This window comes from Chlorocebus sabaeus, chromosome 11 (assembly GCF_047675955.1).
Source record: "Chlorocebus sabaeus isolate Y175 chromosome 11, mChlSab1.0.hap1, whole genome shotgun sequence".
Classification (NCBI taxonomy): domain Eukaryota; kingdom Metazoa; phylum Chordata; class Mammalia; order Primates; family Cercopithecidae; genus Chlorocebus; species Chlorocebus sabaeus.
Window position 1 is genome coordinate 117,876,673 of NC_132914.1, and position 288,358 is coordinate 118,165,030.

Below are 288,358 nucleotides of genomic sequence, written 5' to 3' on the forward strand. Positions count from 1 at the left end.
TGACCCGCCTGCCTCAGCCTCCCAAAGTGTTGAGATTACACAGGCCTGAGCCACCATGCCCGGCCAGCTTTATTTATTTCTGAGTATGTGTACTTTAGTCCCTTTTATTCACCATCTCACTCTGTCTTTCCAGGTGAGGAAACTTAGGTTCAGAGAAGGAATGTGACTTGCCAAGCTTACATTGACATTGGGTAGTAAAGACCCTCCTGGCGTTCCTGACTCAACAACTGTGTCCTTAACACAATGAGAAAAGCCTGGGAGACGATGATACAGGCAGCTAACAAGCCGAGTGCAGTGGTACACGTCTGTAATCCTAGCTACTTGGGATCAATTAAGGCCAGGAGTTTGAGTGCAGCCTGGGCAACAGAGTGAGACTCTGTAAGTCTGTAAGGCATTCTCTTGAAGTTTGTGGGGATTTTTTTCTTTTTCTTTTTTTCTCCTGAAATAGAGTCTCACTCTGTTGCCCAGGCTGGAGTGCAGTGGCATGATCTCAGCTCACTGCAACCTCCGCCTCCTGGGCTCAAGCGATTCTCCTGCCTCAGCCTCCTGAGTAGCTGGGACCACAGGCGCCTGCCACCACGCCCGGCTACTTTTCGTACTTTTGGTAGAGACAAAGTTTCACCATGTTGGCCAGGCTAGTCTTGAACTCCTGACCTCAAGTGATCTGCCCACCTTGGCCTCCCAAAGTGCTGGGATTACAGGCATGAGTCACCGTGCCCAGCCTTCTTTTTTATTTATTTATTTATTTATTTTTGAGACAGAGTCTCACTCTGTTGCCCAGGCTGGAGTGCAGTGACATGATCTTGGCTCACTGCCGCCTCTGCCTCCTGGGCTCAAGTGATCCTCCCACCTTAGCCTTCCAAGTAGTTGGGACTACAGGCATGCGCCACAATGCCCAGCTACTCTTTTTATTTCTTGTAGAGATGGTGGGGGGGTGGGGTCTCACGATGTTGCCCAGGCTAGTATTGAACTCCTGGGCTCAAGCGATCCACATGCTTAAGCCTGCTAAAGTGTTGGAATCACAGGTGTGAGCCACAGTGCCCAGCTGAAGTTGCTTTCTATCGTACTCGTTGCAACTCTAGGAGGCTGAAAGTTATCACCATCTCATTCACAGATGAGGAAACCAAGGTGCAGAAGGGAAATGACTTGTCCAAGGCCACCCAGATGGGCAGGCACTTGCTTTTTCTGTTCTCTGCCTAGACCATGACCACCCTGGGGCTGGCTGGCTTTTTCACTGTGACTCATATCCTCTTGGGGGAAGCGAAGACACGCCAAGTCCATTCTCTCTCCTGCAAAGTTGGGGACTCGGCCAGGTTTCTCAGTTCGAGTTGCACCCTGGGGGCCAGGACCAGCAGACACGGCGGGCTGGTTCCCCGCCTCTCTGGATGGCTCTGGTCCCTCTGTGGTCTAACTCCCAGACACCCAAGATGAGCAAACTTGGTCTTGGGACCAGACCACCCACCTCAGTTTCAGGGCTGGCAGGACTGGCTCCCACCCCTGCCCTGTGTTTGCCTTTTGAACTTTAATTGTGAGCTTATTTTTAAGGGGGAAAAATATCCCATAAACTTAAAAATAGGCAGGACTTAATTAATAGTACTCTTTGTTCTTCTGATCCTTATCTGGACAGGAAGACACAACCCTTTTCAGTTTTATGGTCAAGGTGAAATTGCCTCTCAGGGCTCAAACACAGCTGCTTCATCTTCCCCTTTTGAACTCTGGCTCCCTTTGGCTTTTTCTCCCTTGGGGAGAAGGGTATTTCCCACTCCTTCACCTCAGCACTTCATCAAGGTCTTTTCTATTTATCAGCTCGTCAGTGGTACATGTTATAATTATTTCTTCATACATAATTAATAGCTTCTGTGCACTGAGGACTTCAATGGGCCAGGCACTCTGAATGGCTCCTAACAGCCCCACATGGCAGGTTTTCTAATTATATCCATTGTACAAGTGAGACAACTGAGGCCCAGAGAGGAGAAATGACTTTCCAAGGGCCATACAGCTCTAAGAAGTGGAGCTAGGCTTTAAATCCAGGTCTCTATGCCCCAAACACCCACGACTATGGTTTACCGATCATTTAGCTACGCGCTCAATGGTCCCACAATGCTAATTTTACAAACCACTTCCTGAACGGGCGTGGTGACACCTGCCTGTAATCGCAGTACTGTGGGATGCTGATGGGGGGAGCAGATCACTTGAGGTCAGGGGTTCGAGACTAGCCTGGCCAACATGGCGAAACCTTGTCTCTACTGAAAATACAAAAATTAGCCAGGCATGGTGGTGCATGCTTGTAGTCACAGCTACTTGGGAGGCTGAGGCAGGAGAATCACTTGAACCCTGGAGGCCGAGGTTGCAGTGAGATGAGATCACGCCACTGCACTCCAGCCTGGGTGACAGAGCAAGACACCATCTCCAAAAAAAAAAATCCTTCAATTTTTTGTTCATTTAAAATGTCTCATTTTCAACAATCCTACAAGGTGGGCCCAATTATTCTCTCCATCCCACAGATGAAGAAACTAAGGATCAGAGAGGTGAATTCATTTACCCAAAGTTACACAGTGATTAATGGCAGAGCTGTGATTTGCACCAAACTATGTTTGCTACATAGCCAGGCTCAAAGGAAAAGAAGTATATTAGATGCCAAAACATTGGATTCTGGCTGTTCATTGTGTGACTTTGGACACATTACTCAACCCTCTGAGCTTTAGCTTCTCATCTGCAGAAATGGGGACATGACCTATTTTTCCAACGTTTTGAGGTCATTAAGAGCATCAGATAAGTAGGAACCAATGATTATCGAGAAGCTGCTCTGTCAGGGCCTGGGTTTCTATGCCTTATTTCAGTTTTGGATGAAATTTTAGTGAATTTTGGACCAGGCACCATGGCTCATGCCTGTCACCCCAGCACTTTGAGAAGCCGAGGTGGGCGGCTCACCTGAGGTTCGGAGTTTGTGACCAGCCTGGCCAACATGGTGAAACCCCATCTCTACTAGAAGTACAAAAATCAGCCGGGCATGGTGGCACATACCTGTAATCCCAGCTACTCAGGAGGCTGGGGCAGGAGAATCGCTTGAACCCGGTAGGCGGAGGTGGCAGTGAGCAGAAATTGCACCACTACACTCCAGCCTGGGCAACAGAGTGAGACTCTGTATGGGGGGGAAAAAAATCCCTTCCATGTCGTCTGCATTTTCTACAAAAAGTGTATCTTTCTTTCACAGAGGAAAATAACTGCTGCCCATTTAAGAACTATCTATTTAGTCCTTACATCAATGTGACGTGCATTTCAGGAGAAAGGAGACTCAGCAAGAAAGGAAGCAATGTGACCGGGAAGCCGTTGAGGAAGGAACTGAACCCAGCTCTGTCTGTCCTCCAAATCTTGGTTCCTGTTACTCTACTGAGGGCAAGTCCTCCATCCTGAGAGAGTGCTGGAGGATTTGCAGAAATGTTTGCATCAAACCAGCCCCAGCTTAAGGAGGGGAGAATGCAGCCACCCCAAGTGTTTCTGGGCTCTCAGATGGGGATGACCTTCCACAGCAGGGAGGGTAAATGGGAGGCTGGAGCCCAAACTCCTCATTGCCTACAGATAAATGGCCTGGGCCCAGGGCCGCCTAGGGACTGACACTCTTCTCAGCTTTCGCAGGGCTCAGACTCCCTGCCTTCTGCATGATCCGTCCTGAGAACAAACCTGGGGCTATCTGGGGACCCCTCTGGGTCAGTGCTTTTGGATATAATCCTGCCCTGGGTTCGGGCCCTCTAGCCTGACTTTGACCTTTTTGTCTTCTGCCCCCATCCCTATCGAGGCTCGTGCCTATAATCCCAGCACTTTGGAAGGCCAAGGCACAAGGAGAGCCCAGGAGTTTGAGACCAGCCTGGGCTATATAGCAAAAGACCTCATCTCTACAAAAAAAAAGAAAAAGAGAAGTTTAGTGGGGCATGGTAGCACATGCGTCTAATTCCAATCACTAGGGAGACTAAGGTGGGAGGTTCCCTTGAGCCTGGGAGGTAGAGGCTGCAGTGACCCATGATTATGCCATGTACTCCAGCCTGGGCAACAGAGTGAAACCCTGTCTCAAAAAAAAAAAAAAAGGTCCGGGCGCAGTGGCTCACGCCTGTAATCCCTGCACTATGGGAGGCCAAGGCGGGCAGATCACCTGAGGGCAAGAGTTCGAGACCAGCCTGGCCAACGTGGTGAAACCCTGTCTCTACTAAAAATTCAAAAATTAGCTGGATGTGGTGACATGCCTGTAGTCCCAGCTACTCGGGAGGCTGAGGCTGGAGAATTGCTTGAACCCGGGAGGCAGAGGTTGCAGTGAGCCGAGATCGCACCACTGCACTCCAGCCTGGGCAACAGAGAGAGACTCCGTCAAAAAAAAAAAAAAAAAAAGGCATAGATCTAACAGCCTTTTACAGTACAATATGGGGGTCCTACTCCTGATACCACCTTAGGTGTGCAATTTTTTTTTTTTTTTTTTTGAGACCGATGCTTGCTCTGTTGCCCAGGCTGGAGTACACTGGCGCGATCTCAGCTCACTGCAACCCCTGCCTCCCAGGTTCAAGTGATTCTCCTGCCTCAGCCTCCTTAGTAGCTGAGACTACAGGTGCAAACCACCACGTTGGCTACTTTTTGTATTTTAGTAGAGACAGGGTGTCTCCTTGTTGGCCAGGCTGGTCTCAGACTCTTGACCTCAGGTGATCCGCCCACCTTGGCCTCCCAAAGTGCCGGGATTACAGGCGTGAGCCATCACACCCAGCCAAGAATTGAGGTGCTGCAGACTCGTACGGATTTGCAGCTACAAATAATTTTATCAAGAGTTCCTAAAAGCATATATCTGGGACCAGGTGCTGTGGCTCATGCCTGTAATACCAGCACTCTGGGAGGCCGAGGTGTGAGGATTGCTTGAGCCCAGGAGTTTGAAAGAGCTTGGGCAACATAGCAAAAGACCCCATCCCTACAAAAACATTTAAAAAAAAATTAGTGGGGCATGGTGGCACATGCCACTAGTTCCAGTTACTTGGGTGGCTGAGGTAGGAGGATCCCTTGAGCCTGGGAGGAAGAGGCTGTAGTGACCCATGATTGTGCCATTGTACTCCAGCCTGGGCAACAGAACAAGATCCTGTCTCGAAAAAAAAAAAAAAAAGCATAGATCTAGCAGCCTCTTACAGTACAAGGTGGGGGTATAAGTTCAGAAGGCAAGAAATCAAGAGACTTTCTTTTATTTATTTATTTTGAGACGAAGTTTTGCTTTTGTCGCCCAGGCTGGAGTGCAATGGGGCGATACTAGCTCACCGCAACCTCCGCCTCCCAGGTTCAAGTGATTCTCCTGCCTCAGCTTCTTGAGTAGCTGGGATTACAAGCATGCGCCACCATGCCTGGCTGATTTTGTATTTTTAGTAGAGATGGGGTTTCTCCATGTTGGTCAGGCTGGTCTCGAACTCCCAACCTCAGATGATCCACCCGCCTTGGCTTTCCAAAGTGCTAGGATTACAGGCGTGAGCCACCATGCCCAGCCAAGACTTTCATTTCAGAATAACAATCGGTTGAGTGCCTTGGCTTGTGCCAGGCACGAATCTGTCAAAAATAAAATCAGATCAAGTTAAAATTTCAGGAGTTAATTGTGCATACAAAGGAAGAGTCTGTGAATCGGGATATTACAAGATTGGCAAGAAGTCGGAATTGACAGCAGCTGTAGCACAAGAGGAAGTATTTTGACCCTTTTCATGATTGGCTGACATATTTTTTCAAAGACAAATAGAGCTGTTTAAGCTGATTTGTCTATGGCTGATTGGTTTAACTCCGTGGAATCATGCTAATAAGGGAAGAAAACTTATTCTTGTGCTTTATGTTTAGAGGTAGCATTTTGGAAAATCAGATGCTGAAGTTTTGGTTATGTGGCTATGGTGGTTGTTCTCAGAGGATCTAAACAATTGTTTCAGCTCTTATTTATCAATTCTAATGACTTTATTACATGCATTACCATCTTCTCCTCCTCTTCTTCATGTGGTTGTATTACCTTCTTTAATCCTCACGTCTGCCCTCTGAAATAGAAACTCTTCCAGACCAGGTGTGGTCACTCACACCTGTAATCCCAGCACTTTGGGAGGCCAAGGCAGGTGGATCACTTGAGGACAGAAGTTCAAGACCAGGCTGGCCAATATGGAAAAACCCTGTCTCTACTAAAAATACAAAATTTAGCTGTGCATGGTGGTACATGCCTGTAATCCCAGCTATTTGGGAGGCTGAGGCACAAGAATTACTTGAACCCAGGAGGCAGAGGTTGCAGTGAGCCGGGATCATGCCACTGCACTCTAGCCTGGGCAACACAGTGAGACTCTGTCTCAAAAAATAAGTAAAATAAACAATTCCAGTCATGTGCCATATAACATTTCAGTTAATGATGAGCCACATACATGATGGTGGTCCCATGAGATTATAATATTGGCTATATATAGGTATATATATGTGTATATATATACTTTTTTTTTTTTTTTGAGACAGGGTCTCACTCTGTCACCTAGGCTTAAGTGCAGTGGTGCGATTTCAGCTCACTGTAACCTCTGCCTTCCGGGTTCAAGCGATTCTTCTGCCTCAGCCTTCTGAGTAGCTGGGACTACAGGTGTGCCCCCACCATACCTGGCTAATTTTTGTATTTTTAGTAGAGACAGGGTTTTTCCACGTTGGTCAGGCTGGTCTTGAACTCCTGGCCTCAAGTGATCCACCCCCCTCAGCCTCCCAAAGTGCTGGGATTACAGGCATGGGCCACCGGGCTGGCCAATACTGTGTTTCTACTGTATCTTTGTTTAGATACACAAATACTTACCATTGTGTTCAACTGTCTACAGTATCCAGTAAGGTAACATGCTGCATAGGTTTGTAGTGTAGGAGCTATGGGCTAGATCATATAGCCTAGGTGTACAGGAGGCTATCCCCACCTAGGTTTGTGTAAGTACACTCTGTGATATTTGTACAATGACAAAATTGCCTAATGATGCATTTTTCAGAACGCATCCCTGTCATTCAGTGATGTATGACTGTTATCTCTATTTCACAATCGAGGAAACTGAAACTCAGAGAAGTACATCACTTGCCCAAAGCCACACAGTGGGTAAATGGGACTGGGCATGGGATGCAGGCAGCCTGTCTCAGATCCCATGCTCAGATCCCATGTGCTGCCTCCAGGGTCTCAGAATTTATCTTTTACAGAAAGGACAGCCTCATTCACGAGCAGCTGGATCTCAGAAAGACAACCAGGCTCCTTGGTACAAAGATGGGCCCAACCATGAATGGCATCTGAAGGGTCCAATAACAGGAGCTAGCCGGGTATCTTCTTCACCCTCTGGGGTGACCAAAAACACGACGGACCGAGAGAAGGCCTTTAGAGGCCTCCCCCAAAATTTAATCCATTTTTGTGATTGTTTCTCCTGGACTAGACTGTCTTGAGGATGAAATAAACATGAGCTCCTGGTGGCAATGCAATCCGTGAGTGGTACATGGGCTCTGCAGGCTCACTACCTGGGAGGGGGGAAGTCCCATCACCAGTACTTGTGTTTCTGTTCCCCATTTGCACCACACCCCTCCTTTGAGGGTAACTGAAGCCTCTGAGTTGTCAAGATCCTAAAAAGATGACAGTTTGGGCCGGGCGCGGTGGCTCAAGCCTGTAATCCCAGCACTTTGGGAGGCCGAGACGGGCGGATCACGAGGTCAGGAGATCGAGACCATCCTGGCTAAATCAGTGAAACCCCGTCTCTACTAAAAAATACAAAAAAATAGGGGGGCGAGGTGGCGGGTGCCTGTAGTTCCAGCTATAGGGAGGCTGAGGCAGGAGAATGGCGCAAACCCGGGAGGCGGAGCTTGCAGTGAGCTGAGATCCGGCCACTGCACTCCAGCCTGGGCAACAGCGCGAGACTCCCTCTCAAAAAAAAAAAAAAAAAAAAAAAAGATGACAGTTTGAGGGAGAGAAGAGTAAAATTAGAAACCCCAAGAGGCCAGGTGTGGTGGCTCACCCCTGTAATCCCAGCACTTTGGGAGGCTGAGGCCGGCGGATCACGAGGTCAGGAGATGGCGATCATCCTGGCCAACATGGTGAAATCCGGTCTCTAATAAAAATTTAAAAACTAGTTAGGCGTGGTGGCACGCGACTGTAGTCCCAGCTACTCAGGAGGCTGAGGCAGCAGAATCGCATGAACCCGGGAGGCGGAGGTTGCAGTGAGCGGAGATTACACCACTGCACTCCAACCTGTCGATAGAGCGAAACTGTCTCCAAAAAAGAAGGGAAAAAAAAAAAAAAAAAAGAAACACCTTTGACAGGAAACATGTCTATGGGAGGAAGTAAGGCCAGATGCTTGCAAAATACGGGGGGAAAGTGAGACCGGGAGGGAACACTTCCAAAAGTTACCCCCGTGGGGTCTGAATTTGGGGCCGGGGGAAGGAATTTGGGTGCATTTAGATCCACCACTGATAGTCCGTATTTTGGCACCCTGTTTTGTTCCTGTATAGCACTTACCACTGTTCTAACTAAACAATTTCATTACGGGTTGTGCAAAGTCTGATTCTCATGCGGGACCCCAGGTGTGTTTTTTGTTCATGTAGCACAAAGCTCGTTGCCTAAGTAGCAGGTAGGATTGTCAGATAAAATATAAGAAGTCCAGTTAAGTTTGAATTTTAATAAACAGTGCATTTATTTTAGTATAAGTGGGTCCCATTTGCTTATCTGAAATTCAAATATAACTGGGCTTCTCATACTTTATCTGCCAAATCTGACACCCTAATAGTAGGGACTTGATACATTTTTTTCCTTTTAGGGAGAATTTCTAAATCGACCAGTATTTATTTATTTATTTATTTATTTATTTATTTATTTATTTATTTTTGTCTTGACTCTGCCCTACACTTGCGGTGCGACCCTTTGGCAACATTCAGTCTCTTTCTGGGCCTCAGTTTCCCCATCGGAAAAATGGGAATTTGAACAGCGACCGAAGCGCAGGGATCGCCAGTGTGGGAGAGCTCCAGGTGAACTGTGAAGGTGCAGGGAGGTAGCGCGAGCCATGTCTGTGCGGGACGGTCCCGGCCTTCAGTCTGCGAACCGCCGGCAGCCACTCCAGCCAGCGCCTAGGGCGCCCCGGTCCCGCCCCTACGCCACGGAGGCCGGCCAGAGGCTGTCGCCATGGCGACGCGGGCAGCCTGGCGCCCCCACGCTCACAAAGCCACGCGTTTCCGCTGCGTTGGAGCCTTCTCATTGGACGGCCGTCTGGACGCTACCACCCGCCCAGAGCCCGCTAAGGGGAGGGGGCGGGGCCTTATCCTCGTGGGACTCGTTCCCTGGAGAACTGTGTCCGCGGCCTCCCTGGGAAAGCATGGGTCGTCTCCCTCACGCGGGGAAAAGGACTGAGTCTCTTAGGTCTGGAGAGTGTCCATTGCTTCTCCTACTAGAATTTATGCTCACGCTTCTCCCTGAGAAAAGAGGGGGCGGGAAAGTCGGCCACGCCCCCTCCAGAGCCCATTTGGTCTCAAGAGCGGGAGCACCGGAAGTGCTGGCGACGTGTCAGTGCGCCCTACCCTAAACCTTCCTCCCCAGGCCACCTTTCCCATTCAGCTGTGGGATTCCGGGGCCGCCTGGGCGCTGCACCCGCCACTTCCGCATCGAACCGCCGCTTCAACCGAACTCACTCCCTCTGCGCGCGCTCCATCTCGTGCCCGACTGCTGGGCCGGCGCCTGGGAGAAGCCACGCCCTTTCCCGCGCCTGACATCCAATGAACGGGCGCTTCCCGGCGGGGTGGTGGGTAATTAATGAGGGCCTGGCGCTGATTGGCTGCAGGGTCGTGGCCGGGGGCGGGCGGCGGGGTAGGTTGTCCCTGAGGTGGGAGGCGGTACCCGTGGCTGAGAAGAAGGAGGCCTGAGAGCGACATGTCCCCGGCGACTCAGGCGGAGCGGTTCGTGGCGCTGTTTTTCTGAGTCCGGGGTGGCCTGGCAGCCGGCCGAGGACGAGGGTCGGCGGGGGCTGCCCCCGTGGTGGTGGCCGCCATGCTGGGAGCCTGGACGGTTGAGGGAACCGCTGTGGCGCTCTTGCGACTGCTGCTGTTGCTGCTGCCGGCGATCCAGGGACCGGGGCTCGGCGTGGCCGGCTTGGCCGGCGTGGCTGGCGCGGCGGGGGCCGGGCTGCCCGAGAGCGTCATTTGGGCGGTCAACGCGGGCGGAGAGGCGCATGTGGACGTGCACGGGATCCACTTCCGCAAGGACCCTTTGGAAGGCCGGGTGGGCCGAGGTGAGAATCCCCCTGCCGAGCCGCGGGATCCGGGGCCTGCTGTGCTGGGCGCAGCCGGCCGGGGGCTACGGGCCCCGAGCCCCTTTCGACCCTGGGGCCGCGTCTCTGGAGCGAAGTTTCTCTCTGCAGCTTCCTCGGGGCCCCGCTCTGAGCTCAGGCCTGGCACTGGCTCCAGGGTACCTAGAGTCATACAGGCAGAGAGTTGGCGAGAAGTTAGTTATATTTGGATTTCTCATCCTGCATTTTCTCAACCCCTCACTCCCATCCAAGCTGGGAGAGAAATGACGAAGGCGGCCTTTTGCCACCTCCAGGCCTCGCGGGTTGTAGGTCATGGGTGCCCCTGCTTCTCCTGGCGAGACAGTTCTTGGGAGATTCTTGTCGACCCAGGAATCGGCCGCTTTCCTTGCCCCTTCTGCAGGAGCGGGGCTTGATTCTTAGCCAGAATAGGAAGGAATCTTCGAAGAGGATGGGCCAGGAAAGTTTGATTGTAGCCTGCTCCCCCGCCCTCTTTTCGAGCGAAGAATATGTGTGCTTAAAAGTAGAATCTGCAGGCCGCCCCCAGAGGGTGGTTCTATCGAAGCCATCTGGCACGTGAGGCTGGTGGCTGTGGGTGAACTGGGTCAACCAGTGTAAGAATCCGAATGGTCTCTCAGAGAATGCTTACAACCTCCCCTAGGTGAGCCTGAGAGTTCTAATTCCAGCTTAGGGGGAAAATGATTGATTTGTTGGGCAACAGTGGTTTTTAACAGAGCCGCTCCCTTCCCAAAGTTAGTGTGTGTCAGAATTGCCAGGGCAGCTGCTTAAAAATGCAGATTCCTAGTCTCCACTCGAAATCGATTATAGTAGATTGAGCTTTTTTGCTGGGACCCAGGTTTCTGCACCAGGGGCTTGTGATGTAGGTTGCCCCGAGACCACTGTTTTGGAAGATCTGCTTTATAATCTTTGTTTCTTCTGTAGGAGGGATTGGAAAACAGGTTTCAGAAGGAAGTTCTTTGCTTCATGTGTTGGAAGGAGATTGACGCTGTACACCGGGGTCAGAGGCAGCCAGATTGGCAGTATGCCACCTGCAGACAACCAGGAGACAGACTCACTCTTCACTTTCTCTCCCTCTTTTTCTGCGATGCCCAGATTTGGCTCTTGCTTTTACTAAAGGAGTTAGTTCTTCCCAAGTCGATGGCAGTGTTCTGAAGTTTGTTATATTAAGGAGTGTATTGCCTTTCACACATGTGAGGGTCTTGGGACACAGGGCTGTTTTCTGAAGTTCTATGTTTGTCTTGGAATTTGTTGAGCCCTGGCATGTAGATCACAGTAGCCTGGGTTCAGCTGACTCAGGGCTCCAGTCTTTAGCAGCGGTAACAGCAGCCAAAGCCAGACTTTATAGCAGGAGGTTATTACTATCTCTATCCTAGACCCTTCCTCTTTGTTCACGAGCGTGGGCAGGGAGGAAGGAGCCCTTGAGGAAACTAGACTGTTTGTGGACTTTGTCTCTTGAGATAGCTGTGGTAAGGGCACTGAGCGGATGGTTTCTTTTCACTTAGCAGATACCAGGCCTTACATTGGTTACATCGTCCTATTTGGTCTGTTGTGCAGAGGATAAAGCTGAGTAAGACCACACAGGTTTAGTTCCCAGATACTGCCCTTACTCAGAAATTCTGGTTTTAATTTGCTAATGCAGGTGGTGTGTGTGTGTGTGTGTGTGTGTGTGTGTGTGTGTTTCTTTGGCCTGGTCAGCAGTCAGCCAAGATCTCTGTCCTTGGGTTATTGGCTCATGGTTGCAGTTCCTTGGGAGGAGTTTATTGTAGCAGGTAAAATTACATGAGACCTACCAAAGCTCGTGTGTACTGGAGTCCTATTTTGGACACTGGCCCTTGGGGAATTGTATAAATGAAGGTTCCCGGCTAAGGTTCCCCTCTCCATTCTACCAATCTGGGTAAGAATTGGAGCAGTATTAAGGCATAGATGGGGAATGGGAGGTGGCGCTTGTCAGCTGCAGTTTGGACCAGCTTGTTGCAATATTGCACTTACCAGGTTCCTGAGAAAGGCATTTTGCTGGCTTTAGATCAGGGCTGAGATGTGCGTAAGCTTGCACTCTCAGGAGGCAGCTCTCTCTATACTAAGGAGTTAATTGCACCAAGGAAAGCCCAGCTATTCACGCTGCCTTTCTTCTGGGCCTGCTTGGATAAGGGTGTGCCAGGTATTTGGAGACCCTTGCCTCGTGCAGCTATTTACACTGATTGCAGTAGGAACTGTATGCCTTATTTCTTTTCCCACCTGCCTGTGATACTGTTTCCAGCATGCTGAGAAAAGTTGATTTTATGTTGAATGAATTCAGGTATTTGTTACTAAGTTAGTCCAGATAAGGGTTTGGTTTTCTTTTGAACTTGCTGTTTCTGTATAGTTTCTTTGTAGTTCAACATTCTTGTAATTGTGTGTGGCCCAGGGCACGTAGTGGCTTATGCTTTCAAAAGCAGTTCAAAATATTTATTGAATTTCATTTTTGCCTTGAGGATAACTAGTGCTTACAGCCTGGGAAAGGCTTTTTCAGCCTGTGTGCTTCCACAGATGGGAGCACCACTACAGAAAGTGGTGGTTTAGAAGCATTCACATTGGGGTTTTGGTATCAGGCACATTCCAGGGGTTTTATTTATTTACTTAAAATTTTTTATTTTGTTTTTTATTGTAGACACAGGGGTCTCTCTATGCTGCCCAGGCTGGTCTTGAACTCTTGTCCTCAAATGATCTTTCCACCTTGGCCTCCCAAAGTGCTGGGATTACAGGCGTGAACCATCGCGCCTGACCATGTTCCAGATTTGTAACTTGGTCATTCTGAGTTCCTCTTCACTCTGACTAGGAAAAGACCTGGTTATTTGACCTGAGGGCATAGAATTTTGCTTGAATTTAGGGAAGGCTATTTCCTCTTCATAGAAAGATACCTGCTAAAGTTGCTCAGCCTTAAGAAACTTGCTTTGCGTCTCTGAGCCTTGTTTTCCTTCTCAAAAAAAAAAAAAAAGCTCTCATGCTTTAGACATCTCTGATAAGGCTGTAAACTCTCCTGTCCAGAGTAGGTTAAAGTGTCTCTGTCACTTTTTTTTTTTCCTTGATGACCTTTTACATGGAATTAAAAATAGGGCAGAGCATGGCTCCAGAGGGGGAAAAAGCAGGCTGGGTACCAGAGCCTATTTGGTTGCTAATGCTGTAACCGTAAGGAAGACCCTTTCCTGGGCTGCCTGCCTTTCAGCCGGGGAAGGATTTGGCTTTGGGGAGATAAGAGCTTGAAAGATGGGATGAGAGAGGAGTCACTGCTGCCTCTGATTTGCTCAAAGCCATGGGATTTGTTTAGAATTCTCTACCTCTACTGTCACCTAACAGGCAGTCTTCATCTGCAGGCCCTCCAAGTAGTAGAAGTTCACAGGGAGAAAATTTAGGTCCCCGAATCCATGGGTTCCCTGTCTCAGCCCATTCAGAACAATTCTTTAGGTACTGGCCTCACTTGAGAAAGAAGTGATCCAGAAGAACAGTCCAGTGACCAGGAGATCTGAGGGTGGGGTGGGGAGTGACGCTAGAGCACCAAGGGGAGCTCTACAGCTGTGTTATGGAGGACGGACTTCTGCTCATTCTGGCTTTCCCGCTCTTGTGGTTCCCAGTTGCAGTTTTCCAGTTAGTTTTATTACTTCCTTTTCTTTTGATCCATTCCCTAAACTCCCTTGAGTGGAGACATTTATTTAGTGCTTATCACATGCATATTCTTGCCTGGCTAGCATACCCATGTTTCTGTGTCTCTCTGTGTGAGGCATTGTATTGAGCTCTTTATACAGATTGTTTTATCCTTACCACAATGCTGTGGGATAGGTGGTGTCCCCATTTTATAGGTGAGAAAACAGACCTAGAGAAAAAACTTGTTCAGCGACCCTTTGTGTCTGTCTTTTCCTGAACCCTGTGCTGAATTCTCCAAGGAGTCTAGTTACTACATTGTCTAAAACTAAGAAAGAGTAGCCATAATGTAGGCCGTTCGGCCCGCTTCCTTTTTGGTCAACTGAGTTATATTATGCCAATTGCAGCAGTATGCTGACTGTCCACTTCATTGTATTTTAGAGAAATCTGTTTCGCTGTGAATGCATAAAGGCTAAGGAGGGAAGAAAAATCCTTATTTGCTGCTGCATCTCTTGGGACTCGGGCAAATTCAACTTTGCATGTGGCAGATCTCTTGGGAAAGCCACTTGGGCTTTAAAGGGAAATATTTTAAAGGTAATTCCAAGGTTGTTAAGTAATTTTTATTCACATGGTTGAGTTTTCTTCGCTGTGGGACTGAGACTGCCACAGATTACATTACTGTCAGTTTCTCACTTTTTCCACTTGGCAAGAGAAAAAAAAAGATTCGGCCTGGCGTGGTGGCTTATGCCTGTAATCCTAGCACTTTGGGAGACCGACGCGGGTGGATCACCTGAGGTCAGGAGTTCAAGACCAGCTTAGCTAACATAGCAAAACCCCATTTCTACTAAAAATACAAAAAATTAGCCAGGTGTGGTAGTGTACACCTGTAATTCTAGCTACTTGGGAGGCTGAGGCAGGAGAATCCCTTGAACCTGGGAGGTGGAGGTTGCAGTGAGCCGAGATTGTGCCATTGCACTCCAGCCTGGGCAACAAGAGCGAAACTCCGTCTCAAAAAACAAACAAAAAACTCTCTGCACATGCACACAATTTTCTGTGTATCTATAAATCAAATGTAGTTAATGTTCCAGATGTGTAAGGATCATGGTCCTCATGGAAGAAGGAAATTCTTAGCGCTCAGTTGGAAGAGAAATAGCAGTCTTTCAGTCTTCATAGATTTGTATCCCAGGGCAGTGGTTTTCCAAGGCTGGAAAGGAGGGGGAGCATGTTAGCAGTACATCCTTTGTACGCATTGCTCAGTTACTTTTCTTTGATTTCTTGAGGAGAAATAGGAAGAAAAAAGTCTGAAGACAAAGTGCAATGAGTTTCCTGTTCCATTGTCTCATCGGTTCATCTGATCTCGTGGCTAATGTCACTTACAGGAACCGTTAACAGTTATGTTTATTTTTTTGAGGTCTTGACCTCAGCCACTGGGTCTTTTTGTTAATCTTTTACCTTTTGCCATGTCCTCTCCCTTGCTGGTGATTCAGAAGATAAGGCTCTGGGGATGACAGCCCCTGGCCGTCTCCCAAAGGATCGAGTTGCCAGATATCTTCATGGTCACCATGTGAGATTGGAAGGCAGTCTTGAAATCTTAATTTCATGCGGGAGGAGAGACTACATGACTGCTACATCTGTAGTTGGGAAAGTATATTTATGGAGCACTGGAAAGCCTTGCTGTGTTTATAGGATAAAGGAGTCAGGCTACTCTCTGGAGGAAGCAGAACTATTTATCTCTGAGACTGAAATGTGATATCTTATATTTGCACAAAAAAGATTTGGCCTGGCGCGGTGGCTCATGCCTGTAATCCTAGCACTTTAGGAGGCTGATGAGAGTGGATCACCTGAGGTCAGGAGTTTAGTTTGTTGTGCGAGAGGAAGAAGAAAACATATATACAACTGTCTTATACCAAGGCTGGGAGAGGGCCGGGGGCAAGAGAGGTTTTCTACTCTTCTGATACTGACCCGAGGTAAGTAACTTTTTACTTTTACCCTCTCTCATTCCTTGTCAGTTTGTGAAATGTGAAAGGTGACTCCCCTAGGACTTGGACATCTTAGGCCGATTGTCTTTCCCTGCAGGATGCTCTGGCCTTGACAGAATGGCATGGCTTCACTGCTTTGCAGGCACCTCCTTCATTGTCATTTGTTCATTCAGCAAACTGTATGAGTGGTGACTGTGTGCCAGGTCCCGTGCTAGGCACTGGAGGTGCAGTAGTAACTTTTTTCTCTACTGTTGGTTTATCTAAGTGAATGTTCAAGTGAGTAGGTGAGGGAGAGTTTTGTGAGTCTGTGGGAAGTAAGGAAATTAGCATCACACCTTTCTTTTGTATGCCTGTTTTTACCAGCTTTGGAACTTTTTGAATGAAAATTATAAAAAAAAAAATGCAACAACTAAAGCTGGAATTGTATTAGTAAGGACAATGAAGAATGACTTTCCGAAGCAGATATCCTGTTTGTTTTAGACTCTGGGCTTTTCTGAATGAGAGAAAACATTCTTTGAACTTGATCATCTTGTATGGAGTTCCTGGCTATCCCCTTTGTTTTAGGAGGTTTCTCTGAAGCCCTCTGTCTTGGGGAACCAGGCAGCTGCAACACAGCACTTTCTTCTGATAATGAGTTAGACTTGTTCTCCATAGAGTCAGGGGGAAAAAGTCATTTTAATGTGCTTTTAGAAAGTTCTGCTCTGAGGTTTTTAGGGGCTGTTGGCCTGATTCGTGTTTAATTTCTTTCATTTTACTCTTCCATAGTAATGGCTGTATGATTCCTGCCTTTGTTGGAGCTCTGTTTGGAGCCAGGTGCAGAGTGGGTGGCCCTTTATATGGAGAGGGTTATTAGCATTGCCCTGGAAATGCCTCTGGCTGTTCTGAGGTCTTTGCTCTTCTTTTGTGTCTTGCCTCTGATGTGCTTTCTCTTTGTCTTTTGTCCTCAGCCTCAGACTATGGCATGAAACTGCCAATCCTGCGTTCCAACCCTGAGGACCAGATTCTGTATCAAACTGAGCGGTACAATGAGGAGACCTTTGGCTATGAAGTGCCCATCAAAGAGGAGGGGGACTACGTGCTGGTCTTGAAATTTGCTGAGGTCTACTTTGCACAGTCCCAGCAAAAGGTGAGGCCTAGTCAGGCTGCTGCTTGACCAGTGGGACATTGCTGCTCTTGGACAATCCACTATTATGGGGATAGAGAGTGTGAGAGCCTCTCCAGAAAGGAAGAACAGATGAGCTCTAGAGAAGCACGTTCCATAGTCCACAAGGCTGCACTTGCCTTGGGGGTTAGTGACAGAAAGCAAAGCCAGAATCCTTGTTTTGGTAACTAACGGATCCTGTTAAGGCCCTCCTGGCTACTTCCCTCCATGGTTTGCCACACCTTCTTGCTTTTAGCCTTATTTTTCCTCTGTCCCTTCCTGTGAATTTCCTTCTTCCTATGCTAAGCTTGTTTGTTTGTATTCTTTGTTCCTTAAAACCAGTATAAGACCTCCTGGGCAGCGAAGGAATATGGCTTTGATTTGACCCGAGTTAAGGATGCTAGCCACCCTGGATATCCAGACCTATCATTTCTTAAATTATTTTTGAACTTGAAGCCCAAAAAGGTGCATGATGCCCAACTGCTTGAAAGGATGTAAAGTTCATGGTTTTGACATTGTTTCCTTTTCTTATCCTGGAAGGTATTTGATGTACGATTAAATGGCCATGTCGTGGTGAAGGACTTGGATATCTTTGATCGTGTTGGGCATAGCACAGCTCACGATGAAATTATACCTATGAGCATCAGAAAGGGGAAGCTGAGTGTCCAGGGGGAGGTGTCCACCTTCACAGGGAAGCTCTACATTGAGTTTGTCAAGGTAATTCCCCTATTCTGTCCATTGCTGAAGAGAGTGGGTACAGGGGAAGTTGTTTGCTGCTGTGTGGGGTTGACTACTGTTTCCCTTTTCCTAGGGGTACTATGACAATCCCAAAGTCTGTGCACTCTACATCATGGCTGGGACGGTGGATGGTAAGTTGTGTTTTGACCTGCTTTTTTGACTTGGGTGGAAGGATATGGTTGAGGAAACCCTTGGGAGGTAATTGAGCTGATCACTATTTTGGAAACACTTAAAGCTAAATTGTAGGGGATCGGCCGGGCGCGGTGGCTCAAGCCTGTAATCCCAGCACTTTGGGAGGCCGAGACGGGCGGATCACGAGGTCAGGAAATCGAGACCATCCTCGCTAACCCGGGGAAACCCCGTCTCTACTAAAAAATACAAAAAACTAGCCGGGCGAGGTAACGGCGCCTGTAGTCCCAGCTACTCGGGAGGCTGAGGCAGGAGAATGGCGTGAACCCGGGAGGCGGAGCTTGCAGTGAGCCGAGATCGCGCCACTGCACTCCAGCCTGGGCGATGAAGCGAGACTCCGTCTCAAAAAAAAAAAAAAAAAAATTGTAGGGGATTCAGAGTCAGTTGCATAAGGATGAAGTATAACATGGTACTAGCCGCAAGCTTTGGAGTCAGGTCTACATATATCTTGTTGCTGTCATTTAATCGGATGTTTGTCTTGGATGGATGTTTCTAATTTCCCGATAAATTGGGATTAATAATGGTACCTATTGGTGTACCCTGACCTTTGTAGTCATTTGGGATCATCTAAAACCTGTCCTTATTTTGTTTGTTTGACATCTCTTTCCTAGGGGGAGAAAAGGTAAAAGGAGGAGTCCTGTAGGGTTTTGGTATGCTCGGAAAGATTCCAGCATTGCTGGACTGCACTGGGACAAAACTTCCTTTATTTATGTCTCCTTATCCTTGGGATCAAGTCTTAGAGTGTATCTCTTTCTCAGGGTTTAGATTCTCCTGGCTGCCAGCATCTCAGGCTGATTTTTGCAGAGAAAGCTGCGTCTTTGTGACATTTCTCCCCCATTCCACCTCTGTACCTTTTCCCAACTTATCTTGAATGCACTTAGGATTTCATCCTATTGTCTTGATGTCCTCCAAATGCTGATATTATGACATCTAGGAGGATGGATGTCTTACCACCAAACAGACCTGTGTTCAAGTCCCTGAGGAGGAGGCAGGACAGAGGGACAGTGTGTGCTGGGAACCCAGAACCCTCTGGGTCAGCTTTTCTTCAATTGTTGTGTGAATCAAAAGGGAATGTGGGCTTGTGGGAGGAGGCGGGATTTGGAGAGGTTAAAGTTTAGGCATCGGGTCATTGTCCCTGTCCAGTCTGGTCATCTTGGGGCTCTGTCAAAGTAGAGCAGAAGGTGAGAGAGTGAACCTCCCTATGAGCAGGGCTTTTTCTACAACAGGTGAGACAGTGAGCCTCCCTATGAGCAGGGCTTTTTCTACTTCCTAGTTAAATCTCAGGCTTTTGCAGGACTCTACTGTTCTGTAGACCAGAGGCTATTTCTGCTACTTCTGGTCTTTTCTCTGGACCTGGGCTCACTCACAGGAATCTCTTTATTGTGGCTTATTTGCTGCTTTTAAGGGTCTCTCTTACTTACATGCTATGGGTCTTAACAGTGTTTTCTTCCTTGTGTTAGATGTACCAAAGCTTCAGCCTCATCCGGGATTGGAGAAGAAAGAAGAGGAAGAAGAAGAAGAAGAATATGATGAAGGGTCTAATCTCAAAAAACAGACCAATAAGAACCGGGTGCAGTCAGGCCCCCGCACACCCAACCCCTATGCCTCGGACAACAGCAGCCTCATGTTTCCCATCCTGGTGGCCTTCGGAGTCTTCATTCCAACTCTCTTCTGCCTCTGCCGGTTGTGAGAACAAATGACCATCCTGAACAGGGTGGAGGGGTGTGGGAAAGAAACCAGCCATATTGGTTTTGGTTTCTATATTTTTCACAATGATTAATGAAAAAAAAACAAAGACAAAAAAAAACACCAATTAAAGGAGACAAAAAGAGGCAGAGCGAGTAGAGAGCAGCCCTCATTCACCACCTGGTCCCAGACCTGCTTAGGTCCTCGTCCTCTCTTTGTGGCTGGCTCCCAGCCGTCTCTTTCCTCTTGGGGATACTTAGGATAAACTGGATCCTTCCTGCTCAAGGATCCTCGTTTGTACACCTAGTGGAAAGGACTCTGAACTCAGAGGAGTCACTGTTCCTTTTTTTAGGTTAGAAATTAACAGCAGGGAAATGCCATCTTATTACCTGAGATGACCAGCACTGGGAGTTAGGTATGTTCTGAAGTTATGTCTAGATAAGACTTCAGATGTCCTGGGATCGAAAGAATGTGTATGAAGGGGTGGAAAAGTAGGGAGATTAAAAAAAAAAAAAAGAAAATGCTTCCTTATCTGGAAGCCTTTCTGGATTAATCCAGTGATGGTCCCACCTTTAGTGTTGAGCTTTGTCATTGCTTGTCTCCGTGGCATGTGCCAGTTATAGACTGTCCGGCATCCAAGACGATTAGGTTATGTTGGGTCCTCAGATCGCCTCTGACTTGTTACCACAACAAATCATTTTGATTTCAGTGCCTGTTGGGGACTTGATTTCTTCTCAGTTTGTTTGTTTGTTTGTTTCCTTAATCTGGCTCATTTGAAATTTCTTCTCCCTCTCAACCATCCCACTAAGTTATACCCAAGAAGGGAAGGAGACACGGGGATTTGGGGTTCTCTGCTTGAATGTCTTCTCCTTTACCACCTCACCTTGTTGGTACCTCCCTCCCTGGATCTCTGAGCCAGCAGCCAGGAGGACCTGACCCAGCAGTTCTTTACTGGCCCCTTTGTAGGGTCTTGCTGCCAGGGGGCAGGGATGCTTTCCAGCCTGCAGCAACAGAACACTTGACCTTAAAAGTCTCTTCTGGTCTTTGGATTAGAAAAGGCTTATGTTAGCATAGCTTAAGAGCAACCTCAGAGACTTGAGCCCTACTAACTGACCACTGTTCAGAGTGTCTGGTATCTGATGTTCATTTATTCCCATGTTCTTGTGTGTCACAGTTCAGCCAGTTTTGGTTTATGCCTAGAGCTACTTCAAGGAACTAGACTAATTAGCTATATAGGCCCAGTGACGCTTCTTATTGATCTTAATAGTATGCCCCTCCTTCCCCTATCCTTTCATTTCCCTGTCCAAGTAGCAGTCAGGTTCTTGGTGTGATGGGACTGAAAGAATTCCAGTCAGCCAGAGCCTTGGCAGCTCTGAAGCTAACCTTAGCATCTTAAGTGTCGGTCTTAAATTCCCTGAAAAAATTTCTGTAGGAAATGAAGCTTCCCTAGTCCCCTCCTTTCTGGTCACCGTCATCCATTTCCCAGTTAGGGCAACAATGAAGGAGGACCCAGCCAAGCTAAAAGGAATTTTGTGGATGGGAGACAGCAGGATTAGCTTCAGCTTGGGCTGGAGCAGTCAATATAGGATCTCAGGCCAGGCCCATTTTTCTAGAATGTGTTTAATTTTGAGTTTGCTTTATTAGATATGTTTTTTAAGAGCTCTATATATTTGAACTGTTCCTTATGTGACAAAATAGGTAGCTCTTGGGCTCATGTCCTGGGTTTTGGCTCTTTAATGATTACTCCAGGCCAGCATTTAGTCATTTGAGAATTGTAGCCTGTTGTTTTTGCTGTGACTTGGGTCTCAGTGCTGGGGTGTTGAGTCAGGCAGCTGGAGGGTTGTGGCCTGAGGCTGCAGTCAGAGGTACACTTCCCATAGTGCTTCACATAGCTCCCCTGCTTCTAAAGGATAAGGTACTGTAGCCTTTGTCTTCGGGACCACCTGCCTGGGGCAGTGGACATCCTAACTAAATAGGCTTCTGGCAGTAGCTTTGGTTCCTGTCCCATCAAAATTCCCCAAAGCCACTGTCATTGGATTAGTCAAGATGAAGGAGGAGGACTGGCTGCCTCCATTTTGCCTTGTTTGTTAGTTTGCCTGGGTCTGTCTGAGGAAGGAGGGGGTCCCACCTTCCAACTCAACACATCCCTTCAGTGACTCAGCGTCTCAGAAGGAAGCCCTGACTCCTGGGGCCGTTTCCTAATGGTACTGTAAGCCAAGCAGCCTTGCTTCTGCCTCTGTTTCCAAGCCCACCCTTTTCCCCTGAGCTCAGGGTTAGGGATGGGCGCTTTCCTCTCTGGTTGTGTCCGAAAGGAAGGAACATCTTTCTATGGCTAACAAAAACTAAAGGGGAAGTGAGGAAACAGGAAGAAGTATGGTGGGGGCTGGGGTAGACTCCCCTGGAGCCAAGCCTATCCAGTTAACAAGAGCTGCCTGGGGCTGGCCACAGCTGGCTCATGATGCTGAACTTGAAAGTGTTTTTGTTTTTGTTTTTGTTTTGTGGCTCCTCCAAGATACAGGTACATGAAGTTTAGGTTAGAGGGGTGGGATTATTTTTATTTTTGTACTGTATATGTCAAGAATTACTCTGTTGTTCACCTTTTGCTTTTTGCACTGTTTGTTCCCCTATCTGCATTTTGAGCTTAGTGCTAGGACTGAGAGGCTGCACCACAGGGAATGCATGGGAGGTGGTGAGGCGTGCGTGGAGGAGAGGCCCGGGCTCCTCTACTGGATCTACACTCTGTCCTAGGTTTTTAGATCTCACTGAGCCCAGCTGGCTGAAAACTAGGACAGTCAGGGTGAAACTTCTTTGGCAGAAGTGTGGCCTGAGTTGAATTTCTGGGAGGGTGATGCAGATGTCTGCTGCAGAGATTGGCTGAGAGTTCTGCAGTCTAGCTTTGAGGCCAGTTGGTCTCTAATCGGACTTTTTTGGGTCTCACTCATGCTTACTGAAACATCGTGCCAAGAAACTCTGTGGGATTTGTGTCCCTTAAACCAGATTCATTTTTCTGAAAAATCTCCATTGTTGAGGAGAGGCTGCTCAGTGGACACCCTGAGTTCTTATCACTGGGAAGATAGTTTTCTTCAGGTGTCAATGGCGTTAGACTCCCAGGAAGACTAGCCCTGCCTACAGGGCCACCTGTTGGTTTGAGAGTGTGTTCGTGTTCTCTTGCTGTCACTGCCTAAGAGCTACTGGGATCATGTTAGCGGACACTTAGGCTTTGATGAGAGGGCAAAGTTTGAGTTAGGTTTACCTCCCCCTTTCTGTGTCTGGGAAATGTTTGGTCCAGCTTTAAACTGTGGTTTTGACTTATCTCTTGGGAGAAGCTTCTGTTTTAAGGAATTTCTCTTCCTTCTTATCCTGCCTCTAGCCTCTCCTGGAAAGGCCTGGCTATGGTCTCTAAAATCTCAGCTGAGAACTTCAGAAAACAGCAGCAGTATTTTCCTTTTCCTAGTGCTAACATCCCTTTCCCTAGAAATTGGCTCACCTTGGGAAACCCAGGGAAAGAATCAGCAGGTTCTCTGCCCTCCCTGGGGGTTGGGGAAGGACCTGCCCCGGTCAGCACAGTGCCTTTTCCTCTCCTGCTCTGAGCCAGGGTGGGGCATTCCCTCTAGATTCAGGTCTGGGCAGGGGTCCTATAGTCCCTGCCATGGGGCTGCTTCCCTGTCCCTTCCCTCCCCTTTACTGGCCTACTCTGGCATAATTCAAGTGTCTTCTTGCCTTGAGGATCCTTAATGGCATCAAATGGCAACATGGAATATTGTCCTCCATGCCTCTCCAAAATGACCTAGGAGAGTAGGTGAGCTTTCCAAAGTGAGAGACGAATCTTTCTTTTTTTTTTCTCCAAGGGCAGGATGGGTATGCTTTGGGCCTTCTTCTGTGGCCCCGGAGGAAGGAGAGACTGAGGCAAGGCAAAGTGATAGTACACTGAAGCAGAACCAGAAACACCCAGGAACTGTTCAGAAATCTCAGAAGAAATCTGCTTCTCTTCGATGGAAAGATATAATTAACGATCAAAGAACTCTAAGAAAATTGCAAAAAAGCCTTAATGTTCGATTTAGAAAGATCAGAGCAATTTTTCTCTTTCAGTCCAAGCTATGACTCTCTGTATTTAAACCTCTCCTGGGGCAAGAGGGCTAGATTTCCTCATTTTGTTATGAGACTAGATTGGTACCAATGGATCCGCTGCCTAGTGAGGGCGGGTTTCTTCTTTGCACCTGTGTGGCTTGCTTCCAGTCTGGCCTGTCCTTTCCAGCTGCCTTCTGTCTAGCTTACTATGGGGGGCCAGATTATCTTGATAAGAGCAGGTGATGTGGGGACTAGCTAGGTTGGCAGGAAAAGAGCAGGATGGATCTCCTGGGACGAGTTCCCCCAGGAGTATAAACACAAGGAGCCAGGATTGTGCTGGCAGCCAGGGAAACAGTAGCGCTTGTTTGAGTTGGCAGAGAGGGCCTTGGCACCTCTTGCATCCAGGCAGTCTTGTGAGATGGGGGCACATAGCACTGGGGAAAGCAGAACTCCATTCTCACCTCTATTTTGAGCTTCAGTGCTTTATTTCAGTATGAGGAAAAACAACAACAAACTGAAGTGCGCTTTCCGTCCTTTCAAAGGACAACTGTTGGGAAGGGGGAGCCGAGTTGGGAGGTAGGAGGGGAGCACTGGCAGGGAGAGACATTCTTGACTCCTCTCTTCCCTGGTGTGTTGTGATCCAGGGAATGAAAAGAAATTTGACCCTGGATTGGTTCTCTCCTTGAACTTAAGGAATGTTACCTTTTCCTTCCAAGAAGTTCTCCCAGGCTAGGACCAGCTGCCCATTCTGAGCTCAGGGCAGCCTCTTCAACCATTACTGACCTAACCTGGCTTGTCAGGAAACCAACCCCCACCTTCCACATTGGGCCTGGCTGTTCTATTCTGTATCACGTACTGGAGAGAAAGCGTCAAGTTCTTAGCCCTTGTAGCTTCTCTTCTAGTTTCCCATCCTCTCTCTGTGGAGGCCAAACCAACTCTTTGTCAGTAGCCACAACATGTATTGACAGCGGCACAGTGAGATATAATTGACGAACTTTGAACCTGGTTGGCCGGGGAAGCTGTAGGGGTGGATAGAGCTGGCTTTCCTTCTGGGCTGTCTCCATCTGACCCTACCCCTTCCATGTCCCACCCCACTCCCACCAAAAAGTACAAAATCAGGATGTTTTTCACTGTCCATTGCTTTGTGTTTTAATAAACAATTTGCAGTGACACTCTGTGTTGGGACTGAGTTTGAACTTGATTACAAAGCGTTGAAGTGATGGGGTGGGAAAAAGAAGACCCAGGGGTTCACTTGACTCCGAAGAGTTCTCCTGTGACAAGGCTGGGAACTGTTGTCCATTTAGCTGTGTGTCTTTTGCTTTTCTTCTCTCTGGGATGTTTGCTTAGGGGAATCACTCTGTAAAACCCTTCCTGGTCACTTCAACTAGCCGCACATTTAAGGACAAAAAATTTGTTTTCATTTTCACTGGAACAACTAGGCACGGACTGCCCCACTCTGAAGGCACACTGGGCCCGTTGCTGCCTCTCCTCTCCATTCCCTTAGCCTCTGTGATAACCCACGGACAAGCTAGCTCACCTAAGCCATAGGAGATTTTTCTCTGCTTGCTCCTTTTCTGGTGTTTTGTCATTGTTGACTACACATTAGGAAGAGCAGAATGGAGGAGGGATTTTTTTTCCTATAATTTATAAGCCACGTTTTACAGGTGAGGAATGTTAAGCCTTGCGTGGTGGCTTACGCCTGTTATCCTAGCACTTTGGGAGGCTGAGGATGGCAGATCGCTCGAGCCCAGGAGTTCAAGACCAGCCTGGGCAACATGGCGAAACCCTGTCTCTACTAAAAATACAAAAATTAGCTGGGCGTGGTGGTGCATGCGGGTAGTCCCAGCTACTCAGGAGGCTGAGGTGGGAGGATCACTTGAGCCCAGGAGGTCAGTGCTGCAGTGAGCTGAGATTTCGCCACTGCACTCCAGCCTGGGTGACAGAGAGCCTCTCTCACACACACAAAAAGAAACACTGAAGCTCAGAAAAGTTCAGTAACATACCCCAGACTAATTTAGTAAATGGTCAAGCCTGGGTTCAAGTCCAGTCTGTCTGCCATCAAAGCCCAAGCTCTTTAAAGCTGTGAAGATAATTACAGCTGTCCATTATTGAGTTCTTGGAATGGGCTGGGCACAATGCCCAGCATTTGTTACAGATGTTGTCTCTTATCTTCAGCAAACCAGTTGGTATTCCCCTTTAAGAGACGAAGTGACTTGCACAAGGTAGCACAACCAACAAAAGGTGGAGCTGGGGTTTTAAACCAGGACTCCTGCTCTTAATCATTACCCTCTGCTGCCATCCATTTCTTCGTGGTACTGGGTGGCATGGCTCCAGAGCCTACTTGTGGGATTTCTCCGAGTGGGAATGGAGACTGCTGGCTTGCCGGGCTGGGGAGGGGTGGAGGTGGAGGGACAGGAGTTTGGCCTACTTCTGTCGGTTATCCTGCGAAGGGCAGAATTCAGTGTACAGCTCCAAGAGTGAGGCCAGTGTTGATGGAGTCTGTTCTCAGGGCCCAAACAAGCCAGGAGGCCCACAGAGCCTCTTTCTTAGGCTGAGCGCCCCCATAACTGGAGTTCTTTCCTAATTCAGATTTCATTGTTACTATTTCAAGTAGCTTTGCATGAGCTGCCAAATGGGGAAGAGACCTGAAGAATTCCCGCTCTAGGGAGTTGCAGGGAGGGAAATTGTCTGACAGAAGATCTTGGGCCAAGTACCGGGGTTGGGTTGGACCACTCTGTGGGTCCAGATCTTAATCTTACTAAGGAAATCAGGCTCCCGGTTGGCTGGAGCCGGTGAGACCTTTCTCCGTACTTAGTACCCCCCATCCCCCATAAAGGAAGAGAGATGAGTTTTTCCAGTACTTACTGGAAAGCTCATTGCTATCACAGTGGTGAGGGGTCAAGGCAGAAAGGAGGCGGAGCATGGAGGTCCTGGAGCACGCTTGCCTCTGCTCTCCAACAACCTAAGGCCATAGGCATCTCGCTGCAGCGCTCTGGCCCAAGAGTCTCAGTTTTGTTTGTTCCTCACCACTTAGCATTAGTATGAAATAACTCCACTTGCTTTCTCACTACACTCTTCCACCTGGCTCCACGGGCTTCTCCCTGCCCCTTGCGCCTGCCCTGTGTGCCTGCCCTCAACAGAGGGGGCCTGGAGAAAGAGGCCACTTGTATATATTGCTATAGCGACCATTCATGGGACACTCTTCCTGGCACCAGCATAGTGCTTTTTGGTGCCATGTTGTGTCTCCTCTTCATAACAATCCTAGGAAAGACCTGTGACTAGCCTGACTTGTAAATGAAGACACAAAGGCCTCAGGAGAGAAACGACCTGGCCAGAGTCACATAGCTGGTAAGTGGTAGAGCAGAGACTGGAACCCAATGCTGTTTGACCCCAAAATCTGTGCTTTTAGTGCCATGATGTATTAGTTTTAAAGAGGAACCTTTTGAGTATTGATAACTGATGAATCTATGTTTACATGGAGGTTTCATTATTTCTCTGAAAAAGTAACTTTTAAGACTTGGTGATATAAAGATCTATAAATATATACAGAAATAAATTTTTTAAAAAGTGGAGTGCAAAATGTGAAAAGTCATTTTCTTTTCTTTTCTTTTCTTTTTTTTTTTTTGAGGCAGGGTTTTGCTCTGTCTCCCAGGCTGGTGTGCAGTGGCAAGATCTTGGCTCACTACTACCTTGACCTCCCAGGCTCAAGCAATCCTCCCACCTCAGCCTCCTGAGCAGCTGGAACTAGTACAGGTGTGTAGCCACCACACCCTGCTAATTTTTATATTTTTGGTAAAGACAGGGTTTTGCCATGTTGCCCAGGCTGGTCTCAAACTCTTGGGCTCAAGTGGTCTGCCCACGTTGACCTCCCGGAGTGCTGGGATCAGAGGTGTGAGCCACCGTACCAGGCCTGAAAAATCATTTTCTTCCCTATCCCTCTAATCCCTAAAGGATAATACAGAGGACAGTCTGGTGTGTATCTTTCATTTTAAATATATTTACATACATATATATACACACACACACAGTCTTTTTAAACAAGTGGGAGTATACTATACATACCATTCAGTGCCTTTTTTTTACTTAATATGTCTTAGTTAGTTCATATAGATGGGTCAGTACATAGAGATTTTTCTCACTCTCAAGGGCTGTACAGTATCTTATGGTTATATTGTGATTGATTTTACCAGTCCCCTGTAGATGAACATTAAGATATTGCCCATTTTTTGCCAGTACAAACTGCTGCAGTGAACATGCTTATGCATACATCTTTGTGCATATGTGCAGGTGTTTCTTTAGGGAATTCCTTTAAGGAATTACTGGATCAAACAATATATGCATTTAAAAATTTGGAGGTACTGCCCTCCATGAGGCTATATGAATTTTTACTCACCAGTCTTGTGCTGTGACTTTGGAATATGCCAGCAATCTCTTTTGGAAAGAGGTAGGATATAAATAATAAATAATGCTTTTTAAAAACAGCCCTCTGGCTGGGCGCAGTAGCTCACACCTATAATCCCAGCACTTTGGAAGGCTGAGGCAAGTGGATCATGTGAGGTCAGGAGTTTGAGATCAGCCTGGCCAACGTAGTGAAACCTCGTCCCTACTAAAAATATAAAATTAGCCAGGTGTGGTAGTGCACACCTGTAATCCTAGCTATTCGGGAGGCTGAGGCTGGAGAATCACTTGAACCTGGTAGGCAGAGGTTGCAGTGAGCCAAGATCATGCCATTGCACTCCACCCTGGCAACAGAGCAAGACTCCATCTTTTAAAAAAAAACAGCCCTCATCCAGATAGTGGAGTCACTTGGTACTAAAGAAATTACTAGCTCTTAGTCCCAGACCACAAGGCATACCTGCAATCCCAGCCATGACTTGCTAATTCAATGCATGCCATCTCTAGGGAGGCAGCAGAAAGCAGGACTGAACTTTCAGTCTTGGCAGAAAAATGCCAGCTGATGATGTCTTGCTTACCTTGGTTACACCAGCTCTGGGCCCCACCTGCCTGGCCTGATTTGAAGGCAAACTGCCTGGCTACTCTGGGACTGCCCTGGAAAACAGCCACTGTCACACCTCTTACGGGGAGGAAGACAGCCAGCTGGAGGGAGTCAGCCCTGAGCTGGGGGGAAAGGAAGGCTGGCCCTTCTGCTTTTGGTGTCGGGATTACTATTTAATGCTGTAGTCCTCTGTTTTCCTTCTTCCCCCAAATAAAGTGTGAGTATATGTAATTTTCAAAAGACATTTTACAAGAGCCTTTCCCCACACCTCAAAAAATTTGATGTGGAAAGACAGATTGGAGGTTACACCCCTAATTTTTCCTACCCCTTTAAAAAATGAAATTATAGGCCGGGCGCGGTGGCTCACACCTGTAATCCCAGCACTTTGGGAGGCTGAGGCGGGCAGATCACGAGGTCAGGAGATCGAGACCATCCTGGCTAACACGGTGAAACTCCGTCTCTACTAAAAATACAAAAAATTAGCCGGGCGTGGTGGCGGGTGCCTGTAGTCCCAACTACTCGGGAGGCTGAGGCAGGAAAATGGCATAAACCTGGGAGGCGGAGCTTGCAGGGAGCCGAGATGGCACCACTGCACTCCAGCCTGGGCAACTGAGCGAGACTCCGTCTCAAAAAAAAAAAAAAAAAGAAATTATATATATTTCCTTCCCTTTACCTTTCCTTTCTTTATTTCCTTCTTCTCTTGTTTCATTCCTTTCCCCGTACCGCCCCTCCCCCTGCTCCCCCTTCCCCCCCGCCCCCCCGCTTTCTTACAGTCTCATTCTGTCACCCCTCAAACTCCTGGCCTCAAGCGATCCTCTGACCTTGGCCTCCCAAAGTGTTGGTATTACAGGTATGAGCCACTGTGCCCAGCCCGTCTATTCCTTTTAACCAAAATTCACAGGTAGTGCCCAGAGAGAGTACAAGTTCTGACTCATGTGGCAGTATTTAATTAAAAAAAAAAAAAAAAAAAAAAAAAAAGCCAGGCTTGGTAGTTCATGCCTGTAATCCCAGCACTTTGGGAGGCTGAGGCAGGTGGATCACCTGAGGTCAGGAGTTCGAGGCAAGCCTGACTAACATGGTGAAACCCCGTCTCTACTAAAAATACAAAAATTAGCTAGGTGTGCTGGCAGGCACCTGTAATCCCAGCTACTCGGGAGGCTAAGGCAGGAGAATCGCTTAAACCTGGGAGGTGGAGGTTGCAGTGAGCCAAGATTGTGCCACTGTACTCCAGCCTGGGTGACAGAGTGAGACTCTGTCTCAAATAAATAAATAAATAAATAAATAAAATTTAACAACAAAAAAGGCCAGGTGCGGCCAACACTTTGGGAGGCCAAGGCAGGTGGATCACAAGGTCAGAAGATTGAGACCAGCCTGTCCAACATGGTGAAACCCTGTCTCTACTAAAAATACAAAAATGAGCTGGGTATTGTGGCACATGCCTGTAATCCCAGCTACTTGGGATGAAGAGGCAGGAGAAGCGCTTGAACCCAGGAGGTGGAGGTTGCAGTAAGTTGAGATTGCGCCACCGCACTCCAGCGCGGGTGACAGATTGAGACCCGTCAGAAAAGAAAAAAAAAAAAAAAAATTGATTAAGTTTGAGGTTGCTTTTAAATTTTAAAAGGAAGTAAGACAACTTTGGCATAGAGTTTGCCTTCCAGACACAGATCCAAAGGTATTTTCTTTTTTCTTTCTTTTTTTTTCTTTTTGAGACAGAGTCTTGCTCTGTTGCCAGGCTGGAGTGCAGTGGCGTGATCTCAGCTCACTGCAAGCTCCGCCTCCCAGGTTCAAGCAATTCTCCTGCCTCAGCCTCCCGAGTAGCCAGGACTACAGGCGTGTGCCACCACGCCCGGCTAATTTTTGTATTTTTAGTAGAGACGGGCTTTCACCATATTGGTCAGGCTGGTCTCGAACTACTGATCTTGTGATCTGCCCGCCTCGGCCTCCCAAAGTGCTGGGATTACAGCCGTGAGCCACTGCACCTGGCCGGTATTTTATTTTTAAAAAAGTATACAAGGCCAGGCGTGGTGGTTCACGCCTGTAATCCTAGCACTTTGGGAGGCCGAGGCAGGTGGATCATGAGGTCAGGAGATCGAGACCATCCTGGCTAACACGGTGAAACCCCGTCTCTACTAAAAATACAAAAAATTAGCCGGGCATGGTGGCGGGTGCCTATAGTCCCGGCTACTTGGGAGGCTGAGGCAGGAGAATGGCGTGAACCTGGGAGGTGGAGCTTGCAGTGAGCCGAGATTGTGCCACTGCACTCCAGCCTAGGCAACAGAGTGAGACTCCGTCTCAAAAAAAAAAAAAAAAAAGTATATAAGCAGCCCATGATTATATGCTTGAGATAAAACAGTACAGAAAAAAACAGTACAGAAGTAGTTCTAAATATGTCAAAAGTGAATATATTTCCTTTAGCCTCTTGTGATACTCTCCTCCCCAGAGGTAATCAAGGTTAATGTTTTAATGTATATCCAGACCTCTTCCTTTACAATTACAAATACATATTTATATCTATATCTATGTCTATCTGTCTAGTTTTTTTTTTTTTTTAAGATGGTCTCACTCCCATGGCCCAGGCTAAAGTGCAGTGGTGTGATCACAGCTCACACAGCCTCAACTTCCTGGGCTCTGGTGATTCTCCCACCTCAGCCTCCTGAGTAGCTGGGAATACTGGCATGCACCACCACGCCCAGCTAATTTTTGTATTTTTAGTAGTGACGGGGTTTTGCCATGTTGCCCAGGCTGGTCTCGAACTCCTGGGCTCAAGCAATCTGCTCACCTTGGCCTCCCAAAGTGCTGGGATTACAGGCATGAGCCACCACACTCAGCCCACATCTAAATATTTATATACTTTCCATGTTAAATAAATGGGATTCTCGGCTGGATGCGGTGAGTTGTGATTGTGCCACTGCACTCCAGCCTGGGTGACAAGAGTGAGACCCTGTCTTAAATAAATAAATAAATAGGATTCTGTGCCTTGCTTTTTGCCCCACTTAGTATATGTTTGAGATCTTTCCATACATATATATCTCTCTCTCATTTTTTTTTTTTTTTTTTTTTTTTTTTTTTTTTTTTTGAGACAGAGTCTTGCTCTGTCGCCCAGGCTGGAGTGCAGTGGCCGGATCTCAGCTCACTGCAAGCTCCGCCTCCCGGGTTTACGCCATTCTCCTGCCTCAGCCTCCCGAGTAGCTGGGACTACAGGCGCCCGCAATCTCGCCCGGCTAGTTTTTTTTTTGTATTTTTTAGTAGAGACGGGGTTTCACCGTGTTAGCCAGGATGGTCTCGATCTCCTGACCTCGTGATCCGCCCGTCTCGGCCTCCCAAAGTGCTGGGATTACAGGCTTGAGCCACCGCGCCCGGCCTCTCATTTTTAAAAAACAGTTCTATGTAACATGAATGGATACAAATGTAATGTATTGAAATTTGTCAGTATTATAAATCTCTGTGCATACATGTAGGGTATATTCCTGGATGTGGAATTGCAGGTGAGGAGGTTACATTTGCCATCATCCCTAGAAAGAGAAAAGCCAGGGTCCAAGTAACTAATCTTGGTGCTATGAGAACAAAGTTTCCGTAAACAAGTATATGGGAAATGGCCACATGCTAAACCACCCTCTTGGCCATTCACAATCAAGTAGCATATTAAAAGTTCTGGAAATTCTTCAGTAACCACTCTGTTGAGTGGTTTAACAAGAGTTGTTTGCAAAAGGAAAGACTTTAATTCTTTGTACACATTTATTAAAGTCTCCCTGAACAGTTAGTTAAATGCCACCGTATGCTAATCTCTCAAAGACAGTACAGCATTTGGGTAGGAACTTGGCCACACACTGTGCCACCCAGTTGGGCAGCTGGGGTGGGGTCAAGTGTGGACTTTGTCCAGGAACCAAGAGATGCCTGTCTTGGTGGCTTTGGTGAGAGGGACTCAGCAAGAGAAGGCCTGGCAAGAATTTCAGGAGGCTCTAGGGGAGGGTTGCAATTTTACTCTAGCCTGGCTGAGAGGTGACGTCAGACCTAGCAAACACACTGCATCAATCAGGGTCAGGCCTCCAACACAGAACAGCACAGATCTAGAATTCCTAGAGAAGGAGCCCCTTGGGGTGGAAAAGGGTCAACATATCCCCCTGTTGACCCACTTCTGGCCAACTGGTGAGGTCATGGCTAACTTCCAAAACTCAGTGTAGATGTTGCCTCTGTGAAATCTTCCCAAGCCCTCAGGCTGTTACAGCCAGGTCAGTATAAACCACTCCTGTGTGTTCTCCTAGCACCTTTGCTGCATCTCTTAGTGCAGTCAGTGAGTCTAGTTTGTCTTCCAGTTCATACTAACCTGCCTTGTGAAGAGGAAGGGTCACATAATGAATTGTGTGCTTCACAGTCTTCTCTAACAAAAGTGGGAGCTCCTCCATAGTGGGATACTGTCCAGGCTCTCATTCAGTCGTTACTGAGCACCTACCACTTGTCAGGCATTAGCTGAACTGCTGGGAATTCAGGGGTGAGGCAGACCCAATCCCTGCCCTCACTCTTACATCTCCTGTAGCCTAGCCCAATGTCTAGCCTAGGGCCTGGCACAGTGGGGCTTACGGATGGCAATCTCATTGGAAAGTTTGTTTTGAAACTGCCTTTGCAAAACAAGCAGTGCTTTAACTTACCTTCTATGCTAAATATATTAATAAACATTTTCTCAAGATGCATTGTCCACTAATAGTTTAGTGTTGAAGAACAGGCCTTGGGTCAGATGGACCTGGATTCAAATCCTTGTTCCCTGCTCTTACTGCTCGAGGGACTTTGGACTATTACTTGACTTCTCTGAACTTGAGCTTCCTGATCTGTAAAATGGAGACAGTAACACCTCACAGGATTGTTGTGAGGGGAGGAGCCTGCCCTATAGCAAGTGTCCTGCCATATAGCAAGTGAGCAGTAAACACTGGCCATTCTTCTTGTTGGTGTGATTACTGGGAATTGGTTGCCATTGTGATGTTGGGACTGGTGATGGAACTCTTGGATTGAGAATGCCGAGATGGTGCACTGAAGATTTTGTGTGCTCTTTCAGACCAGGAGGAGGATGAGGAGGAGGAAAGTTTATATGACGTAAATTCATTTGACCGTAACATATATATTTAAACATCGTGGACGACCTTGGGGGCCTGATGGGGAGTGGGGGTGCTAAGGCTCTAGCCACCCCTAGGCCCTCCACCTGGCAGGACCAAAGTTGGGGCAGTACCCGCAGCACCGCCCCCCGGGCCCCGCAGGAGTGTGCAGTCACCTTGCTAGGCCTATGTTGGCTGGCACATCACTCCTGGCCTGCAGTCTCCCAACCTTGTGGCGGCAGGAGCAGCATTCCCTGAATGGATCAAAGGCTGCCTTGGTGTCGTCTGCTGAATTGCTATACGAGTCAGCCCAGGGCTGCTCACGTGCACTTCAGGTTGCTGATGGCAGCTCTAGTTATTTGGCGATGGAAGTTTGGGAGGCGTGGGCCTTGGTCCACCCTGTGCGAAAGGGAATTCCACCGCCCACCGGGCCCCCGCTCCCGCCCCCGGCCCCGCCCCGCCCAGCCCCGGGCCCCGCCCCCTCCCCGCCCGGCCCCGGGCCCCGGCCCCCGGCCCCGGGCCCCGCCCCCGCTCTCCATAGTTACCGCGCTGTGGAGGCGGCGGCCATCTTGGCTGCGGAGCGATGAGCGGGTCTAACCCGAAGGCTGCGGCCGCGGCTTCGGCGGCTGGACCTGGGGGGCTGGTGGCTGGCAAGGAGGAGAAGAAGAAGGCGGGCGGCGGCGTCCTGAACCGTCTGAAGGCGCGGCGGCAGGCGCCCCACCACGCGGCCGACGACGGCGTCGGGGCAGCGGTCACGGAGCAGGAGCTGCTGGCGCTGGACACCATCCGGCCCGAGCACGTCCTGCGCCTCAGCCGAGTCACCGAGAGTGAGTGCCGCGCGGGCCGCGCCCTCCCCTCGCGCCGTGCCCCGGCTCCCGGAGCCTTCAGCGGACCCGGCCACTCGACCAGCTCGCGGGTCCCCCCAGACCCCCTCGGCCGGCCGGGCTGCTCTTCCCGCTGCCCCGCCGGCCGGGCTCTGCCCCCGCCACGCTCACATTGCTCTGGTGGGGAAGGACTGTCCTGGGCTTGACCTCATTCCTGTGAGTCCGGCCACACTAGGATGCCCCTCGGCCGGTCAGCCCCCCAGCTCTGCCCGACCTGTTTGGGTAGAGGGCCCCGTTCAGCTGAACTGGACCCTCCTGAGCCGGCCGGGGGCCGAGGTCCCCTCATAAATGGGCCCTTGGACCCTCAGGCTGGAACTCCCGGCCATCAGTGAAGTTAGCGCTCAGCCAGGCGCCCCCAGCCCTCTGGCAGGCCAGAAGCCTTACCTGCTTCCTCCGCCGGCCCCATTGCAGCCCTCCCCCATTGCAGCCTGCCGGGCCTCCCTCCCGCTTTGGGTCCGGAGCGTTGCCCCTTAGTGTGCAGGTGGGTTCTTCCTCAGACACATAGCCGTGGCATTTCCTGCTCATTTAAAACTGCCACATTAAAACAAAAATAAAGTTTCAGTTTGTGTACAAACTCCGACGTGTGAATCCTGCTTTTGACATTCTCGTGAATTAAGAATGATTTCAGGGTTTCAGAAATGCGTTTCCTGCACAAAAGGCAACCATCCTAAGCTTTTTCGTTGATAGGAGGATGGGTGGGAAGAAAAATGTTGCCCAGTCCCTGCCCTGGGTGATCTGGTGATCTCCCTTTTTCTGTTCTCTGCCAAGCCAGTCCCGACTTGACGTCTTTTCTCTTGCTGCTGTTTTCCCTGCAGGAGTGTGCACTCACCTGGTTAGGCCCATCTTGGCCTGCCCATCACTCCTGGTTTGTAGTCTCCTAACCCTGTGGCAGCAGCAGCATTCCCTGGATGGATCGAAGGCTGCCATGGTGTCTGCTGAACCGCTATAGCAGGCAGCCCAGGGCTGTTCAGGTTCACCTCAGATTGCCGATGGTAGCTCTAGTAATTTGGGAATGGAAGTTTGTGGGGAGTGGGCCTTGGTCCACCCTGCAAAAGGGAATTCCCATCTCCTGAAAGAGTTTTAATTTGATTCTAGATATTTGGATGCCCCCATTTCCCAACACTGGGTTGGGACTGTCTTTAGCAGGCCTGAGCATATCTTTAGACATTCTTGCTATTTAGACATTCTTGCTAGTTTTATTGAAACAGTGAGTGTGAAAAAGCTTTTTTTCTGAACCAGTTTTCACTTGGGGCTCTGAAAGTACACACATGCCCAGCACCTGGTCTTGGTAACCTCATGCCCTCTCTTGCCACCCAAGTGAGTTAGGGTATTCTGTGCCTGGCCCTAAGCAGGATTCTCAGTGGGCACTCAGATCCTATCTGGGGGCTTGGGATTGCTGCTCATTGTCCAAACCCACCTGTGCAGCTTCTTAGAGAGAGCCTGGCAACCTCTTTGTTACTGTTCTTAAGGTCTTGTTCATTCTATCCAGCAGATATTTGAGTACCCTCTAAGGGTCCAAAGCCGATGTTAGCCTTTTTAGCAGTTACAGAATAATCAGTAGTTGTCAAGTTTGCCATCTTACTAAAGAGACAACTTGTAAAACACGAAAACAACCAACTCAAGCAATAAAAGATCAAGTATCAAAATGAGTTGTGGAGAAGGTGCTATCCGGAATAATCCTAGAAAGAAATCAATGAAATTTGCTGTAATTAGAATTATTTGAATTTGCTGCTCAGGTTCTAGTCATTTGGGCCTAATGCCTTCACCGGCACATGTATCCTCTTGCCTGGATATGTATAATATGTATTGTCTACTGTATGATTTTGTGTAACCCACAAACTAAGAATGGTTTGTACATTTTTAAATGGTTGAAAAAAACTTTAAAATCTTGAGACACGTGGTTATGTAAAATTCATATTTCAGTGTCCATAAATACAGTTTTACTGGAATATAGCCACATTCATTCATTTGCGTATTGTCTGGATGCTTTTGTGGCTACAATGATAGAGTTGAGTGGTTGTGACAGAGACCATGTGGCGGCAAAGCCTAAATTATTTCAAATCTGGCTCTTTACAGAAAAGTTTGCTGATCTCGGTTTTCTGACACTGACAGTTGGCAAACTAGCGTTGTATTATCCGCTAAGTCGGTTTAAATGTCTTAGATTGGAATTCTATAAAAAGTTCTCTGCCCTGTTGTGACATCCAACTTGATAGATAATGAAAGATTTTTAGGTGTTTCCAAAGAAATCCACCTTTTCTATCCTAGTTTCTAAAAGTTTTGTAATTTTTCATCCAAAGCAAGTCCTTGTTCCTTTTTTTCTTTGTTAGATCCCCTATTTCTGTCCATACAACTTCTGCTGGTGATAACACATGACAAAATTTTTGGGAGTATTTTAAGTGTATTGTGTAAGAAAAAATCTGAGTTTGCTTCAAAACTTGAGAGTTAAATAAATGGTAGTTTTGGAGGATTATTTAACAGTGTTGGTTTCTCTCTCGTTTTCAGATTATTTATGTAAACCCGAAGACAACATCTACAGTATTGATTTCACCCGCTTCAAAATTCGAGATTTGGAGACAGGGACAGTACTTTTTGAGATTGCCAAACCTTGCGTTTCAGGTAGGCCTCAACGTTGTAGTGACCAGTAGACAGTTTTGAGCCAAAGGTCTTTGAAATTCAAATCTTGGTGTGCCACTGCATCCTGTTTCTTGGACTCCAGTGTGTCCCTCTTCTGTGACCTCTTCCTGTAGCCTGGCCTGCCAGGCATGGTGGTTTGAAGCTGCGTTCAGAGGCTGATGTTTGTTGGATGTCTGTTCTATGCTGGTCACTGTGTTCCACATCTTTATGCACATCAGTGTATGTAATCCTCACACCTCTGTGAGGAATTACTGTTATCTTCATTTTACAGTGAAGGATCTGAGGCCTAGAATTCCCAAGCGGCACTTTCCTGAGGCCCTGTGCTGGTTCATCTTATGTTGCTTCCAGTTGGGAAAGGAATCCTTGAAATTAAACTATAATGAGGAAAACTCACCTGAGCCTGGAGTCCTCTTGGAGGATGATAGGGAGGATTCTAGGCCAGACATGAGGCAGTTTGAGCCATCTTCTCACTCTCCTTTACGTAGTGCCTTGGATTTCCCAGACCTGGTTTGGATTTTAATCTCAACCATTTTCTGGAAGAACAGACCCAGGAACTCAACTACTTGGGGTTCCTTAAATTAGCCTCTGATAACTGCTTCCTGTGCTTGTGATAAAAAGTGCGGGGGTTATTCATTCCGACCAGGAGACCACAGAAGCCTTTGGAGCACCTCACTGGAGGTTTAGCGCCCCCTGGAGTTAGTCATTTGTTAGAATACTGGTACAGATACTCATAGTATCAGTGTGGTTTCTAAACTTACTTTGCAGTGTTTCTCATCTGATTTGCTACTTACAGCCTGCAAATTTGATAAGGCCCCAATTTCACCCCTACCTGGTGGTATTTATGCTATCATAATCTAATACTGACCAAGGCACCTAAATGCTCAAGTTCATGGGTAGTTTTTGTTGTTGTTGTTGTTTTGTGGGTTTTTTTGTTGTTGTTTGTTTTGAGACAGAGTCTTTCTCACCCAGGCTGGAGTGCAGTGGCATGATCTCGGCTCACTGCAACCTCCGCCTCCTGGGTTCAAGAGATTCTCCTGCCTCAGCCTTCCAAGTAACTGAGATTACAGGTGCCTGCCACCACGCCTAGCTACTTTTTGTATTTTTAGTAGAGACAAGATTTCACCATGTTGGTCAGGCTGGTATCGAACCCCTGACCTTGTGATTCACCTGCTTTGGTCTCCCAAAGTGCTGGGATTATAGGCGTGAGCCTCTGCGCCTGGTTGCTCATGGGTGGTTTTTTATTGGGATGGTCACATCAAGACCAGCTAGCTTCCTGGGTCTATGGTGTTCTTATCCCTAAGCCACATATCACAGTACCTGGGACATTTCAAGGACTCCAGGCCTACTACAGGTATGTGGTTTTGGATTAGACTCAGAGTTGTCATTTCAGTATAAGACAGAACTGTTTCAAGAAGGTCAGCTAAAGATACTGTAAAGTATCTTGGTTTTCAGTCTTTCTAGTTTTTACATTTAAGGATCTTGATTGACTTGGAATATTTCCCACATTGAGGCTGGGTGTGGTAGATCACACCTGTAATCCCAGCACTTCAGGAGGCTGAGGCAGGCAGATCACTTGAGCCCCAGGAGTTTGAGACCAGCCTGGGCAACATGGTGAAACCCCATCTGTACAAAGTACAAAAAAATTAGCCAGGCGTGGTGGCACATGCCTGTGGTCCCAGCTACTCAGGAGGCTGAGGTGGAAGGATGGCTTGAGCCTGGGAGATCAAGGCTGCAGTGAGCTGTGATCACTCCATTGCACTCCAGCGAAGGCAACAGAGTGAGACCCTATCTCAAAATAAAGCAGTAAATATAAACAATAGAATATCCTCACACTGAATCAGTACCTTTCTGCAGTACTTGTTCTGAATGAATTTGAATCCCCAAGATTTGAGTACCCTCTAAGGGTACTCAATCACATTGTTGGACCCGGGGTTTTAGAGTCTCTGGGGTTGAACCCCTACTCAGCCTGGTTGCCCAGTTGCTCTTGGGCTTGTCAAAGGCAGAGATGTTTGATGCTGAAAAAGACTTCTCTTATGTTGTACCCATGTACGGCTTAGACCTGGAGAAAATGTCCTCACTGGACACTGGGGGGGTACTAACTCCTATTCACATTAGAATTAGAATGCTTATTCTCTGATTCTTTTTTCTTCTGAGATGGAGTTTCACTCTTGTTGCCCAGGTTAGGGTGCAATGGCGCAATCTCGGCTCACTGCAACCTCTGTCTCACGGGTTCAAGCGATTCTCCTGCCTCAGCCTTCTGAGTAGCTGGAATTACAGGCATGCGCCACCACGCCCGGCTAATTTTGTATTTTTAGTAGAGACACGGTTTCTCCATGTTGGTCAGGCTGGTCTCAAACTTCTGACCTCAGGGGATCCACCCGCCTCGGCCTCTGAAAGTGCTGGGATTACAGGCGTGAGCCACTGCGCCCAACCCTCTGATTAATTTTACAAATCTTTCATCTCCTGGGTTCAGGAGTGGACTAGACGGGAGACCAGCATTAACCATGTAGAGGCAGAGGCCCTCACATCTGCTTCACCCTTTCCCAGGTGGTCAAAGGGTTAGGCCTGGTATGACCTAGAAGTAGACATCAATTAAGGAACTATAGTATCCCAAGGCTGTAGGTCAATGTCTCTTTTTTTTTTTTTTTTTTTTTGGAGATGGAGTCTCGCTCTGCCGCCCAGGCTGGAGTGCAGTGGCCAGATCTCAGCTCACTGCAAGCTCCGCCTCCCGGGTTCACGCCATTCTCCTGCCTCAGCCTCCCGAGTAGCTGGGACTACAGGCGCCCGCCACCTCGCCCAGCTAGTTTTTTTTGTATTTTTTAGTAGAGACGGGGTTTCACTGTATTAGCCAGGATGGTCTCGATCTCCTGACCTTGTGATCCGCCCGTCTCGGCCTCCCGAAGTGCTGGGATTACAGGCTTGAGCCACCGCGCCCGGCCAATATCTCTTATTTAAATAACAAAAGTGTGTTTAGTGGTTTATCTTTGCAGCCTGTTAGAAATTTTTGTATTCATTGAAATAACTTTCTTGATAAGTGTCAACTTTTGTAGCCTCATTCTTTTAGGTTGGTGCTAGTGCTTCAACTTGATTAGCTACAGACCTAGGCTGTATCATATAGACCATGTCAGGGGCCCATTTCCCAGCTTGTGTTTCAGGCTTCACCCTTAGGATATGGCGTAAGCTCTCAAACTATTAAAAAAGGCTAATCACTTAGTGTTGAAGAATAGGCCTTGAGTCAGAGGGACCTGGATTCAAATCCCTGTCCCCCCCTCTTACTGTTGGAGGGACTTTGGACATGTTACCTGACTTCTCTGAACTTGAGCTTCCTGATCTGTAAAATGGAGACAGTAACACCTCACAGGGTTGTTGTGAGGGGAGGAGCCTGCCCTGTAGCAAGTGTCCTGCCATATAGCAAGTGAGCAGTAAACACTGGCCATTCTTCTTGTTGGTGTGATTACTGGGAATTGGTTGCCATTGTGATGTTGGGACTGGTGATGGAACTCTTGGATTGAGAATGCCGGGATGGTGCCCTGAAGATTCTGTGTGCTCTTTCAGACCAGGAGGAGGATGAGGAGGAGGGAGGTGGAGACGTGGACATCAGCGCAGGACGTTTTGTCCGCTATCAGTTCACACCGGCATTTCTCCGCCTCCGGACAGTCGGGGCTACGTGAGTACCATTACTACTTGAGGGGAGAGTGTTCTGTTTGTTCACAGAGAAGAGTGTTTTCTGTTGGGTTTTGGGATGCCTTTAGAGGAGGGAGGAGGCAAAATCAGGCTTACAGAGATTTGTTTTCCAGGGTGGAGTTCACAGTGGGAGACAAACCTGTGTCAAACTTCCGGATGATCGAACGGCACTATTTCCGGGAACACTTGCTGAAAAACTTTGACTTTGATTTTGGCTTCTGCATCCCCAGCAGTAGGAACACTTGTGAACATATCTATGAGTTTCCCCAGCTTTCGGAGGATGTCAGTATGTATCCCCTGACTCTTACAGCACTCTAGATTCTGAGGGCTACGAGGAACAAACCTTGAAACCCATCTGGTCCAGCGCCCTGGCTTTGTCTCATGGCAGTGCTGATATGATGCGTATCTAGTCATTTGACCTCAGGCTTCTTATTTCCTATTGCTCCTGGCTCCTGTTCCAAACTCTGACTCGGCCCCATATGGGAGCAATGAAAGGTTTGTTTGTTTTTGTGTTTTTTCTTCCCCCGAGACAGAGTCTTGCTCTGTCTGTCGCCCAGGCTGGAGTGCAGTGGCGTGATCTCGGCTCACTGCAACCTCCGTCTCCCGGGTTCAAGCGATTCTCCTGCCTCAGCCTCCTGAGTAGCTGGGATTACACCACGCCTGGCTAGTTTTTGTATTTTCAGTAGAGACGGGTTTTCACCATGTTGGCCAGGCTGGTCTCAAACTCTTCACCTCGTGATCCACCCACCTCGGCCTCCCAAAATGCTGAGATTACAGGTATAAGCCACCGCCCCCTTGCCCTATCGCCCAGGCTGGAGTGCAGTGGCACGGTCTTGGCTCACTGCATCCTCCGCCTCCTGGGTTCAGTTGATTCTCTTGCCTCAGCCTCTCGAGTAGCTGAGATTACAGGTGCCTGCCACCATGCCCAGCTAATTTTTTGTAGAGACGGGGTTTCACCATGTTAGCCAGGCTGCTCTCGAACTCCTGACCTCGTGATCCGCCTGCCTCGGCCTCCCAAAGTTCTGGGGATTACAGGCGTGAGCCACTGTGCTAGGCCTGAAGGTTTTTCTTTTTTTTTTTTTTTTTTGAGATGGAGTCTTGATCTTGACGCCCAGGCTGGAGTGCAGTGGCACAATCTCGGCTCACTGTAAGCTCTGCGTCCTGGGTTCATGCCATTCTCCTGCCTCAGCCTCCTGAGTAGCTGGGACTACAGGTGCCCACCACCATGCCCGGCTAATTTTTTGTATTTTTAGTAGAGACGGGGTTTCACCATGTTAGCCAGGATGGTCCCGATCTCCTGACCTCGTGATCCACCCGCCTCGGCCTCCCAAAGTGCTGGGATTACAGGCGTGAGCCATTGTGCCTGCGCCTGGCCAGCCTGAAGGTTTTAATAATACAGGCCATCCTTTTAGATGCCTCCTGTGGGAAGACAGTGCCTTAGGGAGATAAAAGGAGGCCTGTGACCATCCCTGGGACTCTGATCAGATAAAGCACCTCTCCTGTGCACTGTTAGTCATGGTTTTCCATTGTTTTAGTCATTGGCCCTTCACTTTTTTCTTAATCAGAGCTAGATGTGAAACTGCAGTCTAAATAGAATCAAGGCCCAAGGACTTCTTTTCCATTCCCTGCAGGATAGAGAGTTGATTGGATAAAGTGTTGAGATAGATCCAGCAGGAAGGAATGGGGCTATTGCAGATTTTGGGGCAGGAGTGAGATGGTGGAAGTACTGTCTGAGGAAGAGTGGCCTAGACCTGGGGAGAGCACCAGAGGGAGAAGGCTGCTGCCATGTAGCCTCGGCAAGGGAAGATGGGGACCAAACGAGAGAAAGAACAGGCCTTGTCAGTTTCTGCGACTTTGGCCTACCCACCTCAGGATCACATCCTTTGTGAATACATAGGGAAAATTCAAGGCATTTATGAGGGTGTGAATGGAATCCTGTGACTAATGATGCCTTAAGTTGCTTTGTCGGCATCACTGATTGTTCCTCTCAGAATCCCAGGTCCTTAGGAATTGTCATGTTCTGAAAACCAGATACCCTTTACTCATGTGGCAGTGCAGTTCCCAGGTAAAATGAGGATTGCTGAGATGTGGGGCAGGGTGTTGACGACGGCATCTGATTCAGACTTGAACCCCTCCTCCCAAGCTGGCTGGAATATATAGATACTTGCAAGAAAAGATGATGTATAGTGATAAGTTTTACCCATTAAGCCAAATCAGCCTGGAGGGCAATATTCTGCATATAAACCAAGTAGTTTTGGCATTGGTGGGTTCAAAGAACTTTAAAAAATCAGTTTCACTTTTTGAGAACTGTGGTGAGCAACAGCACTTCCTCCAGGGGACTCCGAATGGCATGTAATCATTAACTCACAACTGATCAGAGGTAGTATTATCTTTACTCTCCAGTATGGTTATGGCATGTAATCATTAACTCACAACTGATCAGAGGTAGTGACTGTTAATTATCTTTCCAGTATGGTTAAAGAGGTCTGGGCAGTTGCTTGAACAAACAAGACTGTAGATCCCAAGATAAGCAGACCTATTGCTGGATCATTTGCAAGTTAATACCCAAAAGGTGTACAGAGAAGGCTCCCTGCCCTGTGTTCCTTGCACTCATTCCCACGTAGGATTCCTTGGGTTGTCAGGGGTGTGTGTGGAGGTGGGCACAGTGAGGCTCAGATTTCTGAATTTGGACTGGAATGTCTAGAGGTAGTCCACTGACCAGAGGCCAGGGCTGACTTTGGTCAGCTGAGAGCACTGAGTAACTAGGTTGGTGGGGTCCATGTTGGGAAGAGGGTGAACACATTTCCCTGGTATCTTGGCTGAAGAACCAGGCTGGAGATGACAGACGAGGCCATGGTGGAGAGTTGATTGCATCCTTACGTTGAAATGGAGATCATGTTCAGTTTGGGGGCCTCTGTGGTCTCCCCAGCTGTCAAGGACTGCCTCCTTGTGTTCTGACCTCATTATTCTGGCAGAGTATACTCTGAAGCGCTGGCTTATTTTGGAGGGGATACAAAGTTTTCTCCCACTTACCCTGTGGGGCAGACTGAAACATAATTCTTTGCTTTTTTTTCCCCCTTTGCCTGACTTGCAGTTCGTCTGATGATTGAAAATCCTTACGAGACCCGCTCTGACAGCTTCTACTTTGTTGACAACAAGCTGATAATGCACAACAAGGCTGATTATGCCTATAATGGAGGCCAGTAAGTGCTGCAGTAGTAGATAGGGGAGGTGCTTTGCCACGGCCACAAGATCTGGCACATGGAGGTGATTGAAGCTGCAATTTGTCAACACACATCTGGAACCTGGCCCCAGGAAGCCAAGGCTGGGGTGGCAGTTTCCTGTGCACCAAAGGAGCTGCCAAACTGTGCTGTGTTTTCTTCCCCAGTATTTTTTCTTCCCTTTTTTTTTTTTCCCTGCCCCTTAGGTTGCAGAGGTACTATAGTAAAGTAAAAGGTTAGGATAAGGCTCCTGGAATCCAGATAAAAAAGTTAATTTTCCTGTAGTCTGGCTGCCTGTTGGTTGTCTTGACAAGCCTTTGTGTCTCCAGGCATAGCTGTGCCTGGTGAGAAGGCTCCGGCCAGGCCCACCAGCAGTTCAGCAGCTTTTAAGGTTCCTGGGTGCTCTGGGAAGTGGAAAGGTAGGCCTCTTCCAGGTAGCTCCTCCTCTCACCTCTGGCATTGCCATCAGTGCAGTCTGCCCTCGGTCTGTGTGAAGTCTTAAACCAACTGGAAGAAACTTGAAAGGGTGGGGAGGGAGGGGAGGTGCCAAGAGTGGAGGCACCAAGGAATGCGTGATGCTCCCAAGCCGAAGGGTCTACTTTGTGGAGAGGCTGCTGCTCTGTCTGACTTCCAGGGTCTCAGCCAGCCCACCTGGGAATAGACCAAGGTTTCAGCCTGGCAGTACCTTCTATTCTCATTTTGGAGGACGGACAAGCTTGCTGTGCCTCTCCTGGCTCCTCCCTTCTGAGTCTCATGAAATAGAATGTGTCAGCTCTGCTCACGGAACAGTAGTATCTCTTGAGGCCAGAGCAGGTCTTGTATTTTGTTTTTTTATTTCCAGACTTCTTTTAGGGAGGTTTTATAAAAGGACAGTGGTGTTCCCAGCATATGTGATATGCGGTTAGACTTCTGATAGTATTAATCAGCTTCCTGGGGCTAATCTGGCTTACGTTGGGAGGATATGCTTACAAATCAGCAGCAGCTTTCTAAGGAAGAGATGTGACTTTTCTCTGCACTGTGCAGCCTGGAGGATCGGCTTTTGATGGGGATTTGACTCTGAAGCTCTTTAGATTTCTTTTTTAGGAGGGTTTTCCTATCTACTTTTCTACTGAAGTAGTTTCTGGAACTATCCTGGTGGATCAGAGTTAAGTAATGCAGTCTGATCCTTCAAACTGCTAGTTAGAATTGTTTTAGGTGTTCAGGAAGGGTAAAATAGGCTGAGGTGGCCTGTCAGAGTGATGTGTTCTCAAAAAAGTTTACCTGCACATCTGTGGGCTGCTTTTGTCCTCAGACACTTAGTGGACAGACTCCACAAACCCTCTTATGAGATGATTGATGTGGCCAGGGTCCGGTTAGCATCAGTAGAAGGATGTCACTAGGAAGGGACCAGGTATCTGGTAAGTGATTGTGAGGTGTCACAGTACCTGTGACAGGAGAGTGTCCCGAAGTGCTTGGGAGAAAGGCTGTATGGGGGCCAAGGACAGAAAAGATAGTATGTGGCCACAGAAGTTCCTGTGCATCCACCACCAGTGCTGCCCCCTGTGTGGGCTCTAGAGAAAGTGGCCCGAACCTTGGCCCAGTGCTTTGTACCAGGCCAGAGTCTTGGTGAAACCACGTGCTGGCAGCTTTCTCACGGAGAAGGTCCTAGCTTACCCCTGTGTGCTGGCCTTGGATTCAGCCCTGAGGGAGGGAAGAGACCATGCCTCCTGTGGAGTGGGTTCCTTATCACCAGACTGGCCACTCTCAGAACTGGCGTCCACTGTAAATCCAGGTGCCTTACGTGTGGCTCTGTCCCTTATGCTGCTGGGGAAAGCTGCATTGCCATTGTTCCCACCTCCTCATTGGCAGATAGATGCCAGCACTGTTAGCACTGTCTCCTCACCTTTTGTTTCTCATTGTGGCTCCTCAAATAGGATTTGCATGTTCCTGTCAAGCTTAACAACAATCCCTTCTCTCTTTGACAGAGGCCCAGGTGGGAGAGTTTCTACTATTTGATATTTGAGTATTATCTGGGATGTGGTTCTAGAGCTGCCCAGAGCTGTGCTCAGTAGAGTGTGTCTTGGAACGTGCCCCTAGGCAGACTGTATCTAGTACACTGGTGGGCTATCTCTTATCTGCGGTGTTTGCTTTTGCTAGGAAGAGGATGTGGAGGAAGGAGGAGGTGGGCAGTCTGGCTTGAGTTGTGCTGTATCCTCTACCTTGTTAGCTTGCCTTAGTCTCACTGGAGACCATTTGCGGATAGTGCTTGGTCCATGCCCAGCAGGACAGGGCTTTGCTGCTTCTGAAAGTCTGGTGTTCTGTATCTGGGGCTGTGGATTCCTGTGTCTAGCTGCTCAGGAAATCTTGAGAAGCATTCCACTCTGGGGTGTTAACCAGTATGAGTTTGAAATTCAAGCCTTTGTACCTGAGTTGGGGAGAGAATTGCAAGGCACACTTTCTCTGAAAGTAACAGAACCAGTCAGGCTGCCATGTTATTAAGGAATCTGAACTGTTGATAGCAGTTATCTTGTGGGTGATACAATGGGAGGGGGCAAAAAAACTACCTGCATAGGGGACCCTGCCCTCTATCAAGAGCTGGGAGCACATTTCATCAGAGTAGCAGGCCCACCTGGTGCCACAGGGCCTGCCCTTCCTGCTTCTGTTCCTTTGCCTTGCAATCTCCTGGAGAGAGCCTCTCTTCCTGTACAGCCTTTGGGCCAAAATGCCCTTCTAGCTTCTCCAAAGAAGATCCTAGTTTATTTCATTCTATGTTTTAAAAGGTAAACAGGACATAAGTAAAAGAAGTTTTGGGCTAAAGTAGGGTATGTCTCCTTATGTATTAGCCCAATACTGTTTTGCAGAGAAAACATTTCTCAAGCATGTACTTCCTGAAGACACGTCAGTCTTTGGGCCATTTGATTTCTAATACATAGGGTGGAAGAATGTGATTTGGAAATTTGTGAAATGGCAGTGATTGGGCAATCTTCAGTTTATTTTTTCAGTTGAACTGGAACTCATTTCTGGAATGGATTTAATAGGCCATGTCTAATGTACAAACTGGGTGAGTCCTGCCTTAGTGTGTCCTGCCCCACCGGTACGTGTCCAGGATACTCTTTTTTTCCCCTCTGATGGCCATTGTCACTGTGATGTCAGGTTTGGGGATGAGGACAGTGTGTCCTGAAATTCACAGGCCTGACTCCTCACCCCAGTGCACGAGGATTCCTGTGGCATAAGGTGCTGCTGTACCTAGTGTAGGAGCCTAATCATTGAACCATTGTGTTACATTCCATGTCACAGAACATCTCAGCCTCAAGAAGGATTTGGTGGAGGTGGATTTACCCCTTGTTTTACAAAGGACCGTGTAGAGTCATTGAAGTTGTGAAAGTCTATTTTTTTTTCCTGTAAATCTATTTTTTACAGAATATAAGAAACATCAGTGACCTGATCTGTCCTTCCTCCTTCCCGCTTCCCCCAAAATCACATTCCAGTTTTTATTGTCTTTGTGTCCAAAGTAAACTAAGTGACTTATTTGTATAAAATGTTATTTTGCCACAAGAGACAGTAATAAAGATTTTCACAGTACGTCTCCCTCATCCTGTCTCCTGATTGTTGGGCCACTTGTGTTGCTGAGGGGAGCAGGGGCAGGTGGGGCCTCCAGGTTTCTCTTACTTTGGCTATTATGTGGCCCTTCTGTAAGTAGTTTAACTAGAGTATAGCTGGCTTCTAGAGTGATTGAGGAATTGTACTGGACTTTAGGCTTAATATTTCTGCTTTGTATTTTTCTAGGGTGAGTGGCTTTGTAAATTGAAAGTTTACATGCACATTTTAAAGGTAGGCTTTTTTTTTTTTTTCTTTTGAGATGGTGTTTCACTCTTTTTGCCCAGGCTGGAGTGCGATGGCACGATGGTGGCATTGCACTCCAGCCTGGGCAAAAAGAGTGCAGTGGTGGCTTACTGCACCCTTTGCCTCCCGGATTCAAGTTATTCTCCTGCCTCAGCATCCCAAGTAGCTGGGATTACAGGCATGTGCCACCACACCCGGCTAATTCTGTATTTTTGGTAGAGACAGGGTTTCCCCATGTTGGCCAGGCTGGTTTCGAACTCCTGACCTCAGGTGACCAACCCGCCTCGGCCTCCCAAAGTGCTGGGATTACAGGTGTGAGCCACTGTGCCTGGCCGTAAAAGTAGGCGTATAAGGAATACTTTACAGTAAAATTTACCTCACTTAAGAGTACCGATGCATTTTGACAAATGAATACTCTTATTACCCATCACAATCATGATATAGGACATTTCCATCGTGCCCACTTAGAAAGTTCCTGAGTTCCTTGTGTTTGCAGCCAGGTGCCTTCTCCTACTTTAGCCTCTTGCAACCACTATCTGATTCTGTCTCTATTGGAAAACTTGGATGCTTTTAAAATGAAATTTCACATTCATATTTACAGTCACAATTCTCAAGAGTCTCATTTAGATGCTCTGTGGCAACTGAAGCAATTATTGGCCTCTGCTTACAAACACAACTCACTCATTTCTCCCTTTTCTCCTGCTTTTTCATCGTTTCTTCCACCCAGGGCTGGTGCCCAGGTGGGATGACTGAAAGGTGAGGAAGCCCTTAGAGCATTTGCCAATGGGAATCATTCATTTGACTTTAAAGTACTGAGAATTTAGAGGCGTTCTTTTAAATGCATTATTTAAAAAGAAAGGTAACACATTAAGGACTTTGCTGCATCTTTTGATTGGTTTTCCTCTAGGAAGTAGTGACCGAGGTTTCCACTTTCCTCCAAGAGGAAGAGACAATTTTTGGCAAATAGGTCAATGCTGGGAATATCCTGACTGGCTGAGTGTTGGGAAAGAAAGGCAGTTGGAGGGATATTTGGGTTCCTGGGAAGGCGTGGGTGGTGCCCAGGAGGCTAGGGGAGTCAGAATCACACTTGCACAGGAGAAGACCCTTATGGGACAAGTAAAATCAGTGTAGTTTCTTGGGCAGGGCAAAGGCGTCCTGATGAGGATACTAGGGGTCAAATGTGTGGCTGGGCTCTGCCCCAATCAGGAATGAGACAGGACTAAAGTGGAACCAGAGGAGTAGCAGCAAGACACAAGACAAGGTCCTTGAGCTTCTTGGAGCGAGTGGGGGAAGCAGATAATTTCAGATGCAAAGTGCCTTGAATAAACAGAACGAAAGAGAGAGAGCCAGTGGGGGAGAAATGGCCTGGTGTGGTCAGAGCAGGCCTCCATGAGACCTGAATGAAGAGGGGGCATTCCAGACAAAGGGAACAGTGATCACAGAGGCCCCGAGTCAGGAACCAGCTAAGGGTCTTAGAGAAGAGCTGCCTCGTAAAGCTGAGCAACAATAACCAGGGAACGGTGGGCATGGGCCCTGATAGCCAAGGCAGGTCTTGGCTTTTTAAGCCATAGAATTGGATTTTAGGAGGGATAGGCCCGCCGACAAAGCCAACAAAGTTTTAAGCCGAAGATCGCTATCTTATTTATGCTTTGAAAAGACCTCTGGCCTTTCTGCGAAGCTCTATCCTTAGCTTTGTCTTGTTAGCATTTTGATTAACGAATGAGGGCACAAACAGCCAGCTGACCAACCACGCGCGCAGTCGAGCGTCGGTTCCTTGCCTTGGGAGGGACCCACTGGAGGCCCCGCCCCCGAGGCCCTACTGGCGTGGCCTCTGCCGCGGGTCCCGCCCCCCAGCCGTCCGGAACAGCGCGCTCGCCGCGGGAGGTCGTGAAGCCTGGGGCCGTGTTTGCCGCCTATGGCCGCCGCGCTGCTCGCCCGGGCCTCTGGCCCTGTCCGCAGAGGTGAGTGCGCTCGGGCTCCGCACGGCGGGGCTGCGGCCCGCGCCTGGCCCAGCGGGCGGAGGTCCTGGTGGCCGGCTCTATCCGAGCCGCTGGCAGGCGGAGCCCCGCTCCGGGAGCGTTCACGGCCTTTGCCCCAGTTCTGCTGCTCCTCGCGCCGGACCAGCCCGGCCCTTTAGGCGTCCCCGGTTCCTGCGCAGACCCCTAGCCCCCCGATTGACCCCAGCCGCCAGCCAAGTTCTCAGGGCTGCATCCATATCTCCCTCCCCTCATTTCACCCCCACTAGAGGTTCAGGGTGCGCCCTTCCGGAGCCAGGCCTGGGATTGAACCAGACCCGCATCTGTGACCTTGGGCAAGACAGCCCCTCTCAGCCTCAGTTGGCCCTTGTGTAAAATGCCCACAGAGAATATCAGAGTTGTTGGGAGGATTAAATCACAGGGTATGTAAAGTACTTCATGCCTGGCGTCTAACAGGTGCTCCACAAATGCTCGTTCTTGCTGGTTAATACAGTACCTTTCCCATATTACACGTCTCCAGCTGTAGCAGCCGTGACACATATAGCCAGAGCTTCCTTTGCCTGGCCTGAATTACAAGACGAACGCTACTGAGAACTGTATTAAGTGCTAGTTAGGCTTTCTTTAATCTTTGCACTCCCAGTAGCGGAATTCTATTTTCCTCCACTTGTTATAGAAACGAAGGCTCAGTGACGTTTAAAACCCTTGCCTAAGGTCACAGAGCTGAGGTCTTATTACTGAGGACTGAAGGATGTCGTGTATGGAAATGTCTAGTGAGTATACTAAGCATTCAGTTAGTAGGGGGCTTTCAGTGGCAGCCATGGACACTTTGGGCTGACAGTTCTTTGTTGTGGGGGCTGTCCTCTGCCTGGTAGGATGTTCAGCAGGGATCCCAGGCCCCTATCCACTGGGTCCCAATTGCATTTCCCTCCTCTAGGTGAGACTACTAAAACTGGCTCCAGACATTGCCACATGTCCCTTGGAGGGCACAACCCTCTCTGGTGGAGAACCACTGAGTTAGTGGGTCACTAGGATTCTTTGAGACCTCCTGCCTCCTCCTTCCACTCACTTCTGCCCTTGCTGGCAGCTCTCTGTCCTAGGGCCTGGCGGCAGTTACACACCATCTACCAGTCTGTGGAGCTGCCTGAGACACACCAGATGTTGCTCCAGACATGCCGGGACTTTGCAGAGAAGGAGTTGTTTCCCATTGCAGCCCAGGTGGATAAGGAACATCTCTTCCCAGCTGCTCAGGTGAAAATGCAACCTCAGCAGCCCATGATGGCGGTCTGCCTCTGTTCCTGGATGAGTGGTGGCAATGACAGCGGCACTTGGACTCCGGTAGAGGAACCCCAAAGCAGGGCCTGGAACCCAGAAAATGCTCTGGAAGTTTCCCTTGTCCAGCCTGTGGCCAGTAGCCAGTACTTAACTTCTGGAACAACAGTAATATGTGGTGGATGGTCAGTTGCTTGCTGTGTGTCAGCCACTGTGCTCATTCTAATAGTGCTTTTAGGGTGCTTGGCATGCGCTAGGCCCTGTTCTTGAGATGGGTTATCCCATCTGTTCCTCACAACAGTCCTGTGAGGTGAAGGTACTATTCTTATTTATTTATTTTTTTGAGACAGAGTTTCACTCTTGTGGCTCAGGCTGGAGTGCAATGGTGCGACCTCGCCTCACTGCAGCCTCCGCCTCCCGAGTTCAGGTGATTCTTCTGCCTCAGCCTCCCAAGTAGCTGGGATTACAGGCATGCACCACTATGCTCAGCTAATTTTGTATTTTTAGTAGAGACGGGATTTCACCATGTTGGCCAGGCTCCTGACCTCAGGTGGTCTGCCTGCCTTGGCCTCCCAAAGTGCTGGGATTACAGGTGTGAGACACCATGCCCGGCCAAAGGTACTATTATTATATACCCCATGGACTCAGACTTGTGAACAAGGTAAATAATGTACCCAGGATCATGGAGCTCATCAGCTGCAGCCTGCTTGATTTGTTTTCTTTTTTATTTACTTATTATTTATTTATTTATTTTGAGATGGACTCTTACTCTGTTGCCCAGGCTGGAGGTCAGTGACGCAATCTCGGCTCACTGCACCCTCTGCCAGGATCTTGAGTTCAAGTGATTCTCCTGCCTCAGCCCCCAGTAGCTGGGATTAGGCGGCTGCCACCACACCCAGCTAGTTTTTGTACTTTTATTAGAGATGGGGTTTCTCCATGTTGGCCAGGCTGGTCTTGAACTCCTGACCTTAGGTGATCTGCCTGCCTTAGCTTCCCGAAGTGCTGGGATTGCAGGCGTGAGCCACCGCGCCCAGCCTGCTTGAACTGTTTTTTGCCCTGAGTTTCCCATCAGCGCACTCCCTCCCGTGCCATTGTGTGCTTCCATTTGCATTCAGTCTGTCTGCAGCTACGCATTGAAGACGTTACTGCCGTACACTCTGGCCTAGTAAGATATCCAGCACCTGGTGTAAACACTCAGTAGTAGATAGCTGTTTAGTTAATGTTTTGTGAAAAGTCAGACCTCTCTGGCCTCTTCTCCTTGTCTGTTTTTTTTTTTTTAATTTTAATTTTAATTTATTTTTTATTAAAAAATGTTTTTGAGAGTCTTGCTCTGTTGCCAGATTGGAGTGCAGTGGCGCAATCTTGGCTCACTGCAGACTCCACCTCCTGGGTTCAAGCAATTCTCCTGCCTCAGCCTCCTGAGTAGCATGCTGCCACGCCCGGCTAATTTTTTGTATTTCGGTAGAGATGGGGTTTCACCATGTTGCCCAGGCTAGTCTCAAACTCCTGAGCTCAGGCAATCTGCCCGCCTCGGCCTCCCAAAGTGCTGGGATTACAGGTGTGAGCCACCGCGCCCGGCCTTGAAAATGAGTTTTAAAAGGGACTTAAAACATTGTTTTTATATGAGGAACCCACTAACTGTTTCCCAGATACGAAGGCAGCAGGTGCTGCAGGCTTGCTTTGTCTGTCACTGCTGGGAAAGGGGTCTTATACCCTTTCTTACGGTTTCTCTTGGGAGTCTGGAGACCACCAGGCTCAGCCTCGTCAGTGCTGCTGCCTCTTCTCAGGGTGCAGGTCCGGGTTGCTGGGTCACAGACACTAGGAACCAAGAGTGACCATTGCAGGGGGCTCTAGGAGGCCACCCCTTGATATAGCTCTGAAGGTCAGGCCTCCCTCTGTAGAAAATACTAAAATATTGGGACTGGGGTGAGCCTGGCTGCTGTTAGTCAATTACCATCAATTTACATAGGTCAGAAATGACGGACAAACTTGAACCCATTTTTTTTTTTCCCTAGGCTGCTTTGCTTTGCTTTGCCCCTCCCCTCCCCTCCCCTCCCCTCCCCTCCCCTCTCCTCTCCTCTTTTCGAGATGGAGTCTCACTCTGTCCCCCAGGCTGGAGTGCAGTGGTGTAATCTTGGCTCACTGCAGCCTCTGTCTCCTAGGTTCAAGCTATTCTCCTGCCTCAACCTCTCAGGTAGCTGGGACTATAGGCGCCCGCCACCACGCCCAGCTAATTTTTGTATTTTTAGTAGAGGCTGGGTTCCACCATGTTGGCCAGGCTGGTCTTGAACTCCTGACCTCAGGTGACCTGGCTGCCTCGGCCTCCCAAAGTGCTGGGATTACAGGCGTGAGCCACCGTTTAATTATATTTTGGGTTTCTTCTTTTTGCCTATCTCGTCTCTTCCATCTCCTGCCACCGCTTTTTCCTTCCCTCAGTTCTGGTCTCCCTGTCTCTTTTTCAGGAGGCCCTTTAACGAGTGCACATTACCACAGTTATTGATTTGTCCCCAGTTTTTTTTCTAGAATGTTGCTGTGACTGGCCACAGTATGTTGCCTGAAATCTAGAGATGAATTTTATAGTGAGAAAGCCTGGGAAACAGCCCCTGTCACCGCTGATAAAATGGGGTGAGGTGACTGTGTCCAGGCTCTGGGATGGGGTGGACAAGGCTGTGCTCTCATGTGCTGCCCCAGAGCGGCGCTCCTCTCTTTTGAAATTTGCTGTCTCAACACCAGAGTGGGAGTGAGCAGAACTGCCATGTCTTTCACAGACAGAGGTAGATGCTTTATTTTTTAAATTATTTTTGTGTGTGTGTGACGGAGTCTCGCTCTGTCCCCAGGCTGGAGTACAGTGGTGCGATCTCGGTTCGCTGCAGCCTCCTCTGCCTCCCGGGTTCAAGCAATTTTCCTGCCTCAGCGTCCCAAGTAGCTGGGATTACAGGCACACACCACCATACCCAACTAATTTTTGTATTTTTAGTAGAGACGGGGTTTCACCATGTTGGCCAGGCTGGTCTCGAACTCTTGACTTTGTGATTCGCACGCCTGGGCCTCCCAAAGTTCTGGGATTACAGGTGTGAGCCACCACGCCCAGCTGGTAGATGCTGTAAAAGAAAATGCTGATGGTGAGAAAGGAGGGAGGACAGGAGCTGGGTGAAAATTGAGGGTGACAGTATACGCTAGTGAGGTCCTTCGGGGGCGGGAATTGTGAATTCCTACAACTTTTGATTCTAGCTCGTTGAGAAGTGTTGCATTAGCCAGAGGGAGGTGGTGCTGTGTAGAAAGGAGGAGGCTGGGGTTCTGTCTTGCCTCCTGGTGGCCTAGACCTGGCCACTGATGCCACACACCCTTTCTGTGTGAATTCCCTCATTTGTAAGAGGAATACGGGGTCATCCTCACTTTGCTACCTGTCAGGATATGTGACCAAGCATTTTAGGTGAGTATGAGGAACTGAACGCACCTAGGAGAGTTTCATCCTTTTACTCTCTTTCTGGGAATTTGGGTGCCCACTATGTTTCTGGGGATGAGATGGAGTTACGAAGCGATTGGCTCATGCGCCATTTATTCCAGGGTTTTATACCAACAAGCTCTGGGGTGAAAAGGAGGGCGTGTCTCTGTGTCCGGGGAGATCTGAAGGTTCTTGGAGGGTGGGGCGGCTTGAGCTCGTTTAGCCTCATTCTGTCTCGCTGGCGGGCTAGAGAAAGAGGCTTTCGGAGAGGTTCATGCGCAGGCCTGACCGTGAGTCTTGGACACCTGCATATTCATTTTTGTTTTGTTTTTGTTTTTTTGAGACAGGGCCTCCCTGTCACTCAGGCTGGAGTGCAGTGACACAAACACAGCTCACTGCAACCTCGACCTCCTGGGCTCAAGCGATCCTCATGCCTCAGCTCCTGCAGTAGCTGGGACCACAGGTGTCCACCACCATGCCTGGCTCATTTATTTTTATTTTTATTAATTTTTTGTGGAGATGGGGTCTCGCCATGTTGGTGAAGCTGGTCTCAAACGCCCGGACTCAGGTGATCCTCCTACCTCTGTCTCCCAAAGTGCTGGGATTACAGGCCTGAGCTACCACACCCTTTTAAAAATTTTTTTTAATTAAAAAGTTTTCTTTTAGAAACAGGGGTATCACCATGTTGGCCAGGCTGGATTTGAACGCCTGGGCTTAAGTGATTCTCCTGCCCTATCCGCCTCCTGAGTCACTGGAGACCTGCGTATTTCTAGCACTTAGAGTATTGTCCGGCAGCAGAGGTGTTCCTTAATAAAATAGTTGTTTTTTTTTGTTTTTTTTTGAGGCGGAGCCTTGCTCTGTTGCCCAGGCTGGAGTACAGTGGCATGGTCTCGGCTCACTGCAATCTCTGCCTTCTGGGTTCAAACGATTCTACTGCCTCAGCCTCCCAAGTAGCTGGGATTACAAGCGCCCACTACCACGCCTGGCTAATTTTTGTATTTTTAGTAGAGATGGGGTTTTACCATGTTGGCCAGGTTGGTCTCGAACTTCTGACCTTGTGATCTGCTTGCCTTGGCCTCCCAAAGTGCTGGGATTACAGGCATGAGCCACTGCACCCAGCCTTTTTTTTTTTTTTTTTTTTTTGAGACAGAGTCTCCCTCTGTTGCCCAGGCTGGAGTGCACTGTGCGATCTCAGCTCACTGCAACGTCCGCGTCCCAGATTCAAGTGATTCCCGTGCCTCAGCCTCCCAAGTAGCTGGGATTATGGGCATCCACCACTACGCTGAGCTAATGTTTTGTATTTTTAGTAGGGACGGGGTTTTGCCATGTTGGCCAGACTGGTCTCGAACTCCTGACCTCAGGTGATCCACCCACCTCAGCTCCCAAAGTGCTGGGAATACAAGCATGAGCCACCACGCCTGGCAAAGTACTCTGAAGTGTGGGCTAGAAAAGTGTTCTGTTCAGAGGCCACGTTTGTGCTGCCGCAGGTCTGCGTCTCCAGGTCCTCTTCCCAGTGAAATGCAGCAGAAAGCACTCTCCCTTGGACTTCCCCCTTCCCCAGTTGTTTCCTGCCTGCTAAAATGGTGCCTATTCTGAGCAGGCCTCCCCCTCCCCAGGTGTGTGGTGGCCACAGAATGATCTTCTTTTTAGTAATTCTCAAAATGATACCTCGCTGGTAGCTCTGAGTTCCCATTTGTCACTGTGGATGAGTTTCCTATTGCTGCTGTAACAAATGACCACAAACCCTGTGGCTTAAAGCAATACAGATATATTCTCTGACAGTTCAAGACCAGCCTGGGCAACATAGCAAGACCCCATCTCCATCAAAAATAAAATGGAAAAAACAAAACAAAATCATGGCAGCCACTTGATGATAAATGCCGTTCACCAGTTACTCAACCTGAGTCAGGAATCCAGTGTGGGTCCCACAGTGCTAAATCAAGGCATTGGCAGGACTGAGTTCCTTCTGGAGGCTCTGGGGTAATCCGCTCCTGTCTTTTCCAGTTCTAGAGGCTGCCTGCATTCCTTCCTGCCAGAGTTCCTGGCTCTGCTTCCGTCGTCACCTCTCCTCCTCTGAGTCTGTGTCTGTCTTTCCCTTACAAAGACCCTGTGATGACACTGGGCTACTCTGATCATCCAGAATAACCCTCACATCTCCAGATGCTTCACTTACGTGTGGAAAGTCCTTGTTGCCACGGAAGGGAACGTACTCACGGGGCCTGGGATTGGGATGGGGACATCTTGGGGGGTTGCTGTCCTGCTGCCTTCCACACACTGGCCTCCTTCCCAGCTTCTCTGCCCTCTGACTGCAGCACAGCATCTACCTGGGGGCCACAGAGCTTGATGTGCACTTGCGGGGGTCATAGCTCAAGCCTCTCAGCATACACGTTTATGCCCCACATGTGGTATGCGTGGGAGACTCAGAGATGAGGACGGCCTTCCCCCGTGGTTAGAGTCTCACAAGCGAGTTTCCCATGGGGACAGTTCAAGGAGGAATCAAGCAGTTTTACAGAGGTACACACGGATTGTCACGGAAGTGCTGCAGGCTCCTAGGTGGCCCCTGTTTTCCATATGTTATTATCTAAGTAAGAACCAGGCTTGGTGTGGTGGTTCATGCCTCTAATAGCACGAGGGAGGCTGAGGCAGGAGGATCACTTGAGCCAGGATTTCGATACCAGCTTGGACAACATAGTGAGACCCTGTCTCTAAAACACAATAATTTTTTTTTTTTTTTTTTTGAGACGGTCTCGCTGTGTCACCTAGGCTGGAGTGCAGTGGCGTGCTCTCAGCTCACTGCAACCTCTTCCTCCCAGGTTCAAGCAATTCTCCTGCCTCAGCCTCCTGAGTAGCTGGGATTATAGGCACCTGCCACGACGCCTGGATAATTTTTATATTTTTTGTAGAGACATGGTTTTCACCACGTTGGCCAGGCTGTTCTCGAACTCCTGGCTTCAAATGATCTACCCATCTTGGCTTTCCAAAGTGCTGAGATTCTTTGGGAGGCTGAGGCAGGTGAATCACCTGAGGTCAGGAGTTCAAGAACAGCCTGGCTAACGTGGTGAAACCCAGTCTCTACCAAAAATATAAAAAACTAGCCGGGCGTAGTGGTGGGCGCCTGTAATCCCAGCTACTTGGGAGGCTGAGGCAGGAGAATTGCTTGAACCCAGGAGGTGGAGGTTGCAGTGAGCTGAGATCATGCCACTGCACTCCAGCCTGGGTGACAAAGCGAGACCGTCTCAAAACAAAACAAAACAAAACAAAACAAGGTGCTGGGATTACAGGTGTAATCCACCGCGCTCAGTCCTAAAAAAAAAAAAAAAAAAAGGAACTTGGCAGCCACTTGATGCTAAATGCTGTCCACCAATAACTCAGCCTGGGCCAGGTGCTGAGCTCTACATTTCATGTATATTATCTCAGTCAGGCCTCAGAACAGTCCTTTGAGGTGAGTACCATTTTGGGGAAGGAGAAAGTAAAACTTTTATATTCACAGGAGTTAACATTTATTATAGAAAAACAAGAACATATTAGCAAACATTCTTATTTATGTAAGTCACTGTAGTATAAGAACATGGTTGAGGCCAGGTGTGGTGGCTCACGCCTGTAATCCCAGCACTTTGGGAGGCCGAGGTAGGTGGATCACGAGGTCAGGAGTTCAAGACCAGACTGCCCAATATAGTGAAAACCTGTCTCTACTAAAAATACAAAAATCAGCTGGGCGTGGTGCTGGGCATCTGTAATCCCAGCTACTCGGGAGGCTGAGGCAGAGAATTGCTTGAACCTGGGAGGAAGAGGTTGCAGTGAGCTGAGATCACACCATTGCACTCCAGCCTGGGCAACAGAGCGAGACTCTGTCACAAAAATAAAATAAAATATAAAATAAAATGAAATAACATGGTTGCAGGAGTGAAATTGTATAAAAGGGCTGGTGAAAAGCAATGGTTCCCCTCCCTGTCCCCGTCCCTCTCCCTGCTCTCCCAGAGGTAAGTGGTTTTCCTTGTTCCTTTTTGAAGTTAGGTAGATTCTGTTGTGGTCCACATTTCCCACATTACTCACCTGAGAGTAATAATACTATTGTTTTGTTTTTGGTAGAGATGGGGTCTTGCTATGTTGCCCAGACTGGTCTTGAACTTCTGGCCTCAAGCAATCCCCTCACCTTGGCCTCCCAAAGTGCTGGGATTACAGGTGTGATCACTGCTCCTGGCCCGCTCTTAATATTATTATTCCTCAGAATTCAGAGTCCCAAGCTCTTTGCCTTCGTTCATTCTCTCACTGGCCTTGGGCATGTGGCAGTGAGCCAGAGTACACACAGTCTCTGCCCTCGTGGTGAGGGCAAAAGACCTTAATCCAGAGAAGCACGTTCATCCCTGAGAAATTCCAGCCACAGAGGTGCTGCGGGAGAGGGACTGAAGGATTTGACTCAGCGAGGCTGGAGGTGGCAGCCCAAAGCAGTGAGGCCTGAGCTGCGATCAGGAGAGGAGGGGCGATAGCCAGCTGATGGATAGGAGGCGGCATGTGCAGAGGCCCTGTGGCGGGGAGGGGGTGTGTGTGTGGATGTGCAGAGGGGGCTGGATGAAGGTCAGTGTGGCTTACGCTGTCCTGCTCCTTACCTCTGAGTTTCCTGAAAGCATTCTGTGCCTTCTGCCTGCTCGCTGCTGTGGCTGTGGACGGAGCGGGGAACAGGCGTGGAGGCGGGGGCAGGACAGCTTGAATGAGTAGTGTCGTCATACAGACCTCAGTGGGAATGGGTCTTCAGCATCTGGACTTGGGGATCCCCTGTGGGTGGCTGGGGTCACATGGCCTGAATTTCTGCAGGCACTGCCTTGGGGGCAGGAGGGTTTGGGCTTGGGGAGGGTGGACTCACCCCCAGCAGCTGCCCATGCCGTGCTGTCCTTCCCTGTGCCCAGGTGAAGAAGATGGGCGGGCTCGGGCTTCTGGCCATGGACGTGCCCGAGGAGCTTGGTGGTGCCGGCCTTGATTACCTGGCCTACGCCATCGCCATGGAGGAGATCAGCCGCGGCTGCGCCTCCACTGGAGTCATCATGAGTGTCAACAACGTGAGCCGCCCTGCCCCAGGCCCCTGGGACACATGGGTGGAGGGAGGCTCCTGTGAGCAGGCAGACTCTGGCCTCGGCTCCCAGGCCTGATCTCTCTGGAGACGTCACAGGCCTTGGTCCTACTGGATAGGCTCTGGAGAGAACAGGCCCTGAGGTGCAGCCCGCAGGTGAGCAGGATGCACCTGGGTCTGGGGCCTCCGACCGCTCCCCGCTCTCCCCCTAGTCTCTCTACCTGGGGCCCATCTTGAAGTTTGGCTCCAAGGAGCAGAAGCAGAAGTGGGTCACGCCTTTCACCAGCGGTGACAAAATTGGCTGCTTTGCCCTCAGCGAACCAGGTACCTGCCCTGTCCTCTCACTCTGTCCTTAGGGTGACAGGCCCAGAGGGGGAGGAGAGGAAGGTGCTGGGCCAACTGCCCACTGCTTCAGAGGCCAGAGGGGAGGCTCCCTGTGTGGTTGGTGGGGTGAGCACTTTTGCCACCACGGCGCTGGAAGGAAAATTGCCTTCGGGTCCCCTGGTTTAAGACGCCCAATTCCTGCACACCCCCTTTGCTTTCTGGGCCCGTCACTGAGAGCTTTGGGACCCTCATCTTTGGAGCCCGAGTCATAGGGTTTCATGCCCACCAGCAGAGGGTGTGGAGCGAGTGAGGCTGGTGCCCTCAGGTTGTGTGGGGTGGGGCCTGCGCTGAGCCCTGAGTCTGTGGGCAGGAAACGGTAGCGATGCAGGAGCTGCGTCCACCACCGCCAGGGCCGAGGGTGACTCGTGGGTCCTGAATGGCACCAAAGCCTGGATCACCAATGCCTGGGAGGCCTCAGCTGCCGTGGTCTTTGCCAGCACAGACAGAGCCCTGCAAAACAAGGTAGGCATCCCAGAGAGGGGTTCAGCCAGATCCTGGGCTGCCGTCATTTCAGTTTCTAGAGCCTTCTCTCCTCGGCCCGACTGGGCCTATTTTTGCTCTAGGGCAAGTGGGCTGTCCCTGTCCCTCCCCAGCTGCCACTGAAGTCTACACCTTCCCCAGAAGTTGGCAGAGGGTGTCAGGGCTTGAGCTTCCGAGGGAGGTTGGGAGGGGACCGGGTTGGTGTTGGATGTGCTGGTGTGAGGGTGTGATGGTGTGAGGGTGTGCTGGTGTGAAGGTGTGCTGGTGTGAGGGTGTGCTGGTGTGAGGGTGTGCGGGTGTGCTGGTGTGAGGGTGTGCTGGTGTGAGGGTGTGATGGTGTGAGGGTGTGCTGGTGTGAGGGTGTGAGGGTGTGCTGGTCTGAGGGTGTGCTGGTGTGAGGGTGTGCTGGTGTGAGGGTGTGAGGGTGTGCTGGTGTGAGGGTGTGTTGGTGTGAGGGTGTGCTGGTGTGAGGGTGTGCTGGTGTGAGGGTGTGAGGGTGTGCTGGTGTGAGGGTGTGCGGGTGTGCTGGTGTGAGGGTGTGTGGGTGTGCTGGTGTGAGGGTGTGAGGGTGTGCTGGTGTGAGGGTGTGCTGGTGTGAGGGTGAGAGGGTGTGCTGGTGTGAGGGTGTGAGGGTGTGTTGGTGTGAGGGTGTGCTGGTGTGCTGGTGTGAGGGTGTGAGGGTGTGAGGGTGTGCTGGTGTGAGGGTGTGCTGGTGTGAGGGTGTGCTGGTGTGCTGGTGTGAGGGTGTGAGGGTGTGCTGGTGTGAGGGTGTGCTGGTGTGCTAGTGTGAGGGTGTGCTGGTGTGAGGGTGTGCTGGTGTGAGGGTGTGCTGGTGTGAGGGTGTGAGGGTGTGCTGGTGTGAGGGTGTGTTGGTGTGAGGGTGTGCTGGTGTGAGGGTGTGAGGGTGTGCTGGTGTGAGGGTGTGCTGGTGTGCTGGTGTGAGGGTGTGCTGGTGTGAGGGTGTGCTGGTGTGAGGGTGTGAGGGTGTGCTGGTGTGAGGGTGTGCTGGTGTGCTGGTGTGAGGGTGTGCTGGTGTGAGGGTGTGCTGGTGTGCTGGTGTGAGGGTGTGCTGGTGTGAGGGTGTGCTGGTGTGAGGGTGTGCTGGTGTGAGGGTGTGAGGGTGTGCTGGTGTGAGGGTGTGAGGGTGTGCTGGTGTGAGGGTGTGCTGGTGTGAGGGTGTGTTGGTGTGAGGGTGTGCTGGTGTGAGGGTGTGTTGGTGTGAGAGTGTGCTGGTGTGAGGGTGTGCGGGTGTGAGGGTGTGCTGGTGTGAGGGTGTGCTGGTGTGATGGTGTGAGGGTGTGAGCGTGTGCTGGTGTGAGGGTGTGCTGGTGTGAAGGTGTGAGGGTGTGAGGGTGTGCTGGTGTGAGGGTGTGAGGGTGTGCTGGTGTGAGGGTGTGCTGGTGTGCGGGTGTGAGGGTGTGAGGGTGTGCTGGTGTGAGGGTGTGCTGGTGTGAGGGTGTGAGGGTATGATGGTGTGAGGGTGTGCTGGTGTGAGGGTGTGATGGTGTGAGGGTGTGAGGGTGTGCTGGTGTGAGGGTGTGATGTGTGAGGGTGTGCTGGTGTGCTGGTGTGAGGGTGTGATGGTGTGATGGTGTGAGAGTGTGCTGGTGTGAGGGTGTGATGGTGTGAGGGTGTGAGGGTGTGCTGGTGTGAGGGTGTGAGGGTGTGAGGGTGTGAGGGTGTGATGGTGTGAGGGTGTGAGGGTGTGCTGGTGTGAGGGTGTGATGGTGTGAGGGTGTGAGGGTGTGATGGTGTGAGGGTGTGAGGGTGTGCTGGTGTGAGGGTGTGATGGTGTGAGGGTGTGCTGGTGTGAGGGTGTGAGGGTGTGATGGTGTGAGGGTGTGCTGGTGTGAGGGTGTGCTGGTGTGAGGGTGTGAGGGTGTGCTGGTGTGAGGGTGTGCTGGTGTGAGGGTGTGAGGGTGTGCTGGTGTGAGGGTGTGATGGTGTGAGCATGTGAGGGTGTGCTGGTGTGATGGTGTGAGGGTGTGCTGGTGTGCTGGTGTGATGGTGTGAGCGTGTGAGGGTGTGCTGGTGTGAGGGTGTGAGGGTGTGAGGGTGTGCTGGTGTGAGGGTGTGATGGTGTGAGGATGTGAGGGTGTGCTGGTGTGAGGGTGTGATGGTGTGATGGTGTGCTGGTGTGAGGGTGTGCAGGTGTGCGGGTGTGCTGGTGTGAGGGTGTGCTGGTGTGAGGCTGTGGCTGAGGGGCAGCTCTGAGAAAACCACCGCCTCTCCGTTCAGGGCATCAGTGCCTTCCTGGTCCCCATGCCAACGCCTGGGCTCACGTTGGGGAAGAAGGAAGACAAGCTGGGCATCCGGGGCTCATCTACGGCCAACCTCATCTTTGAGGACTGTCGCATCCCCAAGGACAGCATCCTGGGGGAGCCGGGGATGGGCTTCAAGATAGCCATGGTGAGCCCGGCGGTGGGGGTGGCACCTTGGGGCCAGGCCCGTCCCCCGGCTGGCGGGCCACTGACTAGGGCAGTCCCCACAGCAAACCCTGGACATGGGCCGCATCGGCATCGCCTCCCAGGCCCTGGGCATTGCCCAGACCGCCCTCGATTGTGCTGTGAACTATGCTGAGAATCGCATGGCCTTCGGGGCGCCCCTCACCAAGCTCCAGGTCATCCAGGTAGTGGCAGCTTTAGGAGCTGGGCCTAGAGGCTGGGCAGCGGGCGGGAAGTGTGGCCTCCTGACTGCTCTCTGTCCTCCTTCCCCTCCCTCCTGTCCCTGGAGGGGCAGCTGCTGACCTGTGGTGTGGGGTGGGGCTGTTGCAGTTCAAGTTGGCAGACATGGCCCTGGCCCTGGAGAGTGCCCGGCTGCTGACCTGGCGCGCTGCCATGTTGAAGGATAACAAGAAGCCTTTCATCAAGGTGCCCACAGGGGTCCCCGAGCCATGGCCCAGAATGTGGTGGGCCCAGGGACAGGGGAGAGGTTGGGGCGGATCTCTGCCCCTCGGCCCTGTGGGTTAGAGGTGTGGGCCTGGGGTTTACTGCCCCATGGGGAGGCTCTACAGGCCTCCCCTGCTGAGGTGCTGTGAGCAGGGGTTGGGGGGGTCCCCTCAAGGGAAGGCTCTGACTGTACCCCCATGTTTAGGAGGCAGCCATGGCCAAGCTAGCCGCCTCGGAGGCTGCGACCGCCATCAGCCACCAGGTGAGTGTCCGTGGTGAGCCCTGAGGGGGCCGGCTGCCCCTTCTCCAGCTTTCCCCACGCCGGGTTCTTCTCCCTCCTGAGCCCCTGTTCTTGTCTCAGGCCATCCAGATCCTGGGCGGCATGGGCTATGTGACAGAGATGCCAGCAGAACGGCACTACCGCGATGCCCGTATCACTGAGATCTACGAGGGCACCAGCGAAATCCAGCGGCTGGTGATCGCCGGGCACCTGCTCAGGAGCTACCGGAGCTGAGCCCGTGGCAGGCTGCCCGAGGACTGCGGGAAGGCGTGGGAGCCGGGGCCTCCACCTTGACCCCGGCTCAGAGACTGGGCAGCCCGGCGGGGGCTCCCTGGGGCCCCGGCCCCCTGGACTGGCCGGACGGGCTCAGTGCTGCCACCCGGATCAGACTGCAAGGGAATGAGGCCCTCCGACCATTGGCAGCTCCGCCTCTGGGCCTTTCTGCCTCCTCACCACTGTGCCTCATGTTCCTCACCTGAGTGGCCCTGGCCTCCTGGGGGCGGGGTTGTGGGGGGAGCTGAGTGACACTCAGGGACACCTCAGTTGTGCTCCCGGGGGCCCTGGTGCCCCGGCATGAAGACCCAGTGGGACAGGCCCTTGGTGGGGTCTGTCTTTTCCTTGAGGTCAGAGGTCAGGAGCAGGGCTGGGGTCAGAATGACGAGGCCCAGGGTCCTGGTGTTGGGTAGGCGGTGGGGCTGGGCCATGGAGCTGGCCCGGAGGCCCCTCAGCCCTTCGTAAAGTCTGATGAAGGCAGGGGTGGTGATTCATGTCGTGTGACTGACCGTGGGTAATAAACACACCTGTCCCCCAGTCTGTGTCCTCACCTTCTCCGGGGTGCTCCGGGGAGGGATGGTGGTGTCTCGTCTGCACAGAGGCCCACTCTGACAGCCTCACCCTGTGAGTGTTGGGGGTCTTGGGGACGGGCCTGGCCACCTGGGAGGTTCCCAAGTTCCAGCAGGAGGCCAGGTTGGCCAAGGAGGCAGTTCAGGAATAGGAACTGGGTCCTGCAGGCCTCAGGGAGTGACCCCTGGGCAGGGAGGGTGGGCCAGGCAGGGCCAGCAGGCTAGAAGGGGTTCTCTAGGCAGGACCGGCCTCGAGGCAGGAGGAAGGCAGGCCCCAGATTGCCAGAGTTGGGGAGCAAAGCTGTGGAGACCCCGAGCTCCAGGCAGGAGAACATAGAAGCTTGAAGAGCAGCCATTCTGCTCACTAGCGCACCGAGGGTGGCCCTGGTCCTGGTTCTGGGCAGAGGTGCCCCTGAAGCCGAGGTCCAAGCTCTTAACCCTTTGGGCCAGTGTCGATCTAAGCAGCTGGAAGAGAAAACAGTGAGCAAAGAAAGATTTCAAAGGAGGTAGGGACAGCCCTCTGCCGGGCAGGCAGGGCAGAGAGTCAAACTGGCATTGCTGGGAGGTCTCTGGAGGGAAACAGGAGGGAGACAGATGACTAGGAGCTGTCATCAAAGGGGCACCCAGGAAACCAGAGCCCCTGCTGCGGGTGGAATTTTTTTTTTTTTTTTAAGAGACAGAATCTCACTCTGTCACCCAGGCGGGAGTGCAGTGGCACGACCACAGCTCATCAAAACCTCAACCTCCCAGGCTCAAGTGATCCTCCTGTCTTAGCCTCCCAGGTAACTGGGACTACAGGTGCACACCACCTTGGCCAGCTAATTTTTAAGTGTTTTGCAGAGATGGGGTATTGCTTTGTTGCCCAGGCTGGTCTTGAACTCCTGGGCTCAAGTGATCCTTCCAGCTCGGCCTCCCAAGTGGGGTTTCTGTGCCAGGCGCTGATGCCCCACAGCCGAAGGATGCCTCGCTCTGCAGGGCAGCTCTGCCCTTGACCCTGCCCTGACCTGGGTCTGGTCCAGGGCCCTGGTGAATGGGAGTGGTGCGCTTCCTTGACCGAATTTAGGTCCTGATTTACCCCATGGGCGGGGCGTGCGCAGGGCCCACGGGTACTGTGTTTCTGCTAACGAGGCACACCTGTGGCTTCTGGGAAGCACGTGCTCCCGGGCTCGAGAGGTCAGCGGCGTCCTGCGCAGCCCGCAGAAGTTTGGGTCCCCTGGGCTTTCCTCCTGGCTCCAGGTAAGTGCTGCAGGGGCTTGGCTCCTGGCTCGCACTCTCGGGGTCTCCTGGGTCTGCTCCTGTGTCTGCCCTGGGCTCAGGGGTAAGCCAAAGGTATCAGAGCAGAGGGGACCCAGGACGCCTCCAGAAGCAGCGCGTTTGAGCCCTTCCACCTGGGGGCAGATGAAGGCCTGTCATTGCCTGTCCCCACGAGCCCGGGAACAGTGGGGAGGGGGTGTTTGGAGGTTCTGTGCTCCCCCCCAGCAAGGCAGCGCTGCTCCTGGCACAGATGCGGCGCGGGGTTGAGGTTGTCTTTGGGCCCTTCCTCTAGGTGATGGGAGAGAGGAACGCAAACAGCATTCATCCCAGGCTGGGGACCCGGCGTCTTGGCTGAGGACTTTGGCCCGACCCAGCTTGGAGTTCAGGCCCCTCAGATCCCCTGCCCTACCCGCTGAGAAGGGTCTGGGCCCTGGAGGGTCAAGGGCTGCCGACTGGAGTCACACTGCTCCCAGCAGGGTGGAGGGCTAGAGTCAGCACAGGCCCAGAAACAGGCCTGCGCTTCCCAAGTCGCAGCCCTGGAGGGGTTTCTGCTCCTCAGACCTGCTCAGGGCTCATTCAGATGGCCACGAGGAGCCTTTCCAGGAAGCGCAGCCTTGGAGGCCTGGGGTCCTCCATGTCAGATGAAGCAATCCAGGCTCTAAACCGAGAGCCAGTCTGTGCACTCGGGGGCTTCCCTTCAGTGAGGGAGAGTCGGCACAAACCCTTGGCTTTGACAGGATGCTGCCCATTCGTGGAAGCTCCTCCTAGCCTGGAACTGAATCTGGACTCTGCCCCCAGGAGCACTGGAGCCTGAACTGTCCTAGAGCCCATGCCCCTTTGGATATGAATTTCTCTGTGTGGATTTCCTAAGGTCAAGGACGTTCACTTACATAATGACAGGACCGTTTCCCAGTTGGGACACTGAACCCTAGTCAACTTTCACATCTCCACACTCCACTCGGATTGTGCCAGCCGTCTCCGTGTCTGCAAGATAGATCAGCCCTTCTCGAGGCGCAGGGGCCTGCGTTGCATGTAGCTGAGAGGCCACCTGTTCTTTCCCGCTAGCCCTCTGGGACACATTCTCCTTCCTTTGGTTCTTTTTTTTTTTTTTTTTTTTTTTTGGAGATGGAGTCTCACTCTGTTGCCAGGCTGGAGTGCAGTGGCACAACCTCGGCTCACCGCAACCTCCACATCCTGGTTTCAAGCGATCAAGCGATTCTCCTGCCTCAGCCTCCTAAGTAGCTGAGATTACAGGTATGCGCCACCACGCCCGGCTAATTGTTATATTTTTAGTAGAGCCAGGCTGGTCTTGAACTCCTGACCTCAGGTGATCCGCCCACCTCACCCTCCCAAAGTGCTGGGATTCCAGGCATGGGCCACCACGCCTGGCCTGAAATCATACATTTCTAAGTGTGACTTTTGCTTCATCTGATACATTTTAATGTCATATTTTCCTTATTAGTTTTCTGAAGCCCATTGTGCCTTCTATTTTGACTTATCAATTAATTAGAAGAGTAGTAGTATTTTTTGAGATAGGGTCTCTTATCGCTTGGGCTGGAGTGTAGTGGTATAATCACAGCGCACCACAGCTTTGACCTCCCAGGCTCAGGTGATCCTCCTACCTCAGCCTCCCAAGTAGATGGGACTACAGGCGCCACCACACCTAGCTATTTTTTGTATTTTTCGTAGAGATGGGGTTTCCCCATCTCTACTAAAGATGTGACCAGCCCAGGCGAGTCTCAAACTCTTGGGCTCAAGTAATCTGCCCACCTCGGCCTCCCAGAGCGCTGGGATTACAGGTGTGAGTCACCACGCCTGGCCAGAGAGTATTATTTTATTAATACGGGGTCTTCTGAGGTATTTTTTGTTAATGATTTTTTACAACTGTGATGCAGTTTACAGTTTTAGCCATTTTAAAGTGTACACTCAGTGGCATTTAGGACATTCATAATGTTATGCAACCATTACCACCGTCTAGTTCCAGAACATTCTTATCACCCCATCAGCAGGAAACTCCATACCTACTGTTGTTGCTTTATACCTTAATTGCATTGTGGTCTCAGCACATTTTCTGCATTATTTAAATTTTTTGAAATCTGTTGAGATGTGCTTTAGGGCACTAAGTTACTTTTTATAAAGATTGAATATTAGCAATTTGGTTTTTCCATGTTCATAAGTGAAGTTCTAGCTCATTTATTTGGATTGCTGCTGCGTGGTGTCCCATGGGATAAACTATACTGGGGTAGTTTCCTGCTTTTTACTCTTATAAACCATGATGCAGCAGACATTCTGGCACGTGTGTCCTTGTTCTAGTGTGAGAACTTGTGAGCATTTAAATTGAAGTGGGCTTGCTGGGCCTTAAGGCTGTTTATTTCTTCAGCTCCACTAGATATTGCCAAATGGCCCTCCAGCCGTGGGATCAGCGGTCGGATCCCCCTCTGTGAGTACGCGAGGGTCAATGACGCGCATTCTTCCTGTTCCTTGGCACCCACAGATTTTACAAATGTTCTTCAATATGGTTGTGATTTTAACTTGCATCTCCCTGGTTGCTTGAGAAACTGCACATCTTTTCACATGGCGCTTGGTCGTTCTGGTTTCTGCTGTGAATCGCCCTTGTCTGTTTCTTCTGGGTTGTAATTGATTTTTTTTTTTTTTTTTTTTTTTTTTTTTTTTTTTTGAGATGGAGTCTGGCTCTCTCGCCCAGGCTGGAGTGCAGTGGCCGGATCTCAGCTCACTGTAAGCTCTGCCTCCCGGGTTTACGCCATTCTCCTGCCTCAGCCTCCTGAGTAGCTGGGACTACAGGCGCCCGCCACCTCGCCCGGCTAGTTTTTTTGTATTTTTTAGTAGAGACGGGGTTTCACCGTGTTCGCCAGGATGGTCTCGATCTCCTGACCTCGTGATCCGCCCGTCTCGGCCTCCCAAAGTGCTGGGATTACAGGCTTGAGCCACCGCGCCCGGCCTGATATGTAATTGATTTGTAATTATCCCATGTGTTTATTCTTACTACTAATCATTTGTCAGATATCTGGTTGCAAAAGGACTCATACAGTGTGTGGTTTTCCCTCTATTTAGTTATTTACTATTTATTTTTTTTTTTTTGAGACGGAGTCTTGCTCTGTCGCCCAGGCTGGAGTGCAGTGGGGCGATCTTGGCTCACTGCAAGCTCTGCCTCCCGGGTTCACGCCATTCTCCTGCCTCAACCTCCCAAGTAGCTGGTACTATAGGCGCCCGCCACCATGCCTGGCTAATTTTTTGTATTTTTAATAGAGACAGGGTCTCACCATGTTAGCCAGGATGGTCTCCATCTCCTGACCTTGTGATTTGCCCGCCTCAGCCTCCCAAAGTGCTGGGGTTACAGGCGTGAACCACCGTGCCCAGCCCTCCCTTTTTTAAAAATGGGTACAGCCAGGTGTGGTGGCTCACACTTATAATCCCAGCTCCCACTTTGGGAGGCTGAGGCGGGTGGATCACCTAAGGTCAGAAGTTCGAGAACAGCCTGGCCAACATGGCAAAAACCCATCTCTACTAAAAAATACAAAAATTAGCCAGGCGTGGTGGCGTGTGCCTGTGGTCCTAGCTGCTTGGGAGGCTGAGGCAGAGGAACCTGAATCTGGGAGGCAGAGGTTGCAGTGAGCCGAGATTGCGCCACTGCACTCCATCCTGGGCAATAGAGCAAGACTCCATCTCAAAAAAAAAAAAAAAAAAAAAGGCTACAACTTGGATATGCAATACCTCGTTGACTTTAGGCACTTTCCTGGGACATGGAATTTAACAGCCAAACCGCAAACCCAGGAGATGGAGCAAACTTACTGCTCAGGTAGCTGTTAGAAGCTTGGAAAAGGCCCGGTGTGGTGGCTCAGGCCTGTAATCCCAGCACTTAGGGAGGCCAAGGCGGGCGGATCACTTGAGGCTAGGAGTTTGAGACCAGCCTGGCCAACATGATGAAACCCCGTCTCTTCTAAAAATACAAAAAAAAAAAAAAAAATTAGCCAGGTGTGGTGGCAGGTGCCTGTAATCCCAGCTACTCAGGAGGCTAAGGCAGGAGAATTGCTTGAACCTGGGAGGTGGAGGTTGCAGTGAGACAAGATCACACCACTACACTCCAGCCTGGGTGACAGAAGGAGACTCCATCTCAAGAAAAAGTCTGGAAAAAATAATACCCACTTATCAGTGGAGTTGAAATGATCGAGTTGAAGACTAAAGACAGTAAGTGAAGGGGGCACGCTGGAATGAACGTGCTGCGTGATGTAGAAGGCCCATCAGAGGGGTCCCCCTCCACTGGCGCCATCAGCAAGGCCAGTGAGAGAGGCAAGCTTTGCTAAGCAGGTTGGTGGTGACTCCCCTCTGCAGGCCAGAGCTGGATTCATTACCAGTCATGTATTCCAAGTGACAGCACTTCATTGCAAGAAGCCAGGAGACCACAATTACTGGAAAGACCAACGAGGCTGGAGGGAGGCTCCCAGGGAGCTTGAGGTTGTAGAGATGGTTAAGGAATGTGATCGATTGTTTTTCTACTTCTGCTACAACAAACCACCACAAATGTAGTGGCTCTAAAAAGTACAAATGGGCCGGGTGCAGTGGCTCATGCCTATAATCCCAGCACTTTGGGAGGCTGAAGTGGGTAGATCACTTGAAGTTGAAGGTTGGAGACCAGCCTGACCCACGTGGTAAAACCCCGTCTCTACTAAAAATACAAAAATTAGCCAGGCATGGTGGTTCATGTTTGTAATCCCAGCTACTTGGGAGGCTTGAGGCAGAAGAATCGCTTGAACTTGGGAGATGGAGGCTGTGTGAACTGAGATGGCACCACTGTACTCCAGCCTGGGCAACAAAGTGAGACTCCATCTCAGAAAATAAATAAAAAGTACAAATGTATGATCTCACGGTTCTACAGTTCAGAAGTGGGACACTGGTCTCACTGGGCTCAAAGCTTGGGGTCGGGAGGCCTGCATTCCTTTCTGGAGCTCTTGGGGAAGAAGCCATTTCCTCACTTGTTCGAAGTTCTAGAGGCTGCTCACATTCCTTGGCTCATGGCTCCCTCCTCCAATTTCAAAGCCATCAGTGTTGCAACTCTGACCATTCTCCCATGGGCACCTTTCTCTCTCTGACTACAGGCTGGAAAGGTCCTCTACTTTTATTTTTTTTGAGACAGTGTCTTATTCTGTCATCCAGGCTGGGGTACAGTGGTGTGATCATGGCTCACAGCTGCCTCAGCCTCCTGGGCTCAAGCAATCCTCCTGCTTCAGCCTTCTGAATAGTTGGGACTACGGGCACATGCCACCATCCAGCTAATTTTTTGTAAAGATGGGATTTTGCCATGTTGCCCAAGTTGGTTGGTGTCCAACTCCTGGCCTCAAGCAATCCACCTGCCTCGGCCTCCCAAAGTGCTGAGATTACAAGCGTGAGCCACCGCGCCCGGCCAAGACGCATGACTTTTGATTGAAACAAGGGGTGAAAACAGGAGTGGCCCCGCTTGCCATCTTGTGCTTCCTGTGCCACAGCTCTGGGCTCCACACGGTTAGATGTCCTGGTCACCAAAGGGGATCAGCAGGAATCCTGCCGAACTACAATTCCAGCTGCTGCCGGGCCAGCAGGAGGAAGAAGGAATCAGCACATTGGCAGAGGTCACTGATGAGCAGAAGGTGGGGCTGCTTTCCCACAGTGGGGACGGGAGCAGCATCTCCAGCCCTGCGTGATCACTGGGGTGCCTTCAGGAACTCCCCTCCCCCACTGTATCTGTGCACAGGCATCTGCAGCAACCCCAGACTGAGAAGGGGGTGCCCATCCGTAAGTGCTCAGATCCTTCAGAAACGAAGGTGTGGGTCACTCCACCAGGCAGCCTGGTGACACCTGCCAGGAATTGCTGGGGGAGAGGAATTTAGAATGGGTACTGGAGGAGGGGGAAGATGAGTACAGTCTGCGATCACAAGGGTTTTGGTTTCTGTTTTGAGACAGGGTCTCACTCTGTCGCCCAGGCTGGAGTGCAGTGACATGATCATGGCTCACTGCAGCCTTGACCTCCCAGGCTCAAGACATCCTCCGTCCTCATCCTCCAGAGTAACTGGGAACACAGGTGCCTAATTTTTTTTTTTTTTTTAATAGAGATGGGAGTCTCGATATGTTGCCCAGGCTGGTCTTGAACTCCCGACCTCCAACCAACCTCCTGCCTTGGCCTCCCCAAATGCTGGGATTACAGGTGTGAGCCACTGCACCCGGCCTAATCCCAGGGTCAACACTGGCGAAGGAGGCTGCGTTTCACCTCACTGCCTCCTCCCTCCCAGTTCCCCAAGGAAGCAAGGCCCGCAGAAATCCCAGAATTGCTGTTTCCACAATAGGTGTGGAGAAATAGGTGTGACAATGCGCCTTGCAGACCTCCAACGGCAAGGAGCATGACTGACCAGGTGTCCACGCTGCTGAGCTTTGAAATCCACCTTGCAGGCCGGGTGTGGTGGCTCATGCTTATAATCCTAGCACTTTGGGAGGCCGAGGCAGGCGGATCACCTGAGGTCAGGAGTTTGAGACCAGCCTGACCAATGTGGAGCAACCCCATCTCTGCTATAAAAAAAAATAGAAAAATGAGCCAGGCATGGTGGCACGTGCCTGTAATCCCAGCTACTCGGGAGGCTGAGGCAGGAGAATCGCTTGAACCTGGAGGCGGAGGTTGTGGTGAGCCGAGATCATACCATTGCACTCCAGCCTGGGCAGCAAGAGCAAAACTCTATCTCAAAAAAAAAAAAAAAAAGAAAAAAAGAGAAATCCACCTTGCGTTTGTGCTGAGGCCAAACCTCCAGCAGGGCCCTCCCCACCAAGGAGGCAGCGCAGCAAAAACACGAAGGCAGGTCTCATAGCCAGTGCTGGCTGGGGGTTCCCTGACAGCTCTGTTTGTTTTTGTTTTTGTTTTTGAGACAGAGTTTCACTCTGTCCCCCAGATTGGAGTGCAGTGGCGTGATCTCGGCTTGCTGCCTCCCAGGTTTAAGTGACTCGGCCTCAGCCTCCTGAGTAGCTGGGATTACAGGTGCCCACCACCATGCCTGGCTAATTTTTATATTTTTAGTAGAGACAGTTTCACTATGTTAGCCAGGCTGGTCTTGAACTCCTGACCTCAAGCGATCTGCCTGCCTTGGCTTCCCAAAGTGCTGGGATTACAGACATAAGCCATATTTATATATATTTTTTGAGATGGAGTTTCGCTCCTGTTGCCCAGGCTGGAGTGCAATGTCGTGATCTCGGCTCACTGCAACCTCCGCCTCCCGGGTTCAATCAATCCTGCTGCCTCAGCATTCCGAATAGCTGGGATTATAGGCATGCACCACCACACCCGGCTAATTTTGTACTTTTAGTAGAGACAAGGTTTCTCCATGTTGTTCAGGCTTGTCTCGAACTCCTGACCTCAGGCGATCTGCCAGCCTTGACCTCCCAAAGTGCTGGGATTACAGGCGTGAGCCACTGTGCCCTGCCTCAAATTCATATATTTTAAAAAAGCACACATGGGCTAGGCATGGTGGCTCACACCTGCAATCCCAGCACTTTGGGAGGTTGAGGTCAGTGTATCACTTGAGGCCAGGAGTTCAAGACCAGCCTGCGCAACATAGCAAGGCCCCATCTTAAAAAAATAAAAAAAAAAAAACATATAAATACTTGTTATTTATAACAAGTGAGTCACCCTGACAAGGGAGTCAGGGGACTCATGTTTTTGGTACAAGATTTTAATACAATTTGATTTTTGTGTATTTTATATTTAATACACAAAATGAAAACATGGCATATCAAATCCTATCACACCCGGCCGGGTGCGGGGCTCACGTCTGTAGTTCCAGCACTTTGAGAGGCTGAGGTGGGAGGATCACAAGGTCAAGAGATTGAGAGCATCCTGGCCAACATGGTGAAACACCATCTCTACTAAAAACACAAAAATTAGCCGGGCGTGGTGGCGTGTGCGTGTAGTCCCAGCTACTCAGGAGGAGACTCACTTGAACCCAGGAGGTGGAGGTTGCAGTGAGCTGAGATTGCACCACTGCACTCCAGCCTGGGCGACAGAGTGAGACTCTGTCTCAAAAAAGTTTATACTCAAGACTTCATAATGTATTCACTGTATTACATGAATTTCAAATGCAAGCAAAACTAATCTGTGGTGATTGAAATTAGAACAGTGATTAGGGGGCCACTGACAAGAGGCACAAGAGAAGCTTGCTGGGTGCTGGAAAGGTTTTATATTCTGATCCGAGTGGTGGTGGTTCAGGCATAGTCATGTGGAAAGATTTACGAAAGCTGTACATTTAAAATAGGTGGACATTACTGGTTCTAGCTCTTTTTTTTTTTTTTTTAATGAACCAGACCACGGTATCTGGTCCAGATGGCTTTATTGAGAGTTCTAAAAGAGGCAAGAGCAAAGGCCCCGGGTTTCCACAGTCTGCGTTTCTGTTGCGAGCAGGCCTGGCTTATTCAGTCTTTGCTGGTCTCTGGGAGTGCCTGGAGCTATGGCACTGACCTGGTATAAGCTGAGAAGGAAACTCTCGGAATGTGCATGTAGTTACTGATGAATGTTAATCTGTAGTCCTGGGGCACTGAGGCAGGATGAGCAGCCTGTCAGATGTCAGAATGTTTAACATCAAGACTTAGGATGTGCGTCTGGCATCTGTTTTGGAGTGCTGTGTTTTGGTTACTATGGCTGGTCATGTGGCAGGAAAGTGCCTGTGTGACCATCTTCTTTTTTTTTTTTTTTTTCTGAGACAGAGTCTCGCTCTGTCGCCCAGGCTGGAGTGCTGTGGCCGGATCTCAGCTCACTGCAAGCTCCGCCTCCCGGGTTCATGCCATTCTCCTGCCTCAGCCTCCCGAGTAGCTGGGACTACAGGCGCCCGCCACCTCGCCCGGCTAGTTTTTTGTATTTTTTAGTAGAGACGGAGTTTTACCGTGTTGGCCAGGATGATCTCGATCTCCTGACCTCGTGATCCACCCGTCTCGGCCTCCCAAAGTGCTGGGATTACAGGCTTGAGCCACCGCGCCCGGCCGTGACCATCTTCTTAGAACAATGGATTTCGAGACCTGGGTGAGTTTCCCTGGGCAGAGACATCTCACATCTCTGTGGTTCACACCTGGAAAGAAAACATACCGTGCAACCTGCTCTTGGCCTCCCTGGACTTCGTCTACGTGTATCTTTCTCTCTTGTCCCGTGTTGTATCCTTTGCTTAGTCAGCCTCTGCTGTAGTATAACCTCATCAGGTCATGTGAATCCTTCTAGTTAATAACTGAAATAGGCAAGGGGTCCTGATTCATCTGCCATAGCCCCCAGCTCTGCCCCACTCTGGGCTGCTGCGCTACCCTGTACATTTGCTCACAACCGCCTTCTCTCCCTAGGATTTTCTTCTGATCTTTAGTTCCTTGAATCGATATGCTTTCCTTTAATCTCTTTAGCACTCAGGGTTTGGCTAAAGAAGGAAGCCAACAACCTGTATGCTAGCTCACCATCCTAGGGCAAACCAGAAGTCACTCACTATTAAGAAAAATTGTTTATTGCTGACATATTTCGTTTTTATTTCTGTGTTTATCTGGTTATGTTGAAGAATTTCATTAGTTCTTTCAATAGATTATCCACTCAGGCCAGGTGCGGTGGCTCACGCCTGTAATCCCAGCACTTTGGGAGGCCCAGGTGGGTAGATTACCTGAGGTCAGGAGTTCAAGACCAGTCTGGCCAACATGGTGAAACCCTGTCTCTACTAAAAATACAAAAATTAGCCAGGCGCAGTGACTCATGCCTGTAATCCCAGCACTTTGGGAGGCCAAGGCGGGTGGATCACCTGAGGTCGGGAATTTGAGACCAGCCTGACCAACATGGAGAAACCCTGTCTCTACTAAAAATACAAAATTAGCCGGGCGTGGTGGTGCATGCCTGTGATCTCAGCTACTCGGGAAGCTGAGGCAGGAGAATCGCTTGAACTTGGGAGGTGGAGGTTGCGGTGAGTCGAGATCGCGCCATTGCACTCCAGCCTGGGCAACAAGAGCGAAATTCCGTCTCAAAAAAAAAAAAAAAAAAAAAGTTCACTTGGAAAAACAAAAACAATTGTCCCTGCACATAACCCTTAGGCATTCCTCTTCGCTCTCCACCACATTGTTCTAGGTGGATGGTGAGCTGCCCGTTACCACTGAAGGACAGAGAAATAAAGGACACAACTGATTGGTTTTCCTTGGAGTGAAGTTAACAGGGAGATCATAGACCAGGCGAAGACGCCTCCAATGTCTAAAACCAACAGGAATTATCAAAATGTAGACTATAAGAATCTTCTGCTAGCCAACAAGACAGGAAACTCAGTTGGGTGCGGTGGCTCACGCCTGTAATCCCAGCACTTTGGGAGGCCAAGGCGGGTGGATCACTTGAGGTCAGGAGTTCGAGACCAGCCTGGCCAACATGGTGAAACCCTGACTCTACTAAAACTACAAAAATTAGCCAGGCATGGTGGTGGGCACCTGTAATCCCAGCTACTTGGGAGGCTGAGGCTGGAGGATGGCTTGAACCCGGGAGGTGGAGGTTGCAGTGGAATGGTGTGGTGCCACTGCACTCCAGCCTAGGCGACAGAGCAAGACTCTGTCTCAAAAAAAAAAAAAAAAAAAAAATCCTTTTTTTACACTCTGCAATACCAAGGCTCTCTGGCGCTCACACTTAGCCGTGAACTGCTTGTTCACAGTTCTTAGTTTCTCACTTGCTGCAGACAGAGCATCAGGACAATTTAGCAGTGAGAAGCCACCTCAGCAGTTTCCCTGGCATTGTCCCACCTCCACCCTGGATAGTCTTCAAATTCTGCATCATCACAGCTGCCACAGCATTCCCTCCTCCAGGACATTCCCCAGGTCACCACTGATCAGGTCTTTAGCAATGGAGCCACCACGTTGGACTGGGATCTATTTATGCCACATACTGACCAGGACTGTGTCCTCTTCCCACATTGGGCAGTCGGTGAGACCATTCCAATCCCTATCTTACCTCCCATTTCCTCAGACCACTCCTGGTTCCACTTGTGGTAGTCTGGGTCTTTGGAGAGACAGACACCAAGATGAAATTGAACACATAAGAATGTAGGAGACATGCTTCTGGGAGAAACCACAGGGAGGAGCTAGAGGAGGCCGGGGGAGCATCAGACCACAAGTGAAGGAGAGAGGGTTGGGTGGAACATCCTGGACTGACAGTGTGAGGAGGGTTCAGCAAAGCCATGGAGAGTCTCCAGTCAAATTCAGCCATCAGAGGAGTCCCAGGCACGGCTCTCCCTTAGGATCTTTGTTGCACTTGGTCACTAACCCAGAGCAACTTGTGGGAGGGATGTCCTTGGTTCAAACTTGAGCATGGGTTTTAGAGGACAGCAACTGAGGTCCTTGGCCAAGTATGGTTCCCTGTGCTTGGAGATCTGAGATCTGAGAGGTGCATTTTCATGGCTACCATACTTACATCTTTTTTTGTTTTGTTTTGTTTTCAGAGGGAGTCTCACTGTTGCCCAGGCTGGAGTTCAGTGGGGCGATCTCAGTTCACTGCAACCTCCACCTCCTAGGTTCAAGTGATTCTCCTGCCTCAGCCTCCTGAGTAGCTGGGATTACAGGCACCCACCACCATGCCCAGCTAATTTTTGTATTTTTAGTAGAGACAGGGTTTTGCCATGTTGGCCAGGCTGGTCTCGAACTCCTGACCTCAAGTGATCCACCTGCCTTGGCCTCCCAAAGTGCGGGGATTACAGGTGTGAGCCACTGCGCCTGGCCCATACTTAATCTTCATACCAATCTGGACTCACTACACTGGCTTAGACCCAGTGTCATTCTGGACTTTTCCATCTTTCCTGTGTTATAGTCCTTGAATCAATCCTGGATCTTTTTTGCCTTATTACCTAGTTTAGGTGGAGTGTTTCGTTTAGTGGCTTTCTGAGAAAAGGTGCATGGAAGGCAATTTAAAAAAGATACTGCATATCTTAAATATTTTTAGTCTAATTTTTATCAGGCCCTTAGTAGTCTGTCACGGTGAAGAATTCTAGTTTGGAAATTCTATTTCTTCAGAGTTTGGAAGGCATCAATTTCTTTCAGTGTCCAGTGTTGCTCTTTAGAAGTCTAAAGCTATTCTGATTCTTGAGTCTTTGCAGGTGATCTGGATTTTCTCTCTGGAGGTGGTAGCATCCTCTCCTTGTCTCTGGTGTTCTGAGGTTTCAGGGTTAGGCGCCTTCATGTGGGTCATGTTTCATTCATTTAGCTGGGCACCTGGTGGGTCTCTCCATCTAGAGTCATGTGTTTTCCTCCATGTTCTTTAATTCTTGGAAATACCACATTATTTCTTTGATCATTTGATTCACTTTTTTTTTCTTCTTCTTCTTGAGATGGGGTCTCGCTCTGTTGTGGTACAATTATGGCTCACTGCAGCCTCAGGCTCCTGGGCTCAAGCAATCCTCCCACCTCAGCCTCCTGAGTAGGTGGGATTACAGGCATTTGCCACCAGACCTGGCTAATTTTTTTATTTTTAGTAGAAACGGGGTCTTGCTATGTTGCCAGGCTGGTCTCAAACTCCTGGGCTCAAGTGATCCTCCCATCTTGGCCTCCTAAAGTGCAGGGATTGTGGGTGTGAACCACTGTACCCAGCTTGATTTGGTTTGCTTTCTAAATTCCTAGAAGTCTAATGTTGTACCTTCTTGGTAGAACCTCTAATTTTCTTTTCTCTCCTATTTTCCTCTTTGTCCTATGTTTGAGCGGGTCATCAATTTTATTTTTCTATTCCTATTTGTTTGTTCAAAAATGTGTATTGAGCACCTATTGTAGGTGCTGGAGATATACCAGAGAAAAAGACAAAGCCCTTGTGTGTGTGTGTGTTTTTTTTTTTTTTGAGATGAGGCCTTGCTCTGTCACCCAGGCTGGAGTGCAGTGGCGTGATCATAGCTCGCTGAAGCCTCAAAATGCTGGACTCAAGGGAATCCTCTGCCTCAGCCTCCCACATAGCTGGGACTACAGGTGCACACCACCACAGCCAGCTAATTTTGTTTTAATTTAAATTTTTTTTTTTTTTTTAAGATGGAGGTTTTGTTTTGTTTTTGAGATCGCGTCTCACTCTGTTGCCTAGAGTGCAGTGGCGTGATCTCGGCTCACTGCAAGCTCCACCTCCCAGGTTCACGCCATTCTCCTGCCTCAGCCTCCCGAGTAGCTGGGACTACAGGCATCTGCTACCATGTCCAGTTAATTTTTTGTATTTTTAGTAGATATGGGGTTTCACTATGTTGGCCAGGCTGGTCTCGAACTCCTGACCTCAGACAATCCACCCGCCTCAGCCTTCCAAAGTGCTGGGATTACAGGCGTGAGTCATTGCGCCTGGCCTTTTAAAAAATTTTAGTAGAGATGAAGGTCTTTACTATGTTGCCCAGGCTGATCTCAAACTCCTGAGCTCAAGTGATCCTCCTGTAATCCCGAAGTGCTGGGGTTATAGGGATGAACCACTATGCCTGAACCCTTGTTGATTTTGGATTCCAGGTTTTTTTGTTTGTTTTTTCTTCTTTAAGCAATGGCGTCTCTATCATCGAGGCTGGAGTGTAGTGACGTGACCGTTGCTCACTGTAGCCTCCAGTTCCTGGGCTCAAGATCCTCCTGCCTCAGCCTCTCTGTAGCTACAGGTGGTGCCACCATGACCCGCTTATTTATTTTGTAGAGACAGGGTCTTGCTATGTTGCCCAAGCTGGTCTCAAACTCCTGGCCTCGAGAGATCCTCCGCACTTGGCCTCCCAGATACTGAGATGATAGGCGTGGGCCACTGCACCTGGCGGTTCCTTGTTTTCATAATTCTTTCCAGTCACGTTGTGTGGTAGTGAGAGAAGGTGGTCAGTTGTTTTCGCTTTTCTGAATATGAGGCCTTGTGAGAATTGAATACATGGTCCGTTTCCATCAAGAGTCTATGAGAACTGAAAAGGTTATGTTTTGTATGATGGTAGAGATTAGTAAAACTGAACTAATGCTGATAATTTGATTCTGATTCATTCATTCATATTGCAGCAGCTACTGTATCTAAGATACTGTGCAAGCCATTGGCAGAAATAGTGGGTAAGCAGAAACAATTCCTTTTTTCACAGTCCTTGTAGGCAAGCTAGTGGTGGTGGTGCTAGTTGCAGACACTAATCCCATTGCAGTCTCAGTGGGATGCGTGCAACGCAGGAGAGGAGCAGAGTTCTAGGAGAGACTGAAATAGAGGAACCTGAGCCGGAATGCTGGGTCACAAAAGGCTTCCCGGGCCAGGTGACAGCTGAGCTGAGATCTGAGGGATGAGTTGGCATGAATGAGACAAAGAGCCTAGAGATGGACAGCCCAGGCCTGGGAAATGGCTTTGTGCAGACGCCCTGTGGTGGGAGAGGCATGGTCTTTAAGGAATGGAAGAATGGCTAGAGGACAGAGTGGGAACACAGAACACGGCTTGAGATGAGCTGGAGAGGCGGATAGCACATGGGTCACATAGATTTCTGCCTTGTCCTGGAAGTGACAGAAAGCCTTTGGCCCACTTGGCTCAGAGAGATGGTGTACACATGTTTTTGTTTGTTTGTTTTTACAGAGTCTTGCTCTGTCACCCAAGCTAGAATGCAGTGGCACAATCATAGCTCTCCGCAACCTCAAACTCCTGGCCTCAAGTGATCCTCCCGTCTCAGCCTCCCAAAGCACTGGGATTACACGCACGAGCCACCACACCTGGTCTGAAAATGTTTTGAGGCCAGGTACAGTGGCCTGTAATCCCAGCACTTTAGGAGGCCAAGGTGGATGGGTCATCTGAGGTCAGGAGTTTGAGACCAGCCTGGCCGTGGTGAAAACCTGGCCTCTACTAAAATACAAAAAGTTAGCTGGGTGTGGTGGCACATGCCTGTAGTCCCAGCTACTCAGAAGGTTGAGGCAGGAGAATCACTTGAACTCGGGAGGCGGAGGTTGCAGTGAGCTGAGACTGCACCATTGCACTCCAGCCTGGGCGACAAGTGAAACTCCGTCTCAAAAACAACAACAAAAAGTTTTGAAAAGATCCCCTCTGGCTGTGGTGTGCAGAGCAATGAGGAGGTGTGGAAAGAGGAGGTTGGTCAGAGTGGTGAGTTCGGAGGCTCCTGTAATGATCCAAGAGGGAGACGATGATACCTTGGATCTCTGGGTGGAGACAGAGGAGATGGACAGAAATGGATGGATCCCTGGAATGGCAGGCAGGCTAAACAGAAGAGTCAGTGACGCATTTCCTGGTCATGGGGATGGAGGGAGAAGGGCTCTGACCTGTCCAGCTGGATGACTGGTGGTATCACTCCGGAAGAAAAGGGAGAACTTCATTAGTGGTGCTAGTGCTGGGGAGAACAGATGATCGATCTGTCTTATGAGCTTTTTCTCTCTATACACATTCTTTTTCTCCTTGCATTGTCAGAGACTGAAAGGAATTGTGTTATTCTTCAATTACTTTTTTATTTCTATCAATTTCTTGTGTTGCAGTTTTGCTTATGTAGTTTGATATGTTTGACGGTACGGGTTTATAACAATGTTACATTTTGAATATTTTAATTTTTAATTATTGAATAAAAATATCGTTATGCATTCAAAATTATAGGCAGCCTCTATGACTCCCAATTCTCTCTCCAAAGGTAACCCTGGTTTCTAGCTTAGGATGGATAAGAAAATATGCAGTATAGGCTATGGTCCTCATCTTTATTCATTTTATTCCTGAATAATATTCTATATACATACACATTTTGTTCATCAGTTAATGACAATTTTGGTTGTTTCTTCTTTTTGATTATTAATACTGCTATGCACATGTATGTATAAGTTTTTAGTAGATATAGATTTTCAATTCTTGTAAACTATATGAATGAAACTGCTAGATCATATGGTAACTGTGGTACCTTTGGTGGAACTGTGAAGCCATTTTCCAAAGCAGCCGCACCATTTTATAATCCCAGCAGCAACAGTGTTTTTTTTTTTTTTTTGAGACGGAGTCTCGCTCTGTCGCCCAGGCTGGAGTGCAGTGGCGCAATCTTGGCTCACTGCAACCTCTGCCTCCTGGGCTCACGCCATTCTCCTGCCTCAGCCTCCCGAGCAGCTAGGACTATAGGCGCCCGCCACCATGCTCGGCTAATTTTTTTGTATTTTTAGTACAGACGGGGTTTCACCATGTTCGCCAAGATGGTCTCAATCTCCTGACCTCGTGATCCACCCACCTTGGCCTCCCAAAGTGCTGGGACTACAGGCATGAGCCACCGCGCCCGGCGTTTTTTTTATTTTTATTTTTTGAGACGAAGTCTCATTCTGTCATCCAGGCTGGAGTGTGGTGGCGCGATCTTGGCTCACTGCAACTTCCACCTCCTGGTTCAAGCGAGTCTCATGCCTCAGCCTCCCTAGAAGCTGGGATTACAGGTGCCCGCCACCACTCCTGGCTAATGTTTGTATTTTTAGTAGAGACGGGGTTTCACCATGTTGGCCAGGCTACTCTGGAACTCCTGGCCTCAAATGATCTGCCCAGCTGGCCTCCCAAAGTGCTGGGATTACAGGTGTGAGCCACCCTGCCCGACCCCAACAATGTTATGAGGGATCCATTTTCTGTACATCTTTGCTAACTCTTGTTACTGTCTTTAAAAAGTTGTCATCCTAGTGGGTGTGAAGTGGTATCTCACTGTGGTTTTGATTTGCGTTTCTCTGACTAATGGTGCTGAACATCCATTTCATGTGCTTATTGGTCGCGCGTGTGTGTGTGTGTAAATATGTGTGTGTGTATATATACATACATATATATATATATATTTTTTTTTTTTTGAGATGCATTCTGGCTCTGTTGCCAGGCTGGCGTGCTGTGGCGCCATCTCAGCTCACTGCAACCTCTGACTCCCTGGTTCAAGCGATTCTCCTACCTCAGCCTCCGAGTAGCTGGGATTACAGGCACGCACCACCACGCCCAGCTAATTTTTGTATTTTTAGTAGAGACAGGGTTTCACCAGGTTGGCCAGGATGGTCTCATCTCCTGACCTCGTGATCTGCCTGCCTCAGCTTCCCAAAGTGCTGGGATCACAGGCGTGAGCCACTGTACCAGGCCCATTTGTATATCTTTTTTGGATAAATTTCTATTCATATCTTTTGCCCACTTAAATAATTGGATTGTCTTTTTTATTGTTGCATTGTAAGAATTCTTGATATATTCTGAATACTAAATCCTTAGCAGTTATTATTTACAAACACTTCCTCCCATTTGGGGGCTTTTTTTTTTTTTTTTTTTGGAGACAGAGTCTTGCTGTTGCCTAGCCTGGATTGCAGTGGTGACTATAGTTCACTGCACTCTCAAACCCCTGGGCTCAAGTCACCCTCCCACCTCAGCCTCTCAAGTAGCTAGGACTACAGGTGCATGCCTCCATACTCGGCTTTTTTGTAGTTTTTGTAGAGATCGGTTCTCACTATGTTGCCCAGGCTGGTCTTAAACTCCTGAGCTCAAGCAATCCTCCTGCCCTGGTCTCCCAAAGTGTTGGGATTACAGCCATGAGCCACTGCACCTGGCCTTCACTTCCATTCTTGAGGATATTGTCACTGGATATAGAATTCTGGGTTGACACATTTTACTTTTTATGTTTTTAAAGGTGTCATTCCATTGTTCTATAGTCTCCATGATTTCTGATGAGAATTTTGCTGAAATTCATGTAAATCTATTGTTGTTCCCCTATGCAGTATGTCATTTTATTTCTCGTTGCTTTCAAGACTTTCTATATTTAGTTTTTAGATTATAAAGTCCCTGGGTGTGATGTTCCTTTATTTATTTTGCTTGGGATTTGCCATGTTTCTTGACTCTTTCCCCAAATTGGGCCATTTTTTTTTTTTAAAAAAACCTTTCTGACTCATTCTCTCTTCCCTCATTCTGTGACTCCAACATATATATGTTAGACTGCTTGACACTGTTCACAGATAACTGAGGCTCTGACCATTTTTTCTGTATCTTTTCTGTTTTTTAGATCGGATATTTCAGGGTTTGGGAAACTGGCCACAGGTGGAATCTGTTTATTCTCATGTATAGTGGCTGCTTGTTTTCACACTATGAAGGCAGAAATGAGTAGTTATAAAGCTGATTTTTGACCCACAAAGCTAAAAATATTATCTGACCCTTCACAGAAGAGGTTTACTAATCCTGGTTCTAGTGCAAGTTTAATGATTCTTTAATCTGTCAATGTGCTGTTAATCCTATCTAGTGAATTTACTTCGTATATTGTATTTTCAGTTCTAGAATTTTTATTTGGTTCTTTTTGTCACGGGTTATCTGCTGACAATTCCTATTGGCTCATTCTGAGCATATTTTCCTTTACGTCCTGGAGCATGGCTATAATTAAACACCTTGAATGTTAATTCCAACACGTCAGTCATATCAGAGTCCGTTTCTGTCAATTGCTTCTTGAGCATGGATCACATTTTCTTGTTCACGTGTATAGCAGTTTTGAATTATATAATTGCAGAAATTCTGTTGAAGTTTTTTTTTTTTTTTTAAAGCAGGCAATTAACGGTTGAACTCAGGATTTAAAACTTTGATTCCAGTCAGGGACAGTGGCTCATGCCTGTAATCCTAGCACTTTGGGAGGCCAAGGCGAGAGGATGGCTTGGGCCAGGAGTTTGAGACCAGTCTGGGCAACACAGCAAGACCCCATCTCTACAAATAAAAACCTCCCACGTAGTTGGTGTGTGCCTGTAGTCTCAGCTATTAATACTTGGCAGGCTGAGTTGGGGATTGCTTGAGCTTAGGAGATCAAGGCTGCAATGAGCTATGATTGTACCACTGCACTGCAGCATGGGAGACGGACACAGACCTTGTCTCAAATTTAAGAAAAAGGCAGGCAAAACACAAGCAAAAAAACCCTTTGATCCTCCTCTGGTGGGCAGTAGCTGAAATTTGTCTTTATTTCTTTTGGCCTTAGCTGGGCTGTGTAGAGTCTGCCCTCTATGTATTTCAGAAATCAGATTTAGGCAGGGCTTGTACATGGTCTTTTCTGGATTTCATGTATTTTAAAGTTGTTTTTAGCCAGAGGATTGGTTTGAATAACCGCCCAGTATTACTGGGGATCAGAACAGCAGCTGACAGTTGTTTTTATGTTTTTATGGCTTGTTTTAATGTCAGCAATGGGTTGGGTGTGGTGGCTCTTGCATGTAATCTCAGCACTTTGGGAGGCAGCAGGATTGCTTGAGCTCGAGTTGGAGGTTGCAGTAAGCTATGGCTGCACGAGTGCATTCCAGCCTAGGCAACACAGTAAGACCCTGCCTCAAACAAAACAAAACAAAACAATCTGCAATAGGGCAGTCCTAATTTTAACAGTGAAATTCAGTTGCTTTGAATGCCTCAAAGATTCTAGTTTGACCCTGGCTCGCTAGGAGGTGTGCATCCTGGTCCCCTCCTCCTAGGGACTCCTGGGTTGTGTGAGGCGATGCCCTCTCCTGAGTGAGGAATGGTCAACACTGCTGCAGCATTATTGGAGAGGAAGGTGTTGGCATGCCCCCTCTGGACAGCAGCTGGGTCAGCCCGGGGCTAGGCAGCCAAAACCCCAGCTTTTTCCTGCCACCTACCAGGGTTGGTGGATCTCCATCTCCAATACAATGCTGTTTGCATGGTCCTTCCCCGTTTACAGAAACCCCCCCAGTCCAGTGTGTATGCCAAGCAAGTCGTGTCTACGAAACCTGGCTGTGATTATCTCGCCATCATCTGGGCAATGAGCTCAGTCTCTGGAAGCAGGAAGATCTGGGGCAAATTAGCTGCCTTTGAAACTTTGGGTACATAAAATGGATGATAAAATCTACCATTATATAACGAGACTGAAGAGCTGAGATGACCGGCCACCATTCTGGTCCACAGTGTGAACACACTCTGCAGTTAGGGAGACCCAGGCAGAGGCTGTTGCAAGAATCTTTATTTGCTACAGGCAGTGGATGGATTTAAACTTATTTGGAACTAAGAGTAGGCCCTTGAGCCATCAGTGTTTATGCCTTACCTGTATTTTCTGGGATGGAGATCGTTTCTAATCCTGGGATGAGGATGGAACATAATGGTTAGGGACAGTGTTTACGGCTTATTCTGCCACTGACCAACTGGTGATCTTGGGGTCTTGGCGAGTTCCTTTGTGACAGTGGTGACAGTAATGGCACCTGCCTTAAAGGGCTCTTGGGAGGCAGGACTGACACCCGGTGTGTGGCCATCATTGGCTGGGGTTCTCTCCAGCATCTCCCCAGATCTGCTTTGACACCCCAGGCCTCTGAGCTTTCTTTCGGTCACGAGTATGTCCCTTCTCCTTGCGTCGTGTCCTCCTCAAATGAAGCCTAGCAACTGTGTCCCTGGCCAAATGATCAAGAGGGATGTGGGGCAGGGCTGACGACAAAGTGCAGGCCCATCCCTTCACGGGAGCGCCAGCTCCTTCTGGGGAGGGTCACGGGTCACCCCACCAGTTATTCATCGACTTCATCAGATGGTGCCTCAGTCCTGATTCCTTCACTGTGTCCTGGAAGACTGAGAATTTTCCAAATGCGCGGCTGGAATCTCCTCTTACACACTCTCTAGTCTGGCTACTGTCTCTCCCCTATTCAGTGGACTGACTTGAGCCAAGTGGCTTAGAATGACACTGTGTTTTATTTTAACACAGGATGGGAGTTTGGCCCATGAGTCTTTTTTTTTTTTGAGACGGAGTCTTGCTCTGTTACCCAGGCTGGAGTATAATGGTGCAATCTCAGCTCACTGCAACCTCCACCTCCTGGGTTCAAGCGAGTCTCCTGCCTCAGCCTCCCAAGTAGCTGGGACTACAGCCATGCGCCACCACACCCAGCTAATTTTGTATTTTTAGTAGAGACAGGGTTTCTCCATGTTGGTCAGGCTGGTCTTGAACTCCCGACCTCAGGTGATCCATCTGCCCTGGCCTCCCAAAGTGCTGGGATTACAGGCGTGAGCCACCGGGCCTGGCCCTGACCCATGAGTCTTCTGTTCCAAGGGTGTTCAAGAAAAACCTAAAGATTTATGAACGACTAATACAGGCCCACAAAAGACTGACAGAATGGGAGCTTCACAGTGTAGTAAACTTTCCCTCAAAACAAGCAATAAGACTTTAAAGTACACTGAAGTCAAAGAGGGCACATGTAGTGTTTATTATGGGGAAAAAACGGTATAGAAAAATAAAAATGTCAACACTGGTTTGTGTGCAGAATGTGGGTAGAGGTTGATCTTCTTGGCCTTAAGCAGCAAAAATGAGGAACTGCATGGGCAGGGTCACCCACTCTCCCCTCTGTGTATGGGGCTTTGTGCCAAGCCTTTCATTGTGCAGAAGAAAATAGCGAGACCCTGGGTGGGGGATCACCCCTCAGCAGTGGGGAGAGAAGCAGTATTCGTAGCAATGAACTGGGAGCTGTGGTGGTTTGAATAATGACAGCATACCGATCTAATGATTTTAACTGTATTCCAACTCCATGAGCACTGTGCGTGCAATACGTGAGAACACAGTAAACCAGAAGAGTGCCTCATATGAAGAGCGCCTCATATTTACTCAATACTTTCTATGAGGCACCTTCATCCCCATTTCAGATGAAGCAGCTCAGACTCGGGGGGCTCCGTCCCTAACCACAGCCCCATGGTGGTTGTGTGGGGGATGTGCGCTGACCAACGCCTTCACACTCTGAGCACCACGGAGTCGTCTTCCTCCTGCCTCTCACTGTCTAGGTCATCTCGCATACTCTGCAAGGCTTTACATCACTGAAGACTCTGGGTTTTTTTTTTTTTTTTTTTTTTTTTTTGGCTTTAGTGCTCTACTGGCTAGAACAACTCTTCTCCAATTTCTTCTGTATCTGTTTTGGCAATTAATTGTTCGGGTTAAGAAGTGTGGAGTCCCCACCTGCTGCATCCAATCTGGTAGCAAGTTCTGTTCTTCGCATCACCCTGGTCCAGGCCATGGCCTCTCTCACAGCGACTGCCCCGGGCAGAATGGCTGCACTCAACAGGGGAGAGCCGCAGGAAGTGCCAAGCAGGCACGAGGAAAGGTGGGGCCGGGGCTTCTGGTCGGATGGTGGTCTTAGGGAGGGTGGCACTGCAATCTACCCGCCGTCAGGCCGGCAAGGCTACGTACGACTCATCCGTGTGATACTTCGTCATCTTAGTTCCTCCCTGCACTACCAAGCCCTCAGCCTCTTTTTCTGAAATTGGTTTCTGCCTTCCCTAGGAAGCCGGCACAGGATGTGTTACTGTCTACCTGGGGATACAAACCCCGTCAAGGCACGACAGCAACTGAAAGTGTGAGGAAATTCAATCTCCAATGGCAAAGGCTCAAACACAAAAGCCAGCAGCTCCAGGTGGGCGGAGTGAAAGGTGGCAGTAGAAGGCTGACAGGTGGCCGCCTGGAGCGGGGCTCTCTGGTGAGACAGAGCAACTGGTGTCGGGATCCCGGGGCTGGATCGCTTGTCTTCAGACATTTGGTTGAATGCAGTGGCCGTCGTGCTGCCCCCCTCCATCTCTGTCCTATGGACACCCACCTCGTGTCTTCCATTCCTCACAAGCGCAGGCCTGCCGCCCACTGCCTGGCGGCTTCCCCACTCCCAGTCTCTCAAGTCTTGTTTCCTCTGCCTAACTGGTTCCCATTCCTCTGTCATCTTTGGATCTGGTGAGAATCCCAGGACTCCACTGGGGCTGGAGACAGCTCGTGGGCTCAGCTATTTTGGAACCTTCAGGGCCTCTGTTCGCCTGCAGACAGGTGGCATGTTTTACAGGTTCTACTGAACAGGAAAAAGATTTCTTGGAACTTAAGAGAAAAACTGATTAGGCAGACTCCAAATGAAAGGAACCATAAGTAAAGCGGAGTCTGCTGCATGAATTCTTAAGAACTCAGGTATCTAGGAGCTCTACTGCACGCTCAAGTGCTCCTCCATAAGTGCTGCAGAGTTAGAATCTTCACAGCCTCCCTGCAGGATGTTTGTATCAAGCGCCTGCTAACCACTGGCTCCGTGCGGTAAGACTTTCAAAACCTGTAGTGATGAAAGATCAGTGCGCTTGGGGCTGTAGAAGGCTTTTGTGTTCTTCAGACATGTGGTTGAATGCAGGCCCGTGTCCACCAGGAGCACTGGGCTTCTCCTGTGCCAATCTGCTTTTCAGTCTTCTCTTCATTGGCACATCCAGTCCAGTGATACAGGATCCCCAGGCCGAGCCTTTGCTATTTACAGCAAGGCCCAGAGTTACGGACAGGCGGCTACGGATTCTACTCTTGAATGCACTGTGGCATCCCTGTGTGACCTTGTGTGGGGATGACTGCCACACCCCCTCCCCACAAGTCAAGCTTGCTAAAGCCAGCCCTGCACAGACCGCAGGAGTAGGGGGTCAAGATGTCTGGTTTTGTTCACTGGCAGGCCCAGTGCCTCAAACTTTACTGAAGCCTGACTGATTGCCTCTAACGGACAGGAAAGGACTCTGGATTCCAAGGGAAAGGCTGAGGAGGAAACAGATGATGGCTGAAGCAGTCAAAGAAAGGAGAGGGATGAATTTTGTGATGGGAGAGGCTCTGCACATGAGACAGCTGGAATCTGAACTTGCAGAAATTTGAGTTTAGAGTTTTGCAGATAGAAAGCACCCTATACATTGCAGGGAATAGGAATAATTTCTGGATTAAAAAGTCTTGGCCGGGCGCAGTGGCTCAAGCCTGTAATCCCAGCACTTTGGGAGGCCAAGACGGGCGGATCACAAGGTCAGCAGATCGAGACCATCCTGGTTCACCCGGTGAAGCCCCGTCTCTACTAAAAAATACAAAAAACTAGCCGGGCGAGGTGGCGGGCGCCTGTAGTCCCAGCTACTCGGGAGGCTGAGGCAGGAGAATGGCGTGACCCGGGAGGCGGAGCTTGCAGTGAGCTGAGATCCGGCCACTGCACTCCAGCCTGGGCGACAGAGTGAGACTCCGTCTCAAAAAAAAAAAAAAAAAAAAAAGTCTTACCTGGTTTATACCTTCCAGAAAGAGGAAGAAGCTTGAGTTGGATGACTCGATCTGCAGTGCTGCAGCTGACACGTGTTAGCAGCCATTGTTCTAGAAATGATTTCACTGTTGGAAACTGCTGAAGAAATGTGATTCGGTGAAGTGGGGCAGGCTGTCCTGGCCACTGTGCACTGAAGACCAGAAGGAAACCGAGATGGCTTCCTTCTGAGCCTGTACCGCTGACACAGCTCTGTAGAGAATGGGGTTGCACAAACGATGTCCCTAAGGCATGTACTCCATGCACTCTGACGTAAACGCTAGGCTTTACAAAACAGAAACGTACACACAACATGGGATCTGGTGAGCAGTAATGTGAGAGCTGCTAAGCAGACACAGCAGGTTCTATTTTTAACACTTGACTGGCAAAATGGAACTCCCTTCCCCTCCATCCTCACAGAGAACGAGTGCTTTTGTTTTTCTTGTGGGTGACCTAACTTACCTGTTTACTGAAGGCCTGTGAGCCTGCTACAAAAGTAATTCAGGCAGTAGCTTAGTCCCAAGCCACCCTGGTTGGAACCATTCCTAGGCAGGGAGCTGCCACTGTCACATTCAGAGAGGGTATGCACTGTAATGACAGCAATGGAACACACTGGCTTTGGACAGCCTTTACTGTCATATCTTCATTAGCTCAATCTAGAAAAAAGTTATTAAAAAGTGGGAGTTCTAATAACATAGTCTCTTTGTGAGGAAAAAGGACTTCAGATCAGTGAGGAAGGAGTCTGCTGAAATTTCATAAACATGCCCGCCTAATGCAGCAGACTTCAGGCAGCGGGGAGCACAGGGAGGCTGGCAGGGAAGTCCAATGTGTGCTTTAACTGCAGCCCACCCAACCAACCTCCAACAAAAGGGCACGACTTCCAGAACTGGGAGGGATTCCAGCGTGTCTACTGCAGGGAACTCAAGACAAGCAGAGCATTTGCTGTTTATCTGCCAGAGTTTTAAGGGCTTTGAAGATTAGGAACTGGAATCCAGGGTGCATTCACAGCTCTGTGTGGGTATTTCCCCCCAAAACCTGCACAGAAGTGAGAATGATAAAATCATGTTCCTTCTGTCTGGAATTTAATTTTCCTATGAAAACAAAGACAAAAAAATTAAAATGACCCACTGCCAGGATAACATTTTGCACCGTCGCCCAGGCTGGAGTGCCATGGCGTGATCTCTGCTCACTATAACCTCCGCCTTCCGAGTTCAAGCGATTCATTCTCCTGCCTCAGCCTCCCAAAAAGCTGGGATTACAGGTGCCTGACACCACACCCAGCTAATTTTTGTATTTTTAGTAGAGACGGGGTTTCACCATGTTGGCTAGGCTGGTCTCGATCTCCTGACCTTGTGATTCGCCCTCCTCGGCCTCCCAAAGTGCTGGGATTACAGGCGTGAAGCATAACGTTATTTCTACCCATCACTGGCACTTGCCCTTAATGTGAGTCATTCTGGAGCCCCTCCCTGTCCCTGGGCCTGTTTAATTAGCTATTTGCATCCTTGATGGCTGTGAAGGAAGGAAGGGAGAGTCTGCGAGTGGGTTTTTAGTCTTCACCCAATGCAGAGGCAGTTTTGAGTTTTGTGGACAGCAGAAGCTTCCGTTCTTTGATGTATCTATGACTGGGCCAGAGGTGCGGGTGACCAGGTCTGGGGACAGACAGGGACTTCCCATTAGTCTTCCAGAACAAAGGAAGGAGATGGCTGGGAGCTCTGTTTGGTACCAACAACCAAAGTGAAGATTATGTGACAAAGGCTACAAAGGAGTCGTTTATTAAAAACAAAACCCCAGAAACCCCTCAGCAGGATTTGATGACAACAACAGAGGAATCCAACACCCTGAGTGCTTCAGGCTCTGTTGACAGCAGGATGGGTGCCCCCTGTGAGCTCGATCCACAGTGACTTCAAGCCACAGTGACACAGCACACCAGTTCATTACACAGGTCAAGACAGAGGCAGCCACTGGGGCGGGGACCCTTGGGGAGAGGCTGGGACTCAGGGCCCTTCTCCAGCCTTTGTCGTCAGGCATCCTCATGCCAACTGCAGGCTTCTCTCTGCCTCTGAACAATGGGTGGCTTCTTCCCAGGCAGGGGCTCTCAGGTAAAGGCCGGCAGACCTAACACTGTTACTCCCAGAACTCTGGGCTTGCAGCCGAGACCACAGCACAGGGCCAGGCTCTCAGGACAGAGCAGCTGGTTCTTTCCCCAGTTCCTGGAATTTAGGGCCCACCTCAGAGGGGCATTTGACATGTGTCCCCAACACCCATCTGTCACCACAGGTAAACCAAGACTAGAATCACAACAGCAAGGACAGGATCGTGTTGCTTTTTTCCTTTTTTTTTTTTTTTCTTAAAGGAGTGAGGGCATGGAAAATATACAGCACACCAATGAAACAAAATGTCAAAAAAAAAAATACAAAAAAATAGAAAATAGAAAAATGTATTTACAAGTAGTACATTACTATGATGAGAAAGCACAAAGACACCTGCTGCTATAATACATGCATTGGCTTGAGAAGAAACTACAGAACACCCTGCAAGGGAGAAGCCTAGAAAAGAAAGAAAGGGCCGAAAGGTTTGAACTCTTCATCCCTAATTTGCTACACTGATCAAAACCAAGTTAGGGCTCCTAAAGTCCATGAGTCTATCAGCACAAATGCTATACTGGTTTGTAACTGCAGAGTCAGTCGTGAAGGGGAAGGACAGCAGCTTATCCATATACAAGGAAGCCACAGTAAACTGCTCGACATGCTCAAAACGACAGCAAGCCCCTGTCAGCTACACAGCGTGATCTTAGCAGGATTTCATTTCTGTTTATTCATATATATCTATGTGTGTGTGTATATATATGTACGTATGTATAAAAACCGTGCCCTTGTTCACTGCCAACACAACATCTGGGTGGACATGAACTCATTACAACAAATTCTTATGTGGATGTTGTAAGAAGTCACTCAATGTCTGTGGATTGAATAAGTCACTTCACACCACAGAAAATATTTAATAAATCCAAAAAAAGGAAAGAAGAATATAACGACAGAAGAGCTTCTGTCTCAGTTCTCTGAAACTGAGTCCCCCATAGGAAACTGGTCCCAAAGTTCTCGAGGGGTCATTGAAGAAACTTCGGTTTCCTAATTTTTTCCATCCTTTTAGTGTTCAAAAGTTCTAGAAAGACTCCTCGCTGTTTTCAGTTTTTAAACAGTCAAATCTCCATCTCCCCCACAAGGTAACAGTCTGGTGCAGATCCATAAAAACGTGGGAGGAAGGAGCGCTGGGGAAGAGGCCTGTCTCTCTTGGAAGGGGCCCCACCTCTACATCCGCAGGAAGAGAAGGAACCAAACAGGGCTCCAGCACCTCTCTCCTGCAAACAAGCTCCCTTTAAATGCCAAATCCAGTCACACGGCAGTTCCTTAAACACAGGTACATTTCTGAGTACCAGGCCAGCTCTAAGAGGAAACAAACCATGAGTTGAGAGAAAAGGACTATGATGGCCATCTGGTCACTTTCTACGTGATCCATCATACTTCCAGGAATCGGGAGCTGCTGGACTTGGAGTGGAAAGGCTCAGACCACATCCGCCGGAGGTCGCCCTGAGAAACAAGGGACTTTCTAAGTTACAGATTTAAACACAAGGCACACACAGCTGTCTTTTCTGATTCTTTAAAAAAAAAATTTTTTTTTTTTTTAAAGATATGAAATCTTCCTATATTGGCCAGGCTAGTCTCAAACTCCTGGGCTCAGGCAGCTCTCCTGCCTTGACCTTCCAAAGTGCTAGAATTACAGGCAAGAGCCACTGCGCTTGGCCTCGTTCTGATTTTTTTTTGGATGGGTTCTCGCTCTGTCACCTAGGCTGGAGTGCAGTGGTAAGATCTCAGCTCACTGCAACCTCCGACTCCTGGGTTCAAGCAGTTCTCTTGCCTCAGCTTCCCAAGTAGTCGGGATTACAGGTGCTCACCACCATGCCTGGCTCATTTTTGTGTTTTTAGTAGAGACAGGGTTTTGCCATGTTGGCCAGGCTAGTCCTGAACTCGTGACCTGCCTGCCTCAGCCTCCGAAAGTGCTGGGGTTACAGCCGTGAGCCACCATGCGCCCTGCCCCCTTTCTGATGCTTGATCTAAGAGATTGCTTCTGCGGAAAATCAAAGAGCATTTAAATCTTACCCATTCAAAAATAACCCACTATTTTTAGGAGGACTCCCTAGAAGGGGTGCTTTTAGGCTCCTTGAGCAAGAAAAGGGCTTTTAGCAACTCTCTAGAGGTCGTGAGTCAGGTGACCTGGGCAAGTAAGTTGACCTCTGTAATCTGCTTCCTCATCTGTAAAACGGGGAACAGACACCTGGGAAATAACACGCTCTCTAATTCTAGTTTTATCATATGCTGCCTCAACACTATCCAATTTTAGTTATTCCCAAACTTTAACGTGACGTGAAGCTGTTAGGTGGCGGGAGGGCACTGCTTTGAACAGAAGCAGAAAGTTCCCTCACCTGGGCTCTAGGGCTTTCAATTAGTTATTCCTCGCCCAGGTGGTGTAGTGGCCTAGCTCATGAGCATTTTCTTTTTTTTTTTTTTTTTTGAGACGGAGTCTCGCTCTGCGGCCTAGGCTGGAGTGCAGTGGCCAGATCTCAGCTCACTGCAAGCTCTGCCTCCCGGGTTCACGCCATTCTCCTGCCTCAGCCTCCCGAGTAGCTGGGACGACAGGCGCCCACCACCTCGCCTGGCTAGTTTTTTGTATTTTTTAGTAGAGACGGGGTTTCACCGTGTCAGCCAGGATGGTCTCGATCTCCTGACCTCGTGATCCGCCCGTCTCGGCCTCCCAAAGTGCTGGGATTACAGGCTTGAGCCACCGCGCCCGGCCTCATGAGCATTTTCTGACAGTGGCTGCATGAATCTGGAAGCATTTGCTAATGCCAGGGTAGCGCACACACAAAATAGCAGAGATCAAAAGCTCACTCAGGGACTTAGGCAGAATCACCTCCAGCGAGGAGAGTGCAAACCCAGGCACGGGGCCAATCCAAGTTATTGCTTTCACAGGTTTATAACTGCTGCTCTCACCTTTAAATAGGCCATCGTGAGGAGTGGCAATAAGGTAAATGGCACCAAATAGAGAAGGGCGGGCTGGGCGGCCCGGTGAATGCGAGACGCCACAGTAGCAGTGAGCAGGCCTGTGAGGAGAGAGAAGCGTCTGTGAGACAGGAGAGGGAACCCGTGTCACCTGGCTGCTGCTTGGCAAAGTCCTGCGGCTGTACAGATCTAATGTGCTGTCGTCCATTCTATGGTTGGGGTGTGAAATGCCCAGCTTGGGCAGCTGAAGAAATGTGGATCAGCATAGCTTTAAAAAACACCTACAACTCCAAGGGCACATGACTGACCCAGGTCTAATTCCTTGCTCTGGTTCCTGGGTTCAAACCCTCCCTCCAGCCCCAAGTGTGCCTCTGTCTCCTGTGATGCTGGATTTGGGAGGCAGAAGACCTGGGTTCAAGTTTCAACTCTGCTACTCACAATAGCTAACATAACCATAGTTCAGACCTTCCACCTCTCTGAGCCTCAGCCTGCTCATCTGTCTAATGGGGATAATGCCACTTGCCTTGCCCCTCTGAGTTTGTGGACTGAAATGAACCCATGTGAATGAACTGCTCTGGGACGAGGACAGTGCTGGGTTTGAGGAGGCGGCATGGAGTGCAAGAGACGTTCCTTTCCAGTCACTGTGCAGGAGCAGTTGCATGTGCAGGCAGGTTACTACTTTTCCCAGCCCCATCACAAACATCTCCTGTCTGCCTACACGAGCTGGCTACAAAACTTAGCCTAGGTCAGAGTGGTAGAAATATAGAACTAATGAATGTAAGTATCTGTTGAATAAAGTAGGAAATAAATACAACAGTCATTCAACTCTAGAGGAATATTTAAGCACAGACTAATCCACTGCACTGTGTGCCGTGTGTCCTTGGCTTTGAAGACTGACATGCTTTTCCTACAACGTTCTTCAGATACACTGCTGGAGAGGGAACTGGCCTAGATCCAGTACACAGAACACTTAGCATCTCACAGGCCAGGTTGTCTATTACAGCACTCAGAATTCCTGCTCTCCTTCCACCCAGCATCTGTAGCTAGAAGACCTGATTTAATTCCAAGGGTTGGAGGTCGGCCAGAGCGAGGATCATCTGCAGTCTCTCTGGTTCTCTTACCTACAAAGTATCCGATGAGGGTGCAGTGAAAGTAGGAGACCTTCTGCATGCGCCCGGAGATGTTGGCAGGTCCAGGGGCCCCACAGGAGTCCCCACTGGCTTGTTTTTTGTAGTTGTCATAGCGAAGGACAAAGCATAGTAGGAGACCAGGCATCACAATGTCTCCGATGCCCAACATGGAGAAGTGGCTGCCAGTGGAGCTGGAATGCAGTTTCACAGGTTAGCGACATTACACTCTACACAATCCAGTTTCTATTCCTTTTGTGCAAAGTTTGTTAGCTTTTTAAGGAGTCAAAGAGCTTATCTGCATGGTAGATGGAAATCTCTTCTGATGGAACATCAGTTTTAAGAGTGTAGAGAGAAAAAGCTGCAACAGTACTGGCACTAGAGGTCTCCACCTGGCCCCACCCCGTGTTTCAGGAGAGCCCCTTGGAAGTGACTGCTGAAGTGATTTGCATAAGTGCTGCTTCCTCTAGAAATGTCAAACGATTCATCATTTGTGACACATTCACGGTTGAGACTTCAAATAAGCACTTGGCTACTATTACAGGTGGAAGATTAAAGCAGTACATTCATTCTGCCAAGATTATATTACCAGGAGCTGTATAATTCTACCATTAGAACCTATTTTTACAAATATCTTACAAATTAAAAGGATCCAGATTCTCCTAACTGCCTCCAGCCAACTCGAAACAGTGGAAACAGCAGTAAGGCATGGCTGTTTGCTGACATTAATCAATAATAAAAGGCAGAGCCTGGATCACTTAGTGGTCGTTCTTGGCAAGCCAAGAATCTCATCCTCTTCTGCAGCATGGAGATAATGACCCCAGGTTGGGATCAGAATGCTGATGACATAAGAGACTGACCAAGGCCGGGAACAGACAGGCACAGGAAGAGTGTGGTCCTGTCATAGCATGAGGTCCTACCTTGGGAAGACCAGTTTTCCAGGCAGAGACAGGCGAGGAACATCACGCCCAACATTGGGGCCCAGGTGGAGCTTCCGGGATAGAACGTCAAGGGGATTGTCAGCCGGCTGAGTGGCCACCTTCACCATGACGTTGCTATTGAAGATGTAGGCTGAGAAAAATACCTGCCGAGTTGGAGAGATGCCTTTAACAGAGGGAGCTGGAAGCAACCTGCTTTCAGCATCAGTCCTCCTTGCTCTTAAGAGCAGAGTCTCATAATGCTGTGACTGCAATGCTTTCTTTGTATGATTTGAGAAAATCTTTGCTCTTCCTGTGTACTTGCCAATTTCTGCACTCTCCACACCCAGAGATTACTCCGTGACAGGGTGGCCCTCACTGCAGCGAATCTTGTCAACCTGTTACCTCTGCTATCCTAGGAGTCACACACACACACACACTACCTACTGTACAACAACTCAGCAAACAAAAGGATCAGACTGCACACCCACGAACAACTACAGTTACGGACTCCGGAGAGAGTGATCGGCGGCCAGGCAAGCCCAACTTTGGATACTTCTAGTTAATAGTTTTCGGGAGTGAATGCTTCACTTCAACACAAAGAAGGGGAGGGGCTCCAAGGACATAAACGCTTACCCAAAATACATCATAGATTAGAAGCCCTGAGAGAAGCAAGCAGGAGACCTTGAGGCTCGGCAGGCGGACAAAGGCGATCATGGCGACACAGAGGCCCATGGCTAGTGCTGGGGAGGAGACAAGATACAGCAGATAGCAGTCAGTGTGGACTCCAGGCTCATCCTCTTTCCACAAGTTATGCCCCTTCACAGAGTTTGTGATTCCCTCAGAAATCAGGCAGCCCTAAGCTCCAGCTTCAGAAACTTACATGCAATTTATGCAAAGCACCCATTTCTTCAGCCCGTTTGGACTTGTGGAATTTGGGGTGATTGCTTTCCTCCTGCTAGACACAGTGCTCGGCTGCTGGAGACCCAGGAAACCAGTCCGAGACCTCCCAGCTGTCTTTTCCTGCCTTCCCTCCAATGTTGTAGATGTGTTGTTCTTGCTCCCTGCTTTAAAGTGAACTCACACCCTAGATAACACCCCCTCCCTTTCATTCACTTGGAGGCATCATCTCAGCAATTCATTAACTGTATTATAGAAAACCAGAGAATACAGTAAAGCAAAATAAAAGAATTACATTGCCACTTTTCAGAGATTACCACTGTTAAATATCTTCCTAGAATTTTTTTTTTTTTTTTTGAGATGGAAAAATCACCCAGGCTGGAGTGTAATGGCACACAATCTTGACTCACTGCAACCTCTGCCTCCTGAGTTCATGTTTGTATTTTTAGTAGAGACGGGGTTTCACCATGTTGCCCAGGCTGGTCTCAAATTCTTTTTGTTTTGTTTTGTTTTGCTTTATTGAGATGGAGTCTTGCTCTGTCGCCCCAGCTGAAGTGCAGTGGTGCAATCTCGGCTCACTGCAAGCTCTGCCTCCTGGGTTCACGCCATTCTCCTGCCTCAGCCTCCCGAGTAGCTAGGACTACAGGCGCCTGCCACCACGCCTGGCTAATTTTTTTGTATTTTTAGTAGAGACGGGGTTTCGCTGTGTTAGCCAGGATGATCTCAATCTCCTGACCTTGTGATCCGCCAACCTCAGCCTCCCAAAGTGCTGGGATTACAGGCGTGAGCCACCATGCCCGGCTTGGTCTCGAATTCTTGACCTGTGGTTACCCAGGCCACCATTTACACCATTTGCAATCATATATATATATATATATATATATATTTTTTTTTTTGGAGACAGGGTCTTGCTCTGTCGCCCAGGCTGGAGTGCAGTCATGCGATCTTGGCTCACTGCAGCCTCTGCTTCCTGGGCTCAAGCAACACTTAGCCTCCTGAGTAGCTGGGACCACCAGCACATGCCACCACACCCGGCAAATTTTTGTATTTTTTGTAGAAATGAGGTCTTGCTATGTGGCCCAGGCTAGTCTCAAGCAATAATCTTACCCTGGTCTCCCAAAGTGCTGGGATGACAGGCATGAGCCACCATGCCCAGTCTACGGTCCTTTTTTTAATGACTTGCTGAAAGTGGAGTCATCTGCAATTTTCTGGTGCTTCCCTATTGGGGTGGTTGGCTTTTCCTCTATCCCATATATTTCCCATAAATTAGATGTTATCATCTGAGCTCTTGATCACTTCCAGCAGGGCTTTCATCCCTGCTACTCCACTGACACCGCTCCTGGGGGCTTGCCAAGCATCCCCTCATTGATAGCCATAGTAATCGACTTCTGTCCTCCTCTTACCCGACCTTTGGGCAGCAACCTGCCCAGCTGATGGCTCCCTCCTTCTCCCTTGGTTCTCAGGACAATGTGCTCTCCTGTTCCTCCCCTCTCACTGGCCACTCCTTTTCAGGCTTCTCTGTAGCTCCTCCTCAATTCCCAGAATTCCATGGTCCTTTCCTCAGATCTTTTCCTCTCTCAGTGATCTTGTCCAGTCTCAAGGCTCTTGAGACTATATGTCATCAACTCACACATTTTTATTTCCAGCCTGAATCTCTTCTTGGAGCTCAAGACTCATACATCCTATGGCCTAAGGGACATATATACTTGGCTGTCTAATTGGCTTCTCAAATCTAACATGTCCAAACTCAGCTCTTAACAGTGTAGTCTTCCATCTCCAAGCATTTACTCTTTGCTACCAATTGTGCAGATGGAAATCTGTGATGTTTTTGACCTCTTTCTTTTTTACAGCCTGCCTGGCATAAGCTGCCATCCTTTCCTGGCGTGCATTGCTGCAATGACCTCCTGCCTGGCCTCTCTGCCTCCAACTTAACCCCTGACAAGTCTCTTCTTCACAGGGCAGACAGAAGCAGCTTCTTAAGCCATAAGACAGGTTTTGTGGGTCCCCTGGCTCAAAACTCTTAACTTCCCACAGAGTAGAAGCCACAGCCTTCACACTGGCTGACAAGGTCCTGCTGTGACTGTGACCCTTCAGGTCACCTCCTGCTACTTCCTGTGCCAGCCACAGCAGCCTCCTCACTCTGCCCCCCATGCCGCCGCTTCAGTGCTCTGCATTTACTGTGCCCTCTGCCTGGAACAATCTCCTCCCAGAACCCAGCTGGCTCCCCTCCTCGTCTTTCCCAGTTCTTCACTCGAGTACTAGCTTCTCAATGACAGGTGGACTCTCCTACAATTATATTTACGATTATTACACTTCCTGCCCTTGCTTTATTTTTCTTTTCATCTCTCAAAATGTGATATACAAAATTTCTTTTCTTTTTTTTAAACATTCTCAGTACCCTCAACTCCAGTGAAGGTTCCCCGAGAGCATGGCTCACTGCTCACCCCTGTAGTCTAGGCTGGGGCCTGGCAGGTGCAGGGTCTCTCCCTTCCTTCAGCTCTCTTCCTCCACTGTTCTGCAAACACAGGTTTGATGAGGACACAGAGCTGTTGAGGAATTCTTCATGGGGTCTTGTGGTGGGATGACTGTCGAACTCTCTGGCCAGGGAGGACACTCTCCACCGTATAGCCCAAGCCCTCAACACACATTCCTGTGGCTCTGTTTTCTAGCCAGTTCAACACAATTCCCCCCTCTCCACACATACTGTGTTTTTTCACACTCTAGACAGAAGGTCCTGCCCTGGCTCCTTCAACTGGAAAATCCATCCTCATTCTTAAAGAGCCATGTCAGGAGCCCTTTCTCAGAGTCTTTCCTGATCCAACCCGTCAGTTGCTGCTGCTTTTTTGTTTTTTTTTGAGATGGAGCTTTGCTCTTATTGCCCAGGTGCAGTACAATGGCGCAATCTCAGCTTACTGCAGCTTCCACCTCCTGGGATCAAGTGATTCTCCTGCCTCAGCTGGGATTACAGGCGTACGCCACCACGCCCAGCTAATTTTTGCATTTTTAGTAGAGATGGGGTTTTACCATGTTGGTCAGGCTGGTCTCAAACTCCTGACCTCAGGTGATCCACCTGCCCCGGCCTCCCAAAGTGCTGGAATTGCAGGCATGAGCCACCATACCCGGCCCAGTTGCTTCTTCTAGGTGATGTGCCATAGAACGTTGAATGTGTCTCAACTCACTCGTCCATTCTATGACCGTGTGAATATTTATACACTGGTGAGTTTATTCCCTATGCTAACTGACCACGTGCTCCTCGGAAACAGAAACCATGTCTGATTCTTTCTGTGGATTCCTAGCACTTGACAGAGTAGACATTCAATAAATACTTGCTGAATGAATGCAAAACTGTTGTATTAACTTCAAATTTCCACTTATTCTAAGGAAAGTAAAAAGCTACAAGAGCAGATATATTTCATTTTCATAGAACTGGTGGTAAACTGTCAATATATGTAATCAAGTGGGTAAATACAGCAGCTTGGCAGACCCTGGACACATCAACTAAATTACTATATCATGGGTTCCTACTGTGTGGACGGTGCTATCTAAACACAGAGGAGAAAAAGCTGCTTCATCCCTACAACTCAGAATCTGAGCTGGAAACACAGTAGTCAACCCAGGAAGAGCAAACTATGTATCTTCATCTCCACTGTCATCACTGTTATCAAGCCCTCACTGAGCTACAGGGTGAGCTGCGGTGTGAGCTCTGGAGAGATGTGGTCGAGATCTAATTCTTGACTTTATAATCATATAGGATGTTTATTATACTAGGGTCTCCTTTAATTTTTAAATACATTCATAAAACACAACCAACCCGGTAACATGTATACAAATGCATATCATTTGAAATGAACCCAATGAAATGTATTAGTCAGTGAGGCTTGACAAAGCTCAGAGCATTCAGAGCTGCAAAGGGATGACTGAAGCATGATGTTTAGGGCACTGAGAGACGCACCCAGAGCCCCTGCTCTAATCAACTCACACGCATATCTGAAAGGACGGGCCCTCCCATGGTCATCATCTTCAGGAAACAAAGATTTGGTTGTGTCATGAGTCAATCAACAGGACATGTTCAGGGAGCAGCTCAGAAGGCTGGAGGAACAACAGCAGTCAGCAGTAGGTGGGAAGCGCGTCGGGCCAGAGCACAGGTGAAACACAGGTTTGTGTACAGATACTGGCTAGGGTGATCTGTTCATGGACTTACAGGTGAATACATGGAATGCAAGGCATCAAGGGCACAAAGAAAGTAACAGAAGGCCTAGGATGGACAGATGAGAGACAGGAGTCTGTGGGGAGTGAGCGTCAGAGGACTGAATGATGCAGCTCACCAGTAACCAAAGGAGGGGCGGGGAAACACCGGACAGAGAAGCAAGAGGCCAGGCTCCTCGGGGTAAGTTTATTTGCCTCTGTGACACATGCAGACGACCTGTCCCTTCCTGACCTTTTTTTTTTCTTTTTTCTTTTTTTGGAGATGGAGTCTTGCTCTGTCGCCCAGGCTGGACTGCAGTGGCACGATCTTGGCTCACTGCAACCTGTGCCTCCCAGGTTCAAGCAATTCTGTCTCAGCCTCCCGAGTAGCTGGGAATACCAGGGCCCGCCACCACGCCCAACAAATTTTTGTATTTTTAGTAGAGATGGGGTTTCATCATATTGGTCAGGCTGGTCTTGAACTACTGACTTCAGGTGATCCGCCTGCCTCAGCCTCCCAAAGTGCTGGGATTATAGGCATGGACCACCGCATCTGGCCCATCCTGGCCTTTTCTACTCAATTTACCATAGAATCACTTCATCCTAACAGCGCAGGAGCCACTTGCTGCTTTGTCATTCAACTCATGCTAATCCTCCTCTACCTGGGTCTAAACTAAATATGGAACAGACTGCTCAGTGAGACTGCCCAACGACTGGGTTTTCCATGACTCTAGATAGTGTTATTCTATCCTAACCTTCCAAATAAGAAAGTCTGGGTTCGTCTTCAACACATCACAGTCTCTCATCATGCACATGAAATCTGCAGCCATTCTGGCCATTCTGAGGTGTTACCCTTTACTGTTACTGCAGACCTTGCTCACAACTCCGCCCACTTCCTACTTTGCTGTGTCTCCTTACCCTCCCTCCCTCTTACTCTTTCCTATGTACTGTTCACTGCCACTGTCAAACATCTGTTCACATAATTTCCTGCCTTCAGGTCACCAGGTTCCCTTCTCTGTGACGAATCAAGTCTAATTATAAAGTGCATAAACTCAGGAGGCACAACCTCCACAGAACGGAGCTGAGCACCACGCTGGCTCTGCCTTGGCGTCTGTCGGAATGGGTTCCCCCTATTCCTCAGCCTATCCCTTCTCTCCATCTGTGTTAAGTTGAACACCCTCTTTCTAATTAGACCATCTAGGCCCTCCTCATTCTAGTCTAAGTTCCGTATATGAAGATGCAGAAGGCATCCCTTTGTCTCAGAGAAAGAAGGCTCTTAGAGGTATGTGGAATTAGTACCCACTCTAACCAACGAATACTGCCACAAGCAATGTCATATTCCCAGAACGTGTTCTCAATCAGTCATCTAGTTTGCCTGCCTTTCATTCTGTCATTCAAGTAACCCTTAAAAAATCCTACCTTCTCCTCAGAGCTTTTCAAGGTTAAAGTGAAGGGAGGTGCTCTCTTTCCCTTGTGGCTTTAGACACTCCTGAGACTCTCTCTTATAGGTTCACCAACATGCTTAACTTTTGGTTAAATGCATATTAACCGAAAGTGTTGGGGGAAGTAAATGATTAATTTTAGCCATTTAGCTACAGTTATTTTCAATTTATCACTGATCTCTCTGTATCACACCGTCTTCTACAACCAGTGGGCCAGGGACAAAGACAGTGAGACCAAACGGAGCTCAAATGTTCTCTACGAGGATGACATAACCTGCAAGGTTTCTAAGCAGTGCTCCCGTTCTCGATACAAGCTCTCTAGATATCTATGCCCTGTGTGGACTCAGCGCACCAAGAGTATACCATTTTATGTATTTATTTATTTAGAGACAGAGTCTCACTCTGTTGCCCAGGCTGGAGTGCAGTGGTGCAATCTCAGCTCACTGCAACCCCTGCCTTCCAGGTTCAAGTGATTCTCCTGCCTCAGCCTCCCGAGTAGCTGGGACTACAGGCGCATGCCACCATGCCCTGGTTAATTTTTGTATTTTCACTAGAGATGGGGTTGCACCGTGTTGGCCAGGCTGGTCTCCAACTCCTGACCTCAGGTGATCTGCCTGCCTCAGCCTCCCAAAGAGCTGGGATTACAGGCGTGAGCCACCGCCTGTGTAGCATTTTAAAACAAAATATCAATTGTTAGATGTCTGGCCCTAAACATGTTCTAATCATAGGTTAGCAGCAACTGCTATAAAACGAGGGGACTGAATCAGACATCTGTCAAGACTCTGTTAGTCCCTGAACTAGGCAGCGGATAGACTGCAATTCAGGTTCTATGATCCTTGATCACTAGGGGTGTGTGCTCAATATTCATCAGCTTTTAGCTCACATGCCATCACCCATAGGTTCAACTCTTTCAAGTCTTCCCAAATCTGAAAGGTTAATTTGCCAGATGAAACTGAGAGTAGACAAAACAGCCCTGGACTTAAGTTTGGGAAAATCCTGAAGTCCATTCTTAATGTTAATACTTCTTAGTGTAGCCCTGAAAATAATTTATCATCCTGTTTTCACTCTAAATTAACTTCAAAGAACAGACTTTAATTAAGAAACACTAATTTTAAAAAACCTAGCCACCAAATATCATATCACTGCTTACAAGATGATTTCAGATTCTGCAGAAGTCTGAAAGATAATATTCATGGCAGAGAGCAACACATTTCAGTGTATTACACAGTATAGCTAGAAAGCTAGACTACTGTGACAGCAGAAAACAAGTCAAACACAAGAAACAAATGAAAAGCTCAAAGGCTCTCTTTGAGAAAAAATTCCATCCTTGGTCACAAGGGCGGTTCAACCAGTGCAAACTGGGAGGAAGAAGAGATCCGTGGATAATACTGGGAAACTGCAGTCATGATAGAAAACATGGTAAAATGCTAATTAGGGTTTAGGGGGGCCTCACTGAACACTCAGCAAAACGTTTCAACTATGAAGTGAATTTTCCAATGGAAATATACTTCTGATAGTGGCCACTGGGAACAAAAAGTTTGTCCTTTATGGCCAATTTTCTATCAACTGTACAGTCTAGAGAAAGAGGCTCGCATAGTAAAACAGACCCTTTACTATGTCTTACAGAGGTGCTCACCCCATTCCTCCCTTAGTGAGTCTGATAAACCTGTCCCAGACCTGTCTGCAGAAGAACGAAGAAAATTCTCCCGACTTGCTCTAAAGTGTGTGTTTCCAATGGCTGTGAAAAGAATGTCACTTTCCACCAAGCTAAACTTTTTTTTGGTAACATACTATTAGTAAACAGGCATTTTTTCCTGTTCTCTGCAATGCTAAGGTAGGCCAGAGCTGAGGGTAGAAAGACCACACCGCTTATTGTTTGAGAGACAGCTCATCTTTTTTGGGCCAGCAGCTTAGTAAGCACTTTAAACCCTCAGCAAAACATGTAAATAGTATCATGTGTGTCTGGACACAAGAATAAAGAGATTCCAGAAAGGAGAGCCATTAAAAAGTTAGCAGTGGGATTACCGAGAAACTCAGACCACATGGCAGACTGAGACTTCAAGGCAGTTAAAATATCATTTGTCTTAATATAGGCTTTGCGTCTGCTAGCATTGAGACTAATCATCCTGCTTAGGTGATTACTGCTTTACATTACTTTAAACCAGCAGCAGCTGGTGCTTTCAGCGTCTCATTCCACATTTGTTTAGGTGGATTTAAGTGTATCGTTATGGGGGTGGTCTCTCAATCTGTCATTTAAAGACACCATCATAAAACAGTTCCTCTTGGGAATATGTGGTTCACAGTCATCCAAACAGCTAACTTACATGCACTGAAAAAATGTGGTTTAGATTCTAACCAACTAACCGGAATTTCTAAATAGTTACTGTTCATACGTAACCGTAAGAGAGACATCTGCCTGTTTCCTCATCAGGAAGCCACTGGACTAGGTAAGATTTAAGGGATGTAATCATAAAAGACATGAGATTGATTTGGACTAAAATTTATTCTCTGTGCTCCAATAATTATCATGATCTAGATTCCTTAATATTGTATAATATATATTTTTAAAAGATTAGGTTTTACTAAAGTTTTTCAGAATCCCCTTCATGCTCAGTTTATACATGAATCACTTCTTCCCTACTTTAAATTAACAAATCATTGTTTGCAGAATTCAACAAGTGCTACTCTCAGGAAAAGTCTAATGCACACAGCTGTCACTTTATCACTCTTAATAATAACTAGTCCTTATAGAATCAGCACTTAGCCAGCCTTTTACCATAAGCTTGGCAAGCAACTTGTTGTATTACTTTGAATGTAATTTCATCAACTTCCAGAAGCACTGAAGTATTGTAACATAAATCACAAGCTACTGAAACCACTAATTAATACTTGATTTGGGAAATCAGGTTTGATGCCATTGCACTTCAGACTGCTTATATGCATAGTGGGTTCTCTAGTACTGAAGCAAACAATCACAGCACATGTTTATATAAGGGAATACAAGATGCTAAACAAACGACCAAACCTATCAAAATTAGCAAAGGTGAATTACTACACAGACGGGCATGGATGATTTTGACTTTGCCTTCCCTGTCTGTGTCATCAAAGGTCTGTATAGTCTAGAGGGTAACTTGGTCTGCAAACTCAAGGAACTGTTTTAATAGCTTGGTATATGGTAAACACTCAAAAAAAAAGCACTGAATAACTACTATGAAAATAGATTTACATATTTATAAAAAACAAAAATATATTTAACATTTTATTTCTAAAATGACTGAACAGTAATTTTTTTTTTTTTTTTTTTTTTTTAGACGGAGTGTTACTCCGTCGCCCAGGCTGGAGTGCAGTGGTGTGATCTCGGCTGACCGCAACCTCCACCTCCTGGGTTGAAGCGATTCTCCTGTCTCACCGTTCCGAGTAGCTGGGATTACAGGTGCACAATACCATGCCCGGCTAATTTTTGAACTTTTAGTAGAGACGGGGTTTCACCATGTTGGCCAGGCTGGTCTCGAACTCCTGACCTCAGGTGATGTGCCCACCTCGGCCTCCCAAAGTGCTGGGATTACAGGCATGAGCCACCCCACCCAGCCTGAACAGTAACATTGACAGTTTCTCTTTAGATGCAGCAGTTCTACGAAAGTTCCCACATGTGTTGACAGAGTCACCACCATGCTCAGCATAGAGAATGGTCACATCATCCACCAAAACCCATGTGTTTTTTCTTTATAGTCACCCCACTCCTCCACACAAACCCTGCCAACCACTGAGCTGTTCTCCATCACTATAATCTTGTCTTTTTTAACAAATGTATTTTAAAATTGTAAGTATAACTTATATTTGTATGTTTTACAATTTGCAATACCATTGCTAGTTTGTTTCCACAGAATACTGTTTCTTATGGCATTTTACTAACTTGACACACAGACATTTCAAATCATTGTACTGGTCAAAGTCACTTACGAGGAAAAAAATTCCTAGGTGCAGAAGGACAAGTTTTTTGTTTTCCTTAAAGTTTAAAATTTCTTTCTTATTAAGATGATTCTGATTCTGGATCCAGAAAAAAAAAAAAAGTTCACAATCATTTTTGTCAAATTCTAGCCAAATTGACCATTAACAGAACATCCTTGGTTTTGAGTTAATTCATATATTGGATGCAAATGTCTTCTAAAAAAAGAATCCAAACAATTACTTGAGCCCAGGAGCTTGAGGTCACAGTGAGTTAGGATCATGTCACCATATTGCAGCCTGGACAAAAGAGCAAGAACCTTTCTCTAAAACAAATTAAAAATAAAAACCCCAAACAATGGACCACATACTGTGCAGCAAACTTAACATCAGTCATACCAAGTATATATAGCCTGTAAGATCAGTACTTAGAAACTGTTTGACTAACTTAGCTACTCCGAACTTGAGGCAGTGACAGTAAGCATCACTCTGGGTGGCTCTGGGCTCAGACAATGATGAACATCAACCCCATTATCTCTGAGCCAGCACAGCCCCAGAGCTGCAGGGAAACACTGCCTAGTGGAGTGCAGAGGAGCCTCCCAGACCTAGCACTGGTTCCGAAGAGCTTTGTCTCCAAAGTCTGGAGTAGCTTTATGGTTATTTGGAGTAGGTAATAGGAATAGATGCAATCCATACCTGTACCCCAGATTTTCAAATTCTTCCCTTAAAAATTCTTCAGAATTACGAGTAGTATAAAATTGACTGTCTTTATATTTTAACCTTCTTCCCTTTGGAACCACCAAAAGAAAGGAAAAGGGGACAGTTTACAATCCCTTTTAAAGGATTTTACTTTGTGGGGCAGAGCAGTTAGATAAAAATTTTCTGAGATTATGAAAGTGAACTGTGGAAATGTAAGGAATGTATATAAAGGAAGTGGAGGCTGGGTGCAGTGGGCTCACGCCTGTAATCCCAGCACCTTGGAAGGCTGAGGCGGGTGGATCACCTGAGCTCAGGAGTTCACGGACCAGCCTGGCCAACATGGCGAAACCTCGTCTCTACTAAAAATACCAAAAAAAAAAAAAAAAAATTAGCAAGGTGTGGTGGCGGGCACCTATAATGCCAGCTATTCAGGAGGCTGAGGCAGGAGAATCACTTGAACCTAGGAGGCAGAGGTTGCAGTAAGCCGAGATCACACCAGTGCACTCCAGCCTGGGCAAAAGCGAGAGACTCCATCTCAAAAAAAAAAAAAAAAAAAAAAAGGTGGAAACAGAATGATACGGTTTAAAAGAAAAGTTTAAAAACATCTCAAGGGGCTGGGCCTCGGGGCTCATGCTTGTAATCTCAGTGCTTTGTAGAGATGCAGTCTCACTATATTGCCCAGGCTGGTCTTTAACTCCTGGCCTCAAGCGATCCTGCCATCTGGCCTCTCAAAGTGCGGGGATCACAGGCTTGAGCCAATGCACTGGCCCAATCCCAGCACTCTGGGAGGACTGCTTGAGGCCAGGAGTTCAAGACCAGCCTGGGTAACATAGTGAGACCCATCTTTATAAAATAATAATAAAAAAATGGGCTGGGTATGGTGGCTTGTGCCTGGAGTCTCACCTACTTGAGAGGCAGAGGTGTGAGAACTGCTTGAACTCAAGAGTTGGGTAAGCACTGACCGTGCACTGCGCTCCAGCCTGAGCAGCAGAGTAAGGTCCTGTCTCAAAACAAAACCAAACAAAACAAAAAGCTGGGGGAGGCCAGGCACAGTGGCTCATGCCTGTGTACGTTGGGAGGCCGAGGTGGGAGGATCGCCTGGGTCCAGGAGTTCAAGACCAGCCTGGGCAACATGAGATCCCATCTCTATTAAAAAAAAAAAAAAAAAATGGCTGGGTGTGGTGGCTCACGCCTGTAATCCCAGCACTTTGGGAGGCCGAGGCAGGTGGATCACCTGAGGTCAGGGATTCGAGACCAGCTTGACCAACACGGTGAAATCCCAACTCTACTAAAAAATACAAAAACTAAAAACTAAAAACTAAAAAAAAAAATTAGCTGGGCATGGTGGCATGTGCCTGCAATCCCAGCTACTTGGGAGGCTAAGGCAGGAGAATCGCTTGAATCCAGGAGACGAAGGTTGCAGCAAGCCTAGATCAAACCACTGCACTCCAGCTTGGGCAACAAAGTGAAACTCCCTGCCCAAAAAAAAAGGTTTTAAGGGAAAGACTAGGAAAATTATGGGTGATTTTCAGAAACAGCCTCCAAGACGCTTTGGTGGTAAGTATGAATTCTACATAACGGGTCTGTGGCTGGGATGAACCACTTCTCTGAACCTTTGTTTACTCTTTTGAAGTGGGAACAAACAGCAGTACCTACTTCAAAGAGTTGTTCTGAGGATTAAAAGAGATAATCCATGTAAAACACCTAGCAGACTGTCTAATCCATAAAAGGCACTTAATTCATCCGAGGTCTTACTGTCATTATTATTTCATCCTTATCATCAACGAAGAGAAATTCTCATATGCTACAGGTTGGAGCATAACTTCTATAGCCTATCTGAAACACAGTATAATAATTAGGTATAGATTTTTTAAATGCAAGAATTCTGTTCCAGGAATTTCATGTCTAGGTATTCATCCTTAATACTCTGGAGTTAATAAAAAGGATATGATATACTTTTATGTAATGATATAAATACATATCTATATCATTACATAAAAGTATATGATGTATATCATGTACATAATGCAGATTATATATAGTATATGTAATATAACATGATATGTATAGAGCATATGATACATTGTATTACAATCTAATCCCATTTCCTTACTATTACTTTTTTTTTTTTTTTTTGAGATGGAGTCTCGCTCTGTCGCCCAGGCTGGAGTGCAGTGGTGCGATCTTGGCTCTGTCTCCCGGGTTCATGCCATTCTCCTGCCTCCGCCTCCCAAGGAGCTGAGACTACAGGCACCCGCCACCAGGCCTGGCTAATTTTTTGTATTTTTAGTAGAGACGGGGTCTCATCATGTTAACCAGGATGGTCTCGACCTCCTGACCTCATGATCCACCTGCCTCAGCCTCCCAAAGTGCTGGGATTACAGGCATGAGCCACCAGGCCTGGCCCTTACTGTTACTTTTTAAAGAGACAGGGTCTCACTCTGTTGCTGAGCCCAGAGTGCAGTAGCATGATCATAGCTCACTGTAATCTTGAACTCCTGGGCTCAAGGGATCCTCCCACCTCAACCTACCAAGTAGCTGGGACTATAGGTGCACCATGCCCAGAAGATTTTTATTTTTGTAGAAATGGGATCCTGCTATGTTGTCCAGACTGGTCTTGGTCTCAAGTGATACTCCTGCCTCAGACTCCCAACGTGCTGGGATTACAGGCATTAGCCACTGGGCCAAGCCTCTATTTATATAAGAAAGCACAGTCTGCACATTGTACATTAATATTCAAAGAGGCATCATTCATAATAGCCTAAAAAGTGGAAATAATCAGTAAATGAATAAATAAAATTAGTGTATCCGTATAATGGAACAGTATTCAGCCATAAAAAGTGCTGATACAGGTTACAGCATAGATGAACCTTGAAAACACACTAAGTGAAACAAGTCAGACACAAAAGGCCACATAATGTATGATTCCATTTATGGAAAATGTCCAGAATGGAGAAATCCATAGAAACAAAGTAGAGACTAGTGGATACCTGGGGCTGTGGTGGGGTGGTGGGTAAGGGGAACGACTGCTCATTGGTTTTGGCGGGGGTGGGTGTGAAAATGCTCTAAAAGTTGATTGTAGTGACAGCTGTACATCTCTGTGAATATCCTCAAGTATCTATAAAACTCTATAAAGGAAAATTACAATTTGTCGCAAATTAGTCACTTACCATCCATGAGAAGCCAATGGCCAGTGAGAACCCAGATGAGGACGAGCATGACAGACAGAGAGAATGACAGCAACTCAGCAGCAGTGAAACGTCCACAGCAACCAAAGGAAATCCTGGAAAACACACAACGCTTATTGGACAGTGGGCACACTTTATTCAATAACCAAACTCTCCTTTGGTATTTCATGATCAGAGTTCATGATGGCTGGATTAGAATAGCAGACAATACCAAGATAGCTTGAAATCCAAAATACCCAATCCTTTTTTGGAGAAACCTATGGAAAACTCACAGGAATGTACTTCTGCACCATCTGAAAATGTCTTTTTGGGACCAATTATCAACAGTGGCATTTAGAAGTTTGAAGTGACAATATCGACCTCTGGAAAAGCTAGTAAGTATGGAGGAAATTCTGTTCTTATGAGGAAAACAAAATGAAGAAATGCCAACAATTCAACTCATTTACCAAAGATGGTATTATCTATTTAGAAGATGGTAAAACTTTTTGTTATCACTAATTCCTGGGAACATCAGCTACCACCAGTGACTGGTTTCCTAAGTGCGTTCAGCATCTCTATTAGCACAGAATTTTGTTTCTGTGCAGCAATGAGTTTGAGTTAAAGTGTGAATACTAGGATTAAATGCAAGTAGGTAGCATATCCAGGCCACCGAAGACCAAAGGCAAAGAAGAATGTTTGAGTTCAACCACTATTCTCATATTTCATCAACTCACAGTAAAGGAATGAAAGCACTGTTTCAAAAGAAAACTGCTCATCTTTCAAAGATCTAAGTAGGAAGCACATTACAATGATTCAGACTTCCTAAGTTTTGTTTGTATTTCCTCTGACATGAGAAGGTACAAAAGGAAGTACTAGCTTCTGGTTTCAAAGATCAAATGTCTCACTTCCCGGTCTTCTGGCATTTCTGTGCTTCAGCCAATACCAGAAATTGAGACTCCTAATAATGCTATCAAATATGACAGAAAAATATATACAAGTTTATAATTTAAGAGGAAAGTCCCAATTCCTTACTTGTTCTGAGGTGAGCAGGGTCTTGTTAAATACTGGCACATCGGGAGGAGAAGAAAAGCAAAAGCTATCGTTGCAAGAACTAGAGAAAGAAAAGGTATAATTTTTTTAAACAACTAGAAGAAAAATGGCACGACTTATAGAAATTTCATTCCCCAAAACACTAGACAAGTGGATACAGTTAATTGACTAGAGAAGAAAAATATCTTCCTTTAATACTGAACAAAAAACCTCTTCAATAAAAAAAAGTACCTGATTTGAAGTAGGGGAAAGCATAGGTAAGTTTTCTAAAAGATAAACAGCAGCAGGCCATGGGATGACCTCCTAACAAGTCTTGCAGCATTTTGATGATTTTTTTTTTTTCCTAAACATTTCCATCAATTCTTAGCTTGAAAACACATCAAAGAGCTGACAGTCCAATCACTTTGATTAGCTATCCATGTTTCTACCTGCAAGAATGTGGGTAGAGGCTGACAATGATCTCTATGCCAAGCTCAACCGTCTGGTAAACTACTAGTGATCTAGAAAAGGCGCCACAGCCAAAGCAGAGCAATATCGCTCTGGTGTGATAAAATTCCTGCATTTTCACATCTCCAGCCTTTCTTTGAAATTGTGTGGGCAGGTCTCAACAGATGATGTGGATCAAGTGGTTCAAGAAGGAGTTGGGGAAGGGCGGCACGGTTGAGAGGGAAGAGATGAAGCCAAGATTTATGAAGAAAAACTTACATGACATGGTATGTAAATCTTAATTTTTGAACAGTGATAAAGGTGAAAAATTTTCCTTTTAGTATGTTAAGACTAGACAGAGAAACTCATATTTACCTGCCGTACATATTGTAAAAACTACTTGAACTGAGTCAAAGAAGAAGAACATTACTAAAAGAGAGACAGATGCTCCAATCGGAAGGAACAGAGCCTGGGTAGAGTCAATTGTTTGGATGCCTGAAAGAGAAAAACAGACAGATTAATAACTTATTATGCAATAGGCACTGTGCCTATGTACTTCATATACATTAACTTGCAAAAATGCAGACAGTTCTAGGGATTATATGTAAAACATGGATTATCCAGGCCCTACGAGTCTTTCTTTCCTAACGAGATTAGAGCTCCTTGTTCTCTTCACGGTGCTTTCATTACAGTAGACGTTCAAGAATATTTGTTGAAGTGAACTACTACCTCCTGGTGTTAACCATCTGGATGACAGGATCCAAACCACCACCAAGAACAAAAAAGAGGTAGTAAAAACCCAGATTAGTCAATTTGAGTAAATCTGTGGTCTTGCACATAGGTTTGGTAAAAGAGGTGGTTTAAACCCATTGACTAAAAGGACTTCTCATCACCTGTGGGTTTAATGTACTCATTTTCACGCTTTCCAATTGTTGCTAATAGTTGAGAACTGACTAGGCTGATAGGGGTAGAGGAGGACAACAAGCCATAGCTGAAAACAGCAAATGAGAAAAATTTTATTTGGCCAGATGTGGTAGCTGAAGCCTGTAATCCCAGGATTTTGGGAGGCTGAAGTGGAAGGATGGCTTGGGACCAGGAGTTCAAGACCAGCCTGGGCAACACAGTGAGACCCCTGTATCTATCTATTAATATTTACCAAAAAAAAAAAAAAATTATTTTATGGGAACATTTTAAGGTACCAGAACAGGAGATGAATGGGGGAAAATAATCTCTTGGGCTAGAGTAGGATTTAGCAAAGGGGTTCTCAAATTCTTGGCTTCCCATTAGAGTTTTTAAAAAATTACAGGCCGGGCGCGATGGCTCACGCCTGTAATCCCAGCACTTTGGGAGGCCCGAGGCAGATCACGGGGTCAGGAGATTAAGACCATCCTGTGAATGGTGAAACCCTGTCTCTACTAAAAATACAAAAAATTAGCTGGGTGTGGTGGTGGGCGCCTGTAGTCCCAGCTACTTGGGAGGCTGAGGTGGGAGAATGGCGTGAACCTGGGAGGTGGAGCTTGCAGTGAGCCGAGATCGCGCCACTGCACTCCAGCCTGGATGACAGAGCGAGACTCCATCTCCAGGGGAAAAAAAAAAAAAGTCCAAACCCAGAAAAATTAAATGAAATCACAGGGGTTAGGCCCAGCTAAAAACTCCTCACAAAACTGTATTTTGCATCTAGAATTGAGAACCATTAATAGAGTATTTTTGGTAGAGAAGAAAAACATGGCAAACTCTAATAACCACTGAACGAAAAAAAAATTACCAGTTTTATCTTGCCCCACTTCCAAATGAACTCTATTGAGATGTCATAAAGAAAAGTGCACAAAAGGAATCAAAGAAATCTTCATATGATCTATAATAATGAAATAATAGAAGAAAAAGGCTGGGTGCAGTGGCTCATGCCTGTAATCCCAGCACTTTGAGAGGCTAAGGCAGGAGGATCACTTGAGGCCAGGAGTTTAAGACCAGCCTAGGCAAAATAAGGAGACCCTATCTCTACAGAAAAAAAAAAAAAAAAAAAAAAAATTAGGCATGGTATCTTGAGCCTGTAGTTCCAGCTACTTGGGAGGCTGATGTGGGAGGCTCACTTGAGCTCAGGAGTCAAAGGCAAAAAAAAAAAAAAAAGTCTCTTCATTATATTAAGGCTACAAATAAAATATGTAACCAGGATAAACATAGCAAGACACAAAGGGTTGCAATGATCAACAAAATTTCTCTTAGGTATTTAAATTTGCCTGTCCCAAAAAGAGCTATTTAGGGTTTTTGATTAACTATATCTATAAAACAAAATTGCTTCTCAGGGACTAGGTAGATGAGTGAAGTAATTCACTTAGGAATAGGGCAGTTCAATTTAGGAAAATTCAACTAAGTGCCATGACAAACACAAATTATCTTGGAAGCAGTCTGTCCTGACTCTAGTCAAATCCATCCAGTTTGGCCCATGGATCACTTTGGGAAGTGTATCCATTAGACAAAACTCTATGAAATCTCTAACTAAATTTTACCTAAATAGTTTTTAAATATAAGTGCTCTACAGTAGTTCAAAGAACTGCTAGAGGAAGATACAGATTTTCAGTGCCTTTCACTACATAAAATAATGGTTTCTCAAATAAATAACCGTTTATCATAGCAACAAAGCATCACACAGTCTACAGATCATACTGGTTCAAAGTATGATCAGAAAATTAAATGACTAGCTACAATAAATACTACAGTGGTGAGGTATCTAAGAGATGCATTTGTTTATAATAAAGCTAAATTTTAAAAGTTCAGTCTGCAATTAAATGCAAAATTGAATACAAAGGACCTCTCTGGAATATTAGAATGCACAGATTTTTTTTTTTTTTTCAACCACAGATTTTTGAACCAGGAGGCAATGTCACAGGGCAAGCAAAGTGCCTTCAGTTCCTGACAATATGCTACCTAAAACAATGTCCATGACTTCAGTACTGCATCTCCTAAAGTTCTGGAGATAAAGGTATTGAAGGGGAAGGAGGTAATTAATTAGAAATTTTAGTCAAACTCCAGTGACCTAAAAACAAAGCAAAACTGAGCAAAGCAAAAACAGAGTAGCCACAATTGGGAGGACATACGCAAGTGCAGTTGCATTATCTTTAAGGCAAAAATCAACCTAGATATAGGCTTGGTAATGGAATTAAAAATTTTGTACAGCAACATTATTTTTAACATTCAATGAACATGGCTACAGGCTAAATGCATGTCTGGTATGGAATAGACACTGAGCAATAAACCAGTAACTGTTAAGAAAATTACTGATTTTGCACCTCCCTGTAAGAAGGATGCTTTTGACTATTTGCTGAACACTTATTATATATATAGTAAGCAACAGGAGGGATTAAAAGAAAGTCATTTCCAGATCTCATGAAGTTTACAATCTAAGCAGGGAGATTAAAATGTGTATCTCTACTAAAGATGAGAATCCCAACTATAAATCTCCATCAATCTCTATAACTCAAATAAATTATAACTGCAGTTTAGTAAAAGACTTGAAGATGTCAGATAATTGGGCAGGGGTGTTCATGGCTTCTTTTTAAAATTACACTTAATACTACTTAAATGAAGGACTGATGTGCCACGGGAAAATAAATTTCTATATTGGCTTCTTGGGGGCAGATACAGAAGTCAGAACAAGGTCAGGGGAAAACAGAGGACCTGGAGGGAACTCCTGCCCTCCACCCCCATTCCTGTCACTTTCTTTCTAACCTTTTTTATTGTGAAGCATCACACACAGAAAAGCACAAAAATGTAGAGTTCAGTGAATTATTACATATTTAATACAATTCAAGTCAAGAAACAAACCAACCCTAGAAATCTTCCTTTGTGTCCCTCTCAATCACTACTCTCTCCCTCTCCCTCTCTCTCTCTCATTCTCCTGAAGGGAACTGCTATCCTGGATTATGGCACATATTTTCCACCCAAGCATGCAATTCCTTAAATACTATTTTGCTTGTTTCCTAAATTTTATATACACTGAGTTATGTAGTTAATTTTTTGTGTCTGGCTTCTTTCACTCAATGTTATTTGTGAGAATCATCCATGCTGTTTTATGTAGCTATAGAAGTTCACTTGTTTTCACTGTATGAATACAGTAAAATTTATTTATCCATTCTATGGCTGACATTTGGATTGTTTCCAATTTTTTGGTTATTACAAACAATGCTGCTCTAGGCACTCTTGCACGACTTGATGCACATGTGATTGTATTTGTTGCATATATAACTAGGAGTGACACTGCGGGGTCCAAGAGTGTTTACACTGTCACCTTTAGTAGGTAACATCAAACTGCCTTCCAAAGTGACCATACTAACGCATGCTCTCCAATAATGCGAGAGGGTTCTTTGTTGTTGCTGTGCATCCTCATCGACACTGGGAATAGTCAAGGTTTTTAATTTTAGCTATTCTGGTGGTGGGCACGTAGTGCTCTTTCATTACTATCTTCACTTTTTCACTTTTACTTTTCTGCTTTCTAATGAGTTGAGTGCCATAGTTCCTGGCAGGCCTGATCAACTCTTCGTCTTACTTCCATGTGTTTCGAGTTGCCCAGATAGGTGGAACATTATTATAATCCGAAGTAATAATTACCCAGTCTTTTGGTCAAATACCCTAGGGCACCCTGCAGGGAGAAACATTCAATTACAAAGAGATTTCTCCATTTTTAAGTTCTGATTTTTTGGGGCATGAGTCACATGGCCCATCTAACCCTCTGTCGAGTCTCACTTAATGCTTCTCCTTCTTCTAGCTCCTATTATAATTAAGGACAGTAGAATCATTTCTGACATATTCAAAGCTAGTAATCATAGAGTAACCCTTCACCCCTATACCCCACCAATGATGCTGGTTACACCTACAACTTTTCCTACTCTCCTGTCTCTACAAATTCCTTGTTTCTTATTATTTTGGGAGTTGGCAGCTACAGTCTTTTAAAAACTTCTATCTGATTACTGTCTCCTTCTATCAGTCTGAAACACTCTTGACAAAAATCTTAACAGTAAATTTATACTTTCTTTTTCTTAAAACCTTCTCCCCAATTGTTCTACACTGTTAATCATTCAGGACTTCCATCCCCTTAGCAACTACAAACTCTGTTTCTCTGTCCATCTTTCTATTATTTATTTGATGCTTGATAAATGCAGTCTGTTTTCCATGCCATCCTTTCGATCTGTAATAATATTATATTCCATAATCAAATACTGGTTGGCCATCTTTGTAATGGCTTCTTCATTATGTTCTTCTTTGAGGAAGTGAATTTTGCATTCTATGCTAATCTGTCCTTATCCCATTGGTATCCACTGCTCAAAGCAGGCACTGAAGAAATGTTGTCAAGGATAATTTAATACAACATAGCTGGCAGAGTTAAGAAAAAGACCATTTAGGCTGGGTGCAGTGGCTCATGCCTGTAATCCCAGCACGTTGGGAGGCCAAGGTAGGCGGATCATTTGAGATCAGGAGTTCGAGACCAGCCTGGCTAACACTGCGAAACCCCATTTCTACTAAAAATACAAAAATTAGCCAGGCATGGTGGCAGGTGCCTGTAATCCCAGCTACTCAGGGGCTGAGGCTGGAGAATTGCTTGAACCCAGGTGGCAGAGGTTGCAGTGAGCTGAGATTGCGTTGTTGCACTCCAGCCTGAATGACAGAGCAAGACTCCATCTTAAAAAAAAAAGGGGAGCTATATTACCAGGTAACTTCTTTCCAGTGTACAGACTGATACAGCCACTTCTTGTTTTTGGGATTAAACTTAGACGTAATAATATAGGTAGATTTTCTGTGATGCAACGTACAGCAGATTTATAATCTGGTTTAAAAACATCACTTGCATATGTGCTATATATAATACGGGACTTTTAAAAAGAGTTTCAGGAGTATAAAGTGATTTGGCTTAACACATTGATAGAAGGTAAGCTGCTATGTAATAATTTAATCTAAAAATCAGATTTTACACTGGGTTTTATGTGGTTCCTAGCACTGGTAATAACTACTGGTATGGAATTTTATATCATACAAGGATCCATGTCATAAATTTAAGAAAAGACTCATTATATTTAAATAATTCTACTTACCATCTTTACCATGCCCACTTTGGCACTACCAGGGACAATGAAACACATGTGACTCGGCCTCTGCCCGGTGAAAACCGGGCAAATACAACTTGGTTGACAGTGCACTATAGTAACTACAGAAACTAAGATACATAATAAATGATCTCTTTTCAATTTAACATCCATGGTCCTCCAATCAATATTTGATCTACCTTTTTATTAGATCTCTAGCATTTCCTCTCTCTTAGGTGGCACCCTTACCCAGTCCTACAGGTCGTGATCTCTGTGCCTGTTATTATATGCTCCCCTAACCTGAAAAGACGACTTCTCCACCTATCCACATTCACTAAGTCAAACCCACCTTCTGTTGTAAAGAAACCTTATCTGACCCGTTGCTGCTCACCTGACTTGCCCATCTCTTTATTCTCCTTCTACATGGATGTCAAAATGATTTCATCTGTAGAGTTTCCTCTGATAACAGCTGTATGTGGGGGATTCTGAGGCTATGGTAAGGGTCACTGAAAAAAGGTACTTGCCCCATATATAGGAGGTGAAGAGGTATTTGCCATCTCTATCTTGGCACTTTTTTTTTTTTGAGATGGAGTTTCGCTCTTGTTGCCCAGGCTGGAGTGCAATGGCACGATGTCGACTCACTGCAACCTCCGCCTCCCGGGTTCAAGCAATTCTCCTGCCTCAGCCTCAGAAGTAGCTGGAATTAGAGGCATGCGCCACCACACCCGGCTGATTTTGTATTTTTGAGACGAGGTTTCTTCATGTTGGTCAGGCTGATCTTGAACTCCCAGCCTCAAGTGATCCGCCTGCCTTGGCCTCCCAAAGTGCTGGGATTACAGGCGTGAAACACTGCGCCTGGGTATCTTGGCACTTTTTAAAAAACATATTGGCAATAATTTCTCTTGTACTTTTGCATCTTTCAAAAGATCTAACAGAATGTTGAGTACACGGCAGATCTCAATCTCAATATAAATATATTAATATTATCAAATCAAGTCACTTCAAATTCAAATCTTTCCATAATAAACATCAGACATTTTTATTAATACTATTGAGGTACAATTACATACCATAAAATTCACTCATTTTAAGTATAATTCGATGATTTTTTTATACCAATCATAAATCCTTGAACCCAGTAAATTATTAACTGGAGGTACAGAAATAGCCAAATTAAGAAAACTACATGCATAGAAGTTAATTGACATAAAATATCTTACTATTATTGGTGCTGTTGCCATTGAAAGACCCAGAAGAACTATTACTGTCTTTCTCCTTATCTTGATTTTCAAAGTCCATATTAAGGGACCTGTGGAAAAAAATTTTGTAGTTAAGTTGTAGTTTTGCTTACAAAAGAAGCAGGTCAGAAAAGTCATAATATGACAATATTTTTAAATGCCAAGGAATTAGGAAAGAAAAGAAGGTCTCTTTTGAACAACTCTGAAAAATACCTCGACACATTTTAAAAAACATCTTCAGTCCTTCCAATGTGTCAGTTCAAGAGTTTTCCTGACTGCAGATGAAAGCATTCCAAGGCAGCTGAACCCTCCATCCTACCTCTGAGCATATAATATCCTTAATTACTTATGATAAAAACCTAGAAGCAGAAATGTCAAAGGGCAAGCACATTTTGAGACTTTTACATACCACACAACTGTCTGCAAAAAGGCTGCATCAATTTACTCTCTCATCAGTGTATGAGAGCCCTCATTTCCCTATATCCTGTCAGCTGCAATTCAACAACAAAACAAATTTGAGCTGTTCTAGGTACTGGAGGGACAATAAATAGCAAACACATGACTGGATTTTATATTCAAGGGGGGAGACATAATAGACCAGAAAAATAAGTTCAATACATAGTGTGTTAATGGCAGGTGCTAAGGACGAAAAGTAGGAAATGCAGGACTTAGGGTTTGAAATTTTAGACAGGATGGACAGGAAGGCCTCAGTGACAATGACTTCAGAGTCGAGACCTGAAGGAAGTAGTCACTGTCAATCCGGGAAACTAAAAATGACATGCCATTGTTCCTTAACCAGTGAACAATGTTGTGTACAAAAGCTTGCTCATTTATTTCTTTTTTTGCGAACTATCTATTCAAGTCCTTAGCTAATTTTCCACTAGTGTTTTCCTGTAAAGAAGGGGTTTGTGGGCCGGGCGCAGTGGCTCATGCCTCTAATCCCACCACTTTGGGAGCCTGAGGTGGGTGGATCACAAGTTCAGAAGATAGAGACCATCCTGGCCAACATGGTGAAACCCTGTCTCTACTAAAAATACATACATTAGCTGGGCATGGTGGTGCACGCCTGTAGTTCCAGCTACTTGGGAGGCTGAGGCAGGAGAATTGCTTGACCCTGGAAGGCAGAGGTTGCAGTGAGCCGAGATTGTGCCACTGCACTCTAGCCTGGCGACAGAGCGAGACTCTGTCTCAAAAAAAGGGGGGGGAGGGGTTGTGTGTGTTTGTCCAAAAGAACTTTCTGTTATGATGGTCTTTATCTGCACTGACAAGTGCTGTGGACATTAGCCACATTATGTGCTCACTGAAATGTGGCTGGTAGGACAGAGGAACTGACTTCTAAAACTACACAACTTTTAGATAAAAACACACGGTCAATCTTTGTGACCTTGGATTTGGAGTGGATTCTTAGATATGATGCCAAAAACACGAGTAAAAAACAGAGAAAAACTTAAAAACTTATGTGCTTCAAAGGATACTATCAAAAAAGTCAAAAGACAACCCATAGGATGGGAGAAAATCTTTGCAAATCATATATCTGATAAGGGACTTGTGTCTAGGAAATATAAAGAACTCTTACACCTCAATAATAAGAAGGACATCCTGATTTTAAAATGAACAAAGGATCTGAAGAGACATTTCTTCAAAGAAGACACACAAATAGCCAATGAGGCCATGAAAAGATGTTCAACACCATCAGTCATCAGGGAAATACAAATCAAAACCATGAGAAACTGGCTGGGAGCAGTGTGCTCATCATGCCTGGAATCCCAGCACTTTGCGGCTGAGGCAAGAAGAGGATCACTTGAGACCCCTGTGGGCAACACAGTGAGACCTTATCTCTATAAAAAATAAAAGAATTAGCTGGATGTGGTGGCATGTGCCTACAGTCTCAGCTACTCTGGTAGGAGATAACTTGAGCCCAGGAGGTGAAGGCTGATGGCGGCACTGCACTCCAGCCTGAGCAACAAAGTGAGACACTGTCTCCTGAAAACAAAACAAAACAAAACAAAAAAACTACCATGAGAAACCACTTCCCACATAACAAGATGGCTATAGTAAAAAAGTCAGATAACTAACTGTTGGCAAGGACACAAGGATGTAAAACTGGAACCTTCATACACTACTAGTGGGAATGTGAACTGGTGCAGATACTCTGGAAAACAGTCTAACCACGTTGACACCCTGAACTAAGAATTCCAATCTCCAGAACTCTGAAAAAACACATTTGTTGTTTAAGCCCCAGTCTATGGGTATTTCATGGCAGCCTGGGCTAATGCAGATCAGATTTCATACTTGAATCCTTTTACATGTATTGAGATTTGTTTCAAGTCCCCATATATGGTCTGTATTAGTAAATATTCCACATACACTTGAGAACAGCATGTGTTCTGTTGTTGGACGAAATGTTCTATAAATGCCAATCAGGTCAAATTGATTAAGAGTATTGTTGAAATCCACTGTATCTTTGATTTTCTGCCTACTTATTCTATCAATTATTGAGAGTGGTACCGAAATCTTCAGCTATATTTGTGGATTTATTTCTCCTTGGAGTTCTCTCAGTTTTTGCTTCATGTATTTTGAAGATCTTTTATTAGATACATAAACATTTATGATTGTTACATTCTCTTGCTTAATTGACCCCTCTGTCATTACAAAATAACCTTCTTGTCTGTGGCAGTATTCTTTACTCTGAAAGCTGCTTTGTCTTATATTAATACAGCCATTCCAGCTTTCTGTAGATGAGTATAAGCAGTGCGTATCTTTTCCCAACCTTTTACTTAAAAAAAAAAAAAAATTAAAAAAATTTTAACCACTAGACAACGGGGATTAACCTTTTTAGGCTTTATATTTATAGTGTGCTTCTTGTAAGCAACATATATTTGGATCTTGCTTTTTTATTCAATCTCACAATTCCTGTTTTACTTATTTTTACTTTTTTTAGACAGAGTCTCACTCTGTCACCCAGGCTGGAGTGCAGTGGCATGGTCTTGGCTCACTGCAACCTCCACCTCCCGGGTTCAAGCAATTCTCCTGCCTCAGCCTCCCAAGTAGCTGGGACTACAGGCACATGCCACCATACCCCACTAATTTTTATATTTTTAGTAGAGACGGGGTCTCACTATGTTCGCCAGGCTGGTCTTGAACTCCTGACCTCATGATTTGCCTGCCTTGGCCTCCCAAAGTGCTGGGATTAGAGGTGTGAGCCACCACACCTGGACAACTGCTGTTTTAAAGAGGTGTGTAGACCAATTTCATTGAATGTGATTAGTGATACAATTAGGTTTGAGACTATCATTTTCAAACCTCAAAATAGTTTGAGACTATTTGTTTCCTACTTGTCTTATTTCCCCTTAACCTGACTTCGTTTGGATTAATATAGTATTTTTAATGATCCAATTTGATCTCCTTTGTTGTCCTATGAGCTGTAACTCTTTGCTCTTTTAGTGGCTGCTGTAGAGTTTATAGTATATATCTTTGATACAGTCTACCTTCCACTTACATTATAACATTCATGTATAGTATAAACAGCTTACAACAGTTTATATTTCCTTCCCTCAACCTTTGTGCTACTGTGGCCATGCATTTAACTCTTACATGTTATCTTATAAACCTCACAATATATTATTTTTATGTCATCAATTTTCATTCATTCATTCATTCATTCATTCATTCATTCATTCATTCATTCATTCATTGTCTCACTATGTTGCCCAGGCTGGTCTCAAACATCTGGGCTTGAGCAATCAATCCTATTTCAACCTGCCAAGTAGCTGGGATTACAGGCACATACCACTGTGCCCAGCTCCAGTCAATTATCTTTTACACAGCTGTAAATAAGAAAAAAACTTTTATTGATGCATTTTCATTTCTGGTGATCTTAACTCCCTTGGGCAAATACAGATTGACAGCTGGCACCATTTTCGCTCTGCTCAAAAGACTTCCTTTAACATTTTTTTGGTGTAAGACGGCTGGTGATGTGATGATGACTTTCAGGTAGTGTATGGTGTGTCAGAAAACATCTTCACTTTGCCTTCATTTTTAAAAGATATTTTAGCTATAGAATTTTACAGTGAGTTTTTTCTTCCTGTACTTTAAAGCTACTGTTAACACTGACTTTTCACTTGTATTTTCAAATCTGACATCATCCTCATCTTTTCTCCTCTATACCTAACATGCTTTTTTGCCCCCTCTGGCTGCCTTGAGGATTTTTTTTCACAGCTCATTTTGAGCTACTGATTATGTATCTTGGTGTAGTTTTCTTCATGTTTTTTGTGCTTGGGGTTCATTAAGCTTTTTGAATCTGCAGATTATAGTTATCATCAAATTTAGAAAAAACCTGGCCATTATTTCTTCATGTATTATTCTGTCCCTCCCTTTCTTCTCCTCCTTCAGGGACTCCATTACCCATATAGCAGGCCACTGGAGGTTTCTCTCTAATGTTCAATGATATCTCCATTATGCTCTTTTCATGTTTAAAAAATTATTCTTTTCTGTACTTCATTTTGGATAATTTCTACTGCTGTGCCTTCAAGTTCACTAATCTTTTCTTCTGCAATGTCTAATTGCTGTTATTCCCATCCAGTGTATTTTTCATCTCAGACATTGTTGTCTTGATTTCTGAAAGTTTGATTTGGTTCTTCTTTATAATCTCCACGTATTGGCCAGGCGCAGTGGTTCATGACTGTAATCTCAGCACTTTGGGAGGCTGAGGTGGGTGGATCTCTCAAGGACAGGAGTTCGAAACCAGCCTGGCCAACATGGTGAAACCCCATCTCTACTGAAAATACAAAAATTAGCCAGGCGTGGTGGCCCACACCTATAGTCCCAGCTACTTGGGAGGCCAGAGAATTGCTTGAACCCAGGAGATGGAGGTTGCAGTGAGATCACGCCACGGCACTCCAGCCTGGATGACAGAGCAACTCTGTCTCAAAAAATAAAATAAAATAAAAATAACCTCCATGTATCTAACTTTTTGTATATATGGAATACCAGTATATCTGTTTTGATGTTATGCTAACATCTGTGTCAGTTCTGGGTCAGTTTTGATTGACGGATTACTTTCCTTATCCTGGGTCATGTTTTCCTTCTTTTTTGCCTGTCTGATCATCTCTGCAAGCATGCTAGGCATTGTGAATTTTACCTTATCTAAATATTTTTTATTCCTATTAATTTTGAGCTTTGATCAGGGATGCTGTTAGATACCTGGCGTTAATTGATTTTTGTTTCCATGATTTGTTAGGTGGGTCTGAAGCAGTGCTCAGTCTAGGGTAATTATTCTCTATCACTGAGGCAAGATCTCAGTACTCTACCCAATGCCAAATGAATTGTAAGTTTTTCCAATCAGGCTTTTGGAAACAGGTACTCTCCCTTCTAATCCTTTCACATTATTCTTTCCTCCACCTTAGGTGATTTCCACATATGCATACACTAATTAATACTGTGATGAGGCTGAGTGCGGTGGTTCATGCCTGTAATCCCAGAACTTTGAGAGGCCAAGGCGGGCAAATCACGAGGTCAGGAGTTCGAGACCAGCCTGGCCAACATGGTGAAACCCTGTCTCTACTAAAAATACAAAAATTAGCCAGGCGTGATGGTGGGTACCTGTAATCCTAGCTACTCGGGAGGCTGAGGCTGGAGAACTGCTTGAACTTGGGAAGCGGAGGTTGCAGTGAGGCGAGATTGTGCCACTGCACTCCAGCCTGGGTGACACAGTGAGACTCCAACTCAAAACAAACAAACAACAAACAAACAAAAAAACTGTGATGAATGTTCAAGGAGTCTGTGTAGATCTCTGTGTTTTCTCATTTTGCAGTTCACTTTTCTTTTGTACTCTGTTCTATTACCTCTAGCTGCCTCTAGCCATCTCTTTGGACTCTCAGTTCCATCTCTTCAACTTAGGAAATCTTTCTCTCTGCACCATGACTGGAAACTATCTTAAGACAGTATGATGGGAAAACTATTCCTCAACTCTCAGGAATACTGTCCTTTGCTGTCTGATGAAAAATATCTTGAAAACTGCTGTGTCATGAGGTTTACATGTTTTTTATTGTTTTTAGAGTTGCTTCAGGTGGGATGGTAATTCAGTCTCTGTTCCTCTATCTTGGCTGGAAGTACAAGTGGCTCTAGGTAGTTCTTTTAAATAGGTCCTGAACTGGGCAGATTTTTAAGTGAAGGAAAAGGCCTTTTAAAATTTGTTAATGTCTTTAAAAGTCCCTGGGGGTACGAAACATTGATGAATTTTATCCCTTTCTTTAGGAAAGGAGAGGATCCTAGAATGAAGAGGTAGGTCATAATTCTTCCTGGAAGAAACTTAACCGAACGATTGGGCTCAGGTCACACTGATCATGCTCTTAACTTCGTAGTTTCCCACATCTATGACTCAAAACTTCTTGCTGGATTCGAAAGACTTGCCCCTCTACTAACAGCCTGACTCTAGCTGCCACTCTTGTTTCCTGTACTTTCAGGCACTGTCTAAAACTCCCTTATCTGTTACTGGTACTGAGGAAGCCTCAATTAAAATGGGAGGTCTGGGTAGGATAATCTATGGAGTAGGGACTGGTTAGTTACATGTCACCCTGTTCTCATATAAATTTGGCCAAAGAACTGTTTAACAAACTGTTCCACTGGAGGGCAGCCCCAGTGGGTGACAGTTCCCCAAGCAGGACCAAAACACGATGACTTTTAGATGTGGTGGACTCCCTGAAACATGGTTAAGACTCCTTCTGAAATATGGTCAGGGGTCTGACATGTTGGCTTTCCTTTGGGTTTTTTTATTTTTAAAAAGCCTTGGATTTTAGATGATTCATATATAGTATTTGAGACATTATATTTCTCCAGTCATCAGAGGAAGACACATTAGCAGAGATTAAAACATACACTTACTGCTCATACCTCAGTCACCCTTAGAGGAATAGCTATGGCAACTGGCTCCTGAAAAACTTTTTCCTATTAATTTTAATTAGTTCCACAACAAACTAGATGTAATATTTTGCATATATTTCCCCTGCCAAGGCACCTGTGGTAGTTTCTAGTACATGGTTTCACGTCCATGATCTTTTAAGCTTTAATTCATGTTTTCACACAGCAGAGCTAACAATGTGCAGGGACCTAAACTCTAGGATTTAATGGGAACGTCTCTGCAGTCTCTGCAGTCAATGGAACGTGAAGACTGCTCCTTCCCTGTGGGCATGCTTTGGAAAGAATGTATTAATTTAAACTGAGTTTTTCAAATTCACTTATGAATGGAGTAACAATAACTATACTTGTTATGTTCTGTTTCACAGAATCTGGTGACAGCAGGTTAAATTTGCAGGAATTTTTATCTACATCTCTACTCTTGGGGCTATACAGACTGCCAGCTTCTCTTACTTTTTCTGTTGGCATTATATCACTATTCTGGATTGGAAGGTTGCCAGTCATCTCTTTGGTTTAACCCTAGGCACAGCTGCTACAGAGCCTCTCCCATGAGACTGGATGAGTGAGAATAGGTGCTGAGAACCCCCCTGCAGGACAGGATGAAGGGTTATATAACTCTATTTCAATTTGTTATTAATTGAGAACTATTTATAACTCCATCCTGGATGTTTTAAGGCAAGATTTCCCCGTTTTTTCAAATACAGCTGCTCCCTGACTTACGATGGGGTTATATCCCAATGAACCCAGGCAAGCTGAAAATCTCGAGTTCAAAATGCATTTAATATTCATACATCTAACCTACTGAACATCATAGTTCAGCCCAGCCTACCTTAAACGTGCTCAGAACACATACATTAGCGTACAGTTGGGCAAAATCATCTAACACAAAGGCCTGTTTTGTAATATAGTGCTGAATATTTCCAGTTACTTACTGAATACACTGAGAGTGAAAAACAGAATGGTTGTATGTGTACTTGAAGTACGGTTTCTACTGAAATCATATCGCCTTTGTACCATCATAACGCGGAAAAATCTTAAGTCAAACCATCATTAAGTCAAACCATTGGTAAGCTGGGGACCTTCTGTAGTAGAAAGTAGTGGTCAACTTCAAACCAGTTTTAGCTGGTCCATTTTTTTAGCATCTAACTGACAAGAACTGTAGCAGGGGTAGCAAAGCCTTAGGCAGGAATGAGGTACTATCAGATGGTGGGGGAGGGTGGAGGAGTGGTAGGGAGAGCAAGCATTCTTCTTAGTTCTCTGTGTAATCAGAAAACCTTGAATTTCTTGCTGCCTCAAATAAGCTTAGCTAAAATCAAGCCTTGTTTGGTTGTTAGAAGCAGACCATGGGTCACCACTGCACAAAACAGAAATGGGGCTAGATGAATTAGTAGGGCCTTACCTATTAGCTCAAGCTGGGAAGATTCATATCTTTCAGTTTTATAAAACAAGATTAAAGGGCCTGGGCTCAGCAGATCCCATGCCACTATGACTGGGATCTGGTAATGTTACTCACACTGCACAGCTGACAGCAAACTTAAGCTATTTAAATAAAGTCTTTGCAGAGGACTCTGCTTCCAGAGCTATCCAGGACTATTTTCAATTACAGACCTTTAACTTAGCTTATTTGGTAATTTAATAAGTGCACAGACATCAGATTGCTAGGCTGGACCTAGAACAGTTTGTTATATCTTCATAGAAGACTACTCTTCATTCTCTTCCATCCTGACCTGCCTTCACAATCTTGTTATTGCTATACAGTAACATATAATATGATGTTAATATAATGTTATAAATATACACTCCATCCAAATTGTATCCTGGATATTTGCAAGTCTAGGTACTGAAATCAATGTTTACGTCAGGTGCGGTGGCTCATGCCTGTAATCCTAGCACTTTAGAAGGCTGAGGTTGGTGGATCACCTGAGGTCAGAAGTTCGAGACCAGCCTGGCCAACATGGCGAAACCCTGTCTCTACTAAAAATACAAAAGTTAGCTGGGCCTGGTGGCGCACACCTGTAATCCCAGCTACTCAGGAGGCTGAGGCAAGAGAACTGCTTGAACCTGGGAGGTGGAGGTTGCAGTAAGCTGAGATCACACCTCTTCATTCCAGCCTGGGCAAAAGAATGAAACTTGGTCTCAAAACAAAAAACAAAAAACAAAACAAAAAAAAGAAATCAATGATTAAATGATCAGCAGGACTTGAGCTATGGCTTTTTCATCAGAGACAACCATTTACCATCACAGAAAAAAAGTCCATCTAAATTATAGCATATTATAGGCTTTTTTTTTTGTCTTTTCATCAACTATGACTCAACAGGAAGTAGTTATGGATCAAGGTGTAGGAGGTAAACAAATGTCCAATTATTGATACTTACATAGAACCTACACTAAGAAAGACAGACTAAGAATCTGGGGAGGAAGAGACAGTCTCGGACTCAGCAGCTGACAGTCCAGAGGGTTAAAGTGATAATAGTTGAGCTTGATTGAGCTCATACCATCAGGCACTATGTTAGGTGCTTTACAGGCAAGGTTTCTTTTGATTCATAGAAAAACTCCATGAGTGGGGTGACCACAAATCCCAACTTATGCCTGCTGCCCTGGCAAAATTATGAAGGAAACAAAAATATTTCACCCAAAAATATACTACTTTGACATATTTCAGATGGCTTTCACAAGGGCTGGAAATACAAGAATAGCTGAGAGAAGCTGTGTGGGGCAGATTTGCATCTGTAGAGAAAACATACACTGATGCGGCTGAGGCATTTATCTGAGGCCCTACCTTGTCCAGACATAGGAAAGATTAATTGAGAGTCTGACACCTTAGAAGGTCAGAAAGAAACATATTCCATCTATTCTCTCTCAGGGCTGTGACCTGTGAGGTTTCATCTACATGACAGGACCACCTGTGCTAGCTGGGCCTCCTCTTCTCTCTCCCATAACCTGTCTCACCACCATAACCTTATTTACCACCATAATCTGTCTTGCCACACTCCAAGCCCTCATTCTTTCTGTAACCTCAAGGTGGTATAAAAGCATCAGCCATCTGGCCATTTTTTTTGTTTTGAGATCTTATATTTTGTAAGACTTTTGTGCACATTAACAAATCTGTGTGCCTCTTCTATTAATCTGCTATTTGTCAGTTGATTTTTCAGCAAGGATTCAGAGGGCACACAGGAAGTTTTCCCTTGGCCCTGTTACACAACTAATGGGCTCACTGCTTGATGCGCTACATCTTTCCACATCAGTACATACTGCTTTTTCCATAAAAACAAACTAAAAAACCTATTTCTCCCCAAGTAAACTTGATCTGGTATCATTTTTAGATGAGCTGCACATATGCCATCTTACTACAGAGAAATATTAAGACCAGGAGCCTTTACAGGTGAATGATACGGTTTAGCCTTGAACTGGGTAAGGTCCAGATGGCCACTGACCCTGTCAGCTAATTAGTGTCAGACAGAATGACAACTCATCAACATTCTTCAACTTTCAATTGGGTGTAAGTATAAATTCCAGTTTGGTGTTTTGGTCACTTTGATGTACATTTCACATGAAGTTTATTACAGACACTTTATCAAGAAGTAGGTTAATATTCTGTGAGTGCCTTAATAAGGTTTTAGTGTGGCTGAGGTAGAGATCTGGTTATATTTAACGTAAATTTGTTTCAGGGTAGAATTCAGTTGCAAAGAACAGAACTTTAGGAAATCAGCTACTCATTTCTTTATGTCCTAGAGTGGATTAAAAAGGATTTTCTGAGGAAGATTCTAGGCCTGCCCTTGGGAACTTATACCGCCTGCCTCAGGACAAGGGGAAACAGGGACTTCTATTTAGGTATTGTTAGGTTCCTTGGTTCTGATAAAAATACAAATGCACCACGAGTGCTGTTAAGACAACTAGGTCTGTATTTAGCTGGCAACAGGGTACATTTCTGGGCTGCTGCGTGTGTGTGTGTGTGTGTGTGTGTGTGTATGTGTGTGTGTATATATATACATATATATATATATATATATTTTTTTTTTTTTTTTTGAGATGCAGTCTCACTCAGTTTGTGGCCCAGATTGGAGTGCAGTGGCGCAATCTCAGCTCACTGCAACCTTTGCCTCCCAGTTCAAGTGATTCTCCTGCCTCAGCCTCCTGAGTAGCTGGGATTACAGGCATGTGCCACCACGCCTGGCTAATTTTTGTATTTTGGGTACAGATAGAGTTTCACCATGTTGGCCAGGCTGGTCTTGAACTCCAGATCTCACATGATCCTCCCACCTTGGCCTCCAAAAGTGCTGGGATTACAGGCGTGAGCCACTGTGCCTGGTCTGCTACCAATATTTATTAACAGATCAACATTCAAGAATAATCAGTTTAAGAATTAACAGCCCATTCACTTCTCCAGATATCCCAAAATATAACCTTAGATCACACTTAGCAATAAGCTGGTTATCTAAACCATAACATCCTGTTGCCCACTGTGCACCTTCAATTTTGGCAAAACTGCTTTTGCTAAAACACATTTTCATGCAATACCACCAATTTATATTGAAGGTACTATAAATCATTCAACATTTATTTGAATGCCTACTGTGAAATGAATGAAACTTAACGTTATATCCTCTTTACGAAGGTCTTTAGGATAAAAGTCTGTCTGATCTTAAGGCCAAGAACAGTTGTAATTCACCTGAACAACTGGGGTCTTCTGATTGAAGGAAGCTGAGAGAGTTTTACATTCTTTCTTTTTAAAGCTGGCTGCTACAAACCTTATGGTGGTCTTTGTGAACCACTAGTAACAAGGGTGCTGGCATTATGGCATGCATTTTTACATTTCTTTTTTGGCTCTATTTTGTCTCCACTCATACTTTTACTTTTCTTTGGCCCCATTTTAATTTCCCTTGAAGTAACTTGCAAAAGTTAGTACTGCTCTGGAATAGGGCAGTGCAGAGCACAAATAAACAACTGTAGGAAGCAAAATGGAGGTGGGAGCATATCAGTTTATTGAAAGCTATACTTGTTCATCCATTTGCATTCCGATACCTGAGGACACTATGAATACTGCAGGAGAAAAGCAAATGGAAATTTTTACCCTTCATATTTTAAGAATATTTTTTTCTCAGCTCCAGAATGGAGTGAAAATAAGAAAGAAAAATTTCATTTATAAAAAAATTTGAAAAGAATGTGTTTTTTGATAATCCTACTATTGGAAGTGAGTACAATGAAGAGGGGACTCACTGATTCAAGGTAAACACTACATGGTTAAACTTAGGTTAAGTTAAATATGTGTTCCTAGAAAACTTAATAGTGGTTTTATAAATTGAACATTTAATAGTGAATTGATGAAATTCTTAAATATATAAAAAATACTTGTCTACATATGCTGCAATGGACAAAATCATTCCCTACATCATCTAAAAAGTTCAGGCTTCTGTGTATGATGGAATGACAAAAAGGGTAGCTCAAAAGATAAACACATTACACACAACTAGAACATCATGACACTTGCGAACCACAGTGACACTTGTTCTAGTGAACCAGGTCTAACTACAATTATATGCACTTAGAATGAAAGGCATCACAATCCTATCAAGTATAGTTCTTAGTAAAGAACTCAGTCAGTATCCCTGCAGGGTTATTAACCTGATGTTGTCTTCCTAGAGCAGGCTTGGGTATAAGTAAAGAACTCAGTATCTCTGCAGGCTTATTAACCTGATGTTGTCTTCCTAGAGTAGGTTTGGGTATAAGTAAATGAACTGCTCTCACTACCTAAGAAAGCATTGGTAGGTGCTTGCCTTTATAAAAAAGGAAATAGTTACGCTAGAGTTATAAAACAAATGACCAAAACTAATGCAAGAAAATCTAAATAGCCTCTTTTGAACAATGTTAAGACAGAAACTGTTACTAAAGAGGAATATTTTATAAAAGTCAGTACCTCAAGAAATAGATAACAATTATAAACATACAGAAAGCGAAAAGACAAACCCAGAGGCACTTATAAAAAACCAATTTTCACAATAAAGAAAGAACTCTCAACATTCAACAACAAGAAGAAAATCCAATTTAAAAATGGGCAAAAGAGTTGAAAAGACACCAAAGAAGAGACATAGATGGTAAATGGGCACATGAAAAGATGCTCAACATCAGTATGCATTAAGAAAATGCAAACCAAAATTATAGAGAGATACCACTTCATACCCACCAGAACAGCAGAATAGCTATAATCATAAAGACAGACAATAACAAGTGTTGGTGAAGAAGTGGAGAAATTGGAACCTTCATACATTGCTAGTGGGAATGTAAAACAGCATAGCTGCCTCGGAAAACAGAAGCATTTCTTAAAAGTGTTAAGACTAAGAATTACCATTAGACTCAGCAATTCCGCTACTAGGTATCTGCTTGAGGGCAATAAATATGTTATGTCCACACAAACTTGTACACAAATGTTCACAGTAACATTACTCATAAAAGCCAAAAAAGGGCAACAACCCAAATGTCCATCAACCAATGAATGCAAAAACAAAAGAGAATATTATTCAGCAATAAAAAGGAATGAAATACTGATAACATGCCACAACATGGATGAACTTCAAAAACACTATGCTAAGTGAAAGAAGCTAGTAACAAAAGGTCACATACTGTATGAATCCACTTACATGAGAGGTCCAGAATAGGCAAATCTATAGAGATAAAAGCTAGATTCATGGTTGCCTAGGGCTGGTGGGTAGGGAAAGAGGAATGGGAATGACTGCTAACTGGTACAAATTTTCTTTTGGGATAATGTGCTAAAATTAGATTACAGTGATGGCTGCACAATTTTGTAAATATACTAAAACCCACTTAATTGTATACTTTAAGTGACCAAACTTTATGGTATTTATATCTCAATAAAGCTGTTAAAACATAATATATTAACAGAATGGACAAAAACCACAGGATCATCTCAACAGAGGCATAAAAACACATGATAAAATCCAATACCCATTCATAATAAAACTCTCCACAAACTAGAAATAAAAGAAATTTCCTCAACCTGATAAAGGGCATTTATGAAAAATGTACAACTAACTACATACTTAATGGGAAATGCTTTCCCTGAAGATTAGGAACAGGGCAAGGATGGATGTGTGCCTTTGACTCTTCTATTCAACAATGTACAAGAAGGGAGAAAAAGGTAAAAAGACAAAGTCTTTCAGAATTGAAACAAGTAGCAAAACTGTCTTTATTTGCAGACCACATCATCCTATGTGCAGAAAATCCTAAGGAATCATAGACAAAAAACTACCAGCACTAATGAGTTCAGCAAAGCTACAGTATTTGAGGTGAATACACATCAGTTGTAGTTCTATATACTTAGCAATGAACAATCCAAAATGAAGAAAAAAATTCATCAAAAATAACATCAAAAAGTAAAAAAATACTTACGAATAAATTTAACAAAATAGTGGAAGCCTTGCACACTGAAAATTACAAAACACTATTAATAGAAATCAAAGAATATCTAAAGTATCTAAATTAAAGAACATCTAAATAAACGGAGACACATTCCACATCCACGGATAGGAAGTGATCATCATTAAGATAGCAATTTTCCTCAAACTGATCTACAGATTCACAATGCCTACTAAAATCCCTGCAGGCTTTTTTTTTTGGGGGGGGCAGGGGGGTAGAAACTGACCAGCTGAACCTAAAATTTATATGGAAATGTAAAGGATCCGGAGTAGCCAGACAAATTTGTAAAAGAACAACACTTACTTTAAAGGCAACAACAATCAAGACATTGGCACTGGCATAAGAAGAGACATACAGACCAGACCTAGTAACTATCTTTACTTTTATGGTCGATTTTTTTTTTTTTTTTTAAAGAGACAGAGTCTTGCTATGTTACCCTGGCTTGAGTGCAGTGGTGCGATCAGAGTTCACTGTAACCCCAAACACCTGGGACTCAGGTGATCCTCCCACCTGAGCACCCGAGTCGCTGGGGTTACAGGTGCATGCCACCATGTCAACAACGCATTTCTGACAATGGTGCCAAGGTAATTCAATGGGTAAGTATAGTCTTTTCAACAAATGGTACTGGGACAACTGGATAACCACATTTATAAAGATGAAATTAAATTTGTACCTCATGTCATACACAAAACTTAACTCAAAATGAATCATAAATGTAAGAAGCAAAACTATAAAACTTCTTTTTTTTTTTTTTTTTTTTTTTTTTGAGACAGAGTCTGGCTCTGTTGTCCAGGCTGGAGTGCAGTGGCCGGATCTCAGCTCACTGCAAGCTCCGCCTCCCGGGTTTATGCCATTCTTCTGCCTCAGCCTCCCAAGTAGCTGGGACTACAGGCGCCGCCACCTCGCCCGGCTAGTTTTTTTGTATTTTTTAGTAGAGACGGGGTTTCACCGTGTTAGCCAGGATGGTCTCGATCTCCTGACCTCGTGATCCGCCCGTCTCGGCCTCCCAAAGTGCTGGGATTACAGGCTTGAGCCACCGAGCCCGGCCAAAACTTCTTAAAGAAAACGGAGGAGAGCTGGGCGCAGTGGCTCACGCCTGCAATCCCAGCATTTTGGGAGGCCAAGGTGGGTGGACCACGAGGTCAGGAGATCAAGACCATCCTGGCTAACAGGGTGAAAACCCGTGTCTACTAAAAATTACAAAAAATTAGCCGGGCATGGTGGCAGGTGCCTGCAGTTCCAGCTACTTGGGAGGCTGAGGCAGGAGAATGGCGTGAACCTGGAAGGTGGAGCTTGCAGTAAGCCGAGATCACACCATCTTTAAAAAAAAAAAAAAAAAAAAAAAAAAAGGAAGAAAAAAGAAAAAAAAAGGAAAACGTAGGAGAAAATCCTTGTACCCATGTGCCAATTTACCAGTTTCACATTTTATGAATCATGCTTTTGGCACATCACCAAAAGGATGATCCATAAAATGTGAAATTGGTAAACTGGCTTTAACAAAATTAAAATGTTTATATTCCAACGGACACTATGAAGAAAATGAGAAGGCAAGCCAGAGAATAGGAAAAATTTAAAAGTTGCAAATCATATGATTGAGAAAGAGTTTTTTTTTCTTTTTTTTTTTGAGACGGAGTCTGGCTCTGTCACCCAGGCTGGGGTGCAGTGGCCAGATCTCAGCTCACTGCAAGCTCCGCCTCCTGGGTTTATGCCGTTCTCCTGCCTCAGCCTCCCAAGTAGCTGGAACTACAGGCGCCCACCACCTCGCCTGGCTAGTTTTTTGTATTTTTTAGTAGAGACGGGGTTTCACCTTGTTAGCCAGGATGGTCTCGATCTCCTGACCTCGTGATCCGCCCATCTCAGCCTCCCAAAGTGCTGGGATTACAGGCTTGAGCCACCGCGCCTGGCCGAGAGAATTTTTGACTAGACATTTCACCAAAGAAGATAAACAGATGGTTAATAAGCACAGGAACACATGCTCATCAACTTTTCAACACCCTAATATCAGGGAAATAATACAACCCAAACCACTATGAGATACCACTTCACGCCTCACTAGAATGGCTATAATAAAAAGACAACGTGTTTCAGAAAGCCCTTACCTGTGTACTGAAGGGTACACCAAAAAATGGTTTAAATGGTACATTTTGTGTTATATATACTTTACCATAATAAAAAATAGCCCTTACCGATTAAAAAGAAAAAGGGAGGCCAAGCTCGGTGGCTCATGCCTGGAATTCCAGCACTTTGGGAGGCCGAGGCGGGCAGATCATGAGGTCAAGAGTTCGAAACCACCCTGACCAACATGGAGAAACACCGTCTCTACTAAACACACAAAAATCAGCCGGGCATGGTGGCACATACCTGTAATCCCAACTACTCAGGAGGCTGAGGCAGGAGAATCGCTTGAATCTGGGAGGCAGAGGTTGCGCTGAGCCGAGATGGCGCTACTGCACTCCAGCCTGGGCAACAAGAGCGAAACTCCGACTCAAAAAAAAAAAAAAGAAAAAAGAAAAAAAAAGAAAAGAAAAAGAAAAAGAAAAAGGGAAAGGTGGTGAACTCAGCAGGGAAAAAAAAAAAAAACCCAAAAAAAATCTTCCCACAAAGAGAAGCCCAGCTTTAGATGGCTTCACCTATCAAACATTTAAAGACAAAATTACATAAATCTCTTCCATAAAACACCAACTTATTCAGTGAGTTCAATTTAAACGTATAATTAAAGGCATCATGATTTACTTTTTGCAGAAATGCCTTATTAAAGTATAAAAGATAAAAGGTTCTGAGTTAGAGGTCCTGAAAACTGTTTCAATCCAGACTTGTTACCAACTGGTTGCGTAATCTTTGTCAAGTTACACCACCATTTTCACTTTGGGCTTCGGTTTCTTAGTTTCTTCTGTTGTTGTTGTTGTTGTTGTTGCCAGGGTCTCACTCCGTTACCCAGGCTGGAGTGCAGTGGTACGATCACCGCTCACTGCAACCTCCGCCTCCTGGGCTCAAGCATTCCTCCCAGCCTCCTGGGTAAGTAGGATGACAGGCACGCACCACTACGCCCAGCTAATTTTTGCATATTTAGTAGACGGGGTTTCACCATGTTACCCAGCCTGGTCTTGAACTCCTGGGCTCAGGGCATCTGCCTGCTTCAGCCTCCCAAAGTGCTGGATTACAGGTGTGAGGGACCACGCCTGGCCAGTTTCCTCATCTGTAAACAGGGAGGTTCACCAGATAAATCCTTTCTTCCTATATAATTCTACGATACACTTACTACATAAAATTTGGTTTAAAACTTGCTCAATCCTAAAATGATACAGCCCTTCAGAAAACAATAATATGTAGTAAGAGGCATTTCATACTCTGTTGAAGTATTTCCACTTCTGGATATTTATCTTGGTGACATAATTCAATAAAAGCAAATAATCCATAAAGCTATCATCACTGTAGGAGCCCACTTGTCCAACAAGAGTGGAATAAGATGAGTAACACAAAGAAATGCCAAATTACTAAAACAGTATGAAGATAATTTGTAGAAAATATTTGTCTGGTGCAAATAATCAGAATATAAATGATTTCAACTATGCAAATGTATACAGTATATAAACATATGCCAAATGGAAGGTAGTCTGCACTACTCAAAGTAGTATTAGGGTTGTGAGTCTAAACATGGCTTCTTCTGTGTTTAATTGCAAAGTCTTTTGAAATGTTAATGCATTATATACTCAAAGGGAAAAGAATCAGATACTTGTCCACAGGGTAGAGATGAAAAATATCAAGATCACATTGATAAGGTTCTAAGTTCCTCTGGTTTGATTAATGCTTCCTGAGAGTGGTTATGAATCTGGAGTTCTCAGTAGACATCTCAGTGATTAAAACTTTGGTCGGTGTATACTGAAATTACCCACAATATTTTACTTGTTTTACTCAGTATTGAGGTAAAGACTGCAAGTCTGTGATTTTATAAAGTAGCTATTAAAATTCAGACACAATACTGCATAGTTCAAAATCTTTATGCCTGAGTATTTCACTTATCCCTATTACTACCTTTGAAGTTCTCAACTTATAATTCCTCAAGCAGCACTTTTTGGTAGGTTCATCAACCACTAACCTATTTGAGTTATACAACCATTAAAGCTCCTCTCGACTGAAAATAGTGGAAAAGGGGAGTGTGTATCTAGTGTCTATATTTTCCCTCCTATTCCTATGGCTGCCTGCTGGGATGAGAACCTCAGCAGGATCTAGTCTCAGCATCTCCAAGGTTATCAGAGAGAATACCTGGTAATGCTACAACACACAACCCTAATAACTGTAAGATGAACCATATGAAATTGTTTCTGTGGACCAAAATATTAATAGTCAACCATCAGCAATTTTGTATGGCTCAACCTTGGATGTCAAGCCTTTGGATTAAGAAAAATATGATGTAAATTTCCATAAGGACATAATCTACTTACAAGCATTTTAGGACAATTTTTTTTTTTTTTTTTTTGAGACATAGTCTGGCACCGTTGCCCAGGCTGGAGTGCAGTAGTGTGATCATAACTCATTGTATCCTCAATCTCCAGAAGAAGGAGAAGTGCTCCTCCTTCTGCCACAGCCTCCTGAGTAGCTGGGACCACAGGCACTAACACCATGCCTGATTAATTTCTTCAAAAAATATTTTTTGTAGAGACGGGTCTTGCTATGTTGCCCAGGCTAGTTTTGAACTCCTGGGCTCAAGCAATCCTCCTGTCTCAGCTTCCCAAAGTGCTGGATATAGGCATACGGCACTGTGCCCGGCCAAAGATTAAGAACTTTATTAGCATCCTGGGTATAGTTTTACTTCGGTTTCCCTGGTCTTCGTAAGCCTACCACAGGTTTGCAACTATACTTTGATTTTCGGTTAGGGAAAAAAAAAAAACCAACATGAAATGTTCTCTTTGTCATTTTATTACATGGATATTCAGTAATTTTTTTTTCATATTTCATATTTCATTATCCTTCCATTTAAACTCTTTGTTCCCTTTGAGATTCTAGAATCATTGTCAAAGACTCTCTCCTTAACCTTCTCAATAAAGAGTGCATTAGGTGATTAATTTCAGAACCAGCATTTTAAGCAATTAGTTTTTACATGTTAGCATCAACATGCTAAACTCATAAGTACAACCAAGAAGTGTTTAACAGCAGCCAATTAAAAAACAAATAGCAGAACTCTCTATTCTGAGTCAGTTCCTGCTGAAGTCCTGTTTTTCTTCACAAAGTTTTGGTACCAGCACTTCCAGAGCAATGGTTCCTTCTTCCACCTCCAACTTAAATCAACCCCATTTGAGAACATCTTACCTGAAACTACCATAGACTATAAGAAGAATGGAAATCAGAAATGTAGACACTTGACTGGAATCCACCAGGGAATAGGCCCTAGAGAAATAAGAGGAAAAAAATTTAAATCACATGCAGTGAGTCCTAATGGAGCTTACAGTCTAATGAGTTCTATACACCCCACTAAGCTTTGTTTTTATCTTAAGAAGGAAAAAAGGTGTAAATTAGCATTAACAAAATAACACAATTAAAATGAGATTTGCTAGTTTAACATGAAGAATAAATGGATAGGTTTACAGCTATTATTAGTTAATATTTACAGCATGTAAAATGACATCAATGTACAAATCCCATCTCTGTATATGTTTACAATATCCACCCCCAATTTTAAAAGTATCAAAATATCTACCAAATCTGTGCCAATGGCAAAAGTCTCAATGATCAGACTTTTATCCAATCACATTTGAATCACTAATAGTATTTTACTGGTTTTACTCAGTGATGAAGTAAAGCCTGCATCTCATGAATTCCCCGTTTCCATTTTTCTAACTGCCTACTGATTTTCTCCATCTAGATGGCCTACAGGAGGTTCTTCAAAGTCAACAAGTCCACCACAAATATTCTCTCCATCTTAGCTGATCCTCTCAAGGAATGGTATCACCATCCCTTCAGCTGCCAAAGTTAAAAATCTGTTGCATTCTTGACAGCCCTTTCTTTCTCTTACTTCCACATCCCCAACTACCCTACTTCTCCTAATCCCACTGCCAATTTGTTAGCTCCCTTCTATGGCTTGGCTATTGGAAATCTTGTTTTAAAGGCTGTCTCCACGAGTTCACCCTCTACATTACCCATTCTTATATGTCAGGGATTTTCCTAAAACAAATCTTTGCGGAATTTTTGTTGTTGTTGTTTAATTTCCATTCAGCAAAGCATTTAATACTGCCTACGTGCCAGGCACTCTGCTAGCCACTGGGATATACAGTAATAAATAAGAACGCCTTGATCTCTGCCTAAATGTCTTTTCTAAAGAAATGAACAATTTCACTCTAAAGAAATAAAAAAAAATGAACATAACTGAATGAATATAATCATGAAGAATGTTACAAAGGAGAGAAAGAGAAGTACAGGGTACTATGATAATGTATATTAGGTAGATGCAGTCCAAGAACAGGGGAGCTTTCCTTAGGGAGGAAGATGATTTAGAGATATACAGGACACAATAAATAGGACCCGGTGATCGTTTATGGGAGCCAAGAGAGGGAAGAATTACAGTGATCCCTAGGTTTCTGCTTAGCTGGGTTTGTACCATTTAGGAGGTACCACCACGACTGGCTCCCAATTTTTGTATTTTTAGTAGAGATGGGGTTTTACCATGTTGGTCAGGCTGGTCTCAAACTCCTGACTTCAAGCAATCCACCCACCTTGGCCTCCCAAAGTGTTGGGATTACAGGCGTGAGCCACTGCGCCTGGCCGGAGGAACAGATTATAAGCTAAGGTTTGAAAGTAGTGAGGAGACAGCTGGATACTGAAACTGTTCTGAGCTGAAGATGTATATATACTGAGAGCTCATCACCTTCCACATGGTAACTGAAGCCATAGGTACGTGTGAATGCCTCACAGCAGTGAAAAGAGGACCCAGGATCAAGTCCTGGGAAATCTCCAAATGTAAAGATCAGGTAGAAGGAGGAACTGCAAAGAAAACCAAGATAAAACAGAGACAGATAAGGAAAACCCAGAATAGCAGATTATTTCAGAAAGGCAGCAAAATTGAATGCGGCCTGAATTTAATCCCTTGCTCTACCACTTACTAGTAGTTAAGCCAGTTACTTAGCCTCTCTAAGCTTCAGCTTTCATCTGTAAAATGGGGATAATGACAACTTCAAAGAGTTGTTAAAGGATTAAATGAGGAATTCATATAAAGAATATTACACATTAAATACTCAATTCATACTCACTGCATTAGGAGGGAGACGTTGCCAACCATGAATGCTGCTGAGGTCAAGAAAGACAACTGGAGAGACCACTGGGTAAAGTGGTGAGGATGGAGTCAGACTGAAATTGGCTGAGAAATTAAAGCTAAGGAAATGAAGACAGTATTTTGAAAAGTGCAGGGAAAAGAATGGCAGCTGGAGGGTAAATATAAAGATAAGGGAGATCTAAAACATTTTTCTTTTTTTAAGGTGAGAGATGCTCAACCTTTTCTGATGCTGACTGGAAATGAACCCAGTGAGGAGAGAAAGACTGATGCATACAGAGGAGGACATTACATTTCCTTTAATCGTTGTAAAAAATAAACATATAATAAACTTTCATGATACACTGCTGTGGTCTATAATGGCATGCTTTTGGTTCCTTAGTTTTCTTTTCTTTTCTTTTTGGAGATGGAGTTTTACTCTTGTTGCCCAGGCTGGAGTGCAACGGCATGATCTCGGCTCACTGCAACCTCTACCTACTGGGTTCAAGCGATTCTCCTGTTTCAGCCTCCTGAGAAGCTGAGGTTACAGGCGCCCGCCACCACGCCACCTAATTTTTTTCGTATTTTTAGTAGAGATAGGGTTTCATCATGTTGGCCACACTGGTCTCAAACTCCTGACCTCAGGTGATCCACCTGCCTCGACCTCCCGAAGTGCTGGGATTATAGGCTAAAGATCCACTGCACCTGGCATGGATCCTTAGTTACTACAGATACTTCCTGAAATATTTATGGGTATGTTTAAAAAAAAAAAAAAAATGAACTGGGGAGTCCATTAGGCTGAAATGGCTCCAGTGTCTTGGGTTCCTAAGGAAGCCAACTGAAATCCAACTCATCCCATCAGAAACTGCCAACCAAACCTAACCAGGGGCTTTACCAATCAGAAACTGCCGACCAATCTCTACTAGAGACTTTCTCCTTTAACCAATCAAGTATTGCCTTTCTTTTGCTTCTGCAAAAGCCTTATAAAAGTTTTGCCCTCAGGCACCCTCCATGGAGCTGAGATCCACTTGTGATCTGGTGCTGCCTGATTCATGACACACTGCTCAAAAAAAGAAAACAACAAAAAAAAAAACTCTCCAAAAGTTAAACATAAGTTTATCTTTTAACAGGTCAAATAACATGATTTAAGATTTGCTTTAAAATACTCTAAGAAAATAAAACATGGGAGGGATACACCAAAGAAAAGGCAAATTTTTTCAAATTATGAAGCTGGAATGATAGGTACATTGTATTCTTCTCTCTTCCCCCCACACCAGTCTTTGAGATGGTACAACAATTTGAACACAATTAAAACTACTAGAGGCAGATGAATACAAGAATTTACGTTTTGGATCATGAATTCTGTTTCACCGCACCTCACAGGGGTGCTACCTTTTCCTAAATTTCAGTCAGCCGGGGAGTGGAGAAAGGGAAGGTAGGAGACATGAGGGCCACTCGAGCCTCTCTGTTGGGTCCCATCCAGCAACGACGCAGCTGTGGCTGTCCAGGGTCTTCTTTTGAACAACCAGATTATGTAGACAAGGCTCACACACCAAGAGATATCTAAGCTATCACGTATCATGTATTAGGAAAATGAACTTCATCAATTTCTCTTTATTCTAAACTTATGTTTCTTGCTGTATGACATAATCTTTGCACACATCTTTCAAAGTTCCAAAATCAAGAAGGAACATTTTCTTAAAATTAAAAAAAACTATGACTAGGTTATATAGTCATACAAAAATCAAAAGTGTATTAAAAAGTACATACACAGAGGTCTTATGCCCATCTAGCCATCCCCCAACCCCCACCCTCTCAGTCATTTTTAGATAACTTTTAAATAACCATATTTTTTCATTTCTTATCTAGCCTTTTGGAGTAAATATACAATATAAGAACATTATTTCTCACCACTTCTTATGAAACAGGAGGAATATTAAATATACTGCTCAGTATCTCCCTCTACCCCCCTTTTACAATATAGCTTAGAAATCTTTCTGTATCAGGATGTGGAGAACTTCCTTTTTAAAATTTTCTTTTAAACAGCAGCATGGTATTCCACTGTGTAGATGCACCACAGTTGTTTTTTTTTTTTTTTTTTTTTTTTTTTTTTTTTTTTTTTTTTAAGAACAAGTCCTTTACAGGTGGACACTGGGGTTGTTTCCAAAAACTCTGCTGTTAACAAGTTAATTTTGTAATAACAGGCTTTGTAAATTATACCTGCATTGAACACACATGAAATGACATATTTATATAACATTCCTCAAAGTCAGATTGCTGGCTCAAAGAGGAAATGCACTTGCAATCTGACAGATGTTGCCAATGTGCCCTACAGAGAGTAAGTTATACCATTTCACACGCTCATCAGTAATGAACTAGATGTTCCTACTTTCCAAAGTGAGTATTGTCTAACTTTTGAATTTTACCCATCTGAGAGATGATAACTGGTATCTCAGTATGGTTTTTATTTGTATTAATTAAAACTGTAACTCAAATTTAAAAATTAAAGTGAGATTAAGCAGCTTTTTTGTATGATTAAAGGCCAGTAGGTATTTTTAAAAGGCAATTTAAAGTTTTCTCCAGACTCCAGAGCTATAAAAAAACAAGGGTGGCTGTCTTTTGAGGAACTTTTCTTCTGATGGTGTCTTACTTGGATGACTTTTTTTTTTGCATCCTTTGTATTTTGAAGCATATTGTCACTATCCTCAAGGCAGATTAAATATCGACACTTCCCAAATTCACTGCCTGAAAGTCTGATACTATTGTTTGTTTTGCTACATCTCTCAAATCAATGGAGACTCTCTAGAAACTCTTAACCTCGGACTTCCGGAAGTCTGGATTTTTTTTTTTTTCTGTTGCCCAGTTTGGAGTGCAATGGTGCGATCTCGGCTCACTTCAACCTCCGCCTCCTGGGTTCAATCAATTCTCCTGCCTCAGCCTCCCAAGTAGCTGGGATCACAGGAGTCTGCCACCATGCCCGGCTAATTTTTGGCATTTTTATTAGAGATGGGGTTTTGTCATGTTGCCCAGGCTGGTCTCAAACTCCTGTCCTCAGGTGATCCACCCATATCACCTGGCCTGGATTAAATTTTCAAAAACCAGCTCCTCCTCTCTGACATATCTTCTGTGCTGTGCTCTAGCCTCTGAGTAGCCATAGTTACTGACTTTCTTCATAGTCTGTTTTTCTAGATGAAGGTCTGACCACATGCAAAATATAAGAGTGTGTCTAAGGTTGCCAGATCTCACCTCCATATCCTGGCAGTCAGTATGTCCCCCACTGCAGAACTAAATGCCTGATTTCAAAAAAGTGTTCAGATGTTTAATGGTTTCTTCTAACTTAAGTTTCGTTTTAGCTTTCAAATAAACCTATACAAGAAAATCTGATTAAAGTTCACCCCTAATATTGTACATGGTATTTTATAATTTATACTAAGATCTTAAAAAGTTCTAACAATTTTGCAAACCATACCAAATACCATGTAACCAGAAGTTATAGCTTATTTTATGATGTTATTTGAAATTTCATATACTATTTTCAATTCAAACTATCATTATAAAAGTTTTTGTTGTTGTTGTTTCTTTTTGGAGACAGGGTTTCACCTGTTGCTTAAGCTGGAGTGCAGTGGCACGGTCTTGGCTCAGTGAAACTTCCACCTCCTGGACTCAAGCAATCCTCCGACCTCAGCCTCCCAAGTAGCTAGGACTGCAGGTGTGTGCCACCACAGTCAGCTAATTTTTGTATATTTTGTAGAGACGGGGTTTCACCATGTTGCCCAGGGCTGGTCTTGAACTCCTGGGCTCAAGCAATCCACCTGCCTCAGCCTCCAAAAGTGCTGGGATTACAGGCATGAGCCACTATGTGCCTGGCATTATAAAAGTTTTACAAAAAGCCTTTTAACAAAAAGATTTTATTATAAAATACAGAAAATTGATTTAAATAAATTATAGCCAATTTGCATTTTTAGAACTATCAATTTTCTTTTTCAAAATTACAAAAATTCATGTTCATTGTGAAAACTCAAAAATGGGTAAGTATATAAAGCAAAAAGCACAAGTGCCTCCTCCTTCCTCTCTGTACTTCCATTCCCTAGGAGGAGACATTGTTTACAATTTGGTATGTGTATCCTTCCATACAAATTGTGTACAGAATGTATACACATTACAAAAACAGGAAGCATACATGTTCTTTTAAAACTTGCTCTTTTAAAAAATTCAACTATGTACGCAGGAGCTACTCTTTCCTGCTGCCTTCCCTTACTGGCCTTGTACTGCAAAATTAAAACGTGAAAACTTCACAAGTACAGAAAGCACTCTCTTTTAAAATAAATAGAAAACTTCCAGGTTCAATGAGCACAACTTTTAACTACTAATTGTCTCAGCATTCTCATTTTGAGTCCTTAACAAAAGCAGTATCTCAATGTTTCACGTTTTCATCTTATGTAACCTGAATTAGTAAATTAGATTGTTGTTTCTTTTTTTTTTTTTTTTTTTTTTTTTTGAGACGGAGTCTTGCTCTGTCCCCCAGGCTAGAGTGCGGTGGCCGGATCTCAGCTCACTGCAAGCTCCGCCTCCCGGGTTCCCGCCATTCTCCTGCCTCAGCCTCCCGAGTAGCTGGCACTACAGATGCCCGCCACCTCGCCCGGCTAGTTTTTTTGTATTTTTTAGTAGAGACGGGGTTTCACCGTGTTAGCCAGGATGGTCTCGATCTCCTGACCTCGTGATCCACCCGTCTCGGACTCCCAAAGTGCTGGGATTACAGGCTTGAGCCACCGCGCCCGGCCTAGATTGTTGTTTCTAACCTCAGTAGAAACAAACGGATGCCTTGGCGCATGCCTCTCTGCCTCTCTCTCTCTCTTTTGTTTTTTTGAGACGCAGTCTAGCTCTGTCCCCAAGTTGGAGTGTGTTGGCGCAATCTCGGCTCACTGCAACCTCCGCCTCCCAGGTTCAAGCGATTCTCCTGCCTCAGCCTCCCGAGTAGCTGGGATTACAGGCACCCACCGCCACACCCAGCTGATTTTTGTATTTTTAGTAGAGACAGCGTTTCACCATGTTGGCCAGGATGGTCTCGATTTCCTGACCTCGTGATCCGCCCATCTCAGCATCCCAAAGTGCTGGGATTACAGGCATCAGCCACCATGCCGACCTGCCTCTCTGTTTTTTTTTTTTGTTTTTTTTTTTTTTTGAGACGGAGTCTTGCTGTATTGTCAGTGGCACTATCTTGGCTCACTGCAAGCTCCGCCTCCTGGGTTCATGCCATTCTCCCACCCCAGCCTCCTGAGTAGCTGGGACTACAGGCGTCCGCCACCACACCCAGCTAAATTTTTTGTATTTTTTAGTAGAGATGGGGTTTCACCATGTTGGCTAGGATGGTCTCGATCTCCTGACCTCATGGTCCACCCGCCTCAGCCTCCCAAAGTGTTGGTATTATAGGCGTGAGCCACCACGCCGGCCTGTTTTCTTTTTTTCTTTTTTTTTTTTTTTAAGAGACTTCTGTCTCCCATGCTGGAGCCCAGCTGTGTGATCACAGCTCACCGCAGCCTTGAACTCCTAGCTTAAGCAAACCTCCCACTTCAGCCTCCCCAGTAGCTGGGACTACAGGTGTGTATCATCATGCCTGGCTAATTTTTTTATTTTTAAATTTCATAGAGACAAGGGGCTCACTACGTTGGCCAGACTAGTCTCGAACTCCTGGCTTCAAGTGATCCTCCAGCCTTGTCCTCCCAAAGTGCTAGGATTACAGGTGTGAACCATGGCACACGGCTTTATGCCTCTTTTTAGTCAATTTAATATTTAATGAAGATAGGGACATTTCTAACAACCTTTTATCAAAGGCAAAACCATGGAATCCAACAGGTAAAGATAATATAGACATCATGCTAGTGAACATTCAAATCTCTTGTGAAAATAATATTAGAAAAAAATGCATCTTGTACTTTAGCAGATGTGCCCTAACAACTCCTATCTAGTCTAGGGGAATTACAAAAACACTCATATTGCACATAATATTACATTTTAGATGTATACAGAAATCACTTTTGGAAAATAACATTTGTTTAACAAATGTGAACATGTTAGCAGAAACATTTTGCTATCCTACAACAACTTCATAATGAAGTTCTCTTTTTCCCTATTTACCAGGGAAATTTCTACCACTTGAATTCTCTAAGGCTAGGGACTTCTTAGCATAGACGGATTATATTTATTAATCAGCCAAGTTGAGGTCATTAGAGGTTGCCTTAGTGAAGTTCAAGCAGAAATACGTACCCTTTACTATAAAGTCTTTAAAAAGCCCTGGAGACAGAAGGAAATATCAACTGATGCTAAGCCTAGGATGTACTTAGAAACAAGTTCTTGTGGCCAGGCATGGTGGCTCATGCCTGTAATCCCAGTACTTTGGAGGCAGGTGGATTACTCCAGGTCAGGAGTTCGGAGACCAGTCTTGCCAACATGGTGAAACCCCGTTTCTACAAAAAATTACAATACAAAATTACAAAATACAAAACAATTAGCTGGGGTGTGGTGGTACGTACACACCTGTAAACCCAGCTACTAGGGAGGCTGAGACAGGAGAACCACTTGAACCCAGGAGGTGGACGTTGCAGTGAGCCGAGATCGTGCCATTGCACTCCAGCCTGGGCGACAGACCAAAACTTTCATCAAAAAAAAAAAGAAAAAAAGAAACCAGTTCTTGCTCTGTTACCGTTAATAGCTGTCTTGGCTAATAATCTGCTGGGTCCGCACTGCATCCTTAATCAGTAGAAGGAGATGATTACAAAGACAGCAAAACTAAAGTTTGAATGGAACATGAACTCGAATTACACAAAGCTGTGCTGTTCAATACAGCAGCCACTAGCCACATGTGGCTATTTAAATTTAAATACAATTGAAATTTCTTAAGTTGCATTAGTTGCATTTCCAAGTGTTCTATAGCTAGTGGCTACTGTATTGGATGGCCAGATTAAGAACACTTGTATCATCGTGAAAAGTTCTAGTGGACTGCAATGACATGCATCTCTATAGAAAAATACGTTAATAGGGCCAGGCGTGGTGGCTCACGCCTGTAATCCCAGCACTTTGGGAGGCGGAGACAGGCGGATTATGAGATCAGGAGATTGAGACCATCCTGACTAACACGGTGAAACCCTGTCTCTACTAAAAATACAAAAAATTAGCCAGGCGTGGTGGCAGGCGCCTGTAGTCCCAGTTACTTGGGAGGCTGAGGCAGGAGAATGGTGTGAACCCGGGAGGCAGAGCTTGCAGTGAGCCAAGATTGCGCCACTGCACTCCAGCCTGGATGACAGAGCAAGACTCTGTCTCAAAAAAGAAAGAAAGAAAGATACGTTATATTTCAAAACTAGGGTTCTGGACTTTTATTAGTGGTAATAGCAACAACATCTAACACTTTAAATTCTCACATCACTCTACAAGTACTACATGTCTAGAAGTCCTTATCCAAAAAAATGCCTCGAGAACAAATTGATTCAGAATTTTTTGGAGTTTTACAATGAAAACACCCCCATTACTGCAGTCTGGAGCAGTAATCTGTAATCAAATACTAATATTTCTGTAGTGAAACAGGAATATTCACACGCAACAGCATAAAGGTTATAAATAGCTTCATATCAATTTGGGTCAGGTTTTGCTGCCAAACGAATCAGAGAAAACTTGTGGGTTTTCATTTTGGGGTTTGAAGAACTGTGAATCTCTGTGATTATTAGGATTTTTTAAGATCAAGAGCCAGATGCACTTCTGATCTTAGGTGGCCTAATTCCAGAGTCTCCCAAATTGACTTCAGTATCTGCCCAAAACTGGATGACAAACTGAAGTTCCTATCTGTAATTACACAGTAATTAGCTACGTCATCCTCCCTGGGCAATCCTTTATATCTTTCTATTATCTATAAAATCCTCTTTGGGCCCAGATAAACTTGAAAGCTCAATTAATTTTTATTTTTCAAGGGTCTAGGTTTTGGCTGGGTGTGTGGCTCATGCCTGCAATTCTGACACTCTGAGAGTCCGAGGTAGGAGGACTGCTTGAGCCCAGGAGTTCAAGACCAGCCTGGGCAACAAAATTAGATGTGACTCTATGAAAAATTAAAAAAAAAAATTATCCAGGCATGGTGGGGCACGCCTGTACTTCCAGCTACTTGGGATGCTGAGGTAGGAGGATCCCTTGAGCCCACAAGTTTGAGGTTGCAATGAGCTATGAGCATGCCACTGCACTTTCACCTGGGTGACAGAGCGAAATCCTGTCTCAAAAAAATTTAAAGTCTGTATTTATATTGTTTTGCTTTCAAAAAACAGAAATATTACCTGAAATACTCTTTCCATCTTTCATTTTGCCCATCATTGACATAGGTAAATCAGCACTGCCAAAGATGACCCTGTTTCCAGGTGACTAAAACTGGTATTTTCCTCTTTTAATCACCCAATATTTACAGATTTAAAAATGGCTTAATATAAATCTTACCTTACTCCAGTAGATATACATGAAGGTAAGCCATCATCTTACCTTGGGTAGCAACTCTGGTTTGTTTATTCAACCCATGGGAAATTCTTCTCTAGGGTCTTTTTAAAAAATGTGGCCAGCCCTAAGGCTAACTTACAAACTCTTCATTTTCCCTCTGCTAGACTGCTTTTTCCAATATTTGTTTATGCCCTTGGTCTCCTGAAGTAGGCTCAATTTTCACCTACTCTACAAGCTCATAAAAATGAGCACAGAGCGGTTTCAAAAATGTCTAAAGGTTTTCACTGCTGGTAACGACAGGGAGGAATAGGGCCCCTCCTGTATCATCCTCTGTTCTGCTCTTTGCCCACACAAAGAATGAAAGCCTTCATCAGCATTTCAGAAACAGACACAGATTTTACTACAGGAACTGCAGTTTGGGGAACTGGGGTAAGACTATGACAAATGGAGCAGGCAGGGAAGAAAAGGTATTCCAAGGAAAAAGGGTGGGTAAGTCTGGCCAATAATAGGAAATCAAAACTCACAATCTTATTTCACAGTCTCTCCCTATCCTACATTTCAGACTCTACCAAAGCATCAACAGAAATGTGTCATTCTTCAGGCCCTCCTACTGAGGTGTCTGTTCCCAGAGGTTCTGGACAGACATGAAAGACAGGAACTACTCTATTCTGAGATAAAGGAATTCTTACTGAAACACAGAAAGAAACTAAATACATGCATTTGAGACATGCCGAAATCAGGTTAGCCAAATGTATTGAAAACAGTCTTGAAGACTTTGTCAACTGACGTATCAATATAGGCCAGCTGTTCAGTTGAAATATTTTATATATTCATTATGAAGACCACTAATTCTTTAACTACATTCCAAGCCTTTACCTTAATAGACAAAGAGTTACCAGAAATGTCTCTCACATACAAGACTAAACTCTAAACCCTAAGATTTTTAGAGCCATGCTGGATTTTAGTAACTGCTCTATGGTCAAAAATCTATTTCTAGCTGCTTTACCAGCAAGTGCTTATAACACATATCCTGCTAAAAATCATGCCAAACTGAGACACAGAGAGTACTGTTCTATAACGTGTTCTATGTGTCAGCCTTCCAGCTATACAATGAAAGCATTCTTGTCCACCCCAAAACCAAGCAACTACTATTCTAACACTGCACAGACATTGCCTTAGACCAGCACTTCTCAAACTTTGTGGTTGCAGAACAATTTACACTCTTAAAATTGAGGACTCCCAAAGAGCTTTAGTACATGTGGGTTAGCAGTATTTACTGTATTAGAAATTAAAGCTGAGAAAAAGTTAAAGTATTAATTTATTTATACATAATAAAACCATTACATGTTAACATAAATAACATTTTTTAAAGGGCAAATATCTATTTTCCAAAACAGAACAAAAAAATTAAGCGAGACAAGGGACATTCTTTACATGTTTGCAAACCTCTTTAATGTCTAGCTTAAATGGAAGATAGTTGGATTCTCATATTGGCTTCTGCATTCCATCTACTGCCATATGGTGTTTGAACTGAACTCTATGGGGGAAAAATCCAGCTTTACACAGATAGTTGGAAAAGAAAGAGTACTTAATAGCCTTTCAAGATAACTATCCATATTCTTCTTTGATACTACACTAAAATTCAACAAGTAGTAATTTCTTAAAGGTTTACTGCAATGTTGAATTTGAAACTATCTCAGTGGATTTTTTTGGATTTTACTATATTACATTAAAATCCACTGGACTGTTCTGAACTTTGTGTGAACCTTTTTACCCATGGATGATTTTGTAACATCATGCATTGGTAATCTGGAAGACACTGATTCGCTGAGTTATGTTGCTCTTCCAGATGTTGTCTCTTTTCATTATACAATATCTGAAAAATCATATTTGTTAGTATCATTCTTGGGGCTCATGGTAGCAAATACAAATTTTCAAAAATTCTATTTTCACTTGGAAGCTCAAATTTTATCATTGATAAAAACACTTTTTTTCCCTTTAAGTGACAGGCTCACTTGATCTGTTTTTGAGAAACTATCTGCCAACTATGCCCATCAGTCATTCTTTCAAGAAAAAATGCTATTTCAATTTTAAACAAATCTAGTTCAGTTAGCACCTCAAATGACTGAACAAGCGGTTTCCTCAAGATAACCAACGGTACTTTGGTATATAGGGGATGTGCTTTGTGGAAATTTTTTTTTCTTTTTTTTTTATTTTTTATTTTTTTATTTTTTTTTTTTGAGACGGAGTCTCGCTCTGTCGCCCAGGCTGGAGTGCAGTGGCGCAATCTCGGCTCACTGCAAGCTTCGCCTCCCGGGTTCACGCCATTCTCCTGCCTCAGCCTCCCGAGTAGCTGGGACTACAGGCGCCCGCCACTGCGCCCGGCTAATTTTTTTCTATTTTTAGTAGAGACGGGGTTTCACCATGGTCTCGATCTCCTGACCTTGTGATCCGCCCGCCTCGGCCTCCCAAAGTGCTGGGATTACAGGCGTGAGCCACCACGCCCGGCCGAAATTTTTCATTTTATCATTAAAAATTTCCATTTTATCACTTAGTGTACTCAAGGGTTGAAATTTAACAAAAGAAACTTACTGCTTCATCAAGAACATTCTAAGTGTAAATGGCATTTCAGAAGATAATCCGTGTGCCTGGTGGTGGTGAATACGATGATTACCAGTATCGCCTGGTGCCACCGCCTTGATTCAGGTGAGGGCGCACCAGAGGTGCAAAAATGAAAAAGACAAGTAATGTTAGTAGTATTATGAAAACACTTTGACCCTATGGACCCCCATGATAGGGTCTCAGGAATCTCCAATGGTCCATGAGCCACATTTCGGGAATTGCCCACAAGTTCTGGCTATGCAAACTGCCAACACTTTCTCACATGTAATTGTTACAGATCACAAAACACCAAAAGTTGTTACGATTTTTTTGCTACCCAAAATTTCAAATTTAAAAATTATATGCAAAAAATGACTTGTATTCCATGCCTAAAGAAATGTTTATTTTTCCCTTTATGGAAATATGCTGAAATAGGACTTAATTTGTATCTTTATCTAAAAATATTAGTCTAACATAATGTTGGAAATAATTCTTTTCCACATTTCCCCATAATTTAAAGGAGAAAACCAAACCAAATATGTATTATAAGCTTAATAACAGAATAGGTATCTTATCAAATAAAAATTTATTAAATTTAACCATTTACGTGCAAGGTACAAGTAGTAAATAAAACAGTTACTTAAGGCTGGGCGCAGTGGCTCATGCCTGTAATCCCAACACTTTGGGAGGCTGAGGCAGGAGGATTGCATGAGCCTAGTAGTTTAAGACCAACCTGAAAAACATAGGGAGACCCCCATCTTTGCAAAAGTATCAAAATATTATCCCTGCATTATCACAAAATATTTCATGGAAAGACATATACGAAATATACTATATGTTGATATTTTATATTTTACCAAGACTAGTACAATGAAAAAATGATTACTTCCATCAGAGATACAAAATCTGCTGACGGAGCAAATTCATATGAAAGAAAGGTATTACTCTTCAAGGCAGTCAAGATGATCTGGGGTAATTTTGTTTTCAAATACATCTTATTGCCTAGGATAGATAAGAAAGGATTTATTGCGGGGGCAGGGGTGAAACAGAAAGAAGACCCTACATTAAAGGCTTCGATGGCAATATGCTTCAACTTTTTCCTTTGAATTATCCTTTAAGACAGGTCCTCACATCATAGTTTCAAAAGCACGTGCATTTTATCGTGATTTCAGCATACAACCAGCAACACACTGCAGTTTGTGTTCAACACTGCAGCCAGAAACAGCCCTGTACTGGCTGTAACAAACATAAGGAAAGGGAAAAAATTAGGCAGCTGGTTTCCTGAGACAATGCCAATAGGTACAAGCTGGATAAAGCAGTTTTGCATTTTTATTTGGCCAAGGGATTCGTTTACAGAAAAAAAATTATAATGCAGCTTTTGAAGGTATCTTTGTATCACAATCCAAGACTGCTTTAGAACTTGTACAAAATAAATCTCCTTAAAAACTCGCAAAAATCTGTGTTAACAAGCTGGTTGAAATTACTATTTCATAAGAAAAATGCTACTGAATATCTAAATATCCTCTCAGGATATGTGCTCATAAAACTTAATAAAGCCTAAGTGTTTGCCCCAAATAATTGAAAGCAGGGACTCAAACAGATACTCGTACACCAATTTTCACAATGGCTTGGCTGTGAATAATGAGTTGGGTTGGGTGGAAGTAGCCCAAGTGTCTACCGGTGAAGGAATGGATAAACAAAATGTGGTACAGCCATCCAATCAAATATTATTCAGCCTTACAAAAGAAGAAAATTCTGATACATGCTACAACATAAATCAACTTCAAAAACATGATGCTATGTGAAATACACCAGAAACAAAAAGACAAATATTGTTATGATTCACCTCATATGACAGACCTAGATTAGGCAAATTCATAGAAAGAGAAAGCAGAATAGCGGATACCAGGACTGGAGAGAAGGGGAATGGGGAGTTTTTGTTTGATGCATACAGAGTTTCTCTTTGGGATGATGAAAAAGGTCTGGAAAAGGCCGGGCGCGGTGGCTCAAGCCTGTAATCCCAGCACTTTGGGAGGCCGAGACGGGCGGATCATGAGGTCAGGAGATCGAGACCATCCTGGCTAACCCGGTGAAACTCCGTCTCTACTAAAAAAATACAAAAAACTAGCCGGGCGAGGTGGCGGGCGCCTGTAGTCCCAGCTACTCAGGAGGCTGAGGCAGGAGAATGGCGTGAACCCAGGAGGCGGAGCTTGCAGTGAGCAGAGATCTGGCCACTGTGCTTCAGCCTGGCCGACAGAGTGAGACTCCGTCTCAAAAAAAAAAAAAAAAAAAAAAAAAAAAGAAAAAGGTCTGGAAATGGATAGCGGTGACTGTTGCACAAAACGTAAGTGAATGTACTTAATGCCACTGAACTGTACACTTAGAAACAGTTCAAAGGTAAATTTTAAATTGTATGTTACATATATTTTACAATAACAACTTTCATAAAACTTTAGGAAATTTTTAAAAACTGGTCTTAACCTCTAAAGGAACTGGTCTTAACCTCTAAAGGAACTGGTTTTTTACTGTATCAGTTTCATTAAAAGATTATTCCCTGCCATTTAATGCTGATAACAGTCTTAGAAATGATTCTAGAAATGAAGTCTTAAAAGCATCTATACAATTCCAAAATATAGACTTCAAGAAGAAAATTTCCAATGACTTATAAAAATGAATGCTACAGATTGACATTTAGTTATTTCCTAGGGGCTAACCTCTCCTAGTGACAAATTCTGTGGACAAGCAAACAGGAGCCTAAGAGTTTAAATCACAGTTCATCCAAACTTCTATGAGTTTCATAGAAACTCAGGACAAACTAGAGTTTCTATCTGGGATGATGAAAAAGTTGAAGAAGAAAAGTCTCCTGGGTCCCAGAGCAAGGAGGGATTTCTAAGACAGACTGAATTTCAGTAGCAAATCTCCTCTTCTACCTGCATATACTGCGGTCACCTCAAATTCAACACATCTAAAAGTCAAACCAAATCTATCCAACAACTTGCAGTATCTCATATGTGCTGCAAGCTTCAACTAGAATAAATGCCTGTGGTCACTGTTCCGTCCTATCTTATGTATCACCACATGCATGGTACTCTGCGAGGTACTGGCACTCCAGGATGAAGACTCAGCCCCTACCACCCACCAAGAATTGCCTAATAGGGAGACAAAAAGAAGTAAACAGGTTACCAAATCATGCCATGGCACAGACAGGTGTAGGAACTCAGTATGGAGGCCCATGTGACAGTGTGACCTGCTGGGAGATCACAAAGCAGTCAAGCAGTTCAGTTGGGCTAGAAAGGAGAGAGCAAGAATGAGTGATCATGCGTGCAAGAGACAGAAAGAAAAAGCAAGAGCTAGAGCATATTCCCACAAAGGTGCCTGTGAGAGATGGAGAGTATGTGTGTGGTAGCGGGGAGTGGGGAGGACAGGCAACGAAAGGAAGAAAGGCCAGTTCACATAGGGCTACCAAACCTAGGGATCTGGCTGTATTTGCTGTCTTCGCTGGTATCTTCTTGTTATACTGTGCCTTCCATCAACAGCACTTTATGGAATTTGCTCTCCCCAAGATTATCAACAATCTTGTTGTTACTTAATCTAGTAACACTTCAGTATCTTACCTGATATCCTCCCTCCCCTTGCAGGATCTGACAACAGTAACCACTTCCTTTTCTTGAAACAATTTTATCCCAGCTCACACGACATCCTACTGGATTTATTCCCCACTCTCTGGCTGCTCCTTACTTTCTCCTTCTCCTCTGCCCATCAGGGCTCTGTTATCGGTTCTCTTTACTTCTTCCTCCACACCTCATCTTTGGGTGGTACTGGCTACTCTCGTGCCTTTGGTAATCATCTGTATATGCTGACAATTCCCTTTTCCAAGTAGTAACTCCAATCTTTCACTGAGTCATGTGCCCAGAACTGTCCTAAGTGCTTCCCATTATGATCCCCATTTTGTACAGATGAAAAACCTGACACAGTGGGGTGAATTAGCCTGTTGGTTTTACTACAGTCATTGTGTTTTGTATAATTCACTCTATCACAGAGAAATTTTGTTTGTTTGTTTTTGAGACGGAGTCTCATTCTGTTGCCCAGGCTGGAGTGCAGTGGCGCAATCTCGGCTCACTGCAAGCTCCGCCTCCCAAGTTCACGCCATTCTCCTGCCTCAGCCTCCCTAGTAGCTGGGACCATGGGAGCCACGCCCGGCTAATTTTTTGTATTCTTAGTAAAGAGAGGGTTTTACCATGTTAGCCAGGATGGTCTCGATCTCCTGACCTCGTGATCTGCCTGCCTCAGCCTCCCAAACTGCTGGGATTACAGGCGTGAACTACCGCACCCAGCCCACAAAGAAATTTAAAAGAATAGCATGAAGAATTGTTAGGAAGAAGCAAGCTGAAGACCTATGTATTACATAAAACCACTTTTATTACAAATGGGACTACTTCACATTTCTGTGTGACTTGAGTTTTTAAAATAACAGTAAATTTTTTTTAATGGAACACAGGATTCTGGTGGACACGTTAGCAAAAAAGACAAAGAAGTGTTAGTGATGTCTGATTTGGCTATATTTTTCACTTATACTAAATACTAAAAGCTTGTGTTCTTCAGTCGGATATAGAATTTAACAAGTAATACTACAGAGTAAGTTCTATAGAATTTAATTTTCAAAGAGCCCAATTTAAATACAACGGTTTTCTTAAACTTCCCCCACCCCCCCCCCCCCGAGACAGGGTCTCACTTTGTCACCCAGGCTGGAGAGCAGTGGCATGATCGCGGCTCACTGCAGCCTTGACCTCCTTGGGCTCAAGTGATCCTCCCACCTCAGCCTCCCAATTAGCTGAGGCCACAGGTGCATGCCACCACAACGGGCTAATTTTTTTTTGTTTGCAATTTTTGTAGAGATGGGGTTTCGCCATATTGCCCAGGTTGGTCTTGAACTCCTAGGCTCAAGTGATCCTTCAGCCTTGGCCTCCCAACATTCTGGGATTACAAGCATGAACCATGCCTGGCCTTCTTAAACTTTTGACATTGTTTTTCACACAGGAAACAGAAACAAGCTTCCATGCACTATTCACTTGAAAAGACAATTTAATTAAGTAGCTACTGTAACAATACATTTCTAGAAAGCTTAATTGCAGATGGAATGGAACAAATGTTAAAGGGTAAACATGCCCCCACCCCCAGTCCCATTCTCAAAGTGCGCCCTTCCCTATCTGACACTACCTTAAGTCTACTGGATAGTCATTATATTTACAACACAAATGGACTCTTAATTACTAACACCTTAAACTCATTTTAAAAAAAGGACAGATCCAAACTTATGTAATGTCAGTTTGATCCAGAACAATGTTCACAAATTTTAATTCATTAAATCCAAAATAATAAAGTTTTACTAAATTAATAATTGAAAAACTACATAATCTAATTTAGTTTGAAAAAAACAAGCCTAACACACTAAAAAGGAAATTATGGCAAAAGCAGCCCCAGTTCAGTTAACTGAATTTGTTATCAAACAGACCTAATGTATTCAGAGAAAATTTTTTTTGGTGAGTTATGAAACACTAAAGGAGCATCTGCTTATTGAGCACCTCAAAGGAGTTTGGCTTGGTAGACAGAAAATAGAGTGGAGGTGAGAAAACAAATCCCAAAAGACTAAAGGTCATGATCTTAACCCTCTAGTAACAGGGAACAGGTACACAGGAATATCATCAACAGGAGCAAGTATCGCTTGTCTTACAGAAGAGTGGAATTCCAGAGAGACTCACTGTAAGGTCAGCTTCTGTTTACAGAGGGGTTAAATTATGGTGTACTTGAAGCCAAGGTTTGTTAGCAGGATTTTAGCTGCTGGAGTTTTAACGTCATTTGAAAACATTACTTTTATTCAACTAGTAGAGTACAAATCTTAAGAATGTATAATAATATTTTTGCAAAATTAATCAGGTAGAAATATTCAGTGTAGATAAACTGGGCAGAATAGACTAGAATCAAGGAGACCAAGTAAGGTTCTTATGATAATCTAGGCACAAGGTGACCAAGTCTAGGTTAGTAAGAAGTGGAAAGAGGAGGTGCTATAGTCACAAACTATATTTTGAAAGAAGAACTAATGGGACCTTTCTTTGTCCAGTGTGTCAATCTCCAGTGACACATTCATTGGACAAAGAGAATGAAAGCAAGGCAAGAGTTAGGCTGGGCACGGTGGCTCATGCCTGTAATCCCAGCACTCTGGGAGACCGAGACAGGCAGATTACCTGAGGTTGGGAGTTTGACAACAGCCTGACCAACATGGAGAAACCCTGTCTCTACTAAAAATACAAAATTAGCCGGGCGTGGTGGCGCATGCCTGTAATCCCAGCTACTTGGGAGGCTGAGGCAGGAGAATCGCTTGAACCCGGGAGGCAGAGGTTGCGGTGAGTCGAAATCGCACCATTGCACTCCAGCCTGGGCAACAAGAGTGAAACTCCATCTCAAAAAAAGAAAAGAAAAAAAAAAAAAAGAAATCATGGCAAGAGTCAAAATTTCCATGGGTTATGACAAACTAAAACCTAGACCTACCTACCTATCTTGCCTACTAACAGTGGTAGATACCTGACTGTGCACTAAAATCCCAACTTAGGCACTCATGTATGTAGCAGAGACAGTTAGAGGTCACAACTTAAGGCAGAAACCTTGACGTGGATCACCTCCACCTGGCCTAAAGTTTACCTAACAATAAGCCCAAACAGCACCACCAATCAGCAACATCCAGACACTCTACCTTCCTAATAATATGGAACTGAGGTGCTCTGCCTTCTTTTGACTTTAAAAGACCTATCCCATTTTTCCTCCCTCAAACCTCATCTCCCAGAGCCTCCACTCTATGCTAGATTGGGATCTCTCTTTGATAGTAAAACGTTTCCTCTCAGCACTCAATCTTCGGTTTCATTTTCCTCAACAGCTGCCTCAATGGAAATTAGGAGTTACTACAAGGAGAGATAAGAGCTGAGAAAAGATCATTCTGGGATACAACAAGAAAGAGTTAAATGCTGAGTACATGTGCTGAGCAAACTGGGGCAGCAACATACAAGAAAACTGACCAAGGTTAAATGGACAGAAAGTGACAGAAACAGAATGTGAACAGTCAGTATGGCTCCAACAGTCCATGCTTGTATTACACCACATTACCCCTCTTAACATCAGCAGAAGAGCATAAGGGTTAAGAGTAGGCTATTTGAAACAGAGATTATTACACGTTTTAATCGAGATTATTGCACGTGATCTTCTACAGCAGTTTCAATAGAATTGTGGGGAAAGAGAAAGTGGGAATAGTGAGTTTATGTCATTTTCTATACAAGTTGAGCAGTAGAAGATAGGAGAGAAATTGAATGGCAATGTGAAAGGTCAATAGAGTGGCTTTGTTTATGGGTTTTTAAGGATGGTAGGGGGTACCCGTGCCATTCCGAAGACAGAAAAAACAGACGCTCTTAGAGAGCAAAAGATTAATGATAACCAAATGAGGGAAATGACTATGCCGGCAAGATTCTAGAGAAAACAAGAAAGAAAGGATTAGCTTTAGGAAAGAGAAACAACACCTTCTCTACTGAGATCAGAAAGGTCAGATAAGCAATAACAAGCTGAAGCACAGACGAGACTTTATGAAAGTACTCATGCCAGCAGGTCTCAATCACCTCCATATAACAAGCTGCAGGGTTAGTTATTCAGCATGACGTAAACAGAAGCTACATGCAGCAGGTTCAAAGAAAATGCAAGATTGGAAAGTACCCTAAGCTGAAATGTCCTTAAATTCAAGAATTGGTTTCATAAAATAATCACCTACTTTAATAAAATTCATAAGGTAGAAATTCTCTATATTGAGTTAACATATAAAAAGACACACCTAAGGCCGGGTGCAGTGGCTCATGCCTGTAATCCCAGCACTTTGGGATCCGCCGAGGTGGGCGGATCACTTGAGGTCAGGAGTTTGAAACCAGCCTGGCCAACATGGTGAAACCCAGTCTCTACCAAAAATACCAAAAAAATTAGCCAGGCATGGTGGCAGGCATGTGTAATCCCAGTTACTCAGGAGGCTGAGGCAGGAGAATTGCTTGAACCTGGGAGGCGGAGGTTGTAGTGAGCTGAGATTGTGCCATTGCCATCTCGGCTGGGCAACAAGAACGAAATCTTGAGCATGGGCAACAAGAATGAAACTCTGTCTCAAAAGAGAGAGAAAGAGAGAGAGAGAGAGAGAGAGAGAGAGAGAGAGAGAGAGACCTAAATTCCTTTCAAAGAATAATGACTATCTAAGCACTGTGGAAACGAGTCACGATGCCAAAGAAAGACATCAAGAGTTGGGCAAGGTAAACCACAGAAGGTGTCTCAGAAGATTGGTTGAAAAAAAAGGGTGTATTTTAAGCACAAGAAATGGCACATATAATAGTAAGAAGCTGGAAATGCCCCAAATTGGCTCAGCTTGAGAGGGAGCAACACCTAAGGCAATAATGAGAACAGGGCTAATGAAGAAACATGCAGAGCAGACAGAGAAGTGCCTTGTGATACAGAACAGTTAAGGTCACAGCCTCTGTAGCAGATGGCCTGGGTTCAAATCCTGACTCTGTCCTTTGCAAATCATGTGACCTTGGGCAAGTTAGCCTCTCTAGTCTTCAATGTTCTTACCTATCAAATGAAGTCGTGATGATATGTATCTTACAGAGTTAAGCTCTCAATGAAAGTTTCCCTTTTTTTGAGATGGAGTCTCGCTCTATTGCCCAGGGTAGAGTGCACTGGTGCAATCTTGGCTCAATGGAACCACCGCCTCCCTGGTTCAAGCAATTCTCCTGCCCCAGCCTTCCGAGTAGCTGTGATTACAAGTACCTGCCACCACACCTGGTTAATTACTTTTAGTAGAGATGGGGTTTCACCATGTTGGCCAGGTTGGTCTTGAACTCCTGACCTCAAGTGATCTGCCCGCCTCAGCCTCCCAAAGTGCTGGGATTACAGGTGTGAGCCACCCCACCCAGCCTCAATGAATGTTATCTGGTAGGCAGAGTGTTAGTAACAAGTAACGTTACTATGGTCAAGGGAATCACTATAAATTCTTCAACTGAGGAATGATTAAATGAGAAGAGTAAAGAAAATTATTTTAATTCTATAGGGGAGACTGACTTCAGAATCTGTACACTATTCTAGTTATAGCGTGTTAGACATGGCCGCCACTCATCAACTCAATATAAAAGGCAATTTACCTTTTGTATCGTGCAGCGGTCATGTAATACAAGTGCCCCGACCCCCTGAAAAAAACTTTGTTGCTGTTTTTCCCTAATGTTATAAATACATGTTTACACCAAGGTCATATCTAAATTCCAAGTTCCCCCTTGCTCTCATCCATTCTCATTTGTAAAGCAGGCCAACTTCTTTAAAGGAGGCCAGCCTTAAAGTGCTTTGGTTACACTAAGGATTTAGTGACTCAGAGGGAAGAAAAGGTTAAGACAAAGGAAGTCATGGCTGAGCTAATGCCTTAAAGCAAACATAAAGGTGCCAATAGGCAAACATCTAGAAAACTTTAATATTGATGAAAAATTCTTAGTGTTTCCCAAGCAGATTCTATGGAACAAAAGGGTCCTCAAGAACTTAACTGATTTACATGACCAAAAGCAGTGATGGACAAGTAGGTCTGGTAAGTGCTTAGCTAAGCACAATGCATTTCACCACTTGACTTTTTTCTGGCCTTAAGTAGAGAGCTTCATGAAGCTCATAAAACATTTTCCCACAAAATTTATCCTTTCCTCCTCTTTTTTCTTAGAGCAGGTAACAGCTCTTATGTCCCATAGCACATACTTCGGAGTCGTGCTCTGTTGCCCAGGCTGGAGTGCAATGGCACAATCGCAGTTCACTGCCACCTCTGTCTCCCGGGTTCAACAGATTCTCCTGCCTCAACCTCCGGAGTAGCTGGGATTACAGGCATGCGTCACCACGCCCAGCTGATTTTTTTTTATATTTTTAATAGAAACGGGGTTTCACCATGTTGGCCAGGCTGGTCTCAAACTCATGACCTCAAGTAATCTGCCCACCTTGGCCTCCCAAAGTGTTGGGATTACAGGCGTTAGCCACATGCCAGGCTGGAAGCTCTGTTCTATAAGGGATCGGCCAGCACTTTGGGAGGCTAAGGCGGGCGGACACGAGGTCAGGTGATCAAGGCCATCCTGGCTAACATGGTGAAATCCCATCTCTACTAAAAACACAAAGAATTAGCCAGGCGAGGTGGTGGGCGCCTGTAGTCCCAGCTACTCTGGAGGCTGAGGCAGGAGAATGGTGTGAACTAGGGAGGTGGAACTTGCAGTGAGCCGGGATTGTGCCACTGCACTCCGCCTGGGCGACAGAGCGAGACTATATCTTAAAAAAAAAAAAAAAGAAGGGATCTTGTTTGAAAACAAAATCAATGAAAAACCTGGTCATTAACTGTTGATTCAAAAACTAAATGTAAATAACAACCACCACAATTGTAACAGCAAATAATATTTGTTAAACATTTATTATGTGCCAAGTGCCATTATATGGAACTTTATCAACCTCTAACTTTTATTATCCCTAATTTACATATGAGGAAATAAATGAACGGAGACAGGGGAAACTTGTTCAGTGTTACACAGCCTAGTAAGTGATAAAAGTCTCTGCAAAATCTCTCCAAAGAGCAGACACTCAGCTGTCTCTGGCCTTAGCAACAAGAAGAATATTTAATACCCTTGTTTTTCAGAAGTATATACAAAGGATCAATGACTAAGGTCTTTGATCTTTAGCTTCTCTAAAGAGATTCACATCAAATAATGTCTTGGAGTTTTCACCTAAGTTTACCCCTGGAGTCCTGCTGTCCAGGACTCCAGGAGGGGAAAAAACACCAATACAATCTACTGTTTGAAACCGAAATAAAAATGAGATACCCTGGGTGATTTTATTTATGAATTTTCTAATTAATCCTGACAAAATTGAGACATTCGTAAAATGAGTGTCAAAATTTAAATGTCATACACTGGAAAAGGTTATTTTTATTTGGTAGTTATAAAGGGTGCTGGACTCTGTTCTCCAGTTGGTGATTTCTGCCAACCCTGAGAATGTTTTCAGAGGAAACTTGACTTAGCACGAGTCAGACTCTTGGCTAGAGTTTAAATCACAGTATTTTGAAAGTGTAGGTTTTAAAGATTTTTCCAAACTCTGTTTTCCTGTATATAGGGGGACCACAAACACCCAAACAAAAGCTGACTGAACTTCTTTATAATAATAAACATGAGAAATACCCTTAACAGGGAAGTAATTGTTTAAAAACTATCCAAGTAGCCAAAGCTTATTTGAAAGGCCTATGAGACCAAGAAATATAACTGCTGCTATAATAATAGGAACAACAATAATAATAGCAGCTAATACTTTGGGGGCTCTTACTGCATTGCTAGACATTGTACAAGCTGTTTACATTTTCCTCATTTCATCTTTTCAACATCTCCCTGAGGAACATACTTCCACTATCAGCTCTAGAGATGAGGATACTGAAGCAGAGAGATTAATTTGTCCAAGGTCAAACAGCTTCAGAGCTTCAAGGAAGAAGAACTAGCAGTCCCACCCAGGCAGCCTGGTTCTAGATCCAGAGGTCATGCTTTAAACCATTTTACAACACTCCCTAGCTCAACCTGGCTTGTGCCCCCCAGCCTCAGCTGGGATCATTAAGTTGTATCATGAATCAAAACGCACCCTCCAAGAGCTAATGGTAAACACCATACGTGGACCATTTTCCAGACTGGCCAATAAAAACAAGTCTCAAAGAATTTTTTTTTTTTTTTTTTTGAGACAAGTCTCACTCTGTCGCCCAGGCTGGAGTGCAGTGGTGCCATCTTGGCTCACTGCACTCGCTGCCTCTCGGGTTCAAGTGATTCTCCTGCCTCAGCCTCCCAAGGAGCTGGGACTTCAGTGCACACCACCAAACCTAGCTAATTTTTGTATTTTTAGTAGAGATGGGGTTTTGCCATGTTGGCCAGGCTGGTCTCAAACTCCTGACCTCAAGTGATCTGCCCGTCTCAGCCTCCCAAAGTGTTGGGATTACAAGCATGAGCCACCAAGTCTCAAAGAATTTAAAAGGACTGATATTATACAAAATATGCTCTTCAACTACAGTGGAATTAAATTAGAAATCACCCAAAGCAAACAAAATCTGTGAAATCCCCAAATATGTGGAAATGAAACACACTTCTAAATAACCCATGGGTCAAATAAGAGATCATATGGAAAATTAGAAAATATCTTGAACCGAATGAGCATGAAAACAAAACATATCAAAATATGTGGAAGGCAGCTAAAGCAATGTTTATAGAGGCAAATCAACAGCATTAGGTGATTATATTGGAAAATAAAAAAAGGTTTAAAAATCAATGATTTAAGTTTTCACCTTAAAAAAAAAAAACTAGAAAAAAAGGCAAATTACACTCAAAGTAAACAGAAGGAAGGAAGTAATACAGAGCAGAAATCAATGAGACTGAAAACTACAAAATTCCTTTCTGTAGACATCAATCAGCTAGTTCTAAAATTTGTATGAAAGCAAAGGAAGGAGAATAGCCAAAACAATTTTGGGGAAAAAAGTTGGAGGATTCACATTAACTGATTTAAAGACTTACTATAAAACTACAGTATTTATAGTGTGAACTGGTGAGGAATACATGTAGTGTTCACTGGAACACAGATTCCAGAAATTCACAAATTTATAACCAATGAATTTCTAACAAAAGTGCCAAGAGGAAAGAAACAGTATTTTTTGTTTTAGAGAGAGAGTCTTGCTCTGTTGCCTTGGCTGGGGTGCAGTGGCGTGATCACAGCTCACTGCAGCTTCGAACTCCTGGGTTCAAGAGATCCTCTGCCTCAGCTTCCCGAGTTGTTGGGACTACAGGTATGTGCCACCACTCCTAGCTCAACTTTTTTATTTTTTGTAGACATGGGGGTCTCCCTATGTTGCCCAAGCTGGTCTTGAGCTCCTGGGCTCAAGTGATCCTCCTGCCTCAAGCCTCCCAAAGTTCTGGGATTAGAGGCATAAACTACTGGGTCCAGACTAGGAATAGTCTTTTCAACAAATAGTGTTTGAACAACTGGATATAAATATGCAAAACAAAAAACCTCACACTGTATGCAAAAACAGACCATAAGCTTAAATGTGAAACTGAAATCCATAAAGCTTCATTATTACTACCCATAAAAACAGGACACCTTAGAGATAAGAAGCAACATTTAGGTTGTGTACTGTGGAGTATGACATTTAATTAATCCCCCCAAGAATTATGAGAGATTGGTTTTGCCTTATATTATTATTTTCTGACTCTAATATTAAAAAAGAGAAAGGAAAATACAGGTGTGCAACCTCTTAAAGAAAATGAGCCATTTGGGGTCGGGCATGGTGGCTCACACCTGTAATCCAAGCACTTTGGGAGGCCGAGGCAGGCGGATCACCTGAGGTCAGGAGTTCAAGACCAGCCTGACCAACATGGAGAAACCCCATCTCTACTAAAAATACAAAAAATTAGCCAGGCATAGTGGTGCATGCCTGTAATCCCAGCTACTCAGGAGGCTGAGGCAGGAGAATTGCTTGAACCCGGGAGATAGAGGTTGCAGTGAGCTGAGATCACGCCACTGCACTCCAGCCTGGGCAACAAGAGCAAAACTCCGTCTGAAAAACAACAACAACAACAAAACGCTATTTGGAAATGAAAGTGAAATTCTTATTTTACTTGGAAATCCTTATATCCAAGGAAGAAACACAAGGTTGCCCTCACAGCAGGTCCAAAGCTGACTATACCATACAGGAGGCCTGTTTCCATACTGTAGGTTAATATCAGAGATTTGAGTTGCACAGGAAGACTCTTTAAAAACAGCCAGTGTGTTTTACTGAGCACTTCCAAAGTATAAGAGACTATTTTAGGCACCACATCAGCATTAAGGGCATCTGGTGATAACTCACTGCTTCTGAGTCAAGATTACAATCTAAGTAATAAGATGTGCATAAAATAACTTTAAATGCACTACAAAGAAATCTAAATTTCAATAAAGGAACATAAGAGCTATAGGAGTTCAGAGGAAGAAGAGATTGCTTCCAACAGTAAAGGTCAAATTAGCCCCTTTCTGAAGAGGTAAAATTCAAATTATTCTTGAAGAATAAGTAGGATCTGAAAATGTGAGATCGTTCAGGGAGAATAAGATTCAGAAGCAAAGGGTACAATAAGAATGACGGCATAATGGCAAAGAAGTGTGGGGCATGTGTTAAGTACTTGGAGCTTACTTGGAGCATGGGTACCAGAAAGGGAATAGAGGAAAACACGGTTGTCCAGAGAGGTTAAATGTCTGTGGCAGGCCTTAAAAAGGAGACAGCCTAGATAGGAAACTAATATAATGTTCTAGGAAGAATGTCTGAATCAAGGCAGATACCAGAAACATTTTAACAAGCAGGATGGACAGCATTTGGGAATGACTTAGTATGAGGAGCAAGAGACATGTAGGAATGAAGCTGGGTAAATGAGAGGATGGAAGCAGGGTAATAAAAACATGAAACAAGCCAGACGCAGTGGCTCATGCCTATAATTCCAGCCCTCTGGGAAGCTGAAGTGGGAGATCACGTGAGGCCAGGAGTTGGAGACCAGCCTGGGCAACATAGTGAGACTCCATCTCTCCAAAAAAAAAAAAAAAAGGAAAAAGAGAAAGAAAGGAGGAAAAACAGATGCATACAAGTAGGGAGAAAAAAGGAGTGTTGTTGAGTTTTAAAGTGTGTGTGTGTGTGTGCTGAGTTTCAAGTGACAGAGGAATATTTAAGTGGTGAGATCCATTTTTAATTTACATAACTGAAGTAGGCTGCAAATGTGGCGCTACAGCTCAAAACTGAGATATCATCTTGACATACACACGTGAAGTTGACTGAGAGTCTGCGCAGTACCGACCTTTGAGAATAAGCATGCATACAGGGTGACACGCTTTCATATGTGCTCTGCTTTAATCCTTATGAAGCAACCTTATGAGAGAAATAGTATCATGTCCTGAAATTACAGTATTTGGCCTGTAAGTTCTTCCTAGCCAACGAGTTCACAGTTAGAACTAGTTTTATGTTAACCACCTCTGCTGAATACAGAAAAAAGGAAACCACCACAGATGGAATTTTAAGTATTCAGTTTATAACAGACAACTGAGATAGAATGAGAATCTTTCAGTTCATTTTTACTCCTTGTAGCTGCCTGACCCTGCAGCACAATCATGTGCTAACCAGTTCCAAGCCAACCATGCCCCTGGCTAACAAATGGGCGATGGAGTGGTGAAGTGCGATCAGTGGTCCATGAAGTCTGTTTGGTTGTCTCCAACAAGGGTTGGAGTGGGCTCTGAGTAGGGGTGGTTGATGGGGACTCTGCCCTCTGAAGTACCCTTTGAGAGACTGCCCAGAAGAGAGACAGGCCATGAACAGGTTCCATGTAAACACCTTCATATTCGGGAGGTGGGAAGCAGAGGAGAACCATGGATGCTGCCAACCAAGGAGATGTTACAAATCTTTGCTAAAACAAAGGAAGGCATTTCCTTTCCCGTCACGGTAATACTCCTTCTGCAGTCTTACACTCATTCTCCTTTTCTTTCTTAGTGAACAGAGATCAGCTGTGCTATTTTCACCATTAGTACGAAAACCAGTAAATGAAAGTCCTATACTACTCTAGTTTAACCAGAGCTAAAAGTAACCTTTTGTATTTCCCTTTCTGTACTCTTTTCATTAACAATAATAAAACAAGTGTTCATAACTATGTGCACATAGTAGGTAAAATGTGCCAAAACTGTACAATAATTAAACTTTTAAATCATCACATGGAATCTGATACATCTTATAAAAACTAACCCTCCAACTAATAATTGAAACATACATTTCTGAACTATTAACACTTTAGAGATGGAAGAAAAACAGTACAAATCTATTTTATAGGGGTGAAAAATGTGGTTCAGGAAGCTTAATTTGTTGTAACATTCTTGCCTCATTTTGAAACTCTTCTGTTAATCACCTTGGTATTATATTAGCTCTCTGCATACATCTTATTTGTCCTGTTAGACCACAGTTTCCCAGAAAATAGGGACCCTGTTCTAACTTCCTTTTAATGATATCTAACAATATGCTCCACAGATCGACAGTGCATACTAAATGTCTGTAAAATCAGTTATCACTCAGAAAGGAAGGCAGGAAGGAAGCTTAGCCAAATAACATATAATTCTAAACTCAGAGTGAAAAATGCATTTTATTTTTGAAACCACACCTACCCTTAACCATCCTCATGATTTATGAAATACTCTCTAAGCATGTAGCCCTTGCTAAGCAATAGTTCTTCAGTTATCTCTCCTTCCAGAAATCTAGGCAAGCTTATTCGTTAGTCATAGATGTTATACATCTATGTATGATGTTATACATAGAGTTATAGATGATCAAGAATTCTGACAATGAAATCTAAGATCTATCCTCTGACTCACTATGCTATCACTCTTACAACAAAACGAAGGAAGTTTAACATTTTATAGTCAGAAAAATCTTGAGAAAATGTTTTACTGGTTTCATTTCTTTGGTTGAAAAACTCTTCTCCCTCTTAAAATATCTCTTCTATGTTAATAGTATCTTGAAAAACAATATCCTTACGCCTTGATGTAAAAAGCTTAATGTAGAGACAGAAATCTGTGTGGTCTCTCCAAGTCAGTATTATAGAATTCTGGCACTATGTATACAAGCCCCTGCTATTTTAGGATCACAAGAAACAGCTAGCCTGGGAAAACGAGAGAGAGGTGAACCATTCCTAACATCTTAACAGCCACTTCAAGCAACCACTTGTTCTGCAAATACCACAGGCCTCTTGGGAATCCTTAGATTTGGTTGATAACTTAAGTTCTGGCAACTTTCCTCACAACAGAACTGTTCTATCTGAAATGGGCATTAGCAACAGAAAACTATGTAACCATATCACATTCTCCTTTGTATTTTTTATGGAATTCAAACGAATTCACATTTCAAAATTGAAGTAAGGTAGCATTTACAACAAATCCAAGCAGATCCACGTGCCATCATTTCTGTAACTTCGGAGCGTGCACCACATTGTCTGTAAAGCTGGCCACCAAGAATGCCTCTCATCTCTGCATCCACCTGCTACTCTTCCCACCAAGAAGGGGAGTCTATTTCCCCTCCCCTTGAATCTGGTCTATCCTTGCAACTTTCACCAACCAAAAGACTGCTACAGAAAGCAAGCTGTGCCAGTTTTAGGCCTAGATTGAAAAGAGATCTAGCAGGCTCCACTTTTGACTTCTTGGCACCTGAAGCTGGCATATAAGGAAGTCCAGGCTCTCCTGCTGGAAAGAGGCCATACAGAGAAAGAAGCCAGCAGAAGACAACTACATGAGAGAAGTTGTGGGGAGGAGCACTCAGACACCTTAACCAAAAGCCAGTACCAAGGCTCTAAGAATGTGAATGAGACCATCCTGAATCCTTCAGTGCTGGTAGAGTCCGGCAGACACCACATGGGACAAAGACAAATCATCCCAACTGAGCCCTGCCCAAATGCAGATCCGAAGAATCATGAGCAAATATACCATTTCTGGATGGACAAAACTTTAAAATGGTAAACAGATTAGTGGCTGCCAGGGGTCAGGGACCAGAATGAGAATGGAGGGTTAGCACCGGGAAGGTGTGGGATATGCTTACAAAAGGGCAACCTAAGGGATACTTTCAGTGTTAGTTCCCTTCACCATCTTGACTGTGGTGGTGCACATAGAAACATAGGCAGGTGATAAAACAGTACACACCTTAACATGCACATACATGTGCATGCACACGTGCATATATGAGCGCAAGTGCTGAATAAGATAAATGGGTTGTATCAATGCCAATATCCCGGTTGTGTTGTTAAGAGTTTTACAAAATGCTGCCCATTGGGAGAAACTAGGCAAAGAGAACATGAGATCTCTCTATATTGTTTTTATTTTTAATAACTGCATGTGAATCTATAATTATGTCAATAAAAATTTTAAAATGGTGACATTAAGCTACTAGGTTTTGAGGTAGTCTGTTTTATAGCAATAGATAATACATAACTGATACAGAGCAGTAATATTTTAATGTAACTTGTTAGCTCAGATGTATAAGGAAAGACTAACTGGCTGTATATCTGATGTTAATAAGTGCTAACTATATTTTTAATATGGTGTATTATTTTTGCCTAGTTTATCTGCATTTGACCAAACAGTTCTCAATCACAAGCAGTAACTGTCCCTTCAACTGGCTAGAGAGAAATGTGAAGAGACAAAAAGGCAGACATGAAAAAGGTTAATATTGTCAAAGACGTACTTTCCTCACATTTTAACAACTCTGAAATTGGAGCGCATTTTATAACTGGCAGCATTTTTTTTATTGGTGGTACAAAAATAATGTTAAATCAACAGTCTTCAATTAGCTGAAATACATGATACTAAAATCTTAGTTCTTCCTGAATCCAAATTGGTATTTAGCTGCATTTGAAGGCATTGAAGATTTCTGAATTTTCTATAATGCTTTTTAGCACTATATTTGTACTTACTCTTTACATCATACAGCAACCTTCCATTTATTATCAGAAGGGAATGTGATTCCTGTAAGTCAATAGATAACTTCAACTACCACAATTTAACAGGCAATTAAAAACACCCACCTAAAAAGGAAAAAACAAAAACTATAATATGGCAGAGACTGCAAACTTACTTCCAACATTTATTCTCTCCCTCCTTTTTGGTAAAATAATCCTGATTTTTAAAATAATGCATTTCCTACCTTTCCTGCAGCTGTTATATATATATACACACACACACACGACTAGTGCCTAAATTCTGACAATATCAAAATGGTATAGTCTCTACTATCCCAGTGTGTTGATAGGTGCCTGTAATCCCAGCTACTGGGAGGCTGAGGCAGAAGAGTCACTTGAACCCAGGAGGCGGAGGTTGCAGTGAAACGAGATCACACCACTGCACTCCAGCCTGGGCGACTGAGCAAGACTTCTCTCAAAAAAATAAAATAAAATAAAATAAATAAATAAAATAAAATAAAATAAAATTCAGACACAGTGATTATAAACACAGCCCACATTTACTACTTAAAACAAAGGAACTGTCTTAAACAAAACTATAATAAGGTTTACCAAACAAGAAAGAATAAAAGGACTAGACATATAAAGGATTCTTACGAAAGGTTAGAAAAAGAATTGGTCTCCTGAAAGATGGGCTATCTGAATTCAGTAGCTTATCAGATACAGGCTCGAGTGTAGGGAATGTGTATTTATTATTTCCTTATCAGCTCTACAGGAGAGGTGTGACTCTGTAGTACACCCTTGTTGGATACTTCTCCAGCATACATTCTTCCTTCCTCTCCTAGGAGAACCCTGATTTGGATTATATTCACTCCCAGCTCCAGCTTACTGTGACCAAAAACAAGCACACAGCCAAGGCAGATCAATCAGGGCCAAGATTTGGTTCAGGGACTTCCATTTAAGCCTCCCGGGAACGCTGTCCTAGTCAGCGTGGAGGATCAAGTCTTGGCTGAAGCCAGTTTTACCTGGATTTTTCAATTACTGTATTGGAAAAACTAATTTATCACTTAAGCCATTTGGGCTCTCTGTTCTGTTATTTGCGTCCAAACATTCAACAGATAAAATTTTTAGAGTAAACAAGGAGCATATGTAAAGTCAGAATTAGAGGTATTGCCAAGGTACCTATTGGTATCTATAATAGTTACCATTCCAAGAAAGTGGCCAGACTCAAAAAACCTCATGAGCTTTCCTGAACTCATCTTAAATTTAAGTCTTTTTCTTTAAATAACCAAAGGTGGGAAATAGCATACTAAAATTCCTAACTCTCCGGCTAAATGATTTTTTCTGTATGGATGGATATGTGACAACATATTCTTTCACTGGACTAGTCAACAACTATATTAAGAAACAATAAGATACAGACTGTAAAACAGTGCAGTCACTTTGGAAAACAGTTCAGCTCCTCAAATTGTTAAACGCACAGTTACCATATGACCCAGCAATCCCACTCCTAGGTATACAATCAAGAGAACTGAAAACACATGTACACATCTACAAAAAAAATGAAACAAATGTTCAAAGCAGCAGTACTCATAACCCAAAGGTAGAAATAACCCAAATGTCTACCACTGAGAAATAAACCAATTGTGGCTATATATCCTTGCAATGGACTATTTTGGGCCATAAAAAACGAGTAAAATATGGGAGCGTGGTGGCTCACGAGGTCAGGAATTCAAGCCTGGCCAAGATGGTGGAACCCCGTCTCTACTAAAAATACAAAAATTATCTGGGCTCTGTGGCAGCGCCTGTAACCCCAACTACTTGGGAGGCTGAAGCAGAAGAACTGCTTGAACCCAGTGGGGGAGGTTGCAGTGAGCCAAGATAGCGCCACTGGACTCCAGCCTGGGTGACAGAGACTCTGTCTCAAAAAAAAAAAGAAAAGCAGTAAAATACTAATAGTTGCTTGGCATGGATGAACTCTGAAAACATGAAAGCTAAGTGAAAGAAGTCAGATACAAAAGGCCATATATATTGGATGATTCCATTTATATGAAATGTCCAGAACAGGCAAGAAGATTAATAGTTACATAGGGCTGGGGTGGGGAAACAGGGGAATGGAAAATAAATGTTCATATGTACAGGTTTCTCTTTGAGGGGGATAAAAATTAGTGATGATGATTACATAACTAAAAACCACAGAATTGTGGCCAGATGCTGTGGCAGCACTTTGGGAGCCCGAGGCAGGCGGATCGCTTGAGCTCAGGAGTTCAAGACCAGCCTGGGCAATATGGGAAAAACCCATCTCTACAAAAAATACAAAAATAGCTGGGCGGGGTGGTGAGCACCTGTAGTCCCAAGCTACTTGGTGGGCTGAGGCGGAAGGATGGCTTGAGCCTGGGAAGCGGAGGTTGCAGTGAGGTGAGATTGTGCCACTACACCCCAGCCTGGGCAAGAGTGAGAACCAGTCTGAAAAAATAAAATAAAAATAAAAACATCACTTGAACCCAGGGGGTTGCAGTGAGCTGAGATTTGCCACTGCACTCCAGCCTGAGCAACAGAGTGAGATTCCATCTCATTCATTCATTCATTCATTCATTCATTCTTTCTTTCTTTCTTTCCTTCCTTCATTCATTCACAAACAAATAAATAAACAAATCATAGAATTCTATATTATGAAGGGATGAATCTTATGGTCTGTTAAAAACTTACTAAAAAAAGAAACAGGCCAGCCACAATGGCTCATGCCTATAATCCCACCTCTTTGGGAGGCTGAGACAGGCAGATCACCTGAGGTCGGGAGTTTGAGACCAGCCTGACCAACATGGAGAAAACCCGTCTCTACTAAAAACACAAAATTAGCCAGGTGTGGTGGCACATGCCTGTAATCCCAGCTGCTCAGGAGGCTGAGGCAGGAGAATGGCTTGAACCCGGGAGGTGGAGGCTGCTGTGAGCCATGTCGTGGCACTGCACTCCAGCCTGGGCAACAAGAGCGAAACTCCATCTCAAAAAAAAAAAAAAAAAAAAAGAGATACACAATACTTTGAACTATTAAAATCTTTATTATTCATCAGTTTTCTTTGCTAGTGTACTTTTAAGTGAAAAAAAAAGTTTTATATATATATGCACAAAACATCTGGATAGTCTCCCCATCCCAACTGACATTTTCATTATAGATTCTGAAACCTTCGTGTTATGGAAGTATGATAAATAAAAGGCCAAGTTGTAATTATTTTCTGTAAAAGGGTGGAAAGAGAAATTGCCTCAGTTTGTTCATTCATGTGAATTATGTTAAAATTACTTGACTGTGTAAGTCAGAAGTTCTGGAATATGAAACAAAATGTATTAATTGGGCAAGTCCCAGTCTGTGCTTTATACAATTAGCCCAATGTTACAAAAACAAGTATCCCTTGTTATCCAAATCTATTCGGTTTCTGAGTTTGGAAAGTGAAAGGTCAAACACAGAGTGATAACTGAATTTCTTTTGGTTAGAGAGGCTCAATATCTGACAAGCTAGCAATTACTTCTTTCTTTACAGCAAAATAAGCATCAATATAACATAGCTTTCTGCTTTCACCACTGATCAATAGCGCGAGTCACAGGATTATTGGCTTGTATATTTAAGTGTGCACCTGTACTATTAGGCATTTAAGGCAAAATTTGATACTAAATAAACTATTACATCTAAAACTTCCATCATGCCCCAATATTTCTCGATATCTGGAATAGTAAATTTGAGGATCTGCAGGCTGAATTATTTTAGATCACCAATGCAGACTGTGTACAGTATTCCAGATAGAAAATAAACGGTTTAAAATTGTGATGGCAAGAAGAAGGGCTCAAAATCTGAAATTGTGGCCCAGAATCACACATAGAAACCTGGTATTTTTTAGGTAGATAAGAAGAGGGAACAGGGTTATAAACATCCCCTGAAGATGTACTTGATTCATAAAAGTTAGAATGACAACTAGCACCACAAAGTTAAAGACATCTACAGACAAGTATTAAAAACTTGTTCCTCGACCTAAGATAACGGCAGAACATTATACTATACACTAAGAGGCTACAGATATGGAGAAGAGTTTACTCACTTAAATATTTTAAGTGACTGAATAATTGAAAAGTAGGGACATTCCAAGATTATCAATAAAATAATTTTCTAACTTCATAAATTCATTTCAAATACATGCACAGTAATGACATATTTGTTTAGCAAGGCAATTTTGTCAAAGATATATGCTGGGCTCTTTAAATAGATTTTCAATTATATTAAAAACAATGGAATTTTATTGTTTTAAATCAACAAAATAACCGACAGTGTCTGGTTTACTTGCATAGCTGCTAGTATTTCCATTTAAAATAGTTACCTAAGAATTTTAAAGCCTGAGCATGTTTTATTCTATAAAAGCTATGGAGAGTAAAACAGTAAGCTACGGTTGATCTGCTTACTTAGCGTATGTTATTTAAGAGTGGAAAGAGAAGTCTCAAAATTGGAGTTTTAGAAACAACAAATTAGATAAAATTTCTTAAGAATAACAAAGCTCCACAAAAATCACTTTTTTAAAATAAAAAAAAAATGGTTTGGAGAAAGCTGGCAAAATGGAATGGAAGTAGTCATGTTTTGAGCATTTAGTTGAGCCATTTATATAAAGTTTCTAAACTGGTTTCATGGAAATTCTTGGAACTGATTCCGTATTTTTGTTTGCCAGATAGAGGGCAGGAAGAAAACACCCAACAGAGCTCATGTGGGTGGGAGTGCGGACGCTTCTCTCAGGCCCTCATCTGGGTGTTTATATTGTGACAGCAAACTCTGTGGTTAAGCTTGTGCAGTAATTAAGTAGTATGTTTATTATAACTAAATCTCAATAGACTTTTCTAAGATTTCCCCTCAGGCTCAGGGAGAAGTAAAATAGGATTCTGACTTATAAACACAGATAAACGAAGTTTTATGTTACTGAATACCTGCACCAATAGCCTCAAACTTCATTATGCATAAAACCAAACATAAGGAAAAGAGAAAAATAAATTCAAACAAAAAACCAGAAGAAAGGGAGATGTAACATCAATTTCAACACTAGAGAGGAAAAAAAAGGAGAAGATTTTAGCGTCTCTTTGGGGAGGGTGGAAATATGAATTCAGTTTATTTTTATTTATTTATTTTTCTTGTTTATTTTTTTATTTTTTTGTTTTTGTTTTTGAGACGGAGTCTCGCTCTGTCGCCCAGGCTGGAGTGCCATGGCGGGATCTCGGCTCACTGCAAGCTCCGCCTCCCGGGTTTAAGCCATTTTCCTGCCTCAGCCTCCCAAGTACCTGGGACTACAGGCGCCCACCACCTCGCCCGACTAGCTTTTTTGTATTTTTTTAGTACAGACGGGGTTTCACCCTGTTAGCCAGGATGGTCTCGATCTCCTGACCTCGTGATCCGCCCGTCTTGGCCTCCCAAAGTACTGGGATTACAGGCTTGAGCCACCGTGCCGGGCCTATTTGTTTATTTTTTAAGACAGGGTCTCACTCTGTCACCCAGGTTGCAGTGCAGTGGTATGATCTTGTCTTACTGCAACCTCTGCCTCCTGGGTTCAAGCAATTCTCCAGCCTCAGCCTCCCAAGTAGCTGGGACCACAGTGCACCACCACACCTGGCTAATTTTTGTATCTTTTGTAGAGATGGGGTTTCACCATGTTGCCTAAACTGGTCTAGAACTCCTGAGCTCAAAGCGATCTTCCTGCCTTGGCCTCCCAAAGTGCTGGGATTACAGGCGTGAGTCACCACATCTGGCCTTATTTTTTATTTTTGTAAGTAGAGGCGGGGTCTCACTCTGTTGCCCAGGATGGTTTCAAACTCCTGAGCTCAAATGATCCTCCCGCCTTGGCCTCCCAAAGTGCTAGGATTACAGGTGTGAGCCACTACACCTGGCCCTGGTTTAAGGTAACCACTGAACTGCCTTTGAATCTAGTAAAAAGAGAGCTAATGTTTATAATTAATATTCCATAGCAGAGAACTGTCCTTCTGTTCTCCTGTACCTGGGTACCATCATCACCCTGGGTGTGTTCCCTGGCTTTCAAAACGCCACACTGAATCTGAACTGTGTTCATTTTAACTACTGAGATAAAGGAGATAATCACAAGTTTGGGAGACAGTAATTTTTATAAGTGGCTGAATGTCTGGTGACAGAAAAAGGGAAGCCAGGCATTACGTAAAACTTCAAATCTAGTCTTATTGTTCATCACACTGGTGTGAGGTAAGAAAGTGGTGGTGCATGTGCACAAGTAAGAGCAGATTCTGACCTGCACTACTTACCAGCTTATGATGAACTGGGCAGCAGAATCTATTAAAGGGAGAGGAAATTCACTAGCACTGCCCTGAAGGAATCTCAAGGCTGCTCTAATTGGCACTATAAGCAAAGTTGTACTTGCAGTGTTGTTCTCCAACAGCCACTTTCTAATGTACCAGGATCGGGACATATCTCAAGGAGTCGGAAGAAAGCCCAAACCGCAGCTATAAGATCGCACTGAGGACTACGGGTACGCCATGGGTCTAGAGTTATTCTTACAATCACAGAGCTAAGACCTGAAGTTAAAGTGCTTGAACATGGCAGGGAGCCCGAGAGGGGTGGAATACCAAAACTGCTATTTCTTGTCCAATCTAATGACTGAGAATAGTGGTATCATTAACAGAATGGCAAGGGTTTACTTTAACTAACTTACTTGCCCCCTCCACACCCCAGAAAGTGCTAGTCTAGCTAACAAGCATTATTTTAGAATTGCTGTATTATTTTAATCATCTGCATATTTTCCATGGACTTGTAAATTAATCTATATATTTAACACAAGCCAAATTTATAATTTTCCTAACTACTACTGATTGTTCCATTTCTCAAAAATCACAATTAAATCCAAAAGGTTACATAGGGAAAGGTCAGATTTCTCACAGGTGCTTTAAATTACTGCTCTTTTACCATAGCTCATTATATCTAATGTGTAAGAAAATAGTAAGGAAAAAAAGTTCCTTAAAAATTTGTGAACAAACTACTTTCTATCACTTTAGTGTAATAACATTAATGATCAATGAGCAAGCTACAGGTGACTTGTGTAACATTCAATTTTTTTGGTTTTTTTTGGGCCATCTTTCAAGGCCCAGGATGTAATACAAACTTGATTACTATGTAAATATCTGTCTCCACAAAAAATTTAAAAATTAGTTGGGCATGGTGGCGCATGTCTATATTCTTAGACATGCTCAAGGAGGCTGAGATGGGAGGATTGCGTGAGCCCAGGAATTTAAGGCTGCAGTGAGCTACAGTCAACGCCCCTGAATTCCAGCCTGAGCAACAGATATCCTCTAAAACCAGAAAAAGAAAACAACAATAATAAAAAGTAAAACTAAACCTAAACTTTACCTGATACTCTCTTTTCCCTCTAACAAAGTTACTAGAGATGGGCTCAACTCTAACAAGCATCTAAATCAGTACTCTAAAGGTAAAACATAATTTCAGGTAATTGGTACCAACTTCTACAAAGTTGTAGCCAACTGACAGCACAATTTCCGAAGATATTCTATTGTTTAAGTAGATACGAATAGATCAATGAGCCACCACAGAGCCAAGTGAAACAGGATGATCTGTCTACACTAGCAATGGCTTCTGGTTACCAATATATAGCAAATACAGGTAAAATCATGAATTTTACTTAAAAATCCGAATAGCTCTAAAAAACAGATCAATATATACTCTGTATGAAGTGATTTTTGCATGTAGCATCTGAGAATATGTCCAAGAAAATTTCTAGCTTCTATCAGGCATACTAGTTAGCGATGAGGAAGCTTGACTAGTGGACAATGCATGCAGTCTTTACCTTTTGGGACCAGAAAAATCCTATTTATCCGAGACTCCTGAAAACCACTCTTGGTTATAGGTTTTGGATCTTCTCACACATACCCTCCCCCTACAATTCTCATGTCCTCAGGCCTTACCACTTCTTTGTGACAGCTGCTGCTTTATAAAAACATAATTCTAGTGTGAAGTATTTCTACTGGAAAATCTGGGATTGACAGGATGTTGACAAGGACTCAGTAAAAATATCCATTCCTAACAGAGTATGTAGATACAAACAGGCAGTCACTGGTCAGCAGCTTTCCTCAGCTGAGTCACCGGGCCATGGAAAACCCCAAGTTTGCACCTGAGAGGCTTGAAATACTACCCTCTGGAGTGCAAATAGAAAACACACAAGGCTTGGAGAAACTGTTCCAAAGGAACTTGTTGGACCAGCTAGAATTAGAAATATAATGGATGGTTGGTAAAGGGTAACTCTAGGGGCTGCCAAGAGAATTCAGTTCCAAAAACCCTTCCCATAAAATTAGGCTTTCCAGAGACACTCATCTTAGATGTTCCAGAGGTTTATGAGTCCTCTCTGCTGCCCCTTTCAAATCTAAATACTTAAGAGTCTCTAGAGCTTTCTGTTAGGGCCAAAGGAAATCTTCTCAACATGTCTACACCACAGAAGTTTATGCCACATTGTAAGGAAGTCTAAACAGCCAAATGAATGCACAGCTACTTGGGAGGCTGAAGTGGGAGGACTGCTTGAGCCCAAGAGTTCAAGACCAGCCTGGACAACATAGTGAGACCAGCCTTTAAAAAAAAAAAAAAAAAGGCCAAATGCTGCTATTCTGGACTTCATACTGTGAAAAAGAAAGAAAGAATGTTAGGTCTTTGACAGTGGACTTTAGGGTTTCTCAAACACTTTCCCTTTTTAAATGTGAGTAACACACTATATTGGTTTCCTACTGCTGCTGTAGAAATTACCACAAATACTGACTTTACACAAGCTTATTCTCATAGTTCCGGAGGTCATGAATCTGAAATCAGTTTTACAGGGTTGGTTCCCTGTGAGGGCTCTGAGGGCAGAATGTGTCCTTGCCTTTTTCATCTTCTAGAGGACCACCTGCATTCCTTGGCTCACATTCCCTTCATCGATCACTACAACCTCTTGTTTCCATCGTCAAATCTGCTACCACTCACTCTGGTCTGCCTACCTCCTCCAAGGACCTGTGTGATTACATTGGGCCAACACAGATAATCCACGATAATCTCCTCATCTCAAAATTCTTAATTTTATGCCATCTGCAAAGTCTCCTTTCCTATATTCATAGGTTCTAGAGATCAGGACATGGACATCTTTTAGGGGTCATTATTCAGCCTACCACAAACTTATCAGATTTGAAATTCTATGAAGTACTCTTACCTACAGCATCTCGTTTAGATACGAGGTGTTATCATTCCTAATGAATGAGAATGCAGGTCTAGAAACTTCATTGCTTAGCCACAGTGATGTAGTCAAAGAACTAGAACTCAAACTAGAGCATATGGCCCTAGAGACCATGTAGCAGCAGCACACACCACTTCTACTCCACCAGGCTGCCTGTAAATCACTGGCCTTTGGCCTCTCATTTTCTTATACAGCTTTTTTTTTTTCTTTTTCTTAAATCATACTCATAGTCCCAACTGCAATCTACCAAAAAAAGTAACCCACATCAGAGATTCCTCAAATGTTCTCAGGTCATGGCTCCCTTAAAATCTGTCATTTTTTTATGGCATGGCTGAGGCCAAAAAAACGCCCAATAGCTCTGTTCAGTCGAAGTAATATTTACGTCCTAACAGCTTCAGAGCTTCTGGGCACTCCACGACTTCTCAAATCTTAGAATCAGATGGGACACTGCCACTCTCATTTCCGGTATCACATTCTTTTTTGTTTGTTTTTTTGAGACAGCCTGTCACCCAGGCTGGAGTGCAGTGGCGCAAATACGACTGGCTGGAGCCTTGACCTTCCCGGCTCAGGTGATACTCCCAGCTCAGCCTCCTGAGTAGGTGGGACTACAGGTGAGCGCAACCACACCTGGCTATTTTTTGTAGAGACAGGGTTTTGCCAAGGCTGGACTTGAACTCCTGGGCTCAAGCGATCTGCCCGCCTCAGCCTCCCAAAGTGGTGGGATTATGGGCGTGAGCCACCGTACCTGGCCTGTTTCACACTGATTTTCATACAGTACTGCTTTTATTTCACAGCAATGGCCAAAATCCCAGCTTTGCAAAGATATGGCATCATCAAAAGGAATTTGGTGATTTAATGCTGAATTGTGAACTACCTTAAGTTACCAGTTTGTATGATATCTAACAGATGTCATTGTGTTTCACTGAAGGTTAAAAACAATACCCATGTGAGTTTGAACCTGCAGGTCTGTGCTCCTCACATTACTGCTTGTACACACCTGTTTTGACAAAAGTGTGCTCTCTGTTATGCAAAATGCATAGCTGAAGCTCCAGATAATGGGCTCAGACAAATAATGTAGGAAACTCCCAGTCTGTCGTCACACATATTTACATGTCAATTTGACATTTACTATTAAAGATATATATCTTTAATATTTATATATATTAATTTATATATATAACGTGTGTGTGTGTGTATATATATGTATCTTTTTTTTAAGACGGAGTTTCACTCTTGTTGCCCAGGCAGGAGTGCAATGGCGCGTTCTCGGCTCACTACAACCTCCGCCTCTTGGGTTCAAGCAATTCTCCTGCCTCAGTCTCCCAAGTAGATGAGACTACAGGTGCCCGCTAACACGCCTGGCTAGTTTTTTTGTATTTTTAGTAGAGACAGGGTTTGACCATGTTGGCCAGGCTGGTCCTTCAACTCCTGACCTTAGGTGATGTGCCCACCTCAGCCTCCCAAAGTGCTGCGATTACAGGCATAAGCCATCACATCCGGCCTAAAGACATATTCTTTATCATCATCTTATCTGCTCTTCCACTTTTTTCCTAAGGCAAGCAAATGAAGGAAAATGTCTGTATATGGTAAATATTTGATTTCTAAGTCTACAGAACTATATTACATCTACAAGCAGAGAATTCCTGTTAGACAAATAAAGTACGCTGACATTTTTATCTGCCCAAAGGAATTGCACTTACTCATTCAAATGTCACATGGACAAACATCTGACACCAAACATAAAATTTTTCCGTAGTAACTTCTAAAAATGTACACAATAGTAGCAAAACAAGAAGCTCTAACAAGCCATCATATTTCCTAATTCTTTTGATATAAATTTAAGACTAAAAAGAAGATATGATGTGCACCAAAGCACACAGAAAGTAAGTTTCAGCATTTCTTCAAAATGATGTAAATTCATGGATCTTCTAGATCAGTGGTTCTCAAAACTGATGGTGCATCCAAATAACCTGGAAGATTTGTTAAAACTCAGATTGCTGTCCCTACCCCAGAGTTTCTGGTCAGCAAATCCAGGGCAGAGCCAAGCATTCATAAATTTCTAAAAAGCTCCCAGGCAATATAGATGCTACTACTAGTTGAAAGACCATACCTTAAAAATCAGTTTTAGATAAAATTTACATTTTCACAGCAATTCAGAAAAATTACTGAATATATTATGAAAGCAGGTGAGATGAATGTTTATTTGGAATAGCAAAAACAAAAAACAAAAAAAAACCCCAACCCCCAAAACCACCGCGTGAAAACAAACACCACCACCACCACACACATGCACACACACACACACACACACACACACACACACACACACACACACACTGGGGAAAACAAAGGCCAGAAGGAGGAGAAAAGCCCACAGTGACAGTCAGTTCCCGAGACAGGATAAACCTAGCTACTCGAACTGAATTACTCATGATTGTGCAAGTTATCAATGTACCCTTTATTGACTGCTCTTCAAGGAGTAAATGTGAGAACACACGTAACAGCCTCCTGTGAGGTGGGCAGAGGAAACAACGGTCAGAAAAGCCAAGGATTCACCACGAAGCACCAGAAAAATTCTCCACTTTCAGTGAGAGGTAAACATGGTCCACCCCTAAACAATTTTAGAATGCTGAAGAAACTAAGTTTTGGTGATATATGTCGAATTATACTCTAGTAGTCTGATGTTAAGTAAATCTAGCCTTGCCAACATACAATAGAGAAGTAAGCAAGCTCACAGCACAGGTGTTTTTTTTCTTCTTTTTAAGTCATGGCAGCTATGTGGTGTGTGACCACCTTCCTTTTTCAACAGTTACACCTATACATCACTGAAACAATAATTGATGGGCAAGAGCCTGAGGTGCTATCAAAGCCAAATACATGTTAAATTATATATTCTGTATATTTTATTAAGGCAAGAAACCATTTTAACAATACTAAAAAGATTTTCTAAAAGACTCAAGCAAAAATGACTGTCAATTGGGTCTATCTAAAATTCAGTCAGCCTGTAGGCCCCAAAGTCTAAGGAAGCATCACGAAGTTACAAACCTTTGCAAAGGTCAACAACGAGAAGCTAACTTCCTACTATTCCTACTCCTTTTAAATAACAGTCATTACCAAGTGTTTCCAAAGCGGGGGATTTGTTTTGTTATAATCAAAACCCGCTCAACTGAGGAAAAACAGTGCAATAAGAATATTCTTATATTTATGACATTCAAGATCACTATCTGGACCTAAGAGCACATCAGGATTTTTATAGCACCTGCATGTAACTGTTTCATGATGACCCTTCACAAGGGGCAGGGAAGGGAGAGAGGAGGAGGAAGCATGCAGGGCTTGCCTGACCCTACTTCTAGTGTGTAGCAAAGAGGAGAGGGAACTCAGTATCCCTCCAGCCACCATTTCTTCTCTTTGGATGGATGGATCACTGGATCCCACAGAGTGCAAGAATTACGAGAGAAGGGACTATTAGTGATTAATCCTTGTATTAATAAAGTACACCCCCTCAGTATAAGAGATTCCATACAGCATAATAAATGAACAGAAATAACATTTTCTGGCATTTTCCAACTAACCAATTAGAAACTGACAAATGTATAAAAAACAATTTTTGTCAAGTAAATTATAGGCCCCGGCTATTTAGTACTACGACCTCAAAGCTTAATTTTCAAATAAAATTACTGGTTTCAAGAAAAACATGCCGGGCGCTGTGGCTCCCGCCTATAATCTTAACACTTTGGGAGGCCAAGGCGGGCAGGTCACATGAGGTCACGAGTTCAAGACCAGCCTGGCCAACATGGTGAAACCCTGTATCTACTAAAATACAAAAATTAGCCAGGCATGACGGCAGGTGCCTGTAATCCCAGCTACTTGGGAGGCTGAGACAGGAGAATCACTTGAACCCGGGAGACAGTGGTTGCAGTGAGCTGAGATCGTACCACTGCACCACTGTACTCCAGCCTGGGCAGCTGAACGAGATGCCATCTCAAAAAACAGAAAAAAGAAAAGAAAAACAGTACTTATTTCAGAAATGTGTTCAGTACTTTTTCTGGCAGTAAAACAACCTTATTGTTTCTCCTACAGAGGGAAATTATTACACTCATGCAAACGAATGGGGGTGTACCTGAAGCCCCAGAGCCAGAGGGGTGGTCTCATTGTCAGATTCTGTGGCTGTTCACCACGTACATGCTTTCTGGAAGGCACCTGAGAAAATCCCAAGACTGAATGCAATTCTGAAAAGGCCCAGGGAGTGAATCGTGATTAATGTAAGCCAGCACTGTTCAACAGAACTCTGTGATCATGAAAACATTCTAGTAATATTACTGCACTGTCCAATCAGGTAGCCGCTAGCCACATGGGACTACTGAGCACTCGAAATGTGGTGAGTGCAACCAAGGAACTTAATCTGTAGTTGTACTTAATTTTAATGAACTTAAATTCAAATAGCCCCATGTGGCTAGTGGCTATCTTACTGGACAGCATAAACCTAAATGCAGATTCCATTCCCTTTGTGGCTTACTTAGGCTTACGATGGCAATTCTCGCCAATGAGACAGAAGGAGAAGATTTCCCTTGATCTGAAAAAAGAAAAAAAAAAACAAAAGAAACACAAGGAAGAGAAGGTTCTTTTTTTGTGGTCTTGAGGATGTGATGTCTCGGAAATGTTGCAGGCAGCGCAGTAAGCCTACAGGTGAGGTTAACATACTGAAGAGCAGAGCAGAAGAATGCACAGAACATGGACCCTTGCTACTCACTGAGCCACCCGGCCACTGGGGTGGAAATGAACAATTTTCATCTATCATCTTTTTTTTTTTTTTTTTTTTTTTTTTTTTTTTTTTTTTTTTTTTTTTTTTAAGAGACAGAGTCTTGCTCTGTCGCCCAGGCTGGAGTGCAGTGGCGCGATCTTGGCTCACCGCAAGCTCTGCCTCCCAGGTTCACGCCATTCTCCTGCCTCAGCTTCCTGAGTAGCTGGGACTACAGGCACCCGCCACCATTCCTGGCTAATTTTTGTATTTTTAGTAGAGACGGGGTTTCACCGTGTTAGCCAGGATGGTCTCAATCTCCTGATCTCGTGATCCGCCCACCTCGGCCTCCCAAAGTGCTGGGATTACAGGTGTGAGCCTGTAAATCTTGATATTTCAGATATTTTTGCTTATTCAAATATTTCCTAAGCACCGACTGAGGATACAGCAACAAGCACAATAGATGAAACTCTGTGTCCACATGAATTAAACAAGTTCTTATTAAGTCAGTCAAATCAGGATTTTGTTACTTGCAGCTAAAAAAGATGCTTATTTGTAAGATAAACAAAGTAAAAGCAAATTAAGCGTTTTTTCTTAGAACACAACTGAAATGAATGTAGGCATTTGAGGATCAGATTTGATATCAATTCCAAAGGATGTACTTACAGAACAAATATATTCTAATAATGGGTCATAAGTACTTAGCTAAATATCATTTTATTAGCACATATTAAGGCCAGACTACTAAGAAAAATAAATATGGTTTATAGTAAAATAACGACCTGTACACTACCCAAGGATTCATTTAAAAATATCGTTATTAAGGTACAGGTACAAACATACATTTTTTTCCTGTATCTCCTCCATTTATCTCTCTCTCTACTGCTTTAAACTAAACAAAATCCATCTTAAAAAAAAATATTGGCCAGATGCGGTGGCTCACACCTGTAATACCAGCACTTTGGGAGGCCGAGGCGAGTGAATCACAAGCTCAGGAGATTGAGACCATTCCAGCTAACATGGTAAAACCCTGCCTCCATTAAAAATACAAAAAAAAATTAGCTGAGCGTGGTGGCGGGCGCCTGTAGTCCCAGCTACTTGGGAGGCTGAGGCAGGGGAATGTCGTGAACCCAGGAGGCAGAGCATGCAGTGAGCCGAGATCGTGCACTGTACTCCAGCCTGGGTGACAGAGTGAGACCCCGTCTCAAGCAACAACAACAAAATTTTAACAATGGGACAAGATTCTGGAACGATGGCAGCATCCAGGGCATAGTTGGTTTGAATCCTCCTGAATTTTCCCATAAAAACAGATTGAGCAATCTGGATGCAAAACTGAAAATCTGCACCTACAACAAAGCTAAAAGGTAGCCTCACAAAACCCAAAAGACAAGCAGATGTAGACAAACTACTGACTGCTAAAGACTGGTGTGCAATTGCCATTTGTGTGAGAAGCAGCAAAGGGAAGCAACAGGGTATCTGATGAATATGAAATTAGGAAAACCCCAAATGAGACAACAGGTACTGGCAAGCACAGTGAGCTGAACTAGGAATAGCAGTTGAACCTTAAAGGAGCTCTGTACATTCCAACTTATGGCCTGTGGCTGTCTCAAGGGGATAGAGTGATAGGGACCCTCTAAACTAAAAGCTAACCATCTGAAGCTCTCTGTCAGGGCAAAGTCTTGTACTGAGGAGAAACAACTGGGAACAGAATCCAGTAGAAGAGAAGATGGCCCAAATAAAGAACCAGGAAGAGTAATGACCAGATGTCTGAAAGTGCTAGGCTTCCCTCCTCCCCTCCACCAGGAAAGTCAAAAGAGGGAGCTCTAGAGCCAGAAAGCTAAAGTTATCCCTGCCCACTTCTCTCTCAGTTCATGAAAATTAATCTCCTGCAAATCAAAACCACAATGTGATACCTTCTCACGCCAGTCAGAATGGCGATTATTAAAAAGTCAAGAAACAACAGATGCTGGCGAGGCTGTGGAGAAATAGAAATGCTTTTACACTGCTGGTGGGAATGTAAATTAGTTCAACCATTGTGGAAGACAGTGTGGCGATTCCTCAAGGATCTAGAAGCAGAAATACCATTTGACCCAGCAATCCCATTACTGGGTACATAGCCAAAGGAATATAAATCATTCTATTATAAAGAAACCTGCATGTGTATGTTTATTGCAGCACTATTCATAATAGCAAAGACATGGAACCAACCCAAACGCCCATCAATGCTAGACTAGATAAAGAAAATGTGGCACATATACACTACTATGCAGTCATAAAAAGAAATTAGATCATGTCCTTTGCAGGGGCATGGACGGAGCTGGAAGCCATCATCCTCAGCAAACTAATACAGGAACAAAAAACCAAATACCACATGTTCTCACTCATAAGCGGGAGGAGAACAATGAGAACACATGGACACAGGGAGGGGAACAACACACACCAGGGCCTGTCACGGGGGTCAGTGGAAGGAGAGCATCAGGATAAATAGCTAATGCATGCGGGGCTTAATACCTAGGTGATGGGTTGATAGGTGTAGCAAACCACCATGGCACACATTTACCTATGTAGCAAACCTGCATGTCCTGCACATGTATCCTGGAACTTAATATATATTTTAAAAGAAAGAAAATTACTTTTCATTAAAAATGAGCAACAGGAAAGTACTGTGGTTTTATCTCAAAGTCATTATTTTAAAGAGAGAAAAGGGGCAGATAGCATCTGTAAAAATAATGAAAACATACCAGAAAAAAAAATGTGCCTTTAAAACAGGTAAAAACTGTAACACAGTATTATTTTGAAATTTTAAAATTTTTAAGAAAATGACATCGTGGCTGGGCATCATGGTGGCTCACGTATGAATCCCAGCACTTTGGGAAGCTGAGGTGGTCAGAAGTTCAATATCAGCCCGGCCAACAGGGTGAAACCCAATCTCTACTAAAAATACAAACATTAGCCAGGTGTGATGGCGGGCAACTGAAATCCCAGCTACTCAGGAGTCTGAGGCAGGAGAATCGCTTGAACCCGGTAAGCCGAGGTTGCAGTGAGCCGAGATCACACCATTGCACTCCAGCCTGGGTAACAAGAACAAGACTCCATCTCAACAACAACAACAAAAAAGAAAATGACATCATATGAAAAACGAAGGCCGGGCGCGGTGGCTCAAGCCTGTAATCCCAGCACTTTGGGAGGCCGAGACGGGCGGATCACGAGGTCAGGAGATCGAGACCATCCTGGTTAACATGGTGAAACCCCGTCTCTACTAAAAAATACAAAAAACTAGCCAGGCGAGGTGGCGGGCGCCTGTAGTCCCAGCTACTCGGGAGGCGGAGGCAGGAGAATGGCGTGAACCCGGGAGGCGGAGCTTGCAGTGAGCTGAGATCCGGCCACTGCACTCCAGCCTGGGCGGCAGAGCGAGACTCCGTCTCAAAAAAAAAGAAAAACGAACATAAATCTGAATTCGAACAACTCAACATGGGTGATAAAGCTCAGAAATTTCAGAAATGAACACTAAACTAAAAGAAACACAAGAATGAACCACCAACAGGTAACAGATAATGCCTTAAGGAAACTAGTAAATAGGAGGGAAAACTTAAGAGAGGGATAAAAAGATTAGGGAGCAGCAATCTATAGAAAAACAGGCAAAGAAGATCGAAAATGTATATAATAGGAGTCCCCAACGAAGAAAATCAAAGCAAGGAAGCATAACAAAAGCTAAAAACAGTAACTTAAGAAAATATCATTAGTCTCTGACAGCAATGCTCTATGGAAAAACATAATAAGAGAAAATGAAATGAGAATTTATAAGCAGCCAAACTATGAAGTGAAACTGTATGGTCATATGGTAAATTTGTTTAACTTTTTACAAATCAGTTTCGTTTTATAATCTATTAGTATTTACTTATTTAGTCACTCTAGGTTCCGTATAAGAGATGGTTTTCTATTTTTATTCTGCCTCATTGTGTTTCTTGAAGGCATAGTAAGAAAATCCTTCTATGGGTAAATTTTAATTTTTTTTTCTATAAAGAAAACATACAGATTAAGTATTCTTCATCCAAAATGCTTGAGACCAGAAGTGTTTCAGATCTCCCTCTTTTTTGGGGGGGGCTTCAGAATATCTGCATTATACTTACTGGTTGAGCACTGCAAATCCAAAAATCAAAAATCCAAAATGCTACAATGATCATTTCCTTCCATCATGTTGGAGCTCAAAAAGTTCTGCATTTTGGATAATTTTGGATTTGGGGATATAGGATGCTCAACCCGTAGTGTGCTGTAAGAGAAACAATTAAAAATGCTTACATGCCTTCCTTAATAAGAGAAAGATGACCAAATCTACGTAAATAGTCTTTTCAAGCAATAACTGAGGTAAGAATTGAGACAGTAGGTAGCAGTGTGCATTATTACTTTGACAAAAAAAGTTTTGTTTTTTCAAACAGTACTTGAAACACAAATCCTATGGAAACCACTGATATCAAAGAATTCTTTTCGAAACGTATCTCTACAGCCATTATCATCCCTATTAAAAAGGAAGCAACACTACACCTAAACACAACAGAAAACATACAGACTCAAAAAGTCTAGCTGGGGTGGGCGCGGTGGCTCCCAGCACTTTGGGAGGTAGAGGCGGGTGGACCACCTGAGGTCAGGAGTTCGAAGCCAACCTGGCCAACATGGTGAAACCCCGTGTCTACTAAAAATACAAAAATTAGCTGGGGATGGTGGTGCGCACCTACACTCTCAGCTCCTCGGGAGGCTGAGGCAGGAGAACTGCTTGAACCCGGGAGGCAGAGGTTGCAGTGAGCCAAGATCACGCCACTGAACTCCAGCCCAAGCGACAGAGCAAGACACCATCTCAAACAAACAAAAAGTCTAGCTGGGTGCAGAGGCTCATGCCTGTAATCCTAGCACTTTGGGACGCCCAGGCGAAGGGACTGCTTGAGGCTAACAGTTCAAGAAGAGCTTAGGCAACATAATGAGACCCCATCTCTAAAAATAATAAAAAATAAAAAATCAGCTGGGTGGGAGGAACACTTGAGCCCAGGAAATCAAGGCTGCAGTGAACCATGATCATGCCAGTGCACTTCCAGCCTGGGTGACACAGCAAGACCCTGCCTCAAAAATAAAGTCTACTCAGTCACTCAACAGGGTCTTTAAGGCAATAAAGATTATATCACATTATCCAGAAAGGGCTTGGCTCACCAATAGAGGTCCATCTACATCACTTTCAGTGTATATCATTGCCTATACAGCATACTCAACCAGAAATTTATGTATAATATACTCAGTCAATAAAAATACTTACAGGAAAGAAGTAAATAAGTTGTATGAATATAAAAGTTGTCCAGTAACAGACTACAAGAACAAGACTGTTTAAATTGTGGGTTTAGCACTGGTATTGCTTCATGAACTGTTAGTAACAGATCCATATCAAGGTAAGTGCAAAAATTGAGGATGTTTAAACCTCATTATAGCAATTTGGTAATTTTCTGTCTGTTGACTCTAATAATGAAAAATCTGGGCATGCATTTTGTAAGTTTTTGCTCTTTTTTCTGGTAATTTGTGTATACTGTATTTTACACACACAAAAGTTTGTTCGTGACAAACTGGAGGGAGGGAGGAAGGAGAAACTAGTCTTGTACCTTGCTAGAAACAGGATGAGAAGTAGAAGGTGGCAAACTTTTTCTGTAAAAGAGTAAATATTTCAGGCACTGTAAGTAATATGGTCTCTATTGCAATTACAGTCCTCCCTCAGTATCTTTGGGGGACTGGTTCCAGGACAACTCCCTACTCCCCTTGCATATACTAAAACCCTTGGATGCTCCAGTCCCTTATAAAACAGTGTAGTATTTACATACAACCTACACACATCCACCTGTATACTTTTTTCCCCCTCCCATTTCAGGGCTCCACAGGACTCCCATATACTTTAAATAATCGCTACATTACTTATGATACATAGTACAATGAAAACGCTATATAAATACTTGTTTTACCATATTGTTTTCATTTGTATTACTTTTGTTTTTTTCTCTCAAGTATTTTTTATCTGAGGTTGATTAAATCATGAATGTGGAACCCACAGAAATAGGGCCAACTGTACTCAAATCAACTCTGCCATTCTAGCATGAAAGCAGCCATAGACGACATGTAAACAAATGGGCATGGCTGTGTTACGATAAAGCTTTATTTACAAAAACAGGTTGCAAGTCAGATTTGGCTTGCAGGCCACAGTTTGCTTATTCTTATATAAGAACATGCTAGAAAAACAGAAAAAGGAAGGAGACAAAGTACAAAAATTCTCCAAAGGGACAGACCCTTGAAAAAGGTGTTGGCAATAAATAACAGGAATGGGAAAAGATTTTTTTTTTTTTTTAGACGGAGTCTTGCTTTTTATCAGTGTGGTCTATATTTCATCTAGCTATTCCAGCAGCCACATTTCTAGTCATATTTTAACCAGGTTGTGGTAGATCCCTGCATTATTACTGTCAACTACAATGCCCTGAAGAGATACTACACAGGTCAGATGTCTTCACTGAAATGCATCCTAGCAGTGGACTGAGTCCTGGTTTTTCTAGGAGGGTAGTACACTGACTGATATTACACTCAGTATACAATCACCTGTCTGGCAGATTTAAAAATCATATGCTTGAAATTGTAACATATAAAAACCAATCCAATCTTCTAACAGATTATCGTATTCCTTGTTACTTGTATTATGAAATGATTTCTGATACCCAAGATTTCTGAGATACCAAAAGGAGAGAACAGAAGGGCTGTGAGGGAGTTAGGGTAAGTGAGGGACTGGGAACTCAAAGGACTGGGAATATCACTTTGGGCTGCAGTGTTCAACATCTTCATGTCTTCAATTCTAGAATTTTGAGCAACATACCTGAAGAGATTACGATTCCGAAACAATAGTAACTAAGTCAACATGAATTACAATGTAGGTAGTACTACAGAAAATAATGTCCACAGTGTCTAGGGAAGTAGTTTTCAAACTTTTTGGTTCAGGACTCTTGTTGAGGACCCCAAAGTCATTTGTTTATATAGATTATACTTCCTGATATTTACCATATTAGACATTGAAACTGTGAATACGAAAAATATTTACTCATTAAAAAAAACTCACTATACATTAACATAAATTACACATATTTCTAAGATCTGTTTCTACTCTTAACACTTCTGACACCAAATGTGTGGGTTTTTTCTATGTCAATAATCAATTTTCCAACAATAATTGGGTGTTCACAATTCAATTCTGACACTATTACTCAGAGGTGGCACAGGCCCTGCACGTTAAGGAGTAGGTCTCATGAGATTGCCTCTACTTCAGGTGCGAATCTCAAGTCCAGGTCACCCGTACTTCTGACTGATCAGCTACGAAGCTGGGAGTTTCCACAATCCCTTTCTCAGGTTTGATCATTTGCTAGGATGGCTCACTGAATTCAGGAAAACTATTTACTTATTATTGCTGGTTTATCATAAAAGATACAACTTAGGAGCAGAAAAATAAAAGACATGTACAGGGCAAGGTATGGAGGGCAGAGAGGAGTGTGCAAAGTTTCCATGCCATCTGTGGGTGCACTGTCCTCCCAGCACCAGTTCACAAGTCTGGAAGCTCTCGGAACTCAAAATTTGAAGGATTTTTTGGAGGTTCCATTACACAGGCATGATTGATTAAATCACTGGTCATTCATGGCTGAGCTCAATCTCCAGCCCCTTTCCCCTCTGCAGAGGTTGAGGGAAAGGGTTGTATTTCCAACCCTCTATTGGTTCTTGTGGCAACCAGTCATGATCCAGAAGCTATTGAGGGGCCCATCAACACTCAGTTCATTAGCATAAACTCAGGTAGGGTTGAAAGGGACTTCTCATTTATAACAAAAGATGCTCCTCTCTCCTCTATCAGGAAATTCTAAGGGCTTTATTATAAAAGCTATTATGCCAGGAACCTGGGATGAAGACCTAATACATATTTCTTATTATATCACAATATCTAGGTCAGGCGCAGTGGCACATACCTGTAATCCCAGCACTTTGGGAGGCCGAGGTGGGTGGATCACCTGAGGTCGGGAGACCAGCCTGGCCAACACAGTGAAACCCCGTCTCTACTAAAAATACAAAAATTAGCTGAGTGTGGTAGTGCATGCTTGTAATCCCAGCTACTCAGGAGGCTGAGCCAGGAGAATCACTTGAACCCGGGCGGCAGAGGTTGCAGTGAGCTGAGATCACACCACTGCCCTCCAACCTGGGTGACAGAGAGACTCCACCTCAAAAAACAAACAAACAAAAAAAAAAAAACAAAAAAAAACTAAACATGTTTTAATGAAAAATAACTCTTTTGAAAATAAAAATTAGTGAGAGGAATGGCACCGTTTTACATTTCTGCAAATATCTTTAATGTCTGGCTTAATCGAAGTCAGCAGTATTCTCGTATCTGCTTCTGCATTTAATCTGTAGTGTGATACATAGTTTGATTCAAGTATATGAAGAAAATTCAACTGCATGTATACCTATAGTTTAAAATGTGGAGCAGTGTGAAGAAGAAGAGGCGAGAACGACCCCCGGACCGACCAAAGCCCGCGCACGCTGCATCCCGCGTCCAGCACCTACATCCCGCCGCTGTCGCCACCATGCCCAAGAGAAAGGCTGAAGGGGATGCTAAAGGAGATAAAGCCAAGGTGAAGGACAAACCACAGAGAAGATCCGCGAAGTTGTCTGCTAAACCTGCTCCTCCAAAGCCAGAGCCCAAGCCTAAAAAGGCCCCTGCAAAGAAGGGAGAGAAGGTACCCAAAGGGAAAAAGGGAAAAGCTGATGCTGGCAAGGAGGGGAATAACCCTGCAGAAAACGGAGATGCCAAAACAGACCAGGCACAGAAAGCTGAAGGTGCTGGAGATGCCAAGTGAAGTGTGTGCATTTTTGATAACTGTGTACTTCTGGTGACTGTACAGTTTGAAATACTATTTTTTATCAAGTTTTATAAAAATGCAGAATTTTGTTTTACTTTTTTTTTTTTAAAGCTATGTTGTCAGCACACAGAACACTTCATTGTTGTTTTTGGGGGAAGGGGCATATGTCACCGATAGAATGTCTCCAAAGCTGGATTGATGTGGGGAAAACACCTTTCCCTTCTAGTTTTGAGAGACTTCCTCTTGGTTCCCAGGAGGAGGGATTCCCTGACTTTGACACACATGGCCACCTTGGCACAAAAGCCTTGTGGTATAGAAAACAAATTCGTTTTTATGTCCTCTTCTCCCTTTCCATCTTTCAGCATAGACTTAACTCCCTTAAGCCCAGACATCTGTTGGGACCTGACCCCTAGTCATTGGTTAACAGTGTGGCAGGCACTCTGGACTTTCCAGTGATGCCACTGAGATGGCACCTGTCAAAACAGCATTGGTTCCATTTCTAGATTGTGGATCTTCAGATAAATTCTGCCATTTTCATTTCATTTCCTGAAAGTCAGGGTCAGCTTGTGAAAAGTTGTTAAACAACATGCTAAATGTGAAATGTCAACCCTCACTCTAAACTTCCCCTGTTCAGAACATCAGATGAAGACTTCATTGGGTTTTATAGTGGCTTTCTGATTTTTGGTAGTCCATTGAAGAAGGGAGTTTGAAAGTTGTTGTATACTGTTAACGACTGTCTGCCCATGTCCTGCCTGAAATACCATGATTGTTTATGGAAAGTATCTTTAATAAAGCTGGATACAGTTTGGCTTGGAAAAAAATAAATAAATAAAAATAAAATGTGAGGAGTATTTTAAGAGCCTTTCAGATAATCGCAGACCTTATTCTTCAATACTGAAATGAAATTCTACAGACAGTAGATTTTTTTTTTCTTTTTGAAATGTATTCTCACTTTATTGCTCAGGCTGGAGTGATCACAGCTGACTATAGCCTCGAACTCCTGGGCTGAAGCTATCCTCCTGCTTCAACCTCCCAAGTAGCTAGGCCTACAAGGTCAAGCCACCACGCTCAGCTTTTTAAATTTATTTTTATTTTTTATTTTTATTTTTTCTTGCAGAGATGGAGCCTTGCTTGTTGCCCAGGCTGGTTTTGAACTCCTGGCCTCCAACAATCCTCCCACCTTGGCCTCCCCAAGTGCTGGGATCCTGGGCATGAGCCACCACACCCAGCCTAGATGGTAGTTTCCTAAAGGTTACCTCCAATGTAAAATCTAACACCCTATCAATGAACTTTCCGTACTCTGTTACATTCAAATCCATGTGTGCCTTCACTTTGAATGGATCTTTACCCACGCATAATTCTGTACATCATGCATTGGTAAGTTAATAGATATTTGTTTCCTGAGTTGTGAGCTCTTCAAAATGCTTATGTATTTCATTATCCAATACTAAAAATTCCATTTGTTACTATTACCACTGATCTCAGCACAGAAGTCTTTAAATACTGGGAAGTTGTAGGCCAAGCCTGGTGGCTCATGCCTGTGTGGCTCAGCACTTCGGGAGGCTGAGGCAGGTGGATCACCTGGGGTCAGGAGTTCAAGACCAGCCTGGTCAACATGGTGAAGCCCTGTCTCTACTAAAACTACGAAAATTAGCCTAGCGTGGTGGCATACGCCTGTAATCCCAGCTACGTGGGAGGCTGAGGCAGGAGAAATGCTTGAACCTGGGAGGTGGAGGTTGCAGTGAGCCGAGATCATGCTATTGCACTCCAGCCCAGACAACAAGAATGAAAACCCGTCTCAAAAAACAAAAACAAATACTGGGAGGTCGTCAAGCCCAAAAATCTTATCACTGGCAACAAATATTATCAGTCCTTTCATTTTTGACAAAATCTGCCAAATACTCAAATCTGAAAACTACAGTTTATCAGTTATTCTTACAAGTAAAAATGTTGTCCAGAAAAAAGATGCAGTCAACCCTACAGGTGCTTTTCCTTAAAACCACCACGGTACTTCAACATGCAGCAGAAGTACTTTGTGTGACCTTCCCATTACATCACACAAAGCATTAAAAAGATGTGCAATCTAGTGTTAAGAGTTAATCAAAGGAGTATTTTTTACTGCTTCATTAAGGGCATTCTTAAGTGAAACTGGATTAAAAAAACAAAACAAAACAAAACCGTAGAGTGTGTAGAAATACAATGTCTATGAGCACACTTTGGTGCCACTGCCTTAATTCATGCTTAGGCACCAGCAGTACCATCAATACAAATGTTAACACAGAGAAAAAGATAACTTCTCAGAAATACTACATAAAGGTTTGACCTTGAGGATCCCATGAGTGATTTTCAGGGATTTCCAGGGAAATAGGGGCCACGCTTTGAGAAGTGCTCATCTAGAGAAGCATCAACAGTTATCCAGTTGATCGCTCTGTGGCCCTTCAAGATTGGTTACTGTTTTAATAGAAGTGCTGACTGCTCTGACGCCCTCCCACATGAAACTGCCGCTGTTTCATGTCTTACCATATCTGTTACCTCACACTCTTAGTGAACTGTACACTGCTCTACAATGCACTGCACAATCAGCACAGCTCAGCATCTGATCTGCAACAGCCAGTACGGTGTGGTTTAAGAGCACAGGCTCTAAAGTCAGTTTGCTTGGGTTCCAATCCTGGGTCTACCACTGACTAGCTAAAGGCCTTGTACAGATTATTTAACCTTATTTGCAAAATGAGTATAATAGTATCTATCCACGAAAGTTGTGAGGATTCAGCAACCTATTCAGTGTTTGGCATGGGTCCTTACACACAGTAAGTGCTCACAACCTGTTACCAATATTCTAAACATTACTGTATTTATTAGTATATATTATATTACTATAATCCTGGGATAGATGTATTCTACATTGTAGCAAAGCAATTTCATACAGTAGTCAAGACTAGGCAGGATCCCCAGGAAGGAGGCTACACTCTACAGCAGTATTTCCCAAGCTAGCCTGGAAAAATCACCTAAGGCTGGGGTCTCCAACCCCCAGGCCATAGACTGCCAGCAGTTAGTGGCCTGTTAGAAACTGGGCCACACTGCAGGAGGAGACAGGCAGGCAAGTGAGCAAAATCATCTGTATTTACAGCCGCTCCCCATGGCTTGCATTAACGCCTGAGCTCCACCTCCTGTTAGATCAGCAGTGGCATTAGATTCTCATAGGAGTGAGAACCCTATTGTGAACTGCATGCGAGGGATCTAGGTTGCATGCTCCTTATGAGAATCTAATGCCTGATGATGTGTCACTGATTCCCATCACCCTCAGATGGGACTGTCTAGTTGCAGGAAAACAAGCTCGGGGCTCCCACTGATTCTACATTATGGTGAGCTCTATAATTATATTTCATTATATATTACAATATAATAACAGAAACAAAATGCAACATAAAGTAATATGCTTGAATCATCCCCAAAACATCCTCCCCCTCCTCCCCATTCATAGAAAAACTGTCGTCTACAAAACCAGTCCCTGGTGCCAAAAACATTGGAGGCCTGTGACCTAAAGTACCTCCACCAAATCTAGATTACTGGGTTCCACCCTAGACTACACATCATAAACTTAAGGGAAAGAGCCTGAGAATCCATGAAACAACATGTTAGGAAATTCCTATTATTATGCAAGGTTGGGACATACACCTTTAGAGACAACACTGTATTTGAGGAATTTACAACTATTAAAAGATAATCAATCATCAAAAGTCATTTTCTGAATTAACTGAAATAGTAAGGCATAATTTACCTTGAAAAGACATCTGGCAAAGTTTATCTTGAAAAAGGTATGTTCAAAAAAATGAAAGAATTTAAAACAGAGAAATAATGCATTTCTTCTAAGACACAATGGATTGCAAAATAATAGCATACATTTCTCAAAAACAATTACATACCACTTTCCTCTTCAGAAACTGATCAAAGTTTGAACTGAAACTTTCTTCACATTCAAAGTCTAATGATTTTTCTGAACTTTTGGCCATCGCCAGTTATGCAACAGTATCAAACATGTCACTTCTCAAAAGTCAGAATTCTGCTCTTTTAACATCTTTGGGACTGACAGCATAATTCTGAGGCAAATAAAAGAACATCTGAGAATCCCCTGAATTTTGCATTTAAACTCAGTTTCATCTTTCTTCAATAAACGTCACTAGAAATTAAGCGGTTCCTCTTAAAAATAAGGAACTTTTTAAAAAAAATTAGTGCTTCAGTGATAATCCATCCCAAGTCATGAATCAGTTACAGGTAACCACCATTAACTCTCAGACTCTACAATGTAAACTAAGATTTAGCAATTTCCATTGCTTTTAACTGTATTCTTTATCTTGACACAGGCTATTTCCTATATATAAAAATAATCCTTGTACCATACTCTTTAAGAAAGATATAGAAAGTAATTACATATCTAAATTTAACTTAAAATTCAGTCATGTGTAATGTTGTCAGTGCAAATAACTTTAATCTCATGATAAATGGTTGAAAAGACACCTCCATGCATGGCAAAGTTTATATATATGCAGGCAATGACATCTGCAACAGCACTTGGTGAATTTCTTTTCACATTAAGAACTACAAAGGACCATCAAAAATATTTAACGGTGTAGCGGCTCATGCCTGTAATCCCAGCACTCTGGAAAGCCAAGGTGGGTAGATCACAAGGTCAGGAGATCGAGATCATCCTGGCTAACATGGGGACACCCCATCTCTACTAAAATACAAAAAACTAGCTGAGTGTGGTGGTGTATGCCTGTAGTCCCAGCTACTTGGGAGGCTGAGGCAGGGGAATTGCTTGAACCCAGGAGGCGGAAGCTGTAGTGAGCCGAGATCGTGCCACTGCACTCCAGCCTGGCTGTAGAGCAAGACTCTGTCTTTAAAAAAAAAAAAAAATTGTCATGGTGTTGAGAAGTTTATCTTACAGTTGAACAACTATGGTATTAGACAATTCATGTATTTAAAAAAAAAAAACACACTTTTTTTCAGATGGACTCTCGCTCTGTTGCCCAGGCTAAAGTGCAGAGAGGCATGATCTCGGCTCACCACAACCTCCGCCTCCTGGGTTCAAGTGAAACTCCTGCCTCAGCCTCCCGAGTAGCTGGGATTACAGGCACCCACCACCGCACCCAGCTAAATTTGTATTTTTTGTAGAGATGGGGTCTCACCATGTTGACCAGGCTGGTCTCAAACTCCTAATCTCAAGTGATCCGCACGCCTTGGCCTCCCAAATCACTGGGATTACAGGAACGGGCCACCGCACCCAGCCTATGTATAAAAATTATAACTCAGCCCAGGCAACACAGTAAGACCTCATCTTCACAAAAAATAAATTAGGCATGGTGGTGTGTACCTATAATCCCAGCCACGCAGGAGGATCCCTTAAGCCTGGGAGGTCACGGGTGCAGTGAGCCATGGTCACGCCACTGCACTCCAGCCTGAGTGACAGAGCGAGACCCTGTCACTGTAAAAGAAAAAAAAAATGTTAGGGAAAAAATGGTATCTGATAAAGTGGAGTATGGAGCAAATTCAGTAATTGAGGACAACAAGGTTAATACAAAAGAAAGACAGGACATATGGTACTGCTTTTCAAAGTGTAGTCCACGCACCACCAGTATCACCCAATCACTCATCAAGTGGTCAACTGACAGATGGGGTGGTAATTTCCTTTTCTTCTTTTCTTTTTTTTTTTTTTTTGAGACGGATTCTCACTCTGTCGCCAGGCTAGAGTACAGTGGAGCGATCTTGACTCACTGCAACCTCCACCTCCCGGGTTCAAGTGATTCTCTTGCCTCAGCCTCCCGAGTAGCTGGGACTAGAGGCGCCCACCACCATGCCCAGCTAATTTTTTAATTTTCAGTAGAAATGGGGTTTCACCAAGTTGGCTAGGATGGTTTCGATCTCTTGACCTCATCATCCGCCCACCTCAGACTCCCAAAGTGCTGGGATTACAGGGGTGAGCCACCACGGCCGGCCGATGGTGTGGTAATTTCTAAGGAAAATCAATAAAATAATATTTTCATATACATCTGAAGTGTAATACTAGTAACTTTTCACAGAAATACTGAAGTAATCTTAAAGGCTGTGGATGTGCCACAGGGACTGCTATAATTCAGTCAATTCAAGGGCTCCCAAGTTTATCACACCTAACATCTCCTGTTCATAACGAAAAATGTTCAGTCTCTTCATATATTGAAATTATATTAATAGCCTACATAACTTAAAAAATCATTACAATGTCCTAACTATAATATGGAGAAAAAAGAAAAGGAAGTTAATTCATAATAAAACACTATTTAATATAGTAAAACTCGAGCATCAATATACTAGGAAATAACATGATATAATAAGATGCTTGTATCAACATGAAACATCACCATGAATGTGACAGCAACAAATGCAAACTGAATCAGGTGTGTCTCTTGGTAAAGCCTTAAATGAAAAAACATTACTCACTCCTTGATTTACATAGCAGTGCCTTTCATAGAAAATGTAGTGTACCATGTAAAAAATGATTTGTGTTTATATGTAAAATATTTTAGATGTGAGTAAAAGAACTTCAAACACCATATGAGACAGAATAGTTATTTGTTGTATAGCACTTTCCTGCACACTCCAAGACATCTAGCAGACCTAAACACTGTCCATTAAATGCCTGTAATGACCTCTATTATGGTGCCAAACAAAAACGTTCTCACGAATTTCAAAAACGCACCCCAGAGAATGGTATTACCACAGCTGAAAACTACTGAGCTAAATGGGTATATATGACTAGGTTGGATATTTTTAAAATCCTTTGCTTACTACTATTTACTTCTTATGTTAGCATTTTCGCTACTACCCAGCATGACTTTGTAGCTGCAATTCACCATAATGGATCAACAGAAAAGTAGTTATGAAAATAGAAACTACTACATCTAAGCATACTACAAATAAGTGATTAAACATGACTCAAGTACAAACAAGAATGAGAACATATATGTTCTGGAACAAACGAATTTCGAATGTGATGATTTCAAATATGCAGCTGAGAAGCCAAAAATAGGAAAACCCGAAAACCGGATTTCACTGGACCAGAAACTACTCACACTAGCATGTTGTCCAAAATGAAAATTTGTCAGTGACATAAAGTTACTGAATCTTTCATACTGTTTTCAACAACTGTAACCAAAAATGTTTACCTTGCTGTAAAGGATGTAGACTGTAAAAGAAACGTTTACATTTTAAATTATTGTATTGTCGATATGGAAAAAAGGACGTATCTTCAGATTCAGAATAAAAGCAAAGTAACAAAGAAAGGGCCGGGTGAGATGGCTGATGTCTGTAATCCCAGCACTATGGGAGGCTGAGGCAGGTGGATCACCTGAGATTAGGAGTTCGAGACCAGCCTGACCATCATGGAGAAACTCTACCAAAAATACGAAATTAGCTGGGCGTGGTGGCGCATGCCTGTAATCCCAGCTACTTGGGAGGCTGAGGAAGGAGAATCGCTTGAACCCGGGAGGCGGAGGTTGCAGTGAGCCGAGATTGTACCATTGCACTCCAGCCTGGGCAACAAGAGTGAAACTCGGTCTCAAAAAACAAAAAAAAAGAAAGAAAAAAGAAAAAAAGATACAAAGATAAATATAAAAATCAAGCTGGGAAGAAAAGAAAGCAGAGTCTTGAAGAGATGTCTGTACAGCAATGTTCACAGCAGCATTATTCACAACAGCCAAAGGGTGGAAGCAACCCATGCCCAGCGATGAAAGAATGGGCAACAAAAATGTGGCCTATCTACACATTCAAGTATTATTCAGCTTTTTTTTAAAAAAGGTTAATTCATATATTCTGATACATGCTACAACAGGGATGAACCTTGAAGACATGCTAAGCGAAGTATGCCAGTCAAAAAGGACAAATATAGGATTCCATTTATGTGACATACCTAGAGCAGTCAAATTCATAGACAGTAGAATGGTGGCTGCCAGGGGCTCAGGGAGAGGAAAATGGGGGCTGCTGTTTAATAAGTACAGAGTTTCAATTTAAGAAGATGAACTGGCTGGGCGCGGTGGCTCAAGCCTGTAATCCCAGCACTTTGGGAGGCCGAGGCGGGTGGATCACGAGGTCAGGAGATCACGAGGGGTTTCACATGGTGAAACCCCGTCTCTACTAAAAAATACAAAAAACTAGCCGGGCGTGGTGGCGGGCGCCTGTAGTCCCAGCTACTCGGAGGCTGAGGCCGGAGAATGGCGTAAACCCGGGAGGCGGAGCTTGCAGTGAGCTGAGATCTGGCCACTGCACTCCAGCCTGGGTGACACAGCGAGACTCCGTCTCAAAAAAAAAAAAAAAAAAAAAAAAAAAAAGAAGATGAACTTTGGCCGGGTGCGGTGGCTCAAGCCTGTAATCCCAGCACTTTGGGAGTCCGAGACGGGTGGATCACGAGGTCAGGAGATTGAGACCATCCTGGCTAACACGGTGAAACCCCGTCTCTACTAAAAAATACAAAAAAAAAAACTAGCCGGGCGAGGTGGCGGGCGCCTGTAGTCCCAGCTACTCGGGAGGCTGAGGCAGGAGAATGGTGTAAACCCGGGAGGCGGAGCTTGCAGTGAGCTGAGATCCGGCCACTGCACTCCAGCCTGGGCGACACAGCGAGACTCTGTCTCAAAAAAAAAAAAAAAGAAGATGAACTTTGGGAGGCAGAGGCGGGCAAATTGCCTGAGCTCAGGAGTTCAAGACCAGCCTGGGCAATATGGTGAAACCCTATCTCTACCAAAATACAAAAAAAAAAAAAAAAAAAAAAGCCAGGCATGGCACCAGGGGCCTATAGTCCCAGTAACTCAGGAGGCTGAGACAGGAGAATCGCTTGAACCCAGGAGGTGAGCTAAGATCATGCCACTGCACTCCAGCCTGGGCAACAAAGCAAGACTCGTCTCCAAAAAAAAAAAAAAAGAGAGAGAGAGAATGAAAAAGTTCTGGAGGTAAACAGTGATGATGACTACACAACAATGTGAATGTACATAATACTACAACATGGTACGTTTAAAAATGATTAAAATGGCAAATTTTATGTTATATATACATTTTACCACAGTTTTTAAAAAAGAGTAAAAAGAAAAAAAGCTAGCAAAGCAGAAAGTAGAACTGACATAAAATCTGTTGGCAAATGAAACTGATAAATCACTGAAAGTATAATCATCCCTTGGTATCCTGGTATCCATGGGGGACTGATTCCAGGATCCCCCTCAGATAACAGAATCCACATACGCTGAAGTCCTTTATATAAAATGGCCAGGTGCAGTGGCTCACAGCTGTAATCCCAGCACTTTGGGAGGCTGAGATGGGTGGATCATTTAAGGTAGGAGTTCGAGACAAGCCTGGCCAACATGGTGAAACCCTGTCTCTACTAAAAATACAAAAATTAGCTGGGCATGGTGGTGCATGCCTGTAATCCCAGCTACTCGGCAGGCTAAGGCAGGAGAATCGCTTGAACCTGCGAGGTGGAGGTTGCAGTGAGCCAAGATTGTGCCACTGCACACAGCCTGGGTGACAAGAGTGAAACTCCGTCTCGGGGGGGAAGAAAAGGGCACAGTATTTGCATATAACCTACACACATCCTTCTATATACTTTAAATCATCTCTACATTATTTATAATAGCTAATACAATGTAAATGCCATATTAATATAGTTGAATATTCCTTATCTGAAATGCTTGAGACCAGAAGTGTTTGGATTTCGGATTTTCCAGATTTTGGAATATTTGCATTACATATTTACTGGTTCAACATCCCTAATCTGAAAATCTGAAATGCTCAAATGAGTATGTCCTTTGAGCATCATGGTACTCAAAAACTTTTGGAATTTAGAGCACTTCAGATTTCTGGATTAGGGATACTCAACCTGTTGTTGTTATGCCGTATTTTTAAAGAATGTGTGTTGTTTTATCATTGTATTGTTATTATTTTCTTTTCCAAATATTCTGATCCAAGGTTGGTTGAATCCAACTATGAGGAACCCACAGATACAGAGGGCTGACTGTATTAACAAAATTTAAACAGGAGGACTCCCAATTCGGAACATTTCGTTGTAACTGGTACAAGAACTGTCCTCCCACTATAAACAGCTAGAAAACCAGACAACACACATGAAGTAACAGGTTTTAGACACAGGGCAAAAAGTAGCACAAGACTGTGATCCTCCTCCAGGGAAAAGAAACAAGAAAGTAAATTTTATGATTAACCAAACTTACAGCCTGGAGTCAACTCCCAGGCTTCACTTCAGGGACAGAACACTGAAATCAAATCCAAGGGTCTCAGTGCACTGAGGAGCCAACAGAGCTGGGGGAAGCTGAGGCAGCTACAATTTGTAGGACCCAGTACTGGAGAAGTGGGGGCTGTATGCAGAGGGCTCTGGAGGTCTGGCAGAAGGGTTCCTTTTGGTCTTGGATTTCCAAGTGCCTGAGAGGAAGTCTCCCCAAGTTCAGGGAACAATCTACTGGAAAGTAACAGGCCCAACACTTCCCAGAGCTCCCACAGGGCTGGTCACTCTGACCATGGAAAAAAACATGGGGTCCCTAGAAGGATCAACACCTTAGTAGAGGGGGGCTAAGTTAGTCCAAGGATAAAGGCTGCTATGACTAGCCACAAAAACCTTAAAAGTAAGCTTCACAAGGATCAAACTGAGCCAAACATTACTTATCTGTGTGACCAAATACAATCTGACAGTCTTTAGAGGAATATAACAAATCCAGTGTCCAGCAATATAAAATTCACAATGGCCAAGCATACAAAGAAATGAAAAAGATGACCCATATCCCAGGTGAAAAATTAATTGAAATAAATCTACAAATGATAGAAATAATGGAATCAGAATACAAGGACGTTAAAACAAACAATATATAGTTCATATGAAGTTGATGTGGAAAGGAGAGAAATAGTTTTTCTGACCCAAATGGAAATTGTAAAGATTTTAAAAGTACAGTATCTCAAATGAAAAACACATTGGCTGAGAATAACAGCAGATGAGACCCTGCTGAAGGAAAGATGGTTTAACTTGAAGGCACAGCAATAAAAAGTACCTACAGTGAAAACACTGAAAAAATATTAACAAAGCCTCGGTAACCTATGGAACACAATCAAGTGGTCTAACACAGCTGAACTAGAATACAGGAAGGGCAAAAGGGAAAGCAGAAAAAAAATCTGAAGAAATAACGGCTGCAAATTTCATACATATGATGAAAACCATAAACTCACAGATCTAAGAAACTCAAAAAGCCCCAAACAAAACACACATACATAAAACCACATCAAGGCACATTACAACCAAAGTGCTAAAAATCAGTGGTAAAACGAAAAACTTCAAGCATCAGAAGGAAAAGGCTGTATTATTCACAGAAAAACAAAAATAAAAATAAGGCCAGGCACAGTGGCTCACGCCTGTAATCCCAGCACTTTGGGAGCCTGAGGTGGGTGGATCACAAGGTCAGGAGTTCGAGACCAGCCTGACCAACATGTGAAACCCTGTCTCTACTAAAAATACAAAAATTAGCCAGGTGTGGTGGCACGTGCCTATAATCCCAGTTACTCAGGAGGCTGAGGCAGAAGAATCACTTGAACCCAGGAGGCAGAGGCTGCAGCGAGCCAAGATCATGCCACTGCACTCCAGCCTGGGCGACAGAGCTAGACTCCATCTCAAAAAAAAAATTAATTAATTAAAATATGAAACTAGAAATCATGCAACAAGAAGAAAATGGGAGATCTTTAAAGTACTGAAGAAAAAAAGTCAGTATAAATTTCTGCACCCACTGATACATAGTTTTCAAATATGGAGACAAAATACTTTAGACTAACAAAAGCTGAGATAATTCATTATCAGCGGAACCCCACTACAACTAATGTTAAAGGAATTTCTCCACGCAGAAGAAAAATACCAGATGGAAATGTGGATCTACAAAAAGAAATGAAGAGTGAAAGAAATGGTACATATGGCCAGGTGTGGTGGCTCATGCCTGTAATCCTAGCACTTACGAAGACCGAGGAAGGCGAATCACCTGAGGCCAGGCGTTCAAGACCAACCTGGCCAACATGGTGAAACCCCGTCTCTACTAAAAATATAAAAATTAGCTGGGTGTGGAGGTGGGTGCCTGTGATCCCAGCTACTCAGGAGGCTGAGGCTGGAGAATCGCTTGAACCTGGGAGGCGGAGGTTACAGAGAGCCGAGATTGCGCCACTGCACTCCAGCCTGGATGACAGAGCAAGAACCTGTCGCCAAAAAAAAAAAAAAAAAAGAAAAGAAAAGAAATGGTAAATAAGTGAGTAAATGTAAAATACATGTTTAAAACAAAAATCATAATGTATTGTGTAACATAACATACAAAGAATTAAAATGCCTGATAACAGCAGCACAAAGGCAGCAGTGTGGTCGACTGTATTTTCCAAAGACTGCCCCTATTCCAGCCCACATGCCCTGCTTCCAATAGGACATCAATATTCCTGTCAATGTCACATTGGAAGCAGAGCATGTGAGTTGGGATACGAGAGGGTGTTTGTGATGTGAGGGAGAGTTTGGGATAGGAGGGGTGTGTGTGTGTGTGTGTGTGTGTGTGTGTGTGTGTGTGTGTGTGTGTGTTGGTGGGGTAGGAGGTGGTTATGCACCTTCTCCTTGAATTCAGGCAAACCTCTGTAACTGCCTCCACCTAAAAAATATAGCAGAAGTGACACCAGTCAAGGCTGGGTCACAACAGCCAATATAGTTTCTTTTTGGCTCTCTTCTCTTAGGACATTTGCCTTTGGAACCCAACTACCAGATTATAAGAAAATTTAGGCCACATAAAAAGGTCATGTGCATGGGTTCCGGTCAACAGACTAAGCTAAGGTCTGAGCCAGCATCAACTGCTTGACATGCAAGTGGGTAAACCTTCAGATAATCCCAGCCCCCAGTTTTGAGCTGCCTCTGCAGAGGACACAGACATCATGAAGCAGAGACGGAACTTTTCTGCTGTGCTCCATCCAAATGCCTAACCCACAGACTAAGTTGGCTATAGTGTTGTTTGAAGGCACTAATTACCGGTGGCCTTTTATGCCATTAAAATAACTAAAACAGAAAAAAATAAAAATAGAAAAAATTTTAAATTTTTAAAATTATGTTTAAGTTACAGGTGAAACAGTGTAACATTATTTCAACATAGATGGTGATAAAGATGCATATTGTACACCCTGTATCAACCACTAAAAATATAAAACAAAGATGTGAAGCTAGTAAATCAAGAATAGACCAGCCTGGCCAACATGGTGAAACCCCACCTCTACTAAAAATGCAAAAAATTAGCCAAGCATGGTGGCGGGCACCTGTAATCCCAACTACTTTGGAGGCTGAGGCAGGAGAATTGTCTGAACCCGGGAGGCAAAGGTTGCAGTGAGTCGAGACTGTGCCACTGTCCTCTAGCCTGGGTGACAGAGTGAGACTCCATCTCAAAAAAAAAAAAAAAAAAAAGAGATAAAATGGAATCACAAAAATACTCTATGTTTTAAAAAGGCAGGAAAACATGGAAAAGGAGAAAATATATGAAAAATAAATTCCAAGAAGGAAAAAACTTTTAACACAAGCATATCAATAATTACATCAAATGTAAATGATATACCTAATCTAAAAGGCAAAGATTGTCAAATTGAACAAAAAAGCAAGATCCAGCCACGTGCTATGTATAAGAAACGTAGTTTAAATATAAATGCGCAGATTCAAAGGATTAAAGAAAGGCCGGGTGCAGTGGCTCAAGCCTGTAATCCCAGCACTTTGGGAGGCCGAGACGGGCAGATCACGAGGTCAGGAGATCAAGACCATCCTGGCTAACACGGTGAAACCCCGTCTCTACTAAAAAATACAAAAAACTAGCTGGGCGAAGTGGTGGGCGCCTGTAGTCCCAGCTACACGGGAGGCTGAGGCAGGAGAATGGCATGAACCCGGGAGGCAGAGCTTGCAGTGAGCTGAGATCGCGCCATTGCACTCCAGCCTGGGCGACAGAGCAAGACTCCATCTCAAAAAAAAAAAAAAAAAAAAAAAAAAAAAAAAAAGGAAAGAAAATATTTTGACTTGAATGAAAATCAAGCAAACCAAAATTTATGGTATGCAGCTAAAAAGTGCTTAGAGGGAAATGTATAACTTTCAATATTTATACTGGAAAAGAAGACAGTTTTCATATTAATGATCTAAGCTTCTACCTTGAGAAATACATACAAGCACACAAAAAAACAAATTAAATGCAAAGAAAGAAGGACATAATAAATATGAGTGCAGACATCAATAAAATAGAAAAACACTAGAGAAAAAGCAATGAAACTAAAAGCAATTCTTTGAAAAGATAAAATCATCTAGCTAAAGTGATCAGGAGAAAGGGAGAAGTACAAATTACTAATATCAGGAATGAAAGAAAGAACATCACAACAGATGTTACAAACACTGAAAAGGTAAAAAAAAAAAAAAAAGAAAACTTATACAAACAACAAACTTATACAAACAAATTAGACTATATAGATGAAATAGAGACGAACTACCAATTTCAACATAAAATTTGATAAAGGTACATTCTATAAACCCTAAATTAATATATAGCCTAAATAGGCTAATATCTGTTAACAAAATTGAAATCGTAACTTAAAATCCTCCCATAAAGAAAACTTCAAGCCCAGATGACTTCACTGGTGATCTACCAACCATTTAAAGAAAGAAATATCAATTCTACACAATCTTCCAGAAGAGGACAGAAAACACTTCCCAACTCATTCTATAAGCCCAGCATTACCCTGATACCAAAACCAAAGACATAAAAAAATCATAGACCAATGTATCTCATGAACAGGGACATGAAAATCTGTAACAAAATGTTAGCAAACCAAACCCTGCCATATAGAAAAAGCGTAACACGGCTGGGTGCAGTGGCTCATGCCTGTAATTCCAGCACTTTGGGAGGCCAAGACGGGTGGCTCACCCAAGGTCAGGAGTTCAAGACCAGCCTGGACAACATGGCGAGACCCTGTCTCTACTAAAAATGCAAAAATTAGCTGGGCATGGTGGCAGGCGCCTGTAATCCCAGCTAGTCGGGAGGCTGAGGCAGGAGAAGCACTTGAACCCGGGAGGCGGAGGTTGCAGTGAGCTGAGATCGTGCCATTGCACTCCAGCCTGGGCAACAAGAGCAAAACTCCATCTTAAAAAAAAAAAAAAAAAAAAAAAAAAAAGCATAACACATTATGATTTCAGGAATTCTGGGCTGGTTTAACATTTGAAAAGCAATCAGTATAGGCCAGGCATGGTGGCTGCAGTGAGCCAAGATTGCCCCACTGCACTCCAGCCTGGGCGACAGAGGGAAAACTCTGTCTTAAAAAGAAAAAAGAAAAAAAAAAATTTTAATTAAACAGAAAAATAGGGCGGGCACGGTGGCTCATGCCTGTAATCCCAGCACTTTGGGAGGCCGAGGCAAGCAGATCATGAGGTCAGGAGATCCACACCATCCTGGTGAACATGGTGAAACGCCGTCTCCACTAAAAATAAAAAAATAATAAAAAATTAGCGGTGCAGTGGTGGGCGCCTGTAGTCCCAGCTACTGAGGAGGCTGAGGCAGGAGAATGGTGTGAACCCGGGAAACGGAGCTTGCAGTGAGCCGAGATCACCGCCACTGCACTCCAGCCTGGGCGACAGAGTGAGACTCCGTCTCAAAAAAACAAACAAACGAAAAAACAGGAAAATAAAAATCTCACACTGAGAAATCAGAAAGGAATCGTAAAGGCCAAAATAAAATGTATTTCTACATACCAGTAATGACCAGCTAGGAAAAAAATGAAGAAATATCTTCACTAAAACAACAAAAAGTATACAATATTTGGTAATTAATGTAGTACTAAAAAAAAAAACAAAAACTTGGTCAGTTGCAGAGAAGAAATACACCAGAATATCATGAAGATTTGTCCCAGTTAAATAACAGCTGTAACGTACTTCCAACGAAATCATTAACAAGATACATTACAGAACTTGGGAAAACTTGGAAATATAGGTGGGCAAAAATATCAAAGAATATTCTGTAAACACATAAAGATAGGATTAGCCCTACTGAACACTAAAAGCAATGCCTAATCAAGGGACTGGGTCTCAATTCAGCAGATAAATGACTTTCTCTTACAAGCTAAATGCTAATGGGCTGCTGATTCATTCATTTGCTGACCATCTCCAACACAAGTTTCTGTTCAATATTTAAATAACACACCCATAATAGAGACAATCTTTCATTTCCTAAATCACAGCTTATGTCTATCAGTGGCAGAGCTAAAATGAACAATTCATGACCAAGACAAAATCCTTAACTCGAAGCCCATATGTAAGAAGTATTGCTGGTCAAAAATTATTTTTTCTTAAGTATCTAAGTCTTAAATCCTTCTGTTGTGTTATTTTACCATATCATACACACTGAAATAAAGCTACAACATTGCATTCCTTGTAGGGTTAAGAACAAGATGATAAAACTAAAATAAATAAAGCTACAGCTTAATACCTGTGAATGTGGACAAGGGAAGCTGTAGTCACATGCAATTTACCTCTGCAAAAGCACATTACTTTTGAGTTACATCACAGTACACTTTGAAGCATAAACTGATCTCCCCACTCCAAAAGCTGCACACCTGGTCCATGTTAGAGAATTCTACGGACTGATTCTCTTCTTCACATAGTTAGGATTTAACTTACTGTCCTTTGATTTGATACAAGAAAATAGAATGGTAAGTGTGAGTGGTACTTCCCAAAATAATGTTAAGGGAGAACTGTTCCAGGTATTGTTAAGATGCTGAGCAAACTCTTCCCTTGAGCAAGTGAGCGTCTTAACATTTAAAGCAAATTAAACAGGGTTTTTTCCTGCCCAATGTCTCAGAGCTCATAATATGCTAAGTCAGACCAAATTCCCAAGAGAGGGATTTAATATGCAACCTTTTTCAAGCTTACTTGATTAAAGGTTCTCACTATCACAGAGAACCATCAACTGCAGAGTCAAAAACACCTGTGTTCAAATGCTACCTGTGCCACTCAATAACTATAAAATCTTGGGTAAGTAATCAGTTTTTCATCTGTAAAATGGGAAAAAAAATACCTACATTTCAGGGGACTGATTTAAAGATGAAAGTTATATATATACACATATGTAATCAAATGTGATTTTTAAAGCTTAATAATGTGCCTCACAAATTTTCAATAAAGTTGCAATTTGCCCTAAAAGAAGTTGGTGATACTTGAAATTCCCATACTATCCACCTCTCTTCCCTGCTTTTGTCTTTTTTTCCTTCACTTTTCATTCCTAGGTTTAACAATCCTACTTGATTTTCTTTTAATTTCAACTGTTAGTGAAGGGAGCCATGTTCAAAAGCTTTCCTACATATTAACTCACACCACTCAACAGGATAGTGGAGGACAGGATGAAAAGAAAACACGGGGGTTGAGACACGTTATTGAGTGAAAAAAGCCAGATAACGAATCTCAGTGTATATGGTACACTACTACCCTATTGAAAATGAATTACACAAAAGAATGAAGTTGGACCCTTATTACACAAAAATCGTCTCAAAAATGGATCAAAGACATACAAATAAGAGCTAAAACTAAAAACCCTTAGAAGAAAAAGGAGAAGGGCTTCATGACATTGGATTTAGCAGATTTCACGAATGTGACACCAGAGCACACACAAGAAAAGACAGAAAAATTGAACCTCATCAAAAGTAAAAACCTGTGCACCAAAGGCTACTATTAACAAAATCAAAAGACTAACAAAATCAAAAGACAACCCATATTATGGGAGAAATCATTTGCAAATCGGCTGAGTGTGGTGGCTCATGCCTGTAATCCCAGCACTTTGGGAGGCTGAGGCTGGCGGATCACGAGGTCAAGACCATCCTGGCTAACACAGTGAAACCCCGACTCTACTAAAAATACAAAAAATTAGCTAAGTGTGGTGGCACATGCCTGTAGTCCCAGCTACTACGGAGGCTGAGGCAGGAGAATCACTTGAACCTGGGAGGCAGAGGTTGCAGTGAGCCAAGATTGCGCCACTGCACACTAGCCTGGGTAACAGAGAAAGACTCTGTCTCGGGGGGAAAAAAAAGTATTTGCAAATTATATAACTGATAAGGGACTGATATCCAGAATATACCCAGAACTACAGCTCAACAACAATCAACCTGGCCAAAAAAATGGACAAAGGACTTGAATAAACACTACTCCAAAGATACACGAATGGTCAATAAACATGTGAACAGAGGCTCAGCATCACTAATCACTAGGGAAATATAAATAAAAACCACAATAAGATACCACTTCATATCCACTAGGATAGCTATTGAAAGAAAACACACACACACAAAATTCAACTAGCGTTGGCAAGGATGTGGAAAAACTGAAACCCTTATACACTGCTGGTGGGAATGTAAAATGTTGCAGTCACTATGGAAAATGGTAATAGTGGATCCTCAAAAAATTAAAACGTTGGCCAAACATGGCGACTCCCACCTGTAATCCCAGCACTTTGGGAGGCTGAGGCGGGAGGATCACCTGAGGTCAGGAATTCAAGACTAGCCTAACCAACATGGTGAAACCCTGTTTCTACTAAAAATACAAAAATTAGCCGGGGGTGTTAGTGTGTGCCTGTAATCCCAGCTACTTGGGAGGCTGAGGCAAGAGAATCACTTGAACCAGGAGGCAGAGGTTGCAGTGAACCAAGATGGCGCCACAGAACAGCCTGGGCAAAAGAGTGAGACTCTGTCTCAAAAAAAAAAAAAAAAAAAAAAAGGGAGAGGAGAGGGGAAGGGAGGGGAGGGGAATGAAGGGAAAAAATTAAACGTTGAATTGCCATACGACTGAGCAATCCCACTTCTAGGTTTATATCCAAAAGAACTGAAAGCAGGATCTCGAACAGATATTTGTACACCAATATTCACTGCATTACTTGTAGTAACTACAAGGTGGAAGCAACTACTGCCCATCAACAAATGAACAAATACACAAAATGTGGTCTTACCCATACAGTGAAGTATCATCCAGCCTTTAAAAGGAAATTCTGACACACCCTAAATATAGATTAACCTTGCGGGGCATTACTCTAATTGAAAAAGCCAATAACAACAACAACAACAAAATATATATATATAGTTAGATTCCATTTAGATGAGGTACCTAGCATAATCAAATTCACAGAGACAGACAGGAGAACAAAGGTTGCCGAGGTGTGGGGAGAGGAGAATGACGAGTTAACCATGTAATGGGTACAGTAGCTCCCATTAAACTTATCTATGGTTTCGCCTTCCACGCAGTCAACCATGGTCTGAAAATATTAAATGGAAATTTCCAGGAAATAGTAATTCGTAAGTTTTAAACTGTGGACCATTCTGAGCAGTATGATGAAGTCTCATGTCGTCCTGCTCCCTCCTGCCTGGAACGTGACTCATCCCTTTATCCAGCATCTTCATGCTTTATTTATACACTACCCCTACCCACCAGTTAAGACATTTGGTACCACCTTGGTTATCAGATTGAATAAACAGTATATATAGGGTTCAGTACTATCTGCGGTTTCAAGGTATCCACTGGGAGTCTTGGGATGTGGATAAGAGGGGACTACTGTACACAGTGTCAATCTGGGAAGATTAAAAAGTTCTGGAAATGGATGGTGGTGATAGTTGCACAACAACGTGCATGTACTTAATGCCATTGAGTTCAGTGACACTTAAAAATGTTCAGTTTTATGCTATGTATATTCTACTGCAATGTAACAGGGTGACTGCACAGGACTTTGAATACACATGTGTTTTCATGCACACATTTCTAGAAAGATAGAAAGAAAACCGGTTACAAGCTTTCTTGGAGAGGGAGACTGGAAGATCAGGAATGAAAGTGATGTAATAAAAACCAGAGGGATTGAATACAGTGGTCTCCTACGTATTCACAAAAACTGATAACACATTAAATGGTATCAAAAGACATTCAAGATATATTAAATTTTAAAAAGCATATAACAAAACACTATTTATCATTTTAACATTACTTTCAGACACACACATACAAAAACAATCTCCACCTGGGCACAGGGGCTCACATCTGTAAACCCAGTGCTGTGGGAGGCCAAGGCAAAGGACTGCTTGAGGCTAGGAGTTCAAGGTTACAGTGAACTATAAATGGCACCACTGCACTCCAGCCTGGGCAACAGAGCTAGACCCTGGCTCTTTAAAACCAATGACAGAGGTAATGCTACAGATCGCTGAGGATAGAAGGGACTATTTTATCAACATATAGTTCTGGGACAACTGGATTCCTAACTAATCCATATATAGATTATTTAAAACTTAATTATAGATGGATTAAAAACTTTTATGTGAAAAGCAAAGCTTGAACCCTAACACTAACCTATTCCTATTTAGAGGAATAAATAGGAGACTATCTTCAAGACTTCAGGCTAGAAGAATTTCTTAGGACACAAAAAGCACTCACCATAAAAGAGAATGGTAGATTCTACTCCCAGGCATACAAACCCGAGGAAAACTCTGAAACATGAATACCAGGAAATTATATAAGATAAGAACGTTCACAAGACTCCTCTGAAATAGCCTCAAACTGGAAACCTAAATATTCATCAGCAAGAGAAGAGATAAATAATGTGATTATATATTCATAGGATGGAACATTATATAGCACTGGAAAGGAGTGCAACAACTGGGACAAATCTCAGAAAAAATACTGACTGAAAAAAACATTATAAAAGACAATATATATCATCTTTATACTTACTAAACATGTTGTACAGTAAAACATTAAAATGTAGATGTACGCCAGGAGCGGTGGCTCACGCCTGTAATCCCAACACTTTGGGAGGCCAAGGTGGGCGGATTACCTGAGGTTGGGAGTTCAAGACCAGCCTGACCAACATGGACAAACCCCGTCTCTACTAAATATACAAAATTAGCTGGGCGTGGTGGCACATGCCTGTAATCCCAGCTACTCAGGAGGCTGAGGCAGGAGAATCGCTTGAACCCAGGAGGCGGAGGTTGCGATGAGCTGAGATCGCGCTGTTGCACTCCAGCCTGAGCGACAAGAGCAGAACTATGTCTCGGGGGGGAAAAAAAAAAAAAAAAAGGCAGACGTAAATCTAGTTTTTCTAAAAAGCAAAGGGATGGTAAACAAAATTCACGACAGTGGTTACACCTAAACGGGGCAGGGGACAGAGGCAGGAGGAAGGACAAAGGAGAGTACACGGGGGGCTTCCAGAACATTGGTAATCCTACAGTTTAACTGGTGAAGTTCATGAGCATTCATTATGCTACACATACAAAACATACATTCTTCTGTAGATCATTAAATATCACATAAAAATGAAAACACAGTATAAACCTGTTCCTGCTTTTGTGTAAAAAATGATCTATAGTTTTTATATGTAATTCCCAAAAGGGTAACATGAAATGTGTTACCATAAATTTTCTAAGTTAAATATTAGGTAATTATAATTTTTCTTTTTTTACTTCTAGTTGGGATTTCTGGGTTTCAATAACTTGTTTTGTGTAATTAAAAAAAAACTGTCACAATATATGCATTTTTTTTTAAACTGAAAGATGTGCAACAAATGTAATGAAAGATCTGTGTTGAAAAAAAAAAAAAAAAAAGATCTGTGTTGGTAGAACTGTGGGTAGTCTTTCTATTCTTTTTGTGTTTTTCTGCACTTCTCAATATTTTCACCAACAAAACATGGTATTACAATTCTATAATTCTTTATCTGACACCCTTATGGCTGGAGATGTTTCAAAATTCTGATTTCCTCTCTTTTTTGTTTTGGCTTTCAGAAAGGTAACAATGGTGTGTAAAGTGGGCGACAAGTCACACGTATCCAATAAATAGATACTATAAGTAACTTCAATTAAGGTCTCGTTTTGTTACCAAAGAGGTCTAAACCAGATTTTATCCCCTAAAGGAATGGAATTATTTAGTGTAAGTAAGGCTTCCAATTCTGCCCCTAATGGCCCAACTAAGTTGGAGCTTAATCACTGCAGACTGCACTCAGTTGGGAACAAATAAAAAACCCTTACATTAATATTTTGTAATACCAACAAATCAAAGCATTTCAAACTCAACTAAAAGGTATTTCTTTCTTAGTAAGGGTAAGGCTTTCAAACACATTTCAAAAATGAAGTTAATGAATAAGTGTCAAAGTATAAAATATTTGGAAATTATCAAAATAAAATATATACAAAAACTCAACATAACCATCAAGTAAACTGGCAATGAAAAAGATAATACCACTTACGGTGTTTTTAAATTCCGTAATTGTGCACTGGACCTACAACATGTAAGTATTTCACATGGCCTTCAAATTCAAACAAATCAGTGAACTCACAAATGGGCCCTGGGTCCATACTATCACAAATGCCAGAATATAGCATGTAAATTAAGTCATGATCCTTGTTCTCTTGGTCAGAATACCATTCACGGACTCCAACTCAAAAGCATGTGAATACCACTTAGAATAACTACATGTCCTTAAGGCAGCCAATAGTCAGTAATACTTAATGCAATGGTCAAATCCTGTGAAAGTATCTGCATATAAACATGCAAATGCCCATAACAAAGTTGTTTTTTTAATCCTCTGTCACTGGAGCACTGATCAGGTATCCCTCTCTCCAACCATCCTTTAGGCAAACACCTACAACTATGCTAAGTGGTCACAACTCAATCGCCTCCAGAAGCTGGGTAAACAGCATAAATTAGTGAGGTAGAGATTCAGTGTACAACAACAGAAAGTGATGGGGACTGAGGCAAATTAGAAAATGTAAGCTGTGAGTAAAGCCATTCAAATATTAAAACTTTTTTTTTTTTTGAGACAGCGTTTTGCTCTTGTTGCCCAGGCTGGAGTGCAATGGAGCGATCTCAGCTCACTGCAACCTCCACCTCCCGGGTTCAAGCGATTCTCCTGCCTCAGCCTCCTGTGTAGCTGGGATTACAGGCATGTGCCACTACGCCCAGCTAATTTTGTATTTTTAGTAGAGACGGAGTTTGTCCATGTTGGTCAGGTGGGTCCTGAACTCCTGACCTCAGGTGATCCACCCACCTCAGCCTCTCCATGTGCTGGGATTACAGGCGTGAGCCACTATGCCCAGCCAAAAAAAAAAAAAATTTTTTTTCCCCAAATTCAGTCCTTCTAGTAATCAACTGACTGACTGGGAGACACAATCTATACAATGGCCCACTCTGAAATCTCCTTGTCTCTAAATTGTCTTAATTACATCTGCTGGCATTTGACCCCAGTCTCTAACAACACTATATAAACTTCCTATGAAAGAGGATCTGCTTTATTCTATTTTAATTACTATAGCAGAGCCCCAAAAGGCATAAAGTCATTCATTATATACAGAGATTAAATTCAGAACCTTATTCTGTCTAACCAAGTGAGCTGTGTGGGTAGGCAGTATAAGTAGTATATAACTGATACAGAAGAGGCCAAAGCAGACCTTGAACATCTAGAACAATTAGAACAAGGACCAAACAATAAAAGTTTCAACAGATTTACCAGCTGAGAACTACAGAATCTGGTACATCTCTAATGAGGAGGGAGGCAATTTTCTGCCTCCTGCGAATTTATCTGCTCGAAACCAAAAATCTGAGCTATGAGGAGCTTCCTCTCTGCAACCCTCTAAACAACCTCTTCCACACTGAAAGAAAACCTGGCAGTAACAAAATATATTAAAGAACCAGAAATACAGACTGATCACACTCATCTATTTTTCCTAAAGATACATAGATCACACATGTGAGCAAGAATCTAGATCATAAGTATTTACCACCTTTAGAATCGCACTGTTAAATACAGGAGCTGCTAGCCACACGTAGCTACTGAGCACCTGAAATGTGGCTAGTCTGAATTGAGAAGATCTTGTACTAAAAAGAGTTAAAATGTCTCATTAATTTGTATACTGATCACATACCATCAGTGATATAATAATTTTTTTTTTTGAGACTGAGTCTTACTCTGTCACCCAGGCTGGAGGGCAGTGGCGCGATCTCGGTTCACTGCAACCTCTGCCTCCCAGGTTCAAGCGATTCTCCTCCCTCACCCTCCCGAATAGCTGAGACTACAGGCATGTGCCACCACGCCCGGCTAATTTTTATATTTTTAGTAGAGATGGGGTTTTACCATATTGGCCAGGCTGGTCTTGAACTCCTGACCTCGTGATCCACCCGTCTCGGCCTCTTAAAGTGCTGGGATTACAGGTGTGAAATAAATAATTTTATGTAAATTAGTATCACCATTTTAAAAATACTTTTTAATGTGGCTACTAGAAAACTTTACATTACATATGTACCATATATTATACTTCTATTGGGCAGTGCTGCTCTAGAAAAGGTAGTATTTTACAACTAACTCCTTTGGTGATTATCTTCCTGGCAAAGAACTGACACATTAAGGCACCCCTCACCCCCACTTCCACCCACCAAACCTTCAGTCATTAAACCAGTCCTAGTCCCAGGCTTACTGATGATGCAGCAGGTTGCCAGAGTAATCACTTAACCAAAAGGAAGAAACTAGTTTAACAATTATCTGAAGCTAATTTCTTCCTAAATGATTCTAGCATGCAAAAGAAATAAGAAGTAGCCTGAAGAAAAATCTGTGAACCAAAGGTCTATTAAATTTTTGTTCTTGATACAAGATTTTTAGTTAACTAAAACAGAGGTTCGACTTTGGTACTACATGTCTAAAAACAATCAGACCTAACATTTTAAACTACTGCTTTTTTCCTCTGCAAACCCTTAATTAAATATAAACACTACACAAATAAAACCACAATGAGATATGACTTTACACTCACTAGGATGGCTATAATTTAAAAGACAGTAACAAGTATTGGTGAAGATGTGGAGAAATTAGAATCTCACACATCGCTGGTGGTAATGTAAAATCATGCAGTTGTTTTGGAAAGCTGTTTGGCAGTTTATCAAAATGTTAAAAACAGAGAAACTATGAGTTGGCAACTTTCCTCCAAAGTATTCACCAAGAGAAATAAAAACATACATCTGCACAAAAACTTGTATATGCATGTTCATCGCATTACTATTTTTTTTTTTTGTTTTTTTTAGACAGAGTCTTGCTGTTGCCCAGGCTGGAGTGCAGTGGCACCACCTCTGTTCACTGCAACCTCCGCCTCTTGCGTTCAAGAGATTCTCCTACCTCAGCCTCCCGAGTAGCTGGGATTACAGGCACCCGCCACCGTGCCCAGTTAATTTTGGGGTTTCACCATGTTGGGCAGGATGGTCTCAAACTCCTGATCTCAGGTGATCCACCTGCCTCGGCCTCTCAAAGTGCTGGGATTACAGGCATGAGCCACCACACCCAGCCCCACATTATCCATAGTAGCCAAAATGTGGAAACTACCCAAATGCCTGTCAACTAATGAATGCATAAGCTGAATGTGGTTTAAACAAAGGAAAATGATTTGGCAATAAAGAGAATGAAGCACTGACACATGCTACAACATGGATGAGCCTTAAAAACATTGTGCTAAGTGCAAGAAGCCAGAAACAAAATAAAAGCTATGTATTATTCAATTAACAGAAAAATAGCAAATCCATAGAGGCCAAAAGCAGACTAGTGGCTGCCAAGGGCTGGGGAGAAGGGTAATGAGCAGTAACTGCTAATATGCACAGTTTGTTTTGGGATGAAGAAAATGTTGTAAAAATGATGGTGGTGATGACTGCCCAACTCTGCAGACATAATAAAAACCACTGAATTGTACACTTTAAATGACTGAATTGTACAGTATGTGAATTATATCTTATATTTTATTTTTTGAGACTGGGTCTTGCTTTGTCAACCAGGGCTGAGTAGAGTGGGTACAATCTCAGCTCACTGCAACCTCAACCTCCTGGGCTCAGGTGATTCTCCTGCCTCAGCCTTCCGAGTAAACAGCTGGGATTACAAGTTCACACCACCTCACCTGGCTAATTTTTGCATTTTTAGTAGAGATGGGGTTTCGCCATGTTGGCCAGGCTGGTCTTGAACCCCTGACCTCGGGTGAACTGCCCACCTCGGCCTCCCAAAGTGCTGAGATTACAGGTATGAGCCACCGCACCCGGTCCGTGAATTATATCTTTCAAAAGCTATTTATAAAATATAAACATTAGAATGAAAAACAGAATGCCATAGAAAGGACTTCTATGAAATGTGCCTATATGAAATGCTTCATTTTAGAAGAGAATGAAAAAGCGATAACTAGCCCTATTGAAACAGAAGAGGAAACTTAACCTATGGTAGATTGCATTACGGCCCCTAATTCCTCATCCTTTCCAGGATCTACTCCTTAGCCATATGATTTTGCAGTTCTTCCCACTCACGTGGGTAAGATTTATTTTTCTGGCTCCTTGACTTTGGTTTCAACCATATGAGTTGCTTTGGGCGAAAAGAATGGAGCAGAAATGGCAGTGTGCCAGTTATAAGCCTAAACCTTAAGAGGTCTTGCAGGTTTCCACTTGCCCTCTTGTGCCCCTGGCACTGCCTAGAGAAGAGCTTCCCCTATGTGGCTGCTGCCCATTCACTCTGGGTCTAAACTGAACGCACTTGAAGCAGAGTCATCTCAACCAACTTACAGATCGGAAGAAGCAGAGTTGCACCAGCCAATCTGTAGATGCATAAGAATATCGTATTGTTATTTTAATCTACTGAGTTTTGGTATAATTTGTCATGCACTGTTAGTGTGGCAATAACTAACTGATATAGTCACCAATTCTCCCACTGTGTTATGAAGAGGTCCTATAAATTAAACAGTGATTATCAAGGCAGGTCCAGCCTAACACCTTGAATAATAGTTTTTCACTTAACATAAGACAAGCATAAATTATGTTTGATGCCTGCCCTTTAAGCTCTTAACTGAGGACTGATAGCAATTTATCAAATATTCTTCCACTTTACTTTAAAAAAAAAAAAAATGCCAGGCATGGTGGCTCACGCCTGTAATCCCAGCACTTTGGGAGGCCAACGTGGGTGGATCACCTGAGGTTGAGAGTTCAAGACCAGCCTAAGCAACATGGAGAAACCCTGTCTCTACCAAAAATACAAAAAAATTAGCCGGGTGTGGTGGTGCCAACTACTGGCGAAGGCTAAGGCAGGAGAGTCGCTTGAACCTGGGAGGCAGAGGTTGTGGTGAGCCAAGATCGCGCCACTGCACTCCAGCCTAGACAACAAAAGCGAAATTCCTTCTCAAAAAAATAAAATAAAATAAACAATTTTACTTTTTCAGGGTATTTTTAAAAAATCAAATCCAGGGCTGGGTGTGGTGGCTCATGCCTGTAATCCCAGCACTTTGGGAGGCCAAGGCGGGCGGATCATGAGGTCAGGAGATCAAAATCATCCTGACCAAAATGGTGAAATCCCATCTCTACTAAAAATACAAAAAATTAGCTGAGCATGGTGGCGGGCGCCTGTAGTCCCAGCTACTCGGGAGGCTGAGGCAGGAGAATCGCTTGAACCCGGGAGGTGAAGGTTGCAGTGAGGTGAGATCGCACCATTGCACTCCAGCCTGGGCAACAGAGCCAGACTCCGTCTCAAAAAAAAAAAAAAAAATTAAATGCAGAATAATCTTCACTTTAATAAACTATGTGCCAGACCACTGACAATAAACACATGAACATTATTCATGTCCTCAAAACTTTAAGGGAACAAAGGGAAGGGTCATCTTGGAACAAAAATTTAGGGGAAGGGAGAGGAAGCAAATTTAAGATATATTAAATAATATTCTACATATACACACAAACACGGAGCAAAAAGTCAATAGGCCTTACCGACTTACTTAATGAGAATCAAGAATGTCTCTGAGGTCTCTAGCTGTGAAGCCTAAACCTGATGCTCTCCACAGCTAACAGGACAAGCTAAGACTATCTACCCTATCACTAAAGATTGACTCATTATCAACTTGGTAAATCTAACCTGAACACAAAGGTGATTTCCAGAGATGTCTTGGGCCATTTGCACCTTTGCTACACAATGACTCTGGTTTAGCTGTCTACTTTTTGGTAGCTGCCTCCTTTTTCCACTTCTTCTCTAACCTTCACCTCTGCTTCTATTGCTCAATCACATTTGCCCTGCACACTTCTTCCCTACTTCTACTTGTTATTCCCCTTTTCCTAAGCTGGTTGATAACATGTGTCCATGGTTTTATGACCTTTACTATCCAGGAATCCAGCCTAATACATCAGCCTTAGGCCTGTGAGTTTTCACCACTGCAAAGCATACAAAGGTTCAAAAACAAAACTAACTCCTAATCTCCCAAATGTCTGGTTTATGCCTATTCCAGATGACGGTGTTATTTCATTCTGACCTAAGATTGAGGCACTGCTATATCTATTAACTTTAAAATATGCACACATCAGGCCAAGAGATTTTTTTCAATTGCCCTTTCCGAGTATAAAACAAAGGACAAGAAATGAGCTGAAAAAGAAAAGACTTTTAGAAAAAGGAGAAAAAAATGGTAAAATAAGATTCTATTAAAAACTTTTTTTAGCTTTTTACACAACAGCGTAATATGAAGACTATGAATTCCAGAAATAGTAGCAAAAGAGAGAAATATTACATTGTTCAAAAGCTAGTTTACATACAGCTTATAGTTACTCGTATCTCAAGAGATGTTTCCTGCAAAATACCTTCACATAAGCATGTTATTGAAATTTTTTTCCCTAAGACTGTTTTGCAAATTCTAAAAAAAAAAAAAAAAAAGGAGAGCATCTCCACTTTAGAAAACAAGTTAATACATGCCACATACTTAACAAGTGGCTGTCTGGGAAATACAAAGTATAAATAAACTTATATTTTACTTACACTTTCATAAGTGAGTCAGTGGTCAAGTTCAAGAAGACTGAGCTAAATGAAGATGACACTCTAAAGGGCTTGTGGCCCTTTGTAAATGTCTCATAGCTGTGCCCCTTTCTTTCTCTAGATGTTGTCAGGATATTAGGAAGTTAGACAAATCTGGCCATAACACTTGAACGAACTTGACAGTAACCATTTTATTTCTGTATTCCTTTCAAAGAGCAGTAAGATGTTCTCTCCTCTCTTCCATGTGCCTTGTCACCATATTTTTAGGGAGACATTCTATTCTAAAATCCAGCATCTAACAAATTTCACCCCTAAAATATTCATTCCTTTACAAAGAGAATCTGACTACAAAAACTATCTGTAGGTTTTTGCACCATGAAATTAACGGTTTTGAACCTACCCTTACAGAGTTAATCGTCAAAATGGGAAGATGGTCATATTAAATACATTCAGTACAAGGTCAGAAAATCCTGAGTGCTGCCCATATGATAGAAAAGAGCTGTAGGCATCAGAAGAACATTTCTCCTGGGCCAATCGGAAGGCTCCATAGCAAAGGGAAAGCATTGTAGCTGGATCTTGAAAAATGGGTAGGAGTCAAAATGTTCAGAGACTTGGAAGAAGGGCAAACGCGGCAGAAGAGTCACCTTACATAAAAGAGGAAACAGAAGTAACCCAGTTTGGCTGAAGTAACAAGTAATATTTAAAGGAAATATACGGAAGCAGGGTTATAAGAACAGATTGTTTTGAAAGTCAGACTGAAGAGGCTGGATTTTATATTCCAGCAATAAAAAACCCAAACGCTATTAAAATACAATACAACCCAAAATTTAGTGGACAACATACAAACCAAGAAAGACAAAAACTAAATGTACACACTAAGGACTCCTCTGAAATTCTCTTTACAACTCCTAACTGAAATCCGTAACAATTTTTTAAAAGGTAGAAATCTCTACATTGAAACTACAGTAAAAAATATGTATATATTGGGCCGGGCACGGTGGCTCATGCCTGTAATCCCAGCACTTTGGGAGGCCGAGGCGGGCAGATCACGAGGTCAGGAGATCGAGATCATCCTGACTAACTGGTTTCACCCCGTCTCTATTAAAAATACAAAAAATTAGCCGGGCGTGGCGGCGGGCACGTGTAGTCCCAGCTACTTGGGAAGCTGAGGCAGGAGAATGGCGTGAAAAAATATGTATATATTTTTTCCGAGATCAATTTCCTCTCCCTGCCTGCAAATATACAATTATCTCCCTTATTTATAAAAAACAAAAACAAAAGACCTTTATGACCCTGCTGTCTATACCATTCTCTTTCCTCAAATCTTTCACATCTTCTCAAATAGCCAGTACCCAGAAGATGCCTTTATTTCTTTATGACCTACCCCTGATTGGGCTTTCACCCCACTATTCTGATCTTTATTAGTACACTCTCAATAATGACTTCCTTTACAAATTCAATAGCCTGCTTTTCTTCATTCTCTCTGAATCCTGCATTTTAAAATGCAGAGAGAATCCTGCATTCTCTCTGCATTTTACACTCCTGCCCCTAAAAATCATCTTGTGCCTTTTCATTGCCACTGCACTTTCCTAATTATCCTACCTCTGATGGAGCCTCTTCTGACTCCTCTTCTTCCTGCCATTTCTTAATTGTGAGTTTCCCAAGTCTCAATTTCTGGTCTTCCATTCTTTCCTCTACATACTCTTACCTTTTGGTTAATTGTTCTTACCTCAAATCTTCAACTAGTGCTAGCCAGCCTAGCCACAGTCCCAGGTGGCATTTCTAGAAACATTTGCACTAATGAATGGCAAAGGTATTTGTTTTTCACAACTAATCTTTACTTCTAAAAGTAGTATTTTTGCAAGTAGGGGGCTGGGTACACTGAGTCAAGCCTGTCTGTAATCCCAGCACTTTGGGAGGGCGAGGCACGCAGATCACCCGGAGGTCGGGAGTTCACGACCAGCCTGACCAACATGGAGAAACCCCGTCTCTACTAAAAATACAAAATTAGCTGGGCGTGGTGGTCCATGCCTGTAATCCCAGCTACTCAGGAAGCTAAGGCAGAAAAATTGCTTGAACCCGGAAGGCGGGGGTTGCAGCGAGCCAAGATGGTGCCACTGCACTCCAGCCTGGGCAACAAGAGCAAAACTCTGTCTCAACAACAACAACAACAACAAAACACAAAACAAAAAAAAGAAATGAGTGTAAATTTCAAAAGTTTATAAAGTCAGAGTATATAGTCAAAGGCTATCAGGCAAAGCTTGAAGATTTAGTCAAGTTTGGAAGGTCAAGCTAAACAAGGTCTAGACAAAACTTAAACAACAAAACAAAGTCAGGCACTGTACGTAGGTCACAATGACTGTACAAGTAGCTTGAAGAAACAATGAGCAAAACTTTATTTGCTACACCTGCCCTATCTAGGTCAAGAGTAAAGCCCAAGCCTGAGGCCTCAGATGAAGGGAAGTGGGTGTGCTTGTCAGGCGTGGTGTGGGATAAGGAAAACAGATAAACTGCTGGCCAGGCGCAGTGGCTCACGCCTGTAATCCCAGCACTTTGGGAGGCCGAGGTGGGTGGATCACCTGAGGTCGCAAGTTCAAGACCGGCCTAAGAACCAGCCTGACTAATATGGAGAAAACCTGTCTCTACTAAAAATATAAAAAATTAGCCGGGTGTGGTGGCACATGCCTGTAATCTCAGCTACTAGTGGGGCTGAGGCATGAGGATCCCTTGAACCTGGGAGGCGGAGGTTGCAGTGAGCTGAGACGGTGCCACAGTACTCCAGCCCAGGCAGCAGAGCGAGAGCCCCTCTTAAAAAAAAAAAAAAAAAAAAAAAAAAAAAAAAAAAAAAAAAAAGGCCGGGCGCGGTGGCTCACGCTTGTAATCCCAGCACTTTGGGAGGCCGAAGCGGACGGATCACAAGGTCAGGAGATCGAGACCACGGTGAAACCCCGTCTCTACTAAAAATACAAAAAATTAGCCAGGCGCGGTGGCGGGCGCCTGTAGTCCCAGCTACTCGGGAGGCTGAGGAACCTGGGAGGTGGAGCTTGCAGTGAGCCGAGATGGCGCCACTGCACTCCAGCTTGGGGGACAGAGCGAGACTCCGTCTCAAAAAAAAAAAAAACAAACAAAAAACCTGTTAACAGCTCCTCCTCAGGCATTTTAGAAGGGTAGAAAACAAAACAAAACAAAAAAAAGGGTAGAAAACCGTACCATGCATTCCAGACAAAAGCAGGGAAAGATGAGAATTATCCACTCTACTGTTCTTTCTTCATTTAAGCAGATTATGAAGGAAAATGTCTTCAAAATCAAGATAAAAATAACATGAAAAAACAGGTCGGGCGTGGTGGCTCACACATGTAATCCCAGCACTTTGGGAGGCAGAGGTGTGGGTGGATCATCTGAGATCAGGAGTTTGAGATCAGCCTGGCCAACATGGTGAAACTCTGTCTCTACGAAAAATGCAGAAATTGCCGAGTGTGTTGGCGCGCAGCTATAATCCCAGCTACTCAGGAGGCTGAGGCAGGAGAATCGCTTGAACCCAGGAGGTGGAGGTTGCAGTAAGCCAAGATCGTGCCACTGTACTCTAGCCTGGGTGACAAGAGCGAAACTCCATCTCAAAAAAAAAAAGAAACATAGCTTTATTCCTTATCTTTCTTCTTGTGGAATGTAGCCATGGACTATGAAACTTATAAATCAGTGACAATTTGGAGACTATTACTTCTTTTTATATAACATTATGTGACATTCTCAATACAAAGGACATCTCAAAGTTTAAGTGCTGGCTAAACTGTGAAACAAGAAAAGTCATTTCTATAGTGAGGAACTCTATCTGGAACCTATCTGGCTCTAACAAATAATGTACAGAACAAACAGCATGCTTTCAGGGAACACTTTGCAATGTACAAAGCATTTTTATGTACATCATCTCACTAAATCCTCACAACGACCCTGTGGAGTACAACAGGTATAACTATTGTACCAAATACACCACACCAGGACTAAGACATGGCTAGCTCACAGTGAACTAGAGATGAAAACCACCCTCACATTAAACATTTCCCGATTCAAAGAAACCATAACAGAATGAGGTGCTCATATCTCAAGATTTCAAATGAAAATTTAATGAGTGGCATAACACAACTGAATACTTTTTGAATAATCACTTACACTCGATACAATTCAAAATATGTAAAAACAACTAGGACACACCTCCACTTCAAGGCACTTAAAAAACAAATCCTTTGGTGGTTCCTCACTATACATGCTGGAACTCCAAGAGAGATAATTAAGTTTTCCTACCAGGTTAAGGAAAACCCTACAAACCAAGAAATGGGATTTTTCCATAAGGTCTCCATTAGGCTAAGGCATATTCCTTGTTCTAATACCTTAAAGATACCTACAAAAACTTTTTCTTAGGGGCTCAACCTAGTCGTACCACAACAATAAAGTGGGACTGTTTCATTTTAAGCTGTGGCCCTAGTTTGACTTATTAATAAAATCTGAAAGGTAACAATTCATTGAGAGGATCGTAGGGACTAACTGTAGATTTTTCCCTGTAAAACTGAACTTGATCATTTGGAGCCCGTCTGAGCTCCTCAGAGGTTAAAATTCCAGAAGACAAATATTCTGCCTCTAACTCTTTAAGTCAGGATAAGAAAATACATTACAGAAAGTGAAAGTTAGCTGGGCATGGTGCCTCATGCCTATAATCCCAACACTTTGGGAGGCTGAGGCAGGCATCATGAGGTCAGGAGTTCGAGACCAGCCTGACCAACATGGTGAAACCCCATCTCTACTAAAGATACATTAAAAAAAAAATTAGCCGGGCGAGGTGGTGCGCACCTGTAATCCCAGCTACTTGGGAGGCCGAAGCAGGAGAATTGTTTGAACCTGGGAGGTAGAGGTTGCAGTGAGCCGAGATCACATGACTGCACTCCAGCCTGGGTGACAGGGTGAGACTCCGTCTCAAAAAAAAAAAAAAAAAAGAAAGTGAAAGTTGCAAGCACTTAATTTATACATACATCACATACAATCAGCATTTTATTTAAATTCCTAAGAAGGAACCATTAAACTCTAGAAACATCAAAAATAGATTATTGAATTTTAAAAATCAAAGTATACTTATGGCTTTACTGCCATGACAGCAGTCACAAAAAGTTTCAGATGCCAAAAGCAGCCAACTAAATAAAACGGCACTTGGTTATTAACACTCTCTCTTCTTAAGACATCTCTAAATTTTCAAGAGATGGTTTGATAAAACAGATATGAACGATGAGAACGAAATAACTTATTAATGTTGAAATAAAATACAATTATATAGATCTACACATCACAATCCAATGGCATTTGTCATCTCTAAAATAAATGATCACGTAGAAATCTTTTTGAGAAATGCATGATCATTAAGCATTTAAATTCATAGTACTACCTGATACTTATAGGTTGATATGGTTACACTCTCCAGCTTTCTTTACCCCCTGAAGGCTTTATAACAAACCTTGAGGAAAATGATTTAAATATAAATTCATGGTGTTAACTTTGGCTAATTTTAGTTTAAATCACACATCACCCAAACAACATTATCATAGCACTTTAACTATAGGCAAAATACGTTTTTAAAATAATGAGCAAGGGCCGGGCACGGAGGCTCACGTCTGTAATTCCAGCGCTTTGGGAGGCCGAGGCGGGTAGATCATGAGGTCAGGAGACGGAGACCATCCTGGCTAACACAGTGAAACCCCGCCTCTACTAAAATTACAAAAATTAGCCGGACATGGTGTCAGGCGCCTATAGTCCCAGCTACCTGCAAGGCTCAGGCAGCAGAATCGCTTGAATCCGAGAGGCGGGGGTTGCAGTGAGCCAAGATTACGCCACTGCGCTCCAGCCTGGGCTACACAGTGAGACTCTGTCTCAAAAAATAATAATAATGAGCAAATCTTCTAAAGTCTATAATGCTAGATACGCATTTTCAACTACTTTCTCTCTGAAAAACTTCCATCAGCTACAGTCGGATATGATCATACCAGATACAGCAACACACAACAGTAATCCAAAAGTAGAACTGACTTCTACTAGATACGGAGACCTGTGTTATTTGTCATTCTCAGGTTTAGTAATATTTGTAAATACCTGACATGTAATGTCCATTATCACAACAATACATCACCTCAATATGATACAGCCCTGAGATTAGAACTTAAAACTAGTAGCATGGGCCAGGCACGGTGGCTCATGCCTGTAATCCCAGCACTTTGGGAGGCCAAGGTGGGTGGATTGCTTGAGGTCAGGAGTTTGAGACCAACCTGGCCAATATGGCAAAACCTCATGTCTACAAAAAATTAGCTGGGCATGGTGGAGCGTGCCTGTAGTCCCATCTACTCGGGAGGCTGAGGCACGAGAATTGCTCAAACCTGGGAAGTGGAGGTTGCAGTGAGCCGAGATCGCACCACCACACTCCAGCCTGGACAGTACAAGACTCTGTCTTTAAAAAAAAAAAAAAAAAAAAAAAAAAAGATGGGCAGCACAGAGCAGCCACCTACTTGTATCTACTAAACGCCAAGCACTGGAGAGAGTACCAAGACAGAAAGGGTTTTATCCTTATGTAGCTTATTTTGTTTATTGTCTGTTATCCCTCAGAGACACATACGAGATCAGACCATGAAGAACCACACTAAAGAATCTGGATTTTATTCTAAGTGTGGCCAAAACCCATACTTTTAAGCAGATAACTGCCAAGATTTGACTTAGGTTGTTAGAAGGCCAAGAAGGTACCAATAGGTAGATAATGCAACAAACCCAGCAAAGAGGCTAATACAGGAACTCAAGCAAAGAGGGCTGGCTCACAGTAAAGACTGTGGAAACATTAAGTGGACAGATTCAATGTCAGAATTTTGGTGTCAGATAATCTTCACTTTGAGCCCTTTACCATTTACACCCTTGGGTAAGTTACTTATACGCTTTGAGTCTCAATTTCCTTACTTAGCAATGCTTGTAAAACTCTATCACATAGAAAATACACAAGTTATTATGATAGTACTTTGGTAACAAAACTCACTTGAAGGAGTTCAAATAAATTGACTTCCTTTTCCCTCACACCAACATTAGTAATGTTTAGCAGGGCTCAATAGCAGTTATATATAAGTACCACATTTTGCTTCATCAAGAGACGAGTTCCTGTTTCTCACAGAACTTACACTAAAACTGCTCATAAATATACAGGAAGCAAGGTGTTTTTCTCAAATTAATAAAAGTCTAGTTAGCACATTCAATCTGTGTTTTCACACGCATTCTTTTACTTCCTCAATGCATGTGAGAAAAAAGGCTATACGCAGAATCTTGCAGTTAAATTGTGATAAAGATTCTGGTGTTACTACCAATTATTTCAATTATCAACAGCTTTTATTTAGGACTTTAATAAAGGATGGCATTCCTCATTCTTGCAGCACTGGTACGTCAGGAAACCAAGTTACCAAAAGCCCTCTTTGATAAGTACATGGGTTATAAACACTTACCTTTCATTCAGTAGCATTCTCCTTATGTTTAATATTCTTTCAACAAAGGACGAAGCATCCTGAAATTCAGTGTCATATTTACCACTCGGTATTTACTAAGCAGGGGCTACGTGTACTACAATGTGCTAGGCACTATGGGAGAACCAAGGTTAGTGTTACATGGTCCTTACACTCAAGGAGTTTACAATCTAGTTAGGAGATTAGGTATTTACATGAGATAAGGAAGGAATGATGCAGACAAAACTCTAAGTATTAAAAATAAAAAGATCACTGGGAGCGGTGGGTCACGCCTATAATCCCAGCACTTTGGGAGGCTGAGGCCAGCGGATGACCTGAGGTCAGGAGATCAAGACCATCCTGGCTAGAGAAACTTCTTCTCTACTAAACTACAAAAAATTAGCCAGGCGTGGTGGCAGGTGCCTGTAATCCCAGCTACTGGGGAGGCTGAGGCAGGAGAGTCACTTGAACCTGGGAGGCAGAGGTTGCAGTGAGCTGAGATGGCACCACTGCACTCCAGCCTGGGCAACAAAGCAAGACCCTGTCTCAAAAATATATATATATATATCATTTTCATATGGGGTGGTCAGAAAATGCTTCACAGCTAAGCAGAATTTGAGTTGAACCCTTGAGTACAGAATTTTGATGGAATTTGCTAGGAAGATAGCAAGCACACATGAACTTACATATAAGGGCTTTTTTGAAAAAACTTTTTATTCTGAAAAATTTAAACATGTAAAAGTCAACAGAATAATAAACCTCCATGTACTCATCACCCAGCTCCAGTAATGATTCATTACTAATAATTTACATGTCTTATTATATGAGAATCCTAAAGGAGCCCATCTGCATATGCCTTTATATTCTTCACTGATTCCATCCTCAGACAAATCGATAGTGGCACAACAGTCTCCACAGTTTGGTTTTTCCAAAGGTCACATACAAATAAAAAGCACAGGTCTGTTTAAAAAAATAAAGCGGGGCCGGGCAGAGTTGCTCACGCCTATAATCCCAGCACTTTGGGAGGCCAAAGCAGGCAGATCACTTGGGCTGAGTTCAAGACCAGCAAGGGCAACATGGTGAAACAAAAAAATGCAATAATCAGCCGGGCGTGGTGGGGCACGCCTGTAGTTCCAGCTACTCAGGAAACCGAGGTAGGAGGATCGCTTAAGCCCTGGAGGCACTGCTGTGACCTTGCCACTGCACGCCAGCCTGCATGACAAAGTGAGACCCCGTCTCAAGGGGAAAAAAAACAAAAGAGATCAATTGCCGGGCATGGAGGCTCACACCTGTAATCCCAGCATTTTGGGAGGCCAAGGCAGGCAGATTGCTTGAGGTCAGGAGTTCAAGACCAGCCTAGGCAACATGGCAAAACCCTCTCTCTAGTAAAAATACAACAACAACAACAACAACTAGAGATGTGGTTGCGCGCATCTGTGGTCCCAGCCACCTGCGGGGGGCTGAGGCAGGAGGATCATCTGAACCTGGGAGGCAGAGGCTGCAGTGAGCAATGAGCTTAGATTGGGCCACTGCATTTCAGCCTGGGCAAAAGGGTGAGACCCTGTCTCTCTCACACACACAAAAAGTAATCAACTCTTGATTGTTTGCACAAGCCAAGGGAAGAGAGACAAAGATAACTGCAAAATGACAGATAATCCAAAAATCAGTTTACACAGACTACTGGAATACCTTTTCCATACTTACATTTCAATAAAAATGAGTAAAATGATGGGAGAATTCATGTCAAACAAAATAGAGCATCACAAGTGAAGTACTTAAAACGTATCACTTGGCCTCCCAAGCCTGTTTCTTCCTCTATAAAATAGGGAAGTATCACCTACCTCAGAAACTTGTGAGAATTAAATGTGTGGCCAGGCGCAGTGGCTCAAGCCTGTAATCCCAGCACTTTGGGAGGCCAAGACGGGTGGATCACGAGGTCAGGAGATCGAGACCATCCTGGCTAATATGGTGAAGCCCCGTCTCTACTAAAAAATACAAAAAAACTAGCCAGGCGAGGTGGCGGGCGCCTGTAGTCCCAGCTACTCGGTAGGCTGAGGCAGGAGAATGGCGTAAACCTGGGAGTCAGAGCTTGCAGTGAGCTGAGATCCGGCCACTGCACTCCAGCCTGGGCGACAGAGCGAGACTCTGTCTCAAAAAAAAAAAAAAAAAAAAAGAATTAAATGTGTATATCTAATGCCATGTGTATAGCTCCTTGTTTTATTAAATTATTAGTCAGTTGACTCAGGAACAACTACTAAATAGGAAGCTGTGGCCGGGCACGGTAGTTCACGCCTGCAATCCCAGCACTTTGGGAAGCCGAGGCGGACAGATCACAGGGTGAGGAGTTCGAGACGAGCCTGGCCAACATGGTGAAACCTCATCTCTACTAAAAATACAAAAAAAGCTGGGCGTGGTGGCACGTGCCTGTAGTCCCAGCTACTTGAGGCGCTGAGGCACATGAATTGCTTGCACCTGGGAAGCGGAGGCTGCAGTGAGCCAAGATGGTGCCACTGCACTCCAGCCTGGGCGACAGAGCGAGACTCGGTCTCAAAAAAAAAAAAAAAAAAAAAAAAGGAAACTGCCCGGTTTCCCCAGTCTCCCCTTATATGTCTCTCAAAAACCTGCTAAAGGTGAGGGGCTAAGCTCCCTGATTTCAAGGAGTTTCTTTGCCTGTAAAGCAAACAGAGCGGATCCTGAAGGAAGTATTTTAGTAGAATAAATGTGTAAACTGTCAAACTTCACAAAGTAATCCCTCCTTAATAGAGCCAACTAATGTCAGAGAGAGGTAGTGTGCGTCCAACCTACCTAGTAAAACATTTTCATTTTCCCCATTTCTTGAGCACTGAGTTTTCTATTCTTTCAACCATCCATGGCCTTTGTACAGCACAGTAAAAACAGCAAAGCAGCCATTAGGACCAGAGTATGAGAAGCTCAAGATGAGTAACCACAAGGTATGACAAAAACACCTTTACCTTCATTTCTTACTCTGTCCAGAAGGAAGCTGAAACTGTAATCTTGTATTCCCTATGACCTGCTACTGAAAGGCAGCTCTCTGTCACTCAAAACTATGAAATTAGCTTAAACCTCTTTTCAGAGCACGTGTTCACCGAGATTTTAATTCTTCCTTTAGGGTTACTTTGTCTCTCAGTTACCTTCTTCTTGAGATTGCACATACATCACTGAAGTTCCCTTAAGAATTATCATCTTCAATCCCCAACTCCCTTTCTCTATGTGAAGACACAATGAGTTACTGACTTATAACCTCTAACACTATAAATAATCCACTCAAACTCTTCTACCTAAAACCATTCCTTATTTTCAGGTATTACCCATTTCTTGGATGTTTCTCTAGGATAATTATAATTAATGTAGTAAGATCTGCGGCACTTCACAGTTTGCCAAGTGCTTTCTAAATGTACTCAATCCTTACAGGCTGTGGAAAAGGTAATTCCCTCTATCTTATAGGTAAGGAAAAAGGACCGAAGAACTCACAATCATGTCGTATCAACAAAGCAACTTGATGGCAAACCAGACCTCCGAAATAGGTCTTCCAACTTCACATGCCATGCTCTTCCCATTCTATTAGCTCTTTTCTAAGAAGAGAATGTCTACAGTTCTGTCCCAAACCACACTTGCTTCAAGAGTAATTTCAAACCATTTCTCTAGATTGCAGCCAGGTCCCCCACTCCTACAATCACGCCATTTCTTGCTTCCTCTCTCCAGCTATGACTTCCTTCTCACTACCCGATTTCCACTCTTCATGGAATCTGCCATCATTCCTTCAACCCGTCATCCAAATATCCCACCTCTGCATGCTAAAGACCTCTTACGATCCTTCCCCCAAACCCTGGCACTCCCTTCTCCGGAAATGTAGGTTGTCACCCCATAAACTACACAGTAGTTTCTTGCTTCTCAGCCCTTAACGAGCTACTTACTAACTTTAAAAGCCCCACAGAAATGAACTTAAGTTGCAGGTCCTCTGCCTCCACCCTTGGCCCTGGGCGCCGCTCCTCTTAAAATAATAGCACCAACCCTTACAAAGACTCTGCCCATGCCCCACTGTCACCAACGAATTCCTAAACAGGTTCTTCAAACAGGCTCCTCTTCCAACCTCTTCACCAGTGGCTCCCCTCCAAGGTTCGCGGACTCTCCCCGCGCAGTTTTCCTCCCCTCACTCCCGGGCCTCTGCCCACCTCACCAACTCTCCCTGCGCTCCCTGTCCCAGAGCTAAGCAGCGGCCCCGCAGCTGTGGCGGCTGTTCCACTCTCCCAACTTAGGAAGTTCTGCCTCTATCACCTGTTCTCAGTAGAGCTTCCTCTCACCCCAGCGGCCCACCTTTGCCCTGGCCTGCCTCTCTCCGCCCTTTCGAGTCCTCCTGCCCAGGAAACACCCCACGAGTCAGTTCCGGGGTGCCGGTCGGATTCAACTTCCCATCCACGGGATTCCCACCCCCGGGGTCATGCTCCCCTTCTCCATCACCTGCTCCGCCCATAGCCAGATGACATCCGCCGCTGCCGCCGCTGCCTCCTCCTCCATCCCCCTTCTTGGACGCCGGGTCCCCGGCCACTCACCGCCTTCCGCGCGCGCCAGCCGCCCCCTCCGGTGGGGAAGAGGGGGGCGTGCACCCCAACCCGCGCCCCCCCCCCCACGACACGCACCTGTTCCTCCTCCTCCTCCCCTCGGCGGGCCGCGCCGGCGCCCCGACCCCCACCCTCGCCGCGCCCCGGCCTCCTGCAGACCCGCACTCACCACGAGTAGGTCTGCTCCGCCATGGCGCTGCCTCTCGTGGGCTCCGCTGCAGGCTGTGGCCGGGCCCGGCGGCGGCGGGTTCGCTCGGGCCGTAGCTGAAGGCGCGGCCGGGGTCCGGTGCTTGCTCGCTCGCTGGCTCGCTGGTTGCACGGCGGGCCGGGAAGGCGGCTGGCGGGGAGAGGCCGGGCTCCGAGGCGGCCCCGCTCCCTGGGCCCCGGGGCGGGGCGGGCTCCGCTCTCGGCCTCCCTCACCCGCGGCGGCGGCGGCGGCTCCGCTGCAGCTCCAAACCCAACATGGCGGCGGCGGCGGCGGCGCGGAGAACAAGGGGGCCCCGGGGCGGGCGAACAGCAAGATGGGCCCGTGCTCACTGCGCGCCGGGCCGCGGGAGCGCCGCGCTCGGGCGGCGGCGGCGGCGGCCGGGGGACATGGCCGGCGGGCGGAGGCGGCGGCAGCTGAGGGGGGCGCTAGGCGATGAGGCGAGGCCACTCGATCACACCCGCCGAGGGGAGGAGGGGCGGAGGCGGGGGCGAGCCTTGGCCCCGCGCGGGTCACGTGCCCAAAACACGCTCACGTGACGCGCGCCCCGCCCCTCGAGCCGGGCCCATGCGCGGAGACTTCGGCTAGTGGGTTCTAGGCGGCTGCTGCTCTCGCAGCCCGAGCTGTTGGGCCGCCTCCCGCTGCCTGGTGCCGCCCCCCTCCCCACGCGGAGATGTCGCCTCGGGTACCCTCTTCCGCCCCTTTCCGAGGGGCTGCTGCACCAGCCAATCGGGAACCCCGAGGCGCGTCTGTTGGCTGCCACTCAGCTGTCAACCGTCAGTCAACAGTCTGCTGGCCACAGGCGCCCCAACTGTCAGTCAACCTGTCAGTCAGCAGGCAGAGGGCTGCATTCCTTCGTTCGTATGTTCCTTGGTTCATTCATTCAGGTAGCAAGTATTCCAGGCAGCCAACCTTTATTGCGCCCAGGCCCGGCACCAAGTCGGATACCCCACGCTTGCCTTAACTGAATCAATCAACAGATATTTGTTGGGTGCCAACCATGTGTCAACCCACTCTGCCTTCCTAGAGCTTACATTCTAGAGGAAGAGACATAGTCCAAACCCAAAAATAAAATAAGATAATTTCAGACGCTGCTAAGTTTTACGAAAACATGTTGTTTTTTTGTTTTGTTTTGTTTTTTGAGATGAAATCTCGCTCTGTTGCCCAGGCTGGAGTGCAGTGGCGCGATCTCGGCTCACTGCAAGCTCTGCCTCCCGGGTTCACGCCATTCTCCTTCCTCAGCCTCCCGAGTAGCTGAGACTACAGGCGCCCGCCACCACACCCGGCTATTTTTTTGTATTTTTAGTAGAGACGGGGTTTCACCGTGTTAGCCAGGATAGTCTCGATCTCCTGACCTCGTAATCTGCCCACCTCGGCCTCCCAAAGTGCTGGGATTACAGGCGTGAGCCACCACGCCCGGCTGAAAACACGTTTTATAACACAAGGTGAGGGGACAGAGAGTGAGTAGAAGTGTGGGTTACTTTAGATAGGGTGGTCAAGGAAGGCCTCGCTTAGGACGTGACATTTGAGCTGATATTAAATGATGGCAGAGAGCTGGCCTTGCAAAGATCCACAGGAAAAGAGTTCCTGGCAGAGGGAACAGCAAGGGCAGAAAGCTCAGGAAACCGTCCATTTGGAGGACTGGAAGCAGGCACAGAAGTAAACACCGTAGAGCTAGACCAGAGACCAACAGCGTGAATCTGGGACTTGGAGGGAGAGATTAATTGAGGCCCCAGTTACTGGGGAATGCTTCCCCAGGAGTGGTGAAGCCCTCTGAAAGGGTGAGAGGCTTATCAAAGAAAAGGCATTTTTTCGGCCGGGCGCAGGGTCTCACACCTGTAATCCCAGCACTTTGGGAGGCCGAGGCGGGTGGATCATGAGGTCAGGAGATTGAGACCATCCTGGTTAACACAGTGAACCCAGTCTCTACTAAAAATACAAAAAATTAGCTGGGCGTGGTGGCGGGCACCTGTAATCCCAGCTACTCGGGAGGCTGAGGCAGGAGAATGGCTTGAACCCGGGAGGCGGAGCTTGCAGTGAGATCACGCCACTGCACTACAGCCTGGGCAACAGAGTGAAACTCCGTCTCAAAAGAAAAAAAAGAGAGAAAGAGAAAAGGCATTCTAGGAAGATAGAATGGCATGAAGTAAGGCCCAATTCCAGGTGAGCTTGAATCCAAAAGTCGGATGGGTGATTTGTGCTGGAGTGTTGAGAGAAGATACTGAAAAGATGCACTGAGGCCAGACTTTGAGGGTCCAGCTAAGCCTCCCTGCCAGTGACTGTGTTCATGAATAAAAATGATTAACCAGTGCAGCTTCAGAATGGAGAAACATGCCTGGGCAACAGATACACTAACCCTCCTGGACACCCCTCCACCCCCACCCTTCACCCCCCAGTTTCTCTGCAGAAGGTGAAACTCACACACCTGAAACCAACATACTCAAGCTTCTCTGCAGCTTGCCCAACTTTAGGCCAGAATTGAGCTCTGCTCCAGTTTCCCAGGGCCTGCCCAGGCATACAGGAAACACCACACCCTAAGTCTATCTCCAAATGGATCAGCTGGCCATTGCCCATACATCTGCTGCTTGCTTGTTCCCCAAGGGAAACCCTTTAAAGAGAAAGCCAAGTACACTTGCCCTTCAGAAGCAAGCGCTCCTTCCTTATTCCCCCACTGCCAGGTGCCAGGACCAGTTAGGTTCCAAGTGTTTCCTCCAAAGCTCTGTCAGAGAGCCCTGGGAAAAGGCTCACTGGTAAGATCGGGTCCCGGCCGGGTGCGATGGCTCACGCCTGTAATCCCAGCTCTTTGGGAGGCCAAGGAGGGTGGATCATGAGGTCAAGAGATCGTGACTATCCTGGCCAACATGGTGAAACCCTGTCTCTACTAAAAATACAAACATTAGCTGGGCGTGGTGGCCCACACCTATAGTCCCAGCTACTTGGGAGACCTGAGGCAGTAGAATCGCTTGAACCGGGGAGTGGAGGTTGCAGTGAGCCGAGATCGCGCCACTGCACTCCAACCTGGCGACAGAGTGAGACTCTATCTCAATAAAAAAAAAAAAGATCAAGGTCCAGGGGAGGGTTTGAGGCAGGGCAACAAGAAAATATCAGATCATCAGGGACCCTTATTCTCGCTATTCACAGGAAGACACTGGCCTGCAAAGACCTGTCCAGCCATAAACCCACCAGATGTAGGGTTATTAAGGGGAGATGAGAAGGCAAAGGGGCTAAATTCTTTTGAAAAATTTTTTTTAATTTAATTAATTTTTTTGTTTGTTTGTTTTTGAGAGAGAGACTTGCTCTGTCACTCAGGCTGGAGTGCAATGCTGTGATCTCCACTCACTGCAACCTCTGCCTCCCAGGTTTGAGCGATTCTCCTGCCTCAGCCTCCCGAGTAGCAGGGATTATAAGTGTGCACTACCACATCTAACTAATTTTTTATTTTTAGTAGAGATGGGGTTTCACCCTGTTGGCTAAACTGATCTCGAACCCCTGGCCTCAAATGATCCGCCCACCTCAGCCTCCCAAAGTGCTGGGATTACAGGCATGAGCCACCACGCCCGGCCAGGGCCTAAATTCTTGACATTCATTTAGCTCTTACAGCGTTGCCCAGTGATTTTACGGAAAGCCAACTGTGTCCTTGAACACACACAGTCATTCTGAGTCTCGAAGGGGCACAGAGTGAGGCTTTAGGTCCCATGGAAAAGGCCAGAAGCCGTTGAAAGTGGCTTTGGGTGATGCAGAACCTTTTTCTTTGGAGAGCTAAGAACAAAACAGACCAGACATGTCACTTTTGAAATAAAAATGCCACGCTGAGCCTCTGGGCGATTCACCTGGGCTTTGGTTCCCAGTGAGTCACAGAAGTCAAAGCCAAGTGGAAAGTTGGTGTTGGATGAATGAAACGGGAGCTGCTGGAGTAGGAAAGTCGAGGCCTTCCCAGAAGCAAAGGGACCATTCTTTTCAGTGGGAAAAAATCTGGTGGAAGAAAGGAGGGAGAAGGGGTTTGGTGAAGGTATGGTGAATGAGGAGAGGTTTTCTTCTCTCTGAACCAGAGACCTCCGAAGTGTTTCTTGAGGAAGTATGGCTACAGACCCTATAAGAACCCACACAGCACTTGCCAGGGCCGGGATGGTGTTCAGGCCATGGAAACACTGTGTATGTGGTCCCAGGAAGATGAAGTGTGGGCCCAGAGACTAATGGCTTGAGCATCTCAGGCTGAGGTTGCCTTAGTGGACGGCACCTCCAGATCCTAGCCAACATCTCTACAGGTTTGAAGTCACCCCAGAGGGCAAGGTTGGAATAAATTGAAGCCTGTGGCTTGGCTGTGAGCTGCCCAGACTATGGCATCTGGGGAGAGACTTTTTAATTTTTTTTAATTTGTATTTTATTTTGAGACAGAGGCTTGCTCTGTCATATGGGTTGGAATGCAGTGGCGTAATCTCAGCTCACTGAAACCTCCACCTCCCGGGTTCAAGCCATTCTACTGCCTCAGCCTCCCAAGTAGCTGGGATTATAGGCGCCCATCACCATGCCCAGCTACTTTTTGTATTTTTAGTAGAGACGGGGTTTCACCATGTTGGCCAGGCTGGTCTCAAACTCCTGAGCTCAGGCAATCCGCCCGCCTCGGTCTCCCAAAGTGCTAGGATTATAGGCATGAGCCACTGCGCCAGACTGGGAGTGACTTTTAGTCTCCCTGCCAGCAGCACTCAGCTCCAAGCTGAAGCAGCCCCAGGTGTATCTGTGGCACTCTGGGCCTCAGCCAGGCAGGTGTGCTTGGCAAGAGACTCAGGCATTAGGCTCCCCCCAGGAGGGGTACTTTGTCTCTCTGCACCCCACTGCAGGTGAGAGCGCTACAACGTGTGCAGTGTTTGTTAAAAGAAGCCATGGAGGCTTGGCGCGGTGGCTCACGCCTGTAATCCCAGCACTTTGGGAGGCCTAGGCGGCCAGATCACCTGAGGTCGGGAGTTCAAGACCAGCCTGGCCAACATGGAGAAACCCGTCCCTACTAAAAATACAAAAATTAGCCAAGTGGTAGTGGCACATGCCTGTAATTCCAGCTGCTCGGGAGGCTGATGCAGGAGAATCACTTGAACCTGGGAGGCGGAGGTTGCGGTGGGCCGAGATCATGCCATTGCACTGCAGCCTGGGCGACTGAGCAAGACTCCGTCTCAAAAAAACAAAAAGAAAGAAAGAGGCTATGGAGGTGCCTCTAATTATCAACACAGTAATTATAGGATATCTTCTTCTACCAAGTGTGTTCAAAAGAGACTTGGGGATCTCCCCCAGGATGGGTCCTCTGCCTTAGGCACAGACTCCAGGGAGCTGGCATTACCAGGTGTGTCTGGGCTGCCTAAGCATTGTTTCTGAGAACATCAAGGCTCAGGTCTGACCTGGCTCTACCTGTCCCTCCAGCCCATTTCTCCCCTCTGTCATCCACCCCTCGCCCCCACACACATGCATGTGCACCTTATTTATATTCCGTAATGACCTGCTTGCAGCTTCCCCATGGGCTGTTATCTTTTTTGCTTCCGAACCTCTGATCAAGTCCAGGAGGTTTCCCATTGGCTCTTTTTTTTTTTGGTTTTTTTTAAAGACAAAGTCTCACTCTGTCACCGAGGCTGGTGTGCAGTGGCGCCATCTAAGCTCACTGCAACTTTTGCCTCCTGGGTTCAAGTGATTCTCCTGTTTCAGCCTCCCGAGTAGCTGGGATTACAGTTGCCCACCACCACCATGCCCGGATAATTGTTTTTTGTATTTTTAGTGGAGACGGGTTTGGTCATGTTGCCCAGGCTGGTCTCAAACTGCAGACCTCAAGTGATCTACCCGCCTTTGCCTCCCAAAGTGCTGGAATTATAGGTGTGAGCCACAGTGCCTGGCCTCCCATTGCCTCTGAACTGCTGCTCATAGTTTTGGGGGCTTGACTGCAATGTCACATCCTCCAGGAAATCTTACTTGACCAGAACCTGGGCTGGGTTAGATACTTCTCTGCATTCTCATCGTCCTCTGAATTTACCCACATGACACTTGGCGTAGTGAACTGTCAACGACCGTTTACTTGTCAGTTTCTCCCTTTCCTTGCGAATGCTTCTTGGGAAGGGATTGTAACGTTGCCAGTTGTAGCCTGTGTGCCCAGCAGAGAGGTTAGCCCAGAATAGAAGCTCGATGTCTGTAGAATGAATGTTTGAGCGAAGGGGAAAGCAAGCCAGGATCTAGAACAACCTGTTTTGCCTGATGTCACACTCAACATCCACTTCTGTCCTCCGCCACTCCCTCCTTGACTAAGAGTGAGAGTTCTTAAGGGGAGAGAGATACGGGAAGGCAGATCAGAAGTGAGGTATATGGTGAGCATATTAGACACAGGGTCACTTGCGTTCTTTGAACATGGGTTTTCAGAAAACGTTTTTTAGAGAAGTTTCAGGTTTACAGAAAAATTGATGGGAAAGTACAGAGACTTCCCATATAGGCCTCTCCCTCCAGCAAATCTCCCCTATTAATCACATGGTATATTAGTGTAGTACATTTGTTGCAGTGGATGAGCCAATAATGAGATTAGGTTTTACTCTTCATGTTGTACAGTCTATGGACTTTGACAAATATACTATGGTATGTAACCACCATTATAATGTCATAGAGAATAGTTTCACCGCCCCAAAAATCTCCCACCCTCTGCCCATTCATCCCTCCCTCCCCATCAAATTCTGGCAACCACGAATCTTTTCATTGTCTTCATAGTTTTGCCTATTTCAGAATGTCCTATCATTGGAGTCATACAGCATATGTAGCCTTTTCAGGCAGGCTTTTCACTTAGCAGTGTACTTTTGATATTTTTCTATGTCTTTTCGTGTTTTGATAGCTCATTTTTCTTTATTGCTGAATAACATTCCATTGTATGAATGTACCAGAGTTTGTTTATCCCTTCACCTATTGAAGGACACTTTGGTTGCTTCCAACTTTTGGCAAGTATGAATAAAGCAGCTCTCAATATTTGTGCGTAGGTTTTGTGTGGACGTGTTTTCAATTTATTTGGGTATACCATGGATACTATGGATTTTTTGAAAGAATCTTGTTTAATTTCCGAATACTTGGGGCTTTCCTGGATATCTTCTTTGTTATTGATGTCTAATTTAATTCTGCTGTGGTCAGAGAATATACTCTGTAAGATTTCAGTCTTCTGAAGCTTATTGAAACTTGTTTATAGCCAACATATGGTTTATTTTAGTGACTATTCCAGATGCACTTTAGAAGAATTCTATTATTTTGGGGTGCGGTGTTCTATAACAGTCAACTAATTCAAGGTGGCTGATAATGTTGTTCAGGTATTGTCCTTACTGATTTTTTTGTCTAGCAGCTCAATCAATTATTAAGAGATAATTAAATTTCTAATTATGAATTTGTTTACTTCATTTAATTATATCCATTTTTCTTTTATGTATTTGGAACTATGATTAGGTTGAGACTTTAAAATTGTTATATCTTCTTAATGAAGTGCCCCTTTTATCATTATGAAACACCTGTCTTATGTTCTTAGTTTTGAAGTCTACTTTATCTGATATTAATATAGCTTTCTTATGACGTGTGTTTTTAGTTTAGGTCATTTTTCCAACCTTTTACTCTCAACCTCAGTGTGGGTTTGTATTTAAAGTATGTGCCAGCCAGGTGCGGTGGCTCATGCCTGTAATCCCAGCACTTTGGGAGGCCGAGGCATGTGGATCATGAGGTCAGGAGATAGAGACCATCCTGGCTAACATGGTGAAACCCCGTCTCTACTAAAAAAAAAAAAAAAAAAAAAAAAAAAAAAAAAATTAGCCAGGCATGGCGGGTGCCTGTAGTCACCAGTACTCAGGAGGCTGAGGCAGGAGACTGGCGTGACCCCGGGAGGCAGAGCTTGCAGTGAGTCAAGATCGCGCCACTGCACTTCAGCCTGGGAGACAGAGCGAGACTCCATCTCAAAAAATAAATAAATAAATAAATAAATTTTAAAAAAGCGTGTGCCGGCTGGGCGCAGTGGCTCACGTCTGTAAACCTAGCAGTTTGGGAAGCTGAGGCAGTTAGATTGTCTGAGCTCAGGAGTTCAAGACCAGCCTGGGCAACACGGTGAAACCCCACCTCTACTAAAACACACACAAAAAATTAGCCAGGCATGGTGGCGCATGCCTGTAGTTCCAGCTACTCAGGAAGCTGAAGCAGGAGAATTGCTTGAACCTGGGAGGCAGAGGTTGCAGTGAGCCCAGATCACGCCACCGCACTCCAGCCTGGGCGATAGAGTGAGACTCTTTCTATCTAAAAAAAAAAAAAAAAAAAAAAAAGGTATGTGCCTTGGGCTGGGCGCAATGGCTTACACCTGTAATCCCAGCACTTTGGGAGGCCAAGGAGGCAGATCACTTGAGGTCAGGAGTTTGAGACCAACCTGGCCAACGTAGTGAAATTCTGTCTCTACAAAAATACAAAAATTAGCTGGGCGTAGTGGCACGCACCTGTAATCCCAGCTACTCAGAAGGCGGAGGCAGGAGAATCACTTGAATGTGGGAGGTGGAGGATGCAGTGAACCAAAATGGTGCCATTGCACTCCAGCCTGGGCAACAGAGCGAGGCTCTATCTCAAAATAAATAAATAAATAAAAATTTTTTTAAAAGTATGTGCCTCGTAGATAGCATATACTTATATCTTCTTCTTTGCTCTGCCTGACCATTTCTTTTTCTTTCTTTCTTTCTTTTTTTTTGACTCCTGAGTTTAGGCAATCTGCCCGCCTTGGCCTCCCAAAGTGCTGGGATTACAGGTGTGAGCCACTGCGCCCGGCTTTACTGACTTTTTTAAAGCTGTACCCTCTTTAAATTGTAGTCATAATGGCTGCTATAGTGAGTGTGAATCTCATGCACTATAACTTATCACAATCTACTTAAAATTATTATTATTATTATTTTTTTTTTTTTTTTTTTTTTTTTTTTGAGAAGGAGTCTCACCCTGTCACCCAGGCTGGAGGGCAGTGGTTCCATCTTGGCTGACTGCAACCTCTGCCTTCCGGGTTCAAGTGATCCTCGTGCCTCAGGCTCCCGAGTAGCTGGGATTATAGGTGCGTACCACCACAACCGGGTAATTTTTGTATTTTTAGTAGAGATGGGGTTTCACCATGTGAGCCAGGCTGGTCTTGAACTCCTGACCTCAAGTGATCTCCCAGAGACTGTTCATGGTGCTGTGGGTCAAGGGAGTCACCTTCAATGTTACCACCATTGACACCAAGAGATGGACGGAGAGAGTACAGAAGCTGTGCCCAGGAGGGCAGCTCCCATTCCTGCTGTATGGCACTGAAGTGCACACAGACACCAACAAGATGGAGGAATTTCCAGAGGCAGTGCTGTGCCCTCCCAGATACCCCAAGCTGGCAGCTCTGAACCCTGAGACCAACACAGCCAGGCTGGACATATTTGCCAAATTTTCTGCCTACATCAAGAATTCAAACCCAGCACTCAGTGATAATCTGGAGAAGGGACTCCTAGAAGCCCTGCAGGTTTTAGACAATTACTTAACATCCCCCCTCCCAGAAGAAGTGGATGAAACCAGTGCTGAAGATGAGGGCATCTCTCAGAGGAAGTTTCTGAATGGCAACGAACTCACCCTGGCTGACCGCAACCTGTTGCCAAAGCTACACATAGTACAGGTGGTGTGTAAGAAGTACTGGGGATTTACCATCCCCGAGGCCTTCCCCGGAGTGCATAGGCACTTGAGCAATGCTTATGTGCGGGAAGAATCTGCCTCCACCTGCCCAGATGGCGAGGAGATCAAGCTCGCCTATGATTAAGGGGCCAAGGCCCTCAAGTAAGCCCTTCCTGGGACTTCCTCAACGCCCTCCGTTTTCTCCACAAAGGCCCCGGTGGTTTCCACATTGCTACCCAATGGACACACTCCAAAATGGCCAGTGGGCAGGGCATCCGGGAGCCCTTGTTCTGGGATGGTGTGGTGGAAGAGGGGATGAGGGAAAGAAATAGGGGAGCTGGGTGAGATTTTTATTGTGGGGTGGCATGGGCAGGACAACATATTTCAGTAATAAAATAGAGAAAAAAATGAAAAAAGAAACAGCCACATCTCTTAAAGAAATAAAGAAAAAAATGTAAATACAATTTAAAAATATTTACTCACCTGTTTATCATCTCAAGTATTTTTTATTCCTTTCTATATTTCTGAGTTTTTATCCGATATCATCTCCTTCAGCCAGATGAGCTTTCTTTGATGTTTCTTTTTTTTTTTTTTCTGAGACAGAGTCTCACTCTGCTGCCCAGGCTGGAGTGTGGTGGCATGATCTCGGCTCACTGCAGCCTCCGCCTCCTTGGTTCAAGGGATTCTCCTGGCTCAGCCTCCCGAGTAGCTGGGATTACAGGTGCCTACCAGCATGCCTGGCTAATTTTTGTGTTTTTGGTAGAGATAGAGTTTTACCATGTTTGCCAGGCTGGTCTCAAACTCCTAACCTCAAATGATCCACCCTTCTCAGCCTCTCAAAGTATTGGGATAACAGGCATGAGCCTCCATGCCCTGCTGATGTTCCTTATAATACAGGTCTGCTGGTGACAAACTCAGTTTTTGTTTATCTGATAATGCTCTATTTTGTCTTCATTTTTGAAGGATAGTGTTACTGGATATAGAAATCTAATTTGAGTGTCTCTTTTCACTCTTTCTCTTTTTTCTCTTTCTCCCTCTGCACTTTAAAGATGTTGATCCACTGGGTTCAAGCATTCACTGTTGGCAGTGAGTAGTCAGCTGTCATTTGAATCATAGTTCTTGTTTATAATGTATCATTTTTCTCTGGCTGTTTTCAATATTTTTCTCTTTACCTTTAGGTTTTAGAAAGTTGACTATGCCATGCCTTGGCAGATTGTTTTGTATTCAGGTTGCTTGGGCTTCACTGAGATTTTTGAATCTATAAATTTGTCCTTGAATAAATTTGAGAAATCAGCACATACTTTGTCAAATATTTTAATGCCCCTTTCTCCCTCTTCTGTTTTTCTAAAATTCAAATTACATATGGTATACTTAACTTTTTTATTTTTATTTTTAAAATTTAGTAAAGATGGAGTTTCACTCTTGTCAACTAATCTGGAGTACAATGGTGTGATCTTGGCTTACTGTAACCTCCACCTCCTGGGTTCAAGCAATTCTTCTGCATTAGCCTCCTGAGTAGCTGGGATTACAGGCATGCGCCATCACACCAGGCTAATTTTTGTATTTTTAGTAGAGACAAGGGTTCTCTGTGTTGGTCAGGCTGGTCTCAAACTCTCAACCTCATGTGATCTGCTTGCCTGGTCCTCCCAAAGTGCTGGGATTACAGGAGTGAGCCACTGTGCCCAGCAATTTTTGTGTTGTTAGTAGAGATGGAGTTTCACCATGTTGGCCAGGCTGGGTATATAGAACTTTTAGTGTTGCCTCCCAAATCCATAAAACTCCATTTAATTTTTTCAGTTATTTTTTTATCTCTCTGGTCTTTAGAATAAATAATTTGTATTGCTTTATCTTTATATTCACTAACTCCTTCCTTTGTAATCTTCATTCTGCTATTAAATGTATCAAGCTGATTTTCCATTTCAGTTATTGTACTTTTCACTTCTAGAATTTCCATTTGGTTCTTTTTTATAATTAAAATTTCTCTTCTGAAGTTCCATATCTGTTCCTTCATTATGACTACATTTTCCCGTAAGACCTTGAAAATGAGACTGGGCATGGTGGCTTATGCCTGTGATCCCCAGACTTTGGGAGGCCAAGGAGGGCAGATCATCTGAGGTCGGGAGTTCAAGACCAGCCTGGCCAACATTGTGAAACCCCATCTCTACTAAAAATACAAAAATTAGCTGGGTGTGGTGGCACACACTTGTAATCCAAGCTACTTGGGAGGCTGAAGCAGCAGAATTGCTTGAACCTGGGAGGCAGAGGCTGCAGTGAGCTGAGATCACACCACTGCACTCCAGCCTGGGCAACAGAGGGAGACTCCATCTCAAAAAGAGAAAATAATTATAAAAGTTGCTTTAAAATCCTTGCTGCCAATTCTCAAGATTAGGAATTCCAACATCTAGGTCATAACCTTTTCTCTCTGAGAGTGAGGTTTTTTGTTTTGTTTTGTTTTGTCTTGTTTTGTTTTTTTGAGACATAGTCTTGCTCTGTCACCCAGGCTGGAGTGCAGTGGTGCAATCTTGGCTTGCTGCAAGCCCCGCCTCCCAGGTTCACGCCATTCTCCCACCTCAGCCTCCCGAGTAGCTGGGACTACAGGCACCCACCACCTTGCCCAGTTAATTTTTTGTATTTTTAGTAGAGACAGGGTTTCACCTTGTTAGCCAAATGGTCTCAATCTCCTGACCTCATGATCCGCCCGTCTCAGCCTCCCAAAGTACTGGAATTACAGGTGTGAGCCACCGCACCCGGTGAGAGTGAGTTTTGAGTATGATTCAGTTTTCTGTTTCTTCATATGCCTAGTATTTGTTTATTGTAGCTGGACATTGTCAAGACTATGGATTTTGTTATGTTCCTCTCAAGAGTGTTAATTTTGTTCTAACAGGCAATTAACTTGGTTGGACCGAATCTCCAATCTTTGTTTCCCTTGTGAAAGGCAGTAGCTGGAATTTCTACTCAGTTCTTGCTCTCAACTGCTGATTTTACTGGGACTCCTGTGCATATGTGCAGTTGGACAACCAAGGATTTGGACAGAGTTTATGTCCAGATTTTGGGACTTGTTTGCTCTGTAGAATTTCTTTCTGTGAGTTCCCTCTTAATTTTCCAGCCACACTACTTGCCTATAACTCTGTACACCTGGCACTTCGAACCAGTAAGACCGCAGCTTTCTATGCCTTTCCACCTCCCACACAAATTACAGAGTGCCCTCACACAAATGATCACAACAATATAAATCTAGTACATAGTACAAGGCAGCTCCCACCTTTCAAGAGTTGGTTTTCCTCACATTTCTAATTGCTGTTAGACATTCTCTAGTGCCTTCAAATATTTAGGTTTGGTGGTTGTTTATTTTATTCAGGTTTTTTGTTTTTTGTTTCGTTTTGGTTTGGTTTGGTTTTTGTTTTGAGATGGAGTTTTGCTCTTGTCGCCCAGGCTAGAGTGCAATGGCACGATCTGAGCTCACTGCAACCTCTGCCTCCCAGGTTCAAGTGATCCTCCTGCCTCAGCCTCCTGAGTAGCTGGGAACACAGGCGTGCACCACCACACCTGGGTAATTTCTGTATTTTTAATAGAGACAGGGGTTTCACCATGTTGACCAGGCTGGTCTTGAACTCCTGACCTCAGGTGATCCACCTGCCTCGGTCTCTTAAAGTGCTGGGATTTCAGGTATGAGCCACCGCGCCCGGCCAGGTTTTTGTTGTTGTTGTTTTGTTTTTAAGAGACAGGATCTTGCTTTGTTGCCCAAGCTGGAGCACAGTGATGTGATCATAGCAAACTGCAGCCTTGAACTTCTGAGCTCAAGCAATCCTCCTGCCTCAGCTTCTCAAGTAGCTGGGACTACCAGTGCATATCACCATGCCTAACTAATTTTTTAAAAATCTATTTTGACAGAGATGGAGTCTTGCTATGTTGCCTAGGCTTGTCTTGAACTCCTGGCCTCAAGTGATCCTCTTACCTAAGTCTCCAAAGATGTTAAGATTACAGGCATGAGCCACTGTACCTGGCCTTGTTTCAGTTTTTTTGTTTTTTTGTTTTTTGTTTTTGAGACAGACTCTTGCTCTGTCGCCCAGGCTGGAGTAGTGCAGTGGCATGATCTCGGCCCACTGCAACCTCCACTTCCTAGGTTCAAGTGATTCTCCTGCCTCAGACTCCTAAGCAGCTGGGATGACAGGTGTGCACCACAAGCCTGGCTAATTTTTTGTGTATTTTTAGTAGAGATGGTGTTTCTTCATGTTGGCCAGGCTGGTCTCAAACTCCTGACCTCGAATTGTCTATCTTCCTCAGCCTCCCTAAGTGCTGGGATTACAGGCGTGAGCCACCGCGCCTGGCCCTTGTTTCGGTTTTATAATTGTTATCTGAGGCTTGATTATTCTGACCAAATTATTGTGCTATTACAACCCCCTTATATTTTTTAACTGTTTTATTCTTCAGAGCACCTCTTTAAGATTAGTATAATGATCCCCCCCCTTTTTTTTCCTTTTTTTTTTTTTTTTTTTTTGGTGAGATGGAGATTTACTCTTGTTGCCCAGGCTGGAGTGCAATGGTGTGATCTCGGCTCACCGCATCCTCCTCCTCCCAGGTTCAAGTGATTCGCCTGCCTCAGTCTCCCGAGTAGCTGGGATTACAGGCATGTGTCGCCACACCTGGCTAATTTTGTATTTTCAGTAGAGACGGGGTTTCTCCATGTTGCCCAGGCTGATCTCAAACTCCTGACCTCAGGTGATCCGCCCGCCTCGGCCTCCCAAAGTGCTGGGATTACAGGCGTGAGCCTCTGTGCCCCGCCTATCCCCCGTTTTGAAGCTGAGGAGACAGAGGCACTGCAAGGGAAACCATTTGTTGAAGGTCACACAGCTAGTTTGTGGAAGAACCAAGATGTAAAACTAGTCAGATCACATAATCCTATGCTTGCTCCACTTCACCACCATTCCTAAACACCTCAAGGTGATTTGGATTCCAGCCTAGAGCCCTCTGGAAAGTATTTGGGGCTGGCAGGAGGTAAGAGCCCTCAAAACTCCTATTCAGGCTAGGGCAGTAGCTTTCAACCCAGAGCGTCAGAGTCATTTGAGAAACTGTGAAAAATAGAGATGCTAGGCCCCATCTACTGAATCAGTAGCTCTAGTGGTAGAGACTGGGAATATACTTTTGTTTTTTTTTTTTTTTTTTGAGACAGAGCCTCGCTCTTTTGCCCAGGCTGGAGTGCAGTGGTGCAATATTGGCTCCCTGCAACCTCTGCCTCCCAGGATCAAGCAATTCTCCTGCCTCAGCCTCCTGAGTAGCTGGGATTACAAGCGTACACCACCAAGCCCCGCTAAGTTTTGCAGTTTTAGTAGAGACGAGGTTTCACCATGTTGGCCAGGTTGATCTTGAACTCTTGGCCTCAAGTGATCTGCCTGCCTCAGCCTCCCAAAGTGCTGGGATTACAAGCATGAGCCACTGTGCCTGGCCAACATTTTTTTTGGAGGCGGGCAGAGGACACAGTCTTGCTCTGTGGCCCAGGTTGGAACACAGTGGCACAGTCTTGGCTCACTGCAGCCTTGACCTCCTGGGCTCAAGCAATCTTCCCACCTCAGCCTCCTAAGTAGCTGGGACTAGAGGCGTGTGTCACTACATCCGGCTAATCTTTTAGTTTTTTTGTAGAGACAGGGTCTCACTATGTTGCCCAGTCTGGTTTCAAACTCCTGGACTCAAGCAATCCTCCTGCCTTGGCCTCCCAAAGTGCTGGAGCACAGGTGTGAGCCACTGTATCCAGCCTTTTTTTTTTTCTTTTTAGAGACAGGGTCTTGCTCTGTTGCCTAGGCTGGAGTGCAATGGCACAATCATAGGTCACTGCAGCCTCAATTCCTGTAATTAAGTGGCAGTCTGGTTTTTTTTTTTCTCCTCCTGTTTCTCTGCTGATTCTAATGTCCAGTCAGGGTTGAGAACTTCTGTGGTAAAGGCAAAGTATCTACATCAATATTCTTCTGTCTACTGTAGCTCAAGACTAACTTTCCCATCATGCCTAGCCTAGCTGGTGACACTGGTGCTGACGTTAATGCTGCGGGTTCTGGAGTCACTCCATGTAGGTTCAAATTCTGCCTCTGTTGCTTGTTAGCTGTGTGACCTTGGGCAGGTGGCTCCACCTCTCTGACCCTCGTGTTTTCTTATCTCCTAACTGGAGATAATAACACCAGCCTCACAGGGCTGTTCTTGGACTTCATGAGATAACGCATGTGAAGTGTTTAGCACAGTGCCTGGCACCTGATAAGCACTCAATAGATGGTAACTATTCATATTCTCTCTGTTTTTCTGCAGTCATGAACTGTTATATGTCCTATTTAAATCCAGCTTCTAGAGTTAAACCATACTTAAGCCTTCTATTTTTTTTTCTTTTTTTTTTTTTTTTTTTTTTTTTTGAGACCGAGTCTTGCTCTGTCATCCAGACTGGAGTGCTGTGGCGCGATCTCAGCTCACTGCAACTTCCGCCTCCTGGGTTCAAGCGATCCTCCTGCCTTACCCTCCCAAGTAGCTGAGATTACAGGCGCCTGGCTAATTTTTGTAATTTTAGTAGAGACGAAGTTTCACCACGTTAGCCATGGCTGGTCTCGAGCTCCAGACCTCAAGTGATCCACCCGCCTTGGCCTCCCAAAGTGCTGGGATTACAGGCATGAGACACCACACCCGGCCTAGGTTGTCTAAATTATTTCAGAATTCCCCTCTCCCAACCTCTATTCTTGCAACAGATCCATCCCCTACACTGGGTCCCTCTTTCGTAAACAGGAAGCATTTTAAATCTAGCCCAAAGCCTCAAAGAACTTCTTAGGAGTGGTTCAGATTTCCCCAGCCTCAGGCTCTACCCCTTCTTGCCTGTTAGAGGCCATACCTTCAGTGACACCCTGAGGGCAACTTTGAATACCAGAATGGGATATTAAAATCACAAGTGCCCACCTCTGTTCCCAAGACTTGGGCCTGAGAGAGGATTCTAAGGGAAACCAGGCTTAACTAAGAGGACCCGAGAAAGGCAAGTTCTTTTTAAATTTTTTTTTAATTTTATTTTTTGTCTCACTCTGTCACCCAGGCTGGAGTGCAATGGCAGAGTCACGGCTCACTGCAGCCTTAACCTCCTGGGCTCAAGCCATCTTCCCACCTCAGCCTCCCAAGTAGCTGGGACTACAGGCACAGGCCACCATGCCTGGCTAATTTTTATATTTGTTGTAGACACAAGGTTTTGCCACGTTGCCCAGGCTAAGTCAAACTCTACTTTTTTTTTTGTTTTTTTGAGACGGAGTCTCACTCTGTCACCTAGGCTGAAGTGCAGTGGCTCGATCTCAGCTCACTGTAAGCTCTGCCTCCCGGGTTCCTCAGCCTCCCGAGTAGCTGGGACTACAGGCGCCTGCTACCACGCCCAGCTAATTTTTTGTATTTTAATAGAGACGGGGTTTCACCGTGTTAGCCAGGATGATCTTGATCTCCTGACCTCGTGATCCGCCTGCCTTAGCCTCCCAAAGTGCTGGGATTACAGGCATGAGCCACTGTGCCCGGCCTTTTTTTTTTTTTTTTTTTTTTAAATAAAGATTGTTTTACTCATCATAGTGTAGTTGATTTTTCTTTTTATTTTTTCTTTTTATTTGTTTATTTTTTTTGAGACAGAGTCTTGCTCTGCCGCCCAGGCTAGAGTGCAGTGGCATGATCTTGGCTCACTGCTACCTCCACCTCAAGTGATTCTCCTGCTTCAGCCTCCTGATTAGCTGGGACTAATAGGACCTGCCACCACTCCCAGCTAATTTTTGTATTTTTATTAGAGACGGGGTTTTGCCATGTTGTCCAGGCTTGTCCTGAACTCCTGACCTCAAGTGATCCGCCTGCCTCGGCCTCTCAAACTGCTGGGATTACAAGCGTGAGCCACCGCCCCCAGCCTAAGTCAAACGCCCTATTTCTAGACGCTGGATGAGCAGGTTGGTGGATAGAAGAGGACTCAGTCAACACCCTCGAAGCTTGCTCCCATCCTTCCATCTGGCAAATTTCTCTTCAGGACTCCTCCCCAGGGAAACCTTTCCTAAGTAGCACACCCCAAGATGACTAGCACCTGGAACAGTCCTTGGGGCTCCTCTGCGCCCAGAGGTGTTCACTCAGCCACCAGCACACGTCAGATCTGTAGGTTTCCATCGACAATGAGAACAACGGATGGGGCCTCAGAGCTGGGAAGGAAGAGAGGAGGACCCACCATTGATTGGGGGCCCCCTAGGTGACAGGTGCTATACATCCTTTATCTTACTTCATCACTGCAACAGTGTCTGCTTTCCTCATCACATCCCCAACATCTAGTAAAATAGATACTTGCTAACTATTTAATCATGGTAACAGTAAAACAGCTACCATTTATTGAGTGCTTACTGTCTGTCAGGGACTCTTCAAAGTGCCTCGTATCTCTTAACTCATATAATATTTGCTGGGTGAAAATTTTGATAATAACCCTATACGGCTGGACTCTTTTTGTTTTGTTTTTTATTTTATTTTATTTTTTGAGACAGAGTCTTGCTCTGTCACCCAGGCTGGAGTGCGGTGGCACGATCGTGGCTCACTGCAACTTCTGCCTCCTGGGTTTAAGTAATTCTCCTGCCTCAGCCTCCCGAATAGCTAGGATTGCAGGTGCCCACCACTACCCCCGGCTAATTTTTTCTTTTTTGAGACGGAGTCTCGCTCTATCACCCAGGCTGGAGTGCAGTGGTGTGATCTTAGCTCATGGCAGCTCCGCCTCCCAGGCTCATGCCATTCTCCTGCCTCAGCCACCCTAGTTGCTGGGACTACAGGCGCTGGCCACCACACCTGGCTAATTTTTTGTATTTTTAGTAGAGACCAGGTTTCACTGTATTAGCCACGATGGTCTCGATCTCCTGACCTCATGATCCACCTGCCTCGGCCTCCCAAAGTGCTGGGATTACAGGCGTGAGCCACTGCACCCGGCCATTTTTTGTATTTTTAATAGAGACGGGGTTTTGCCGTGTTGGCCAGGCTGGTCTCAAACTCCTGACCTCAGGTGATCTGCCTGCCTCAGCCCCGCAAAGTGCTGGGATTACATGCATGAGCCTCCATGCCCGGCCTATTTTATTTTATTTTTTAAAAATAAAGATGAGGTCTCACCATGTTGCCCAGGCTGGTCTCGAACTCCTAAGCTCAAGCAGTCGTTCCACCTTGGCCTCCCAAAGTGCTAGGATTATATGTGGGAGCCACCACACCCAGCTAAAGCTGGACTGTTTGTTCCTGTTTTATATAACATGAAATTAGACCAGGTGCGGTGGCTCATGCCTGGTAATCCCAGCACTTTGGGAGGCTGGGGTGGGCAGATCACTTAAGCTCAGGAGTTCGAGACCAGCCTGGGCAACATGGTGAAATCCTGTATCTACTAAAAAATACAAAAAATTAGCCAGGTGTGGTGGTGTGCACCTGTAATCCCAGCTACTTGGGAAGCTGAGGCAGGAGAATTGCTTGCACCTGAGAGACAGAGGTTGCAGTGAGCCGAGATCACGCCACTGCACTACAGCCTGGGCAACAGAGTGAGACTCCGTCTCAAAAAACAAAAACGAAACAAAACAAAAACTTGTAATGGACATATAGAGAAGGTAAAGAGATGGTGGAAGGGCAGACAGGTCATAGGTGGATGGTGGGGTTAGGCTTTGAATCCAGGGTCATGTGGTACCCCAGGAAGTGGAAGGGTCTGGATTTGAGTGACTGAGATGGGGGCACAAAGAGAGGAACTGAGTGGGCATTGAAGGAGGTGATTCTAAGGAAGAAGGAACAAAGGGCAGCCAGGCACGGTGGCTCACACTTGTAATCCTAGCACTTTGGGAGGCCAAGGCAGGAGGATCGCTTGAGGCCAGGAGGTCGAGACAAGTCTGGGCACCGTAACAAGACCCCGTCTCTATCAAAAAACAAAACAAAACAAAAAACAGATGTGGGGGTGCACACCTGTAGTCTCATGTAGTCCCAGCTACTTGGAAGGCTGAGGCAGGATGATCACTTGAACCTAGGAATTCAAGGCTGTAGTGAGCTATAATCATGCAACTGCCTTCCAACCTGGCTATGCATTCCAACCTGGGCAACATAGCCAGACCCTGTCTCTACAAAAAAATAAAAGTATTAGCCAGTGCCTTGATAAGGATATATATTTTTTAATTAGCCAGGCATGGTGGCACACACTGTAGTCCCACCTATGGGAAGGCTGAGGTGGGTGGGTCACTTGAGCCCAGGAGGTGAAGACTTTAGTGAGCTATGATTACACCACTGTACTCCAGCCTGGGTGACAAAGTGAGACCCGGTCTCCAAACAAACAAACACACGGCTGGTGAGTATTTGGGGGGGAATCACTGCCCCGTAGCTGCCCCCTTGAGCCAGTGTCTCAGATGCTGCCTCTGAGCTCCAGCCACTCCCTGAGAAATACTGACATCAAGGTCCACACCTCCTTCCCACAGGAGGAGTTGGAAATGAATCTCAAATTTCACCAAGGTCCCTGCTGGGGGATGGGGGTGGAGGTTGTCCCAGTGATCACAAGCCCCTATTTTCATGAGCGTCTCTACTCAGATCCTGTCCCAGAGGCCTAGAACTAGGGTAGAATGACAATAGGCTTCCTAGCCTTGCCTGAGATGAGTCACAGGTAACGCCCTTGCCCTAGAGCCTGGGCCTACCTGGGCAGGTAGAAGCAAGTCTCAAACCCCTCTGGCCCCTGCCAGTGGTTCAGAGGATCCTGTCCTCTGAACAGCCTCATTCCGCAACTGAGAAACCCCTGGCATTGGCTTGCCGGGGGAAAAACAGAACTGATCTGCTATCCTGGGTCAGCTGTTGGGAGAACCTGACTTCTCAGGTGAGACAAGGACCCCAACAAGGCGAGGCCTGGGAATGCTACCCAAGAAAAGGAAACAGATGTGACCCTTCCGCTCCTAGCTCATTCCATGGTGACTCAAATAACCAAGTCTTCCCTGGCCGCTCAGCTCCAGCATCTCGGCTGTTCATGTACCACTACTGAGTTTACCTTGACTCATCTGGTTACTTGGCTATTATCTTCCTTGCTACCCTAGAAGCTCTACCCTGTTGCTCCTTGCTGCCCACCTGGCACAGAGCTTGGCACAGAGCTTGGCACAGAGCAGGTGCAGAACAGGTATGGATGAGCTGTGAATATAAAGGGACCCAGTTTACTGGCTCATGCCTGCAATCCCAGCACTTTGGGAGGCCAAGGCACACAGATCACTTGAGGCCAGGAATTTGAGACCAGCCTGGCCAACATGGTGAAACCTCTTCTCTACTAAAAATACAAAAATTAGCCAGGTGTGGTGGCACATGCCTGTAATTCCAGCTACTTAGGAGGCTGAGGCAGAAGAATCACTTGAACCTGGGAGGCGGAGGTTGCAGTGAGCCAAGATCATGCCATTGCACTCCAGCCTGGGCAATAGAGCGAGACCCTGTTTCCAAAAAAAAAAAAAAATATATATATATATATATATAGAGAGAGAGAGAGAGAGAGAGAGAGAGAAAGAGAGAGACCCTGTTTACAGCCACACCCTCAGTCCTGATGCTCCAAGCTTCTACATCTAGGCCAGCAGGAAGGAAGTCCTGTCTTCCACACAGTTTCCTTTCACCAAGTATCCCAGGAATGCTCTGGGTTCCGATGGGGCTGTGGGTTCTCAGCAGGGCTCTCTCTAGGTCTGGAAGGAGGCGCTTCAGCTGTGGCTAGAGCTGCTCTTTGAAGGCAGAAGACCCTCTGCCTGCTGTCTGTGGGTTTCAGGCGCTGCACCACGGCCCACTTCCCTCCAGGGCCCGTGTTTCTCAGACGCTTTATGCTGCCCCCTCTCTCCAGCCAGCCCCTGCAGTGCCCTCTGTTGGGCTCTGTAAAAGAGTGGATTGGGCCCCAAGTGAGCCCTCTTTGTCTCAGAGCAGTGAAGGCTATGGGAGGATGAGGAGGGGCTGAATCTGGGGGTTCAAACACAGCTTCAGATTGTTTCTGGAACCCCTCTTCTCTCCAATCTCCAGACTCAGCCCTCAGGTCAGGCAGGCTGGGTGTCTTCTTCCTGCACTTTTCTCTTGGAGCCCCCCCACCCTCTCCTGCCCCCTGTAACTTCTGTCTGCACCTGCCAAGCCTGTTGGGCTGGTCTGGAGTTTTCAGAATCCCAGGTTCAGACACCGGACATGATGTCATTCCTTTCCCAAGAAGCCCGTGGGTTCCACGTAAATCAGGGGGTGGCTGCACATATTCCACACGGTGTCATGCCTACCCACTCATATTCCACCTCCACAGCTATCGGGGGCGTCTTTCCAGAGCCCATAGGACCCCTCTGAAGGGCACTGTGGTGCGATTGCTCCGCCTTGGCCCAACCAAAAGCAAAATAAAAACCCAAGAACTCTGCCCAACAATACAAAAAACAGGGGAAGAGGCCGGGTGTGGTGGCTCATGCCTGTAATCCCAGCACTTTGGGAGGCCAAGGCGGGTGGATCACTTGAGGTCAGGAGTTCGAGACCAGCCTGGCCAACATGGTGAAACCCAGTCTCTACTAAAAATACAAACATTAACCGGGCTTGGTGGCATGAACCTGTATTTCCAGCTACTCGGGAGGTTAAGACAGGAGAATCGCTTGAACCCAGGAGACAGAGGTTGCAGTGAGCTGAGATGGTGCCACTGCACTCCAGCCCGGGCAACATAGCGAGACTCTGTCTCAAAAAAAAAAAAAAAAAAAAAAATTAGGGGAAGAGAATGAACATTTCTCAAGCACTCACTATAAGCCAAGCATCCCACTGGGCCCTTCCAACTGTAAGATCTCAGATCCCCTCTTTTACAAACTTTTAGCGAACACCTACTTTTCTGTATCATACTTTATGGACCTGATTGAATTTTCGCAGCATTCTTGTGACCTATTATTTCCATTTCAGAGTTGCAAAGACTGAGGCTTAGAGAGGTTGAAGGACTTACCCAGGGTTACACAGCTCGCCAGTGACTCTAGGGCCTCTGCTCATCTCACTCAACCACATCCCATGCCCAGTTGTGGCCTCCAAAGACAGGCTCAAGGAAAACAAGGCATGACCCGCAGCATTCTACTTATCTAAATAAGAGGCGCGAACTCCTTTTTTTTTTTTTTTTGAGATAGAGTCTTGTTCTGTCACCCAAGCTGGAGTGCAATGGAGCGATCTTGGCTCACTGCAGCCTCTGACTCCCAGGTTGAAGCGATTTTCCTGCCTCAGCCTCCTGAGTAGCTGAGATTACAGGAACGCATCACCACGCCTGGCTAATTTTTGTGTTTTTTAGTAGAGATGGGGTTTCACCAAGTTGACCAGGTTGATCTCGAACTCCTGACCTCAAGTGATCCACCCGCTTCGGCCTCCCAAAGTGTTGGGATTGCAGGTGTGAGCCACCACGCCCAGTCAAGAGGTGCAAACTCAAATGCCTCCTGGACTCAAATAATTTAATTAAAAATTTTTATTTATTTATTTATTTGAGCCAGGGTCTCACTCTGTTGCCCAGGCTGGAGTACAGTCACAGCTCACTGTAGCCTTGAACTCCTGGGTTCAAGTGATCCTCCTGCCTCAGCCTCCTGAATAGCTAGGATTGCAGGTGTGATCCACTGCACCGGGCCCCAAATAGATTATTTAAATGAGTGAAGTGGTCACATCCCATCTAAAGGCGGTAGGTTCCACTCAACTTCAGCTGAATGTTGCTATGTGGGACTGTGGGTAGGTATGGCCAGATCTTCTGATTTTTCAGGAAAATCTAGCAATCTGAAACTTCAATATATCTCCAGACAAAGCACATCCAATGCCAGCTCTATTAGGCTGCCAATTTGACCCTCTGAACTTAAAGATCCTCCATGATGTCTGGAAGGGTTCTGGGCCTATAAGCCAGCTGTTTTTGAGTTTTGTACTGTGTTTAGACCCTCAAGATATCCCTGTTTCTAGAGAGAGAAGGTTGAGAGCAGAAGATTCACAAGACATACACGACCAAAAGGCATAACACACTTAAGGAAAGACGTGTGGCTCTATCATTCTATCACAGGACCACTTGAAGGTCTGAGCTCATTAGGGGCTTCAGTTGCCAAAAATGGAATCTAATTCTGGGTAACTTAGCCAGAAAGGAATTTGTTAGAAGGATATCTGGAAGCTTAGAGAATTGGCAAGAGAAATAGGATCAGGAAATTGGCAGAAACCAAGGGGAGCTGAATGGCTGCAACCAGCACTAAGGATTTTGCCAGAAAAAGCTGCTGCCACTGTGGGACATAGGAGACCACATGAATTCTAGACCATCCCTTTTTCTAGGTACCCCTCACCTTGTGTCTCTGAAGATTTCTTTTTTTCTTTTTTTCTTTTTTTTTTTTGAGATGGAGTCTTGCTTTCTCGCCCAGGCTGGAGTGCAGTGGCGCGATCTCGACTCACTGTAGCCTCCGCCTCCCAGGTTCAAGCAATTCTTGTGCCGCAGTCTCCTGAGTAGCTGGGATTACAGGCACCTGCCACCTTGCCCGGCAAATTTTTTTCTTGTATTTTTAATAGAGATGGGGTTTCACCATGTTGGCCAGGCTGGTCTCAAATTCCTGTCCTCAAGTGATTCGCCTGCCTTGGCCTCCCTAAGTGCTGGGATTACAGACGTGAGCCACCACACCAGGCCTAGAGATTTCATCTAAATGATCCAGCTTGGTGAGGACACGTATCTGACCCTCTTGTCTTATAATATCAGAATGAAGAAACTGAGACTCAAAGCAGGCTCATGACTTGCCCAACATCACACAGAAAGCTTGTGGTCAAGCCACATGTCAAATCCAGACCTCCTGACTCTGGTTTTCTAATCGAACTGTAAAGTGCTTCAGGACTTATGGGAAGGGAGAGGAATGTGAGGCATGGCGGCCAGGAATGAGGCACCTTGGTGGAAGTGGAGGGTGGAAGATGGAGGAACATCTTAAAGGATGGTTAAAGCTAGGAGAGGACACAGGGGAGAAATGAAAATAAAACAGTGCTATAAAGGGGCTGGTGCGGTGGCTCACGCCTGTAATCCCAGCACTTTGGGAGGCCAAAGAGGGCAGATTGCCTGAACTGAGGAGTTCAAGGCCAGCCTGGACAACATGATGAAAACCCTCCTCTACTAAAAACACAAAAAATTAGGCCAGGCTCGGCAGCTCACGCCTGTAATCCCAGCACTTTGGGAGGCCGAAGTGGGCGGATCACCTGAGGTCAGGAGTTTGAGACCAGCCTGACCAACATGGAGAAACCCTGTCTCTACTAAAAATACAAAATTAGCCGGGCATGGTGGCGCATGCCTGTAATCCCAGCTACTTGGGAGGCTGAGGCAGGAGAATCGCTTGAACCCGGGAGGCAGAGCTTTCGGTGAGCCAAGATGGTGCCATTACACTCCAGCCTGGGCAACAAGAGCGAAACTCCACCTCAAAAAAAATAAATAAATAGATAAAAAATAAAAATAATTAGCCAAGTGTGGCAGCACGCGGCTGTAGTCCGAACTACTCAGGAGGCTGAGGCACAAGAATCGCTTCAACCAGCAGAGATCGTGCCACTGCACTCCAGCCTGGGCGACAGAGCGAGATTGTCTCAAAAAGAAAAAAAAAGATGCAACAGAGGTGAAGTTACAGGGGAGAAAATGCTGTCCTAACTCAGGGCTGGGCAGTTCTTTTTAGAGCTGGGGTTGACTGGGCAGGGTCAGGTTTATGAGAGGATGCTGAAGCCACGCGTAGAAGAGGCATATGGACTCCGTCAGCTGTCAGCACGCAAGGCTGTCATGATGCACTCAGGTTCCAACAATGTGCTGAGAATGCAGGAAAGGTAGCTCAGGGATTTATAGACTCACTGCCCCAAGTCCATCCAGAGCCCCTGAGAGGCCAAGCTACTCACCCAAGGACACACAGGCCTTGAAATCTGATACTTTCTGAATTCCAGCACTGCGTGGCTTTTGCGTTCTGTGAGTGGCTCACCCTGGGCAGCTGGTGCTGCCCTGACATGGGCTCCATACTTGCTGCTCCTTCTGCTTTTCTTCCAGTGGCACATTTGAGGGACGCAGGGACTCACATAGGACCAATTCCTGCCCCACTCTGTCCCCTAAATAACCCATGTCCAAAATATATCCCGAATTCAGCCATTTTCCTTCTTAGGCCAATTCATTCCTTCTCTCCCTCTCTTTCTCTCTCTCTCCTCCCTCTGTCAGAGAGACAGAGTCCTGCTCTGTCACCCAGACTGGAGTGCAGTGGTGTGGTACAATCATAGCTCACTGCAGCCTTGAATTTCTGAGCTCAAGCAATCCTCTTGCCTCAGCCTCCCAACTGGTTGAACTACAGGCATGTGCCACTGCATCCAGCTAAGTTTTTTTGTTTTTGTTTTTAGTAGAGATGCAGTCTCATCATGTTGCCCAGGCTGGTCTCAAACCCCTGGGGTCAAGCAATCCTCCTGCCTTGACCTCCCAAAGTGCTGGGATTACAGGCGTGAGCCATGGTGCCTGGCCTCTTCCTCCTCCTCCTCTTCCTCCTTGTCCTCCCCCTTCCTCCTTCCTCCTCCTCCTTCTCCTCCTTCTCCTTCCTCCTCCTCCCCCTCCTCCTCCTCCTCCTTCTTCTTCTCCTTCTCCTTCCTTCTCCTTCCCTATTTCTCCTCCCCCTCCTTCTCCTCCTCCTCCTTCTTTTCTTCTTCTTCTTCCTCCTCCTCCTCTTCCTCCTCCTCCTCCTCCTCCTCCTCCTTCTTCTTCTTCTTCTTCTTCTTCTTCCTCCTCCTCCTCCTCCTCCTCCTCCTCCTCCTCCTCCTCCTCCTTCTTCTTCTTCTTCTTCTTCTTCTTCTTCTTCTTCTTCTTCTTCTTCTTCCTCTTCCTCTTCCTCTTCTTCCTCTTCTTTTTTTTGAGTTGTACAAGAAAATGAGAGGTAAAAGGCCAGTGATTTACAGGCAGCCTGGCGGAGTACAAGTGGTGTGTGGTGCTGTTACGTGGTCTCTAGGGCCATATGCTCTGGTTTGAGTTTCTAGTTCTTTGACTATATGACTGTGGCTAAGCAATTAAGTTTTCTAGACCTGCCCTCTCATTCATTAAATAGGAATGATAACACTTCATACATATCTAAATGAGATACTGTAGGTAAATGTACTTCATAGAATTTTAAATCTGGTAAGTGTGTGGTAGGCTGAATAATGACCCCTAAAAGATGTCCAGGTCCTGCCAGGAGCTGTGGCTCACGCCTGTAATTCCAGCACTTTGGAAAGCCAAAGCGGGCGGATCACCTGAGGTCGGGAGTTCAAGACCAGCCTGACCAACACAGAGAACCCACATCTCTACTAAAAATACAAAATTAACTGGGCATGGTGGCACATGCCTGTAATCCCAGCTACTCAGGAAGCTGAGGCAGGAGAATTGCTTGAACCCGTGAGGCGGAGGTTGCGTTGAGCCAAAATCGCGCCATTGCACTCCAGCCTGCGTAACAAGAGAGCAAAACTCTGTCTCAAAAAAAAAAAAAAAAAAAAAAAGTCCATGTCCTAATCTCTAGAACTCTAGAACCTATGATTATAGGAAAGGAGACTTTGTAGATGCATCAAATTAAGAATTTTGAGATGAGATTATCCTGGATTATCTGTATTGGCCCAATGTAATCACACAGGTCCTTGGAGGAGGTAGGCAGACCATAGTGAGTGGTAGCAGATTTGACGATGGAAACAAGAGGTTGTAGTGATCGATGAAGGGAATGTGAGCCAAGGAATGCAGGTGGTCCTCTAGAAGATAAAAAAGGCAAGGACACATTCTGCCCTCAGAGCCCTCACAGGGAAACAACCCTGTAAAACCGATTTCAGATTCATGACCTCTGGAATTATGAGAATAAGCTTGTGTAAAGTCAGTATTTGTGGTAATTTCTACAGCAGCAGTAGGAAACTAATACAGGCCATTACTCAAATTTATTTATTTATTTATTTATTTATTTTTGAGACAAAGACTTGCTCTGTTCAGGCTGGAGTGCAGTGGTGTGATCTCGGCTCACTGCAACCTCTCTCTCAGGTTCAAGTGATTCTTCGGCCCCAGCCTCCCGAGTAGCTGGGATTACAAGCGGGCACCACTACAGCTGGCTAATTTTTATATATTTAGTAGAGACAGGGTTTCATTATGTTTCACTGTGTTGGTTTCACTAGGCTGGTCTTGAACTCTTGATCTCAAGTGATCCGCCTGCCTCGGCCTCCCAAACTGCCAGGATCACAGGTATGAGCCACCACGCCCGGCCTCTTTTCTTTTTTTTTTTTTTTTGAGACGGAGTCTGGCTCTGTCACCCAGGCTGGAGTGCAGTGGCCGGATCTCTGCTCACCGCAAGCTCCTCCTCCCGGGTTTACGCCATTCTCCTGCCTCAGCCTCCGGAGTAGCTGGGACTACAGGCGCCCGCCACCTCGCCCGGCTAGTTTTTTGTACTTTTTAGTAGAGACGGGGTTTCACCGTGTTAGCCAGGATGGTCTCTATCTCCTGACCTCGTGATCCGCCCGTCTCGGCCTCCCAAAGTGCTGGGATTACAGGCTTGAGCCACCGCGCCCGGCCTCCGGCCTCTTTTCTTCTTCCTTCTCCTCCTCCTTTTTTGATTGAGATATAGTTCACATACTATAAAATTCACCCTTTTAAAGTGTGCAATTCAGTGGTTTTTGGTGTAGTTATCAACTTGCCCAACCACTTTCATAATCTACTTCCAAACCATTTTTATCTTCCCCAAAGAAACCCCACACCCATTTACCGCCACTCCCCATTCTCTCACCACCCCCAACCTCAAGCCCTTGTCAACATCTAATCTAATTTCTATCTCTATGGAGATGCCTATTCTGGACATTGCATATAAATGGAATCATACGATTTACATTCTTCCTGTGTCTGGCTTCTTTCACTCTGCATAATGTTTTCAAGGTTCATCCATGTTGCAGTGTGTCAGTGTGTGTCAGTAATTCATTCCTCTTTTTTTTTTTTTTTTTGAGACAGACTCTCGCTCTGTTGCCCAGGCTGGAGTACAGTGGCACGATCTCAGCTCACTGCCACCTCCGCCTCCTAGGCTTAAGCAATTCTCATGCTTCAGCCTTCTGAGTAGCTGGGATTACAGGCCTGTGCCACCACACCCGGCTAATTTTTGTATTTTTAGTAGAGATGGGATTTTACCAGGTTGGCCAGGCTGGTCTTGAACTCCTGGCCTCAAGTGATCTGCCCACATTGGCCTCCCAAAGTGCTGGGATTACAGGCATGAGCCACTTTGCCCAGCTGCATTGCTTGTTACAGTCAGAATCATTCTGTTGTACAGATGAATGTTTCATTCTGTTTCATCAGTGGATGGACATTTGGTTTGTTTCCACTTTGGAACTACTATAACGCTGCTATGAGCTTTCACATCCAAGTTTTTGTTGAACATGGTTACTGTGTGCCTGGATGAGATCATCAACCTCCTCACTGGACTCTCAACCTCTGCCCTTAACCTACAAGGGCCCATCCTCCTTACAGCAGCCAGAGGAGTCCTTTGAAAGTCAGGTCATGTCATTCCTGTGTTCTAAACTACCAGTGGCTCCCCAGTGCCTTGAGGATAAAGCTGAAGACCCAGCACAGTCTCTACCCGAGCTCCAGCCCCACTTCTCCCTCCCTGGCTGGCTCTCAGCTCCTCAAATGAGCCATCCTCCTTCCTGCCTCCCTCCCTCTGCAAGTGGCAGCCTTCTGCTTGGAATGCTCCTCCGGCTCCTTATTCCCTTCCGCCTTTAACTCCTCTTCATCCTTCAGGTCTCCAGGGAAAATCAGGGTTCAGGGAGGCCTTCTTTCTCTCTCTCTCTCTCTTTTTTTTTTTTGAGACAGCATCTCACTCTGTCACCCAGGCTGTAGCGCAGTGGAGTGATCTCCGCTCACTGCAGCCTCAACCTCCAGGGCTCAGCCTCCTGAGTGACTGGGACCACAGGCACCCACCACCATGCCGGCGAATTATTTATTTATTTATTTAGACGTAGTTTCGCTCTTGTTGCCCAGGCTGGAGTGCAATGGCGCCATCTCAGCTCACCGAAACCTCCGCCTCCCAGCTTCAAGCGATTCTCCTGCCTCAGCCTCCCGAGTAGCTGGGATTACAGGCATGCGCCATCACACCCAGCTAATGTTGTATTTTTAGTAGAGATGGGGTTCGTCCATATTGGTCAGGCTGGTCTTGAACTCCTGACCTCAAGTGATCCGCCCGCCTCGGCCTCCCAAAGTGCTGGGATTACAGGCGTGAGCCACCACACCTGGCCTGAATTTTTTAATTTTTTGTAGAAACGGGGTCTGGCTATGTCACCCAGCCTGGTAGGGAAGCCTTCGTTGATCTTCCCACTAAGAGGCGCTGGGGGTGGGTAATGAGGCTGGAAGGGCAGAGCGAGGGGACTTGTTTTGGAGCTGCCTGTCGGTCACTGTAGAAGATGCTGTGACTGTCCTGCCCAGATCCTTTTTCTCAGCAGGTGCTCCCATTCCCCAGCTGCTAGGAGTGTTGGTTGCTCCCTTCTCCAGAGAACTATTCACGCAAGGGGCCCTGCCACTGCTGGGAGGCTACGACGTCTCCGTTCCACTCCCCTGCCTAGCAGCCTGCAAAGACATCAAACGGGTACAAAAGGCTGGCCTCAGCCAGGCTCAGTGGCTCATGCCTGTAATCCTAACACTTTGGGAGCTGAGGCAGGCAGATCACCTGAGGTCAGGAGTTCAAGACCAGCCTGGCCAACATGGTGAAACCCCGTCTCTACTAAAAATACAAACATTAGCTGGGCGTGGTGCTGCATGCCTGTAATCCCAGCTACTCCGGAGGCTGAGGCAGGAGAATCGCTTGAATCTGGGAAGCAGAGGTTGCGGTCAGCCAACATTATGCCACTGAACTGCAGTCTGAACTCCAGTCTGTGTGACAGAGTGAGACTCCGTCCAAAAAAAAAAGGCTGGCCTCCTTGCCTCAAGGTGGGATGATTCTATGGCGCAGTTTAGACTCCAGAGCACACCCTCCCCATGGTGTGGGTCAGGCCAAGAATAGACTTTACCTGAGACTCAGCCCCCGATCCTCCCCATCCTGCTTCCTCCCCCTCACTCCTTAGTGAATCATGCATGCCGGTCTCAGACTCCACTTCTAGGGAATTCAGAAATGAGATAGTATTTTCCATTCCATGAGACTGACAAATTGTCCATGTCAATATCCAGCCTTCCCTCTCTCCACTCCTGCTGATGAAAATGAGAGGGAGGAAGGCTAAACCCACCCCCAACCCCTCTTTGGCACTGCCTCTGTGGGTCAGTACCCTGTGAGTGCTTCCCAGGGCATGACACACTTGCTGCCCCTACATTCTTCACTTGTTTTTGTGACTGTTCATTTTTGTAGAGACAGGGTCTCACTCTGTTGCCCAGGATGGAGTTCAGTGGCACAATCACAGCTCACTGCAGCTCCACCTCCCAGGTTCAAGCCATCCTCCTGCCTCAGCCTCTGGAGTAGCTGGAACTACAGGTGTGTGCATCACCACGCCCAGCTTGCTTGCTTATTTATTTATTTATTTATTTATTTATTTATTTATTTATTTTCACTTTTCATAGAGATGAGGTGTTACAGTGTTGCCCAGGCCGGTATTGAACTCCCAGGCTCAAGTGGTCCTCCCCGCTTGGCCTCCCAAAGTGCCGGGGTTACAGATGTGAGCCACTGCAACCGGCCCTACTGTTGATGGCCTCTCCCCAACTTGATTTCAAGTTCTCTAAGTGCAGGAACCTCATCTGCCTAATTTTCTGCCTTATGCTCACTATCTGGCACCTTGGGGGATGCTAACAAATATCTGGTGAGGAATGTTCCTTGTCACCCTGTTTATAATACCAAGAGATGGAAAACAACCTAAATGTCCATGAAAGGAGAATGATTAAATAAATCATAGCATGGCTGTACAGTGGAATACTATACACCCATTAAAAATGCACAGGGCTGGCACAGTGGCTCACGCTTGTAATCCCAGCACTTTGGAAGGCTGAGGCAGGAGGATCACTTGAGGACAGGAGTTTGAGACCAGCCTGGGCAACACAGGGAGACTTCATCTCTACACAAAATAGAAAAGTTAGCCAGGCAGGGTGGTGCATGCCTATAGTCCCAGCGACTCAGGAGGCTGAGGCAGGAGGAAGATTTTAAAAATGAACAAAGTAGATGGATGTGCACTGATGTAGAACAATCTCCAAAGTATACAGCTAAGTGAAAAAAAGCTAGGTGTGGAATGGTAGGTATAGTATGCTATTCTTTGTGTTTTAAAAAGTATGCATTTTCAAAGACAAAAGCTCCAGAGTATATATATAGGATTACAAAAATACCCAACAAGGTAAAACTCACAGTTTCACAACCAGTCAAAAAAAAAAAAAGTATATATACATTTTGGCTTGCTTATCCATAGGAGATTGGCGATCTCTACAGTGGGAACCTGCATGTCTACATGAGGTGGAAAGGGAACTTTTGTCTTCTGAATGTTTACTATGTTCACAGCTTAGCTATTCAAATAACACAAAATCTTTAATACATTTTTGAATGAATGAAGGGAGCTGGAAAAAGAAGCCCTTTTCACGCTCTCTATACAAAAATGGCTGAGTCCTGTCCAGCTTGGGCAACACAGTGAGATCCCTTCTCTACAAAACACAAAATAAAAAAAACTAGCCAGGTGTGGGGGTGTGTACCTGTAGTCCCAGCTACTAGGAGGCTGAAGCTGGAGGATCACTCGAACCCAGGAAATGGAGGCTGCAGTGAGCTATGATCATGCCACTGCACTCCAGCCTGGGCAACAGAGTGAGACTCTGTCTCCCCCCCGCAAAAAAAAGATAGCCTCTGGTCAGCTGGGCTTGCTTCCCCAGCAGACTTCTTCCTTGCTTGATTTCAAAGACCCACATGCAGCCAGCCAGCAGCTCTGGGTCCACTTCCCCAATGTCCTACAGCTGAGGCCGGAGACGTCAAAGAAACCTCAAGGCACCTCCCAGTCATCAGCCAACCGCTTGGGAACCAGCATAGGGCAATAGAAAGGGCGTGGGATTTATTTGCTATATGTATTTCTGAAGTCTAAGAAAAAAAATGTGCAAGCACTTTGACCCAGAAATTCCATTGCTAAGAATTTATCCTAAAGAAATAATAAAGGATCGTGCATAAATCTGTAGCTACAGGGATATTCATGGAATGATTGCTTATGACAGTGGGGGGAAAAATGGAAACAACCTGCAGGAATAGGAAACTGACTAAATGAATTAGGCTGCATTCACGTGAAACATTGTACATATTCCTTATGCAGCTTGTGGTATTTTTTTTGAGAGAGAGGGTTTCCGTATGTTTCCCAGACTGGAGTGCAGTTGCTATTCACAGGAGCACATAGCACCCTACAACTTTGAACTCTTAAGCTTGAGTAATCTTCCTGCCTCAGTGTCCTGAGTAGCTGGAACTATAAGTACATGCCACTGTGCCAGCTTCTTGTTTTCTTTTTCTTTTTTTGAGACAGTCTTGCTCTGTTGCCCAGGCTGGAGTGCAGTGGCACCATCTAGGCTCACTGCAAGCTCTGCCTCCTGGGTTCACGCCATTTTCCTACCTCAGTCTCCTGAGTAGCTGGGACTACAGGTGCCCGCCACCACGCCCAGCTAATTTTTTGTATTTTTAGTAGAGACGGAGTTTCACCGTGTTAGCCAGGATGGTCTCGATCTCCTGACCTCGTGATCCGCCTGCCTCGGCCTCCCAAAGTGCTGGGATTACAGGCATGAGCCACTGTGCCTGGCTACTGTGCCAGCTTCTTATGCAGTTTTTAAAAAGTTGTTTAGGCCAGGCATGGTGGCTCTAGTCGAGTAGATCACATCTCTACTAAAAATACAAAAATTACCTAGGCATGGGTGCGTGCCTGTGGTTACAGCTACTTGAGAGGCTGAGGCATGAGTATCACTGGAACCCAGGAAGGGAGGCTGCAGTGAGGCGAGATTGCTCCCTGCACTCTGGTGAGATTGCACCATTGCACTCCAGCCTGGGCGACAAAGCGAGACTCTGTCTCCAAAAAAAAAAGAAAAAAGAAAAAACAAAACAAATAAACAAACAACAACAACAAAAGAACCAATGAAAGGGATGTCTAGTGTTAGACAGAGCTTGGTTCAAATCCCTGTTGTACTACTTATGAGTAGTGTGAGCTTCATCTGCTGAGCCTCTGTTTTCCATTCTGTGAAATGGGTCTATCAAATACCATGTATTCATCAGGATTGGCTCACTACTGTAACAATGACAAATATCTCACTGCCTAAACACAATGAAGGTTTATTTCCCTACCCTACAGAGTCTGATGCAGACGTTCCCGGGAAGGGAGCGGTCCTGGGTAGTCTTCTTCCAGCTGGTGGACGCTGGGATTGGGTTCCTTTGCATAATAAGGCTCCACCATCTTAAACTCTTTTGCCCTCATCCTTATGGACAGGAGACAGAGACAGAGCATGAAAGATCAGACTGAATGTTTTATGATCAGGCCTGGTGGGCGGGTACATCCCTTCTGCCCACTGACAGAGCAAAGTACATGTCCCTTTCTAACTGCAAGGGAGCTAGGAAATGTAACCCAGTCAGTGCTTAGGAAGAGGAAGTGGGTTTGGTGAGTCCTTTGCTTTGTCTCCGGCACATGCCTCATGGGGCTCCTCCTCCTCCTCTGAATGAATGAATGAATGAATGAATGAGTGAAATAATTTAAACACCGTGGCACAGGACAAGTGCTTAAATGTGTCAGGCGTCGGCGGGGCCCAGTGGCTCACCCCTGTAATCCCAGGACTTTGGGAGGCTGAGGCAGGCAAATCACAAGGTCAGGAGATTGAGACCATCCTGGCTAACACGGTGAAACCCCGTCTCTACTAAAAATACAAAAATTAGCCAGGCGCAGTGGCGGGTACCTGTAGTCCCAGCTACTCAGGAGGCTGAGGCAGGAGAATGGCGTGAACCCGGGAGGCGGAGCTTGCAGTGAGCCAAGATTATGCCACTGCACTCCAGCCTGGGCGACAGAGCAAGACTCCATCTCAAAAAAAAAAAAAAAAAAAAAAAAATGTGTCAGGCGCCTTTTCCTCCATCCCTTCCCTTTAAGGTTGATTCTAGATAGGACCACCTTGAGTCTTTAAAATTTGATGCCCTCCTGAAGTTTTCCGTATGTTGAATCAAGATGTTTATGTGAGCTGGGCATTGTAGATGGGCTGGGCATGGTGTCTCATGCCTGTAATCCCAGCACTTTGGGAGGCTGAGACAGGAGGATTGCTTGAGGCCAGGAGTTCAAAGACCAGCCCAAACAACATAACAAGATTTCATGTCTTAAAAAGAAAAAAAAAGACGTTTATGCTGGTGGGGGAAGAGGGTGAGGTACACTAGAGGACAAGGTCTCTGTTTAAAGGAGGCCTGGAGAAGAGACCACCCATTCCACCACTCCCCCCTCACCCCACCTCTCTTAGGCCATAGGTGTTGCCAAAGGAATACCTGAGACTGGGAAATTATAGCCAAACTCTGTCTCAGAAAAAAAATATTCGCCAGGTGTGGTGGCGTGAGCCTGTAGTCCCATGGGAGGCCAAGGTGGAAGAATCAATTGAACCCAGGAGGTGGAGGTTGCAGTGAGCCAAGATACCACCACTGCACTCCAGCCTGGGTGACAGAGTGAGATTCTATCTCAAAGAGAAGGAGAGAAAAAGAAAGGAAAGGAAAAGAGGAGGGGAGGGGAGGGGAGGGGAGGAGAGGAGAGGAGAGGAGAGGGGACACTGTAAACCCAGCAGTTTGGGAGGCCGAAGTGGGCGGAGTTCGAGACCAGCCTGGCCAACATGGTGAAACCCTGTCTCTACTCAAAATACAAAAATTAGCTGGGCGTGGTGGTGGGCACCCGTAATCCCAGCTACTTGGGAGGCTGAGGCAGGAGAATTGCTTGAACCCGGGAGGCAGAGGTTGCAGTGAGCTGAGATTGCACCATTGCACTCCAGCCTGGGGGACAAGAGCAAGATTTTGTCTCAAAAAAAAAAAAAAAAAAAAAAAGAAGAAGAAGAAAAGAAAGAAAGAAAAGAAGAGACATAAAAAAGAGGTAAAGTGAGCACACAGCGAGAAGGTAGCTGTCTACAAGCCAAGAGAAGAGGCCTCAGAATAAAATCTACCTTGCCAACACCTTGATCTTGGACTTCCCAGCCTCCAAAACTATGAGAAATAAATGTCTTAGCCAGGCGCAGTGGCTCATGTCTGTAATTCCAGCGCTTTGGGAGGCTGAGGTGGGCGAATCACTTGAGGTCAGGAGTTCAAGACGAGCCTGCCCAACATGGTGAAACCCCGTCTCTACTAAAAATACAAAAAAAAAAAAAAAAAATTAGCCAGTCATTGTGGCGCACACCTGTAATCCCAGCTACTCAGGAGACTGAGGCAGGAGAATCACTTGAATCTGGGAGGCGGAGGTTGCAGTGAGCCCAGATCAATCATTGCACTCCAGCCTGGGTGACAGCAAGTCTCCGTCTCAGGAAAAAAAAAAAAGAAAAGAAAGAAATTTCTCAGTCTACAGTATTTTGCTATGGCTGACCAAGCAGATAAGACATAACAGAACCTACCTTAAATTATTGCTTTTTTTTTTTGACATATCTTTGACAGATATTTGAATATCTGGAAAGCACTTGAAACTGTGTCTGGCATGGAGTTAGCCCTACTCACTGTTTTTTTGTTTTGTTTTGTTTGTTTGTGTTTTGAGACAGAGTCTTGCTCTGTTGCCCAAGCTGGAGTGCAGTGGTGCCATCTCAGCTCACTGCAACCTCCACCTTTTGAGTTCAAGGGATTCTCTCACCTCAGTCTCCCAAGTAGCTGGGATTACAGGTGTGCGCCACCATGCCTGGCTAATATTTGTATTTTTAATAGAGACAAGGTTTCACCATGTTGGCCAGGCTGGTCTCGAACTCCTGGCCTCAAGTGATCTTCCTGCCTCGGCCTCCCAAAGTGCTGGAATTACAGACATGAGCCATCGTGCCCAGCCCCTACTCACTGTTAAGATTGTCACACAGCAGCTATATGTATTTATGGAATGAATAAACAAATCAAATCTATTTTTCAAAATAAGTTCTTACATAGTGGATTTCTTAAAGTGGATTTGCCTGTATTATTATCCCAGAATTCTCAGAGAGAGATGAACTTCTTTTTTGTTCGTTTGTTTGTTTTTTGAGACAGAGTCTCACTCTTGTCACCCAGGCTGGAGTGCAGTGGCGTGATCTCAGCTCACTGCTACCTCCGCCTCCCAGGTCCAAGTGATTCTCCTGCCTCAGCCTCCCAAGTTGCTGGGATTACAGGAGCATACCACCATGACCAGCTAATTTTTGTATTTTTAGTAGAGACGGGGTTTCACCATGTTGGCCAGACTGGTCTTGAACTCCTGACCTCAGGTGATCCACCCACCCTGGCCTCCCAAAGTGTTGGGATTACAGGCGTGCACCACTGTGCCCGGCCAGATGAACTTCTTAAAAAGAGAACTTACCAAAAACAAAAATATCAACTTGAAATGGGCAGGTGGGTAGAAGAGGTGTGTGTCGGCCGGGTGCGGTGGCTCAAGCCTGTAATCCCAGCACTTTGGGAGGCCGAGACGGGCGGATCATGAGGTCAGGAGATCGAGACCATCCTGGCTAACACGGTGAAACCCCGTCTCTACTAAACATACAAAAAACTAGCCGGGCGAAGTGGCGGGTGCCTGTAGTCCCAGCTACTCGGGAGGCTGAGGCAGGAGAATGGCGTGAACCCGAGAGGAGGAGCTTGCAGTGAGCTGAGATCCGGCCACTGCACTCCAGCCTGGGTGACACAGCAAGACTCCGTCTCAAAAAAAAAAAAAAAAGAAGAGGTGTGTGTCTCCAACCCTTAGAGTTCCGAGAGCATCCACCAGGGGGCCGTGTGCCCTCTCCTTCTTCCAAAACATCACTGGCCCCTGGAAGCAATCATTTCAGAAACGAAGAGAAAGTTGGGTTTTCTCCATGGGTTTACCCCATGGAAATAAACAAAGCCAAAGCCAATACAATCTAGGTGAGGCTGGGTGGAGAAAACAAAAGAAAACAAAACTCAGGCTGGGTTAAGAAGAAGTCTGGGTCTTTGTTTCACTGGCCCTGGAGAGGAGGCTAGGTGATATCTCTGAGCCTCAGTTTTCTCATCTGGAAAATGGAAATAATCCTATCTAGTGCACAGAGTTCTTGGGAGCACCAAATAAAAGCATTTTCCTTTTTTTTTGAGACAGAGTCCCACTCTGTCACCCAGGCTGGAATGCAGGGGCGCAATCTAGGGTCACTGCAACCTCTGCCTCCCAGGTTCAAGTGATTCTCCTGCCTCAGCCTCCCAAGTAGCTGGGATTACAGGCGCCCACCACTATGCCCAGTTAATTTTTTTTTTTTTTTTTTTTTTTTTTTTTTTGACAGAGTCTCTGTTGCCCAGGCTGGAGTGCAATGGTGCAATCTTGGCTCACTGAAACCTCCGCCTCCTGGGTTCAAGGGATTCTCCTGACTCAGCCTCCCAAGTAGCTGGGATTACAGGCATGCGCCACCACGCCCAACTAATTTTGTGTTTTTAATAGAGACAGGGTTTCTCCATGTTCATCAGGCTGGTCTTGAACCTCAGGTGATCCACCCTCGTCGGCCTCCCAAAGTGCTGGGATTACAGGCGTGAGCCACCACGCCCTGCCAATAAAAGCATTTTCTAAAAGATTAGCAGTTGCTATCTGACATAGTTGGGCTGTTTCCCCACCCAGATCTCATCTTGAATTGTAGCTCCCATAATTCCCATGTGTTGTGGGAGGGACTTGGTGGGAGATAATGGAATCATAGGGCCGATTTCCCCCATACTGTTCTCATGGCAGTGAATAAGCCTTACAAGATCTGATGGTTTTATAAGGGATTCCCCCTTTCGCTTGGCTCTCATTCTGTCTTACCCGCTGCCGTGTAAGATGTGCCTTTTAGGCCGGGCGCGGTGGCTCAAGCCTGTAATCCCAGCACTTTGGGAGGCCGAGACGGGCGGATCACGAGGTCAAGAGATCGAGACCATCCTGGTTAACACGGTGAAACCCCGTCTCTACTAAAAAAATACAAAAAACTAGCCGGGCGAGGTGGCGGGCGCCTGTAGTCCCAGCTACTCGGGAGGCTGAGGCCGGAGAATGGCGTGAACCCGGGAGGTGGAGCTTGCAGTGAGCTGAGATCCGGCCACTGCACTCCAGCCTGGGCAACAGAGCTACACTCCGCCTCAAAAAAAAAAAAAAAAAAAAAAAAAAAAAAAAAAGATGTGCCTTTTGCCTTCTGCTGTGATTGTGAGGCCTCCCCAGCTGCGTGGAACTGTGAGTCCACCCTTTTACTTTATAAATTACCCAGTCTCCAGTATGTCTATCAGCATCGTGAAAATGAACTAATACACTATCATATCACTAAGTTACATGGACCCATTTTACGTGGAGTATCTACTTATGGGGAGAGTGAAGGCCCCCTGAGACCACAGCCCAGGACTTGCCCAATTCAGGCCACCAATGTGTGTTGTTTAGCACTCAGCAACTAAATGCACTTAGATTGGACATAAATTCTTTTTGCCATAGTCTCTGCCATTACATGTTGTATATGCTTGTCTTGCTTTGCTTCACCTGCTTGGACCCTAAAGGCTTCTGAGTTTGCAACTTCTGGTCTAAATAGAGAGTTTTCCTCTGTGTCAGTCAGATGATATCTGGAACGCTGCTATTTATTGAGGCAGGCACCAAGCTCTATGCGTAATATATGTAAGCCAAATATAACCAAGGCTTCTCATTGCCTCGTCTCTGCATGGTGACTTATTTGGCAGAAAAACATAATTGGAAGTAATTAAAATCTTTTCTCAGTCTCAAAAAATGCCAGAGTGAGTACATTTTTTAAAAAGAGTGTTTTGGAGGTATAGTTGACATACAATAAACTGTACACATTTAAAGCATGCGATTTTATAAATTCTGATATAAGCCTACACTTGTGAAACCATCACCATGATCACAATAATTGGCCAGGCACGGTGGCTCATGCCTATAATCCCAGCACTTTGGGAGGCCGAGGCGGGCAGATCACATGAGGACAGGAATTCGAGACCAGCCGGACCAAGATGGTGAAACCCTGTCCCTACTAAAAATACAAAAATTAGCCAGGTGTGGTGGTGTGTGCCTGTAATCCCAGCTACTTAAGAGGCTGAGGCAGGAGAATCCCTTGAGCCTGGGAGGTGGAGGTTGCAGTGAGCTGAGATCATGCCACTGTACTCTCCAGCCTGGGGAACAGAGCAAGACTCTGTCTCAAAAAATAAATAAATAAATAAAGAACAAAATAATTAATATAGTGATAACTCCTAGAAGTTTCCTCATGTCCTTTTTTGTTTTTGAGACAGAGTCTTGCTCTGTCGCCCAGGCTGGAGTACAGTGGCATGATCTCAGCTCACCGCAACCTCCACCTCCCAGGCTCAAGCCATTCTCCTGCCTCAGCCTCTGGAATAGTTGGGATTACAGGCGTGTGCCACTGTTACTGGGGGTCCTTGCTCCCAGACCTCCCAAGATGGTGGCAGGCCGCTTCCAAAATGGTGGAGGGCCACTTCCAAGATGGTGGCAAGCCACGTGTTCTCTGACCTGGGGTTCTTGGCCTCACAGATTCCAAGGAATGGAATCTTGGGCCATGTAGTGAGTGTTATAGCTCTATTAGAAGCCGTGGGTCAGGGAAGAGAACCGTGGAACCCAGCGACTAGTGTTCAGCTCGATAAGGACGAACCCAGGCACTTAGCCGTGCAGGAACAATGGCAAGCCTTAATATGCCGCGGGATCGGGAGCGGCAATGGGCACCTGGCTGGATCAGGAGCATAGTGGACACCCTGCTGGATCTGGAGGGATGGAACTCAGCGGCGGGTCTGCGATGGTGGCAAACAGCAGTGGTGGATGGCGAGCAAAAGCTCAGCTCCAGCCGTAACAAACACAGACCAGAAGAGTGCAGTTGCAAGATTTAATAGAGTGAAATAAAGTGGAAACAGAGCTCCCATACAAAGGGAGGGGACCCAAAGAGGGTAGCCCTTGCTGCTGGAATGCCTGGGTTTATATCCCCATCATTGTCCCCTCCCCCTGTGCTCTCAGGCAATAGATGACTGGCTATTCCTTTACCTCCTGTTTTTGCCTAATTAGCATTTTAGTGAGCTGTCTTTACTATCTGGTTGGTTGGATGTAAGCTAAGTTGCAAGCCCCGTGTTTAAAGGTGGATGCGGTCTCCTTCCCAGCTAGGCTTAGGGATTCTTAGTCAGCCTAGGAAATCCAGGTAGTCCTGTCTCTGACCACCATGCCCGGCTAATTTTTGTATTTTTGGTAGAGACGGGGTTTCACCACGTTGGCCAGGCTGGTCTTGAACTCCTGACCTCAAGTGATTTGCCCACCTCGGCCTCCCAAAGTGCTGGGATTACAGGTGTGAGCTGGCCCTCATGTCCTTTTGTGATCGCCTGGCCCAGACAGCCTCCATCGCTCCTCTCAGTCCCAATTTGCTCACTCAAGGGCTGAGTCCTGGAGGGAACATGTGACTGCCCTAGCCTGGATTATGTGCCCACCGTACGATTGCAGCTGGAGCAGACACGGGGAGAACTGGACGTTTGTACATCTGTGTAGGGGGCAGGTGTGTCACTCGCTCCCGTGACTGCTCACAAGGGAGGGTGGGTCTCCATAGGGAATGGAAGTGCTGCTGGCCACTGAATATCCCAAGCCCACAAATGGTCACTGCAGCTGCTACTATTTAAATCCAGGAAAGCACTAGTCGCGGTGGCTCATGCCTGTAATCCCAGCACTTTGGGAGGCCGAGGTGGGCGGATCATGAGGTCAAGAGATCGAGACCATCCTGGCCAACATGGTGAAACCTCATCTCTACTAAAAATACAAAAATTAGCTAGGCATGGTGGTGAGTGCCTGTACTCCCAGCTACTGGGGAGGCTGAGGCAGGAGAATCACTTGAACCCGGGAGGCAGAGGTTGCAGCGAGGCGAGATTGTACCACTGCACTCCAGCTTGGTGACAGAGTGAGACTCCATCTCAAAAAAAAAAAAATATCCAGGAGAGAAAGCACATGCTTCCCGATAAGATCAGGGCAGACTTAAGTGGCCTATTCTACCCTCCCTCGTTTCCCAAGTAATCACTAACCTCGCCTCCCCTCCCTCCCCTTTTCTGTGTCTTGCTGTGTCACCCAGGCTGGAGTGCAGTGGTGTGATCTCGGCTCACTGCAACCTCCACCTCCTGGGTTCAATAAATTCTTGGCTGGGAGCAGTGGCTCACACCTGTAATCCCAGCACTTTGGGAGGCCAAGGCGGGCAGATCACGAGGTCAGGAGTTCACGACCACCCTGGCCAATATGGTGAAACCCTGTTTCTACTAAAAATACAAAAAATTAGCAGCGCAGGAGAATCACTTGAACCCGGCGTCACGAGCGTCCATGTGGAGAGACCACCAAACAGGTTTTGTGTGAGCAACAAGGCTGTTTATTTCACCTGGGTGCAGGCGGGTTGAGTCCGAAAAGAGAGTCAGCAAAGGGTGGTGGGATTATCATTAGTTCTTATAGATTTGGGATAGGCGTACAAAGTACATTCTTAACGGTGGGGGAGAATATTACAAAGTATCTTCTTAAGGGCGGGGGGTGAATATATGTATCAGTCAGGGTGGCACAGGAACAAATCACAATGGTGGAATGTCATCAGTTAAGGCTATTTTCACTTCTTTTGTGGATCTTCAGTTGCTTCAGACCATCTGGATGTATACGTGTATGTCACAGGGGATATCATGGCTTAGCTTGGGTTCAGAGTCCTGACACTCAGGAGGCGGAGCTTGCAGTGAGCCGAGATCGCGCCACTGCACTCCAACCTGGGCGACAGAGTGACACTCCGTCTCACAAAACAAAAAAAAGAAAAAAAATTCTCATGCCTCAGCCTCCCGAGTAGCGGGGACTACACACCACCACACCCAGCTAATTTTTGTGTTTTTGGTAGAGATGGGGTTTCACCATTTTTGCCGGGCTGGTCTCAAATTCTTGGCCTCAAGTGATCTGCCCACCTAGGCCTCCCCAAGTGCTGGGATTACAGGCGTGAGCCACCGTGCCCAGACTAATCTGCTTTCTTTCACGCAGATAAGTTTGTGTTTCTAGAATTTTATGTATATAAAATTGTACAGTATATACTCATTTTTGTCTGGCTTCTTTCACTCAGCATATTATTTTGAGGTCTGTCCATGTTGTGTGTATCAACAGTTCATTCTTTTTTGTTGCTGAGTAGCATTCAGTTATATGGATAGACCATATTCTATTTGTCCGTTCACTGGTTGATGGGCATTTGGGTTGTTTCCAATCTTTGGCTGTGACAAATAAAGCTACTATGAATATGTGTGTACAAGTCTTTGTGTAGACATACACTTTCATTTCTCTCAGATAAGGAACCAAATGACTGGATCCCATGATAGTTAGATATTTATCTTTTTTTTTTTTTTTTTTTTTTTTTTTGAGATGGAGTCTCACTCTGTCACCCAGGCTGGAGGGCAGTGGCATGATCTCGGCTCACTGCAACCTCCGCCTCCCGGGTTCAAGAGATTCTCCTGCTTCAGCCTCCTGAGCAGCTGGGATTACAGACACCCGCCACCACGCCCGGCTAATTTTTGTATTTTTAGTAGAGACAGGGTTTCACCATGTTGGCCAGGCTGGTCTAACTCCTGACCTCGTGATCCGCCCACCTCGGCCTCCCAAGGTGTTGGGATTACAGGCGTGAGCCACTGCGCCCGGCCTGTCCTCAGATATTTATTTCAAGGACTGTATTTGATCTGGCGCACATCATTTTTAAACCCTCCCTTCCTCTAAATCACAAAAATGCTTTCAGTATCAATCATGTAATCATCAATGATCATCATTTTCTTAATTCATTCTTTCATTTCAAAACAATTAACAATTAGGAATGAAGAATACATTTCAATTTTAAAGGTTTTATTTAAATTCAGTAAACTATTTCAGATGTGAACTTTACTAAGCAAAAGTATTACACCCTGTTGGCCGGGCGTGGTGGCTCATGCCTGTAATCCCAGCACTCTGGGAGGCCGAGGCAGGTAGATCACCTGAGGTCAGGAGTTCGAGACCAGCCTGACCAACATGCTGAAACCCCGTCTCTACTAAAAATACAAAATTAGCCGGGCGTGGTGGCAGGTGCCTGCAATCCCAGCTACTCGGGGGGTTGAAGCAGGAGAATCGCTTGAACCCGGGAGGCAGAGGTTGCAGTGAGCCGAGATTGCACCATTGCACTCCAGCCTGGGCAACAAGAGCGAAACTCTGTCTCAAAAAAATAAAATAAAATAAAATAATTAGTGTTACACCCTGCTGTTCATACTCTCTCACTGTTTTATACTTTAAACACAAATAAAAACTCCAAATGGACTCCTAGAGTGACAAATTGAAATAGACCAAGTTCTGTTTTTTTTTTTTTTTTTTTTTTTTTTTTTTTTGAGACGGAGTCTTGCTCTGTCGCCCGGGCTGGAGTGCAGTGACCGGATCTCGGCTCACTGCAAGCTCCGCCTCCCGGGTTCACGCCATTCTCCTGCCTCAGCCTCCCGAGTAGCTGGGACTACAGGCGCCCGCCACCTCGCCCGGCTAGTTTTTTGTATTTTTTAGCAGAGACGGGGTTTCACCGTGTTAGCCAGGATGGTCTCGATCTCCTGACCTCGTGATCCACCCGTCTCGGCCTCCCAAAGTGCTGGGATTACAGGCTTGAGCCACCGCGCCCGGCCTTAGTTCTGTTTTTTGTCTTTACAATGACTGCACTATAATTTTTAAAAAATCTGTGATTTAAATGCGGGAATACATAGCACCATTGGGGCTGGAGTTATAAACTATGCCCAGTGATTTTGCATTATTATAGACTTCCTTAAAACCATCACGGCCATAACTGAATCCACAATGTGCCAGGGATGAGCTGCAGAAGTGGGAATTCTCTGAATTAACTTTCATGTATGTGACAATGTTTGTTAAAACATAAGTTATTAGCTGGATCCGAGGGCTCACACCCGTAATCCCAGCACTTTGGGAGGCTGAGATGGGTGAATCACTTGAGGTCAGGAGTTTGAGACCAGCCTGACGACCATGGCGAAACGCTGTCTTTAGTAAAAATAAAAAAATTAGCCTGGCGCAGTGGCACATGCCTGTAGTCCCAGCTACTCAGGAGGCTGAGGCAGGAGAATCGCTTGAACCTGAGAGATGCAGGTTGCAGTGAGCTGAGATTGTGCCACTGCACTCTAGCCTGGGTGACAGAGCAAGAGTCTGTCTCCAAAAAAAAAAAAAAAAAAAAAAAAAAAAGCTATTTTGTCTAGGTGTGGTGGCTCATGCCTGTAATCCCAGCACTTTGGGAGGCTGAGGTGGGTGAATCACCTGAGGTCAGGAGTTCAAGACCAGCCTGGCCAATATGGTGAAATCCCATCACTACTAAAAATACAAAAATCAGCCGGGTATAGTGGCAAGTGCCTGTAATCCCAGCTACTCGGAAGGCCGAGGCAGGAGAATCACTTGAACCTGGGAGGTGGAAGTTGCAGAGAGCCGAGATTGCGCCACTGTGCTGCAGCCTGGGTGACAGAGCAAGACTCTGTCTCGAAGAAAAAATTTAAAAAAGCTATTTTTAAATTTATGTTGTTACATTTTATATTTTATTTATATTGTAGTTATAGGATTATGTTATTTATATTGCTAAAACTCAGCAGTAATTATGGCAAATATTTAGAACATATCAACTCAAGGAAGAGTATTTTATCACTGATATAGTTTAGAATTGCAATAGCACAGTGAGAATAAAAAGCAGACTGACTTTTAGTTGGTTTTATTCTTTTTTTTTCAGATGGAGTCTCACTGTTGCCCAGGCTAGAGTACAGCGGTGTGATCATAGCTCACTGGATCCTCAAACTCATGGGCTCATGAGATTCTCCTGCCTCAGCCTCCCAAGCAGCTGGGACTACAGGCTCATGTCGCTGCAACCAGCTCTTTTTTTCTTCTTTTTTTTTTTGTAGAGATGGGGATGGGGTCTTGCTGTGGTGTCTGGGCTGGTTTTGAACTCCTGGACTCAAGTGATCTTCCCACCTCGGCCTCCCAAAGTATTGGGATTATAGCTATGAGCCACCTCACCCAGCCTAGTTGGTTTTCTTCTGGCTTTTACATTGTGTACACTAAATGCCCCCCTCTGATGCAAACTGCCCCACTGCCCCACCCTTGGCACGTCACTGGCAGAGAGACCGGACATCTCATCGGACATATGACATAGACGTTAGGAGTCAGACGCGGTGGATAACCATGTAGCCTTGACTTCTCTGGTTTTTTTTTTTTTTTGAGATGGGGTCTTGCTCTGTCTCCCAGGCTGGAGTGCAGTGGCGTGGCTCACTGCAACCTCTGCCTTTCGGGTTCAAGCAATTCTCCTGCCTCAGCCTCCCGAGTAGCCAGGATTACAGGCATGCACCACCTCACCTGACTAATTTTTATTAGTAGTAGAGATGGGTTTCACCATGTTGGCCAGGGTGGTCTCGAACTCCTGATCTCAGGTGATCCGCCCACCTCAGCCTCCCAAAGTGCTGGGGTTACAGGCGTGAGCCACTGCGCTCGGTCCTCGACTTCTGTAAACCCCAGCTTCCTCATTGCTAAAATGGGAATTTATTTTTATTTATTTATTTTTGAGACAGAATCTCACTATGTTGCCCAGGCTGGAGTGCAGTGGCACGATCTTGGCTCACTGCAGGTTCTGCCTCCCAGGTTTAAGCAATTCTCCTGCCTCAGCCTCCCGAGTAACTGGGATTACAGGCATGTACCATCACGCCTGGCTGATTTTTTGTATTTTTTGAATAGAGATGGGGTTTCACTATGTTGGCCAGGCTGGTCTTGAACTCCTGACCTCAGTGATCTGCCCACCTTGGCCTCCCACAGTGCTGGAGTTACAGGCATCAGCCACTGCCCCAGCCTAAAATGGAAATTTAATAACATCTCTTTTAAAGGACAGCTATGAGATAAAAATGGGATAAGGCATGTGTAGATGCTCTCTTTTTCTGTCCAGTGGATTTCTGCCTTTCCTTTGGGGGATCATAGGGAGAGATTTCCCTTCCTGTCTCCAGCCAGACCAGGGATTGTAGATGGGGACTCCCGGGTCCATGCTGCCCCTGCGATGTCGTTGCCCACAGGATGATCTGTGGTACCCACTGAAGAGGCCACTCTTCCCCTCCCACACTCACAGCATCTCACCCACCTTCCTCCAAAGTCACCCTCATGCCTGGACCTTGAGGATGGTTAACAAAGCCTTTTTTTTTTTTTTTTCTGAGACGGAGTCTCGCTCTGTCGCCCAGGCTGGAGTGCAGTGGCGCGATCTCAGCTCACTGCAAGCTCTGCCTCCCGGGTTCACGCCATTCTCCTGGCTCAGCCTCCTGAGCAGCTGGGACTACAGGCGCCTGCCACCGCACCCAGCTAATTTTTTGTATTTTTAGTAGAGACGGGGTTTCACTGTGGTCTCGATCTCCTGACCTTGTGATCTGCCCGCCTCAGCCTCCCAAAGTGCTGGGATTACAGGCGTGAGCCACCGCGCCCGGCAACAAAGCCTTTAATCAAGGCAGAAGTTCTTCAGTGGGAGCACAACTTAGAATTCCCTAGAGGGCTTTGGGAACAACTCCAGCTCACTGGGCCCCACCCCGAGTTTCTGATTCAGCAGGTTTGAGGTGAGGCTGGAGGATGTGCAGTTCTAACAAATTCCCAGGTGAGGCCAGTGCTGCTGGCCCTGGGACCACACTTTTGAGATCCACTGAGCTCAGTCAGTGCTGCTAATTCCATCCCCATTTGCCAGTGATTGACTGGACCTGAGCCAGTGGGCCAATGAGATGCAAGGCAGGGCTTACTCTGGGCTGATGAGGGTGAGCAGCTCCTCCTTCTCCCCAGAAGAGACAAAGTTGCCTCAGTGAGTGGTGGCAGCCACTTTGTGACCATGAGGAGAATCAGCCTTTATTGAAGCTGATGCTGTAGACTGAGAAAACCTAGACTCCTAATAACATATATCACCAAGCCCAACCAACCTTGGGATTTTTTTTTTTTTTTTTTTTTAATTCTGGGGAAACTTTTATTTTTTTTCCAGACCAACTGACTATGGGATATGAAAGAAAGTGAGGCATCAAGGATAAAGCCAATATTTGACCCAAACAATGTACAAGATGTTTGTTTTCAGCGTACTTGAGGAGGGCTGTGGCAGGGGAGAAGGCTTAGGGGAGAAGACTGAGATTTTTTTTTTTTTTTTTTTTTGAGACAGAGTCTCACTCTGCTGCTCAGGCTGGAGTGCAGTGGTGCCATCCTAGCTCACCACAGCCTCGACCTCCCAGGCTCAAAGAATCCTCCCACTTCTGCCTCCTGAGTAGCCAGGATTATAGGCAGGTGCCACCATGCCTGGCTAATTTTTTGATTTCCTGTAGAAATGAGATCTCACTATGTTGCCTGGGCTGGTCTCAAATTGTGCTCAAATGATCCTCCCACCTTAGCCTCCCAAAGTGCTGCAATTATAGGCATGAACCACCTCACCCCGTCAAAGATTAATTCTGATCAATGCTAAGGACTTTCCATTCTTCACAACTTTAACTTTGTTTTGGTTGTTTCAAGAGTTACGTTTGATTTGTTTTGTTTTGAGATGGAGTCTCACTTGTTTGCCCAGGTTGGAGGGCAGTGGTGCAATCTCACTGCAACCTCTGACCCCCGAGTTCAAGGAATTCTCCTGTCTCAGCCTCCCGAGTAGCTGGGATTACAGGCGCCTATCACCACCCCCGGCTAATTTTTGTATTTTCAGTAGAAACGGGGTTTCACCATGCTGGCCAGGCTGGTCTCGAACTCCTGAACTCGGGTGATCTGTCCACCTCAGCCTCCCAAAGTGCTAGGATTACAGGCGTGAGCCAGCGCGCCTGGCCTAAGAGCTACATTTTTTATCACAATCTTAGCCTTTTCATTTTCCCATACACCACTCTTTCTATAATATAAGGGCCAAATGCAATAAAACAGATGTGTATGTGCACTCATGCTGTGGGGTGGAGGAAGATGCAAATCACTGTGATTCAGCCCCTGGCAGGAAGGTGGCAGCCCCGTAGGGTATAGGGATCAGAGGTAGCCCAGGCCTTCCCTCCACTGTGTGTGTCCACAGTGACAGGATAGATTATCCCAGAGCTCACTCAGTTGTTTCAACTAACTTCCTGCTAAACAGAGCTGGTCACCAGGAGCCAGGCTGACACCTTTGAACCTCTTCTTTCCCTCTACCTCCTTTCTCAGAAAAATAGAAAATACAAAGTGCAAAATGGCCCAGAGGTGGACAGTGTGGGGCGGGAGGGGACACTGAGTTTTGATGACCTGCAGATTTACACCAGTTTCTGCAAAATCCTATCGTGGGCTTTATCTGATCTTAGAGGCACCCATCCCTGTGCAAGAAAAGATGGCATCTGTTTTTACTCCCCCTTTCTGTTGGAAGCTGATAAGCCAGGGACGTACTTTCCCCAGCCGCTCTCAGCTTTGATTCCCATTAACACAGAGGCATGCCCAGGAAAGGGTTGGGCTCCCCAAGGTGTTTGCTGGAGAACCTGCTGTCACTTTGCAGAGATGTACAGGTATGTAGTGAAAGAACTTCTCCAGGAATATTGTGCAAGCAGATGACACCGGATCTCCCTGCCCTTGGACAAATACATATGGTGAAGCTCAAAGAGGGGAATCCAATGCACAGAAATCTCCATGTTTAAAAAATATCTTGTGGCTGGGCGCGGTGGCTCATGCCTGTAATGCCAGCACTTTGGGAGGCCGAGATGGGAGGATCACTTGAGCCAGGGAGTTCGAGAACAGCCTGGGCAACAGACGGAGACCCCTGTCTCTATAAAAAATGAAAAAATTATCCAGGCATGGTGGTGCACACCTGTAGCCCCAGCTACTGGAGAGGCTGAGGTGGGAGGATCACTTGAGCCTGGGAGTTTGAGGCTGCAGTGAGCTATGATCATGTCACTGCACTCCAGCCCGGGCAACAGAGTGAGACTCTGTCTCAAAAAACAAACAAAAAACCAAACCAAAACAAAACAGAGCTTGTGAACTGGTTTGGGGATTACTGGTAAGAGACAAAGGGATGATCATCAAGTCTGGGCAGGGGGGCATCCATTGCCACATCCCCAAGGGGATCACTCCAGCTGGAGCACATCACTGCACGTCGCATTTTTGTTTTGTTTTGTTTTGTTTTGTTTTGAGACGGAGTCTCACTCTGCCGCCCACAGTGCAGTGGCATGATCTCAGCTCACTGCAACTTCCGCCTCCCGGGTTCAAGCAATTCTCCTGCCTCAGCCTCCCGAGTAGCTGGGATTACAGGCATGCACCACCACACTTGGCTAATTTTTTTTCTTTGTATTTTTAGTAGAGATGGGGTTTCACCATATTGGCCAGGCTGGTCTTGAACTCCTGGCCCCAGGTGATCCTCCTGCCTTGGACTCCCAACGTGCTGGGATGACAGGCATGAGTCACTGCACCTGGCTCTTTTTTTTTTTTTTTTTGGAGATGAGTCTTACACCGTTGCCCAGGCTGGAGTGCAGTGGTTTGATCTCGGCTCACTGCAACTTCTGCCTCCAGGGTTCAAGTGATTCTTCTGCCTCAGCCTCCTGAGTAGCTGGGATTACAAGCACGTGCCACTACGCTTGACTAATTTTTGCATTTTGAGTAGAGACGGGGTTTCACCATGTTGGCCAGGCTGGTCTGGAACGCTTGACTTCAAGGTGTGCCTCGGCCTCCCAAAGTGCTGGGATTACAGGCGTGAACCACTGCGCCCAGCGAATTTTTTTTTTGTATTTTTAGTAGAGACAGGGTTTCTCCATGTTGGTCAGGCTGGTCTTGGACTCCCGATCTCAGGTGATCCGCCTGTCTCGGCCTCCCAAAGAGCTGGGATTACAGGCATGAGCCACTGGGCCCGCTGTTTTCATTAATTTTCATTTGAAAACATCCTGATACCTAACCAAAGCCTCATGACTTTGGGGGCTGAGAGGACAGGGTGGTGGTGGATGTAGAGTCGGCAGGGTGTGGTGGTGCACACCTGTATTCCCAGCCGCAGAAAGACTGCTTGAGCCCAGGAGGTCGAAGCTGCAGCAAGCCATGAGTGTGTCACTGCACTCCAGACTGGGCGACAGAATGAAACTCTGTCTCTTTTAAAAAAAAAAAAAAAAAAAAAAAAGTACTGTAGGAGGATTATCTTTACCCAAAGAGAGGTCTGGCTTTGCCTTCAGCTGCTGGGAGGTGATCTCTAGGCCCCTTAATGTCCTGTCTGATAGAAGTGCCTGTGTTTGCCTATGGCCTTTGGCCATCAGATAGTCTAACAATGTGATCTGTAATGAAGGCTTTGGAACACCTGTATCCGTTCCAACCTCCAGATGAGCTGGATACACAAGAGTTAGCTCAGGAGGGACTGGGGATGAAAGGTCAGCCACACAGGCAGTATGGGATCAAGACCCACTAAAAAACGCTGGACACTGGCCGGCAGTGGCTCACGCCTGTAATCCCAGCACTTCGGGAGGCTAAGGCAGGCGGATCACCAGAGGTCAGGAGTTTGAGATCAGCCTGGCCAACATGGTGAAACCCTGTCTCTACCAAAAATACAAAATCAGCCGGGCATGGTGCATGCCTGTAATCCCAGCTACTCGTACTCTGGAGGCTGAGGCGGGAGAATCGCTTGAGCCCTGGAGGTGGAGTTTGCAGTGAGTTGAGATCACGCAACAGCACTCCAGCCTGGGCGATGAGAGCGAGACTCTATCTCAAAAACAACAACAACGAAAACAAAACTCCAAAAAATGCTGGACACCAAAGCCTCCGGAGCTTCTCTGGTTAGTAATATTCTCTGAGAGTCATCACACATCATAGCTGGGAGGAGGTGACTGTCTGGAGAGAAGATAACTAGGAGCTTTGCACTTGAACTCCTTCCACGCCTCACCCTCTATGTCCTTTCTTGTGGCTGGTTCTGATCTGTATCTGTTTGCCATCATAAAAGCTGTCGTTATGAGGCAGGGCACTTTCCTGAGTTCTGTGAGTCATTCTAGTGAATTATTGAACCAGAGAGGGTGGTGGGAACCCTCAAATTTGCAGCCAACTGGGAGAAGTGAGGGTGGCGCAGGAAACCCTAGCTGCACCTGGCATTTGAAACGAAGGCTGCCTTGTGGAGGGCATGTGTCCTTAGCCTTGACTTTGACAAATTCATTGCCGTAGGCTCCTGTCATCTGCCTCTCACAGAATACCTTCATTTCCTTGCAATTTGGGACAGGTGTTAGGAGCCTCATTTTATTCTTCTGAAATCAAATTATCCCGGACTCAGACTTCAGGTAAGGTGGCATTCAAACGCAGTCGTGACTCAGGGCTCACTATTTCCATTCTACTATAAAGGTTATGGGATTCTCGCGTAGGTGGAAAAGCTTGACGGGGCGCCTCTGGCCTCTGGTCTACACACACTAGCCTGATACCTGTCTCCTCCAGCAGCCTGTCAACCTCGTGAGGTCTCTGTTTTGTTCCTGACCAGAACAAGGCTTAGCACCTAGTGGGTGCTCATTAAACACACGAAGAATGAATCAGTGAGTGATTTCACATCTTGTCATCTCTGAAACACCTGTTTGCTCACTTCTAGGACCAGGAAACTCCTGGCATTATCAATAATGTTATTCCAGCTTTGGTTGCTTCTGAAAATAATAATAATGTATCAGTCCAATATTAGGTTTAGCTGTATAGAGCAGAAAACCCCAAGTGAAATGCCATAAACATATAAGAGTTGATTCCTTCCAGAAGCAGGCAGTCTAGGACTGGTGTTGGCCTCCTCTGAAGGCTGACAAGACCACTATTTCTGTGCCAACCTTTGGCGCAGGGTTCTTTATTCAGACTGGCTACTCCGTACCCAAAATCCAGCCTCCCCGAGTTTTGCCTAGGTCACCAATCCTCAGGATCCCCCAAATCATATCTCCAGTCTTGGGGCATCTCCAACGTCCCGTGAATCATCACCCATCTCTGTAAAAATAAAAAAATCCCAGGCCGGGCGCGGTAGCTCATGCCTGTAATCCCAGCACTTTGGGAGGCCAAGGTGGGTGGATCACCTGAGGTCAGGAGTTGGAGAACAGCCTGGCCAACATGGCAAAACCTTGTCTTTATTGAAAATACAAAAATTAGCTGGGTGTGGTGGAGGGCGCCTGTAATCCTAACTACTCGGGAGGCTGAGGCAGGAGAATAGCTTGAACCTGCAGGTGGAGGTTGCAGTGAGTGGAGATCGTGCCACTGTACTCCAGCCAGGGCAACAGAGCGAGACTCCATCTCAAAAAAATAAAAGTAAACAAATTTTTTAAAAGTCCTAGAGCCCCTTTTTGTAAATTGCAAAGTACACAGTTCCCGAGTCTGCTGACTGTCTAAAGATCTTCTTCTCT

At 45.0% G+C, this 288,358-nt stretch overlaps 4 protein-coding genes and 2 pseudogenes across 6 annotated transcripts; 5 read left to right on the forward strand and 1 right to left on the reverse strand.

The window, feature by feature from the left end:
• The first annotated feature begins 9,873 nt into the window (after nt 1-9,873).
• MLEC (malectin) lies at nt 9,874-24,880 on the forward strand. Of its 2 annotated transcripts, XM_008004965.3 has the most exons (5): nt 9,874-10,256; nt 16,834-17,012; nt 17,568-17,744; nt 17,839-17,896; nt 19,415-24,880. In XM_008004965.3, exons 1-5 carry the CDS (start codon nt 10,016-10,018, stop codon nt 19,642-19,644), a joined length of 885 nt encoding a protein of 294 aa, XP_008003156.1. In that variant the 5' UTR covers nt 9,874-10,015; the 3' UTR covers nt 19,645-24,880. The 2 variants fall into 2 exon arrangements, with proteins under 2 accessions (XP_008003156.1, XP_072877250.1); XM_073021149.1 differs by lacking the exons at nt 17,568-17,744; nt 17,839-17,896 and having other exon boundaries at nt 9,899-10,256; nt 19,415-24,803.
• A 9,458-nt stretch (nt 24,881-34,338) lies between these two features.
• UNC119B (unc-119 lipid binding chaperone B) lies at nt 34,339-47,772 on the forward strand. Its single transcript, XM_008004966.3, has 5 exons — nt 34,339-34,615; nt 37,175-37,288; nt 40,862-40,973; nt 41,104-41,276; nt 44,085-47,772. Exons 1-5 carry the CDS (start codon nt 34,372-34,374, stop codon nt 44,195-44,197), a joined length of 756 nt encoding a protein of 251 aa, XP_008003157.1. The 5' UTR covers nt 34,339-34,371; the 3' UTR covers nt 44,198-47,772.
• A 2,079-nt stretch (nt 47,773-49,851) lies between these two features.
• ACADS (acyl-CoA dehydrogenase short chain) lies at nt 49,852-64,630 on the forward strand. 2 transcript variants are annotated; one of them, XM_073021146.1, is made up of 10 exons: nt 49,852-49,994; nt 51,094-51,257; nt 59,628-59,777; nt 60,001-60,112; nt 60,694-60,833; nt 62,891-63,061; nt 63,144-63,281; nt 63,427-63,522; nt 63,746-63,802; nt 63,902-64,630. In XM_073021146.1, the coding sequence occupies exons 1-10, from the start codon at nt 49,949-49,951 to the stop codon at nt 64,052-64,054; spliced, it is 1,227 nt and encodes a 408-aa protein (XP_072877247.1). In that variant the 5' UTR covers nt 49,852-49,948; the 3' UTR covers nt 64,055-64,630. The 2 variants fall into 2 exon arrangements, with proteins under 2 accessions (XP_072877247.1, XP_008003158.1); XM_008004967.3 differs by lacking the exon at nt 60,694-60,833 and adding an exon at nt 60,483-60,634 and having other exon boundaries at nt 49,858-49,994.
• Nucleotides 64,631-92,280: 27,650 nt separating this feature from the next.
• Nucleotides 92,281-235,819, reverse strand: SPPL3 (signal peptide peptidase like 3). Its single transcript, XM_008004970.3, has 11 exons — nt 235,311-235,819; nt 139,740-139,817; nt 120,069-120,157; nt 113,150-113,269; nt 112,331-112,409; nt 111,302-111,414; nt 97,597-97,703; nt 96,964-97,127; nt 96,038-96,237; nt 94,908-95,017; nt 92,281-93,446 (listed from the first exon to the last, which is right to left on the reverse strand). Exons 1-11 carry the CDS (start codon nt 235,331-235,333, stop codon nt 93,375-93,377), a joined length of 1,155 nt encoding a protein of 384 aa, XP_008003161.3. The 5' UTR covers nt 235,334-235,819; the 3' UTR covers nt 92,281-93,374.
• LOC103239267 (non-histone chromosomal protein HMG-17 pseudogene) lies at nt 193,796-195,002 on the forward strand (annotated as a pseudogene).
• An 8,608-nt stretch (nt 235,820-244,427) lies between the features above and the next one.
• Nucleotides 244,428-245,139, forward strand: LOC103239269 (chloride intracellular channel protein 1 pseudogene; annotated as a pseudogene).
• Nucleotides 245,140-288,358: the final 43,219 nt, after the last annotated feature.

Excerpts from the sequence above, each read along its gene's own strand:
- MLEC (XM_008004965.3), top strand. The coding sequence starts at position 10,016 with ATGCTGGGAGCCTGGACGGTTGAGGGAACCGCTGTGGCGCTCTTGCGA. Across the intron at positions 17,013-17,567 it reads TTGCACAGTCCCAGCAAAAG|GTATTTGATGTACGATTAAA; the intron begins GTGAGGCCTAGT and ends TTATCCTGGAAG. Across the intron at positions 17,897-19,414 it reads CATGGCTGGGACGGTGGATG|ATGTACCAAAGCTTCAGCCT; the intron begins GTAAGTTGTGTT and ends TCCTTGTGTTAG.
- UNC119B (XM_008004966.3), top strand. The coding sequence starts at position 34,372 with ATGAGCGGGTCTAACCCGAAGGCTGCGGCCGCGGCTTCGGCGGCTGGA. Across the intron at positions 34,616-37,174 it reads CCTCAGCCGAGTCACCGAGA|ATTATTTATGTAAACCCGAA; the intron begins GTGAGTGCCGCG and ends TCTCGTTTTCAG. Across the intron at positions 41,277-44,084 it reads CCAGCTTTCGGAGGATGTCA|TTCGTCTGATGATTGAAAAT; the intron begins GTATGTATCCCC and ends CCTGACTTGCAG.
- ACADS (XM_008004967.3), top strand. The coding sequence starts at position 49,949 with ATGGCCGCCGCGCTGCTCGCCCGGGCCTCTGGCCCTGTCCGCAGAG. Across the intron at positions 60,113-60,482 it reads CTTTGCCCTCAGCGAACCAG|GAAACGGTAGCGATGCAGGA; the intron begins GTACCTGCCCTG and ends GTCTGTGGGCAG. Across the intron at positions 60,635-62,890 it reads ACAGAGCCCTGCAAAACAAG|GGCATCAGTGCCTTCCTGGT; the intron begins GTAGGCATCCCA and ends CTCTCCGTTCAG.
- SPPL3 (XM_008004970.3), bottom strand. The coding sequence starts at position 235,333 with ATGGCGGAGCAGACCTACTCGTG. Across the intron at positions 97,704-111,301 it reads CCATTGGCTTCTCATGGATG|CACTAGCCATGGGCCTCTGT; the intron begins GTAAGTGACTAA and ends TCTCCTCCCCAG. Across the intron at positions 95,018-96,037 it reads CCTCATCGGATACTTTGTAG|GCCTGCTCACTGCTACTGTG; the intron begins GTAAGAGAACCA and ends CTCTCCTCACAG.